Source organism: Vulpes vulpes, chromosome 5 (assembly GCF_048418805.1).
Source record: "Vulpes vulpes isolate BD-2025 chromosome 5, VulVul3, whole genome shotgun sequence".
In the NCBI taxonomy this organism is placed as follows: Eukaryota; Metazoa; Chordata; class Mammalia; order Carnivora; family Canidae; genus Vulpes; species Vulpes vulpes.
In genome coordinates, this window is record NC_132784.1 from 71922499 (window position 1) to 72205439 (window position 282941).

Sequence of the window (282941 nt, forward strand, 5' to 3'; positions counted from 1 at the left end):
GAGGATCTACATCTACAGGGATGATGAACTAGAGGTTTAAGTGAACTGGACAATTCTCTTCCTCACTCTTCCTGCTGACCTTCCAGCCAGAGGAGGCCTTGGGAGGCGGTTTTACCCAAAGATACCCACACACAAGCTGCTGATGAGAAAGAGGCCACAATTTTAGAGGTGCAGGTGCTACTTGGTGACCATGACGGCAAGTCCAAGAGAGTTGGTCCTAACAGCACGGAGCCCCTGGACCAACACCAACACCACCAACTTGTCTGTTAGCTGAGAAAAATAAACCCCATTTGTCAAAAAATAAAATAAAATAAAATAAAATAAAATAAAATAAAATAAAATAAAATAAAATAAGATAATCGTGGGAGTTCATCGAATTAGCGCACAGCATGGTGTTAGTCAGGATCCGCTGCTTGGTCTGGGGGCAACAGACGCTCAGGCCATCTCTCTGGCCCTGGCCTCAACAGAGGCTCTGCAGGGCCAGCTAGAAAAGCTGATGCATGTCCACGTCCTTTGTGGAGTCCCCAAGCCACCTGGAGACTGCTCTGCCTTCAGCGCTGTCTCTACATCAAATACTGTTTCTTACTCAGAATTAGGCCTTGACCAAAACCCAGGTGAATGTGCTCCCAATTTTCCTTTCAGGGCTCAGATTTTGTTTCCTGTCTCCTGACTTCACCGTCACGGGGGTAAAAAGGGTCCTGGATTTAGACTCATATTGTAGGGCCTCCAAGCCGACTTCTGGACACGCAAGTTGGTTCCCTTCCCTCTCCATTGTGCTGACTCCAAACTTGAGCCGCAGGGACTCCCAGTGTGTACCCTGGTAGGATGGGCTTCTCCACCACAGCCCCCTCCCCGTGAGCCCTCTAGAAATCCCAAAGCTGGTTCTTTCCTGCCTCTATGCCTCTCCTCATTCTTGGAGCCCTCCTTCTCCTTTTGTGCGTTTGACTGGCACCCATGCATCATCCTTCCAGACTTATTTGGATCAGGTGTCACCTCCTCCTTCAAACCTCTCCTCAACTGCACTGAGAAAACATAGGCTCAAGATACGCTCAGGATTCTGTCGGTTGCAAGTGACAAAAATGCAAATCGAACTGGATGAAGCAAGTAACGGGGACCTCTTTACTCCTGTATTGAAAATGTCAACATACAGGGCTTCAGGCACAGCTGGATCCAGGGGTCGTGATCATGCTCTTTGCGTTCAGTTCTGGCTGTCTCTCAGTTCTGCTTCCCTCTGGGCTAAGGATTCTCGCTCAGAGGCCAGAGAGCGACAGGCATGTCCAGGCTGACATGTGATACACTCTTGGCAATCTTAGCGGAAATGCAGCTTCCCTTTTCTGAGTTAAATTCCAGAAGGTTTTGCTTTTCTGTTTTTTTCCTATATTGGACCTAGAGTCACAGGTCCAAGTGGATTAGTCATAATCCTTCCTGCATGACACCCTCTCGTCATGGGTTCATGAATGATTCTCTTTTGTTTGTTTGTTTATCTAAACACTCAAGACATGATGGTTGTAGAGAAGAGTCAGAACATTTATTTTAAAACTTGCATCTTTCTCTGAGCCTCTCTCCTGTTCCAACTGTCAGCCTCCCTCTATCCAAGAAAGCCACTATAGAGAAATTCACTTTTTATTACTTTTAAAACATGTATTTCTTCCATGGGGGAAAAAAACTTCAACAAAAAAATATAAAGCCAAATAAATGAAGGTACATCCGCAAATTGACTAGCAGTTGATCTGTATGTGCTGCCTTGGGAAGGTGTCCTCAACACTCTATCTGGTGTAAGAACAAGTTGTAGACTAGTAGGTATAATATGATCTAAGTTTTGTAAAAGGAAAAAAAAAAGTGAATGGACTGGGTGTTGGGCAAAAATGTGGAGTAAGTTATTAACAATGCCAGCCTGCCTCTGGTTAGGAAGAGAGAAAAGAGAATTCCACGCTCCCATACCATCTGGAGCTCTCGTGACGGCGTGCACTACCTATAAAGAGAAAATATGGAAATAAAGAAATAAATGTGAAGCAAATGTGATGGTTTTTATTTCCAGCAGGAAGGAGTGGGACACCCAGAACCACACTCCTTGCCCTTCCCTTCCCGTCTGCCTGGCCCTGGGCTAGGAATTCCCACTTGCCCCCCAGGACCTTGCAAAAGTGCCAGGAGATGGGACAGTGGGCCTGATCCGTTTCTGGCTGGGCCTTCACCTCCAAGTGGCCTCTGTTCAAGGTTCCCAAAGGCAGGGCTAAAGTTATTCTGAGCAACTTCCTCCTCATTCAGAGAGTGGCTGGCTCCTGGAGCCAAAAAAAAAAAAAAAAAAACCCACACAAAAAAACAAAAAAAAAAACCTCATGTGCTTAGCCAAATCCATGGAAAGTTCTGGAACTGAGAGCAGATAGGTCCGGGTGGGCCCAAGCAAGACAACCCCCGTGAGTAGTAATATGTGGAGTATCAGAGAGACCCCTCCCCCCGCAACAACATGTCTCCAGTCATTCATTTATTCACCCATTGAATGTGTGCTGAGCCCCTAACAATATTGTCTTCAATCCTTACCACTTCGTAAGTGTTCTGCAAACTGGTTCTCCACCTCCTCATACCCGACACCATCTTTTTATGTTAAAATAGTGTAATATCCTCTTTAATACTCTGAAATGACTCCCGTGGACACCGTAACCTATCCACACACAGATGCTTTAAATGACCACATGCAATGCCCCAGCTAGAATGTAAAGGAGACCTATAAAGAAACTTGTGTGAAATCAAATCTGTTGGAACAAGTGAGTGCTCAGGCCCAGCTGCTCCGGAAGACACAATCAGGAGCTCGAGCCCCGGGCAGACGCCTCACAAGGGTGCCGGCCACAGACGCACAGGTGCATGGCGCACAGAGCCAGGATGCCAACGCTCCCACAACGTCACTGTCCAAAACCCTGAGCAGTTCCTGGCACGTCCCAAATAAACCTAAATACCGATTTCTCTGGTTTCTGTCTTTAGTTGGTTGCACCTCTGGAAAATTCAATTATATTCAAACTGTGCAAAAATGCTTTATATTATATGTAAAGCAGAGCTAAAGTGCAGACTCGTATAATTATAAACATCTCTTCTCCCCTACATGCATGTCGGGCAGGACACGCGGCAGTCACATGGGCTATAGAACAGTTCCTCGCTGGGCAGGGCTGTCCCACCCTTCGCTCGTCCGCTGCCCACCCAATACGGCGGTTCTCCCCACTTGCCCCCATCATTGTGACAATCCAGAATGCACCCCCCCACCCGCCCTGTCCCTTTCCAAAACATCCCCCCGGGGTAGTGCCACCCAATGATATATGCCATTGAGTCATCTCAATGAGCTGGTATAAGAGATACTAATACTATCCCCATTTTACAGATGAGGAAACTGAGACCGTCCAGGTGGGAGCAGCTGAGCTGGGCCCCCTACCTGAGTTTGTCTAATGTCCACCCAGTTTGCTGGGCTGCTTTCTGTCCTGTCTCTCGGCCTGGGCTGCCACTGAGCACACAGGTATGAGAAGGGCATCCCTCCAGGAAGGACACTGAGCAGGTCAAGGCAATGGACAGAGGCACGTGTGAGGTGCCGGGGACTGCGTGTGGGGCGATCACAGAATGACAGCTCCACAGAGATGAAGGTGATGCAAGGCGGGGATGGGGGGAGGTGGCATTCAGGGCATAGAGGACAAAGGAGCATTTGTGAGGGGCAAGTGGAGGGTGGCTGGGGCTTAGGCTTGCACGAGAGGCTGCAATATCACTGTGACATGACCAGGAGGCCTGGCCAAGCGCAATGGGGAGCCATGGTAGTTTCTCGAGTGAAGGTGTGTTGGTTCTGGAACAATCCCCAGGAGCAGGGAGGAGGATGGGGACACGAGCTATGGGCCTAGTGAGGGTGTCTCTCTCACCAGCCAGGCTGGGGATGCAGGTGGGAGCATGATGGCAGAGCCAGTTCAGAGACGGGGGTCTCAGCCTTGTGACCGAGGGGCTGGGAGCCCCAACAAGGAGCGAGGAGCAGCCTCGACTGACCGAGGACAGCAGGCAACAGCCAAGGAGAAGCCAAGTCGGGCACAACCAGAGCATCGGGACATTTTGATGGGGAACTCTCTCCCCTCACGGCGCCTCTCCCCTGGAGCCTCCCCCTCCACCTCCTGTCCCCCTGCTGCTCGTCCCCATCAGGGACTACTCCCCTGGCCTGCGCAGACCCAGGCTCCTCCCTGTTTGGGGTCTTCTCAGGAGCAAGGCCCCCAGCCTGCAGCTTCCAGAAGCTACTGTTCTTTCCATGACCTCCTCAACCTCGGTCTGCTTTAAAGTCACAGGGGGTCACAGGCTCTTCTCTGGTGGGGAAGGGCTGTGTCATGCTTGGGATGGGAGCCCAGGGTAGGGGTTGTGGGAGGTCTCTGTGGACCTTTCCCCACCTGCCGCCAGAGGACAGTGGGAAGGAGCTCCTCCGTCCCTGTTCTGTGTGTGTGTGTTTCTGTGTGTGTCTGGGTGTATTACTGTGTCTGTGTATCCCTGTGTGTCTGGGTGTATTACTATGTGTGTCTGTGTGTATCCCTGTGTGTCTCTGTGTGTCTACTGTGTCTGTGTGTGTCTCTGGGTGTATTACTGTATGTGTCTCTGTGTGTCAGTGTGTGTCTCTGGGTGTACTACTGTGCGTATTACTGTGCGTGTCTCTGGTGTACTACCGCGTGTATCCCTGTGTGCCTCTGTGCGTGTCCGTGTGTGTGTTTGCATGTGCACCTCCGCACGTGCGGGGAGTGTCAGGGGTGCCAGTGGGGAGGCAGTGGGTCTCTCCTGGGGGCTAGAGGCCAGAGGCAGGCAGTTCCCAGGCCCGGGGAGGAAGTGCCAGCCCTGAAATCAGCAGGTGCCCCCCCCCCCCCGCCCCGCTGGCCCCCAGGCCAGGACCCCTGCTCTCCCCCCACCGCTCCTCAGGGATTCCCTGCTTTACCGCTAGAAGCTAACAGCCCCCAGCCATGCCGTCTCCCTTAACCCCACACCAGCTCTGGGACCTAGCTCCCAGGTGGGGAAACTGAGGCAGAAGGGGGCTAGGACTCACCCAGAGAGGCAGGTGAGGCAGAGGCAGCGTGCACCACCGGGGCTTTTCCCCCGGCACCCCATGCTGGCAGAGGGCCGTGGGCCTGTAGTCTGACTGCTGCAGAGCCTCCCAGAGCCTCGAACCCACCAGCACAGCCCCTGGGCGGGGGAGTGTGGGGGGGTGGCTGCTTCTTCCTCCCCATCTCCCTGGGCAGGAACCCACTGGGGTGTAGATAAGGAGGGGCCGGGCTGGGGGAGGCCCTGTGGACTCTCCCCTCACCCAGGGCAAAAGAATAGAAGCCTGTGGGGCCAGGGGCACAGAGGTTATCATGTGTGAGGAGCCTAAGCTCCAGGATTCCCCCCAGGATGGGCAAGAATTGGGGCAGGCCCAAGGGTCTGCTCTCTGTGGCCGTGTGGGGGGAGGGGGCCAGCAGTCACGACTCAGGTCTGCGACTCAGGTCAAAAGGCCTGGCCCCAGATCCGCCCCCTTGCGTCCCGCCAGAGGTAGCTGCTCTGACCCTACAGTTGGCCAGGCCGGGGGTGCATTCTCGAATCTCCCACGCATTCTTGCACCCGTTCATGCACCCACCCATTCGCTCAACCGTGCCCACATCCAACCATTCATCACCCCACCCCACCCCTCCTCCAGCCAGCCAGCCAGCTGTGCTCCCTGCCGTTGAGCCTCCCCACTGGCCGTTCCTACTGTCCACCACACGTGTCCTTCCCTCTTCACCTTGCTAACTGGGCCTTTAGGTCCCAGGCAAGACACAGTATTTTCCAGGAAGCCTTGTCAGACCCCCGAGTCCAGGGTAAGGAGTGTGCCCCGCAGACTCCCACAGCCCCGGTCTTCTCTTTCTGCGGCCTTCCATCACAACTGTGCATCTCACTGGCTGCCATCTCCCCGGCTCGGAGGGAGCGACGAGTCTGTCCCAGGGCAGCACGCAGGATGAAGCCTGGCCCAGAGGAAGCATTTAATACATTCATCTGGTGTCTTTTTTTTTTTTTTAAAGATTTTATTTATTTATTCATGAGAGACACAGAGAGAGAGAGAGGCAGAGACACAGGCAGAGGGAGAAGCAGGCTCCATGCAGAGAGCCCGACACGGGACTTGATCCCGGGACTCCAGGATCATGCCCTGGGCCGAAGGCAGGTGCTGAACCACTGAGCCACCCAGGGTTCCCCTCATCTGGCATCTTTATGTTCAAAGCTGTCTCCTCTCCCTCCTTCCTTCTTCCCACCTCCCTCACCGGGCTTTCTGAACACAGGCCTGAGCCAGGTCTGACGTTCGTCATCGCCCTTGAGGATGGCTGAGCCTGGTGTGCAAGTAGACGAGAGGCAGAAGAGGGGTGTGTGGACCTGGGCACAAATGGCATGATACCGGGTAGAAAGGGAGAGGTCAGCCCCTGGGACTTGGAGAGAGTGAGCTGTCACTTTCACAGAGGAGATGAGGAGGTAATGAGGGGGGGCTTCACAGAGGAGGTGGCCCTTGAACCAGGACTTGACCCTGTGGGGATGGCAGTAGGCTGAGGGGCAGGCTTGGCTGTCTCAGGGGACACACTGGTGGGAAAGCTCAGGGTGGCATTAGGAAGCGGGACAGGTGGGATGCGTGGGTGGCTCAGTGGTTGAGTGTCTGCCTTCAGCTCAGGGCTGTTCCAGAGTCCTGGGATCGAATCCCACATTGGGCTCCTCACACAGAGCCTGTCTGTGTCTCTGCCTCTCTCTCTGTATATCTCATGAATAAATAAATAAAATTGTTAAAAAAAAAAAAAAAAAGGAAAGGAAAGAAACCTCACTTTGTGCCAGGCAGGAGGCTACATGTCTTATACAAAACATGGCTTTTGGTGCCCCCAAATCCCTGTCCATGGTAGGCACAAGTGTTGCCTTTGTTGTTGGGTATCTCTTGCTGCGTAGCAAATTACTCTAAATCTTAGCAGCATAAGAAAACACACATGTATTGTCTCGTACTTTCTGTGGGTCAGGCGACAGAAAGGGTGAGGCTCAGCTGGACCCTTTCCTTGGGATCTCACCCAGGCTGCGGCCAAGCAGTTTCTGGGGCTGCCATCTCAGCTGAAGGCTCGACTGTGTACGGCTCCACTTTCCAGCTCACTCAGGGGGCAGAAGTGCATTCTCTGTGGGCTGTGGCCAGAGGCCGTCCTTACCACATGGGCCTGTCCCGCGTGGCCACTTGCTTCCTCTAAGTCAGCAAGCCCCGAAGGCAAGAGAGTCTCCCCTCAGGATGGAGCTCACAAGCTTTCACAACCTAATGGGAGAAATGACATCCCTCAACGTTGGCGTATTCTGTTGGTCAGGAGCAAGTTCCACAGTGAGGAGGAGGGCACAAGGCCATGAAGGCGAGGGACAGGACCCAGGGGTGCCATCTTTGAGGTCCCCTGCCACATCTCTATTTTATGGATGCAGAAAAGGAGCCATGGAAGTTAGTCACCCAAACTCACAGCTAATAAGTGACAGGGCCAAGACTTGGATGGGAGTCTGCGGAAACTCCAATCCGTAGTGATCCTGAGCCCAGGCTCTTACAACAGACTGGCTCCGCCGCTAGCTAGTGGTTGGCCCTGGGCAAGTTAGTTACCACTCAAAGCCTCAGTTTCTTCTTCCGTAAAATGGGTAACGACCACAATGATATATAGGCTCATACAGCACTTTCTGTAAGTCTTTTCAGGAATTAATTCGTCTTATTCTTGCAAGCTCTTGTAATGACTTGCCCACAGCAAGTCACACCATGTCATTCCCTTCCCTGAACTTGACAGTGGTTTCCCCTCCCACTGGAGGTGAAAGCCAGAGCCTTCTCCCTGGCCTTGGGAAACCTGCAGGATCCATGCCCCACTCACTTCCTTCCAGCCACTCCGGCTTCTGGCTCTTTCTCAAACATACCGAGCACATTCTTCTCTTGGGCTCCTGCGTGCTTGGTCCTCCCTGCCTGGAATCCCGTTCCCATGACATGGCTCTCTCTCCTCGCCTCGTGAGGGTCATCTCCCAGAGAGGCCCTCCTGGACTTCACTTTAAATACACTGTCTCTCATTTTTAATCCCCTTACTCTGCTTCTCTTGTCCTCATGGCCCTTGACGTTACATTCTATAAACACTGGCTCATGTATTGGTTGTCTGTCTCCCTCACTAGGTTGTGAACTCCACAAGGCCAGGGACTTTGTTCTGTTCAGCACCAGATCACTGGTACCCAGAATAATGCCTGACCTATGTAAAGGCACTCAATAACTATTTGTTGGAAGAAAAAAAGAAAGAATGAATGGATGGATGAATGGATGGATGGATGGATGGATGGAAGGGTGGATGGATGGATGGATGGATGGATTGATGAAAGCATATGGTCAACCAGGGGCACAGCCATGAAAGGCATCTGTGTCCCTCCTGTCCATCCTGGCTGCTCCCCCCTCCACTCTTTGCCTTCTCCCTCCGAGAGATGGATCAGGGTAAGAAGGAATATTCCTCTGGGCATAGCTACAAAGAAACTCCCCTGTTGATGCTCAGAGCAGGGACCCATCATCCCTGGCTGCCATCAGCTACCATGCCTGATGTCCACCCAGAGGTCAGTCCATCCCATCAGCTTCCCTCCCCCCCAGGAACTGCTAATTCCCTAGTTGCCAATGGCCTACTCAGCTGTCATCACTTCCGGCTGACATGCCACCTGCTAGGCAGGACCGGAAAGCCAGAGACAACAGGGAACCACCACCACCAGCCAGGTCTCCAGGCTTTACCCAGCAAAGCAGGCAGGAGCCAGGGGCCAAAGGCACATTCCCCGTCCTCCGTCCTCCAGAGGATAGCCTCCCTGAGTCCTACTAGTAGTGACTCCTCTCCGCATTAGGATTTTTGTTTGTAAAGTACCGTCTCTGATAAGATCTTTTGATTTTGCGTAAGCAATTCAGTTAAGTAGAGCAGAGACTTCAGTTTCCATCGTAGAGGCGGAGAACACAATAATAAACCAACACAAACACGAACACAAATACCAAGAGCTCACATTTATGGCGCTATCACCAGGTGCTACGAGCTGTAGTGTGTCCTCTTGAAATTAATGTTGAAGTCCGAGCCTCTGGTGCCTCAGGATAGGACTGTATTTAAAGATAGAGCCTTTAAAGAGGTAATTAAGGTAAAAATAGATTATTAGGATGGGTCCTAATCTAATATGATTGATGTCCTTATAAGAGCAGGAGATTAGGAGGCGCCTGGGTGGCTCTGTGGTTGAGCGTCTGCCTTTGGCCCAGGGCGTGATCCTGGTCCTGGGATTGGGTCCTGGGATCGAGTCCTGTGTCAGGCTCCCTGCATGGATCCTGCTTCTCCCTCTACCTGTGTCTCTGCCTCTCTCTCTCTGTGTGTGTCTCTCATGAATAAATAAATAAAATCTTGTTTAAAAAAGATAGAGCAGAGATTAGGCCACAGACAGGCCATGTGAGGACACAGGGAGAGGTGGCCATTGACCAGCCAGGGGCAGAGGCCTCAGAAGAAACCCTGCCCACACTTTGATCTTGGACATCCAGCCTCCGGAATTGGGAGAAAATAATTTCTGTTGTTTAAGTTACTCATTATGTGGCCCTTTCTATGGCAGCCCAAGCAGACAAAGACACCAGGCATGGAGGTAGGGCAGAGGTGCAATTCCATCCAATGGCATGCAAGCAGTAATCTGATAGACTGCTTCCAGAATGTTCTTCTGCCTCTTAAGAAGGAACAGCAGGAGGAAGATTCCCAGTCTCTTCTGGGACTTCTATTTACATGAGGAAATCTGGACTTTAGGCCATTTTTTGCTGGGCTCCTTGTTATCTATCCATACTGCTGCAGCACCCAGTGACAGAGGGAAGCCTGGGTCACAACCAAGGCTCAGGCAAGTGGAGACATATCCCAGGTCACACAAGTGAGTGCGTTACTCAGACTCAGGCCCCATCTGTCCACTCCAGAGTTCAAGCCCTCCGAGTTGCACGTCCGGGCTGCCTTGGCCCTGACATTTGGGTGGGACACGATCCTGTAATCTGAAACCATTTGGCCTCCCAGCTGCCAAAGGAGGCAAGGAGGACAGATCAGAGCCCAGACGTGGGTGTCTGATGGAAGCTGTCACAGGCTCAGGGAGAGCCAGGACTTGACCAGGGGCAGGGAGCTAAGCATGGATGGGTGAGGCTGTGGGCCTCAGTTTCCCACCACGTACAGTACAAATGGCAATAGTGCCCACCTCTTTGGTTCCTCGTAGGATTAACTGAGAAAATACAAAATTCGAGGTGAGCAGCACAGGCTCTATTACAATCATGACTGCGACAACAGTCTGTCCCCTCCGTGGCCTCCAGGCCCAGTTTGGGCCGGGTCTCCATCCTCCTGAACCAGCAGCTTAATTGCAAACTGGCTTTGGAAATAGTTCTTAGTCCTTCAACGACAGGAATTTATCTCCGGTAGCAAAGCAGCTCTGTGGTGTAGCATATTGATACCCAAGAGCTCCCACAGGCAGGGTCCGGATTCAGGGGAAGGGTCCCTCTATGTTCCCCCAACAGCCCGCCAGGCCCACCTGCTTTCTCCTCACCGCGTCAGCCTGGCTGAGCTGTACCAGGATGCTCGGCGGCTGTTACAAGAGGTGCAGCTGGAGCTGGTGACCGTCCTGACAGTACTATTTATCCAGCACCCACAGCGCACCTCGCCTCATTCACCCGTGCAATGCTCCTAGTGGGAAGTATCTTGGCCCAGAAGGAGGGAACTGAGGTTCAGAGGGGCCAGGTCATTTTCCACGGTAAGCAGTGTAACCGTAAGCTGCACCCCGGAGACCTCTCTAGATTCAGAGCCTATGCTTTGTCCACTCTCCCATGCACACTGGAAAACAGTCGTTTCAGTTCTCTTCTAAGAATCCCGTTCACACCCCTTACACAGACAATACTTTGGGGGAAAAGTCAGTCTAGAGGAGGGGAAAGAGGGAGAGAGTCTCTCGGGGAACTTCAGAACAAACCCAAAACAAACCCAGCCAGACTTCCTCACCCAGGAAGGCCCAGAGAGAGTGGAGAAGCAAAAATGGTTGGATGCTGGATTTTGAAAGTCTCCAAAGGGTGGGGAGCGCACATGTTGTGGGTGGTAGGTCTGGGGGCGGGGTGAGGCTCTCTACCCACCCACGCTTCCAGCTTCCAGCGGGAGGCAAGGAAGAGAACAGTGAGGGAGATGCTGGGGCCCCAGCTGGAGGGTTCGGGGCAGGAAGTGGAAGATGCTCTGAATCCTAAGCAGCCAGTGACTTAAACCAGGGAATTAGGAGTTTGTAAAATTGTGGGGAGAGCTGGAGCAGGCCAGTCACGGCCTGCCAGGGACGTTGGTGGGGAAGGCCAGAACCATGGCTGTGATGCCACACCTGTGAGGCCGGTGGCGGCCACCGCTCTTCTTCCCTCTACACCTCATCCGGGAGCACCGACCTGCAGAGCCTCATGCCTGGGAATCCCAGCCGCAGGGGAGTCTGGGAATCTTATTTATTTTTTTTAACTTTCCAATGCCCACCCACCCCTGCCCCAGGAAGAGGGAGATGAAGAGAGCCCATCTGAGAATTTGTCACCTCAGCTGACAGGAGGTTAAGCCTGTAGGGGTTTAGGCTTTTCACAGATCAAAATGTCTGGAGGGAGGGATGGCTGGTGTTGGGTTAATGTCATGACAATGTTGTGGCAGTCAGAGCTGCCAACCTCCCCCATCCTCTTGACTTCTCCCTCATGGTGGGGAAGTTGGGGGCTGGGCATGATGTGGGGGAGCCAACCCAACAGTGTCTGCCCCAAGAGCTGAGAAGCCAGAAAAAGATCAGGAAAGTCTGTAATATCTTCTCTCTTGACCTGCTCCAACCCCACCTCCTTTTTTTTTTTTTTTTTTTTTTATTTATGATAGTCACACACACAAAGAGAGAGAGAGAGAGAGGGGCAGAGACACAGGCAGAGGGAGAAGCAGGCTCCATGCACCAGGAGCCCGATGTGGGATTCGATCCCGGGTCTCCAGGATCGCGCCCTGGGCCAAAGGCAGGTGCCAAACCACTGCGCCACCCAGGGATCCCCCCACCCCCTTTTTAATGCTTGAAAGCCCACCAATCCCTGTCCACTTGGCCTCCCTAAAATCCTCCCAGTTTAGGCCCTGCTTGTCGGCCCTTCTGCGTGGCCTTGGTCTGAGCTGCAAAAGTCTGGGTACCGTGACAGCCTCCTGAATGGTCCCCCGGTTCCCGCCAATTCCCTTTCCCCCAGCAAAGTTCATCGGATCCCGGGATGTGTCAGGCATGACCTAGGCACTTGAGGTATTTTAGTGAGAGAAATGAGTCCTGTCCTCATGGAGCTTATATTCAGTAGGGGGAGGGAAGTAACAAACCATACGTCACAGGTAAGCTCTGTAGATGTGAGATGGTGACCATACTATACGTATATATAAAATAGAGATGGAGATTGGGATTGGGGAGGTCTGAGGTGGGGGTACGATTTTTAAATTTGGGGGCTATTGTGGGTTGAATTGTGTCTCCCCGATAAATTTCATTTGCTAAAGTCTGTGTGTACCCTGCTACCACAGAATGTGACCTCGTTGTAATTCATTCAGTCAAAATGAGGTCATCCTGGGGAAGGTTGGGCCCCTACTGCGCCCTTTTGGGAAGGGGCAATCTGGACACAGAGATGCACTTGGGGAGAACACCAGGACCAAGAGGAAGGCAGAGGTCCACAGGCCAAGGAAGAGTGAGGATGGCCTGCAAACCCCCAGCAGCTAGAGCGGACCATGGAACCGGATTCTCTGACAGCTGTCAGGAACAGCTAACCCCAGAAACACGTAGATTTAGGGCTTGTAGCCTCCAGAGCTGTGAGACGGCAGATTTGTTGTTTAAGCCTCCTAGTTGATGGCAGCCCGAGGAAACTAATACAGCAACCAGGTAGGGCTCATTGAGAAGATGCCTTTTGAGAGAAGGTTTGTAGGAAGTGGAGGTCAAGGCGATGAGGCCATGTGGGGGCAGAGCACACCCGGCCACAGGAACCACCTATGCAAAGGTCCTGAGGCAGGCAGTTGCCTGAGTGTTTGAAGAAGACTAAGAGGCCCAGAGTGTAGTAAATGAGAGGGTGCAGACTTATAGGAGAGGCCGTGAGGGGTGAGAGGGTCGATCCTGCAGGGCCCTTGGGCCATTTCACAGACTTCAGCTTTTACCCCGCATCGATGGAACCATCTCAGAGTTTGGAGCTGAAGAGCGACAAGATGTGGCTCTCATTTTAATGGATCACTGTGCCCTTGTATAAGAGGAGACTGAGGGGAAGGGGAGGCACAGGGAGGGGAAGCAGAAAGTTAGGGGCTGTGGCAGTGAGCCGGGCAAGGGGGGAGGGTGTCTTGGACGTGGCCGGTGCAGGTGGGAGGTGGGAAGAAGAGAATGGATTCCAGGCACGTTTTGAAAGTGCAGCTAACAGGATTTCCTGATGCATTAGATGCAGGGGTGAGAGAAAGAGATGAGTCAGGGATGACGTCAGGGTTTTTGGCCTGAGCAACTGGCAGGATGGAGTTGCCATCAGCTGGATAGAGAAGGCCTCGGCTCTTCCTGCTTCTTGCAGCTTTGCAGGGCGTTGGGGGCAAGGTGAGGAAGACCAACAGGTCCGTTCTGGACATGCGAACCTTACAACCTCAAACTCCCACTGGTCCTCCAAGGAGCTGCCAGAGTTTTGTTTCTTTAAAAAGCAAGCAAATAAACAAAATCCTTGGTTGGCTGAGGCACGAAATCCCAACTCTTCAGCATGGGTGGAAGGTCTTTAATGAAACCTGCCCCGAACTGCCCCTGAGCCTCCTGCAGCTCATCCATTCATCCCTTCATTCACTGCCTCAGCATTTGTTTACCATTTATTCTGCCCAACGCTGACTGAGGCATGGAGGCCACAGCCCTCACCGACCTCCTGTTACCTGTACTGTGAAGTCTCCCTGACCCTAGTGCCTTTGCACAAGCAGTGCCATTTGGACTCAAACCCCAGTCACTCTCTTTCTTCTATCCCTATTCACTTTCTGGGGCCAGCCATTACTCTATCTTCTGGGGGACCTTCTGGATGGCCTAGGCTCAGGCTGGTTGGTGTTTCCAGAGTCCTCTGTGCCTCTCATCCACAGGGGCTTCTCAAAGGTAGAGACCTGTCCTTATTCAGCCCTCTGTCTCCAAATGTTTGAATGAATGAATGAATGAATGAATGATTGAATGATTGCATGCACGAGTGTTAGCAAGGATTCTGCAGCTTTGATCTATACTTGGCTAATGGTGTTCTGGTGATGAGTCCAGCTGAGATGAGGGGGCTCGGGGTCTACCTCCTTTTGAAGGAAGTCCTTCAAATATCCTTTTGAAGGTTGTATGGCCTCCTAGAGAATTATGGTGGCCTCTCCAGGCTAGAATCCCTGGAAGGTGGGGAGAGAGGCCTGTTGAGGGCACAGGAGCTGGGGAGGTGTTTCTGGTCCCAGTTAGTCCAAGCCACCAGCGCCAGCCAGCCATCCCCTGTGGCCTCTGAAGAGAGCTGAGGTAACCATGGCAACCAGGCACTCCAGCAGGGAGTGGAGTGGAGCCAGGACCACGGAGAGGCCTGCGGGCCAGGCTGGGCTCCAGGGCTACTCTGTGTGTGTGTTAGGGTGGGGGACGGAGGGCGATGAGGGGGTGTCCCAGAGACCAGGGAGAACTGGCTGTGGGGAAGGGGGGTATGTAAGCACAGACTCAGGGTTCTGAGTTGACTGTCCTTGTGTTTCACACCAGCATTCTCTGGTTCTCTGGGCCCCAGCCTCCTTCTCTGAGAATCAGGAAAGAAGGATGGAGTGAAAGGCATGGAGATAGAGACTGACACTGGTAACAGAGAGGGAGATGCACTGAACCGAAACAGCTGAGAAGAGGAGAGAGAGGGAGGAGGGGGGAGGGGGAAGGAGAGAAGAAGGGAGGGGAGGGAGGGAGAGAAGAAGGGAGGGGAGGGAGGGAGAGAAGAAGGGAGGGGAGGGAGGGAGAGAAGAAGGGAGGGGAGGGAGGGGGAGAAAGGGAAGGAGGGAAGGGAGGGAGAGAAGAAGGGAGGGGAGGGAGGGGAGAAGAAGGGAGGGGAGGGAGGGAGAGAAGAAGGGAGGGGAGGGAGGGGAGGAAAGGAAGAAGGGAGGGAGGGGAGGGGAGGAAAGGAAGAAGGGAGGGGAATGGGAAGAGCATGTTGGGAGGGAGGGAAGGGGAGAGGGAGGGAGGACAGAGGTGCGAGAAAGGAATGGAGGGGGGAAGTGGAGAGGGGAAGAGGGGAAGGAAGGTAGGAAGGGGGATGAGGTGAGAGGGAGGGATAGATAGGAGGGGGTAAGGGGGAGAGAGGGAAAGAAAGGAGCAGGGAGGGAGAAGTGAGGGGGAGGAAGGTGAGAGAGGGAGGAGGTGGGAGGGAAAGAGGGAGGACGATGGGGAAGTAAGAGAGGGAGGGGAAGGGAGACAGAGGGAGGGAAGAGAAGGCGGAGGGGAGGGGAGGGAGGGAGGGAGGACAGTGGATGGAGAAAGCAGAGAGCAGGACAGGAAGAGAGGCAATGTGTGGTCAGAGAAAGTACTCATACTCAGAGAAGACGGATACATGGACGGAGAGGCAGACAGGTGGACAGACAGACCAAGGGGAAGGACCAGAGATGGGATGACGGGGTGACTGGAAAGAGTGAGACAGATACTGGGAGAACCAGCCCCGGGAGGAGGGGTGCTGGGAGCCCAATGGGGCAGAGTCGGAGGGAACCAGGGGCTGACCTGCGGAGAAAAGAGTGAGAATGGGCCCAAACACGGGGTCAAGACCTCGGGGAGAGCTGAGCGGAGAGCTGAGGCGGGGCCGGGGCGGGAGATGGGCGGGGCCTGGCCGGGGCGGGGAGGGGCGGGGAGGGGCGGGGACCCCAGCTCGGCCCCCAGCCCGCGAGCAGGACTGAGGACAGGACCGGGAGACAAGCGCCGTCTGCTCCGGGAAGGCTCACCCGGACCTTGCCCTGGGCTCCCCAGGACGGCAGCCAGGCAGGGGTCGCGGGCCCCGAGGCGTGGGTCTGGGCTGCGGGGTGCGGACCGCAGGAGCCGCAGGAGCCGCAGGAGCCGCAGGAGCCGCAGGAGCCGCGCGGGCCGCAGCAGTTGGCTGCTGGAAGCGTTTCCCGGTGCGGCTGCGCGCCCAGGGTCTTCCGTATGTCCCTGCGCATGTGTTTAGCAACCTGCCTGAGCCGGGGAGCTGCATTTACACCCGGGCGGGGGACAGCCCATCCTCCGGAAAGGGAGCTGGCAGTGTTTTGCACTTCAAGGTGGTGTTGCCGTCTTGCCAGGTTGGGATTCCCAGGCAACCTGGAGAAATAAGCGCTACTGTTTTGCCGCCAAAAGATGAATTTCTCCCAGAGGAGGGTGCCAGGAAAGAGATTTTTCTCTTTCAAAAGACTCGATACCCTCCCGCGACGAGACAAATGAGAGCTATAGAACCCGGGATCTCCTTTTTGCTTTGGCTGCTGGGAAGCTCAGATCTGAATTGCTGTGATTAATGCGTTTATAAATATAAATAATATAAATATAAATATAAATAGCTTCTAATCCAGGGATTCTTAACTCCAAGTGACTGGATGCTAAACCCTTAAAACATCTGAACTCATATGTAAAAGTATTGTCTGAGAATGCTCAGGCTGCTATAGCAAAATGCCATCGACTGGGTGCCTTAAACAATACACATCTATTTTTCACAGTCCTGGAAGGTGGGAAGTCCAAGGTCATGGTCTCTGTGGATTTAGCTTCTGGTGAGGGCCCTCCCCCTGCTTTGCAAATGACTGCTTTTTCGCTGTATCCTCACAGGGTGGACAGAGGAAGCTCTGGTGTCTCTTTCCCTCCTTGTAAGACTAACCCCATCACAGGGGTCCAACCCTCAAGACCTCACCTTCATATCATCTCCCAAAGGCCCCACGTCCAAATACCAGAACGTTGGAGGTTAAGGGCTTCAACATAGGTATTTGGGGGGAAGGGGTCACAATTATGTATACTCATATTTTTCTGGGGAGGGGGGTCCTCAGATTTCTCACAGTCCTCAAAGATGCTCATTACCTTGAGAAAGGTTAAGAAAAGGGGACAGTCTGGATTAGGCTTATAGTCCCCTGTCTGTTGGGTCAAGCCCCATCGAGCAACCCCTTGTTATAGAGGCTGCCGGTGGTGCCCCAAATCCCTGTTCTTTTCCTTTATAGTAATGCAACTCTTGATGGCTACCGAGGTAGCCGAATTTCCCATCCTTCTCTGCATCTGGACGTGGCAGAACAAGTTCTGACTAAAAAGCCTGTGAGTGGAAGTCATGATGGTACTCCCAGGTCACACTTTGAGGCCTCGGGTGGAAAAGTCCTCATTCTCTTGCCCCTCCCCACTGGCAGCTCAGGGATTCCTTTTCAAACTACTGTGACTTTGGTGGAAAAGCTTTATAAGAAGCTAATCTTGGAGCTATTATACCAGGGAGAAATGCATCCCTGTAGGATTCCACTGTAGTTTGGGGTCAGCTGAGTTTACCCCAGCAAATGTGCCATCCATGAGTTCCTGCAGCAGAGGCACACATATCAAACCCAAGCCACCTACTTCCCAGGGTATCCAGAATGGTGTGAAGATGCCCCTGTCCCCGTCGTGACCAGCCACGTGGCCTTTGCCCGTGGCTGGATTTGCAAGCCTGCCAGCCCTCCAGTCCTCCCAGCTTGTCCTTTCCCAGCAATAGAGTGCCACCAGCCCACTGGGCCCTCACTTACGTTCCCCATCCTGAAGTCCCTCGGAGTACCAGGCTTCCCTATCAAAGGTCAGTGTAATGGTTGAAGGTACAAACTTCGGGCTCGGTCTGGCCAAGTCCTGACTGCTCTGAGTGGACTTTGTGACCTCAGGGAGCTCATTGGACCCCTCTGAGCCCTCTGTTTCTCATCTTTAAGTAGAAGGTGATAAAGAGGGACGCCTGGGTGGCTCAGTGGTTGAGCATCTGCCTTTGGCTCAGGTCATGATCCTGGGGTCCTGGAATCGAGTCCAACATCGGGCTCCCCACAGGGAGCCTGCTTCTCCCTCTGCCTGTGTCTCTGCCTCTCTCTGTGTCTCTCACGAATAAGTAAATAAAATCTCAAAAAAAAAAAAAAGATGTCTTTATAGCTATCATTAAAAAGGGGGGGGGTGATAAAGATAAAGAGGATGATAAAGCCCCACTACACAGGGGTGGTATGAAGATGACATCAACAAGGCATGAGCAGCTTAGGAGGTATAAGGCAACCCACCCCCCCACCCCCCAGGCATCATCATTGTCCTTGTCCCTCAGCATCCAATCCAGCCACTCAATTGACAGCTGCTCTCCATGGAGCTCCCTTCTGTGACCTCCTCCCCCTAAGATCCCAGGAGCCTCCCTCCTCTCTCTCCCCAGGCCAGTCCACACTCCATTAACTATCCAATGCTGCAAAACAAATCACCCCCACAGTAAGACGCATCAAAGAGTCTCCCACGCAGTCCTGTGGGTCAGGAATTGGTGATGTGTGGCAAGGCTGCTTTGCTGTGGGGCATCTCGTGAAGCTGTGGTCAAGATGACAGCTGGGGCTGTGGTCAGCTGAGAGTGTGACTGGGGCTGGAGGGCCCCTTTCCAAGAGGCCGACTCCGATGGCTGTTGGCAAGGGGCCCCGTTCCTTGCCACAGGGACCTCTTCTGGTGGACGCTGGCTTTCCCAGAGTGCAACATGAAAGAGACAGAGTGATAGACAGAGCCAGACAGAGCCAGGGACAGGAAGGCGGAAGCTGAAATGCCTTTCCCCACCTAGTCCCGGAAGGCTCATGTGGTCATTTCTGCCACATTCTATTTGTAGTAAGGTTGTCACCAAGTCAGGCCCACACTTACAGGGAAGGGAATTAGGTTCCACCTCGTGAAGGAGGTTTGTGGACATAAAACAGCCACATGCACATTGTCCACGAACAGGCTCTGCTTGTATGGTGAGCAGGTGCACATATATATACCCTATCCTGCCTGCCTGCAGCCACCCACCCTCTCCCAGACCCAGGAACAGGCCTCCTGTACTATTATAGTCAAGAGCACTGTCCCTGGACAACTAACCACCCTGCGGTAACGCGGCTTCCTCTCCTGTGAAGTGGGCTGTAATAGTAGGAGCGGCTGTCGAGAGCTGTCCGTGCATCGAACGAGCCAGCACCCGGAGCTGGGAGCAGAGTTCCTGGCTGACAGCAGGGTCTGATAACTGTCAGTTAGTCACCGTTGTTCTACTGGGTTGCCCTCTGGTGTGACTTCTAGTATGGTGCCCTGTATCCAGTAGGCGTGCAATAAACACCCGTCGGCCTGGGTGACTGACTTTCAGGAGCCTCCCCGTGTCCCCCGGTGGCTCTAACAGACCTCTGTAGACACCAGATGAACTGGAGGAAATTCAAAGCCAAAGGGTAAGTGGAAGAAGATTGGAAGGGAATAAATCCCATTGCCAAGGCCCGCTCACAAAGGAGCCCTCCCACAGACAAGCAGGCTCACCTGTCCCATCTTTTCTGTCCTGTGATGAACTGGGGATTTGAGCCCAGGAGGGAAGAAGGGGCACCAGGAAGCAAGGGCCAAGGTGCCTCCCCCTGCCAGGGCCAGTGATCACCCTGAGAGGGGAAAGAGGCCTTTGCATCTGGTGGTGGTCTCTAGAAGACTACCCAGGTCCGAGTGGGTGTCTCTCTCTGTCATTCCCTTGCAGGAGGTGGGCAGAGGAGTGGGGGCTTCGGGGAACACGGTGCAGAGCTTCAATGAAATATTTCAAAGTTCCATTCCTAGGGAGCTAGGTAGAGGAATAGCATTCATTCATTCAATCATTCATTCATTCCATTAGCAGTCGACCATAGAAACTCTGCCGTGAGTCAGGATTGGAGCCAGGCACTTTTCCTATCTTCCAGGAGTGAGCTTCGAAGCTCACATGTCCCAGAACGTGGGACCGTGCCTGTTCCATAGCAAACATTTTCAGATTATTTGTCAAATGAATGAATAAATTCACCAACCTATGTAAACCCCTAGCCTCCAGAACTCGTAAGCCTAAATTCTTTAGCTTAGCATTTCAGGAGCTACTACCTATTTCTTTGGCTTGGCTTCCTATCTCCTTCCCCATGGGCATCCCATGATTTCATCATATGAACTCCTCGCAGTTCCCAGAGGGTTCTCATGCTATTTCCTGCCCTCCTCCCTTTGACTCGGAACATCCTCCCGCTTCCTTCAGCTGGTGAACTCCTATAGGTCCTTTAAAACCTCAACGAGCATCACTTGTTGTGAAAAGACTTTCTCAGCCTCTCTGGTTGCATTTGATGTCAACGTCTCCCCTTCGCTTCCTCAGCATGCTTGCACTGTGTCCTTTTGTCTGCGCGAGGCGCTGGCACAGTGTCTGTCACCTTTATGGGGCTGTGGACTCCCTGAGCCAGACCCCTAAACTCCAAGCCCAGCTCCGCCACCTGCTGACACTGAGACTTTGGGAAAGCTACCTCCTCTGGATGTGGGGATGACAACAGGACCCAGCACTGAGTGTAGTTGCTGGGATTAGATGAATTCACAATGCAAAGCCCTGAGAACAGTGCCCAGCTTTGGGAGTGCTGAGCAAATGTGAGCTCCTGTTGACTTAGCGATTGTGTTGGTCGAGCTGCTAAATGGTCCTGGTGCCTAGGACTGTGCTTTGCTCTGGGAAGCCCCCAGTCAGGGCCTGCCGCTTAGAAACAAAGACTAAGAACACTGCCTCTGGTCTCAGAGAGTCCCAGTCCAACGCATCCACCCATCAGGCATTCCCCATGTCGTGTCTCCTTTCTGCCAGGCTTTGCTCTAGGTACAGGGAGGGATACAGCAGGGAACAAAACAATGACCTCCACTCACAATGAGCTTGTCCTCCAACATAATGAATAAGTACATGATACAGAATGTTAGAAGACCAAAGTCCTATGAAAAGTAGGACAGGATTAGTGGTATTAGGAGTGCAATTTTAAATGGGGTGGCCAGGGTCATCCTTGCTGCCAAGGTGGCTTTTCCGGGAAGCCTTGGGAGCAATGAGACCGTGTGAGTCATGTAGCTATGTGGGGCAAGATTCCAGGGAGTGGGAACGGCGAGTGCAAAGGCCCTGGGGTGGGAACATGTCTGGCATGCTGGTGTTGGAGGAATGGCCTAGAGCCAATATGGCTCTAGAACAATAAGCAAGGTGGGGGGTAGGAGGAGATGATATAAGGCTATGGGTGGGAGACAGATGAGGCTGGGCCTGGCAGGTCTTTAAAGTTAAAACTTTAACTTTTATTTGGAAAACAAGAAGGACAAATGCAGGCCTGACCTTTGACCAATATTCCACCCTGGTTCTCAGAGGTCTGTGTAGGAGGGTGGGGTCTGTGGGGGCTCACCTAGTCGAAGCAGACTCCCCTGTGATGACAGAGAGGAGGAGCCTGGATCACCAGCTCTGGCAAGCCACAGGAAGGCTGCATGTGGAGAGCCAGCATCCACCTGAGCCCTTTGCCCTGTGCTCCCCGTATCCCCGGACCCCCAGCACCTGGTGTTCTTACCTTTCTACTTCTGGGTCCAGTAGCATAAGTCAGCTGGGCTTCCCTCCAGACCTGGGGTTGGCTGAGTCTTCTGTGGCGTCCGTGGCCAGTGGTGCCCTAGGAAACTTGCTCTGGAGGGTGACAGTACACTCCTGAGAATGACGCAGGATGACCCAGGTATAACCAGGATCCTAAGTGGAGGGATGACAGCCAGAGAGGCAGGGAGGCCAGCGAAAGGAGAGGTATTTATTAGAACTACAGAGAGAGGGTGAGCTGGAAGGGACGCGTGGCTCGTCTCATCCAACCCGGACAACCCAAGAAGGGCAAGGCCTTGTCCAGGCCACCAGCATGTCACCGGCAAAGCTGGCACTCAAATCTCAGCCTGCGGATGTTGAGTGTGGGCAGACCCCATCCCCACCCCAGACTGCCTGCAGGTGTTGGGTGTACTCAAGGCTTAACTGTTCCCTTGAGTTCTTGTTAGTTGGTTTGTTTTAGGGGCCAATGCCCCAGGCTATAGCAAGCAGAGTATGGATCATTCAGTGGGTTTTTTTTTTTTTTTTAAATCTCCAATAAAGAGCTGTTGCTTTGCTGGGCTGTGGGCCCCTTAGCAGGGGTGAGTCACCCTCTATTCCCATAAGCAGGCCTCAGCGGTCTTCCCCTGCCTTGGGATGCATTCGCAGGGCAGCTTCAAGCTGGGTAAATCCCAAGCTAGACAGCCTTCCCCGTGATCTGGGAGCGCCGCATCTATTGGATTCACCATCCTATGCCGAGGGCTTATCTGGTAGCAGCCAACACACAGACAAAACTCTAAAGTACTACTGACTGGCAGGATGGAACCTCCACTGTGAGGGATCCCGCCCCAGAAAGTACGATCTCTCTGGGAGTGGGGTCATCAGAAGAAGGAGATCTTGTTGGCTGAGGATATGCTAATTGATATTTTTTCCCTTTGGAGGATTTACTCTCCTAATTCTGTTTTGCTAAAGCTAATATTTATTGATTATTTGATTCACTCCTTCATTTACTAGTATTTATTGAGGCCCGACCAGGGGCCAGGTTCTGTGAATTAAACACTGGACAAAGCTGTCCCAAAGTGGCTGGTTTGTGCACACACGGTGGTGAGCTGCCGTGACCTGCTATGTTGCAATCATCTGAAAGGTCTTGTAGCAAAGGTCAGCTTCTTAAAAAAAAAAAAAAAAAAAAAAAAAAAATGGAGCCACTAAGCAAACATTCTGGGGGAGCTTTACGGAGTTAAGCTGTTTATGCTGGGGAAGCAGTTCTAAAAACTGCACATGGGGCCTTTTATCCACCTTATAATTGGCTCTGGCTTCTCTGTAACTGGGGATAAATCAGGCATAAGCCTGTCTCTAGGTTTATTAGAGGCTTACATATTTGGAATAAAAAGCAAGGAATCAGGCAGGCGGTGGCAGAGACGGCGGACACCTGGGAAGAAGGAAAAACTAGAAGGTGAGACCTGGACAGCTGGACAAACGGGCCTTGGCCCTAGGTCTGCTGTAAATCAGCGCACGAACTTGGCTGCCACTTCCCCGCTGCGATCTGAGGGCCTCCTCATCCGCAGACAGTCGGTGGGGTGAAATCACTTTTGATAAACTGCGCGGTACTCTCTCCTCTGGGGGGTCCTTCTTCCCTGTCTTCCTTCCCAAGCTCTCACACGTCCCCTTTTGTCAGAACGCTGGCCGGGGCCAGCCGGCATCGCTGTGAAAAACAAGTGATCCTTGTGCAGTGCTTGTTAACTCAAGAACAAGAGACAGTCCGTATTCTTTCGGCAGAAGGGTCTTGAGGGTCAGTTCGCATATTGGCACATGAGCTAGCTGTTCCCATTAAATGAGTCTGTCAAGATGTGAACATTCATCTGTGTAAGTGAATCAGACTCACTCTGAAAAAAAAAAAAAAGAGAGAGAGAGATGCCATTAAGCCGTGTGGATATATGCCAGCCCTCTTGTATGCACACACACAGAAACACAAGCACCAACATGTCCTCTGACTCTCTTACACACACAAGTGTAGGCATGTGCCTTGACACACACACACATGCACACAAGCAAGGACATCTCCCCCCGACTCTCTCTCTCTCACACACGCACAGACATATGTCATTCCATTTACACATATATACACACGTGCAGGCATGTACACACACAAGTTGTAGACACACACACATACATAAGGTACATAAGGCATGTACCTTATGCACACACATGGACACGTACACACACGAGCATACACTCAAGTGGAGGACCAACCAACCAGCACGGTTCCTTCCGATGTCAAGGTCCCCTGAGCTCTGTGATGAGAAAGAACTTAGATCCTCGTGCAGGTAAGAGAGCGTGATTTTCTTCCTGCAAGTGTAAGTTCCCATTTAACGAGGCAGGTGGCAGGTGTAACGGGATACTCAGAGGCAGCGAGAGAAAGTGGTGAAGAGCTCAGGCCCTGGAGGCTGATTGCCCAAGTTTGACTCCCAGCTCTGCCACTTAGCTGTGCAACACGCGTCAAGTTCTTAGCCATCCTGTCCGCAGTGTTCCCTTCGGTGAAATGGGGATAATGACAGGACATATTCGGAAAGGACTTAGAAGCACATCCGGCATGCGGCAGGGGCTCTGTAGTATTAGGTAAATAAGGAGCCCATTTCTAAGGAGGAGGGAGATGCCTCTGGTGTCCTATGCTTGTGTGCATCCATTCAGGGGACGGTGGGCACACAGCGCAGTCCTCAGTGAGACCTCGACATAGGCAGGGTCTTTAGTTTTGAGCCTGGTCACCTTGATCTGTGTGTTTGGAACATGGAGTCCAAGACAGAGTGAAGGGGCGGGGGCTGTGTGTTTCCTGGGGCCGCCGTAACAAAGTGCCACAAGCCAGGTGGCTTCAAGAACAGAAAGTCACTGTCCGCGTGCTGGAGGCTGGAAGTCTGACGTCAAAGTGTCAACGGGGCCACTTTCTCCGGACATTCTGGGTGGGTCTTCCTGTAGCTTCTGCTGGTGGCCAGCGATCCTGGGCTTGCAGCCACAGCCAGTCAGTGTTGGTCTCCGTCAGGACATCTTTGTGTCTTTATCCTGTCTTTTTTCTGGTCCACCTCCTGGTGCAAACTCTTCTTACCACCACCTTCTTTTTCTTTTTTATGGGGACACCAGTCGTATTGGATTAGGCTCACCCTCATGAACTCACATTACCTCAATCACCTGCAGAGATACTCTCTCCAAATGAGCTCCATCCACAGGTGGTGGGCATTAGGGCGCCAATATCTTTTGGGGGAACACAACTCAACCCATAGCGGAGGGGGGGAGGGGGCAGGAGGAGGGAGAGAAGGTTGGAGGCAGCAAGGGAGCAGTAGGCCCGTCCCTGTGGCAGCCGGGCGCAGATCTGTCCTCAAACCGAGCCAGGACGCAGCCGGGCATGGATCCAGGGTCCTCAGCTCTGCTCTCTGCTACTGACTGGTGCCCCAGAACACGGAATGGGCAAAAATCAAAATCAATGACCAAGAGGGGGACTGGCCTTCCTGTCTCCATGCCCAGCACACATCCCAGTGGCCTAAGAGCCCAGCATGACTTCTATGAGGTCACTTAGCTCCAGAACAGACAGGCAGCCCTTCCTGCTTGAAGGGAACCCATAGCCTAGTCTCAAAAGTCCTTTGTCTCAAAAGTCACAGCCATTACTGTGGATCTTTCTAGTTCTGCCCTTGCTCTGTGTGATGAGTCACTCCACCTGTCTGAACCTCACTTCTTCTCTTTGCTCATCTGTAAAATGGGGATGATACTAATAACCTCAAGGTTATTTGGACGAACAGAGGGATAATGGACACGAAGTAGTGTGAGTCAGGATCCAGAATCATGGACTCTGGAATATGACTGCCTGGGTTCAAATTCCAGCTCCGCACTCATCCAGTGAGCAATCGGGGACAGGTAACAATCTCTCCCAGCCTCAGTTTTCCCCTCTGTAAACAGGGACAATGATGGGTGCTTCCTCATAGGATTGTTGGGAGGAATTAATACAGGTATAGTGTTTAGCAAAGTGCTGGGGATTTAGAAAGAGCTCAGAAAAGTTCTTGGCTAGTGTCCTTTGCAGTTTTGCCTCCCCCTGAAGCACACTGTAGGCTCTCAAAGCTTCATGCATCGGTGACACTTGGTCTGCAGGGAAAATAGGTACAATAGTCTTCCATACTCGCCGCCATGTGTCCTCTGCGAGCACTTTCCATGTGTTATCTCAATCCCAATCCTTCCCCATCCCGTAGCGGCCTATACTATCTCCATTTTGGAGAGGCCGAAGCTGAGCCTCAGCAAGGCTAAATGACTCACCCAGGGTCTCGGTGGGCTGAGATTTCAGCCCAGGGCTCCTCTATCCCAGAGCCTGAGAGCTGCGATGAGCCTGAACTTAGCCCACCCTTACTTCCAGGCCTGGATGTAGGTACCTAGACGAGGCATCCACTGCTCATGGGCAGAAGAGCCTTGGCCATGGCCACCTGTTCTAGGGTTTTCTGGGGCAACTTCTGGATGTAATTTGCCTTCCCATTCTTCCTCTTTGGGAGTTGTTTGCACGGGAGCGTGGACGGGGCGGACACAAGAGGCTCTGGGTTGGGAGGCAGAGATGTAGGCATTCATATCTCACAGAGGGGAGAGGGTGCCTCCTTGAGCAACTGAAGCTTGGAGCGCAGAAAATGAGGCAAGATGTTGGGCCAGAAGAGCACTGATTTGGGAAGCAAGACTCAAACTCCCCTAAACTCTAAAGTCAGCTTGCTGGCAGACCTTGCATAAGTGGCCCCTGCTCAACCCCAGCTTAACCTCAACATTTTCATCTGTAAAATGGGAAGGCTGGATGCCTGGGTGGCTCAGTGGTTGAGCGCCTGCCTTCAGCTCAGGTCGTGATCCTGGGGTCCTGGGAATGGGCTCCCCACAGGGAGCCTGCTTCTCCCTCTGCCTGTGTCTCTGCCTCTCTCTGTGCGTTTCTCACGAATAAATAAATAAAATCCTTAAAAAAATTAAAATGGGAGGACTGTGGCACAAGAGGAGTCTTAAATCAAAAAATTTGCTGGCTGTGTTGACTGTTTCCCCTCTCAGTCATCCAAATGAGGACAGGCACCACACACATACCTTCTCCTTTCTCTGGTTTGGGTGTCCAGGTGTGGAGGCAGTTCACAAACATGGTACCTTCACAAATATTTATTGCACGACTGAATTGTACCAGGGGGACCCTGAGTTCTAAACTTGTAATCTCAGCAGTTCTATATGGATGATAAAGGTGATTTAAAAAAAAACAACAACTTACATTTGTTATGTGCTTTCTGGTTACCAAAGCCCCTTGCAGATGTCACCTCCTTTGGTGTTTATAACTGCCCTGTCGGGGAGGTGCTATCACCCCTCTTGAGAAGAGAAAGAGGAGGGAGGCTCAGGGGAGTTGGGTGTTTGGCCAAGGCCAACAGCTAGAAAGTTCAACATCAGGCTGGCCCCAAATCTTCTGACCTTCCCCCTGCCCACTGCTCTCTTCTGCTCTCACGGAAGTGAAAAGAGAAAGATTTGAACTTCGCTTTTTTATTTGCTGGGTGATCTTGGGTGGGTCTCTGATTTCCAGCTCTGTGAAACAAGGCTCCCTGGCCACCCCTACCTAATGGAGTTGTTAGAAGGCATAAGAGAGCCTGCGTTTGAAAAGCCCCTTCACAGTGCCTGGCATGGCACACGTTCCCTATGTTAAAGATTAGGAGCCTAAAGCACAGAGAGGGATCCCTGGGTGGCTCAGCGGTTTGGTGCCTGCCTTTGGCCCAGGGCGCCATCCTGGAGTCCCAGGATCACGTCCTGTGTCAGGCTCCTGGCATGGAACCTGCTTCTCCCTCTGCCTGTGTCTCTGCCTCTCTCTCTCTCTCTCTCTCTCTCTCTCTCTCTCTCTGTCTATCGTGAATAAATAAGTAAAATCTTAAAAAAAAAAAAACAAACTTAAAAAAAAATAAATAAAGCACAGAGAGGCAAAGTGCCTTGCCTGAAGCCACACAGCTGGTGGATAAAGGACCTGGGTTTATCTGCCCTCACTACCTGAGCTTCTACCCTAGAAAGCACTCCCTGATGGTAGTTATTAGTATTGTATTATTACTAGCAGTTAATTAAAAAAATGAAGGTGGTGATGAGGGTCCAGCAGTCTCCCTATCTGGTAGGATCTATTCTGGGGAGCTGCTTTCTGGAAAGCCCCTATAAAGCACCCAGGGGGCTCTACCTGAGGCCCTTCCCAGCATAGCCATCCAGTATCTCCTCTTTTCCTGCAGAGGCTGGGGGAGGGACAGAGCACCACCCCTTTCTTCTAGCTTCCAACCAGCGCATTTCTGGGGGTGAAGGAGGACCTTGGCAGGCAAGTCCTTCGACCCAGTGCTGAGGACACTCCGAGGGGCTGAGAATGGCCTGCAGGCAGCTGGCTGGAGGGAAACGAAGAGGGAAAACGGGAGGGTCCTACCACTGGTCCAGGCCCTAGAGGATCAAGACCATATTCTTCAAACCCCCAAAGGACATTCCTAGGATTTTCAAATTTATTCTATGAAAATCATCACAAAGATAAACAGATTCAATCACACTCAGTTGTACATTTAATGAACTGTTATTTTTTTGGGAAATGATTACAAATTACACATAAAAAGAAACAATGCAGAAAAAAAATTCCAGGGAGGCAATGATTAAATATTTAATATGCAGACTGCTCAGAAAAGCTAGGTTGTAAGGTCGAGATGCCTCCTGGGGAAAGGACCTGGCCCTTCTAGCATCCTCCATTCGTCCATTCACACTTGAGTCTGCCCTTCATTGAGCACTTATTCTGTGCCAGGGGCTGGGCTGAGAGCTTTCCAACGAGAGACTCACAGCCACCCAATGTCAGAGACGTGGCTACAATTCCATTTTAAAAATGCATCAGCGGAGGCTCAGAGAGTTTAAGTGGTTGGCCCACGGTGGCACAGTTAGGAAGTGGCATCCAACATCCCTCAGAGGGCCAACTCTAAAGAGTCCTGGAGGCCCAAACATGAGCAAGGCAGGGCCCCTGTCCTTGAGAAGCTCACAGTCTAATCAGCCCTCAATTTCTAAAGGTCAGGAGCCAGAGGTCGTCCCTTCTAGAGATTTCAAATACTTCGTAAGTGAATTTGACAGTATTGTACACAACAGATGAAAAGGGAATTGTTTATTGTGAAAGCTGGAAGGAAGGGAGACTCCCCCTCCCTCCCACAATCCTTAGGCACCTAGGGACCGAACTGCCAGCCCAACTCAAAACCCACTGATAGCACCCAAATGTGTCATTTTACAGATGGGAACATGGAGGCCTATAGAGGGAAGGGAATTGTCAAGATGGCCAGGACTGCACCCTGGGCCCGTGGACTCCTGGTTTGGGGCTGTTTGCTCTGCAGTAGTGTCCCCAGGGTGTCAGTGTGCAGACAGTCACTCCAGGTGTCCCGTGTCCAGTGACACGGGCTGCCCAGCACTGGCCACTGGCCATCGAGTTTGGGGCTTTCAGGCCACTTCATTGTTTTTTCCAGATGTTAGAGAAACACAAAGTCTAAGAGCCCTTGGCGGGGGGAGGGGGGGGAAGGTGAATATTTTCAAAAGGATCATTTCTACTAGAACCCCAAACACAGGGGAGTCCAACCCCAAACATGGGGTTGGTGGGGAGTGGAGTCGAAAGAGCCTCAGTTTGACACGCAGCTCTCCCACCATGAACTAGGATCTAGTCCGTGGATCTTTCACAGTTTTCCCATCTGTAAAATGACGTGGTTGGATTACAATGGATTCTCTAGAAGGCTCCTTCCCAAATGGGTAAATGGGGAATCTGGAACCTTCTGGGAGGGGCCACCTCTGGATTTGCAGCCCCTTAGACTCCAGTCAGTCCACAGTGGCCTTAATACCCTGTTCACTCCCTCCCGAGGAATGCTGACCCTCTTCCCTCCCACCCTCCCTCCCTCAATGTTCTCTCCTTTCTAAGCGTCCCCCTCCCCACACCCCTTCCCAGTGAAACCCTCTCCTTCTCAATTTCCTGATAAGCCACCACCGGGTTCCTGTCTTGCTTTTATCGAATAGCACACAAGATTCCAGAGACCATTTGTCCAAAGCCCTTGCTGAGGCCAGAGAAGGGAACCACTGGCCCAGGGTCACCCTGTGAGAGGGAGGCCTGCTTCCTGCAACCAGGATCACCTCCTCCTGTCCAGGACCGAGCTTTGGGGTTCTCCACTTTGGCCAACAAGTACTTTCAGCCTCTACACTTAGAATTGTGTTTCCTAGGGCATCAGAGGTCTTCAGGGAGATTTAGGGGTTCATCCATAGGCCTTTAGCCTCCCTGCTGGCTTGTGGGGAACTGGAGGTGGGGGTGTTCCTTTCCTTTCTCTTTCAACCCTTCTGATCACAACTGGAAGTCTCAGTTTGTTGCTAATGTGTCTTCAACACCTTTCTGGCCCTTGTTAATCTCCCTTTACAAGAGGGTGGGGGGAGGCCTTGGGCCAAGCACCTTCCTTTTGCTGGAATTTTTTTTTTTATTGTGGTTAAATATACATTGTTAGAATTTAATAACACTGTTTTATTTTCATTGTATTTATTTTTATGGGATCTTCTATTTATAGTAATGGGATGCCGGTTTTCCATTTATGGTAATGATATAACATTTCTTTGTAAAAACAAGCACATTTAAGTAAAAAAATAAAATAATAAGAAAACAAGAGTTGATTTAAAGAACGCTATTAAGCCAGCAGCCCGATCTGGTGCACAGACTCTCCATGAGGGAGGCAGGAGAATGGCTGGGGTCTGGGAAACTCTGACTTGGAGCCGGATCCATCCTCCCAGCTGGGCGGCCGGGCTGGGGCGTCCAACTGGCCTGCTCCGTCTTCACTTCCCAGTGTTCCCTTCCCCCACTGCCTCCTGCCTGCTTCTGCCAATCCCCCAGACCCTCGGAAACTCCATCCATCGCCCCTGCTGCCTCCGGCCTTCACCTCCCAGGCCCCAGCACCCTTAACTGTGGGCTGAGTCTCTCTGCTCTTTAAATTTATGTGGCGCCTCTCGTCCAAGGAGGCCCACACAGACAGCCTCTTCCAACAGCATTCCATAAATGCAGAGCCTGTGGGGTTTCTCAGCGCAAAGGGTCAGCCTCCCCCAACCCTGCTTTGGCAGCCGGAGGGGTGAAGGCAGAGGCTGAATCCTTTTAGTTTTCCTGTGCTTGTTTTTCAGAAGTTGCGCTCTCAGAGATTTTCTTTCCTTGAGTTGAGCATTGCTCACTCTGGGTGCATTTGGAAACGTGGACCAGGTTTACCACCCCCCCCTCCCACCCCACCCCCAGTCACACCTCTGCTGTATTAACCTCTCCTCCGTGTGCCCCGGGACTCCCTGAACTGGTTGAAAGGACCAGACATCCTCCAAGTCCTTAGAGGGATGTAGCCTTTTCCTGGAACATGGGTAAGGAAAGGCAGCGATTTCCTGCCCCTGGAAAAACGCTGCCCTGGGGCCCGATATCACCAACATGCATGCCCAAGACTGGAATAGGTTCCAAGCCTAACAGTCTCTCACTCCTTAGTGGGAAATCAGTAGGCCCCAAAGGGCCACCTGCAGGACTCCCGTGTGCTTGAGGGCCATCAGGCACTGGGTGGGAAGCCTCAGTGGGATTCCAGAAGGAGCTCCACAGGGAAGAGGAGTGGGCGTCAGAGCCCCTCTCCTGCGGGCCCAGCAGGCGCTCTCACTCGGGCCATCCCCCTGGATCCGCCAGCTCGCCCCTTCCGTCTCGGCAGGAGGGGTAGGGAGCGGCTCCAGTGAGGAGGTTCAGAGGTTAAGCGTCTCAGTGAAGTCATGTGTCAGGGGCTGGGGAGGGGTGTGCGGCTGTGGCAGCGGAACAAAGATGAAAAGATATGTCGTGAGACGGGAGACCGGCGCGGGGCCTCGTTTGCATCTCGTCTGGGGTCACCCCGCCCCCCCTCCCGGGGCCGCGGCCTCCGCGATCCGCAGCCCTCGGCCTTCAGCAGGTAGCCCGGGCAGCAGGGGCGCGGGCGGGCGGCGTGGTCCCCCTGCGGCCGGCGGTGGGGGCGGGGGCAGCGTGAAAGTTTCCCCGGAATAAATGCTCGGGATCTAGCGTGCCAGTGCCCCCGCGCTCGCGGCCGATCTCCCGGATTCGGACGAAGCGAGGGCCCGCGGGCAGGGGCAGGCGCAGGGGCAGGAGCAGGCGCAGGGGCAGGGGCAGGCGCAGGGGCAGGCGCAGGGGCAGCGGCAGGCGCAGGGGCAGGGGCAGGGGCAGGCGCAGCGGCAGGCGCAGGGGCAGGAGCAGGCGCAGGGGCAGGGGCAGGCGCAGGGGCAGGGGCAGGCGCAGGGGCAGGGGCAGGCGCAGGGGCAGCGGCAGGCGCAGGGGCAGGGGCAGGGGCAGGAGCAGGCGCAGGGGCAGGGGCAGGCGCAGGGGCAGGGGCAGGCGCAGGGGCAGCGGCAGGCGCAGGGGCAGGCGCAGGGGCAGGGGCAGGCGCAAGGGCAGGCGCAGGGGCAGGCGCAGGGGCAGGGGCAGGCGCAGGGGCAGGGGCAGGGGCAGGCGCAGGGGCAGGGGCAGGCGCAGGGGCAGGGGCAGGGGCAGGGGCAGGGGCAGGGGCAGGCGCAGGGGCAGGGGCAGGGGCAGGGGCAGGCCCGAGGGCGGCGGCCCCGGGCCCCGGAGCAAGGCGCGCAGGCTGCACCGCAGGCGGCGCCCGGGGCGGGCGGGAGGCAGGGGCGGCCGCCGGGGCAGACGTGCCTTCTCGGCGGCGGCGGTGGCGGCGACTGGAGACGCGCGGGGAGGAGGTTTGGGGAGGGGAGGGAGCGCGGGGGAGGGAGGGACGGAGCGGGCGCGGGGAGGTGGGGCCGGCGGGCGGGCGGCTGCAGCTGCCGCCGGCGTCGCGGGGGCTCCAGGCTGCGGGCGGACGCAGCGCCGAGCGATCCACAGCGGAGCCGCGCGAGGCCGCCCGAGCCCCGGCCCCGAGCCCCGGCCCCGGCCCCGGCCCCGGCCCCGGCCCCGAGCCCGCCCAGCCGGTCCCCGACACGCCGCCGCCGCCGCCGCCGGGAAGGCAGCGGGCGCCGAGCAAGTTGCGAGCGCGCCTCTCCGCCCGGGAAAGTTTCCCTCGCGGCCGCCGGCGGGACTTGGCGCGGGGTCGGGCGGCTGCTGCGGCTGCTGGAAGGTAGGGGCCCGCACCCCCGCACCCCCGCGCCCCCCGCGCCCCCGCGCCCCCCGCGCCCCCGCGCCCCCCGCGCCCCCGCGCGCCCCGCCGCCGCGCCCCCGGGACCTGGAGACCCCACGCGCGCTCCCTCCCGCGCGCTCCGGTCCGGGGCGCGGAGGGCATGGGGGAGGGACCCCAGGACGATCTCGGGGAAGCCCAGAAACCAAGTTCTACTTCAGCCAGCCCGGGGAGGGGGCGGAGGAGACGTGCTCGCCGCATCCCCGCCCCATCCCTGCCCCGAATCCGCGGGCTGCAGGCTTCCCCCCGGACAGGTGCAGCCCCGGTCGGGCCGGGCGCTCTGGGGCGGGGGGCGTCGGGAGGGCGGCGGCGGTGGCAGGTGTGCCTAACCAGGCTGGGGTCTCAGGGGGGCTGCGCCCCGGGGGGGGGGGTGCGCGCCCCGCCACTCCGTAGGAGGTCAGGTGGAGACCAGGATTAGGAGCGAGGATCCGGGCCGGGGGGATTGCTGGGCCGGGGCAGGGCACCGAGGGCGAGCCGCCTTTGGGGTCCCAGCCGCGGAGCCGGGCGGGGCGGGGCGGGGCGGGGGCGCCACGCTTTCCTGCGGGGCGCCCCGTATCCCGTTCGCCGGGTGCGCCGTTTGGGGAAGCGCGGCGGGGCCTCCGTGGGTGCGCGCTGGGTGCTCTGTGGCACGTCCAGATTTGGGGAGTGCGATGGGAGTCCTCGCGGAGGGTGGCTCGGCTCGGGTGGGCTGGCGCCTGCTCTGGCTCCCCGCTGGATGGAGGCGACTTGGTCCCCGCCAGGGGGAGCCCTTCCCCGGCCCTTTCGCCCACGGGAAGGCAGGTCCAGGCTCCTGCGAGACCAATGCGCCGAAATCCAGGACCTAGAACCCCAGACCCCCCAGCACGCGCGGGGGCCGCGTGGAGGAGCACCCCAGCCCCGCTGCACGGCGGGGGACAGGTCTGAGCGTGAGGCCGGGGCGCACCGTGTGCTGGAAGGCCTGGTAGTCAGGAGGTGGTTTTCCTCCAGGAGCAGGCAAGGTGTAGGGGCGAATTTAAAAGATTCACCCCCAGAGAAACAAAAACGAGAAAAACTTTACACAAACAGCGAATTGGTGTAGAGAAAGCGGATGAGAGGATGATCAACGTGTCGAGGTTTCTTTGGAGTCTGAAACTCAAATTATTGGATGCGCCCTTCTCGTAAAAGTTGTACCTTTGTTTCCTGGACGCGGCCAGATCCCTACCTGGTGTGGGCTGGATGAGGGTGTTGGGGTGTAACCCCTTATCCATCCTCTCCCTGGGCACAAGTAAGCCGGCAGGCACAGGCCCCGGGTCAGGAGGGCCCCTTAAAGACTTGTGCAGTCCAGGCTGAAATGGTGATTTCTCAGCCGGTGACAAGGGTCCCTCCCCTCCTGGCTCTGGGTCTACAGGCCACTTTCATCTGGTCATTTCACAGCTGTTGGTGGAAACCCGCCAGGTGTCCCGTTTCCTGACCTCAGGGCCCCCGAGTGTGGGACTGTGTGTATCTGTGTGGACTTGGGGAGCAGGACTGCTGCTGGCATCTATGAAGAGCATCACCTTTGTCCTGTGTGGGGCTGTTCCAGCATTGAGCGCGGCCTGCAGGGACGGTTGTCTTGTCTTTCTCTTTAATTCCCTCCCTCCTCCCTGAACCCCAAGAGAGGGCAAATGAGCAAATTGAAGACCTGGCAGTGGTCTCATAGTAGCCACAGCAAGTTTTCGTTTCCCTCTCGGCTGGCAATTCCTCACTGGACACCCCCTCTCCCTCCCATGTCCCCAGAGTCCCCTGCAAAGGTGATGGAAATAGGGTTAGTTAGTTAAGGTTCTGGTTAGTTAGTTAACTAACTCCAATGGAGTTAGTTAAGGTTCTGGCTTCCGATACAGCCCACCACATGTTTTGCTGGATGTTCCCAAAATGCTGGAGGACAGAGATGCCATAAAGAAAGATCAGCATAATGGTTATTTTGCACAGAAGGGGTGGAGAGAGGAGACAGAGGAAAGGGTGGAGAGGCCCGATGGATGTCTCTGGATGTGTCTTCAAGACATTCCACGGGGGCCCGAAAACAAAAGGAGTTTTGGGTCCGTTTTGGGGCTCTTGTTTCTCTGCAGAGGAAAGGCTTGCCTGAGACAACCCTGTGCCTGGAACTTGGGTGTGAGCACGAGGCCCCCGAGCAGGTCCTGTGCTGTACCCCTTCTTTCTGTCCCCTAAGGCGAAGAGGGCATTGAGACCCCAGGGCCGCTGGTGTTTGTGTTTGGTTAGCATATCATGTGCAGACCTGGTGTACACGCCAAGGTCTCTGATTCGGCAAGATTTCAAGTCTTGGAAATTCAGTCTCCTTATATCTCTGTCTCCACCGTTCCACCGCAGACCCTCAGAACATCTCCACCCAACCCAAGGCTGAAATGGCAGTCTATCAATCGGGGCACTTTCTAGAAGCCAAAGCTCATCCTAACTCCAAGTTAGGATACTTTCGGTCTTTTAGGAAGTATTCCATCCTCCTTTAAAAAAATTCCATGTCAGCCTGGAAAGAGCTACGGAATTACTGAATGAGGTTTTAGTCATCTGACGGTGGGCCGAAACACAGGGTGCTGGGCAGGGACAGGTGGGGAAGGGGTGTCAAGGCAAGGCATTGCAGCAGGGATTCAGGAGGGGAGGACACAGCAAGGTTTGGGGTCTCGCTGGGGTCTGCTTTGAAATCTGACTTTTCTGGATTATCAGTGCAGCTCTGGGCGAGCCAGTTTCCATCTTGGACCTGCTTCCCCGGTCTGTAAAATGCACGTGCAGGCCCAGAAGGTTCTGGATTGGCTTGCTGCATATAACCTCCTCTTAGGGCAGTAGGCAGCTCTTGCTCTGCCTCTCCTCCAGTGGAGGGCACCTCTCTTGACTGCACCCCCTCCCCGCCCCACAACAAAAAACGAGCCAGGTTCCCATCCTCCATCAGACTGTTGGCTTAGGCAGAGAAGGTAACGTCAGTGACCAGTGCCCGCTGGGGGCTCCTCATCTGTCTGCACCCTCACACGCTGCCTTTCTCTGGATGCTTGTCCAGCCCCCACTCCCCTTCCCTGAAGGAAAGCAAATGTTGATGGCTGGGCTGCCCCTTTTAGGAACCCCTCTTTGCAGCGGGCTGCTCCTCTGGCCTATTTCATCAGTCGAGAGGAGGAAAATCAGGAACATTTGTTCGTGCTCAGCTGGTACACAGCAAAGGGAGGGGGGTCTTGGAAACCAGCACTTTGGTCCCCCCGGAGCAGATGATCAGTCGATTGGGTATTTCTGCAACCTGATGCCATTGAGCAAACCTGCCAGCTTGGGCTCCTCCTGCTGCACGGGCTGGCACCTTGGACCCGAGTCAGCACTTCGATCCTCTGTTGGGGGTGGAGGTGAGGGGGGATGGTGGGGGAGGGGGAGGTGGGTAGGTGTGTGTGTGTGTGTGTGCGTGTGTGTGTGTGTGTGTGTGCTGATAATGAAAGTTTTTAAAAAGAGAGGGTGAGATGATGAGCACCAATGTTTGCAGCTGGCAAAGTAGGTCTTTCCTGTCAGCACTGGTTATCTTAAGGTCCAACCCTTGTCGTTGTCTGCACCCAAGACTGCTAGTTTGATCAGTAAATTGAACAACTCGGAGATGAGCGAGAGCGTGTTCACAGGTCATGCACGCTAGTGTCTGGACCAAGAGGCAACAGGTGGTGGGATATCCCCCAGCCTCGAGTAAGGAGACTTGTGTTCGAGCCCTGATCTTCTTGCAGATGGAGCTGGGTGACCTCAGTGAGTCACTGTCCCTCTCTGAGCCTGCTCTGCTATTTCTTTAGTGGCAGCATTGTGTGGTGGTTAGGCTGCCCCGGGTTGAATGTTGGCTTTCTCCTACTGATTAGCTGGGTGACCTTAGGCTATTAGGAGACCTCTGGTGCCTCAATTTCCTGATCTGTAAAACGGGACTAATCATACCTCATCAGATTATTGTGAAGTCAATGAGATACAACATGCAAAACACCTAGTCCAGTGTCCTGCATGTGGTAGATGCTCAGCTAATGTCCGCTGTCATCACCCTCATTATGTGAAATGGGAGGGGTCAGTTTTGATTCTTTCCAGCTCCAACACACCGGGGCTTGGCGTGCCTTTGTGTGTGTGCATGTGTGAGTGTGTGTGTGTGTGTGTGTGAGAGAGAGAGAGAGAGAGAGAGAGGGAGAGACTCTGCTTTGAAAATAGAAGACAAGGGTGAATAAAACAAACTGGTTTTTTTTTTTCTTCCTTTCCCTCCCCCACTGAGGGACGCCCGAGTAAAAATCTTGTGAGGATTCTCATGATAGCCCCATCCCCGTGGCAGGAAGCCCAGTGTGACGTCACTGAAAACATCCCGGGTTCTGGCACTTGAGGGATGATATTTCCCCAGCCAGTGTTTGCCCATTCTCTCCCTTCCATCCTTTGTTTCCCGCCCTTAACCATAGTATGAAGACCATATGTGCAGATAATGAGTTTAAGCTGATAAACAACTCCCAGATTCACCCAAATAAAAAGCTGGCTTGCTAGAAGACACTTGCGACTTTAAAATAAATAATCCGGCTTCTCTGCTCTGGGGCATCAGGCCTGGCCGGCCCTGCTTCCCTCTTTGTCTTCTGCCCCTTGGTCTGCGTTGGCCACGTGGGCCAGGCCCAGTGGACGATCCAGGCTTTCTGGGCCGCCCTGGCTGGGGCAGCCTCCTCCCGCTGCCCCTCTGCCTCCCTCTGCCCCCCCCCCCGCCCCCCCCATGGCTGCTGCTCTGAGCCATCCCAGGGATGGTCTTTGTGGTGGCTCACGTGGTGGGTGTGCGCTCACCGTGGGCCTGGAGTTAGACAACGCTTCAACCCGTTTCCACCCATGAGTCTGGTTCAGATCTTGTCCCCATTTTCCAGATACAAAAGCAAGGTTCTGGAGATGCCTGGGTGGCTCAGCGGTTGAGTGTCTGCCTTCCGCTCAGGGTGTGATCTCGGTGTCCATGATCAAGTCCCACATCGGGCTTCCTGCAGGGACCCTGCTTCTCCCTCTGCCTATCTCTCTCTCTCTCTCTCTCTCTCTCTCTCTCTCTCTCTGTGTGTGTCTTATGAATAAATAAAGAAAATCTTCAAAACAAAACAAAACAAACAAAAACCCAAAAGCAAGGTTCTGAAAAATCAAGTGAGATAGTGGGGGTCCTGGGATTTGAACTTGGGTTGACCTGATTGCCCATCCAGTGCTCTAAACCACTGTGTGATAGATGCTCCTTGTGAATTGTATCAGAACCCCTGTGAGCTGTAAAGCCCCAGGAATGATAGCTTTGAGATGCCATCAAGCCCTCTCCTCCCTGCTTTGTTGCTCCTCTTCCAGGCTCAGTGCCTCTTATGAGATGCCCTCTTTGCTCCTGCATCAATTTCTCAGCCATTCTAGGGCCAGTGAAGGGAAGGTGTTTCAGTGGCCACGCTGTTTCCAGGAGGGCAGTGACTGGACTGAGCAACAAAAGGTTGTTAGCTGGGCAGCCTGGGTGGCTCAGCGGTTTAGCGCCGCCTTCGGCCCAGGGCGTGATCCTGGAGACCCGGGATCGAGTCCCGCGTCAGGCTCCCTGCATGGAGCCTGCTTCTCCTTCTGCATGTGTCTCTGCCTCTCTGTCTCTCTGTGTGTGTCTCTCATGAATAAATTAAAATCTTAAAAAAAAGAAAAAAAAGGTTGTTAGCGGAAGAGGATGCGTGTTGGAGTCCCAGATGTGAATTTGAACCCTGTTTCTGCCACTGACTGGCATTATGGCCTTGGTTTCCTTATCTGTGAAAAGCAGAAGACTAGCCACAGTGTAGCAATAACACTGTTTGGCTAAGTATCAGCTGCCATCACACAGGACTCCAGAGCCTCGGTGGCTTAATGCCGCAGGTGTGATCACTCGCTCCCATGACCTGGATCATGATGGATCTCTGCTCCACACAGTTACTCAGGGACCCAGGCTATGGGGACTCCACCGTCCTGGTAGCTGCACCTTGTACAATATGTAGCATCCACAGTTACTGCCAAGGGGCAGAGAGAGGTGGGAAAGGCACGCTGACACCCAGCTGCCTCCGCCAGAAGGTGACCCACATCACATCGGCCCCTGTGCATCGGTCAGAGCTGTCACATGGCCCCAGACCAGCTGCAGGGGAGGCTGAGAATGCCAGGAAGTGCATGAATATTTGCTGAGCACGAACTCTGCCTTTACATTTCCCAAAGAGAGTACTTTGAGGATTAATTGAGATGATGCATTTAAAGCTTCTAACATAGACCTCATATGCAGTCAGCCCTTAAAGCCCGGAAGCTTCCATTCCCTAGTAACCCCTGGTGTGAGTTGCTCTTTATAGATCACACACTGTGTACATGGAAATGATCACAGGGTGGATCATAGAGTGCCCATAATACACTGGGGGGAGGTGGCACAGAAGATGGTCAGACCCAGGTTTGAATCCTGACCCTTCTACTTGTTCATTTTGCTGAGCCTTGGTTCTCTCGTCTGCAAAATGGGGGGTCTGTGGAAAGCCGTAAGGTTAATCAAGCCCTGGTGCATAGTCGGTGTCAACGTTTGCATTATCTCTTGTCTGCCACTTGAGTAAGAAGGAAGAGATGCCTTTGCAAAGGATCAGCACCTGAGGAGAGGCTAGAAGCGGGCCCAACACACTGGCCTGTGAGTCCTACCTCTTGGATGTCGAGGCGCTGGCCTCCCGGTCCTGGTGGCCTCAGCCTCTGTGCTCATGATGGACTGATATGGCTCCCATTGGAAATAGGAGAGGAATTTGAAGCTCTGGTCTTGGATTTGGGCCCATCTTTTGGAGTCTAATTAACACATGGGTGGGTGTGGGGCCCAGGGTGCCACTGAGCGCGCCCTCCTGTGATGCTGCCTCTCTGGCTGGGGCCCATACAGCACTCTCCCTCCCAGTGCTGCTCCGTCTGGCAGTACGCCTCAACCTCCTGGGGGAGCAGCACCCCCCTGCCACCTGGTGCCTGACATTTAGGGCCCCCTCCAGCAGAGCAGGCCTGGGAATCATCTGCTGTGGGTTTCAGCCCATAGGGGAATGAAGCACTTCACCAGCCAGGACGTAAACACCTCCAGAATAATGGGGATTAACTGGCCCCCTCAAAGGAATAGCTAGTGGGCTGGAGCCCAGAGTGGAGGGGTCTTCGGTTAGGAAGACAGTGGTTCCTCAAGACAGGATTCTGAGGGGGCTCATTCCCCCCTCTGCCATCACCCCTCCTCCGGCTGCCCCGGCATAGTGGACACTTGCACCTGGGGGCTTTGGAGAGTGCCCTTTGGCCAAAACTGCCACCAAGATGCTAGGAAGGCAAGCTGACTCCTGCTCCTCTGAGAAGTACTGGGAGGCGTGCGGGCCACTTAGGCCTGGGAGTTGGGCGTCGCGGGTCCCTCAAACACACCTCATTCACTCCTGCCCCTAGACCTAGCTTCGGCAGTCTCTGCCACCTGAAACACCTGGAGGAGGGCCTTGGACCAGCTTGAGAGCCCTAAGACTTGGCTGCTTGCCTAGGGCTGTCGTGACAAGGTACTGCACATGGGAGCTTAAAGCAACAGACCTTTCTTCTCTCCCAGCTCTGGAGGATAAAAGCCCTGAATTAAGGCTTTGGCAGGGCTCTAGGAGAGGGTCCTTCCTTGTTCCTCTTTAGCTTCTGGTGGCGTGGACAATCCTCGGTGTCCCTTGGTTCATGGACGTGTCACCCAGTGTCTGCTCCTGTCATCACACAGTGTTGCCCTGGGTCTGTCTTTGGTTTCTTTATGAGGACACCAGTCACACTGGATTAGGGCATAAGGACCTCATCCTAAATTGATTATATCTGGAAAGAGCCTGTTTTCGAATAGGGACACATTTGCAGGTACCAGGGCTTAGGACTTCCACGTATCTTTTTGGGGGTACACCATCCAACCCATAATAGGTGGATACTAGGATTGTCCCATTTTACAAGCAGAAGGTCAAAGAATTGGCCCAGGTTCCTACAACTGTACCATTGGCAAGTAATTGGTAAATCGATCTTGGTACCTTTCATTCTTCTTAGCAATCAGGTGAGAATTTAGGGGCACCTCCTAGCCCGGTTAGGAGCAGAGAGGAGGTGTGTTTGCAGTCAAGCATACTTTGTCCGCAGCTAAGCACCTGCCAGATGCTGCTATTAGGACAGGCGGGGAGGGGGGGGGCATCCAGTCTGGACTCAAGGCACATGGATGTATATGAATTGTTTTTTTTTTTTTTAAAACATTTTTTTTTAAATCTTTATTTATTTATGATAGTCACAGAGAGAGAGAGAGAGGCAGAGACACAGGCAGAGGGAGAAGCAGGCTCCATGCACCGGGAGCCCGATGTGGGATTCGATCCCGGGTCTCCAGGATTGCGCCCTGGGCCAAAGGCAGGCGCCAAACCGCTGCGCCACCCAGGGATCCCGATGTATATGAATTGTAACTAGTTGCAGGTAGGATGTTTTCTAGAAATAATGACTTGAAATGACTGAATGAAAGGCGCCAGCTCTGTTCCTCCAGCCTACCTTGCTGGAGTCGTCTGTCTTTTCCATGCTGTCCTAGGTTAAGAATAGCTAGTCGAGACGAATCGTCCCTGCCTGCTATTTATCCTGGGCTCACCTTTAGTGCCAGAAATCCCTGTGACGTGCACACGTTGGGTTCCCCTCCCCTGGGGGTGACGTCTGGCCATCTCTGCTTGAGGAGGGGGTCTGGAGGGGATGAACAGACAGCTTTCTGCTCCGGAGCCCATCTTCCAGGATCCCCGGAGGGTTTGGGGGCTCAGCTGATGCGGCTTGAGGGTTCAGATGCACAGCCTGGTCCTCATGCAATGCACTCAGAAGAGGCAACGCTCAATCAAAGGTGGGGAGTCCAACTTCTGAATGTAAGGGCCCTGGGTTCAAATCCCAATTCAGCCACACACCACAGCCTTTGCTTGGCCTTTGACAAATTACTTAACATTTCCAGGCCACCTGTTTACCTCATAGAGTTTTATGAAGAGAAGATTAAAATGCATAAATCTATCTCTGATAATTGAATGTGACACTTCAAAAGGATTCAGTGAAAACTAGAATTGTTCTAGTTGTTCTATTAGCGGCAGCTCAGGCCCCCTCATGGAAACAAGCACATGCTGAAGCTTAGAGATGGGGAGAAGCTTCGGAAGGGGAGGCCGGGAGGTTGTGGTCGCCCCAGGAGGCAGGCTGTGTGGTGGCCTGGTGGGCAGAGCCACGAGTGTTCCCCTGGCTTCCCCTGGCAAGCCGAGACACTGCCTGACCGTGCCGACCCTGCCCCCCACCCCCAGACCAGTTTTCTAGGGTTGTTTTTTTTTTAAGGATTTTATTTATTTGCTCATGAGAGACACACTGAGAGAGGCAGAGACATAAGCAGAGGGAGGAACAGGCTCCCTGCAGAGAGACCCATGTGGGACTCGATCCTGGAATCCTGGGATCAGGACCTGAGCCAAAGGCAGATGCTCAACCGCTGAGCCTCCCAGGTGCCCCTGGCTTTTTTTTTTTTTTAACTAAATTCTACTTCCAATATGGGGCTCGAACTTATGACCCCGAGATCAGGAGTCAAATGTCCTACCAACTGAGCCAGCCAGGTGCCCCTCCTCCAGGAGTTTTACGTAACAGGTGCACCTCAGTTGAGGCGGCCCGGATCTATGAAAATGCCAGCTGGATCAGAGGGCCCTCATTCAATTTACAGGCAAATTAGCTCTCTGATTCCCATTGCTCCCTACTGCCTTAAAAATAAAACTCAATTTACGGAAGCTCGACTTCCACACTTTGTTAGAAAAAACATCTGTTGTGTAACGTGATCGGGTTAGCCACCTTGCTTGTGATCCTTCAGTGGATTCTCAATTGTGTTCGAAGGCTTTCCCGGAGCCCCTGCCCCTGCGCCCCCCACCCAAGCCTGTCTCTCTGCTCCGGCCCACCTGCCACCTTGCTTCCTTCTGTCGCCCCCACTTGTAACAGGGCCACTCTGCGTGTACTGCCCCATCCCTGCGATGCCTTTTCCTCCCTCTGTAGCTACTAGACTCCTCCTCATCCTTTGGAACCCAGCCCCTGCATCACCTCTTCCAGAAAGCCCTCCTTGACTTTCCTGGGCCAAATTCTCTTCCTGTTGGCTTGGATCTGGCCATTGTTTTAGCCACCTCCCCAACTCCCTCTCCCCCCCACCCCCCATTGCTCAATGCTGCATCCCAGACCGCAGGCACGGGCCCTGGTAGCTGGCAGGTGCTCAGGAGGTGCCTCTCTTCATTTTCTCCTCTGCAGGCCAGTCTTTTGCAGGTTGTTTTGGGTAATGAGCACAGCTAACGTGTATTGATCGCTTGCCGTGTGCCAGGCGCTTACAGGTCTGATCTCCTCCGATAGAATAACGGTTTACAGTCCCGGCCCTACCACTTCCTAACTCCACAGCCTTGGGCAAAGTACTCAGCGTCTCTGTGCCTCATCTTCTCACCCCTACAATGGAACTATAAATAACACCTAATTTATTGAGTTGTGAGGATTAAGTAAATCGATTCACATCAAATTTCTCAGAAGCTCATGACCAAGGTGTCAGCAGGTGTGGGTAGTTCTGAGGTCCCTCGGCTTCCCGACGGCTGCCTTCTCGTGTCCTCACGTGGCCTTTCTTCTGCACATGTGCATCCCCAGTGCCTCCTGGGTATCCAGATCTCCTCTTGTGGGGGCTCTAGTCAGATTGGATTAGGACCCCCCCAGCAGTCTCATGGTAACCTCACCACCATTTTATTTTATTTATTTATTTTTAAAGATTTTATTTATTTACTTCTGAGAATACACAGAGAGGAGAGAGAGAAGCAGAGACACAGGCAGAGGGAGAAGCAGGCACCATGCAAGGAGCCTAACGTGGGACTAGATCCCGGGTGTCCAGGATCAGGTCCTGGGCCAAAGGTGGCACTAAACTGCTTGAGCCACCTGGGCTGCCCCCACACCACCATTTTAAAGATCCTTTCCCCAATACAATCACATTCTGAGGTGCTGGGGGTCAGGGCTTCCAGCACATGAATTTTGGGGGAATACAGTTTATCCTATAACACCTTCTAATGCAATATTATAATTGTCCCCATGGCCAAGGAAACTGGGGCACAGAGAGGTTAAGTCACTTGCCGAAGGTCACATAGCTGGTAAGCAGAGGTGGAGAAATGCAAACCCAGGCCGTCTGAGCCGCAAGCCCACTCTCAAGCATCAGATGGCCAGTTTCCTGGCTATGCTCCTCTGTGGGACACCAGGGTCTTGCCTGGTGGAGCCAGCCTGCATCTCAACAGCCACAGTGGGGAGAAAACCAGCATCCAGGGGTCTCAAGGCCTCTCACTTGGCCCTTTGTGCCCTTCCAGTCCTTTTTTTTTTCATTTATCTTTATTGAAGTTCGATTTGCCAACATATAGTATAACAGCCAGTGCTCATCCCATCAAGTGCCCACTCAGTGCCCATCACCCAGTCACCCCAACTCCCTGCCCACCTCCCCTTCCACAACCCTTTGTTCGTTTCCCAGAATTAGGAGTCTCTCATCGTTTGTCTCCCTCTCTGATCCTTCCAGCCCTTAATCCCTTGTTCCGTGGCTGCTTCCAGACCTATGCGGGAATTGGGACCTGTCCTCCTGCACCCGGGGTTAAGAGGGAGGCCAAGGCCAGGAAGTGAGAGGGTCTCAGGAAGGGAGGGGCATGATCCTCTCCATAGTTCATTGATCTGGTTTCCAGGGGCTCGGAAACTCTTTGAAGATAGTCATGTTTGACCTGTGAAAGGGGAAAAATCAGAGTCAACATAGAGAAAAACAGAACTGAAACAGAGGCATCTTCAGTGGAGACTCACTGTGAGCCTTCAGCCAGGCTTCTCACCCGGAGACAGCCAGGCCGCCAGCTTCTTGCTGCTCTTAAACCCTTCGCTGGGTACATGAGCACATCTGTGTACGCGTCACCCTGCACGCAGTGTCCCTCGTGGTGCTCCGACCCTGTGCTCTGCATGCCGCATGTTTTCACTTGTTCCCTGTTAGCATATGCACTTCGGCCTTGTTTCAGCTGGGCAGCTCTACAGGCCGACCCTGGGCAAAGATTTGGGTACAGATCGTTTTTGTATGAGGTTGGTCCCCGAGGGGTGAGTGGGCAGGGAGGGGAGGAGAGTCAATAAGAGAAGTGCTGGGTAGCCCACTGCTGTAGGCAACTGGGGACACACACCCCCAAGTGGCTGTGAGGAGCACACTCGGAATCATCTGAGCGAGTGGTCACCAACTTCTGTCTCTCGTTGCTTGAGGGTTCCTCCCAGGACATCTGCTTCTGGATACTTCCAGCCTGACTTCAGGCCAAGAGACAGAAGGGGGTGCTTGAAGGAGGGGCAGCTGGAGTGAACGGAACTGTCCCCTGAAGCTGTAGAGAATCTCCAGGCTGGACCATGGGGATGTGGAAGAGGCGCCCTTCACACTTCCCTCCTTCCTTTGTGATGGGTGCCTCATACTCCACAGCACCGGCAGCCACGATGCTTTTTTGTTTTGTTTTGTTTTTAAAGATTTTATTTATTTATTCATGAGAGATGCAGAAAGAGGCAGAGTCACAGGCAGAGGGAGAAGCAGGCTCCCTGCGAGGAGCCCAATGTGGGACTTGATCCCAGGACCCTGGGATCATGACCTCAGCGGAAGGCAGACGCTCAACCCCTGAGCCACCCAGGCGTCCCAGCCATGATGCTTTTGCCTGATTCCCCACAGATGGACTGAGATGGTCCTCTCACTGCCCCCACCCCGATGCCCCACCAAGTGGACAATCTGTGGGGACACCTATTGTTGGGGGGTGAGCTGGGTGGATGAGCATCTTCTCTCTTCCATGTTGCTTGGCCCTCTCTGGCCTCTTCCCGTCTCCTGTCCATCCCCACTCAGCCCCCACAGATGTCACTGTGACCCCTCCATCCCACGGGGTGCAGGAGCCCAGGCTAGGTGGGGCCCTTCAGAGAGGACGGGTGGGAGGGAGGCCAGCAGGTCATGACACAGGGTGATTTCCACCTTCCCCCAGGGTTGGATGAGGCCATCCTGTGGCAGATCAAAGGGCTTTTTGTTGTTGTTTTATTTTCTTTTCCAGCGGCTTCTTGCTGGGGAAGTGGGCTGAGGAGCCAAGGCAAACAGAGCGACCTCTGAAGCCACTGCCTGCTTGCTCTGTGAGAGGCTGGAGGAGCTGGCAGGCCGGCTTCAGAGGGGCTAGAGCTGGGGCCACAGATGGGAACTGCCCAGGGCCTCCCTCACTCAGTGCCCAGAGACCAGATGGGGACACTGGGGGCCAAGCTCGGAGCCTGATGCATCTCAGGAGCCCTCAGACTGTGGTATTGCCATGGAAGTGGGGTGCAGGGTAGGAAGCACCAGGAGCACTGCACTGAAGCCCAGCCCCCTCCCCACCCTGGGTGAAACATCAACCCCCCTGTCCCCCAACTAAAGAGACAGGGAGAGCCCTGGACTGGGAGTCCAGCGTCAGAGCCTGAGCTTTAGTCCTGCTTTGGCTCAAACTAGTTCTCCATCCCATCATGGACTTCTGACATCTCATCCACACGTGGGGAAGTGGGTGCCACTTTTTTCTGGGTCTTTCTCTGACTCTGCAGTCTCCCTTCAGAGTCTCCAGCAGGGGAATATGACCAAAAAGCCTCGAATCCCCTGGAGAAGGGCACTCAGGAAGCCGAGGCGTGGTTGTTGATGGAAATGGGGTGTTGTTTAAATAAATTAAGAGCCCGAGAGGAAAATCCATCAGCATTATTTTCAATAGCTGGGATGATATGCATAACATTTCCTTCCTTTCATTTGATAATTTTTCCTTCTCAAAGTAGTTAGAAGAAAGAAAGTGTCTGATGCCTTGCTACACAATGAGCTCAAATAAAAATATTCTTTTTAAAAAGTGGTTGCTATGTAATTGAATTTAAATAATGGGCAATTTTTGTTTCTAAGTAGCCCAACCACTCACAAAGGTCTACTCAAACCTATTTGAGAGGTACCTGTGTGTGCAGAGAGAAAAAGAGCTGGCTGATAGAATCTTTTTGGCAAAACAATAATAATGCTAATGACATATTTAAAGTTGTGTGCGTAAGTTCACCCACGTCTGCTGGGTCGAAACGTATGGGATTAAAATTCACCCCTCTTCTGGAGGGAAGAGTTCCAAAGGCAGCTGTGGCCTTTGCACGGGGGCTGTCTGCGAGTGGGAATTCTGGCTTCCGGGTCCCATACCCCTGAGTTCAAAGCCTGACTTGCAGCAGCTGCATGATCATTGGCCATTTTTTTTTATCCTAGTGGAGCCTCTGTTTTGCCCTCTGGAAAAAAGGCCACAGCACAGGCCCGATCAGGTGTCTCACTTGATGCTGGGTGTGGGGCCACCTGCCACACGGGCCCTCTTCCCTTCCCTTCTCTCTCCAGCAGAATTTTTCCAGGCACACAACGGACCCATATACGTGATGCCATTTGATGCCCAGCAATCCCACTGGGTGAGATGTTTTTAATCCCCATTTCATGGAAGGGAAGCCCGAGGTGCTGATTATGGAATTCCACAGAAGGCCCAGCAGGTGGAGGGGGATATGAGAAACTGGAGGGTCTGTCTGAATCGTCCCGCAAGGTCTGGCCCTTCCTGTCCCAACGGGGGTGCTGCTGCGAGGTCTGCAGAATGCAGAAAGGCGCTCCCAGTGTGGCTTGGAGTCGGCGTGCACCCCTTTCTATTCTTATGTGTGCACTAGGCTTTTGCTGAAGATTTGAGGCTGTGGGTACGTACGCAGCCACCCAGGCGGCCCTGTACCACTGAGACTTTTCTGAGTCTTCAAATCCCGAGCCATACCCACCACGAGGAACTCTCTGGCTGGAGCTGGGCCCTCCTGCCTCATCCTTTCCTCTCCCAAGCCCCTCTCCAGGCTTGGGCCCCTTCTGCCCCCCTTTCTGGGAACACAGGGTTTCTGCTGTCTCGGTCACATCTGGAGGACCCCCTGCCCTTTGTGCGGGGACTCGGTGTGGTACCCTCACCACGGGACATTGGGGGAGAACATGGCCTCCTTTCCTGCCATGCTCACCCTCTCAGAGGTCCTTGCTAGCCAGGCCCCGGCCATGTTGCCCAGACACTCCTGAGGCTGCCGGATTCCCAGGGACCGACCTTGGGCTTGGTCCAAGGACCATCCTAGGAGACATTATTCCGGAAGCCCTCCTGTGGGGCAGTGCAGACCATCTTCTGAGCCTACTTCTCTCTTCTTGTCCTTCCTGTCAATTAGTGCTGGCACTCCCCCTGAGCCAGAACATTCTGGGAGCCGGTGATGTGGGCGTGCATGCACGAGTACGCATGTGTGTGCCTGTGTGGATTCCTCAGGGTCTGCACCCGTGCCTTACGGCTTCACCAAGGGCTGAATGACTCTACCTTTGGGATGAGGCCAATCGGGATTGGGGCAAGACCTGTCCCTGCCAGTTCAGTGGGTAACGGGAAGAGAGCCGTGTGGAGCAGCGGTTAGAGCTGGGGGCCCGGGGTACGGCCATCCCTGGGTGGATTCTGGATTCTCCCACCTTCTGGTTGGTGTGACCTCAGGCTGGTGAAGTCTGGTTCTTCCTTTTCCTTCCATGCAAAGTGGTGACCAATGGTGAGGTTGGCGGGAGGCTGAAGTCAGGGAGTGGACAGGAGGTGCTGAGCAGAGCGACAGAGAGGCCTCCCGGGCCTCATGCCCACTGCCAGCAGCCAGCCCCCAGAAATTTGGGGAGCGGTGAACTAGACGTCCAGGGAAAGCGTGCACAGGAGTCATTTCTGGAGTCCCACCTTCCCTTCCCAGACACGGACTGGGGTGCGGGGTGCCCTTCTCTGCCACCATCTCCCCTGCCCCCTTGAAGGCCCAAGGCTCCATAGGAGAGAAAGACCAGAGCCCAAGACAAAGCTGTTCCCGGGGGAGGATGTACTGCTGCAACACAATCTGAGGACACAGTTCCAGGCACGTTTTGCTGAAAACAGCCTCAAAAGGCAAATTTGCAGATGTTAAGGAACTTTTAGTATTTTTGAGCCCCCTCCCTCCACCTTTTTTTTTTTTTTTTTTTTAGCTTGAGTGAACCGGGTGGAACAAGAAGGAGCCATGTGGCCTGGCTGAGGGGAGAAAATAAGATTGCTTGGTTTTCATCGGCAGCAGAAGGCACTGCGAGTTTTCACGCAAATGTTGATAAAGACGGAAAGCAATAAGACAGCGGAGGCCTCCTGAGCCCTGCAAACACGGCCACGTAGAAGCCCCTCCCTGGGTTTGTGCACATTATCGCTTCAGAAAAGGGCAATTCTCGGCTGTGTCAGATGGCCAGCCTCGGCCGCGTGAGGGACAGTCTCTCTCCTGTAGCCCGGGGACCAGCAGGAGAACCACGCATGGCCTGCTCTGGCCGTGGCCCTTGTCTGTGCGCTGAGCTCCCAGCCTGCAGCCAGCCTGGGCGCTGTCCCCACTGTTTACTGCTTAGTGGGGAAGACACGAAACAGATGTGATTGGTTTGAGCTGAAAGAGGTTACCGTCATGTTTCTGCCTTTTCTGGTGGTTCCTAATTGGTTGTGAAAGGCCCACTGGAGTAGAGAGAAAGAACCTCCAGTGAGAAACAGGGAGGTGGTTCAAATTCTAGCTTTGGTGCAGCCTCGCTGTGTGACCTTGGGCAAAGGCACTAGGCCTCTTTGGGCTTGTTTGCCGTCTATAAAACCCAGGGCAGAAACCAAAGCCAACGGAGCTAAAACACACCAGTGCAGAGACAAATTATTCTCACGGCTAGCTTAGCAGCATTGGTGTGGGAGTCAGAGTCAAATAAACCAAAGAATGAGGCCAGGCTTGGGTTTGGTCCTTTCTGTTTCTCCATAACCATCCTGAGTCTAATAAGGCTGAGCCACTTAAAGTAGCCAGGGTTTCCTGGGCTGGTACTGGACAGCAGGGGCAACATGATGTGGTCTCTGGATGGCAGATAGTTTTCGCCCAGAATGCCAGCTCTGGTTGATTGATGGGACCTGCTTGAGTCCAGCAGAAGCGTGGATCAGGGTGTCTGTGGGATGGGAATAGGGTGGAGAGCTAGCACAGAGAGGAGATTTGGGGAACCCTGGGGTGCTGGATAGAGCCTAGGAATTGGGGAACCTAGGTGCCCTGCTGTCACTGGCTTGACTGCCATGTGACCTAAGGCAATGGTTCTCAATTGAGCTAGATTTCAAAATAATTATTCCTGGGTGTGTCCATCCTCAGAAAGTCTGGTTGGTCCAGAGGGGGCTGGCCTAGTGCAGTGCTGGGCATGTGTATTTTGAAGAGGCTGCTCAAGTAACTTGAATGTAATTTCATCCCGATAGAGGAGCACTCACTAAAGGACAACCACATTTCACTCATCAGTGTAGGGGGGTATTAGAATTTCCCCCCAGTATTAACATTAATTGGTGAGATGCCAATATGCTCTCAAGAAAGATGGTCTGGCCAGTGGCTAAGATGGACAAAGCACGCATAGGCCAGAGGTGCAAATTGGTGGCCTGGAGGCCACATCTAAGCTGCAGAAGGGTTTAGTTTAAGGTGTACGATGTTTAAAACACGAAATTCACCCAACATTGGCATATTGGGAAATGTAACCAAAGGTGGGTATACACTGACCCTATGACCTGACAATTCTACCCCTAGGTGTATATCCAATAGAAATGCCTTTGTATGCACACATTTCCCAAAGGGCATGTGTAAGAATGTTCATAGTGTCAGTGTCCGAGATGGGCAATATGCAGAAATAATGCAAATGTCTACAGAAAGTAGAATAGATACAGTCCCGCAGTGGAGTACTACGCAGCTGGGCTGGTACTGGACAGTACCAGGAATGAGCTCCTGGAATGAGCAACTTGGAAGAGACTCAGGATCCCGGTGTGGAGTGAGAAGCACCAGATGTGAAAGAGTCTACACCGTGCAATCCTATTTATTTGGGGTTTGAGGTCAGCCAAAGGAAGCTATGGTGTTAGAAGTCACAATAGGGATGAACTTTGGGCAGGAGTTGGGGAGTGTCTGGAAGTGGCACGGGGGCTTCTGGGTGCTGGTCTGTTTGTCCTCTTATTCTTGTTTCATAGGTATGTTCAATTTGTGAATATTCATCCCACTGTTCACTTCAGATCTGTGTACTTTTCCATATAAATGTTATATTTCAGTTTTTAAATAAATTCTCTGAACTCAACAGATAACATAAAGCAGATCCTAACCCGTTGAAATCCTGAGAGATGGAGCATGTGATTCTAGATTTCACTTTCTTTGGTAAAGAGGGCGCTCTGAGGGTCTGGGCCCCTATGTAGCAAGAGTGGAATGAGGTGAGCAGGGTTTTTGTTGGATTTGCTTTTGGAACCCATAAGAAAGTGCTGCCCTCTGAGACTCCCATCCTCCGTCAGAAGGGAGCTTTGTGAGCGATGGTTGAGTTAGAAGGACCGACAGTGTCCTGGTCATGCTGGGGTGCAATTTTAACTGTGTCTAAATTTACCATCTTGGTGACTTTGATGTTATTTAATGTCTCTGAACCTCAGTTTACCCATCAGTAAAGTGGGAAGATTCATGCCCACATCAAAGGATTATTTAGGGGTTAGGATAAGACCATGGTTGGAGAATGCACCACCTGCCTGGTGGCCATGGATGCCCACTTCCCCAGCCAGCCTGGTGCTGTCCCCTCCTGCAGGGAGAGGAGGCTTGGTGGATTCGAGGGGAGACCACATGTTCCCTTTGCTAATGTTGGGGTGGGAAACGGGAAACCCGTTCTCTGGGGCCGTGGCAGTGCCCTCCCTGCTGGCCCACACTTGTTTGGAAGGGCATGTGCTTTTCTCTGGCTGGTCAGGGCCAGGTGCTCAGGTGAGGTGAGGACCTCCCCAAATATTGCCAGCCTGGCGCTGGGCACTCCGGGTCAGGTGGGCATGTGCCTTCCCCTGTGGGGCAGCTAGTGCCAGGGATGTGCTGTCGTCACTTGCTGCCCCTTCCTCCTTCATCATCCGCTGGCAGCGGCCAGGGCGGCCCTGCCTGGAGGAGCATGACTCTCAGGGACATAGTGTTTCCGTGAAAATCTCCTGGGTGGGATCTCTGCTGCCTCCCAGAGATCTCTGCCTCCAGAGATCCCCCCAACCCCCACGGGGCAGGGAGGTGTGGGGACTGAGGGATTGTGGCAGCCCTATCTGGAAAGCAGGTGTTAGCATACCTGGTTCATCCCTGGGGCTCGAGAACCCTCACTGTGGTTGTGTGTATTATTGGTGCTGTTATTCTAGGTCATGAGAAAGCACCAAGTGGGCCATTTGGGATTGACTTCGGTGTAAAGGATGTGGTTTGAGACGCCCTCTTTGTCTCAGAACAGTCTGTTTTGATTTATTCAACTGTGGGAATTTGAAAATGACCCAAGTATTTTCCTTCTTGTTCTCTATTCCAGTGTGCCAATTCTATCTTACTCCGCTCCCCGCCTCCTCCCAGCCCTCTTGCTCACTCATCCACCTTCATGCTCGTTCACACTCATCTTTTTTGCACCCAGCAAAAGTGCAGCTGGGACTTCAGATGGCCTGAATGCTTCCCTCCACCTCAGAGACTCTTGCTTTCTCAACCATGTACACTCATTGTCACACCCAGACTGCTGGGCCTCCGTGTCCCTCTCTCACTCCCCCTCACCTCCTCACCTCTCACCCCCAGTCACTAGCAGAGCTATGAGGTTGAGAGACCTGGTTCTTGCTCTGCCTCTTTTACCGACAGGTTCCATGGCTGTGTGACGTGGGCCAAATCACTCAACCTCTCTGGGCCTTCATTTCCTGCTTCCCGGCAGAGGCAAAGCTACCAGTTTATTACAACAGAGAGCATCATTTTCTTATTCTTTATCTCAGATGCTCTGAGATAAGGTTCCTTCTGCATCATAAATTCCCTGACTGCATCACTGAGTGGATTCAGCCTCATTCCATGGCCTGTGTGCTGACCTGAAATTACTCTGTAGCCTTTTCCTGGTACTGAAGAGACATCATTTTATTTTGAGCTAGGAATTAACACAAGGTCAGGAGAAAATAGAAAGTTCAAGAGGATGATTCACTCTTGACTTAAGGGAGACATAATGTCGTGGCATCTCACTTGGACCCGTTTCTTTTACTTCTTCCAGTTTGGCACTACTAATGGGGGAGGGGTGATGGAATCAGGACAGAGACTCTATGTTTCCTGCATGGAACTGACCAGAAGGATTCACTTCTTTCTGTGTCCCCCAAGCCCCCTGCCCCCAGTTCCATGGACAAAGAGAGCTAGAATTCATTGAGAATATACCACACTGCATGCACTGTCCTGCCCAATCCTTGCAACAGGCCTACAGGTCAAGTGCGAATGTCATTCCTGTTTTAGAGATAGTGAAACGGGTACCTGAGGCGGTGTCACAGGGTGTACAGTGGGTCTCCACAGTGGGTCTTCAAGTGCATAGTGGTCTGTGCTTGAGCTGAGTAAGCTTTGATCACCAAACCATGCTGTCCCAAGCAGCCTAATGGTGCCAAGGTGGAGTGGAAGGTGAGATTTCAGGACAGAGTCTGGGTTTTGATTCTGCTCTGCTACAAACTCATTGTTTGTGCCTTGGGCAAGTCCCTTATCCTCTCTGGGCCTCAGTCATCCCGTTCTAAAATGAAAGTGAGGGATCAGTTGGTCCCCAAGTCCCTGCTCAGCGTGATATTCCTGCCGTTAGGAGCTCGTGGGCTTGGGCAGGTTATCCAACCACTCCAATGCTGAGGTTCTCTCTCTGTGCAATGGGGAGAAGACCAACACCTATTACATGAGGTTGCTGTGAGAAGTGACAAATCAAGTGCCTGGGATAATGCCAGTGCCCCTGTTGGTGCTAGCCCTTATTGTGGTTTTAGGATCTGTCTTGGCAGACCCTTTGGCTAGGGATGTGGGCTTGTTACCTGGCGTGGAGAGTCTCTCAGAGTTGGAGGCATTTCTCTCCCCAAGTGATGTGTCCATGGGTTGCATGATGCCTCTGGATAAAAAAACATTTGACCACCAGAATGCCTTGGGGTTTCTTGACCAACATACCATCTTGGACATTACTAAAGTAAGAAGGACCTGGGAAGCTTCAGTCTAGAGGCACTCAATTTACTTGTAGCACAAAACTCAAAGAAAGTTCAACATGGAGCCTCCGAGAAATCACTGAAAACGGAGCTGCCCTGTTGGAGCGGCCATAGGGGGTCGCTTGGCCTCCCCACCTCCTCCCTCCACTTTGATGGCTTCTGAAGCCCTGGGAAACCCCATTTTCAGAATCACAGGCCATTAGGTGGTCAAGAATGAAACTGAGACCCCAAAAGGGGCAGTAAGGCATCCAGGAATCAGAAGCAGGCACATCTGCTAAACCATTTTCATGAGCGGGATCATTTTCTGTCTTTATAAGAGAGCTCGCCTGTGTTTCTTCTGTCCATCCGTCTTAATTAATCACCTAGAGACGCGTCTTTCAATATTGACACTGACTAAGCAGCTGACATTTCTGAATTATTCGGTCCCCTCCCTTCCTCGTATAAGCCATAGGTAAAGGCTGGATGGATGTTTATTGCTAAATCAAGGAAAATGGGACTTTATATTTGGAAGCCTTTGAAACACAGTACTTACCTGAATAATCCTGCCTGAGTTGGCAGGTGTTTGGAAACCTAGGGAAACATGTTTGACCCAAATAAAGAAATAAATAAGTACTGACCAGCACGATACAAAGCACCCAGATGCGGTGGTTTCTCGGGGCTCTCAAGAGTCCTATTTAAATGAAGCATCTCTCCCCACTCCCTACACCCCCCTTTTGCAGCCCCCCACCCCAATTTGGTTTTCAGAGATCACATGGTATCCCTCCCTCAAAACCTAATTTCCACACAGACTTAGCCAGCAGTGACCTGCCACATGGAGAGCTTTAGTGAGAATCAATAGGCGTGGGCTCCTGGTGTGGGCTTCACGCCTTCTGAATGTAAAACACCCCGACAGCGAAAGCGAGATGGATGCTGGCCAAATATCGGGGGGTACTGGAGCACAATGAGTCCCCCTGTCCATTTTCAAGGCGAGGTGACATGGCCCAGGGAGGCTGAGTGACTCACCCAAGGTCACGCGGTGACTTACAGGCAGGGTCTGTGGGCTCGAGGGCTCCTGGATGTCCTTTCCAACACCCCGCACCCCCTCTTTGCTGAAGCCTGGCTGCCCTTGGCTTTACCATCTGGGTAATGGAGCCGTTGTGTAGTACCTGCATGGGGGAAGAGATAGGCGGAGGGAAATAAATGGTCATTAGTGACCGGCCACTCTAGTAGATGCTAGAGGCGATGCTATCAGAGCAGGTGGACAGGGGGTGGCTTTCAATTGCCCAATGCCCATCATGCCCTCTCCCAAGGCGATGGGAGGCCCAAGCACGGAGAAGATGGGTTCCCAGCCTGTGAGTGCGGGGGAGACACATGTGAATTCAATTCAAGGCTGGCAAGGCCTGTGCCTGGCTTCCCAGCATGCCGTGAGCTCTGGGAGTGGGTGGGAACACCATCTCCTCCAGGCCCGACCCTGGCCGCCCAGCAGATGTGTTTATTTCTTCCTTTTGCACTTGGGAGGCAGAAGTGTGGCAGGGTGGCCTCTGGGCTGAGCTGCCTGGGGTTTAGCTCCAGCTCTGACTGCCTACACCTGGGACCCGAAGCCCCAACTTCTTGGGTTTTAATCTCCTTATCTGTCGAATGGGGTAGTAATAGTCCCTTTCTCCTAGAGTGGTGGGGAGGCCTTAGTGAGAACATCCACATAAAGTGCTTAGAGCCCTGCCCCATAGACCGGATAGGCAAGCAATTTGCATTAGCTATTGATTGGGTAATCTTAGATGAGTGTGCATTTTTCCATTTTAAAAATGATGTTTATCACTTTTTTTCTGATTACGAAACTCCCTGGCATACATATGCCAACTACCAAAAGATACCCATGGGTAACATTTTGCTCTATTTCTTCCCATTTTTCCCCTATGCACTGTGTGTGTGTGTGTGTGTGTGTGTGTGTGTAATCAGGCATGTACTGCCACAGTATAATTTTCTAAAAATTAGAAATCCTGTAAGATCTCCTACAAATCCGCGATGAACATAGGCCAAAGATTGATTTGACTCATGAAAGAGGGAGGCAGCAAGATGGTGAAGCCAGTTCTCAGGAGAATTAGACAAACAGCAGTTATACAAGTACCAGAGCAATGATACTGGAATGAGGAGGCTGGATTGGATATAAAACTGGCTAATGCCCTTTAGGGCAATAAAATCCTAACCTTTGGGGTTATTTTTTCTACCAGACCAGAAAAATCTACTACGCATTCACAAGTAACTTCACAGGAGTCAAAGTTAACATTCCTCTAGAATCTTCTGCCCTGGATAATTAAAGAATGCTTAAGTGGGCCCTCTGAACAATCCTACTCCCGTCAGGGTGTTGAGAGAAGACAGGCCTCTCCTCCTTGCCTGGTTTCCAATTTTTGGGTCATGCGTGTTAACAATAGCTATGTAGTCTCTCTGATTATATTCTAGAAATCTTTGTTCATCTGTCTTCTACACCTACTATGACATCACTACTTTCAAAGGAAGGTTTTGAGGAAGGACAGGAATGCCCCCAAAGGGTGTGATTTGCTCTTAGGCCCTGCTTGTCAGAGGCCTTCTCCACCTTAGTCCCAGGACAGCTGCTCTCTCTTGGTCCCCTCCTTCATCCCATTTTCTTGGATTCATCCCCATTTCTCTCTCTCTCTCTCTCTTTCCATCTAGACTGAATTTCTTTTTTAAAAATAATTTTTAAAAAATATTTTTATTCATTTATTCATGAGAGACACAGAAAGAGAGAGAGGCAGAGACACAGGCAGAGGGAGAAGCAGGCTCCATGCTGGGAGCCCGACATGGGACTCGATCCCGGGTCTCCAGGATCACACCCTGGGCTGAAGACAGACACTCAACCACTGAGCCACCCAGGCATCCTTAGACTGAATTTCTTATCAGGGATTTGCTGAGTTACTGTCTTCCAGATTCTTCTCTAAGCACCTACTATGTGGCATATGGTGATCCTTTGGGGGAAGCTTACTGAGTGAGTGAATGTGGATTGTAGGAGGCTGGGCCTGTGTCAGCAATGAGAGATGGATGTACCCCTTAGGAACAAGCAGGGCTTCTCCCCTGGGCTCAGCTGGGTCCTTCTGGAAGGACCCCACGCCTGAGCAGTGTCCAGCCTTTGCTCCACCCTTATCCCCGACTCTGCCGTATGATTGTGTTTATTTTATTTTATTTTTTTTTTTAATTTATTTATTTATTTATGATAGTCACAGAGAGAGAGAGAGGCAGAGACACAGGCAGAGGGAGAAGCACGCTCCATGCACCGGGAGCCTGACGTGGGACTCGATCCCGGGTCTCCAGGATCGCGCCCTGGGCCAAAGGCAGGCGCCAAACCGCTGCGCCACCCAGGGATCCCATGATTGTGTTTAGAAGGCCTTCCACACTCAGTCTAGAAAACCATCTTGGCTCTTCCCTGGAGGACTCTCAGGACTGAGTTCCTAGCTCTCTTTCCTAATCAAGGTCTTTTTGTAAAGGGCTAAAAAGTTCTCGGCCCCCTTTAAGTAGGGTAGAGAGAGGCGGGACTGCGATTAATCTCTGTGCTATGAATTTTAAACCGCTCTTGTTCATGTGTTGGGAAAACCCATCAAAATGCTAATGGCTCTGCCTTCTTACCTCCCGCAGACCCTTCTCTGCATTAGAATATATTTACATGGACTTGAGCTGGGGGGAGAATGGCAGGGACGTGGGGTGCCCCAGGGCTATAAAGTCTGAATTACAAGCCCCAGAGCCCCGTGTTCCAGGAGGAAAGCTGCCGTGGGTTGTGGGGTTGGCCCCTTTGCTCAGCTCCAGTTACCAGTTCTCAGCTTTTGGCTTCCTTGCTAGCTGCAGGGTGGCCAGTTTGGAAACCTCTCTATTACTGTCGGGTGGCTTTTAAAAACTGCTGCTCTCGGAAGCAGAACCTCTTTAGACAGGCGCTCCTGGAAGTGGAAGATCACGCCGTGGACCCCAGTTGACTTCCAGGCCTGGAACGCCTTGAGACACAACTCGTACCAAAGTCGACGTCAGCACCCAGAGTCTCCGCTAGTCCTGAGCCTTGTTGCTCGAAGCAATGGGCTGTTGTCGAAATCTTTGAAAGCCCGGGTATCTTTGTTCAAATAGCCAGTGGCTTGAGATCCTCCTGGATGCATCCTGCGGAGTGCGGGTACTATGGTGACAGCCCCGTGCAGGCTGGACTCAGCAGAGGGGCTCCGGGGACTTTGGCCGCAGACAAGATCGTGGCCTCCATCCTCTGTTGGCCCGGTTCAGCTCTGGGACTGGAGATCAGTGGCTGGAACTCTGAGCATCAGCTCTTTCTTTTGCTGGGGAGGAGGAGGAGGACACTGGCCACTTGGCGGAAGGGTTATAGAGTTCACATCTTTCATTTTTTTGTTCCTGCAGACGACCCAGGGGAGCCGGGGTGGTGGTGGTGGTGGGTGGGGCTGGCAGGCCAGGCTGCGCTGTCAGAGAAAGGTCCCTTAAACCACTGGGTTCCTCCAGGTCCCAGTGGCACCAAATGCCCAGGTCCGGATGCTGGGCACTTGCCTGGCAGGTCTGCCGGGGACCCCTCATGAGAATGAGGGGGCCTTACTTGGCACACAGTATTGAGAGAATCACTTAAGCTCCGTGTTTTCCTTTCTCTGAGAGCTGCTCACCGGTGTGTGGTTACATAAAGCTGCTGTGGCTCAGGCTCACTTCTCTCATCTGAGAAATGGGAAGCGTGTAGGAGGAAGAGCAAGGATTCAAAGGAAGAGAGCTCCAGGGGAGGGACGGGCATTTGTCCTTACCCCCTTCAGGTGATGAGAAAATGCTTCCAGACAGGACTAAGGGGGAGCAAGTGCAGGGCTCTGTCCCCTGGAGACAAGGGTCTCAGGCTCCCAGAGGCCACATGTTCATCATGCTCAGCTGGGCATCTGTCTCCTGCAGGTGCCACTGTGGAGGGCACAAGAGACCCTGGCTTGCTCGTCTTTGGGAGCCCCCAGACATGATGGAACGTGGGGGGCAGGGGAGATGATGATTACTTGTGACGGCTGCACAGAGAATAAGCAGCTTCATGTGTTAATTTATAGGGTTGTACATGCCCTCCTCCTTGGAAACTTCCACCTCCTCCCTGGCCCTTCCACCATCCCCAAGCTACCCAGAGCTGATGGGCTCAGACTGGCTCAGATTCCTTACCACCAGGGTGGGCCCTCCAGAGACCCTTGCTAGCAGTGCCAGCACCTTCTGCACTCAGCCCAATTCCATGTAGGGAGTGGGCCTCTACTCCCCAAGCAAAAAAAAAAAAAAAAAAAATCCCAGTCTTTCTGAGGATGTCAGGTCTCCCACCTCAGCCCCACTGTGACCCTGGGGGCCACTTAGCAGGCGCATTCTGGGGTTCATTATGGAAACAGAGGGTGTTGGGGCTGAATGACAGGGCAGGCAGTGCAGAGAGGCACTCTCCCTCCCACAGGGAGTCAAGGGCAGGTGGAGAGGAGGTAGAGACCTAGGCAGAGCTGGCCAGGGCTGGCAGCTTCATTAAGGGGGGTGTGTGTGTGATGATTGTTGTTGAGTCATAAAACCCAACCGGAACTCATCCTGAATGTGTCTTGGCTCCTCTTCCTCTCCCCCACCCTTACATCACCCCCCTGCCTTGCTAATTTAAAATACAGCAAAACAAAGCCCTGGCTTGGCTTTAGGGCCATAAAATACAGCATTTTTATCTGTCAACAAGCGATGCATCTGGCTGGCAGTGGCCCAGCCTGGCATCGTGTGGGAGGGGGCCAAGGCTGAGCTGGCCACCAGACACCCGCTGATGATGCTGTCCTTTCCTGGGGCACACACCCTAGAGTCTTTATGGTCATGGGGCTCAGAAGGATGGCTGTTCCACCTAGGAGCCAGGTGGAGATGTAGGGTGGCTAACGTGGGGGGCAGATGGAGAGAGACAGAGAGGGGCAGAGGGGATCAAGGAGGAGTGGAGTGGGGGAGAGAGAGAAAGGGAGAGAGATAGCAAGTGAGGGGAGCACAGACACACAGGAGAGAGGCCTTGCTGGCAGGAGCGAGCCAGAAAAAGACTCACCATTGGGTTGATCACCTTCCTCCCTCCCTCCCTTCATCCTTCCAGGAAGGCATCCCTTTCATGTCCTCTAGCATCCTACTGACTCAGGGTTCTGGGACATCAACTCTAACCCAGTGATCCTCAACATCACGTGGGAACTTAATATATAAAATATTAGCAAGTCCAGCTGCTGCAAGCTAAGCGTTAGGGTGTATAAGATGTGTGAACTCCATCTGTTCTTGGTGCAGACTCCCCAAGGGAGAGAGGGAAGGATCTGAAGAGTATACCTGGGAACCACTGATCGTGGCCACTACCCCTTTCACAGAAAGTGGCACCAGATTCTGCTTTATGTTATTCCTGAGTCCTCAGTTCCTCAAGGGCTTGCTTGTGCCGGGCCCCATGGGAGTACTCACAGCCCATTAGCTCATCTGATCCTGAGCCCAGGCCAGTGAGGTGGGGCTATGATTGTCTACACTTTGCGGGTGAATACTCTGCGGTTTAGAGGGATGCTGAGGTCACACAGGTGGCAAGTGGCATAGCTGAGATTCAAACCCAGGCCTGTGGGACATGAAAGCCTTGTCTATGGACTGCCCTTTGGTGCTGAGGCCTCCCCACCCACCACCTGTCCTGCCCCATGCTGCAGACAGACAGCAGGCTCTAGTGGCTGATCTGTTCTCACAGAAGCCCACTCACGGGTAACTGTCTTAATCATGCTGTGTTGTCCACGTAGTTTGGCCCTTTGGTCATTTTAGGGTCCCCTAAATGGCATTTTTCCAAGGGAACATGGCACCCCCATCAGCAGCCATCCATCTGCTCCAAGCAAATGGTTGGCCTCCGGCAGATCTGCCACATGGCTGACAAACCACCTGCCCCACGGATTGGCATTGGACTCAGACACAGGAAAACTTTGCTCTCCTTGTAGCACCGGTCTTCACCTGGTCAAGGCCAAGGCAAGAGGTAGCTCTGAGCCCTCCTTCCTGAGGCCTGGTCTTGTGGGTCACAGGTAGAACAGGGAGGTGAGATGGGGCAAAGCTGAGGACTGTTGATATTCAATGGTGTGGTCTCTGCGTGGATCCCTTAACTCTGGTGGGAGAGAGCGAGGCGCTGACCATAGCTGCAAGACCATAGCCTCCCATTAAATTATACAAGTGGTTGAGCCATTTAGTCCTTCTCTCCTCCCATTAACCTACTTCTGTCTTCCTGCTGTTCATTTCACCCATTCTTTTGTAGATTCACCTCAGAATTTACCTTTCACCTGTCCTTCTAGCCATCCCTGCATTCATCCATCCCTCCTATCATCCATCCTTCCATGCATGCACACATCCACCCATGCTTGTGTCCATCTATCCATCCATGCATTCACACATCCATTCATTTCTGCATACATGCATCTATGTGTGTATATATCCATCCATCCATCCATCCATCCATCCATCCATCCATCCATCCATCTTTCCATCCCTGATATTATTCATACATCCCTGCAACCAACTATAACCCAGTTCCTGCCTTCTACCATTCAAGCCCTGTCCTGGTAGTTGAGAGAAATCCTATGGAACAAAACACACACAGTGTTGCTGACTTGGGTACCTATACACACAAATTGTTATGGGAGCCCAGAGAAAGGGACTAATCGTGCCTTTGGAGGTCTGGGAAGGTTTCTCAGAGGAGATGTTGAAAGAAGGTTTTGAAGGATGAGTAGGAATTTGCCAGGTGTTTTGGAGAGTTGGGGGTAGGTGTAGTTCAGGGTTAGGAAAGGAAGAAGGGACTTCCAGGCAGAGTGAGCAGCAGTGAGGTTGGGCCAAGCATGTCTGTGGGCCCCCACGAGTTCAGTTTGACTTGGATCTGTGCACATTGTGAGGACCTGAAGGGCTTAGAAAGACAAGTGGGGCTCAGATGATCAAAGGCCTGTGTGCCCGCAGAGAGAAGCCAGGGGACCCACTGAGGCAAGAGAGAGACACATCTATGGGCTCAGTCTGACAGCAAATGAGAGGGCAGTTTGGAGGGAACAAGGCTGAAGGCTAGCAGACCAGTCGGGATCCTGTTTGCAGCCAGCTGACAGGCAACAGTAAGGCTCAGCCCGGGCAGGGACAGGCAGGGGCCACGGAGGAGGAGAGGCACGGGTGACTTGGGACACATGGGATGATGGAGAAACAATGGAGTTGGGGAGAACCGGAGCGAGGTCTGTGATCTGGGTGTGGGCTACGTAGGGTGCTGTGTTTGTGAGGCCTCAGGAGGCTCTGTCCTCATGACCCTCGCTCCATAGTGTACATGTAATCCGTTTCAGTTTAAAAATAGAGCAGGAAACATCAACATAGAAGGTCAAGTCTCTCGTCTGGGTCTCATCCAGGGCACTGAGGTACCTCTCAGGATTTTTCTTGCAAATTGAGAGCTGGTTTCTCTCATGCAGAGCAGCTTTGCTTTGTTTGGAAGGAAGAAGAAGATGATGGTGATCTAAGTTTTGAGCTAGGCCTCAGACCACGGGGGAGCTTGGCTCCTAGCACTCACACTCACTGCCCTTGACCAAACTCTTCCTTTATTTCATGGATTTTAAGGCACCCTTTATCTTTTCTATTTTAAGGTCTCCGAAACCAGGATGCGTCATAACAAAACGTGCCATAATTCACAAAGCGAAGTGGTCAAATAATGGTGCTGTTATAACCCGAGGAGTCTTAATTCAAGAAATAGGGCGGTGTGTGCCCTGGTGTCCTGTCTGTACATTTTTCATGTGATCCTCACAGCATCGTATGAGGTATCAGCTGCTATTAGCGGTTTCCCAGATGAGGAAGTGAGGCCCGAAGGAGGGAGGTCACATGCTCACGGTGACAGAGCCAGTCAGAGGCAGACTCAGGATGCAGGAGGGAGCCTGGGTCCGGCGTGGTGGCTTTTCCTTCCCACACCCTGAGGGAACCGGGTCTCCCAGTACCATCTTTCCATGCGGCCTTTCCCCCTCTTGGCCCTAAACCCTGGGATTCTTTTCCCTCTCCCAGGAGGGCTCCAGCTCTGACATCTGTGGTGACCCCCCCTGCCCCCCACCCCCAGAGAGGAGAGGGATGGAATGAGACCTCAGGGGAAGTGGGGGCAGAAATTCTGAGCCCAGCTGGTTTCCCTCACATAATGCAGATTTGCTTAAATGGGAATTAGGATTAGTGCTGGATTTTGCCTCTCCTGGCAGACTGGTAATAAACTAATCTCTTCTCAGGCTGCAGCAAAGCAGAATTCCATCGAAGACGGGAGACAGCTTCAGGCTCAGGAGTGCAAAGCCTGGAAAGTAATTTTATTATTGACAGGCCCTGCCTACACCGCCTGACACGCAGCCCGCAGCTCCTTCCCGACTCGGCGGCAGCCTTTAATTTCGTTAATGTGTGACATTCACCCGGGCTGCGTGGCTGATGGGCACGCTTGACATTAATACGTGTTCCTCATGGTCCCCAGAGCTCATAAAAGCTCATTATCAGTTCCGAGCCCGTAAGTGTAGTTCCTGGCTCAGGTGGGCCCGAGTTCCTCAGACGTGTCCCCGGGGACTGGAGCCGTGGCCGTCCACGGGAGCCAAAAAATAAATGCCTCCCCTTTGTCCAGGGGCCTTGGCCTTCCAGGCCACTGGGAGGTGACCAGCAAAGCAACTCGGCAAGCAGAAGAACCCCGGGTTCAGATTTACATCCGAGGAGAGGGGCTCCTTCTGTCCTGCTATTTGGGGGGAACTGATCTAATATTTGGGGAAAGCGGTTTGTCGGAATCTATTCAAATGTGGAATGTGCAGAGCCTCGGCCCCGCCGTTCCACGTTCAGGCATCCAGGCTGGGGACTGGCGTGAACATTCCCACACGGCGATGTAAGCAAGAAGGGAGTCATTGCCGCCAGGCTGTAACGGCTGGAGATGGAAATATCTGAAATATCCAGCGTCTCGAAGCGGGGAGAGGTACATAAAGGGGAGGCCACACCTTCCAAGGGGCAGAAGACTCGGGAAGATCTCTATGTTCTCAGGTCCGTGAGGAGCCACGATAGCGCTGCCAGCTGGGGATGTAGGACAAGTGTGGTGAGATCCCACCCACTTGTGTAGAGAGTCACCCTGTCTGCGTGGGGTGGGGGGGACACAGGCACGTGCTCACACACATACGCACACACCTAAGCCGTTACATAGAATGAAGCCTAGAGGGTCGTATGACAAAGATTTTGCCATGGTTCTGTTGACCCCATGGATGGATAGGAAAGAACTTTCACTTTTCTAGTGACAATATGCGTGTATCTCCATGTCCTTATCCATGTGGCCATGTCTCTGTCTATGGCTGGATATGTCTATGTCTAGGTGTGTGTACCCTGGATCCCTTGTGTTGTAGCCTTGCTCTGATCCAGGATGCATGAGGGCCCCTGGGTTGACTCTGCCTGAGAGGATTTTGGAGGCAGAGATAGCCAAATGGGGTCAAGGCCTGTTCCCCGTCAGTTTGCAGGGAGTTCTGAGAAGCTCTCTGAGGCACAGTGTACGTTGAGCTGGGATCTGAAGACTTGGACCTCATTGCTCTGGAGCGTGCACCTCTCCCCGCTGTGGAATCGGCGCTGGCGCCAGGTTTGACCTCCTGTGGACCTGACGTCTACTCCTGGCTCTGCCCCATGTCGGCTTTACAGCCTCGGGCAGGTTATTTAACTCCTCTGGGTTCACGGCCTTCATGCCCAAAGCTGGGGTACGGTCTCCTGGGATTGTTGACATCATCGTCTGAGACGAGGCGAAACTTGACTTCAACCGTGCGAACGGTCCTTGAGGGCGGGAGGCTGGGAGATTTGGGGGTCAGGGGACGTGGCTGTCCTGTCTCCGCTGTCAGCTCTGATCTTTGCTTCCTCAGCCGCGCTTGGGAACAAGCCAGTGCCCCAGGCCTGGCCTCAGCCTCGGCTGGCGGGTATGTGGCCTGGTCTGGGCACATCTGATCCTTCTCCCGTGACCTGGGGGCCCTCTGTCCAGCGGGCAGAGAGGAAATGGGCTTCTGGCTCCTGCTCTCTGAGCTGGAGTTATTTTGTTCGCTACCAAAGCCTCAGCATCTTATTATTTATCTCCTGGTGACTACCAGATCTTGAAAGTACCCGTCTGCCCCCAAAGCCTGAATTCATTAAACAATGATTAATTCTCCTTCACATTTTCAAAATTACTCATAAAGCCTTTTTTTTTTTTCCCTGCCTGAGGAAAATGGAGTTTCCACAACGAGTTGTTAATGTTCTAGCCGGAAGCAAACAAATGTGATGTGATATTGTGATTAGCGTGCGTGATGTCATCACATGCGCATTGTACAGGCTCCTGGGCTGAATCTAGAAGCCTGAAAATATGTTCCAGTCGGTGGTCTCTGGGGCCGCCACTCTGGAAGCCTCCGCGGGGCTGGGTGCTTGCTTCTGTCTTTCTGTGCTTGTGGAGACGGAAGGAGTGAGCAGGAACCCAGGGGGTGGGTGCGTGCCTGAACTGAGGGGGCCCCCAGCAGCCACATGCCTCACTAGCTGTTGCCTTTTTAAAATTTACGTTCCTCTTCTCCTTCTAGAGTTTTTCCTGAAGCCATCAGAAAGAGACCTCAAGAGAATCCTGCCCCTCCTGGAAGGAACAGACACCAGTTGGAAGAGGTATGGCTGGGCAACATGGCAATATGGCGGCATCTTATTCAAATAAGAGTGTGATTGTCTCTCCTCTTCTCTTCCCACTCAACAAACTCTCCATTGCCAAGTGAAAGAGCTTTCAGCTGGTGCCAGGGTGCAAGGCAAGCAGAGGGCAGCTTCCCTCTTGTCCCCACTCCTAGACATTTGTTGGGGTGCACAGCTGAGGCATGAGGAGAGGTGGGGTCTCATCAAGGCTGGTGGCTGCCTGATAAGGAGGCTGCCCATCGTGGTTGCTCCTCAGGGTCGGCCCAGGAAGTGAGAGTAGAATCAGGAGAGGCAGTGAGCCCTCCAAGGGAAGACAGAGCACTCCCCCCGCCCCCCCACCCCAACCACCATGATCTTGGGATTGTGAGAAGAAAAGACCTTTCTAGAATGACTCTCCCATTCCCACTCTCCATCTCAGGGCCCTCTTTTGGATACAGTTCACATTCCAGGATGGAAATGAGGATGGAAAAGTCTTGGTTTGTTGGGTTCTGGGAGCTTCTTGGGCTGCCCACAACCCCAGGACAGGTGATGGGTTTCATGGCCTCATGGAAGGTTCCTGAATGAAGAGCCAGGATGTCTGTCCTCTGGCCCAGTCAGTACCATCATTGTGCCTCAAGAGGTCTTATAAGCCATTTCTCTCATGGGGAGTCGTGTCCTTACTAGTAGAATGGGGAGCAGTGACTTGAATCCCTGTTCCAGGCCTCATGGCCTCAGTTTCTGAGGTTCTCAGACCAGGGCTGAGCCAGAGGAAGTGATGGTAGCAGGTGAGGTAGCAGGGAAGCAGAGGGGGTGGAGGCTTGGGGAAGGCTGTGGAGAGGAAGGGTATTTGGAAGCTTTGAGGAGATGTGACTGCCAGCCTTGGTCAAAGGAAGCCTCAGACCCTCGGTGGAAAGACCAGAGTCGGAGGTGCAGATGGCCTGAGTTTGAGGCCCGGCTGATGGAAGCATCAGGTCAACCAACACCGATTGAGGGCTTCTGCGCGCCAGGTGCGGTACTCAGCATGAGCCCTGTATGGTCCATTCAGTTCCCTTAACGGCCCTGTGGTCTTGGCACTAAAAGCCTCCATCTTAGAGAGGAGAGAACTGCTCCTCAGAGACGTTAAGTGACTTGCTCAAGGTCACACAATCGCGAAGATTGGAAGCCCGGGCCAAACCACCCTACAATTCTTGTGTGTTTTCCTTTGAGTGACTCTCTGATTAACAAAGTCCTTTAAGCCAAATCACCTCTTGCAATGACATTTCTTGAAGGGATATAAAAATGATTTGTCTCCTTATCCTAGAGCATTTGCTTTTAAACTTTGGGCTCATTGTGGCGTCCTTGCAGGTCCTGGTTTTCTGATCTCCAAAATGGGAGCACGCCCATGGGGATGTTCTGGGGAGAAGATGAGATGAGGGAGGTTCAGACCCACCTGCCCACCCCAAGGCTGCTGCTGCAAGAATTGAGGGGGGTGTACACACTGTGGGGTGCTGCGCCCAGCCAGGTGAGGGCATTTGCAGCCCCAGCTGCCTCTGGTGCCGTGGCTGGTTGGCACTCCGCTGCTTTCCCGGACACTGATGTGATCCTCCCCTGGCCTCTGGGCTCATCCTTTCACTTTTGGAGAGTGCTGCCGGCCGGCTCGGATGTTCCAGGCCAGAATCCAAGGCACGGCAGCTGGCTCCCAGGCACAGATAGTGCAAGGCCAGGCTGAGCCCCGGGTAGACCGTGGCCGAGGAGCATGAGGCTCATGTTTGGAGCAGCTCGCCACCCCCCTCCCGCCAGCTGCCTGGGCCAGAATCTCAACTGTAAGCCTCCTGGCAGCCCGCCCTGCTCCCCACAGGAAGCCACTGGCTTATCGCAGAGCCAGGATCCCGCACGCTTTTCTTAATCAGGAGAAGGCGCTGAAGCGAGTCAGAAAGAGCTTAACTTCCGCAGGACTTTTCTGCTAGGGATGTTTCTCCATCAAGGAGCCATAGGCCTCCATGTACGAGATGCAAGAATCTCTTTAAGTACAGAGAAAAGCAGCGAGGGTGCTTTTGTCCATGGTTTACCTTCAGGAAGGTTGCAAGGGAGCACAGCGGTTCAGCCTCGCACCCCCCCCCCCCTTGTTAGCTAGGGAACAGATACACGTAGAGTCCCTGGGAGAGCGCAAAGATGACCGTCGGCAGGAGGCAGACAGCGTGTGCTGTCGTGGCAAATGTCTGCTGGGGTTTGGGGGCCAGTCTGGTGGAGGCTGGCTCCCAGCTCTGCTCTTCACTAGCTATTTGACCCCGGGTGAGTGACTTTGGTGTCCAGAGTCTCAGTTTTCTCATCTATCAAATGGGCAGATAGCACGCGCCTCCCTGGTGGCCGTAAGGCTGAGGAACCTGCTGGCAAGGCCCTCCTGCTTGCTTTGAACAACGGAAGCTCCCTGGGATAACGTGACCTCCCAAGGTGACCTCCTTGAGGAGGCTCGGGCTCTTGGGATGACAAGTCTGGTGTTTGTGACCAAACAGTGAGGTTACCCTGGAGACACATACCTCTTTCGGCGCGTGGTCTAAAAAAGGGCCGAGAGCGGGGCCTGGGTTGTGTCCGCTCTCTGTTCTGACACTCCGGGGTGTGAGGCCCCTGGGTGTGAACGGTTTTTCCTGAGGTTTTATCCCGTGGTTTACACTTCGCTCTGATGACATTTACTGGACCCTTTCTGTAGATAAGCGCTGATCCCCCCCACATTCCCCAAGAGGCATGTATTAATAAGCTCTTTATAGGTGAGGATAGCTGGGATTCAGAGAAGTTGTAAATGATTCCAGGTTTCGTGTCTAAAAAGCAGTCGCATCCAGACCTAAACACAGGGCTTCGGTCCCAAGGACTGTGTTTGCCGCAGCACCCTGCAGCACCCTGCGGCACCCCACAGTGCCCTCAAAGGCACCCCGTGCGGCAGGCACCCTTCTAGACCTACAAGTTCTACAGCCATACTCCGCAGCACCACGGTGGCTTCCCAAGTTGCCAGTGGCAGCACCTGTACAACCTCTGTAACTCCCCACAGCACCCACAGAGGTACCCACAGCATCCACAAGGCACCCTGCAGGACTCACAGCATCACCCTGTGACATGGTGGCACTCCTCCTGCATTCTCCAAGCAGCATTGCATGGAATTCAGAGCTCAGGGAGAGAGGGGCATCTCCTGATGGTTTTAATCTCCACAGCCAGCCCTGTGTGGCAGGCCGAGCAAGCCCATGAAAGCAGTTTCTAGGAAGCATGGGGATCTTCCTCCTACTGAGATCTGACAGCAAGAAGCAGGTGGTGGGAAGATCCTGCACCCGGGTTCCAGTCTACCTACTTTTTCTTTTGTTGCCCATGCTTTCAGTGTCACACCTAAAAATCCATTGTCAAATCCGAGGTCATAAAGATTTACTCCTTTGTTTTTCTTCGAGGAGTTTTATGGTTTTAGCTCTCATATTTAGGTCAGTGATTCATTTTGAGTTGATTTTTGTATATGGTGTGAGGTAGGGACCCAACTTTGTTCTTTGGCCTACGATTATCCAGTTATCCCAGCACCATGTGTTGGAAGCGCTATTCTCTTCCTATTGTGTAGTCTTGGCACTCTTATTGAAAATCAGTTTGCCATAATAGGTATGTTTGTGTCTGGGATCTCAGTTCTATTCCCTTGGTCTGTGGGTCTATCCTTAAGCCTATACTGGGCCGTCTTGATTACTCTGGCTTTATGTGTAACTCTGTAGCTCCCTGGTGATTCTAATGTATATCCTACTGTCCCTGGATTTTAAGAGGAAAATGAGGCACAGTTAGGGAGGCCAGTTGGGAGGCTGCCAGAATGATCTAGGGCAGTGCAGAATGGAGAGGATATACAGCTCTGAAGCAAAGCGGTGGTTATCGGGGTAAAGATCATGATGGAATGGAGAGAAGGAGTGAGGGAGATGTTCTTCTGCTCCTTCCCAATCCCGGGAAGACTGGAGATGCCAAAGGTGAGAGTGGAAGCCAGTGGCCTACCTGAGCGAGATTAACCTCCTACCCACCCCCGGGATGATTTGGAAGAATACCCTGGTCCTTGTCACAGCTCAGTTCCACTGCGTGACCTTGGGTGGGTTGCTTGACCTCTCTAAGCCTCTGTGAGGTGGGTCAGTATCCTTCACTGGTCAGCTCTGCCAACGCCGGGAGGGGCCGAAAGGCAACTGAGTTCTTGGCAGAAGATCGACCGCACAAGACCTGCCAAGTGGTCGTCAGTTCCTGCCCTCCTGTCTCTGTGGACGCGGGGCGCGGGGCTTCCATTGCAGCCTATGCTGCCTGGGGCTGCCCCAGGCTGCCTGCGACAGGTTCAAGTGTCATATTCCGCTGAGCTGAATTGTATTTTCTTGTACCCTCCGTGTGCTTGCCCCGGATCTGCTTTGCGGCCCGCAGGAAGCAGCATCACCCCTTTCCCTCCAGGCTGCTAACCCGCATCCCCATGTCACCCGCTTTCCCCTTTGCTGCTGGAAGGTCATTCTCTCTACCTCCCTCTGAGGATGCTGGTCTTGGAGCACTCCTGACTTCTCCGGACCGTCCTCAGGATGGGGGAGAGGGGGACTCTGGCCTGAACTGGGCACATTCATCATTCAGCCCTCAGAGCCAAGGCCAGAGCTCTGGCTGTGTTCTGACCCCAGCCAAAGTGGGGGGGGGGACCAGCACCTCCCTCCATCCAGACCTTTGACTTCTAGTCGTGCAACTGACGTGACACTGGGTCCAGTGATTCCCACATCCTGGTTGGGTTCAGGCTCCCATCTTTTCACCGGCCAGGTAGAAAAGGGATTCACTCTTGATATATAGATAAATCTATAGATATATATAATTTTCCATCTAGTATTTATAAATCAGGGGGCAGTTGAATGCAGGAGGTAGAGCATAGCTTTGGCACCAGATGGACTTCAGGGCTGTCGTTTAGCTACTCATTAGCTTGCGCAAATGAACTCCATTTGCTCTCCTGTTACATGAAGACAGTCATTGCAGTTGCAGGCTTCGTGGTCAAGATTAAATGAGATGATGGATATCAGGTGTGTAGCCCACCACCCGGGAAGGAGGCGACATTCCAGAAAGGGTGGGTATCATTTCCTGTACCATCTGAACCCCACCATTCATTTCTCTGCAGCTCTGACAGATGGGGTGCAGGCTGTGAGTTTCAGGCCAGGATGGGGCTCCAGCCCCAGGGCCTCCTCTCCCTCCTGGCTCCCCTGTCACTCTCTGGCTGGGACTCATGTGTGAGGGGACAGGCTGACAGGTTCTCACCACCCCAGTTTCCTGCTCACTCAGCCCAAAGTCTGCCAGAACCTTCTGGCCTCAGGCCAGCCCTGTGTCCATATGTAACTCATGACAGCAACCTGGTCTTTTTCTGCCCTCTTGGATACTTTCCATCCCAAACCTTTTCCTTCCTTTCTTTTTCAAGTGTTTTAAATTTATACAAGGAGGTTCATCCTAGGGCCGGATGCAACCTTGTCCCCGGTATGAGGCAAAGCCAGTAGAGCTTTTCCCTGGGAGATGTTCCATTTCCCTGACACGGCTGACCATGAGAGCAAGGCCAGACAGACCCATTCGTTCTGGGGAGTGACTACTCCTGGACATCATGGGGAGATACTACGTCCTCATCTAGAGATGGAGCAAATCATTACTTTTCTGTTCACACAGAAAAACTGAGCAGAACATGACCTTAAGAGGCTTCATTATTATTACATTTTTAAAATAATGACATATATTTACATTGTGAATCACAGCTGAAGAACTTTCAAATAGCCAGGTGTGGCAGAGAGAGAGGGAGTAGGAACACCATTTTCAGAGGCGTGTCAGCAACAGAGAGGGACCTGTGTGCTCCAGGTCACACAGCAGTGGTATGCCAGAGATGGGACGAGTCTGTCATTGTCCCCACCCTGGTCTGGTGATCATTCTGCGGTGCCCAGCTGCCTCTTTTATTAGCCAAAAATGTGAAACAATATATTGTAATTAACAGCCTAAAAAGAAAGGAAAAAGCCCAAATCACCCTGCTGTTCCATTAGCTGGGGTGGTGTAATGACCTGTTCGGAGCTGCCGCCGTGAGAAGAAACAAATGACGTCATCCCCTGTGCTTTGGGGGTCCCTGCAGGTTCTCCCTCCTTGGGGTATGGGCAGGGTTATATTAGGATAGAAAGGCACTGTGGGATGGAGGGAGATGGTGCCTTGGACTCTGAAGCCTTTCTCTCTTTCTTTTTTTTAATAGACTTTATTTTCTAGAGCAGTTTTAGGTTCACAGTAAAATTGAGGGAAAATGCAGAGAGTTCTCACATTCTCCCTGTCTTCGCTCACCGACAGCCTCCGCACCGCTGACAACCACACCATCGTGCTGCCTGTGACAACCACACATCAGTGCAGCCGCATGGACACACTATTATCACCCAAAGCCTGTGGTTGGTATCCGGGTTCACTGCTGGTGGTGCGCCTTCCTTCTGTGGGTTTGGGCCAACGTATAATGACACGTCTCCACCACGATCGTGTCCAACAGAATAGTTCGACTGCCCTACAAATCCTCTGTGCTCTGCCAATTCATTCTTCCCTCCCCACTAACCTACTGATCTTTTTTACTGTCTCCATAGTTTTGCCTTTTCCAGAGTGTCCTATAGTTGGAATCATACAGTTTGCAGCCTTTTCAAATTGGCTTTTTTCACTTAGAAATATGCATTTAAGGGGCGCCTGGGTGGCTCGGTCAGTTAAGCGTCCAACTCTTGATTTCAGCTCAGGTCATGATCTCAGGGTCCTGAGATATCTCCACCCCGCTGCCCACCCCATGCTCAGCAGGGAGTCTGAGCGCAATTCTCTCCCTCCATCCTTCCCTCACTCTGGGTTACTTACTTGTGTGCACATGCTCTTGTTCAAATAAATAAATAAATAAATAAATCTTTAAAAAATATTAAAAAATATGCCTTTAAGCTCTCCCCACGTCTTCTCATGACTTGATCACTCATTTTCACCCCATTTTTAAAAGTTTGGTAAAAAACATAACATAAAATGTACTGTTTTAACCATTTTTAATTGTACAGTTCAGTGGTATTAAATACACTCATATTGTTGTGTGGCCATCCCCACCATCCATTCCTTTAACTCTTTTCATCTAGTAAAACTTAAACTCTATGCCCATTAAACACCAACTCCCTATTCCCCTTTTCTCCCAGCCTTTGGCAACCCCCCTTCTTCTTTCTGTCTCTATGATTTTGCCCCTGAATCCCTTATATAAATGCAATCATACAGTATTTGTGTTTTGGGGTTATTTTGTGTGTGTGGTGAGTATGCGTGCGTGCACACCCATGTGTGTATCACTGGCTTATTTCACTTTGCATAATACCCTCCATGTTCGTCCATGCTGTAGCAGGTGTCAGAACTTTCTTTTTAATGCTGGATAATATTTTAGTAATATCTGGATGTACCACAGTTTATTTATCCACTTACCTATTGAAGGACATCTTGGTTGCATCCAAGTTCTGGCAGTGAAGAATAAAGCTGCTCCAAATATCTGTACTTAGGTTTTGATCTGTAGGTTTCTTTTCTTTGTCTCAATTTGGTATTAGGTTATTGCTGGCTTCATAGAATGAATTAGAATGCACATTCCCTCTGCTTGTATTTTCTGGAAGAGATTTTTGAGAATAGGTATACTTCCTTCCATCCTTATATGTTTGGTAGAAGTCACCAGTAAATCTGGCCTGTGTTCTGCTTTGAGAGGTTGTTCGTTATTGATTCAATTTATTTAATAGATACAGGCCTATTTTAGGTTGTCTGTTCTTGTATGAGTTTCAGCAGGTTGTGTCTTTCCAGGATTTGATCTATTTCATCTAAGTTATCAAATTTATGGACCTGGAATTAGTAATTGTATTCTTTTCTTATCCTTCTAATGTTCATGGGAACTATGGAGATGTACCCTCTTTCATTTTTGATATTAGTAATTTGTGTCTTCTCTCTTTCTTAGTCAGCCTGGCTGGAGGCTCATCAATTTTATCAGTCTTCTCAAAGAAGCAGCTCTTGGTTTGGTTGATTTTCTCTAGTGATTTCCTGTTCTATGGATCCTATGTTTTGAGTGTAGACCTATCACCATCTGAGGGATCATGAGGGTAAATCCCTTCTGTTCTCTGATTCTTAGTTTTCGCATCTACAGAATGGGTGTGGTGACCCTGCGGCACCCCACAGTGCCCTCTGGCCCAGAGTTAGTTTGAAGGCAAACATCAAATGTGAACCCACAATCAATGATTCAACAAGTACATGTTCAGCCACTGTCATGTACCAGGTACTTCTCTGCATGCTGAGAATATCGTAGTGAACGATAGAGCAAAGTCTCTGCCCTCATGGTGCTTATCTTCTATTTGGAGAGAGAGAGAGAGACCAAACAAATAAATTAAAACAGACAGTATGAGGTGCAGGAAGTGGTAGGGAGTGCCCAGGGGTTTGCTGTTTTGGATAAGGGGTACTTAGAAGGCCTTCCTGATAGATGTCATTTGAGCAGAGAACTGAATGCGATGAAGCCTTGAGTTTTGTCTGGGTGAAAAGCCTTCCGGTGAAAGGAACAGCAAAAGTCAGGGCCATAAGGCAGGGAAGTGGCTGACATGTTGGATTACCAGAGAGGAGGCCAGTGTGCTAGAGTGAGGGTGGCGTGGAAGCAGAGTGGCTGCCAATCAGGGTGAGGGTTTTGGATTTTGATTCTAAATGTGATGGGAAGCCAATATGCATGGAAGAGACGGGGTGAAATTTACATAATACCAAGGTCACTCTGGCTGCTGGATGGAGTCCCCTATCAGGGACAGGGAGGCCAGAGTGGAGGCCAATATTAGAATCCAGGCACAAGACAAAGTGATCTGGAAAGACAAAATGGTGTCGGCGGTGCTGAGAAGCCCACAGATTCACGATCTATTTTGAAAGTACCGCTGACAGAGTCACTGATGGGTTGCATAGGGTGGGGGAGGAGTCAAGGCTGACCGACCATTGAGTTTGTACCTGTATATGGGAGCTTTGGTGGCGAGGCTTTGGTGGAGGGGGAAGGGAACATACTGAGTTCTGTTTGGAGGCCTTTTAAGTTGAGACATTTATTAGCCATCCAAATGGCAGTGGCAAGAATGAAGATGGAGGTACAAACCTGGAGTTCAAGGGTGAGGTCACAGCTAGAAAGACAAATTTGGAAGCCATAGCTTATAGGGAGTATTTTAAACCCCAGGCTTTAATGAAATCATCTAGGGAGTGAGTATAAATGGAGAAGATGATGGGGGATCCAGGGTCTTTGGGGTACCTGAGAAGGTACCCACTGGTGGCTATCTGGAGCTGTCCAGTAGGCGGCCCATCCTGGACACCAAGGCAGATGGATCTTATTTTCACAGTGTCCTGGGAGCTGTTGAGTGGCATGGAATGAGGAAGAGACGGCAGCTCCAAGAGTAAGCCCTGGACATAATGCCTGCTCTGAAGAAAAGCACTGTAGAGCTGTTGGTGCCTGACTTAAAATATAGCAGATGCAGCAAGGTACTTGACACTCAAGGAAGATGATTTTTTTTGGTACCTGCCTGCTGTTTACAACAAAATTATTTTTGGTAGTAATGATGAAGTAAAATAAATTCTCCTAATGGCCAGAAAAGAAACACAGAGAGTGAAACTCTCCTTTTAGAGAACTTCATATATATAACCAGGCCTCTTGACAAAAAAATATTACAGCACAAAAAAATGAAAAAGGAATGGGTTCACACTTCTTAATTACATTAATGGATATTTTGAAAAAAGAAAGAAATACTCAAGGAAAATTCTAAAAAAGTGAACTCCCAAACACAGCTTGGACAATGACCTGTGTAGACAAGGCAGTGCTGGAGATAATCCAATTTCTTTGTCTTCATCCTTGCAATCATTACACTATCATTGCTTAGTTCAAACCTACTGTTTACCTGGAATAGTATCTAGTGGCAAAGGGGCTGGAGATGGAAACTCCAGAGATTCTGAATGAAATGAACATGCTTAGCAGAATTGGCTTGCATTGGGTCTGGCTGTATGAGTAATGTTCTTTGAAATAACTTCCATGTAAACACAATGTCTATTAAACTTTAAGTAATGAAGGTGTGCTCATTTGAAGCTTACATACATATTATTAAAACTCACCTAAGATATTGATGAAAGATAGTGAAGGTGACACAAACAAATGGAAAGATATACCATGCTCATGGATTGGTTGAATTAATATTGTCAAAATATCCATACTCTCCAAGGCCATCTACAGATTTAATGCATTCTCTATCAAAATACCAGTAGTATTTTTCACAGAACTAGAACAAATAATCCTGAAATTTGTATGGAACCACAAAAGACCCTGAATGGGCCAAAGCAGTCTTAAGAAAAAACAAAGCTGGAGTTATTACAATCACAGATTTCAAGATATACTTAAAAGTGGTGATCAAAAAAGTATGCTACTGGCACAGAAATAGACAAATAGATAAATGTAAAAGAATAGAGAATCCAAAAATAAACCCACACTCATATGGTCAATTAATCTATGACAAAGGAGGCAAGAACATACAATGGGGAAAAAACAGTCTCTTCAACAATGCTGTTGGGAAAACTGGACAGCTATATGCAAAAGAATGAGACTGGACCACTTTGTTATGCCACACACAAAAATAGACTCGAAATGGATTAGAGACCTAAATGTGAGACCTGAAATCATAAAACTCCTAGAAGAAAACATAGGCAGTAATCTCTCTGATACTGGCCTCAGCAACTTTTTTTATGGATGTGTCTCCTCAGGCAGGAAATAAAAACAAAAACAAACTATTGAGACTACACAAAAATGTAAAGCTTTTGCACAGCAAAGAAAACCATCAATAAAATGACAAGGCAACCTACTGAATGGAAAAAGATTTTACAAACCATATATGTGATAAGGGGCTAATATCAAAAATACATAAAGAATCTATAAAAGTGAATGCCAGAAAAACAAATATTCTGATTTCTAAACATGCACAGAGGACCTAAATAGGCATTTCTCCAAAAGATGACATACAGAGGGCCAATGGACACATGAAAAGATACTCAACATCACTCATCATCAGGGAAATGCAAATCAAAACCAGAGTGAGGTATCCCTCTCACAACCAATCAAAATGGCTAGTATCAGAAAGAAAAGAAATAACTAGTGTTGTGAGGATGTGAAGAAAAAGGAAACCCTGGTGCACTGTTGGTGGGAAGGCAAACTGGTGTGGTCACTGTGGAAAACAGTGTGGTGGTTCCTCAGAAAATTATTAATAGAAATACCATGATACCATGTGATCCCATAATTCCACTACTGGTTATTTGCCCAAAGAATGCAAAAACACTAATTTGAGAAGATATATGCACCCCTGTGTTCGATGGCCTAGATACGGAAGCAACCCAAGTGTCTACTGACAGATGAATGGATAAAGATGCGGTGTAGGTCTGTAATGCAATATAGATATATGCAATATTACTCAGCCATAAAAAAGAACGAGATCTTGCCTCCTGCAACAACACGGATGGACCTAGAGGGTATCATGCTAAGTGAGAGAAGTCAGAGAAAAGCAAACACCACATGATCTCTCTTACATGAGGAATTGAAAAACAAAACAAACGAATGAACAAGTAAACAAAAACAGAAACAGACTCATGAAGATGGGAAACAAACTAGAGCTTGCCGGGCGGGGGGTTGGGGGGAGGTATGGGCAAAATAGGTGGAGGGGGGATTAAGAGGTACAGACTTCCAGTTACAAAATAAATAAGTTGCAGGGATGAAAAGTAATTAGTGGAATTTCTTAGGAAAGAAAGGAACTCAGCAGTGACTACGGCAATTGTTTAGAACTTCAAAGACCTTTTTCAAGGCAGAATGATTTATCACTGACGTTGTTTAGAATTGTCAGCATTTGGGCAGTTTCATGTTTAATTTTAAATACCCTACAGACATTTCATCCCCTATTATCTACACCTTGCACCAACTGCTCCCGCTGCCCCATCCTTGGACACCAATAGGGAGCTGTGCCCGAGAGGGTGTTGCTGGGGAGGGGGGCCCAAGGGGACAGAATGTTCTCAGAAGATCCTGCAGACCAGATGCTGTGGCAGGTCCTGCTGTATGACCAGGGAGTATCGGGGTGGGTGCAGGGGGAATAGGGGCAGACAGGCCTTCTCGGTGTCCAATACAGGCTGAGGCAGGAGGCGGGGCAGTACCTGAGCCGGTAGGTGTTTGGCTCATCCGCGTTCTGAGAACCGGCTGTGTACAATGTCTAGCATTCCAGACAGCTCCATCCTTTATGGTGACAGTTTGCCCTGGTGGCTGTGAAGCTGCATCCCTCCTGGGGACACCTCCAGCCCTGCTCCTTGGGATCCCCGCCCTCCTTCCCTCCCTCCTTCTCCGTCTGTTTTTCTTCCACGGAGCAATCTGTGGAGGCAGCGGTTCTAATGAAAAATCTCATAAATACCAAGAGATAAAAATCCAGGGCTTTTGGTTTTTATTTCTGCTGAGACTCCCTGGAGAGCCTTTTAGGTAGGAAATGTCCCTTTGGAGCTGAGATTTTTCTCCCAGACTTCAAAGACAGGGCTTCTTAGGAATACAACATCTGTTTAAACTGAACTTGAACGGAGAAGCAAGTGTGTCCCCTGAGAGAGGGCCAGGGGAGAGCAGAGGGTGCAGTCTGTCCCCGGGTGCTGCACTGTGTCTCCGCGCTGGGTAAATGCAGAGGGCTGGGGACTGGGGTGGGGGCTCACACCAGATGCTGGGCTTTGTGCTGCCTGCTGTCCAAATGTCACCCAGGCCTGTGGCTGCAGGGACCTCCCCACCCAGGAGAGGCAGCCCAGAGCCCTGGGGCAGGCGAGGGGGTCCCCCAGCCTGGGAAGTCCTGTGGCCCTCAGAAGCCCTCCCACCCTCTTTCCCTCCCCGCTTCACCGCCCTTTCTCTCACCCTCCATCATTCGCTAAGCATCCTGGTGGGTTACAGAGATGAAAAATCCACCCCCCCCCCCAACTGGTTCAATGAACTTGAAATCTGATAGAACCACCTGATAACTCCCAAAGATAAGAAAAGTCGAGCACTTGGTGTGCGTGCACACACTGTTATTGTTAAGACAATAAAACAACGTTACAGGGCTTGGGAAGTGAGGGAAGAGAAATCATTCAGTCCCCCTCTCTTGGGACAAGAGGCCCATTTGTTTCCTGCTTTTGTTCCCGTTCGGGCACATGGTCAGCAGAGGTGCTTTCAGAAATCGGGGTCGGTTGGGCTTCCTGCTTTTTCACACACACACACACACACCCCCCCCCCCCCCCCCGTTCACCATCGCCCCACTGCATAACAGCTCTGGGGACCCCTCCCTGGGCAACCCTGGGTCGGGGCCCCTCACTGGCTGTGGACAGGCACCTGGCTTCTACTGGAAGGGGTCACTAGGTCTAGCAAATAAAGCGGCAGGCCAGGCGCCTGGGTGGCTCACTGGTTGAACATCTGCTTTTGGCTCAGGGTGTGACCCCAGGGTCCTGGGATCGAGTCCTGCATCAGGCTCCCCGCAGGGAATCGGGTCCTGCATCCAGGCTCCCCGCAGGGAGCCTGCTTCTTCTCCCTCTGCCTGTGTCTCTGCCTGTATCTCTGCATGTCTCATGAATAAATAAATAAAATCTTAAAAAAAAAAAAAAGGCAGCAGACTGCCCAGTTAATTTGAACTTTGCATAGATAATAAAGGATTTTTTGGTTTAAGTATGTCCTAAAAATATTAGTCCCGTGTTGTATTTGGCACATGAGCGAAGAAAAAAAATTACTTGTTGCTTATGTGAAATTCAAACTTACCTGAACCTCCCATGCTTTATCCGCTAACTCTGTACCCGGAGTGTCTTTGTGTGTATGCAGTCAGTGCTGCTTTATTTAACAGAGAGAAAACTATCTGGCTGATAGGGGTTCATCCTCATTTCCTGGAAAAGAAATGTGCATCTCCCCCTTCTCTGGATCAGGCCTCCCGGGAAACACTGGCCTCCACGGCTCTGTGGCTTAGCACGCTAGAAGCACAAGGAACCCAGCCGGATAGTTGATGCTAAGAACATCCCTTCTCCAGCCTCCTTCTGGAAGCTTCCAATGACTGCAGCTGATCCGTTTGGTCTCTGTGGGGGGGGGGGGGCAGGAGAGGAGGGTGGGAGGTGTGAATTAGCACTCCCTCTGGGGCCCGTGGAGCTGCTTCTGATGGAGCCCACCAGCGTCTTCAGCAGTGATGAATATAAGCACATCCTTCTTGCCCCATCTGAGGAGGCAGGCACAGGTTTGAGGGCGTCGATCCAGGGCTGCAGACCCACAAAGGCTTCTGACATCTTTCTTTCCATCAATGAACTGATTTTTTTATTCAAGATGGCTTAAGGGTGATAAAAAATATGGATCTAAATGGCAGACAGTAAGACAGAAAGTGATCAGCTGCAGAGTGGAAAGACCATTGCCTTGCGGTTAAACGGATTTTCTGTTTAACTGAGGGTTAAGTAGAAAACTCGTTCGGATTCAACCTCTGTTGTTACAAATCTTTCTAAAATGTATTAGCCTGCTCCCTGGTTTTCCTAAGTGCACCATAATGACCATAATTGAATCTCCTTGCTGGCAGAGCATCCTGTGGGGCGTCGGGATGCACCGTCCTAAATGTCAGTCCTCCGCAAGCCGCCGGTACTTGGGCTTCAGAGCAGTGGCCCTTCACCCTCCCTGCAGTCTCCTTCTCCCTTCCCGGCCACCAGGGCTGCGTGGGGCCCAGGATGTCCCTGGTTCACGGGTGTGGCACTTGAGGTCCGCCCGGTGAAGGACGGGGTCCCAGCCACTCCAGCCAGTGGAGGAGCGGGGCCTGAAGCCAGCAGAAGTGGCTGTGAGGAGCTGGCCCAGATTGGATTCCCAGTCTGCAGGAAGACCGTTAAGCTTCATGAGCCTCAATTTCTTTATCTGTGAACTGGGCATACTAACCTTTCCTTACAGAGCTGCCGCTGAGATTAAGTGAGGTAATGATGCAGGTGGGCTGCACCCCTGCACCCTCTTATACATGTATATATATATTTTTAATGGCACTCACAGGGGCACCTGGTTGGCTCAGTCGGTTGGGCGTCTGACTCTTAATTTCCACTTGGGTCGTGGGATCAAGCCTCATGTCGGGCCCCGTGCTCAGCAAGGAGTCTGCTGTCCTCTGCTCCTTCCCCGCTTGCCCATGCTCTCCCTCTCCCAAATAAATAAATAAATAAATAAATAAATAAATAAATAAATAAATAAATCTTTAGTAAAAAAATGCCACACACAGCCCCCTCCTCCCAAAATATCAAACGTACCCTGATCCTGAGACCTTGCACCCAGCCTCTTTCTACTTTGCTGACCTCTTTCCTCTGAGGACTAGTTGTTTTGTGTATAGACCCCAGGGCCGATATGTGTGGTGTGACTCCTGACTCCACTCCCGTTCCCCGTGAGACTGTATTTCTGAGACTTAGTCTTCCCATCTATAAAGTGGGGGTGGTCATAAGAATGGGGGTAATAGTAACAATAATAGTAACCTGCCTCCTAAGGCTGCCGTGAAGATCAAAAGAGCTCATCCGCTGGCAAGTGCTACGCAGAGGCTGGCCATTGTCATTCTGGGAGTGGGCTGAGTGAGTCCAGGTTAACCAAGTGTTCCTGGATTTGGTGCATATCCTGAGCATGGCAGCAGGATTGGGCTTGGAGCCTCAGCTTCCTGTTGGTGCCACACAAGTTTGCATTGTTAGTTGAGGAAGGAGAGCTGCCCCCTGCCCCGCCCCATACCGTGAGCCTGCTTCCTGCCATGGTCTGGCTGTGTACCCTTCCCTGCGTGCTTGGGACAAGACGCTGAGAGGGATCTGTGGGTAATTTATGAGGGGTGCTGGTTGCCGAATGGGTAACATCTACCTTGATAGGGACCAGGGGATACTGGCTCTCGAATAGCCTATATGTCTGGGACCTTCTGTGTCCCCCTCCATATGTCATACATTTCTAGCATTTCAAGGAGGCATTTATCTTCTCCTTAGCAAGAGACCCACTTGGAACACAGAGACCTGTCTGTGTGTGACTGCTGGAACCTCCACGGGCATTCAGGTGTTCGGGTGTGGGGAGAAGAGGATACTTGGTCAAACCCAAGCCTGGCAAACGAAGCCTCCGCGCTGCTGGCCTCTGCGCTGCTGGTTCAGCAGCTCCTCAGGTCTTGTAGGCAAACCTACTTCAGCTCTGGAGTGACCAGCGCCACTCCTGCTGAGCCTTCTCCTTGCTCTCCCTGTCACCCACTTTTGGACACCCTCTGGAACTGTTTCAGGGCAGGGGTGGGGTGCAACTAAATAAATAGTCACCCAGCTATTCTAGGACGGGAACAACAGCCTGTGTGCAAAGCCCCTGGGTAGACTGGTTTATTTATGCATTTATCTTTAATGGGAAGGCTAAGAGAACTTGCGTGGTTTATGAATATTTACAGGCACATTACCTACCAGGGAGGAAATGAATTCGTTCTCTCTCCTCTCCCACTGTTAACAGATCTCGCTGTGGTTCCTGCCGCCTGCCTCCCACAACCCCTCCTCTTTCTTTCTTGCACCTCCTTCTAATCTTTCCACCAGCTCCAGAAGAGGTGGCTGGTAAAGGTATCAGTGTAACTCACCACATGCATTTATTGAGCACCTACTACATTCCAGCCCCAGTTCAGTGCTGGAGGTGAGCCCTATGTCCCTCCGCAGAAGGGGCGTGTGGTGCTCTGCTGGAGGAACCAGTGGCTTGGAGACCTGCAGGGGGCTGGGGAGTGGTGCATGATGGGCTGGCTGTAGGACTCTAGGGAAGGCTGCGTAGAAGGGCCACCACCAGTCCTGAGCCTTGAAGGATTTTTTCTCCCCTTGCAGAAAGAGGAGTCCAGGCAGAGGGAGGGGTACAAAGCCCAGGAGGTATGAACCAGGGGACTTCCTGGGGGCAGGGAGTCTTCTGGTGGGTTAGAGCAGAGTGCTGTGGAAGGAAGAGGAGGAGGAGGAGGAGCTAGAAATGTGAGTTGGGCCATATCATTGCTCAGTGAGGTAGGGAGGGGGCGAGGAGGGTATCAAAGACAGAAGACATGGTCCAGGGTTGCCCAGTTTTGGTAGCTAGCCGGGCTCACAAGCCTCCTGTTGTAAGGGACCAAGTTGACAAATAATGACCTCCTCCAGAGAGAGAGGACTTTCTCCCTCACCTCCCCTTCACTTGAGGCCGGGAGGAGCAAACACAAGGCAGATGCAGCCTCCCCAGCATCCCTTTGTCATGGCAGACGTCACCTTCATTGGATCACAGAACCAAGCAGGGTGCTCACTACCACTCAGCGTAAACCAGCCCTCAGAGGGGAAGCGGGGCCTGGCAGTGGATCACCCGGCCTCCTGGTCACCTCGGGGCCAGATTTGTGATGAAGAAGTCACGTCTTCTGTCTGGGCCTTGGTCTTCTCGCCTGTGAAATGGGGAGAGGGGTGGCCCACTTGATCTCTGAGGAAGTTTTCAGAGCCAGCCACCCAGCATTTGTCAGTCCACTCTCGCATTACATCTCCTATGAATCCACCAGGAACGTGTTCCTGGGAATATACTGGTGGGCCAGAGACCTTCCCCTCGATCCTGGTCTGAGCTGACAGTCCTGCATCTGTGGTCCTCAGAATCTTGACTGTGGAGGTCAGTTTGACCAAGGGCAGGGCTGGCTTTGCCTGTCCCAAAGAGATGGCAGTGGCTCCCTGTCGAGTGCCCAGAGGGCATGGGGGACCCTTGGGACATCGGTCTTGGTCCCTGGTCGCACACACCAGACATCCTTGCGGGGGTCATCCAGGCGCTGTCAGGTCCAGTCTGTGCAGGGAGAGGCTCAGCCCAAACTCCAGGTCCTGCTGAGCTAAGGGGGGACCTGGTCTGGTCCCTAGGGGCCTTGTGATGGCCACTGAATGACTATGTCTGCCCTGGAAGGATTGGCCCCTGGGCTCTTCTCAGCAGAGAGAAGCCTCCTTTGTGCTCACTTTGCTTCTAGCCTGGCGTCGTGTTCCTCCTCAGCACCCCCCCACACACCCTGCCCCACCTCAGTTTCCCTGTTGGCTCTGTCCTCAGTTTACCCCAGCTCATGTGAAGGAGGCCAGTCCTTTAACCTGCCCAGGTTTCTGAAATGGGGTCAGGGACAGTATAGAAATTTCAGAACTATCTAGAGCCTCCCTGGGCCTGGCTGTCCTCACATGCTAAGAAAAGCACTGTGTCCTTTCTGTTTTCAGCGAGGGCTCCTCTTTGACCCGCTATGCGCAGGAGGGAGAAGGCAGGCCAGCCGGGTCAGATCCTGAGGAGGCGTAATGGGGGGCAGTGACCTTCCTAGGCTGGGAGCCTTCGGGATCAGGGCTGTGGCTAAAATTAGTCCCCCTTGGGAGCGAATGGAGCACACCACTGTGGCCTTACTAAGACCCAGACAACCTTTGACTGCTTCTTACTGCCCACGATGCCTCCTTGCTCACCTTCTCGTGCACCTGCTTACCCACAGACCTCCTTGCCCTCCTGCTCATACCCACGTACTCCTGCACACGCCCATCCGTGCAACACTTTCACACCCCTACACATACCTCTCCTATACATCCACCCCCATTCCCACTTAACACCCACATGTCCTCCCTGCCTCTCCCCACCATACACACACACACACACACACATACGCACACACACACGCACACACACTCACAGGTGCTGCAACCAGACTTTTGGATGGTCTTGCTTGTTGCTCAGCTCCAGGCCTACAGAACTCTGGATTAGCTGGGGCCCCTTTACTCAGGTGCTGAGCTCAGCAAGGGCTCCAGGGAGAGCGGGGAGGTTGAGTCAGGGAATAATCTTGGGCCTTGTGCAAATGCCGTCTGAAGCTGGGTGTTTTCCTGACTCTTTCTGTTCTATTCATCCATCCATCCACTCATTCATTCATTCATTCATTCATTCATTCATTCATTCATTCCAGTACATATTGATAGCAGCAAACCAGGCATGATTCAAGGTTTGTTATGGAGAAAAATGACATGACATGACTTCCTTTTGGAACAGAAGCTCTGGAATCCAATTTTTGCCAAGTGGCAAGCTGTGTGGCCTTGGTCAGATCATGTCATCCTGAGCTTCAATTTCTCTACTTGTAAAATGGGGATCACAATGCTTCACTCTCAGGCAGGGCCCTTGGTCCTGGGGATAGCAGCCACAGCACTGACTTAGAGACTTCGTATCCATCATTAAAACCCTTCTTCAAGCAGGGGCAGGATGGGAAGAAATAAGTCCCTGCAACCTGCCAGCTTCCTGGGGCTGGAATGACAAGTGGGGATCTTGGTGAAGAGTCTTAAGCACTGGCCAGTCTTTGATCCTGCCTGTGGAATGCCTACTTTTCAGGTATGGTTGCATAGGTTCTTTCTGCTGCCCGTTGAAGAGACAGTAATTGAGATAGGACTGGCTTATCACACACATTAAGGAAATATGCTGCTCTGGGAGTTTGTGCAAAGGGCAGCAAGAACAGCCAGGGGCACCTGGGTGGCTCAGTGGTTGAGCATCTGCCTTTGGCTCAGGTGATCCCGGGGTCCTGGGATCAAGTCCCACATCAGGTTCCCTCCTGGAGGAAGCCTGCTTCTCCCTCTGCCTATGTCTCTTCCTCTCTCTCTGTGTCTCTCATGAATGGATGAATAAAATCTTTAAAAAAGGAAAATAAAAAGAGCAGCCAGAAACGGGTGGATTTGTGGTCATGGGGCTGTGCTGGAGGAATCAGCTGTGCTATCTGTAGGAAAGAGGCAGTGAAGCCTAGTGAGGGCTTGGAAACCTTGTTGGCATCTGCATGTTGGGACTTGCTGGAGGCCGGTCCACTTAGAGACCCTGCCCTGCCTCACCTGGCTCCCTTTTGGGGAGGGAGGACCTCTTGGATGCAGTTCCAGATGTTGCAGCTGCCCAGGGCCTTGGTGAACCAAGAGGTAGCCAAGTGGCTGTTTTTTTTTTTTTTTTTTTGTTTTGTTTTTTAATACTATAATACTTTTTTGGTCACTGGAAACTATGAGGCTATCCTCTAGAGAAGTGAGGCACACACATGCACATACATGTACTTGGGCGTACACGCACGACTCTTGGCTCCTTGATGGGTGGGACACTATCTTATCCGCCTTTGTTGTTCAGAGGCTGTAATAGCACACAGTAGGGCTTGACAGATCTTTGTTGGATGATGAACAAATGGAACCTTCCAGCAGCCTGTGTGTACCTCTCTCTCTCTCTTCTCCCACGTCTCTGGCATGTTTGGTAACAACGCCAGACTGCAGAGCTTTTTAAAAATGGGAGAATAGAAGAGATGTCATTTAAGGGTACCAACTTGCAACTGGTAGACAAATAAATCCTGGCGCTCTAAGGCATAGAATCGTGGATATAGACCACAAGAGTGTATTATTATCAACAAACTGGCGAAGAGTCTAGACCTTAATTATTCCCACCCCAAAAAAGGAAGTGATAATTATGTGACCCGATAAAAGTGCTGATGCTATAAAAGTAGTCATATTACCATATGTAAATGTATCACATCGACATGTTGCACACCTTACATTTACACAATGTCATATGTCAAATGTATTTCGATATAAATGAATAAATAGAAACATGCCCTTAAAAATAAAATAAAATAGCCAAGGTACTTTCTTTTTGTTATTATTTTAATCCCACTTAGTTAACATCCAATGTTATACTTGTTGCAGGTGTGCAATATAGCGATTCAGCGCTTCTGTACATCATCTGGGATGTACATGTACTTTCCCTATGCATACACCCAGCAACTTATCTTTCTTTTCTTTTTTTTTTTTTTTAAGATTTTATTTATCCATTCATGAGAGACACAGAGAGAGAGGCAGAGACATCGGCAGAGGGAGAAGCAGGCTCCATACAGGGAGTCCGATGAAGGACTTGATCCCAGGACCCCGGGATCATGACCAGAACCAAAGGTAGATGCCCAACTGCTGAACCACCCAGGTGGCCCAACTTTTTTTTACTTTTCCCCCCGCAGAGAACTACAGACTTTATTAGGGCACAATCGGCATACAGATCTTCAGTGTCCACTCCGTGTTGACCATGTAGACACCCACGTAATCCACATCACTGCAAGATTGATTTCCCACAGGCTCCTTCCAGGCAACCACAGATGTGCTTTCTCTTGCGATAGATTAGCTCTGCCCGTTCAAGAAGTTCCTGCAAATGGACTACTTCTGCAGTGTGCGCTCTTGTGCCTGACTTCCTTCACTGAGCTCACCGTTTCTGAGCTTCATCTGCATGAGTAGCTCGTGACTTTGTATTGCTGCATGGTGTTCGAGCTTAGATGTGTAGATGTATGTACATATAATGATTTGTTTATCCATTCATCCTTTGATGGCATTTGGACGTTCCCAATTTTGGGCTGCTACATAATCAAGTTACTGTGAACATTTGAACATTTGAGTACAATCCTTTGTGTGGCTTTTTTTCCCCTCTTGGATGAATACTTCAGAGTGGAATGATTGCATCACTGGATAGGTATGTGTTTAACTTAGAAGGAACAGCCAGGCTATCTTCTAAAACAGTCGTCCTGGGTTATATCTCTACCAGCCAGGTGTGAGAATCGGGAGTCCTCCGAAGCCCGGTCAATAGGTAGTGTCGTCATAGTCGGCATTTTTTTTCTTTTTGATTTTACCCCTTCTGTAGTTGTGTGGTGTTATCTTAGGGTGATTTTAATTTGCACTTGCTTACTTGGTGAAATTGAGCACCTTCCCATGGGCTGATTGTCATTTGAGGATCTTATCTTGGAAGTATCCGTTCCAGTCTTTGCCTCCGGTTTTATTGGGTTGTTTATTTTTATTATCGAGTAAAGGGAATCCATTAATTTTTAGAAGAAAACATCAGAGAAGATCTTTGTAGCCTTGTCTAGGAAAAGATTGCTTAGATGGGACATTAACAGTAGTAATGCTAAAAGGTCAATTTGTGACACTGGACTTCAAGTTGTAAAATTCTGCTCAACCAAAGACACTGTTACAAAGACGAATAGGATGGGGCATCAGGGTGGCTCAGTTGGTTATCCATCTGCCTTTGGCTCAGGTCATGATCCCGGGGTCCTGAGGTCGAGCCTCTGTCAAGCTCCCTGCTCCGCGAGAGGGTCTGCTTCTTCCTCTGCCTTTCCCCCATCTGCTTATGCTCTCTCTTACTCGCTCCCTCTCTCAAGTAAATAAATAAAATCTTAAAAACAAAAGAAAGAAAATGAATAGGAAAGCCACAGATGAAGAAGATAATCAGAGCACACGTGCATCTGGGACGTAGCACAACCATTTCTGGGAACTTGCTCACCCCGGGCACTTCCCCCATCCCAAGAGGACCCACAGATGCTGCTCCTGTCTCAGCCAGGGTGCTCTCTGTGGCTCGCACCTCTGGTGGTGGCTTGCCCCTGGTTCACAGCCAGCCCTCCCAGGAGGGATCCCAGTATCTTCAATGTGGCCTCAGGGCTCCACCTCTTCTCACAGGCCAGTGCTGGGTGTGGCGGCTCCAAACTCTTACCATTGGAGCTGCCTACACACAAGCTGTTACTCGAGAACACCCTTCTCCTGGCCGTCCGTGCAGCTACCTCACCTTCCCCTCCAAGGGGCATCTTCACTGTGCCTTCACTAGGGAAAATTCCTTGGACCCCAGAGCCATAGCCTGGCTCTACCGTGGCGTCCTGGGTGGGGAAGCAGGGGTCAGGGTACAGTCTGTGCTGGCAGCTCGACAGGGAGAGATGGGGGTGTAGTTTGGAACCTCATCCTTTGACTCAGGGGCACAAAACAAATGATTTAAGGATGAGTGTGCTAGGCCTGACCAGCTGTAGTGGACACAAGTCATCACACTGGTTCAGACATTCCCCCTGTTAGCTGCTGGGGCCCGGGGTGCGGGTTAGGGAGGCCGTGGGAAGACTGGTGCCCAGAGCAGCAGCTAATTGCTGACCAGTGCCAGCGGGGGGCAAGAGTCCATCCTGTGTGAACTGATGGGCTCTTGGTCCTGGCTGGTGGTCTTGCTTTTACCCCATTTTCTCTAGAGCCTTTTTATTCCTGTCTTTATAGCAATCATGTCGACCCATTACCTTTCTAACAAGACCACAGATTCTGACGATGTGTTCAGGCCTCAACCCCCTCAGCTCTGCCCCTCAAACATGTTGAACGCCTTGCCATAAGTTGTCTTGGGGCTCTTGGGCTGTCACTTCTCTTATTATCTCCATGTAAGGGGGTAACTGCTGTAATATGCTTTGTCCACCATCTATCCCAGGACAGCGGACTCTGTGAAGGCAGCCACTGCCTCTGCCGTGTCCACCGTTGTGTCCCCAGCTCTCAGGACTGTGTCCAGCACACAGCAGTTGTTCAAGGAATACTTGGCTAAGCGGTGAGGCTTCACCAACCGCCGCCTAACAAAACAGTCAACCCATGTATAGCCTCCCGTTTTGCCAGTCGGGAAACCAAAGCTCTGGAAAGTCCAATGGCTTATTCAGGGTCCCGCAGCTGGAAAGAAGTGGAATCCTGACTGAAGGGCAGGTCTTCTGGTTTCTAGCGTTTTCTGCCCTTGGAATGTTGCACTCCTTACATCTAAGTTTAAACCCAATAATGCGTGTGGTGCAATGCCATCAAACTGTGGAGCGCCATATAAATAAAAGGTGCCATTAAAAATATCTATGGTGATTTTCATCATCCCCAACCATGGTAATGAGCCAAAGCGCTATTCTAAATATGGGCAAAGCTAGTGTTCAAATCCAGATGTTTCAGAAGGGCTCGATCTATTTCACGTCACAAACGTTTCTGTGAAACGCTGATGAGGTGCAAAAGGATGTGTAGACAGTAATTGCAGGGAATTCGTGATAACACTACATCGTGTAGATGAGCACCCGCCACTGGGACCCAGAGACCCCCAAAGACCAGTGCCGTGCCTGAGCCCACCTCTTCCCAATCCAGACTTTGCGTTTATCTTCCTCTTGCCCTTTTCTTTTTTCCCTTTTGTGGCTTTTCCATATCCGTTCCTTTAATATGTTCTCTTCATTTGTATATTCGTTCAGCAAATGCTTGGAGAGCCCCGCCGTGACGGGGAGCACTGCAGAGCTTCCCACCCCTGTAGCCCCACGGTTATTTTATAAGGGAAGAGAGATAGGTGATGTTATATTTTCCCCCAACATAAAAATTCTCCTGGTGGTATGTGCACCCCCTTCACCCCCCAGCCTCCTGCCGAAGCCAGCTTTTCCCCTCAAATGCCTCATTTGCGATTTGGCCCACACTGCAGCCCACTGTGGGGTTTTTTTCCACAAAATATTTGTGGCTTTGGCAAGGTGGCTTGTACCATTAATAGTGTTCCCTTTGTCTGGAGGCCCTCCACCCCGCCACTGCCCTGTCTCTGTTTCGTACTGTACACATCGATCGGGCCATTGCCTCGGTCCCCAGGGCCTGTCCCCTTGCTGGCTGCTGAGCAGCGGTGCCAGTGCAGCGGTAGCCCCGGGACAGTCACGGTCCGAGCACAGGGCTGGGAGGCGCCCGTGGCCGGTGGAGGACTCGCAGCAGAAGGTTATGAACTTTCGCCATTTAATATCTGCATGACCTTGGGCAAGTCACTTAAGTCCTCTTATTCTCACCCTTGTGGAGAGTGAGGAAAGGCAAGGTGAGGGGGGCAGCCAGCTTAGGGGTTCAGAGCCGCACCAAATGGCTTTCTTAGCTTCCCCATGCCTCACCTTTCTCATCTGTAAGATGGAAATACATTTCTAATCTCCTAGGGTCATTATGAGGTTGAAAAGATACAAAACACCTAGCGTCTGGCCAGGTCCAGAGCAAACACGGCCTGGAGATTGGCAGGTGTGAATATTGTTTGTGTCCAGGCACGATCCGGGGATGGGGCTGAGCTGCTGGCCAAGAGTTCGGGACGCTTCGGAGGTGATCAGCAATCGCACGTTGTTTGTGGAGGCTGTTCCCTGGGGCTCTGGGAGGCCCTCAGTGTCACTGCTCACCCCACGTGCTGTTCCCAGGCTGTGTGTCTGTCCTCAGGCCCTGATCACAGCACAGGGCAGGCAGTCGCGGGGAGCCTGGCCCACGCCGGGGGCTGTTCCACTAACTCTTGGCCGGCAGAGCAGATACCACATCCCCATTTTACAGATGGAGAAAAGACAGAGAATCCACAGGATGGAAATGGGAGTTGGCTGGGCCTACTTTTTTCACACCTCTTCTTCCATGAGTCATGCAGGGACATGCTCTGTAAACAGTTGGTAAGTCAAGCAAGGCTCTCGGAGAGCCGGGCAGCCAGGGGGCTGCTGGAGTCCCAGGGCCCTTGCTGCCCAGATGGACGTGACCGCTGGCGGAGCGTTTACCACAGCCCCGGGAGCTCTGGAGGTGTGCCGTTCCATGGAATGTTCTCTGAGGACACACATGTCCTGTGTGTGCGCTGTCCGATGTGAGAGACACTTGCCACCTTGAACACTTAACAGTGTGACCAGTGTGGCGGAGGGGGACTGGCATTGTTGTGTCATCAGTGTTTATTGGTTTAAATGTGAACAGCCACACATGTGGTGGCTGGCGGCCACCAGTTTGGGTGGGGGGCACCCTGGGGGGTGGCTGCGTCTCTCCTGTGCCTGAAGAAGCTGGGCAGGATTAAGGAGGTCAGGTGGCAGGGCTGATGTTACACGCATGCCCTCGCCACTGCTCTGAGGCAAGACGGGGCCACGTCAAAGGGAGAACCGTGCGTCTGGCCAGCCTCAGCCTTTCTGCAGACTCACAAGGCTGTGCGGGGCCACCGTACAGGAGCCACGGAATCGGGTGGTGGAGGGCCTTTCACTGAGAGCCACGCGGGGCATCCAGACACGGGGGGTGGGGGGACAGCAAAGGAAGAAAGCCGCGCAGATTTTGCCCTTGCGGCGATGTTCCGATCACATGGGCACGTCCATCGCTGGATTTCATTCACCCCGGGGAGAAGAGAGCGTTGCATGAATTCATCAATGAATTCTTTTCACAGCTTATGAATGTTTACGCGAGGCAGAGCTGAGATCACCAGAGAAGCTGAGGTTCTCACTTCCCAACAGAAATAAGTCACGGGCGGGGGAATAAAACAACCACCCAGAGTCAAATCCTAGAGGGCTCTTCCCACCGTTAGCCAACGCCGGGGTGCCGTTGTCCAAACTGGGGCCTTCTGGGAGGGAAGCAGCTCTGTTCGCTCTCACGTCTGCTAAGGCAAAAGCTTGCCATGATCCATCTGTTCCGTTGGGAAATTGCTCTGTGGTCTGTGACAAGTTACTTAACCTCTCTGGGCCTCAGTCGCCTCGTCTCGCAAAGGCTGGTGACCATAGGTGAGACGGACGTGGGGCTGGCCTCGAGAGCAGAGAAGCTCTGTCGGGCCTGCAGAGGGGGGGCAGAGAAAGATGTGCCCTCCAGGAGGCTGCAAGATTAGTTATGCCCATCCAGGAGCAAGGCAGGGGTGAATCGTGTGCCATAAACCCGGAATTGTGGTATTTGTGGAATGAAAAGAAAAAAAAAGATCCCACATCAGTAGGAAATGAGTCTTTATTTTCATAGTCTGTCAGCAGGATACCGTGAACACTGGAAAAGGAAAACAGTGAGAGGCCGGGTTCAAAACGTAGCCCTGCCCACCTCCTCCCAAGCCTTGTCCCCGGGGGCCTGTGCAGGATGCGTGGAGCCCATAGACGCCTTCTAGAGCCTTGCCTCTTGCCAGTGCTCCCTTTGTGAGTGCTTTGGGGGCCTGAGAGATGCTGGGGACAGAGTCTCTCGGGGTCCCCCGGGCTGTCAGTCTTCACGGACTCAGAGCTTTTAGTCAGCCACCCTGGGGGCCACTGCACGGCTGGGCTCGGAGGGGCCCGAGAAGGTGAATGCCTGCGGTGGGTATGCGTGTGCGTGTGTGTGCACACGCTTGCTCCGAGCTCGGGGAGAACCGGAAAGGAGACGGGTGGCAGGCGTCCAAGCAAGGTGAGGTCGCGCGGGGTGAGGTTCCCCAAGAGAGGTCATCGTGAGGTTGAGAATCCCGTGTTCTCTCTCTGAGCCTCAGTTTGCTGGTCTGTAAAGTGGGACTGCTGAGAGCCAGTTCACAGGGGCAGAGGCCCTTCTCCAGGCTCTCAGAAAATGAAGTCCACTTGGATCCCCGTTGCAGTCCCAAGCCTTGTTTGAAGGGGTGGCCTCTGAGGGACCCCAGCCCAGGTCTAGGCTGTGAGCAATGGGACTCATCACATTTGGCCTCCACTTCTCCCACTTTTTTGAGGAGGCATGCCTGAAACACTGCATAATGACTTCCATTCACACTTTTGCACTAATTGGCTCGTATGTTTAATCAATAACGGACATGTTGGACTCCTGGAGACGTTGGAGAGCTTCCACCTGGACCCCAGTGTGGGGAAGCTGGAGGCCTTGGCGGCAATCAAGGAGCTGGCGGGAGAGTTTCTTTCTGTTTGGGATCTTTACCACCCATGCTGCCACCAGCCGCACCGCCTTCTCGTGGGCACCGAGAGGTGCTCAGAGGCAGCCAGTCACCTCTTCTTTTTTTTTTTTTTTTTTTTAAAGATTTTATTTATTTATTCATGAGAGACAGAGAGAGAGAGAGAGAGAGGCAGAAACACAGGCAGAGGGAGAAGCAGGCCCCATGCAGGGAGCCTGATGTGAGACTCAATCCTGGGTCTCCAGGATCAGGCCCTGGGCTGAAGGCAGCACTAAACCCCTGAGCCACCCAGGCTGCCCAGTCCCTCTTCTATGGGCCACCTCCTCCTCTTGGTTCCTAATGCATCTCAGCCACAGGGGAGCCAGTCCCCAAGGTATCTACTCCAGAAAGAGGGGACGGGCTCCAGAAGCAGCAAGCAGGCTGCTGCATTGCTGGCGAAGGTTTAAGGTTTAAGGTCAAGGCCGTGGAGCTCTGGGTGGTGCCCTAGGTTCTCAGCTGTGCAGCCTTGGACAAGTCATTTCTGCTGGAGAACTTCTGTTTTTTAATTGTACTTATGTCAAAGGACTCTATCTCAGCAGCCCATGAGGGGCTAGCATTTTTCAAGAATATTGCATTCATTCAAAAATATTTATGAAAAATAATATCACAATGTGCTGTAGACACTCTTCTGGGTACTGGGGTTTCAGCAGTAGACAAAGGTCCCTCCCTGCGGACCTCACCCTCTAATGGGAGCAACACACAACTAAGCACAGAGTCAGTGTGAATTGATTTATGTTTTATAAATATTATATATTTAATTGTATGCATATCATTAAGTGTCTGTTTCTTACTGGCTCATATAGTAACTATATATAAATAAGTATATATTTAAGGCAGTGGGAAAATCAATGAGCGATGCGGGAGATCAATGGGGGAGGGGTCAAGGAGATCTCTGTGAGGGGAGCTTTTAAGCAGAGATGAGAGGAAGGGGGGGCCCAGCCCAGAGCTCCTTTTGGGGAAAGAGCTGTAGGCAGAGGGGACTGTGGGCAGAGAGGGGACTGCAGGGGACTCAGTGGGAGATAAAGCAAGGGGGTGAGGAGGCAGTTAGGGGACCAGGTAGGGCCCTGAGGGTGGGTCCTGCTGACTGCTTGGCACAAAGCAGGTACTACCTCAGTTTCATCTGCTCTTTTGGTGTCTGTTAGCACCTCGTGACAGCCCCTGAGTGGGTCGTGGGGGTTCAGAGATGGAAGCACAGGGCCTGCATGAGGGCTCACAGCCAGCTCGGGACCCCAGGCATATTCTCTCCAGAGTGCACCTTCGGTGGAGCCATGTGGGAGTGATGTAGACACAGCAAAGTCCCTGGGCCCCACTGAACCCCTTCTGGTGGCTGATACCTCTGCTAGTTCTTGAAGGACAAGTGGACTTCAGCTTGGGGGAAGCAGTCTGGGAAGGAGGCGTCCAGTGGAGTGCGGACTGATAGCATGTGCCAAGGCCCAGAGGTTGTAGAGGGTGTGGCTGTGCGGCAAGAGGGTCTTTCAGTGTGGCTGGCAGGCCAGGATTTGTGGGGGGTGTGGAAGTGAGGGGAGCCCAGCACGGCCTACTCTGTGACCTGAGGTCAGCTGTCACGGGAGCAGACAAGGAGGATTCTATGCACCTGATGCCTTAAGGCTCTGCTCTCAGGGTTGCTGCTAAGGGAGGGGAGGATGCCAAGCCAGGGGGTCCCAGAAAAAATCCCACAGACTGTGGCTGCAGCTCGACTCCACAGGGATGTTCAAAGCTTGTTTCCAGTCAAGGCAGGGGAACCCGGCTTTCCTGCTCCCACACCTGCCAGCCACTGGCTCAGGGCCACCTCTGGCTCAGAAGACTTCCAGGTCTCTGCTGGGGAGGCAGAGCAGCTCTAGGGGCCCAGGAGCCACCTGCTGAAGAGAAGTCACAGGTGCAGGCATTCAAGCCCCCCACCCCAGGTGGGATGCACCCCGTGTCTCCGGTGAGAAAAGATGGGGAAATGGGTAAAGTTAATCCGTGACCCACCACCCCCTTGAGTTTGCCAGGGACCAAGAGGTTTCGTGGGATGTGAGACTTTGATTTCTAAAACCAGGACGCCGGTCACCTGGAGCACAGTAGTGTCCACTGCAGTGACCTTACCTCCCGGAGCCTCAGTCTTTCCTTCTGTACAGTGGAGGTCATCATAATGCCAACTCTGTGGGGTTGCTGGGGAGAGTCATCACAAAGAACCCACGTGGAGCCCAGTGCCCAGCTCAGAAGCCACTTGAAGAATGTGTGTTCTCTAGCCTCCTCCCCGCACCCCCACGCCCCTGTCACTTGCCAGGCACCATCGCAACCCTGGAAGGATGAGAGCTGACATTTCCAAAGCCAGGGGTCCTCCTAGATCTTCGTTCCCTCCCCCGTCCCCCCCCCAAGCATCTGACAACCTGCTGGAGGACTGAGGCCCCAGAGAGGAGGAGGCTGTGTCTTTAAGTGTTCCGAACAGCACTGAAATGTTATGACAGTGCATCTCACGAGGGTTGCCGTTTCCAGGGCAACCCCACACTAAGATAAGCAAGCCGCCTGTATTTTTCCTGCGAGGCTGAGGAACGGGGTGGGGAGAGGAATTAGGCGATCTGTCGGGTTGGGGGGGGGACTTGAAAGCGGGAGCCACGTCCATTAATCCTTGAGCTCTGATTGCGTTCTCTGAGAATGAACGTGAGCCGTTAGAGGAGGGAGAAGAGGGCCCCTTCCCCTGGCACCCAGCATGGGGGCTTGAGCAGGGGCCCCCTCTGGATGCACAGCGAGAGGGAGAAAGAGGGAGAACCACAGTCAAGTTCCGTTTGAGAAATTACAGAATTACAGCCCTCTCCCGCTTTACCCCTGCTGAGTGTTTGGAGTTAAAGCCCAAATAGCCAGGGGCTTCTTGTGTGTGTGTGTGTGTGTGTGTGTGTGTGTGTGTAGCTCCGGGCGGAGGTTAGCATTAAGGACTCAAGCTCTGAACTCAGATAGACACGGGGTTCAAACTCTGGATCTGCCAGTGGCTGGAGTTATAGGGAGCCACCAAACCTGCTGGGGCCTCAGTTTCTTCCTCTGTTGACTGGGATAACGCGAACAAGCCAGGAGTCTGCCCTCCTGGGGACATCGTAGCTGAGACTGCACAGTGCATCAGGTGCTGCACTAGGCACTTTTACACGTCAGAGGTAACTTTGAAACCCTTCACATGACCCCGAAAGGGAGGTGTCGCCCCCCCTAATCATAGCTAAGGCCGCACAGTCTGGTCTGTAAAACAGCAGAGCGCTAACAAGTCTTCCCCTGCAAATTGGCCCACAGCGGGGGCTTGGGTGGAATGAATGAATGAGTGAATGAATGAATGGGCTTTCCAGGCTGCCACAGCAGGGAGGGAAACGATGGCAGCCCTACCCCAGCCTCTCTCCTCCTCTCCCCTCCTCCCCGCTGGCCCAGCCCCCATCCCCACCCCCAGCAGGGTCCTGTGGAGCTCACATGTCCAGACGCTGGTTTGTGAACTCACCGACCACGTGCCTTCAGAGACGTCAACCTGGGGGGGGGGGGGGCGGGGATGGGCGGTTTCCCGTCTGGAAAATGGACAAAGCAAGCCTTGCTTTGTCTGCCTCCCCACGCGGCCGCGAGGACCCAGATGAGGGGCAGGGGCAGCCCCGTGGGCTCAGCCGCAGACTCCCCAGGGGCTCCGGGTCCAGCTCCTCCCGGGGACACACATGCTTACCCCCAAGGGGAGCTTCTGCAGTGCTGGAATCGCAGGTCCCGGGGACACCCGAAGTGAGCTGAGGATGCTATGTGGGGGCAAGGGGGTATGCTTGGCACCCTCCGAGCTGGTAACGTAGCAGTTACCCAGCAGCCGGGGCCCTGATAAATGCCAGCGTCTCGGGAAGGACCCTGTGCTTGCAGGCTCTGGGGTGCAGGGGTGTGCGTGTTGACGAATACTGAGGTGTTGCTTCAATCCACCAGCCAGGGCGGGATCGCAGGGGGCAGACGGGGCGGGGGGCTGCGCCAGCCTGGGGGCAGCAGGGCTGCGGTTCCCTTGTCGCTGTGTGACTGAGGACATCCCCGTCATCCCGTCCTTTTCTAGTCACTGTTTTCTCTCGTGCACACCACAGGGGGGGCAAGAGCAGGGACCGCCATCCCCCCTCCCCTGACATTCAGGGTTCCACTGTGGGTGCCGTGAGCAGGCCACGCCCCAGGGGGGGTGGCAGGACATCCAGGGAGGAACAGCCCGCATGCCACCGAGCGCTGGGTTCTTGTTTTCTGTCTCCGTGCTGTGCACATAGAGGATTTCATCCGTGACGGGCGGTGGAGGAGCCCCCAGCGGTGGGGGTGGGGCCGAGACAGAGGACCCCCAACATCCATTTCCCTAGTCCGTGAAAAGGCAGAAAAGCTGACAACAAGTCTCGGATTCCATGCCTCCTTCACTGCACAAAACACACACCTCTGGTCATTTGCCAGCGAACTCTAAAGCATCAGCATAAATAATTAAAATGAAATTAGAGTTGTCAAAATAAATTAGCAAAGCCTAGGAGTCTCTGTTCCCTGCTCCTCCTCGTAATCCTGGGAGTTCTCTGTTGTCCGGTAGGAGCCGATGATGGACAATGAGACATGTAGCATGGTGCAGAAGGGGCAAAGGAGGGGTGCTGGGGGGGGTTGGAGGGCACCTCAAGGTCTTACAGGTGCACAGACAGTCATGGGCCATTCCTGCGGTCCGGGGCAGGCAGAGCCGGTGCCAGGCTGCGTCCACAGGTCTTGGAGCAGGGGCTCTGGTCAGTCCCAGCCCTGGGAGCAAGTCTGCAGTGGGCTCAGGGCATGCAGGGGACATGGGGGGCATGTGTCCCCACCAAGAAAATAAAGCATCCCAGGGCTACACGACCTGCAGCCCCGAACCACCTGGGAACTAATTGGATTCCAAGAAGTAAAACCAATTCTTCAGGGTGGGGGGGCGGTGAGAGAAAGAGTCCACTTTTCTCCCTGAGCCTGGAACATGAAATGGGGTCTCAGGCCCCCGAGGACTTAGACAAGCAGACGTGGCAGGAGGAGGGAGGTGGCATCTACTCAGAGTGAACCTTCTGGAAGTCTGGTCTATGTCTGATCTTCACACCCATGTGCCACAGGTGGCCCCCACCAGAGCTCACGTGGATTCATGGGGTGGCCTCCTACCTGGTGTCCTGCTGCTGCACTGCCCTGCTGTTTGGCAGAATGAATGAATGAGCAGAGGCAGGACTATCATTATGTCCACTCCACAGAGGAGGGAGTTGAGGTTTGGAGAAATCCTCTGGCTCACATTTCCTGTGTGCACATTAGGACACTGGGTTTGAAATCCGGCAGAATGGCTTCAGGGCAGATGTGGTAAAAGTCCTGTCATGCCAACTTCAGGCGCAGGGGACTGGGAGTGACATCTGCTGGATGCTGTCAAGCATCGGGCTGGTACTAGGGACCTCGGTGATGCCACAGCTCAGTGACTGTCCCCACCACCCTCCACTGAGCATTCTCCTCACTCATCCTTCCAGCAAGTATTTCGGGATCCCCATCATTCTACGTACTAAGACTAGAACAATACGTAAGACGAAGCCCCTGTCCTCATGGAGCTTCTTACTGTCCAGTGTGAGGAGGAGAATGTAAATGAGGAAACAAGGCACTTAGAAAACTTTCAAAGGGAGGTAGAGCTGTGCAGGAGACCGGCCGGGAAATGTGGTAGCGACTGGTTGGGATGGGAAGCGCTGCTTTGGGTGGGGTGGTCAGGGAGAGCCTTGCTGAGGAGGTGGACGTTAAGCAGATTCCTGACATCTGGGGGAGGTTTTAGGAAAAGAGTATTGCAAGCAGAGGAACCAGCGAGTGCAAAGGCCCTGGGGTGAGGTCTGAAAGGGAACCAGCGTAGCTGGAGGATAATGAGCAGCAGAGTGATTTGCACGCAAGCTGGCAAGCAAGGGTGTCTTTAGAAGATGGAGCAAGAAATTTGGTTTTGGTTTAGTAAGAGGAAGCTGTTAGATAGTATTAAGCTGGGGAGTAGCATGTCTGATTATATTTAGCTCCATGGAGAAAAGACTCTGGTGGGGCAAGAGTGGAAGCTGGGAGGTCGTTGAGGAGGCCGCCATAGTACCAGGCAAGAGAGGATGGAGACTGGGACCAGTGCAGTAGTAGTTGGAAACGGTGAGCAGTACTTGGATTTGGGACGTGTCTTAAGGTAGACCTGACAGGACTTGCAAAGGGATGTGAAGGATGATGGACAAGAGAGAGAGTGACTAGGAGATTTTGGATCTGAGCTTCTGATAGAAACGAAAGTGCAGGAGAGGGTACACACACCAGCAGTGCCTCCCTGGCGGGACTAAGGATTCCGGAGTGTTTCTGTGCCAGACTCATCACTTCATCACCCTGCGCCTCGTCCGGGGCCCGACAGAGTGAAGGTCTCAGGAGCGGTTTGTGGAGTGCAGTGTGCACGAGGGAGGGTAAAGGGCTCAGGAAGGCAGGAGAGTGTAGATAAGTAAGGGAGTAATACTGCCGAGCCTAGAGGGGAATAACATCGGCTTAGGGCTGTTCCCTAAGCGGCCTTTTCCCTAAGCGGCCGAAGCAGAACAATAACCCTCAGCTCTCAACATTTGTGCAGCAGAGTGGTTTAGGGATCAGTGAGAATTTTGCCTCCTTTTTTAGAGAGTCAAGATGTACATTGGGCCAAATAAAGGCTCTGAAAAGGCCTGCACAAAAAGACCCAAATTAACTTGGGTTAAGCCAGCATTTCCCAGACTTCACCGGCAGAGCTAATTTTGCTGGCTTATTAACATCTGAACATGATTCAGGAAAGGCGTCTCAGGCCAGCCCCCCTCACATGTCCTCAGTTGCTGACTGTCACTGAAGAGGGTCAGAGGGGCAGCTCGCCCTCCTACGGAGCTCTTAGGAAATCCCTCTGGGGTTGAGGATCCAGGTTGAGGATCGGTCCAAATATGGTGCCAGCATTAGCATTATAATAATGACTATTCCTGACCCACTCCTGAGCTGGGTCAGCCTTTGTTGTAAGCAGTTTCCATGCTTCCTCCTGTTTTATTTTATATTTATTTTTTTAAGATTTTATTTATTTACTCATGACAGACACACAGAGAGAGAGAGAGAGAGGCAGAGACACAGGCAGAGGGAGAAGCAGGCTCCATGCAGGGAGCCCAACGTGGGATTCGATTCCGGGTCTCTAGGATCACACCCCTGGCTGAAGGCAGCGCTAAATCGCTGGGCCACCGGGGTTGCCCTTCCTCCTGTTTTAAAGCTCAAAACAGCCCTTTGACATGGGTGCCATCATCACCCTCCTTTTTTATTCTTTTTTTTTTTTTTTTTTTTTTACAGATGGGGAAAGCAAGAGTTGGAAAGATTAGGTGGCTTGCCCCAGGGTAGCGGAAAGGGAAAGTAGCAGAAGGAGGATACGGTCTCAGGAAGGTTCTAGAACATCCCCTGCCCCCAGCCTGACCAGTAGGGCATCCGGCTGGGGCTGGGTACCCTCCCCCCATCCACCCCAAACCCTGGCCAAGCCACAAGGTGGCGGGGGGGGGGGGGGGGGGGGGCTTCCATTTGGTGTCTGGACTCCCTTGGGCGGCCCGCCCTCTGCCCTGCCCCCTGCCGTCCTGGAGCTGATGCGGAGCATCTCAGAAGCCCCATGGAATTGGAGAATTTTAAACAGGAAACTGGTATAATTTTGGTCAGGAGCTCAGGCAAGAGGGAGAAGCTCTGCCCGGCCCTGCCACATCCAAGAGAAATAAAGAGGGAGGGTTTAGGGTTTCAAATTTGTGCGTTCAGGGGCTGTGAAGACAAATAAGGACTTTTATTCAGCCCTGTCCAGGCCTGGCTGCCTTCTGCTTTTCCAGCCTCTCCCATCCCTCCTTAATTGAATTGAATTGAGTAGAGGCCCTTGTGGTGAAGCCCACCTCCCACCCAGGCCTTTGTGGCTGGACACCCCCCCCTGCCCAGATCCCCCCAGGCTTTCTCATAGCCAGGGCCTGCCCCTCCTCACCCTACCCCCCCCCCTTGGTTTTTATTCTTGCAGGAGTTCCCCAGGGCCTGGACCACTGTGGGGGCCGCGGTGAGGGTGGATACAATGAAAGTCTTGTAAGGCTGTAGACCCCTCCCGCCTCCTCCCTGGGGGCCGTGTGGCGCATTCCTCAGCTCTGCCCCAGACCTCTCTGAACCCTGGTCCCCTTGGAAAGCCAGACTAAACTTGTCTGGTTGGGGAGAGGGATTTTCTCAGCCCCAAGAGGCCGTCCCCCACCCCCGCCCCTGCATGTCGCACACCCCTGGTCCAAACAGCACAACCACAACACAGCGCCAGCTTCAGCTTTGGCAGTTTTATTAGATCAGCCAGTTCATTCTTGCCTTAGGGATCCCCGGCCCCAACTTTATTTCATTTCCATCCAACTCCTCTGCAGGGGGAGGGGTGGGGTGGGTGCTTAGAACGATGATGATGATGGCCGTGGCTCCTGGGTGGGCAGGAAGACTGTTCTGGAGAACCACACAGGCGACCCTTGCCAGGCCTGTTGCAAGGAGGAGCGTTCATTGAGTGTGTCTTATGTGCCCGTGATGAGCTATGTGGCCACCACAACCCGGAGACTTAGCGCCTACTCCTTTCTGCAGAAGAGGAAACCGAGAAGGATGAGCCTTGCCCCAGCTCACAGTCAGCAAGTGGCAGGGCGGGGATTCGAACCCAGGCACGCTGCCTTCAGAGCTGCTCTGAGCCGCCACTGCCTGGGTCAGAATGCTTAGCAGGTGTTTGTGAGACAGGCCCTCTTCACCACCTGGACGGCCTCCCCTGCCCCCTACCCCACCTCGGGGCACCTGCTTTAAGAGTCAGGACTCACTTTTGGGTCCCAATCTTCAGGATGACCCGCACAGGTATCACGTCGTCGGCCCATTTTGCTGAAGGAAAGACTGAGGTTCAAAGAGGTAAAAAGAATTGTCAGAGCTCCTGAATCTGGCAGATCTGGGATTGGAGCCACTTTTTGGCTCCGCTGCATTTCATGGGACTAGGCCCCGGGCTAGACAAGCCCCTCTATTTGGGAGAACCAGCCACGCATCCAGGCTTTTCCTGACTAAGCTAGATCCCCTTCCAATGAGCTCGGATCTGTGCCGCACTGGGAAGCTTTGCTCAAAGTGCATCCGCATCCCATCTCCCCAAGGAGCCTCTTCCTGGGCTTCCGGCAGGATTCTAGGGGACACCTGCACCTGTTTGCAGGTTGTGGTCTGGCCGCCTGGGCCGGCTATCCGCAGGCTCCTCGTGGCCCCTCCCTGAGAGGGGTGATTCCCAGGGTTGGGGCGGACAGGCAGGGCCTTCTCAGGCCTTCGGTCAGATCATAAATCAAGGGTAAGTACAGAGCTTCCCCCCCACAGAGGCCCCGTGTCTGCCCAGAAGGCGGTCTTCTGGGGAAAGCACGCTTCCTGAGGGTCACCGTGGCTGTCTGCCAGGCGGGCACCCCCCCTGGGCTGTGGGGACCTGACCGCAGCCCAAGGTCACGCCGCCGGTCAAGGGCGGCGCCAGGACCAAACCGCAGATCTTCTAACCCCCAGTCTGACGCTTTTTCAACTATTTGTGCTGATTTATTTAAAATAGCATCAAAAGAAGAATGGCAGATTGTTGAGGCCGAGTGAGTGGTACCGGGAGGTTTGTTGTAGCGTTCTCTCTGTATGTTTGACAACTTCCAAATTATCAGTTAAAACGATAAACTGAATATCACCTCCTCGGGAAGCCCTTTGCTGAATGAAAATATTAGATTGCCGTTCTTCTTGCCAGCTTCCCACCCCCACCCCCGCCTTGTTTTTCTGCTTCCTCCGCAGAACTTAGGATAACTCACAGGCCCTTTATTATTTGCCTGTTTACGTCTGTCTCAGACAAGTACGAGCTCCTGCCTTGGCTTTGTGGGCTGGTGTGTGTGCGTGTGTGCGTGTGTGTGCATCTGCTAGCACAGAGCCCGGCATACAGAAGGCATCCAATAAACACCTGTGGAGTAACATAATATACGTGTGGTACCTGGAGAAGCCACGGGGGCTTCGGGAGTGGGTATAGCACAACACGGAAAGGGTCTGCACTAGGCAGGCGGTGGGTGTCAGTTGAGTGCAGAGGGCAGAGGGCAACTGATTCGGAGCCCCACTCATTTCTCCGTGACCTTGGGGGAGTCTCTGACCTGCTCAGAGCCCCCAGTTCTCCACCTCTACAGCGGCCTTCACAATGGCTCTAGCGTTAGAATGAGGCAGCGACGCAGAGGAGCCTGGCGCGCACCAGGTGCTTCCTCCATGCAGGTGGTTTGCACCTCTGCAGGCCCAAGCGGCCCCTCCCAGACTCTGGTTTGGAAGGAAGGAAGTTTCATGGGTGAAAGGGCCAGCTCTGGGTCGGAGGGCTGAGGTCTGTAGAATGATCTGGGCGCCCTGTAGACCCATGCTCTCTAAGCAAGGCCGAGGCCATGGCAAGCTACAGAAAGCCCTGGTCCCCTAGAAGGTCTCTGGTGGTAGCAGTACTTGGCTACTTGGCTGCCTGCACCCAGGGCCCCTCTTGGGTGATGTTTCATTTGTGCGGTCATCTTAATGCCCACCCAAGCATGAGCACCTGTCTTCATTTCTGTTTTATACACGAGGCACAGAAAGCTGGAGTAACCATTTGCTTCAACGTGGATGGAACTGGAGGGTATTATGCTGAGTGAAGTAAGTCAATCGGAGAAGGACAGTGTATGTTCTCATTCATTTGGGGAATATAAATAATAGTGAAAGGGAATATAAGGGAAGGGAGAAGAAATGTGTGGGAAATATCAGGAAGGGAGACAGAACATAAAGACTCCTAACTCTGGGAAGCGAACTAGGGGTGGTGGAAGGGGAGGAGGGCGGGGGGTGGGGGTGAGTGGGTGACGGGCACTGAGGGGGACACTTGACGGGATGAGCACTGGGTGTTATTCTGTATGTTGGTAAATTGAACACCAATAAAAAACTAATTTATTAAAAAAAAAAAAGAAAGCTGGAGTAGCTTGCCCAGCTTGCACAGCTCGGAAGAGGTAAAACTGGGATTTGAACCCAGACCCAGGAGGCAGCTTTACTCAGCAACCCTGATGATGATTCATTCTTGGCACCCAGTTAACGTGTTGAACAAAGACAGATTCTTCTGCTCCCCTTCTTTACTACTCAAACTCCCCTTTAGGTCTTGGAGCTGTCTCATTAGGAAGTGGGAAAGGTTCCCCCATGAGTAGAGAAGACAACAGAGGGAGTGGGGCACTGGCATTGGGTGGGCCCCCGGGGGTCAGGGACCCTCCAGGAGAGGGAATGACAAACACCAAGCTCTGAGGTGTGCTCAAGCACCCAGACAGCAAAGCTGGATGTGGCTGGGCAGGGAGGGGGAGAACATTTGGGAGCCAGAGAACACTGGGGGGTGGGGGTGAGGGCTGCTGGCCTTTGAAGAGTCCTGATTGTATTCTAAGTACAATGAGAAAACGTTCCCAGGGTTTTAAGCAGAGGAGTTCCAGGTTCTAATTTGCATTTTAAATAAGTCTCTCTTGCTGCTGCATGGAGAATGGATTATAGGGGTGAAAGGGGGAGCCAGGAGACAGAAGTCAGGACTGCTCCCCAGGAAGGCCCTGCTTGGGGGTGGGCATTACTCTCTCTCTCTCTCTCTCTCTCTCATACACACACACACACACACACACACACACACACACACACACACACGTCTTGTTTCTATCACGTGGACTCAGGAACCTGGGTGAGAGGTGGCTGGTGGGGAGACCCCAGGGCATTTCTCTGGGAGATAGGAAACCTCATGGGGATCCCTGGGTGGCTTAGCAGTTGAGCACCTGCCTTCGGTCCAGGGCATGATCCTGGAGAACCCGGGATCGAGTCCTGCATCGGGCTCCCTGCATGGAGCCTGCTTCTCCCTCTGCCTGTGTCTCTGCCTCTTTGTCTCTGTGTCTCATGAATAAATAAATAAAATATTAAAAAAAAAAAAAGGAAACCTCAGTCTGTCCACACTGGTCCCCATAATAGCGGGAAAGAAGAGGAAATGATGAAGGAGGGCTTTGTATATTGAGGGCTCTCCGAGGGAATCCCTCCCAAGTCTGCTCAAACCCGTTGATAGTACTAGTGTTGTTGTTGTTCACATTATTTTTTATGTTTGTATTTAGCATGACTATACAACATTATTAGAAATAGCGGTGTTATTTTAACATTGAGCTACTACTGTCAGTGGGCACACGGGCCCCTTGATGGTAGGGGACGGTGTGGGGACAGGTTTGAGGAGAGAAACAGCAGAGGCGATTTTACTTACCACCGGGTAATTGAGTGCGTGCTGTTTCCTGGCCCTGCTAGGCATTCATCGTCATTCACTGGTCTCTAAAACCACACTTCTGCCCCCTAGGGATTCAGCCTCCGAAGGAAATAAAGGGAGTGAATGCAGACTGTAGCACAAAGTAGGGTGTGAATGGCATCAGAAGCAAAATCCACAAGGGTAGGCTTTTAGGGGAGAAAAGTGGGGGGTGGGGTGGAGAAAGCCTATACGGAGGTGGAGTCAGGGTGGGGGTGAGTGGGGGGGGGTAGGAGGGAGGAATTCCAGCCCATGGGGGCAGTATCTGCCGGCGCCTGACCGTGGGAAAGCATGGGGTGTATATTTTCAGTGGAGAAAGAACGATCCCCTTTGGTGGCAACCCTGGGAACGTGGAGAGGAGTAGCGAAATATTAAATTGGGAAGATGGACTGGAGCCCAGGTGATGGAAGTCCTTGAATGCTGAACTTGGATTTAATCATTCAGCCTTGGGGAGCTTTTGAAGGCCTCGATTCAGGCCAGTTGATCTAGGGCTATTGCTCTGATACGGTACAGGGGATGGACTGCAGAGGCGAGAGACCTAAACGACTTGTCTACTGCACAGGTCCAAGCAATAGAAGATGCAGGCCTCCAAGGGGGCAGGGACGCTGGGGTGGAGACAAGGGGCAGATGCAGGAGGCAGTGGGAAGATTCTACAGGACTCTATGTTGGGTGGGTCAGGGGCAGAAATGGTGACGTGTCTGAGTCTTTGAGCTGAGGTACCTATGAGACTTGGGCTGCCAAGAAAAATGAGGGGGATTCAGAGATTGGGGAAACAGCCACTTGGGAGGGGCCAGGGAGATGATGAACTCAGCTGTGGAAAAAGAAGTTAGGATTTTTACTTAACCACCACCCTTCCTCCATCAGAACCCCTTTCCAAGAGTATCCTCTCAATGCTTCCATGGAAGTTTGACCTGCATTTATTAAGTTCTGAACCTAAGAATAGAATGTTGCCAACTCAGAGCCGGTCTGTTTGGTCTTTATCAGATTACAGTGTTATTCATCCCCACTCTCCTCCTTGCCTCTTTCTGCTTCTAGATGTCAAATTCACTTAGGGCCACAAGACAGGGGCCGAGTCGGTTCTTTTTTTTTTTTTTTTTCTCCTGTGGACCCAGGACACATCATAGTCCCTGGCAATAGAAGAGCTCAGCAAGTATCTGTAGAGGAAGGGAGGGAGAGCGGGAAGGAGGGAGGGAGAAGGGGTTGCCTTACTCCCCAGCCTAGCCCCTGCCAGCCCCTGAACTAGTATCTGGGGCCCAGTGTGCGGTGGATGTGTGATCCCTTGCGGTCTGAAGTTTCGGGGCTCCCCTCTGGTAGCTGCTCTGCTTGCAGTGGTGTGTTTATCTTTAAGCTGTGGATCGCAATTTATCTTTCGAGTCCAAAGGCATTTACAAACCCCAGCCTAAAACAATAAAGTGGACCGCATATCTGAGGAAGGGGGTGGAAGGTGGGGGCAGGAGGGAAGAGGAAGAAGAAAAAGCAAGAGAAGCTCTTCCCTCCCCTCCCCTGACCATTTCTGGGATGGAGGTTAGAGCTAGCAGGGTGTTTAAGTGGGGTGGGCAACAAGCCCAGCCTCCGGCCTATGGAAAACTCATAGAGCTCCTCCTGGCTTGGCTGTTAGGCGCGGACCTGTGCCGCCCTGGGAGTGTGCATCAGCAGTGCCCGTCTGGCGTCTTGGGAGGGAGAGCAGGTCCCCTCCACCACAGCCTGGCGGTGTCCACACCAAAGAAACCACGCCGACTATTGCTTTTCCTAAAGGCTGGCTCTGATGGATGCCTGGGTAGGGCTCCTTGGCAGGATAGAAAGCCAGCTCGAAGTGGGAGCCGCGGATGTGTGCCTCTGTCTGGAAAGCCAGTGGGGACAGACGGAGAGACTTGGCTAATGACAGGTGGGCTCTCGGGCCACTTTTCACAGCTCTTTGTGATGCAGAAGTTAAAAGAGAGAGAGAGAGAGAGAGAGAGAGAGAGAGAGATTGGGAGAAAGAGACAGAAGTTGCTGCCACGGAGGCAAATATGTCTCAGGGATTTCCCCAGTGTTAAATTAGGAAGGTTTAAGGGAGAGATCTTGATGTCTACCTGGTGTTCTGGCTGCTGTTTCTGGAAAGCAACTGTTCCCCTCAAGATAAGATCAAGCTCCTGTCTCCAAGGCTTGGGTTCTAGTCCCTGTCTTGAGATGAACTCACTTTGGGACCTCAGCTCGGTCGCTAGGCCCCTCTGGACCTCCGTACTTGCCTTCTGTATGAGTTTCCTAGACTGCTGTAACAGATCACCCACAAACCGAGTGCCTTAGAACAACAGAAATGCAATCTCCCACATGTCTGGAGACCAGAAGTCTGAAATGAAGGTCCTGCAGGGCCACAGCCCCTCTAGGGCTCTAGGGAAGAATGCTTCCTGCCTCCTCCTGCTTGCTCCTGGCAGTCGCTGGCCATGCCAGGTGTCCCCACCCCTCCGCCCCACTGTCTTCACATGGCCCTCTCCCTCCTGTGACTATCTCCCTGTGTGTTCTCTCCAATCTTGGATGTAGGGTCCTCCCTTAGCGAACATGACCTCGTCCTAATGACTACCTCTGCAAGGACCCTTTTTCCAAATGAGGCCACAGCCTGAGGTTCTGCTGAAGATCATGAATTTTGAGGGGACAGTATTCAACCCAAGACACCTTCCGCCTCCACCTTTAAAGGGTCTTTGTAGGGGTGCCTGGGTGCTTAGCGGTTGAGCATCTGCCCTCGGCTCAGGGTGTGATTTGGAGGTCCTGGGATCGAGTCCCATATCGGGCTCCCCACATGGAGCCTGCTTCTCCCTCTGCCTCTCTCTCTCTCTCTCTCTCTCTCATGAATAAATGAATAAAATCTTTAAAAAAATAATAAAAGATTGTTGTACTCTATGGAGTTCAACTTATGTCGTTCATAAGCAATTATTAAGTGCCTGCTGGATGTAGAGTGCTTATCTTAAGACAAATAAGGCCACTGTTTTGGATTGGCCTGCCTCATTCATAACAAGCTTACATCAGCTGAACTTGCACTAGGCCTGTTGGGGAGTGGAGGACGGGTGGGTTTCTAAAGAACCCAGAGCTTTTTCTCAGATACGTAGCTGCTTAACTGTACCTGTGGTGTTTGTGTTAGACAACTTCAAATTTGCCTGGGTGTTGACAGGAACTTGCCCAAAGCTTTCCTTTTTATGCCACCTGCCCCACTCTAAAAATCTGTCTAACTTGTCTTGGGGCTAGAAGAACACTGTCTGATTCCACAAACTTTCAATCCAACAATTTTTGGAACACGGGCCGCATAATCTAAGAAGTCTTTGGCAGATCTAAATCAAACATAACTTTGGGAGGCCGGTTCCTTCCACGCTTCCAGAGCAACGAGAGGAAGTGCATCAGCAATTGGCAGCATATGATGAACCAGATGATTTTAGATGGAACTTCCATGAACTAGAATGCTTTGTATTTCAACAGTTTTAGAGCCATGGAAGGAGTATTTGATCACATATATTTCACACATCCACCTATGGTTTCCTAGTTAGTATTACTCTTGACAAGGTTAAGCCGAGAAAATGAATTGGTTTTAAGTCACTTGAAAGAACAAGATTCAAAAAAAAATTCAAAAAAAAAAAAAAAAAGAACAAGATTCAGTAAAGAATAGTATAAGTGGGCTATAGATACGGTGAAACGAGTGATGGTAGTACGCAGGGGGATATTGAAAATATCGTGAGGGGTTTATGGGAGTGACCCATGTTTGGAGAATACCGGTTGAGTGGATTAGAGTGTTTGGCATTCACACCTGTGTTTGATCCTGGCTACACCGCCTACTGCCCCAGTGGCCACGGGCAAGTCACTCAGTGCCTTGGAGGATCAGTTTCCCCATCTGTAAGTTGAGGGTGGTGGGACCTCTGGGTCACAGAGAGGAACATTCCTGTGGAGTGTAGAGCGAGGGCCACCCAGAGAGAGCCAACGTGGGCTGGATGGAGCTACCAAATCTGAGGTGCCTCCCGTGGGATCCAGATGGGAAGACACAGACTCTAGTTGTCTGGGAGAGGGGGCCAGGCAGGGCTGCCTGGGCTCCAGGACTGTGAGCTGGAAGGGGTCCCCTAGATGCTTGACCCTGGGGTACGGTCCCTGGAAGCAGCCTCCTGTAGGTTTGAAAGCTGGAATGGGGCCAAGTGGAGAACTGTTTTGTATGTTTTGTTTTAGTGATTCAGAAAGCTTTTTTTAAAATTTTTCTTTTAAGATTCCACTGTGTGTCGTGTGCTTTGCTTGAATTTTTATTGCGCCTGTAAAAAAAAAAAAAATCCCATGAGAAAATTCTGCGACCCTATTTCCGTTTTACGGATGAGAGTACTGAGGCTCAGAGAGGTATTGACCATGGTCATATAGTTAGAAGAGGCGGAGGGAGGACTGGAAACCTCTGCTGTCCTGCTTCAGCCCCCCTGCTCCTCCTGCCCCAGGGGTGGGCATTCCTGGGCCTGGATCCAGAGAACAGCTGTGATGATGGGCCGACCTGGTACAGGAAAGGAGACCAGAAATTGACTGGAAAATCCTACACCTTTTAATACATCAGGATCCCCTAGGTAAAAGCATCCCACAGGCTCATACTCTTCTATTTCACCTGTCTTTCTAGAAAGGGGACACGGGGGATCATTGCCTGATCCACGGCTTTCCCATTTCTCTGCAGCATCAAAGCAGGTGAAATTGTCCAAATGCATCCTCTGGAGACAACGGGGCCAGGGGGATGCAATCTCATGGGATTAAAAAGCAATTTAAACATGAAATTACTCTCTAGGGCCTGGCGGCTACACAGGGAGGGGGAATATAACATTTCTTAGAAATTGATATTCTCACTTCCCAACGGATGTGGGTTTGTGGACAGTTTTCTGGGTTCCGTCTTCCTCGCCATGGCTTGTGATAACTGTGATTGCCCTTATTCATACAAGACTTGCATTTCATCAGGGACTTTCACTTGAAAACATGCCTGAGTTAGTTTGGCACTTGGAGCTATTGTGGTGCACTGGGTGTCCTTCTTGAACTTCCCAGGCCAACACCCTCCACAGGCAGAGACCTTGGTAATAATAAGAGCTAGCCCTAATTTTGTAGCAATTGCCAGGTAGCAGGCCTTGTTCTCAGTGCTTCACAGGTTAATTTATCCTCAGTTATCTAATCCTCAGCACAATGCTTTAAGCCAGGTATCATTGGCCTCGTTTTACGAACGATGCCCAGAGAGGTTGGGTGACTTGCTCAAGATCACACAGCTCAGTGTGACTGATACAAGTAGGATTTGAACCAGCCTTACCTTCTGAACGCTAGGCCACACTGAGTTTCCTGTGAGTTCCTCTGACACACGCCCAGCATACCCTGAGCAGACATCTATCGCCGAGCTTAGCATACTGAGAACACTTATTTATTTTCTCATTTATCTCCATTGCGACTTCTTCGAAACTGGGGCAAAAGCCTATTCAGTTCTGTATTCCCAGAACCCAGTAAGGCAATTGGCACATGAGAGTGTCTGATAATGTTGTTTTTGTAACAAAAGGATTTGAATTTGAAGTTTGCTTTCAAGGAAATTCGCATCAGTGGATGCCAAAAAATAAGAAAGAAGCCATTTGAGAAGCAAAGAGCCACGGGTGAGATGTGGGGCAGAATGACCCAGCTCATTTGCTCAGGACTGAACATTGTGCAGCTGAGGCGGCGGCTTGGATCTGGGGCGGGTTGGTGCTTGGTGTTTATCTCAATATATGCCAAGCTCAGCGTCCACCAGCTCTCCTGGACCACAGTGACAAGAGTGCTTTGGGGGGAGGCAGTGTGGTTGGTGAGAGCAGCCTGGGCTTGAAATCTGACTCTACTTGTGATGTGTTGGATATACAGAACTTTCAGTCTATGAGACAAGTTATGAAAATTCAGTGACTTGTATTTAATGCTGATTTGCGGGCACCTGGACGGCTCAGTGGTTGAGCATCTGCCTTTGGCCCAGGGTGTGATCTGGAGGTCCTGGGATTGAGTCCCATATCGGGCTCCCTGCATGGAGCCTGCTTCTCCCTCTGCCTGTGTCTCTGCCTCCCTCTCTGTGTCTTTCATGAATAAATAAATGAATAAATCTTTAAATAAAATCATGCTGATTTTCTATAAAGTATTATATATTTACATGATTTCAGAGACTTATGTACTAAAGGACATGTCCTTTTTGGTGTCCAACATTTAGTTCCAACCCCAGAGGGTGGGGCAGATTTGTGTCATTTATTTGATCTGTAGGCCTAGGGTGTCCGGAATCCTGTTTAAGATTTTAGGATGCCGGGATCCCTGGGTGGCGCAGTGGTTTGGCGCCTGCCTTTGGCCCAGGGCGCGATCCTGGAGACCCGGGATCGAATCCCATGTCGGGCTCCCGGTGCATGGAGCCTGCTTCTCCCTCTGCCTATGTCTCTCTCTCTCTCTCTCTCTCTCTCTCTCTCTCTCTGTGTGTGTGTGTGTGACTATCATAAATAAATAAAAAATTAAAAAAAAAGATTTTAGGATGCCTTCAATATAGACTTTTTTGAAATAAAATTAGTTCTTATACAAAAAAACCCAAACCAAACCAAACAAAATGAGGCCTCATTCTAGAAAAGGGGACTGAGGCTGAGAGCACACAAAAGTGATTGCCTTAAGTCCCAGGATTAGAAGAGAGAGCAGATCCAAGTTCCGGAACTGGTGCTTCGCCCTGTGTTGCACCTCTGCCTTTTATCATCGGGAAAGCCTGGGCTTTCCTTAAAAAAATTTTTAAGTCCAGGGGCGCCTGGGTGGCTCAGTGGTTGAGCGTCTGCCTTTGGCTCAGGTCCTGATGCTGGGGTCCTGGGATCAAAACCCCCAGCAGGATCCTGTGCAGGGAGCCTGCTTCTCCCTCTGCCTATGTCTTTGCCTCTCTCTTTGTGTCTCTCATGAATAAATTAATAAAATTTAAGACAAATTTAAAAGAGACCAAAAAAAAAAAAAAAAAAATCTCCCAGGACGCCTGAGTGGCTCAGCAGTTGAGCATTTGTTTGCCTTTGGCTCAGGCCCTGATCCTGGGATCCAGGATCAAATCCCACATCAGGCTCCTTGAGAGGAGCCTGCTTCTCCCTCTGCTTGTGTCTGCCTCTCCCTGTGTGTCTCTCATGAATGAATAAATAATATCTTTAAAAAAAATGTTTTTAAGTCCTCCACCCCACCAAAATTGCTAAGTAATTTATTGAAGTGAAATTCACATAATATAAAATGAACCATTTTGAAGTGAAGGATTCGGTGACATTTGGTTCATTCCCAGTGTTGTACAACCACCTATCGAGTTCGAGAAATGTCCATCATTCCAAAGTCAGACTCCTTACCCAGGAAAGCGGCTTCCCTCCATTCTCCTCTCCTAGGTCAATCCTGCCTTCTCTCTCCAAGCATTGGCCTCTTGGGGACTTTTCCTATAAATGGGACCATGCAGTATGGAACCTTTTGTGTGTGGCTTCTTTCACAGAGCATAATATTTTAAAGGTTCATCCTCATTGTAACATGTATCTGTGCTCTGTTCCTTTTTAATGGTTGAATAATAGTCCACTGTATGAATCTACTACAACTTATTCACCCAATCGTCTGTCGTTGGACATCCAGGTTGTTTCCAGATGTCTTTTGGGTATTTGTGAGTAGTGCCGCTCTGAGCACGTGTGTACATACACTTGTTTGAGCACCTATTTTCAAATCTTTGACTTTCCTTAAGTTTTAAAGGCTGAGGCAGATGCATGCTGCACTGTCATTTCTGAATATTACTAAACCACCAGGCATCAATAATTTAAAATTTAGTTAATATCTGGGGACCCCCAGCTGGCTCAGTCGGTAGCACATGTGACTCTTGATTTCAGGGTCGTGAGTTCAAGCCCCATGTTCGGCAGGGGCTCCTACTTAAAAAATTAAAAAATAAAATAAATTAAAAGTGGGGAATATTTTGGATAATATCTATCTCATCCCTGAAAAATAACAAACTTCCTGTTCTACAAACGTGGTTTAAATACCTCCGCTTCCCTGGTCAATAGAGTTTTATCCACGTACACAAGCATGCATACGCGTGCCTGTGCCTTCTCACACTGTAGCTGCTGCTTTTTCACGGGTTGCTATCCCACTGGGAGATTGTGTCTCTGTTGATGTTTATTGGCATAATGATGTTTTGGTTTTCTAACAGCCTCCATTAGGCGCTCAACACCATTCAAAGAATGTGAGGAGAGAGAGAGAGTCACACTCTACCGTTAGCCTTGGAAATAGAATTAGAAATACAAGCATTATTAGGTTTCTAGTGATAAACTCCTTGATGGCTTGTACCATATTTTATGCTTTTTAAAAAAAACATTCCCTGGGGCACCTGGGTGGCTCAGTCAGTTAAGCATCTGCCTTTGGCTCAGGTCATGATCCCGGGTTCCTGGGATCAAACCCCTGCATCAGGCTCCTTGCTCAGTGGGGATCCTGCTTCTCCCTCTCCTCCTCAGCTCAACTCATGCTCTCTGTTGCTATCTCTGTCTCTCTTTTAAGTAAACAAATAAAATCTTTAAAAAAATAAAAAATAAGATAAAAAAAATTTCCTTTAGTTCCGAGTATGAAGTTGGGAATCTGCAAAGGTTTGCTCAGTGAGGGAGTCACAGCACTATTTTGATATGCCGACAAGCTCTTTAGCAAAACTGGCTGTCGCCGGTGAAATGAAGAAGCCCCAGAAGGAGGATAGAAGGGTCAGCTCGCTTCCTGGGATGACAGCTGTCACAGTGAATCCCGTGAACAGGCAGGGCCATCTATACCATGCGTCGCCATCGGCCTATTTCTCCAGGCTGCACCTGGACATTAATCACGCAGCTCTCTGTGATGAGTCAAAACAAGCATCCCAGGTCTCCACCAGGAGGGCCTCCAGGCTGGGATATCTGTCGCCCGTGGCCTGGCAGGCCTAACTAGCCTGTTTTTTGCAGATCTGCAGGCTTACGTTCAGATCTGGCCACTTCCTGGCTGGATGACCTTAAACAAATGACTTAACCTCCCTGGGCCTCAGTTCCTTCAGGTGATGGTAATTGTGGAATGAGCTCCAGCTTGTAATGTGCTTAGCCAGGTGCCTGGCTCATAGCAGGGGCTCAGTTCTGTGATTATTGTTACTATGCTCTTTCCTTCCTTGCTAGACATTTTTTCTTCCTTTTTTTAAAGATTTTGTTTATTAATTTGTTTGAGAGAGAGTGTGTGTGCATGAGTGGGGGCTGGGGGAGGAACAGAGGGAGAGGGACAAACAGATGTGGTGCTGAGCACGAAGCGTGATGCAAGGCTCAGTCTCGTGACCCCAAGATCATGACCTGAGCTGAAATCAAGAGCCAGAAGCTCAACTGACTGAGCCATCCAGGCGCCCCCAGGCATTTTCTGTTTCTGCTGTACAATAGAAGCAGCACTAAGCTAAAGGACTCCTCTGCTCTCATGGAAGACAGTCCAGGGGGATGGCAAACATGCAAATAAACACTTGCAGACGGCATATCATGTGCTGCTGGAACACAGGGTGGGAACCGATGGGGGATGTGGACTCTTCTTCACAGAGAGTCACCCTCTCATCTGGTTCCTGGAGGATGGGTTCCTGTTGGATAAGGTGGGGCTGGCATTCCCAGTGGGGGCCCAACGTGGGAGGTGTTTCCGACAAGGGTAACAGCTCAAGGGCTCTAGGTGTCTGAAGGTTGGGGTGTGTATGTGTCTGTATTTAAGGTGGAATCTGATACCGACATAAAGCCCAAGATGAGTTCTAAGTTAGGGCCGGAAGTCAGGGTCTGTCTTTGGTTGGGGAGTAGCAGTTACTTTGACTTCTGTACCCCTTCAGAACCAGCCAATCCCCACTTGAAGAGGGAAGTCAGAGAAGGAAGCCCCATGGGAAACGGGGAGCTCTGCAGATGACAGGATGACTTCTCCAGCTGCCTACCCGCCAAACTCATCCCTTGACGAGTCAGGCATCGTTCTCATTAAGGCACACGCCAGGTTCATGAACCAGTCTCATTGGGCTGGAGGAGGGGCTGGTGGGTTCTTAGCCAAAGGGGTATCCGAGGGAGGGTGGGGGTGGTGCAGGCAGCCCCCAGCCCAGGGAAGCTGCTGCTCCCGGCCCCATGGGGCCTCTGGGCTTCCCAGGAACGCCAGGACCTGTCAGCACACAAACAGCGCACAAATGACTTATTTTGCTCTGTGACAGAGATAAATACTCTGTGTGTGTGAGTTAATTAGTGAAATGACAGAGCACGGCTGTGTCTCTGTGGAGCCCCCCAGCACTAGAGCCTGCCCTCTCGGACGCCCCACATACCCCTCACCTCGTACCCACCCTGGTCTACTGTGCTTGGTCTCTTACTCTCGAAGTGGCCCAAAGTCTGTCCTGGATTTTCTGCAGCCCCTCCAGCCTGCCCCTGGCCTCAGCAGCCTGGTGCTTCATTCCTCTGCAAGATAGGGGCTCAGTCAAGCTGCTTCCAGATAGATGACCCTGAGCAGAGAAAGGCCAGCTGAATGCCCTGTGGGCAGGGACCCACGGCCATGACATGGGGACAGACACAAAGGAAAGAGGCTTCGCTTGGAGTGAATGCGGGTGCCGTTCCCATCTTGTCCGCTCGGGACTCCTTGGTACAATCAGGGGCACTCACATAAGCTCTCTGAGCCTCAGTTTCCACAGGACAAAGCAGGGATCATAACATGCTTGTCTTGAGGGGTTGCCCCAGTGCTCCACACCCAGGAGTCAGGAGCACAGGGTGAATAAGTTGGAGACAGTTTATGCTTCTCACATCCCGGATGGGCTGCCAAAGCATTCTTGAAATTTCTCTTCAGCAAGCACTGCTGGGAGGAAGTCCTCCTCTAAGAACTGAGTTTGGGGGACGCCAGTGGTTGAGCTTCTGCCTTCAGCTCAAGGTGTGATCCCGGGGTTCAGGATCTGGTCCTGCATTGGGCTCCCTGCAGGGAGCCTGCTTCTCCCTCTGCCTGTGTCTCTGCCTCTCTGTGTCTCTCATGAATGAATAAATAAAATCTTTAAAAATAAATAAATAAAAATTTTAAAAAATCTTTAAAAAAAAACTGGCTTTGGGCCTCTTCTCACTGTGTGATGTGGAGTAGGGCACTGGTCTCTCTGAGTGAGGCTGAAATTGGAGGTTGTACAACTGCTCTGGGCCCTGGCCTTATGACATACACGCCAAATACACATCAAGTGCTGTTATCTTGCCTTTTTTTTTTTTTTTTAATGTGCAAAAAGCTGGCATCAACGGGCCCAGGAAGGAGTGTGTGGGCCAGAGCACGGTGGCCAACAGCAGAGCACCAGGGGGCCCCTCGCAGGGCAGAGCCATCCTGGCTCCTTGGGGTCCAGCAGCCCAGCTCTGCATACCCAGCATGCAGGCACACCCGGACCTGGAGAAGAATCTGAGCAAAACAGAGGCTGACATGTGAAAACAAGGATCAGGGGAGCAGAGATCCTGGGAACGGGGCCTCAGAGACAGATCCTTCAGAGATCATCAAACTTTATAAAGCAGCAAAACCACTTTTTCAAAGGAAGCCCAAAATAGGAAACAGACAAAAGCAAAAAAAAAAAAAAAAAAAAAAGGAGTCCTCCGGCGGTTTATTTCTTCATTGTGGGGTGGAAAATGCCTCATTGTTTGTGGCCTGTCAGCAGAGCACCAGGGTGGAGGGTCCCAGACTTCATTTCCTTTACCAATAAAAATTTGTTTTAAAAGTCGGGACTGACATCTGGGTCTGGCTGATGGCCTCTTCCTGTTGGAGAGTAAGGATGTTAAAAAAAAAAAAAAAAGGCAACTACCATCTCCCATCCCATTATTTCGTAGAAGAAAGAGTTGGCCCTTTGTTGGACAGGATAGGACAGGAGGGACAGGGCTTTACTAGGAGGCTCTGTCTTGAGTTTGCTCATTTGCTGAGTAGGGACCTACAGTAGCAAAGCGGCAGGTGGGAGCCCCTTCCAGAGGGTTTCCGGTCATGGGGTTTGAAGAGTGTTGGCTTGTTGCAGTGGCTCCTTTTACTGGTGTGGAATCCGAGGCCCTGAAAACAACACAGCTCTTTCTTGGACTGACAGTTGGTACATGTCTGCTCCATGCAGTTCACCAAGCCTGGGTTAGCACAGCAGCTTCAGAGATGAATTGCATTTAGGAGGACCCGATCCTGCAGGGAATCATGGGCAGTGTCGTTCGTTCATTCATTCATTCATTCATTCGCCAATAGCTTATTGACCCTCTACAGAGTGCCAGCCAAGTAGGAATATGAGATATGAACAGGGCCTGCAGGGTACCACCTAATGGTGTTTAAAGTCTGATGGGCAGAGATAGAAGAGGAAAATTAAAGGAAACAAATAAACAAGAGGATGTCAAGGAGTGAAAACACTACAGAGGTCGTGAAACGATATTAGGGGGTGGTCGGGTATGTCTTTGATGAGGTGGCAGTCCTGAGAGCCAGGACTGAAACCCATCTGACCGTTGTGTGAAGACCTGCATCATGAGAAGAAGCTGGCCATGCAAAGTGCTGGCAGAGGAACATTCCAGACAGAGGAAAGCAGGTTTGGGGGGAGGGGGTATGGGAGTGATGACTGGGAGCAGTCATATCCAGGTTTCAGGGTGGTGGCCGGTGGTGGTGAGTAGGGAGTGAAGGGGAGAGAGGTGAGAGCAGGCGCGGACCCTCAGGGCTGGAAGTGCCCAGGAGACCTCAGGCTGGGGCCAGTGTGGAAGTGGAGGCCCACCCGGACTCCAGACTGTCATGTGGCGGTGGGGGGCTTCCTGCCTCCCAGCTGAGATGCACCTTCTACCGTGACCTGCCAACTGGGCCCAGACCAGGGTGAACCAGGGCCTGGGAGCATCTCTCCTGTCACCTCAATGTCCTTCTCAACCCATCTAAGGTCTGAAACCACGGCCCCAAAATAAGCCCATCCCCATTCCTAGAAGCTGACTCAGAGTGAAGAGGCCAGAGGCTTACTTCCCCAGCAACACTGCTGGTCCACCCCTCCCCAGGGGCTGCTGGGCTCAGAGATCACCCTCAGAACTAGGGTTGTGGGGTCCAGAGGCCTGCCCAGCTAAGGCATCACCTCTGCTCTTTTTGGGGTGTGTGTGTGTGTGTGTGTGTGTGTGTGTGTGTGTGTGTGAGAGAGAGAGAGAGAGAGAGAGAGAGTGAAGGGAGAGTCTGAGTTGTTGAGGATTGATGGGAGTCACTCAACAAATATTTATTGAACCTCTACTCAATGCTGGAAATTCTTCTAGGCCCAAGGATGCTGGGGTGAGGACACTAAATACATACCTTAGATGAATGTGGCTCCTGGTAGGTGCACTGCAGAGAATAAACATTGATGACAGGGCATCATGGTTGCCGCTGCTTCTGACCGAGTAGTCAGGGAGCACACCTCTTTGAGGAGGAGCCATTGGGAGTGGAGCATGAGAGCCACCAGCCATGGGACACGAGGAGGAGGAGCCTGCCTGGTAGAGGGGCCAGCAGAGGCACCCAGGTGGGAACAGGATTGGGTGTCCTGGGAACATAAAGGAGCCTGGATGTTGCAGCAGAGAAAACTGGGCTGGACTAGAGCAGGGATGGTAAATAGGATTTCCTATCAGTGCCGACTCCGAGCCATCGTAGCACCTGCCAAGGAACCGGACTGAGAGGATCGTGAGGTCCCTTCTAGGTTGATCAGCAAAGAGGGCTACAATCAATTAGTGATGTCTGCCATGGACGAGACTGAGAAGGGTTGCACGCATGCCATACACTTGCCATTTCTGCATCACTCTTGACTGAACGTGGCAGGAGACCACACTGGGTATGTTTGTGCTTGTCCCTGTCTTCAGCATCTGTGTATTTTCTCCTCTGGGTCATCAGAATTGAGTGCCATGTGTGCCCCTGGCACAGCCCAACACCAGAGAATGGTAGTGGCCATTGTGCGGTCCTGCATTGAAGTGTAAGCCAGGCCCTGGTGCTCACAGCACCAGCCATGAGTCCTCACAGCAGCCCTGGGGATGGATCTTAAGTCCTTCCTCTGGGTTTTGAGGCCCAAAGAGCCAGGAATGACACCCATCTGACCGCACACCCCCAATTCTTTCTGCTGTTAACAGTTGCCTTCTCAGAGAAGGGGAGGGCCCTGTGCACATTTGGAGACTCTGCCCTGACAGTCACTTGGGGAATGAGTCGATGAGAAATTGATGCTGACTGCCTGCTTCTCCTGTCCCTTCCTGCTCTCCCTGAACCTGCCGTCTCCAGTGAATTCTGTCTCCAAATCAAAGTGAGTGTAGATTTACTGGAAGGATCTGGCTCCCAGGCTGCCTGCTGTCTGGGTGCAGGGGGTGGGCCAGCCTAGCCAGGGCCTGGCAGCCTGCCCTTTCTACTGCTGTCTGCTTCTCCTTCTTCCTCATTTCTCCTCTGCTCTGACCCTGCCCAGGAAGCATGGGGAGGTGATACATCAGAGTGCCCTGGCTCAGGTGCAGATGACATTTAGGGCAGGGATGCTGCGGCCAACTGGGCTCCGGTGCCAGAACTGTAGTTTACAGCCTCCGGCACAGCCTGATGGGGCTACTTTATTTATTTTTTAAAAGGATTTTATTTATTTATATGATAGAGAGAGCGTGCAGGCATGAGCACGAGCAGGGGAAGAGGCAAAGGGAGAGAGAAAGGGGGAAACAGACTTTCCTCTGAACATAGACAACGATGCTGGGGCTCGATCCCAGGCCCCTGGGATCATGACCTGAGCTGAAAGCAACCACCTAACCAGCTGAGCCACCCAGGTGAGTTGAGGTTACTCTAATGAAGATTCCTTCTCGGGAAAGTGTGAGGCCGGAGGAGCAGGTGTCGGGGCCTGCCTGCTTGGCAACCCCTTGGGGGATACCGGTTGTGCACCACTGCCTCTGAGTGCTGGAGAGGCAGCTAAGGTCGTGCCCAAGGCTCTGGGCAAGCCCCCGCTCTGCTGTCTACCAGCATTGTGAGCTTGAACAAGTCACTTAACCTCTCTCTGTCATAGTAAAATGGGAGTTGGATGACATCACCAGAATAATGCCACAAGAGACTCCAAAGCTCAGTGGCTTAAACCAGTGTTTATTCTCATGTTTGAGGGCTGTGGATCGACTGCACCTTGGCTGGGCTGGCCTGGCCTGGACTCCAGGCTCCAGGCTCTGACTGCAGATGGGGTTTGAGTCTGCTCCATGTGTCTCTCATCCTCCTTAAAGCAACAGCCTTTGGGACCTCTGATCTCCTCTCTATGTGGTTCTTCTGGGGCCCAGGCTAAAGGGGCAGGGGCCACAGAGACATGTTCTCACAAGAGTTGACCAAAGCATGAGAGGGCCCTCCCCACCATGCAGGGACAGTCATGCCTCTGTTCCAACATCTCCTTGGTCAAAGCAGGTCACGTGTGAGACCCAAAGTCAAGGGCAGGCAGTCACTGCCCACCAGAGGCTGTGGCAAAGGTGTGGATGACTATTTCTATTACAGGCGAGGGAAGGCTAGGGAACTCTAACTCAAGCTACCCCTGAGGTGCAGAGGGATCCACATTCCAACCACAGCCCAGCAGTCTGTGCCAGGTGCAGTGCAAAGGGCTTCAGGTATAGCACCTGTGGGGTGGCCCTTCCCTGTCCCCCGTTGACTTCACAGACAGGAAATGAGGCATGGAAACTCAAGCCTGCCCAGGCCACTGACCTTGGGCCCAAACCCTTAGCCACTACAGTCCAGGCACTTCCCCAGTGTGGCTTCACTTACATCCAGCCTGATGACAGAGTGCTCAGGGGTACCTGCGATTACTCCTGCCTTGTAGTTGGAAAGTCTGAGGCCAGAGAGGAGTGTCCCACAGCTGAGGTCACCCATTCGAGAAGCCAGAGAGTCTGTCTGCAGACCTCTGATTCTTGGAGTGCTAATAACTGCTCCCTTCAGCCTTGAACATTTATTAGGCTAGGAGAGGAGAGAGCACTAGTCTGCAAGTCAGGATATCCAAATTTTGCCTCTGGCTAGGTGTGTGATGCGGGCAATCTCCCTTGTTTAACTTGGCTGCTACAGAACTGGTGGTGAATGGCAGGAAAGCCCACTTCCCTCCGAGAGCCCAGCCTGTGCCGCCCTGCCCGTGCAGAGGACTCTATTTCTATACATCCTCCAGGACACAGGCCTCCTGGGCCCTGACCCTGACCTTCCTCCACCCCCCTACCCGCCACCCCCACTCCCTGGCTCTGAGGCCAGGGGGAGCCTGGGGCCTGAGGGCCAGAGGATTTCCTGGCTCAGCCCCACCAGCTGGCCAGAGAGCATTCAGCAACCATTGCTCCCCCTCATCCCCTCTGGCCTGGGTTCTCTATTTCCAGCTGATTAGGGCAGGCGAGGAGGGTGGCACTGATTTTGTTGAAGGGTGGTTAGCCCAATGGCCCACATTTGTCTCAGACCTGGCTCCCTGCTTCTCTCCTCTGAGAAGAAAGAGAAGAGGACCCTGTTCCTGAGGGCAAAAGAGATAAATCATTGATCTGGGCCCCAGTTTCCCCAGTTGTATGATATTAAGTCCTGCTGGACCAAGTTGAGGGGATTGAGAGAGCTTCACTGGGGGCAGAGCCGGAGACCCCCTCGCCCTTGTCCCTCCATCCTCCACCTAACCTCCCATGGCTGAGAAACAGGGCAACCAATGTCTTTCTCTCATCTTTGCAGGGGAAGGGAGAAGGAAATTAATTCTTATTTATTGCTTTCTTCTATGTGCCAGATGCTATATAGCAATAGTTATTATACTAATATAATATATATACATAATACGATGTGTCCTAGATTGACCTGTATCACTCACTGCAAGAGCCCTGGATAGGGCCCCTCAAGGCCTAGGCCTGAATCCTGACCGTGCTGCTCAAAGCATACCTCCTGACATCCCTGAGCCTCAGTTTCCTCATTTGCCAAGTGGCCCAGTTGATCTCTTATACCACTCATGACCCTGATCGTCCACAGCTGGGCCTGACAGTTAAGCAAACACTGCAGGTCTTTGCCTGTCGCAACAGAAAGGATCATCTTCTCAGACCCAAGTGTTATGGTTTGTTTAGACCATTCACTGGTATCCAAGGCACCGAGGCTTCTGGTTTCTAGATGTGAATCTGGTTCTGAGGATGGAGTCAACTCGTCCTGAGCCCCTATCCTTCAATGTCAACCTTAAGCCAGACTCTTCTCTTGAGTGGTTTGGGCTGATCTTTCCAGAAGCATGAGCTGGACAAGATAACACTTCCGGCTCCTGTTCTGTGCTTCTGTGTAGGAATTTGCACCCCTCCAGGCATCTCAGTGCTCATTAGAGAGCTGGAAGGAGCTGGTAATTATAAGGAGTGGGGTTAGGGTATCCGGACTTCTGGGACTGGAGGTGGGGCTGCAGAGACTGCTGCATTTCATGTCAACCTCGGGGACCCAGGGAACCTGTGTGTGTGTGTGTGTGTGTGTGTGTGTGTGTGTGTGTGTTTAGAGTTCTTTAAAACTGCTAATTGTCAGGGTAAAAATATTTTCACACATTTGCTCTCCGGGACAATGTTATTACTGAGCATACTGGCAGCCTCATTGAAGTCAAATGGCCACAGTCAACATGGAAATCCTAATTAATAGATGTTCATGCTGCTCTCGGGCACGGCAGCGGAAGTAATTATCATGATTTAATTGACTTTTCTCCCCTCTGTTATGCACTCTGCTTTTTCCATTTTCTTGAGCTGGGAAGGTTTTTTTTTCTTTCTTTTTTTTTTTTTTTTTTAAGACCTTCTATCTCTCCCCACCCTTTTTTTTATACATACTGTCTCTCACACCAGTGCTCTGTTTGTCAAATCCTATTACAGTAAATATTGTGACAGCACAAATCTCTATATTACGGAAAAGTCCAGAGCCTGAGCCAATGGCTTACTTATTATGAATGTATTGGTTTTATAAAGGTGCATTCAGACCCAGCAAAGGTATCTGGCAAGGAGAAGGGAAATCGATTTGCTCAGAGGTTCTGGTTTCAGCAAGTTCCTTGGGACTACGGGGGACAGAGGGCCACCTGCACTTGCTGTCAATATACACTCGAGGTTCCAGGAAATCCAAGGGGCAAAGATGGGGCACTTGTGAGCTCCTGGAGCAGAAAACTGTCTGAGGAATTCTACCGCTGGTCAGGATCCCTCCAGGTGGTTCATTGCTCTCTCTGCTTTGGCCAGCACTGTCTGCTAATTTATCTTGACCATAACCATCTGATAAGTGGACTCCAAGTCCTCATGGATCTCGGGTCAGCACCACACAGACACCTGGCCATGCCCCCTGAACCTCCTCCCTGTGCAAGCCTGAATGGTGCAAGCACACCAGGCTGTGCTGTTCCCTCCAAAGGTCAGGGGATGGACTGCCCTGGGTCCTGGTCCAATCAGCTGTGGCAAAGGGGCAAGGTCATATGTCCGAGGCCTGCTCCTCAGGAGCTATGGGCAGAACCTTTCGTAAACAAATGAGACTGTGGGAGGGGCCAAGGTAACCCTGGAGAGCTAAACTCCTTGGTTTGTCTCCTGGTTTGGCCTCTTACTTGCTGTGCATCTTTGGACAAATTATTTAAATTTTCTGTGTCTTGGTATCTTCATCTATAAGATGACAGCGCTTACACCGTAGGGTTGTTATGGAAGACCGATGACTTCAACCTTGTAACACGCTTAGTAAAATGTTAACCCAGTAGTAGGGTCAAGTGAATACGTGAGGCAGCTCCCAGTGTCTGGTAAGCAAGTAAGAATGTCCTAGAGTTACAGACATTGAGGACTGCATGAGCCCAAGCCATCATCTAGGTGAGCCCTCAAATTGTACACCAGGGGGATCTCTGGGTGGCTCAGCGATTTGGCACCTGTCTTGGGCCCAGGGTGTGATCCTGGAGTCCCGGGATTGAGTCCCACATCAGGCTCCCTGCATGAAGCCTGCTTCTCCCTCTGCCTGTGTCTGCTTCTCTCTCTCTCTCTCTCTGTCTCTCATGAATAAATAAATAAATAAATAAATAAATAAATAAATAAATAGTACACCAGGGAAGCTGAAGCACAGAGAGGGGATGTAACTTTGTAAGGACAAATAATTTGGACTAATATGATGTTGGACTATTTGGCATGGAGCTAAAATTAAGACCAAGATATTTCCTTAGGTCTCCTTGGGGATTATTAAGAGCACTTGACTTTTTATTTTTTTTTTAATTTTTTTTTTTTTATGATAGTCACAGAGAGAGAGAGAGGCAGAGACACAGGCGGAGGGAGAAGCAGGCTCCATGCACCGGGAGCCCGATGTGGGACTCGATCCCGGGTCTCCAGGATCGCGCCCTGGGCCAAAGGCAGGCGCCAAACCGCTGCACCACCCAGGGATCCCCAAGAGCACTTGACTTTTAAGTAGAACATTACAGATAATACAGCAAGGTGGGAGAGGAGAGGAGCCTGGATTGTTTAATTTCTTTTTTTTGTCCCCATATGGGCATTCGGAGTTAGACTCATATAAAGGTTTTGAAGTACGTTAGCTTCGTTGATCATCTTTTTCAGATGATTCCTGTGTGTCAGGTCAGTGGGCAAGATGTCACTAATCAGCTATGTTATTTTACACACTTAGCTTCTCTGAGCCTTGGTTTCCTTGTCTGAGAAACAGAATAGACTACCCTACGTGGACTGAATGCTTCCCAAGGGGGAGGGCTAGTTTCTTCTTTTAGCCTCTCTTCCTCTTCTGGAACATTGTCTAGCACCCAGTAGGTGTCTGCAGAAATGTCTAGAAATGAGCTGAATAATGATCCCTTGAGGTAGTCATGAGGGTCAGAATAAATCAGGTGCATAGACAGGCTGTGTGGATGGCTATGCTCCTGAAAGTTGAGGCCATTCGATACAGGAACCAAGGTTCTGAGAAGTCCAGAGACTCCAATCTGCAACCGCAGTAGAGAAATGGGGTTGAGAAGTGAGTGGAAGATTTGGAAATGGTGACAAGAGGGGCAGACAACGTTTTTGAGAGAAGTCTGATTGTGAAAGGCAGGGAAGGGAGAGAGTCACTGCTGCACGTTGGGGGGGGAGTCAAGTGCTGGGGCTATCAGGGACTGAGCTTCTATCTGAGTTCTGGGCGTTGCTAGGGCCTTCCCGGGCATTCTCCATAACAAGTGTGAATGAGAAAGTTGGTAATACCTGAAGAGCCTGAGACTAGCATTTTGGTGAGGACATTGCTGGGTGCCACAAGAGATAAACCATGAATCTCAGCAGCTTAACATAATGCAAACTTATTTGCCATTCAGCAACTCCTCAGGGAAGTGGAGGGTGGCTTCCCTCCAAATGCACATATTTGGGGCCCCCCTACTCCTTTCCATCTTCAACATATGGCTTCCAAGATCACCATGGAAGGAGGAAGAAAAGCTTGAGACAGCTCTTCTGCTTCCTCATCACACCACTGCCACTCCTATTGGTGAGAATGAGTCATATGAACACATAGGTGCAAAGAAGGCTGGGAAATGTAGTTCCTGGCTGGCTGTTCTCTTCCCAGTCACAACTTTTCACTCTGGAAGGGAAACAGGAGTACTTGAGGGCCAGCCGCCCTCTCTGCCCTGGAGTTGTAACCCCTTTCAGCTATCTAAGGAGAACTTGCCAGCAGCCTGGGGAGAAAGAGTCTGAGAAAATGTCAGACTCTAGATGAAGAAGTGACCCTGCTCCCAAGAGCAAAAGAGAGAGAAATCATTGGTTAGGGCCTCAGTTTCTCCCACAGTATCATATTAAGTCCTCCCAGACCAGGTTGTGGGGATTGAAGGAGCTAAGGGTTGGCATGAGCAGGGGGGACTGAGTTTGAGCACTTGCTCTTTCACTCCCTGGCTGTGTGACATCAGGCAGGTGCCTAACATTTCTGAACCTTTGTAAAATCCCTCCCCTCCCCCGCCCCGAGTTACTGGGAGGATCGGCAAATGCTCGTGGTGTAGCATTGGCTCCCAGTAAACGTGAGCTGCTGTTAGTATCATTACATCATCAGAAACGGAAGGTCACCACTAAGGTTTAAGGACAGGATGGATAGAATGGATATTGCCGCGAGATGTTTCTGTCTTCCGCACCTTGTATCCCTCTCTGTGCCTCTTAGAGGAGCTCATTAGGGCCAGGTAGCAAGAGAAAGGAGTTGGCCACCCTGGGATGCATGGGCCTGCTTCTTCCTGGCTGTAAGAACGAACACATTCTGGAGCTCTGCTCCGCGGCCAGCTGCTGGAAATCAGCTGTAACACAAGGCTTGGTACTGACCCCACCACCGCCACCACCATGTCTTGCTTTCCCAGGTCTTCCCTCCAGAGTCAAACCTGCCTCGTTGTCATAGTTGGGAGTTGGGAGTTAAGGCCTCCGGGTTTCTTCAAGTTCAGCTGAGTTCTAAGAAATCTCTAGGCTCCTGGGGCACCTGGGTGGCTCAGTCCGATAAGCGTCTGCTTTCAGCTCAAGTCATGGTCCTGCGATCGAGCCCCAACTCAAGCTTCCTGCTTGGTGGGGAGCCTGCTTCTCCCTCTCCCCACTGCTCGGACTCTCGCTCACTCTGCACGCCCCCTAACTTAAATAAAGAAATAGTCTTAAAAAAAAAAAAAAAGAATGAAAAAAAAGAAATCTCTAGGTTCTGGGCACTTGTGCATTTGGGTGCTTCCCCCTCTGCTAGGGAAGGTTGGATCAGTGCCCCTCATTCCCCGCCCCCTCTAACTGTCATTATTTAAGCCTTCAAAATTGTTGGTCCTGGTGACTTATCTGGTGTGGCTTATCTGGTGGCCTCTCTGGGGGCCTCCGACCACCAGCCAGCAGGCTAAGGGGGCAGGGACAGGAGCTGTGGTGGCCTCTGTGTCTCTGAGGAAACTAAGCTGAGAGGGGAGGGTCTCTGGGAAAGATCTGAAAAGAATATTCCCCCAGGAGGGGAGTGGGTCATTCTGCTCCACCTTGCGTCTTGGGGCAGTCAGGGCGCCTCTGTGACCTCCAAACAAAGCTGGCCCCTGCCTGGGGCTGTGGGAAGCCAGGCAGGACAATGGGAGGAAGGAGAAAGCACAGAGATAAAGCACAGGGCCCAAGGGTCTGTGCCTGTGATTTGGAGGCTTGCTCCTCGGCACCCACTGAGAGGAGGTTTCAGTGTAAACATGGGCCGGGCTTCCTGTAGGGCCTGTTTTAACTGTGCTGTGATTGTTGAGATAATTGTTTCCTCTGGGGAGAAGCCCGAGGAAGGACAGACTGCACATCTGATGCTTTCACGGGGACACTGCTACCATCCATCCGTCCATCCATCCATCCATCCATCATCCATCATCCATCCATCGATGCCACAGACGCATATTGGCACCAGCTCATGCCAAAGACTTTGCTTGGTGCTGGGAATGTAAAACTCAACTTCTGCTCACCCCTGTCCTCAGTGAAGTCTTTCCTGGTCCTGGAGACTGACACCAAACAGATCCTCGTAGTCCCGTGGGGCCAGGAAAACAGCAGAGTGTGCCCCAGCTGGAGGGGTGGTGCTGAGGAGGGAGAGGTTGACTGCTTTTCGGGGCGTGGGTGCTGCTCAGGGCCCCACGCCACGAGACCAGAGGTGGTCTGACCTGAGCATCCTCGGTGCCTTCTCAGCATCCAAGTGGACAAAGGGCTCCCTTTAATTCTCTGACTCCAGGCAAAGGACTGTTAGAAGGCAGGCAGGTGGGTGCTGATGTTTTTCCAGCACCTTCCACAGCCAGGAACCCGGGGAGCTTTATGTGGAGTGCCCGACTCCAGCACCGCCTTCACCTCTCACGGGGTCCCGTCGCCTTTTTTCACCCTTGCTGCCCTCGTGGTGTCTACTGCGGAGTCCTCGGGCTGAACCCCTCCTGGCGTGAGGCTGGTCTTGCGGGACTGGATGTGGCCCAAACAAGTGAGGCCTGCAGCAATCTGTGACCAGGAAACAGGAGCCAGGTCTGGCTGTCTCATTAAAGGGTTCTGGAATGTCTCTGGAGTGGCGCTTGAGCCCGATAGAAACGGGTCAGGGCAGCCGTCTGGGTTTCCCTATCACCCGGGGCCTGGATTCGTTTACAAGGCCTCTTTGTGGACCCCCAGACTTCCTGGGTTTATACAACAGAGACCCTGCTGGCTTGTTTTCCCGGTAGTGTGCTTAGCGCTGGGTGCTTGCTTGGCTTGGCTTGTAGCACACGCAAGGCAAGGTGGCCTTGGAAACCAGGTGTTTTTAACCAGGGCTTTCCTAGAGCAGGGAAAACCTAAAATAAAGAAATAATAACAATAAATTTAAAAAGTTTGCCTCCACTGGTACATGAACCTCAGGCATTTTTGGATTGTCCGCAGGGCTGTTGGCTGTATCTCCAGGACGAGCACCTAAGCTTGCCGTGTGCCAGACGCTGTGCTCAGACTTTTATATGCCTCATCTTCTCTCACTCCTTTTAGGGATGAGGAAACTGATGCACAGAGTGGTTAAGTAACTTACCCAAGGTCACACAGCTAGCAGGTGGTAGGGCCAAGGATTTATTTTAAAAATAAATGCCATGGGTCTGCCTCTTAGTGTCTGTGTGGCCTGTGTGTCTGGCTGGACATGCACAGAAGCTCGTATTCTGAGCAGAGCAAGAGTCAGCCGGAGCAGGTGGCACTGTCCAGGCGGCCAGGAGAAGGGCAGGGTTCTACTCTCCATGTAATGTCATGTCTCCTGGACGCCTTTCCCCCTCCCTGGCCTTCAGGCTCCTGTGCCCAGCTGGCCCTAGCCTTACCTGGTTGGGAGGATCTTTCTTCCGCACCTGAAGATGTTGGACTCTAGGGTGCTCCCTGCCTGCCCCGGAGCCTTTAGTTGATGAGGGCGCTGCCTGGGTGACCGGACCCTGAGGGGTGCGGGACACTGCACCCACCTAATCTTTCCAGTCAGCCTGATGGCTTCCCAGGCTCACTGCCATCATCTGACCTCAGGCCCCATCTGGGGACCTCCAGGCTCTGGGGCTGCCCTTCCAGGTCCCTGATGGAACCAAACCCATGACAGGGATCCCAGGGTGGAAAACCCATAGACTGACCAAGACCAGCAGGCCTCAGGTGTCATCAGCGAGTGTCCTGCAGGCTCAGGAGGGGCCTTACCCTTGGAGAGCTCCTGTCTTGTATGATTTCTGATGCTGAGCTCATGTTGGGGGCCGGGTGGGATGCATCTGAGACCCGGCTCCCTGACACTGAAGCTGTGTGACCCTGAGATCCATTACTGCCCCCCAAGCCTCAGTCGCCTCATCTATGAAATGGACAGATGCGTGGGAGAGTCGAATCAGGCGATGAATGTGTTGCACGCCTTCGGTGTGCCCTGCTCTGGGCCTCCGGAGGTCAGGGGATGGGCTCTTGGGGAAGAAGTATGGAGAGAGAGTGCAGAGGCAGAAACGAAGCCCAGGGTTCTGGGGATGTGAGATAAAACAGTCGGCGGGAAAGAAGCAAGGAACGAGGACACGGCGTGCGTTCACCCTCCCTGCCGTCTGCCCGGCCCTGCCTCTATCACCTGGCCAATATGCCAACATCTAGAAAGAACAGGTTCCAGATAGCTTGGCTGAGCGTCCATCCCCAGCCCAGACCCCGCTTGGCTTGTCTCCACTGCCTTCCCACCTGCCCCAATCTCTGTCCTTCCTTCTTGGCCATAGTTTCCCCTTGTCCCTCGGTCCCTCCTGAGCCCAGGACTCGTATGTCTGCACTGGACCAGAGGAAGGGGGACAGTTTTGTCACCTATCATTTTTGTCACAGTCTGAGCCTGAACTCAGGCTCAAATTATCCACCTGTGAAAACCTGGTCTACCCGACCATAGGTGATTTAGAATATTCCCCGAAGCAGCTGGGGGTGGAGCAGCTTGGGGTGTTCGAGACCCATTTCCATGTTCTGCAGCACAGCAGAAGCTACCTTCCCAGCTAGGAAACTCCCGTGTGTGCTCCAGACCAGGTGTGCCCGGGGCTCTGGGGACAGGTGCATGGGGGAAAGGGCAGTCTGGAATCCTGCAAAAGAAGGTGGCAAAGAGGTGGGAGCCCATGACCAGCATGCTGCGGGCTGGCTGGAGGGCCTCTGATTCCTCTGGGACGCAGTTTCCTATCTGTGGAGGGATGGGAAGAACCTTTGCAGGGCTGAGGTCGCCATGGGAAAACCTACAGTGCCATCACGCCGAGGAGGGGCCCCAGACAGGCTGGCTGGATTGAGCTCGCTTCCATAGGAAGAAGATTCCCAACCTTCCAGCTAGACTGCTTGCCAAAATTCCATGCCCGCATCCCTAGTATCTGGATTTTCCACAAGCTCTGTACTGGCTTCTCAGCTTCCTTCTTCCAGTCCTGTTCCCTCCTCTGCAGCCCACCTGCGATGAATAGAGCGTCAGTCCACCTATTGTCAGGGCCACTGCCAAGGAACCTTCTTTGACTCGCTCCCGCCTTTATGCCCTCAGACTGCCCATCACTATCAGGTCCTGTGCATTTTACCCTCTAAGCAACTCTTGGGTCCACCCTCCTCCTCTCCATCATCACCCTCGTGGAAGCCTCCACCATTTCCCCCATGGACACCTGCTCTCCGCCTGCCACTCAGCCCATCCTGCTCACCCGGTCTCTCTACCTTCAGCCCAGATTTAAAAAAAAAAAAAAAAAAAAATATATATATATATATATATATATATATATATATATATATATATATAGGGATCCCTGAGTGGCTCAGCGGTTTGGCGCCTGCCTTCGGCCCAAGGCGTGATCCTGGAGACCTGGGATCAAGTCCCACATCAGGCTCCCTGCATGGAGCCTGCTTCTCCCTCTGCCTATGTCTGTCTCTCTCTCTCTTAAATAAATAAATAAAATCTTTAAAATAAATAAATAAATATATATATATGTATACGCTTATGTCTTAATTTATAGACTTCATTTACTTACAGCAGTTTTAGGTTTACAAAAAATGTAATCGGAAAATAGGGAGTTCCCAAAATATGCAACCACGGCAGTTTGTCCTATTATTTACATCTTGCATTATTGTGGAACAGTTGTTGTGACTGATGACCCGCCACTGATGCATTAATTAACGTCCATAATTTACATTAGAGCTCGCTCTTGGTGTTGCACATTGTATGGGTTTTGACAAATGTGTACTGACACGTGCCCATCATTACCGTATGGGTCGTTTTGCTGCCCGAAGATGCCCCTGTGTCCCACCTATTCATCACTCCCTCCCTTATTGCCTGTCTTCACTGCCTTCCCCAACCCCTGACAACCACTGGTCTTTTCACTGAGTCTATTGTTTTTCCTCTTCCAGAATGTTGCATGGTTGGAATCACACAGTATGTGGCCTTTTTAGATTGGCTTTTTTGACTAAGCGATACGCATTTAAGGTTCCCACATGTCTCTTTCCAGCATGATAGCTCATTTCTTTTATTGCTGAATAATATTCTATTGTATGGAAGTTCTGCAGTTTCTTTATACTATTTAAGGACATCTTGGTTGCTTCCAGTTTTTTGGTGGTGATGATCATGGACAAAGCCCCTATAAACATTTGTGTGCCATTTTTTGTGTGGACAACAATTTTTAACTCATTTGGGTAAACACTAAAGAAGATGGTGTCTCTCTCTTTTTTTTAAGAGTATTTATTCAAGAGAGCGAGACAGGCGAGGGCGGAGAGGAGCAGAGGGAGAGGGACAAGCAGACTCCACGCTGAGTGTGGAGCCCAATGTGGAGCTCAATCTCAGGACCCTAAGATCATGACCTGAGCAGAAACTCAGAGTCAGATGCTTAATCGACTGGGCGCCTCGGGCACCCCAGGAAGACGATTTCTGGTTCTTATGGTAAGAGTATGTTTAGTTTGATAAGAAACAACCAAGTCATCTTCCAACGTGGCTGCACCGGCTTGCATTCCCATCGACAATGAATGGCAGTCTATGTTGCTCTGCATCCTCACCAGCATTTGGTATTATCAGCTTTTTTGGATTTTAGCCATTTTAATAAGTTTGTAGCAGTAGCTTATTGTTATTTTACAGCCCAGACATTTTGGGAAAAGGCAGTGTGAAGCAACCATGCCTCTCAGCATTTTATGCTCCCACTGCACGGAGAATAAAATCGCTACTCTGATGCACCATCTCACCCACTCCCTACCAGCCTCATTTCAGTTCCTAGAACAGCAAGGGCCCCTTCTTGCATCAGGGCTGTGCACTGGCTGTTCCTTCTGTTTAGAGCACTTGCCCAGCCCTCTGCACTCACCCTCTTATCCTTCAGTGTTCGGCTGAGATCCACCTCCTTGGGGACACCTTCCTCCTCTCTCTTATTCCACTCAATTTATTGCCTTCATGGCGCATATTTCAAACTGGAATTACAGATTGATTTGCTGGATTACTTCTTTAATAAGAGTTTGTGAATGCCGCCGCATTCCCATGTCTCCTAGGGCACTTGGCATCAAGGAGTCACTACATTTTTGTTTGTTTGTTTGTTTGTTTTTTTACCAATTGGAGAGCAAATGGCTGGACCAATGTAGCTAGCCGGGACAAGGAAGGAGAACTATTTACCAAGTATCAGTTCAATAGCATTCATAGTCTGTAGTCATGTTCATGTTCATTATCTTCTTCGATTTTAGCACAGAAGATCATCTGGTTTACAGATAAAGAAACTGAGGCAGAAGGCACTTAGCCTAGGGATCACTCAGGTTCCCACAGGGGCCAGGCAGCTAGCATAAAGAAGTGAGTGGGTGAGAGACAGACCGAAAAACCAACCAGGAGCCAAGGCTCAGTGATAATGGGCATTTAGACCATGGCTTTCTGGCTTGGGTGACACCAGGGAGCCGCAAGGACTGTGACAAACTTCAACTTCTCCTCCCTCTAATGACAAAAGCTACTTTGCAGCTCCAGTGTTTTCATATCTTCGGGACTTAAAAACAAAGAAGTTGGAAACTCAGATTTTTTAAAGGTTTTATTTATTTATTCATAAGAGACACACACACACACACAGAGGAGAGACACAGGCAGAGGGAGAAGCAGGCTCCCTGCAGGGAGCCCGAAGTGGGACTCGATCCCAGGTCTCCGGGATCACTCCCTGGGCCGAAGGGAGATGCTCAACCGCTGAGCTACCCAAGCGTCCCAAAACTCAAGAGATGCTTCCCATTTGTTAAATGTTGCCAACTAATTCACAACGAAGGAAGAGTTTTTGTCAAACGCCCCCATGCTGCTGTCGTGTTAGGCCTGTGGAGCTGTGGTCCACTAGACAGTGGTTTGAGCTCTGGCTTTGGGCGGGAGCAGAAAAGCTGAAGAGGTCATCTGGGAACCCTGATCTGTCCTGCCCCATCAAACCTGTTGAAAGGCTGTCTCCTACCTCAGGAACTGATGAAAAGATAATGTGTGCTCGGAGCTCTGGACGCAGACGAAAGATGTGGCCCAAAGGAGAGACGTCAGGGCTTCATGGTACGCCAGAGCTGTTAAGTTTCGTTATGGTTCTCTGTCCGTGGCTTTCAGCGTCCCTCACCTGAGCCCTCACAGGCCTGGGGACCCCAGAACTTTGAAGCAGGCAGGCCCCACAGAGTGAGACCTGGATGTCAGTTTGCTTATTTACACAGTGCACTGACCGCTCCCCTGTCCTGTTGGCAAAGTGCAGGTAGTCAGAGTGTCTGGGTCATTCATTCACTCACTCACTCACTCATCCCTTCACAAATGTGTGTGGGTGTCTACGATGCACTGGGCCATATTTTCTGTGCTGGGTGAACAGTGAGCCAAATCTCTGTTCTCAGGGAGCTGGCCTTCAGGGAGTGACTGGATGGCCCGCAACAATCTGGTCTGGGAAGGCCTCTTGGAGGAGGTGACATCTGGGCAGAGACCTGTAGGAAATGAAGGAGGGAGCTGAGTGAAGATCTGGGATAAGAGATGCCAGGCAGAGGGAGAGCCAGAGCCCATGCCAAGGGCCCAGACCACCTGAGGTGGAGCAGCTCAGGGTGTTCGAGGAACAGTGAAGAGGCCATTGATGGAAGGGCGTGAGGGAGAAGGAGAGAGGAAGGAGACCACTCCCCTTACTGAGTTTGGTGGATGCCGGCCACCTCCCCAGGCACTTGTCTTGTGTCATATGTCATCTCGCTTGATTCCCCACTTTATACAACACACGCGTCATTATACTCACTTCTGCCAGAGGAGGCAATGAGGCATGGGGAGGTCCAGTTCTGTGCCCCAGGTTAGCACCCACCATCCTCAGTGGCCAGCACGTGGGATTTGAACCCCGGTGCCTCGGAGCCTCTTCCTTTTCATCCACACCTTCAAGGCATCCTGCCAACGTCTGTGTACCCAGCGCCCAGCACAACTCCTAGCACGTCCGTGTTGTAAAGGAACAAACGGATGCATGATTCCTTCATTCCCTTTCTGTCTTTTTCCGTCCTTCCCTTCCGCTCCTTCTGTCCCCCACTCCTCAGCCCAGCTTCTATTTCCAGTTCTCTACCCGAGGACTTCCGATTCTGCATCTCCACTGTGACACTCCTCCAGCGCCAAAAGAACCTCCCTACCTCGGAGCTGCTCTGTCCGCGTGGATGGCCCGATACACTTGAACCTGCCTATTGTAGTCCCCCCAGACCACACTATTCCAGAAAGATCTATTTCTCTCTGTGGCATCCTTGTTCTCTCAGGGACCCCTTCCTCTGACCCTGTAGCCCGACGCTGTTGGCCTGCTTTGGCCAGGCCCCCCGGAGCTGTGCCCCTCTTGCCAGCCCCACTGTCTCAGGTCCCGGATGCACCTGCTCTTCTCCGGCCCTGCAGCAGTCTGCAGAGTGGCTGCTCTCCTCCTTCAGCTGACAGCCTCCCCACCGCCTCCCTGGCTTCAGAGACACTCACTTATCCAAGGAACCTCAGGGGCTTCCCACTGCTAGTCTTCACTGATGTTTCAAGGCCTTCTGCAGAGCCTGGGCCTGAATATCCTGGACATCCTTGGGACTTTACTTTCCAACAATGCCTCCTTTGACATCTTTCCAGTAAGGCTATGCACCACTCTGTACTCCCCCTCTGTGCTTCTGTGTCCATGGTCTGCTCCACCAGGAATGACCCTCCTCCCCTCTCTGCCTGCCTATAGCTTCCACGTTTGGAAGGCACCTCCTCCAGGAAGCCTACCTCTACTGCTCCAACAGAAACATTCTTGCCCAGCTTTGAACTCTATTGCATATTGTGTGATCCTCAGTGCCCACTTCCGTTCCTAGCTGTCCATGACTCAGGGGACAGGGCAGGCTCCTGGCTGGACACGAAGACCCGGGTTCAAATCTTCGTTTTCCTTCCTATTGGCTCTGTGACCTTGGGCAAGTAGCTTTACCTCTCTGAGCCCCATTCCTTCCCCTGTAGAGTGAAATAATAGGACCACCTTGCTGGGTTCATTTCATGATTTGAGACAAAGGCAGGCTCCTAGCTCCATGCTGGTGGGCAGCCAACAAAGGCTGGCAGGTAAGTACTCTTTCTCTGTCTCCAGCAGCCTTGATGCCGAGGGAGTTACCTTACTTCTCCAGGAAGCCCCCCCTGACTTCTTGGCCTTCATCCCCTCCCTTCCTTCACCACCAGCAGCCCTTCCTTAATGACAATTTTGACTCCTCTGAGCAGTTGTTGAATGATGTTCTCTTCTATGCTAGACTCGGCTCCTGAGGATGAATAATGTCATCGTCCCTCAAGGAGCTCCCCTGCGGTGGCTAAATTCACTGCCAATCCTTGTCCGCCCAGCAGGGAATTGCCACCGAGAGCAGAGAGGCCACACTTGGAGCAGAAAAGATGCCGCTGCCGCCTGCAGCACCGCCACCCCTCCACCCCGCCTGCGTGCAAACAGTAGGCCTGATACATGCCTCACCCGGGCCTTTGGTTTCTGCTTCCTAGAAGTCACCCTGCAGGTCTCTGGGGATCTGGGGACATGCAGGGGAATAAAGACACGCCTCTCTCTGTTCCTGGTCATCTGCAATTACGTGCTCACGCCCATGTGGGTGGGGAGGTGGCTTTACCCATAACCCCCCCCCGCCCCCCGATGGGGCCTCCTGGGCAGGTAGATAATGTGCAGAAAAGGAATTGATGACAGTGGCTGGGAGGTCATTAATTCCTGCTGTACCCTCTGCCCAGCCGCTTCCGCCCACGGCTCAGCCTTTGTTTCCAGGGCTTAAACCTTAAAACCATGAGATGCCAGGAGCGAAGATGGGGCTTTTTATTTTTATTTTTTTTTAAAGATTTTATTAATTTATTCATGAGAGACACAGAGTCAGAGACACAGGCAGAGAGAGAAGCAGGCTCCCAGAGGGGGGCCCAATGTGGGACTCGATCCCAGGACCCTGGGATCACACCCTGAGCAGAAGGCAGTTGCTCAACGGCTGATCCACCCAGGTGGCTTTTTATGATTCTTTTCCTCCTTTTCAGAAGGACCCATGGGGAGGCGGTGCAGGGGGATGGGGCCACGGAACTGCAAGCTGTTGGCTCCTTTCCAGCCTGTCCCCCGCTGCTCTGGCCCAAGGACCCGGTTCCAACAGCCCCTGGAGCCTCCCTCCTCCCCTGGGAACCACAGATCCCTGCCTGAACTCCAACAGGGAGAGACACCCGAGTTCCTTCTCAGGAGAGGAGGGGAAGAGGCAGCCGCAGGGTGAGGCGCACCGGTTGGGTTTCAGATCACACGGTGCATGCCTGAGTTGGCAAATGATGAATCTTTCTTTTCTTTTTTTTTTAAACTTCAATGAGCTCCAAGGCCCCACAGGGTGTTTTCTTCCGTCGTCCTTCCCTAAATGCATCTCCCCAACACCCCCTCCTTGTCTCATGTCTCCGAGGAGCTGGTAGTGTCTTAGAGAGAGAAGGCTGGGCCTGCGGGCTTGGTGTGGTTTCAAATCCTGCTCAGCTACTTACGTACCCTGTAACCTGGGCATATCGCTAAACTTCTCTGGCCTCGGTTTCTTCATCCAAGAAATGGGAATAATCATAGCACACAGCTCACAGGGTTGCTGTTAAAGAGGATAACGTGTTTCCTGGTCCAGATGACCCAGAGGAAGACTCGAGTCAAGGATTCGTGGATGGAGGATTTATTAGGAATGAGTTCCAGAAGAAACCAGAAAGAGAGTTGGGGGAGCAGGACAGGGAAAGAGGAAGCCAAGGAAGGGAGCAGTGCCAGGCACAGTCTGCCAGAGGCTACGCCGGTCTGACCTCAAGGGTTGCACCTCCAAAGGTTTGCCTTAATTTGAGACAAGGGAGCTGAGCTTTCATCCTCCTACACCCTCAGACACTGGCCAAGGGCCATCTGCATGTGGTGGGGAGAGAGATGTGAACTTCCAGGCACTTCTGGCTCCCAGGGCACAGGACAGAAGGCTCCAGTCGCCCAAAGGCAGTCCTCCCGTGAGGGTGGTAGGTCCAGGCCCTCTGGGGAAGAAGGGGGCCCCGCGAGGAGCCCTGACAGTGCCGCTGCGGTGTGCGAAGCTCCCAGCTAGCCCCCAGTGAGTGTGCAGCATGTGGGGCCTAGTCTCAGGATCTGTTCACGAAGATCCTTCAGGAAGAGTCACAGAGAGGTTAGGACACTGACCTGCAGGTGCACAGGGCGTACAGCGTCAGGGCTGGAGTAGGTACATTCTTCATCAGATGTCATAGTTCTTGGGAGTTCGAAGCTGGCATCTTATTTTTCATTCCTGAGATTCTTTCTCGAGCTTTCCCTGGACATCTGGACTGCTCCTGGGGCCCTGATTCTGCTGGGAAAGTAATCTAGAGCCCAGCTCATCTCTTCTCCCGGGTGCATCGTACTTCATGGGTGGGTGGAGGCACCAAAACATGTCCTCTCCATTCCCGACAAGCATTTGAGTGGAGTGGTAGACAGACTAATGCCCCCACCCCCACCCAACCCGAGGATGTCCCCGTTCTCCTCCCTGGGCCCTGTGAATATATTTTCCTACCTGGATAAATGGACTTTGTGGATGGGATCATGTTAAAGATCTTGAGTGGGGAGAGTCTCCTGGATCATCCAGGCGGGGCCAATCTAATCACACGGGTCCTTGTGTGGAGGAAGAGGGAGGTTTGGTGACAGAAGGAGAGGGTCCGAGGGATCCAGCCTGAGAAAGAGTGGATGCACCATTCGAGAAAGGGCCCAGGAGGCACCCAGGTGGACTCTGGAAGAGGCAGAGAAGATGAATCTCCCTAGAGCCCCTCAGACCTATAAGGTAATAAGTGTGTGTTGTTTGAAGCCACTGAACTTATGCTAATTCTTGGCGGCAGCCCCAGGTAGTGCGCCGTGTCAGCCTCGCTAGGCTCCAGCACCCAGTGTCTGACCCAAACCCCGATCCGGGCATTGCCACCAGGGGGTTTGTGGTCGCAGCCAGCGTCTTTAATCAGTAGACTCTTGGTGTGGAGAAGGGCCTCGAGAGCAAAACCTGAGGTTTCCCAGAAAAGAACGAATTCTCCCTCCGGACCCGGCGCTGACTCCTGCCTGTTCCCAGCCCACCGCCTGCCCTGGGCTCCCAGACTTGCCTGCCCTGACAGTAGTGTCAGCCGCTTCCTTCAAAGAGATCTCCCGACGTGTATACACGTGTATCCCCGCTGGCCTGTTTCTCTGAAGGACCCAGGACCACAGGCGCCTGCCCGTGCCTTGGCTGTTACGATCAGCGCCGCCCTGGATGCACCCCCACGACCCTGCTCATTCTGCCTCCTGGGGAGCTGCCCCGCCGCGCAGAGTGCTGGGGCCTCGGACCCCGGGGTCCCGGCTGCCTGTCCTGACCCCTCTCCAAACAGCCTGCCTCCCCTGCCTCCTGCAAGGGGAATCCACGTCCCCCCTGCTGTCTGGGACCAGGCCGAACACGGACCCTGTGTTGGCCTAGTTGCCTCTCGCGGAGTTCCTCTCGAAGCTCTTCTGCTCCGGGGTCTCTGGCCCACCCCTTACCCTCCCATGCGGCTGGCTCCCCTATGTGTCCTTACGTCTGTCTTCCCCTGCACATCCTCTCCTGGACCCTGATCCCTCTACCGTTCTTCCCTCTCCTCTAGCTTGCTCCTGCCTCTCCCTGCCTCCCTCTCTCCCCAGCCCCAGGGTCCCTCTGCTCCGAGGGTCCCTTTCTGCCACCCCCTCCCACACCCAGCAGCTGCCTTCTCTCGGTCCACTGATGTGGTCTACTTGCCAAGACCAGCAGCCCTGTAGAACTGAGCATGCAGGGCAGGGGGTGACAGGGTGTTGGGGGCCACTTAGAGGCCTGGGGAGAGACCTTTCCTAGCAGGGAGGCAGCCAGAGGGCAGGGCAGGCTGGTGACTGTCAGCTGAGGGAGGCCAAGGCCGGGCGTGGTGTGCTTATTCCTCGAGGCTCTCTGGTCTAGATGGTTCTTCTGGGCCCAGAGCTGAATCTGGTCCTCCCAAGCAGCCTCCCTTTTCCTGGATGCCACACTCAGGTGGGTGGCCGTCCTCATGCCCAGGACCTCCCCAGAGGGCACCGCTGCCTCAAAAGTGAGTGTGATCCCAGGCCAGCAGGGGTTTGCTCTACAGGCAACAAGGGGGCTGCCTTGCCACATGCTCCAGGGGAGGAAAGCCTCACTTCCACAGCTGGAGAACCTGAGCAAGGTTACACAGTTCACCTGGGGCTCAGTCTTCTCATCTGTAAAGTGGGGCTGATAATGATGCAGCGCTGGGCACTTGAGGAGACTGCCTGGGGAGGACATCCTGCTGTGCCTGGCCTGCGCTGAGGGCTCCGTACGTGGGGCTGGGTGGGGGCGGACAGCTTGAGTGTCCTTGCCCGGTTCACCTGGGGAGGCGCCTCTGTTTCCAGGGGGGACTTTGATAGAATGGTAGCTAGATGTCCTCAGACATCAAAAGAGGAGCCACATGTGCACAGTGCTCTGGGAGGAATAAAGCCCTTTTTTCTAGGTGATCTCCCTTAATGCTCATAATAGCCCCTCGGGGGGAGGGAATTATTCTCATTTTGCAGAGGAGACAACTGGAGTTCAAAGGAGCTAAATGATGGGTGCGCCCGAGGGTACCGGGCTCTGAAGGGATGGAGCCGGATTCCAGTTGGGGCAGCAGGCTCCTCCACAAGGCTCTGCTTCCCTCCTGGGTATGGCCACATACCAGAGGGGCAGGAGCAGGGGCGGGGGTGGGGGCAGGCCTCAGGCTCCGTGTCCACGTGGGTGCCGCTGCGAGCCGCTGACAGCACACGGAGCCTCCCACGTTAATTATCCTGCTTGATCATGACACAGCTTGTAGTTCAGGCAGGAGATCTGAGCCCCACTTTACCGGCGAGAAAAGCACAGCCCGGAGAGACCAAGTCACATGCCAGCGCGTGGCACAGAGCGGGCTGTCTCCCAGCCCAGGCCTCCTGGGGTATGTGATGGTGGCCACATCTCTTCACTGCTCTGAGCCTCCGTTTCCCTCCTACTTCTGTCTCTGAGGGCTGTGAGAATTCAGTGGCACAAGATTGCAGGGAGCCTGGAATCCCCCGTGGTACCTGATGGGCCCTTGGCACCCAGGTGTACCCTTCCCTTCAGAAAACTGACCTGAGCCCCTGAGAGTGGCCGGAGCTCTGGAGCTGCCTGGGAGGATTAAAAAATGCATAAAAATTTATTGAGCATCTACTGCGTATAGGCCAGAGTTTAACAATGACAGACACAGTGGCTGCCTGCATAGAACTTATAAGGCAGCCACGGATTCATCAAATGACTTCATGCTGTGTAAATAGAAAGGTGGGAAAAGAAACAACAAGGGGCTGCTTTATCTGGTCAAGGAAAGCACCCAAGAAGGAACCCCTGAGCAGGTCCTGTAAAGCAGGCAAAGGCTGGGTGTGCAGAGCTGGGGAGAGTAGGGTTCCCGGTTAAGAGGGCTATATGGGCAAAGGCCCTGGGGCAGGAGTGGGTTCAAGGGTCCAAGGATGGAAAGAGGAGGACTTGTTCGTGGGTTTGGATTTTGTCCTAACTCTAATATGAAGCCATACGTAAGGTTTTAAGCAGGGAGAGACATGATGTGATTTTGATGTTAAGAAATAAGCAATTTGTGGGGCGCCTGGGTGGCTCTGTCGGTTAAGCATCTGTCTCTGGCTCAGGTCATGATCTGAGTCCTAGGATGGAGCCCCAGGTTGGGCTTCCTGTTCGGCAGGGGAATCTGCTTCTCTCTCCCTCTGCCCCTCCCCACAGCTTATTCTCTCTCTCTCTCTCTCTTTCTCTCTCTCTCTCTCTCTCAAATAAATATATAAAATCTTGAAAAAAAAAAAAGTGAGCAATTTGTAAGTTCACAAACTCCTGCCTGTTTGGTATAATTGGAAGGATCTCTAACTATGATCCAGCCCTCCCCTTTATTGTGAAGTGGGGAATGGGGGCCCCACAGGTGGGAAGCAGGTGGCCAGGAAGCAGCACACCAGGGCCAAAGCAGCCTTGAACCCAGGATCTTAGACTTCAGGTGCAATGCTCCTTCCTTTGAGGGGCTGATGGAAGCCCCAGGCTTGGCACCACCTCTGTCTCCTTCAAGGATGAGCCCTGTCCGGCTCTGACCTGACAGCCTGAGGGACCGTGCCAGCATCCGTGCCCTCCCAGGCCAAACCCAGAGCTGTCCCTTTCCTATGATGGCTTCTGCTCTGTGGCCATTGTCTTAGATCCCTTTATGCCGCAGAAACACATGAGGGCCAAGCTTGATTTTTTTTTTAAACCGCACCCTCACCATCATAACTACAATTCTGCCTAATTTGCAAAGATACATCTGCTAGCAATTCTGGGAATGCATTTAGCATTTTTGCTCTGTGATGCACAGAGCATTTTCCATGCATGACCACAGTTCTCTACTTGGAGGGGAGTCCAGGAAGCAAGTCCCCCCCTTTTTTTGCAGATGGGGTGATGAGACCAGGAGTGGCTGACCGAGTCATACAAAGTCAGAGAGGGAGAGGGAGCAAGAGAAGGGGCCCCTCCAGGCAAGCCAGATGACCGTGATGGGAAGAGAAAGAACAGAATGAGCACAGGCTTTCCGAGTTCCAACCTGAGAATCATTCTCCAGGCTCTGAGAATCATGAGATGATTGGGCTGGTAGGGCTTTGAGAGAGTTCAATCCAGTTTGACATCTATTCTAGTAATTTTGTTTAAAAAAATCCCATTTTGATGTTAAGTGTAGCTATACTGTATAATATATAGACAGTAAAGTGCATACATCCCAGTGGACAGCCTAGTGGTCTCCCTAATACACTGAGTGACCACCATCTAGATTATTCATCCATTCTTCTGTGGATGGGCGTTGAGTTGTGTCCCACTCTGGATGCTTATAAATAAGGCTGGGACACACATTCAAGTCCATGTCTTCTTGTGGGCACTTGCAGGCATTGCTTTGGGTATGTGACACAGTGGACATGCGGAGTGGTCACAGGGCGGGCACACAGTGAGCTTTTTTTTTTAAGATTTTATTTATTGGGGATCCCTGGGTGGCTCAGCGGTTTGGCGCCTGCCTTTGGCCCAGGATACGATCCTGAAGTCCTGGGATCGAGTCCCACGTTGGGTTCCCGGCATGGAGCCTGCTTCTCCCTCTGCCTGTGTCTCTGCCTCTCTCTCTCTCTCTGTGTCTCCTGTGAATAAATAAAATCTTTTTTTTAAGATTTATTTATTTATTTATTTATTCATGATAGACACAGAGAGAGAGAGAGAGAGAGAGAGGCAGAGATACAGGCAGAGGGAGAAGCAGGCTCCCTGTGGGGAGCCCCATGTGGAACTCGATCCCAGGACCCCAGGATCACACCCTGGGCTGAAGACAGACTGTCAACCACTGAGCCACCCAGGTGTCCCCACAGCGAGCTTTTATACATGCTGCCAGATAGAATGGTTGTGCCATCCGACAGTCCTGCCAGCAGTGTGGGAAAGTTCTAATTGTTCCACCTCCCCACCAACACACTTGGTATCATCCATCTGTTTGGTTTTAGTCAACTGGTGGCTCTGTAGTGACAATTTAGTGTGGTTTTTATTTGCATGTCCCTGGTGAGTAATTATGCAGGTACCTTTTCATGTGCTTGTTGACTACTCAGGTATCTTCAGTTCTGTCCGGAGGTGACCTCTCCCCTGCCCAATTTTAAACCAGGTTGTTTTATTGTTTTCTTATGGATTTGTCCAAGTTATTTATATATTCTGGATACAAGTCTTTTGTCATGCATTTGTATTGCAAATACTTCTCCCAGTCTACGGTTTGCTTTTTCACTCTCTCTTTTTTTTTTAATTTTAAAAAAAGATTTTATTTATTTATTCATGAGGGACACAGAGAGAGGCAGAGACACAGGCGGAGGGAGAAGCAGGCTCCATGCAGGGAGCCTGATGTGGGACTCAATCCCGGACTCCAGGATCACGCCCTAAGCCAAAGGCAGATGCTCAACCACTGAGCCACCCAGGCCTCCTCTCTCTCTCTCTCTTTTTATTTTTTTTAAGATTTATTTTATTTATAAGAGAGAGAGAGCAGGGGGAGGGACAGAGGGAAAGAGGAAGCAGACTACCTGCCGAGATCGTGACATGAGCCAAACCAAGAGTCAGATGTTTCAGCAACTGAGCCACCCATGCGCCCCTTTTGCACTCCCTGAATGGTGCCCAAGGATAGTTTAAGAGGGAAGAGAATGAGTGTTTATGGAGACCTTCCTCATGGGCAGCCTGGTGCTCCACACATCTGACTACCTCACCTTCCCTGAAGCTCCTCACCACTTAGTGAGATGCACATCCTCACCCTCCACCTCTCCATGCCTCCACGCCTGACGGTAAGAGGCTTAAGGAGCTGGCCCAAGATCTCAGGGTTGGCAAATGGCTGGGCTGGATTCCTCCGATCCCAAAGCCCTCTCTCTCTTTCTGCTCTGGGTGTCAGCGAGAAAGGAGGTTTCCTTCTTCCCTCCATCTCCAGCCAAGCCGAAAGGCAAGATCTGGGAGGTCCACGTCTTCTTGCTTTCCCCTATGTGGGGACATCCTAACTTGGCCACCTTGTTTTGTTTGAAGTGAACTTCTTAACATCTTCGACTCGAAGATTCCGTTGCCCATTCGGAGGAGCTTCCGAAGCATACTGCAAAGCAACACTATCTGGTATTTGGAATTATTCCTAATGCTAGTACCTTACATGCATATAATTCTCTTAGTTGATAAACCGCTTCCATGATGGTTGTCTTACTACATATTTCTTAGTTGAAGCCAGCGAGGTAATAAGCAGGACGACAGTTATGAATCATGTTCAGTTGAATTTTGCTGAAGACTGACTCGGAACTGGGCAGGCGGATGCTGTTGAATGAGTCGTGTGCTTGGACATTCAAAGTCTAGTGAGTAAGGCACATGTCTCAGGCCAGTGTTCAGGGCAGGGTGCCGGAACAGAGACTCGTTCATGGTCAGGTGAGTGTTTACTACATGCTGGGCACCATGCTCAGTGAATATTGCAGAGAACTAACCAGACACAGTCCCTGCCCCTGGAGAGCTTGCAGAGATGAAGAAAATGCAGTAGGAGCATGGCACAATCGTGGCCACCTTGCCCTGGGAGAGCTGGAGGCTTCGCATTGGAGGCAACATGTGAACTGGGTCTTGAGGGATGAGTAGGAGTACGGCAGGCAGGATATGGCATTTCAGACCAAAAGGACTGCATGGACAGAAGCCTGGATCTGTGACTTTCCCAAGGTCACCTGGCCAGGAAAGGGTGAGCCCCTGCCTGAACCCCGGTCTTTTGCTTCTCAACCCTGTGTTCTTCCTGCCCACCATGCTGTCTCCCTTGACCCCTGCCGTGGCACACAGTTCACACAGAAGTGAGTAAGCACAGCCGGTGGCATTTCTACCCTGCAGGCTGAGCTGTCACCAGTGCCAAACCCAGGGGCAGTTTGCCAAGGCAGCAGTGGCCGTCCTGAGTGGGTCTCATCTGAAACACCACCTCAGGTACCTGGGTGGCTCAGTCGGTTGGGCATCTGCCTTTGGCTCAGGTCATGATCCTGGGGTCTTGGGATTGAGCCCTGTGTTGGGCTCCTTGCTCAGTAGGGAGCCTGCTTCTCCCTCTCCCTGCCGTTCCACCTGCTTGTGCTCTGTCAAATAAATAGATAAAATCATGAATGAATGAATGAATGAATGAGCGAGTGAAACACGGGCTTGCTAAGAGGAATAAAGCATCAGCTTGGGGATTCTGTGACTCTCCCAGAACTCCTTCTGACCTTCCTGGGCATCAGTCATTGCATCAATAAAATGGGAATAAAGGCAGCCCTGGTGGCTCAGCGGTTTAGTACCACCTTCAGCCCAGGGTGTGATCCTGGAGACCTGGGATCGAGTCCCACGTTGGGGTCCCTGCATGGAGCCTGCTTCCCACTGCCTCTCTCTCTCTCTCTGTCTCTCATGAATAAATAAATAAAATCTTTTAAAAAAATAAAATAAAATGGGAATAATAACACTCATAATCATTCCTGCGTTGGTAGAGCCAGCACTGCACTGAGCGTTTTGCACACGATGGCCCTGCGAGGTGTAGGTCCTCCTACTATCTCTATTTTACTGATGAGGAAACTGAGGTTCAGAGGGATTACCTGACCTGTCCAGCATTTCCTGTCAGGCAAAGCCAGGAAGTGTCAGAATCCAAATCCTTCCCCGCTCCATGCGACTCCAGCATGCCAGCTCAAAGCTGACGGGTCCCCAGTTCACACCTCGGCCCCCATGCCCCGCAGACATCTCAGGTGTCTGATGATGGGTCTGTCTAATGAACGTCAGTGTCCATGCCAGCTGGGATTTGCGCTAGATCTGTGATTTGATGGGGTAGGGGGAGCGGGTGGCAAGGGACCCGTCTTCCAAGAGGCTGGAACTTTTGATTTTTCTGGAGCCACAGAACCTCGTGGTAGAAATGCCTCGTGGAGCAAAACACCACAGCACAGTCCAGGCTCGGCAGGTCCAGGAGCCTCAGACACTTCACAGAAGCAGCCGGCTCTGGGTGTGTGTGTGCTGCGGCCCGTCCAGCCTAGGGGAAATGGAGTCACACCGAACCTAAACTGTGAACCAACACAGGCTGCCTGCCCAGTGGGAAAGCAGGTGGGAAAGTGCCTACTCTTCCGGGGCATTTGTCTGCTCTCCCCTTTCATCCCACTGTCACTCGGGGACGTCCCCTATGGGAGCAGGGTCTGTGCCAGCAAAGCAGAGATGAATCAGCAGGTCCCAGCCCCTCAGGAGTGAAGCCAGTCCATTAACAACCCCCATTTATTGAGTGCTTACTGCATGCCAAGCACAGAGCCCAGAACTCGGCAGGCATTAATATTGTTTAACCCTGGTGAGGACCCTGTGAGTGTGGTTATTCTCTGAGGCCGGTGGGGCATTGGGGGCAGTGCGAAGGAGAGGCCTGGGCAGTGCCAGGTCCAGCAGGAGGCTGACGGGGGAGCTGGCCATGGACGGGCACGGGCCGTGGGGTTTTGAGGTGGAAAGGACCCTGAGGAGGTTGGGAACGAGGTTGGGAAGGGCTGTGGGTACAGGAATGGCTTTTGATCCAGGCCGTCGATAAAAATGGGTAGGATATTGACAGCCAAACTGGGGAGGGAGGGCCTGCCTGGCGGAGGCCACAGCAGAAGCAAAGGCCCGGGGGCAGGAAAGCTCAAGGCAGGCCACGGACAGACGATGACGGCCAAGGACACAGGCCCCACAGCCACAGCGACCCAAGTGTGAGGCTGGAATCCTGCTTCCCAGCTCGTGAACTTTGGGGACTGACGTCTCCTCTTCCCCCACTCTTCCTTTCTCAGTTTTTCCTTGAGGCAAACCTCACATCACATGGGGTTACCTGAAGTGAACACTTCAGTCATACTTAGTCTGTTCGCAGTGTTGTGCAACCACACTTTCTGTCTCGTTCCAGAACATTTTCATCACCCCAAAAGGCAACACTGTCCACATCAAGGCCCCTCCTCCTTGGCCACCATTCATTTGCTTTCCATCCATACTGGTTTCCCTATTCTAGACACATCATACAGATGGAATCATACAGGGTTTGCCCTTTTGTGTCTGGCTTCTTTCACTCAGCGTCCTGTTCTGAAGGGCCATCGCATGTTATAATAATACGTACCCATACTTGACTTCATTCCTTTTTTCTGGCCTAATACTATCCCACCATATGGATGTATCACACTGACCTGTTTATTCATCTGTTGATGGACAGTTGGGCTTTTCCCACCTTGTGGCTGCTGTGAACATGCGTGACAGGTCTGGTCAGCCCCTGCCCTCGTCCTTTTGGGGTATATATCTAGGAGTGGGATCACGGGGTCATGTGGTAATGCCCCATTGAACTTGTTGAGGATATATCGCCTCTTGGAAACTCAGTTTCTACATCTGTGAAATAGGCATGATAGTGACACTACCTCACACAGGGTGGATGGGAAAGGATTTGAGCATTGAATGACGCACGATGCCCAGGGTCCTGAAAGCTCAAGATGCGTGAGGGAGAGGCCGTGTTAAGGAAGGCCGATGGCTGTGGGAAGGGAGGCTGAGGGGGCAGGGGTCACCTCCGCCTGGCAAGGTACAATTCTTCCCCTGAGCTTTGGGCTCTTTGAGATGTTCAGCTCTTTCCCCACCAAGAATGGGAGTGAGCGGGTGGTTGGTGCCCAGGGGACCAGTTGCCCTTCCTGGCTCCCCTGGACCCCCACCCCCCTCGGGAAGCCCCCAGTGACTGCCTGTGCGGTGTGCCCCATTTGCTGTGTATCCTTCTCTCCCCTCCTCCTTTCCCAGCCCTCTGTGGGGCTGCTCAGGCTTGGCAAACAGCAGGGGCTCAGGAACCAAATTAACAGGTAAACATTCTCATTCCCTGCCTGTTACCCGCCTGGCTGAGCTACAAAGTCTGAGACATAACAGAACTTGGGGGTGGCGGGTGCGGGATGAGCCAGCGTCAAGGAAAACCATTTGAGAGGGAGGGAGAGACCCCAGTCTGCAGTCCCCTGAGCCCCACGGCCCAGGAGTCACACGAGGTAGCAGAGGGAGACGGGCGAGCTCTGCCCAGGGGTGGCCCTAACCACTGGGATTTCCCACCCCACCTGGCATTCAGATGCTCTTTGTTGGTGGGAGGCAAGTGCTGGGGCCCAGTGGTCAGGCAGGACTGACTTCTAATCCAAGTGCAGCCATGCATGAGCTGCGAGTGACCTTGGACAAATTCTAATCGTTCTGAGCCTGTTTCCTCATCTATAGTAACAAACCCTCTTGACTGGGCTGTGGCTGATATTCAATGAGATCAGGAGGGAAAGTGGGTGCACACAGCATGGTGTAAACTTTTAATGTTGGTGGCAGTGGGGGTCAGGGAGCAACAGTCATGGTCAAAGGGACCGTGTCATGGTGGCCCAGTGTCCTTCCCGCTGGGCATTGAGTGTCATGAGGGCAGAAGCCATGTCTGTCTCCTTTAGGAGACAGCTCCCCCTGTCTAGGGGTGGCTCCCTAGAAGCAGAACCTGAGTGGCCGTGGTTGAGCAAGTGAATCACCGAGGGAGGCTTCTCGGGAGAGACCCGCACACGGCGAGGGAGCAGGGCCAGGCTGAGGAAGAAGCTCAGCAGGTGTGGGGTTCAAGTGCAATCTAGCTTCAACCGGATTCCAAGAGGGACCCTGGAGAGTGAATGGCATCGTGGAGTTTGTACCCAGCACTTGGGCTCCGGGCCAGGCCTGGCATGGGGATGGGGATGTAGCCTCTCAAACATCTCTAGATGAAGTGGCTGCAAACAGTCAGGAGCCAGTGGTCCCCCCAAAGCAGGTAGGGTGGAGCCTTTTGCAGCCAGCGAGGCAGCACCACATGTCGAGAGAGGGATGCACCATCCAGGAAAGGGGTTGGGGTACAGCAGCGAGATGCCCCGTAATCCCTTCCTTCAGAATTGGGCAGAAAACACACATGAGCTGCCACGTGGACAGCAGCTGCATTGGGCTGGCTCACAGCAGGCCTCAGCAACCCCCCCACCCCCTCCCCTCACCGCCCCCCCCCAAGTTAGGTGGGAGGAGCTGGCTTCCTACCCTCACTGCCTGGCCTGCTTAGAGACCTTTCCAGGGTGGGTCTCTCCTGCCTGGCCTGGCTCAGATGAGCATCTGCCCTCGTACAGGCCCCGTGGTCGAGTATCTGATCCCTGATAACCCCCCTCCCCCGGGGGGAGAGAGGAGGCCAGTGTTCCCAGCTCGGTTCCTCCAGGAATGAGAAACACAGCCAAAGCTTTCAGCGTTGGGGTCGGCCACGGCCTGGATTTCCCCAGAGGTGTTTGTCTCCGGATGAATGATTTACTCCTGCTGTTGTTTCACAAGTGATATAGGAATACATTCTGCTGGTAAGAAACAACACATTTCAGGGGCGGTTAGAATCTCTAATAACACCAGGCTGCGTTCCCCATGGCTCCGAGGAATGACCACTGTCCAGAAAACTAATGTCAACCCCCAAGCCATGTCTGTGTGTGGCTGCAGGGTGTCTGGAAAAATCTCCCATCAGGGTTGGGGCTGCCAAGGGCCTGGGAGAGCCTCACACCACCCCAGTGGGGACCAGGATGAAGGTCAGCCGCTTCCCAGGGTCCCTGCTGACGGGAGGATGGCACAGAGGGCCAAGGAAGCCTCCTGGTTGGGGTTTTCCCAGGATGTGCTTGGAGCTATAACTGAAATACTAATAATAGCTGCCACTTATGGAGGCATGTTCGGCCCCAGATGTCACACGGGGCGATATCCTTGTGTCTTCTCATTTGCCTCTGGGAATGAGAAGTGCCATTGTCCCCACTTTATAGACCACGAAACTGAGGCCCAGACAGGCTCAAGTAAGGTGTTGAGGTCTCATAGTGTGTGATGTTCAAATTCAGCCGCAGCCACCGATGGGGGAGGCAAGGTGCCAGAGTGCACGAGCACGTGCCCGGGTGTGAGTGAAGAGCCAGATCGTGGCAGAGGGAGAGGGCATGGGACACCCATGAGGAGTGGAAGGAAGCTCCTCTTCCCCGTTGCCTTCATCACATGCAGCCCGAGTGCCTGGCAGCCGAGGAGTGGCCGCACCCGGGTCGCCTCCTGCATCCTGGCCCTGCGTGTCCCTCCGTGCACCTACCTGGAGTGGGCCCGCTTCCTGTTTTCTGTCTGGGCTCGTCCTGCATCCGCTGCCACTCAAAGGTCGGTGGCCAGAGCAGCTGACCTGTGGCCTTGCCTTGTGGCTGAGCAGGGAGCTTTATGCAAGTCCCAGGCAAGAGAAGTGGATGATCCCAAGCTCCCTAGAAACCTTTGCATCTGCTTCCCGGGAGGGGGTTTCAGACCCCCAAGACCAAGGCTTGAACTGCAGACAATGGAGGAAAACCCAGGACTTGGATGGTCCCCATGGCCCCCTCCAGGAGTTTTGGTTGGCCCCACATTGGCCCAGGCTTCTATCCCAGACCCCCCAGCACACCTCCTCTCTCTTCTCCTCCTGCTCGTGGAACTAGGCTACCGCCCCAGGAGCTGCCTCCCCACCCCCCTAGTCTGTTCATCTAGCCTCCAGGGGTGCCAGGCAGTTGAGGCTTTGGGGAGACAGCAGGGAGTGGTTTAGGACTTTCTCTGCCCTCTGCCAGCTGTTCGTGAGCCGTGCTGGGCCTCACTGCAGAGACAGCGCCAGAGTCCCCCTGCCCTCCCTGGTGCCTGACAGTGACTTGCACAGGAGGCACTCAGGGAGTGTCAGCCAAGGGAAAGAGCAAATGAATGAATGACAAAAACTCTCACTCATCGCCTTGCATTGGAATGTTCCTGCAGGGTCTTCTCCACCTGCTGGTCTGGTTCTCTTCACCATATTCGGCTTTAGGCCTGGAGTTTCTATATTCCCAGGGCTTGTTATTCTTATTGATAATAGTAACAAAATAACTAACATTGGTCTGGCTCTTTCCATGTGCCAGGAACTGACAAGTGTGCATGACATCCTCACAGCAACTCTATTAGTAGGAGCTACGATAGTCCCATGTGATGACAAAGAACTGAGGTCTCAGAGAAGTCAAGGCATTAGCTCGAAGTCACACGGCTTCGTCTGGGTAGGGACAGGACTGTGTCACCAGTGGTCTGACTCCAGAGCCCAACATCCTACATTTATTGAGTGATTGAATGGCCCACACTACTTAATATTTTGGTTAACTGAAAGTCAATGCATGCTCAGAAGTAGCATGTACACACCATGCCCGCATGCACACATGCTCACTCCTCCCTTGGTTCCTTCTCCAGCACCACCATCCGTGCTGGGGGCTATCACAATGGCCCTTACGCTCATCTCTCAAATGGACCATATAGTAGCCCTGCATCTGAGTGTCCTTATGCAGTCTCTTTGCTTGGCGGGACGTTTATGGTGCCCTAAAAGATCGATCATTCTTAAATGTAGCTGGGTTTAGGGAGGACGTTTATCAGGGCAAGTAGGAGGAAACCAGGATGGTGTGGACGTGAACAGTGAAGGAGAAACCCCAGAAGTCTGGGGAGACACGCAGGCTTATAAAATGCTCTGGGACATTCTAGCTTGGTGGACATGGATGCCTCTAAAATCTAGCTAGACATTTATTCATTCTTCATCAAAAGCTTAATTGCTGGGGCTATGCAAATGCCCTAAGAAATGAAGGGGAGCTTGGGGCATGAGTGATCTTCTGGGGCTGAAAACCCCAGAGGGGGAGGTGGACCACTGCATAAGCAAGGGGGAGCTACGGGAAGCTGTTGCGGGGGAGAGTGGCCTGGTCCAAACTCGACTCCTGAAACTCTGTCTCCCTTCCCAGTGGAGGGTAGGGTGGGGTGAGGGCAGCAGGGGCACCGTGTAAAGGCTATGGCTGTGGGCCAGAAGAGGGCACACAGGGGTGGATGGGGGAGGTGAGACCCCTGGAGGTGGCACGTAGTGGGAAGGGGACAAGGCGAGGAGATGTTTCTAAGTACATGGGACTGAGCTGTTGGGGTGGGGGAGGGACGGAGGGGGAATCGACACACCTGAACCTTTGGGAGACTGGTGATTGGGAGGATTTGTGGAGGAGCCATTTCTGGGCAAATGAGAACGATAGTAGGTATTAGCGAAGCCTTCCTCTGTGCAGGGCGCTGTGCTAAGTGCTGTCTGCCTCGTATCACATTCAATGCGCAAAAGAAACCCAGAGGCAATTACTGTTATTGTCTCCATGTTACACGTGGGGAAACTGAGGCACCGTTCATGTGACTGGGATCACACGGCCCGTCACTGGTCGGGCTAGGATTCCGGCCCAGGCGCTACCTGCAGAGCCTCCCCAGGTCACCCCTGCCCCAACCGCAGGCCTGCAGGAGGCTGTCTTCAGTTCTAGAAAAGACATACATTTTCTTTCTTTTTTTTTTATTGGAGTTCAATTTGCCAACACATAGCATATCACCCAGTGCAAGCCACGGGGAGGGGGGCTGAGAGGAGAGGACAAGGATGATTTAGGATTCCCATGAACCCTGGGGAAGGGGCTGCATCCCCGCAGCCCACCTCTGCTCCCCCGTTCTCTGTGGTGGGGACATTGCCCTGGAGATTAATGGGGGAGACGGGAGGCGGAGGAGGGAGGGAGGGAAGGAAGCGAAATTGCTGCCCATTATACCTGTCCTTTGGCAAGGCCGGGTAATTAGCAAACCCTCAGCAATAAAATATTTCGTTTCGGTGTAATTGCAAAGTAATTATGTGGTATGGGTTGTGTATTAATCGTGTTGATTAATAACACTCAGGTAGTAATTAAACATCTGCTTCATAATTGCGTGCGAGCTGAAGCTTAGCACACACATGCACACACATGTACGCACATGCACACATGCACACGTGCCTGTGGCACAGGCAAAGCTCCCTAGTTCCTGTTGTGCTCATTCACGTGTGTGTGTGTGTGTGTGTGTGTGTGTGTGTGTGTGTGTGAGGGCGGGGGAGAGGGGGAAGGAGGGAGGAGGCAGCGAGCCAGGCTGGGTTAAGAGCCCCCTTGCTTCCCCACTGTACAGTGAAGACTTTGTGTCCTCACCTCCCCTTGGTGACATGGGGAGGAGCTACCGTGGGCCTGGGGAGCTGTGTCACTCCACGGTCCCCCTCAGGACAGAACCCAAGGCTACCGGTGTGTGTCCTCCTCCCAGCCGAAGCCGGGTTGACACAAGGGCTCCAGGGTTCTGTAGGTGACTGTAGTGTCCTACTGACTTGGCTCTCCTCACTGGGCTGGCTTTCAGGGTCCTTTCTTGGGCAGGTTACTTTTCTCCAGCAGCCGGGAGAAAGTTCTTATGGTAGGAGCCACCTGGGCTGAGGCCACCCTAACACCCAGCACACCCAGAAGGCCTGGATCCAATGAGCTGATCCCAGAGGCTGCAGGGACCAGAGCAGGATGCCGCCCTTGGGTACCAGGAGCTCTGATTCTAGCTTGGCTCCTACCCCACTTGCTGTGTGATCTTGGGCAAGTCACTTTCCCTCTCTGTGCCTTGGGTTCCAGGTCAGTAAAACAAAGAAAACTGAGCTCAGAGGCCTCCAAGGGCCTTTCCAGTTCTTCTGTATTCGGATTCTAATTTGGTTTGTACTAATTAGGAATTGGAGACGATTTAAATTCAATACATGTGATCCTCAGTGAGTAAACAATTGGAGATGATTCCTTCCTTTATGACTTCTCAAAGACTCACTCGTGAGCGATGAGAACCCAAGAGAAAATCAATAGCTTTTATTTTTCAGAGAGAGAAATTGCAGATTCCTTGGGCTGCTGGGCATTGCAATTCATTCTTGTATTTTAAAATTTTATGTTTATGTTTATGGACTGCCATTAGGTAACATGGATTCGTCCTGAAGGTTGATTTTTTTCATTAACTTAACTCATTTTACTTATTAGTTCACATTTATAGCTTGGGTTTAATAAGCACACAGCGCAAAAGTCATAAAACAGCCCTCCGCTTTAGTAATATTTTAAAATCAAGACTCGTCTCTGCGTCAGCCCAGGTTTATTTGTTCATAACTTGCTTCTGCCGTGATTTGAGGCACAGGCACTGCCGGCTCCAGCCGGTCCTTTGACTTTGAGCCTGGGTGTCCTCACCGGAAAAAGGCACCACTAATTAATAAAAGCAATAAATGCTTGCATTTTAGAAAGCAAGTATCCAGCCATCACTTACTGTGCTCAAAGTACTTCCCACGTTATCTGGTTGAGTCCTGCATCCCTATGACGTGGCTTTAAGTTTTTCACCTTATAGAGAAGGAAACAGGCTCAGAGAGGTCTTGCCCAGGGCCACACAGGTGGTGACAGAGGCAGACCCCGGGTGCAAACCCGACAGGTCTAGATGCATCTTCCCTCCCACACCTGTCTCCCTTCTCCCTGGCCTGCGAGTTTTGGGAGCTCCCCCTCTTCACCCTCCGCCCTACCTCCACGCTCCCTTTACCCTCCCACCACTCCTACCAAGCTCTGCCCCTTGTTCTCCCATCCTCTCACCATCTGTTCCCACCTGCCTGGGCTCCTTCCTGTTCTTCATCTACCTGAAGGATACCTCTGCTCTATGACCTTCAGTGGCTCCCCATTCATCAGGCTTGGCCTGGCATTCAAAGACCTTACCCGTGCAACCCCTGCCTTCAAGCTTTCCTGCCTCATTTCCCCACTCTGCCCCAACAGGCAGCCTTGGCTCATGGTCCTGAATACCCGGCCCACTCTTGGGCGTCCCCCTGCCTTTGCTCACCCTGGGCCCTTTGCCCACAGCACCCTCCTCTCCTTTCCATCTATTTAAATCTGCCCCCTCTTCCAGGAAGCCTGCCCTGGGGCCCACATTGGGAGGAACATCTCCTTCCTCTGAGCTCATAGCTACGTGATGAGCCCTCCTTAGTCACCTTGAACTTCATAGTTCAAGATGAGGGCATTGCTTTTGCCTCCCCATAACTGTGAACCTCTTTGAAGGCGTAGTCTGTGCATCACTTGCCTCCGGCTCCCCTGGAATCCCAGGTACACAGCAGGTATTCAGTAAATGCTCACCAAATGCGTGAATGCTTGTGTTGCTTATGATCACCAGGAAGCAGAACTCCTGTGTCTTCTCTGTGGCTTCCAGGCCAGGCAGCGAAAACCTAGGGAAAGACCCCGCCAGGGTTCTATCACCTATCGGCAGCTCTGCCTCCCTCCCTTCCTGCAGGCTTCCCTCATCTCCCCAGATGTGTCACGTCCCTTCTAGGTCAACCATATACCTCTTCTCTTCCATCACGATGTACCTGCCCTGGGCCCCGTGTACTCAGCTGCCTGCTGTGTCGATGGCCTTCTGGTTTCTGGCAAATGAAATTCAGATACTTTGTTAGTGGCAAATCATGGCAAAGGAAGCAAGACCACAGGAACTGTAGCCCACTCTGCATCTGAGCTCAAGATCCTCAGTGTTACACATGGGGAAACTGAGGCCTGGGAAAGGGGAACAGGGGACCTACCTAGAGGCATTGGCTGGGATCTCAGTCAAGGCTCCCTGGGGACTTTCTACCACTTCCTGGGTTAGTTGGCTACTCCGGTTAGAATCACAACCATATCGGTGGGCCCAGCACTTTACAGTTTGTATGCACTTGAACTTAGGAAGGTCGTGGGCTTTCACGGAGGCTCAGAGAGGCAGGCCACATGTCCTGATCACAGGGCCCGTGGCCAGTGGTAGGGTCAGGGCTGGAATGCAGGGCTGGCTTGGCTTCGGCTGGTGCGATTGCTTGCCGGTTTCCCTATCTGCTGGCAGCAGCCCGTGTGTGTGTGTGTGTGTGTGTGTGTGTGTGTGTGTGTGTGTGTGTGTGTTTGTGTGTGTGTGTGTGTGTGTGTGTGCGCGCACTCACGCATGCACACGCGCATGCTGGGCTCCATCTGCACACCCTGTTCCCTAGCTGGGGCAGGCATTCAGAGGGACCATGGAAGATACCCAGGGAAAGAAGATGCAGACCTAGGACAGGATGTGCCACTCTCCCTGGCAGCAGGGGGCTCGGCCCCTGGTCATGTGGAAACCAGGGAAGGTGATGCAAGCCAGCCTAGCTGGCCCACAGCCTGGGGAGCTTGACTTCCTGGGCTACTGCGGGATGGCCTGGGCCTCTGACTGCCTATCCCCAGCCCCAGTGGCTCCGATGGCCCCTCGGCCACGTCCTGCCCATCTGGCATCTCTAAGCCTGGGCTCAGATCTGGAGCTTCATTTGACAGTGACACACACATTGACAACGTCCACACGTTCACACACTGAACTTCCTCTCCAGGCCACAATAGTGCTCACCCTCGAGTGCCACCATGAGCTCATCTGTGTGTATTTACAATATGCATGATCCTACATTTCTCTAGTTCACATTCTATCTTAAGCCATTCGGAAGGAGGGTGGCGTCCCATGGCAATCAAGGGCTTCTGCTCTTAAATATATATTTCTTTTAAAGATTTTATTCATCCATTCATGAAAGACACAGAGAGAGAGAGAGAGGCAGAGACACAGGCAGAGGAAGAAGCAGGCTCCATGCAGGGAGCCCGACGTGGGACTCGATCCTGGGTCTCCAGGATCACGCCCCAGGCAGAAGGCAGGTACTAAACCACTGAGCCACCTGGGCTGCCCAAGAGCTTCTGCTCTTAAGTCAACAATGGATTTAAATCCAATCTGTGCTATGTAACGGTCGTGCATTTGCCAAGGTACTTAATCGCTCTGAGCCTCAGTTTCTCTTTAATAAAATAGAAATGATAATACAGGATTAAATGAGGAAATGCACATAAAGCACTGACCCCAGGACCTTTGCATCTTATCTCCCACTCCACCCTGACAGGCAGCCCTGGCTCAAGGTTCCCCACTTGGGTATCTCCATGCCCTTGTTCACCCTGCCCTGCTGCCCATAGCACCCTGCTCTCATCTCCGCACAAACACACACACATCTGTCCCCTCATCCAGGAAGCCTCAGTGTGCCTGCTGGGGTCATCAGTGCCACTGTCTTCAGGAAGTTAGAGGAAGAGCAGCCTTGCATTGGTATCTCTGCCTGTGAGTTAACTAGAGCCCGGGCTTTAGAGCTGACCACGAGAGATTGTAGGGGCCACCGGTGGGCCCAACACCCCATTTCACAGATGGAAAAACTAAGGCCCAAGAAACAAGAGGATGTGCCTGAGTGCTCAGAGCAAGTTAGTGTGACGTTGGGACTGGAACCCAGGACTCCATCTGCTAATCTCGGGGTGGGGGGCCGAGGGGTCCTCTGTGACTGCCCTCTTCCTGGGAGTAAAGACTCCCCCCCTGCCAAGGGTCTGTGAACTGAGTGGGTGGTCTGCTTCTTTTAGCACATTTGAAGGAGCATGGGCTGGGGTGGGAATGAAAGGTGGAGGCTGGGGGTCCCCCAGGTGAGCCTCCTCATCGAGCATGTATGACGAAGAGACTCAGAGAGGCTGAAACACAGCCATCATCCCGATGGGGGCTGAAGCAGGGACCACAGGCCCCATGTGGAGGCCCTGGGTGGAGGCTCCGGGCGGAGCCCTGGAGGAAGGTACTACTGCACAGCATGCTGTCAAGCAATCTCTGTTGCCCCTCCTTCCTGCCACCATTTCTTTCTTTCTTTATCTTACCTTTCTCGAAAAAGCTGAGAATGCCACCCTTCCCAGGGAACCTGCTCCCCCACGCCCGGCCCTCCCCAGTTCTCCTGAGAGCTGCTGCCATGGGGTGGGATCCTTAGCGCTCACCAGCTCCCCAAGTGCTGATGACACCTGCATTTTGCTGACTGTTGAAATGTGGTCTGGGCTATGGGGGTCCGGTGGGCAGGTGGGGAGTTTGCAGTCCCAGTCCCCCAGGAGAGGAGGTATGCTGGGCTGGGAACCCGTGCTGGTCCATAAGAGTCAGAGAAGGGGGAGCGAGGTGGGGGCAGAGGGGATGAATGACCAGTGGAATTGAGAGATTTTTGTCTCAAGACTTGCCAAGGACACAGAGCAACTCCCAGTCCAGTGCTCCACCTCCCACTGCAGGCGCTCCCAGTATCCTCCTCTGCATCACATCCCTAACATTTAGTGAGTGAATGCTCTGCTGTGGGCTTCAGAGATGTAGGAAAGTCATTTTCATGCCTGCAATCCGCGAAGAGAGATGCTGTTATTATTATTCTCATTTTATAGACGAGGAGACTGATGCTCTGAGAGGACCCCTGACTTACCCACTGTCTACTTCTAGAAGAAGATTGCCCAAGCATGTGGGCCATGATCTACCTGCTTCCAAAGACCATGCTTCTTCTAATCACTGCAGGCACTGCCTCTCACACCTTGTCTGGGTTTGAACACAGCTGGGAAACAATACTCTGCTCTAACCCACCTGACAGCATGCAGGAGACCCCTGCCATGGGCCCGGGCTGCCTCAGGGGCTGCGAGTCCCACAAATACAATGGAGGGTGCATCGTTGGAGAGAACCCCCAGCCATGAGTCAGGAGAGACCCAGGGCTTAGGCCTCACTCTACCACGAGCTTGCTATGTGACTTTGGCCCGGTCACTGCCCCTCTCTGGATGTCAGTCTCCTCATCGGTAGACTGATGAAGCCGTTGGTCTGGCTGGATGGAGCGTCCCAAGAATGCATTTTCACAGAAGGAAGGATCTTTCCTCCAATTCACTCCAACTCTCCTGGAGTTTCCACCCACTCACTCCAACATGTACATTTGTGTTTTACATCAAAGCAAACCGTGAAACATTTGTCGAGCTTCCCCGCTCTGCAAAGGGCACTGTGCTAGACACGGTGGGTGTGATGCTTATGTATTTTTATTCAGGGCGTACACACACACACACACACACACACACACACACACACAGGCAGAAATGCATATTTTTGGGTCTCAGACTTGTTTCCAGGCAAGTTCAGCTGGGACCTGTTTCTTGACGCATGACCCCAGGTTCCTGCCGTCTTTGCCCTGTGACATGGCCCCCTCGGGGCCCTGAGAGCATCTGTGACAGAAAGAAGCCACCTGGGGCAGCATGAGCTGATGAGATCTCTCCCGACCAGGCAGTTATGGCGCATCTGCTTTATCTCTGACAGGTGGGCATCTCCTGGACACCCCGAGGTTGCAGCGGCCGGGACTTCTGACACCGTCATCAGAGCGACTTGACACCTTTGATTTTGGCGTCTAGAATCAGGCCTGATCCTTTTCCAGACCTCCCAACGCTGGCCACCTGGGTAAGGAAATTCAGGCTCATTTGGCACGTGGTTGTACGCTGCGTCTATTGTCACTGCCACCAGCAGGGTACCCTGTCATTCTTTATCACAGCGTCTTCTTTTACACCCTTCATTAGCAGGAGAGCCCAGTGGTTCAGGCTCTCAAGTCCAGGAGACCTGGGTTCAAATCCTGGAACCACTAGTTACTAGCTGTGTGACCTTGGGCCAGTTCCTCAACCTTTCTGCGTCTCAGCTTCCTCATCAACAGGGAAGCAATAGCATCCACCTTCTGGGTTTGAGGTGAAGATAAAATAAAGCAATATCTGAAAAGGGCTTAGGACAGGACGGACACGTAGTAAGCTTGGAATTCAAGAAACATTAACCATTGCTGATAGTATTGTGTATGTGACAATCCATAATTCGTTCACTCTCGTGCTGACAGTCTGTCTCCTGCACTAGATGGTGGAGTCCATGAGGGTGGGGGTTCATCTGCCTCATTCTTAATTGAACTCTCAGATCCCAGTACAGGAAATCGGCCTCGATCTGTTGAATGAATCAAATGTGTGAAGATGCTGTGCCTATTTCACGCAGAACCTCCAGGACAGTCCTTGAAGGCTCTTGCATTAGTCCGAATGTGGGTTTGGTTGTGTGTGACCCCAAAACCCCAAATAATAGCTCCTTCAATGAGAGAGAGGTGGATTTTTCTCTAAGTAAGATTCTGAGCTAGGAGGATTTTTCCACACAGAAATGTTAGGGTCCCGGCTTTCACTGTCTTGAGGCTGCGCCATCGCTGGTCTTCATGATCCACGATGGCCCAGGAGAGCCTCTCCATCGTACTCAGCAAGAAGGAAGAAACCAGAAGAGGCGAGGGCGCTGCTTCCTTTAAGAGGGGGCTCCCATCACTTCCATCCCACTGGCCAGAATGCAGTCGTGCAGCACGCCTCGCTGCAAGGGAGGCTGGGAATTACAGTCATCGTTCTGGGTGGCTGTCTGCCCAACTGCAACTCTATTTCGAAGGAAAAAGGGGAAAATGGATGCTGGGGGCCCTCCACCTTGCCAGAGAAGATGATCCACCCGCTTAGACGCCCTTGATCCCTGCTTCCTCCCTCTGGCAACCAGTGACTTTTTCACTGTCCCCATACTTTTGCCTTTTCCAGAATGTCATATAATTGGAATCGTACAGTAGGTAGTCTTTTCAGACTGGCTTCTTTCACTTAGCGGTGTGCATTTAAACTTGTTCCATGTCTTTTCCTGGCTTGATGGTTCATTTCTTTTTATTGCTGAGTAACATTCCATCGGCTGTACCACTGCTTATTTATCCATTCACTAGTTGAAGGATATCTTGGTTACTTCTGATTGATTTTAGCCGATTACAATGAAAGCTACTATACATTCATGTGCCAGTCTTTGTGTAGACAGAAGTTTGAGCCAGTTGGGTCAACACCTAGGAGCATGACTGCTGGATCATATGGCAAAGAATATATTTGGCTTCTTAAGAAATCGCCAAATTGGGGCACCTGGGTGGTTCAGTGGTTAAGCGTCTGCCTTCGGCTCAGGTTGTGATCCTGGCTGGGGTCTTGGGATCGAGTCCCACATCAAGCTCCCCAGAGGGAGCCTGCTTCTCCCTCTGCCTATATCTCTGCCTCTCTCTGTGTCTCTCATGAATAAATAAATAAAATCCTAAAAAAGAAAAAGAAAACGAAACCGGCAAACCGTCTTCCCAAGTGGCTACACGGCTGTCCATTCCCACCACCAGCGAATGAGAGTTCTTGTTGCTCCATGTTCTCATCAGCAGTCAGCGCTGTCAGTTTTGTGGATTTTAGTCCTTCTGTTGGGTATGTAGCAGCAGGATCCCCATGTTAGACTCAAGGATGATAACACTGGAAGGGACAGCTAGGCGAAGGTGTTTCAGCAAGTAAGAGATCCAGGAATGTTCCCGGGCCTGTTTTTTTTTTTAAATATTTTATGTATTTATTCATGAGATAAACAGAGAGAGGGAGAAGCAGGCTCCCTGTGGGGAGACCCATGCAGGACTTGATCCCAGGACCCTGAGATCACACCCTGAGCTGAAGGCAGATGCTCAATCACTGAGCCACCCCGGTGCATCTCCTGGGCCTGTTTGACATGCAAGCCCCGAACTGTCCTGCCACCCCTCGCAGCCTCTGCCTGTGACAATATCCCTGAGATGGACCAGAGCCCTGGGGTTTGACTCCTCCTGCCCCAAGGTGAGGAGTGGCTGCTTTCCAGAGTCCTCATTGTTTAGTGTCTGTCTCCCTAACAGAGCCCAAGGTCAAGGAGGGAGAACAATGAGGGCTGGGGACCAAGCAAGTGGACCCGAGCCAACTTTAGATCCGCCGAAACACATCCCTCGGCGGGGCCAGACGGCCAGGAAGGCTGGACGCAGGCAAGTCCAGCCAGGCTGCTGGCCTGTGGCCAGTCCTTGAGTCTGACGCCCACCCGTGCCCCACCCCAGGCTCAGCTGGGGAGGCTGGAGCTGCTGTCCAGCTCATCGAGAATCAGCCTGGGCCAGAAATGATGGCTGGCTGCCGGGGACTCAAAGGGCAAAGGCTGGACGAGGTCAGATGCCACATCAAGTGGGAGCCAATCCTCAGCTCCACCCCAATTAAGCCAAGACAAGCAATTTATTCGCTTTTTATTGGTTTCCAATATATTGACAATTTGGGGCCTGTTTATTGGTGTCAAAGTGGAGCTGAGTCCAAGGCTCAAATGACGCCTGTGTCTGTACCCCTGCTTTCCTCCTTGCGGGTTTCCATCCTGGGGGATGCACGCCTCACAGCCTGGTGGGGCAGTGACCAAGGGCTCCAGACCCACATCCGCTCGTTTCCAAGCCTGTGGAAGGAGAGCTTCTTTTTCTCAGGAGCCCCAACCAAAATTCCAGAGTTGCAGCTTATTGGCTACTTTCTAGCCACGTGACCATCTCTGACCCATTTCTGAAACCAGGAGGAGAGAATGTGCTGATTGGCCTGGCGGGGTGGGGGTTGAGGGCTGGGTGGCCGTGGGACAGTACCTGCTGTGGGTGCAGGGGAGAATTGGCCTGAGGCTGGAAGTGGGTGGGAACCCCAAAGGGAAAACCCGGGTGCTATCTTCAGAAAGAGGAAGGAATGCCAGGCAGATGGAACAACATGTGACCCTGTTGGTGCCGTGGCAGGGGTGGGGGACACGGGGCAAATGGGAATGCCATATGTCCCAAAATAGTCCTCCCTGTAGTTATAGCACCAAGGTGGCCTTTCTGCAACAGGTATAGCTCTGGTTTTGTGGATCTGCTATCTGAAAGCCTGATTTATGCACACACACTGGCATGTCACCAGCCAGTGACATACACGTATTGCACACACAATGTATCTGCAGGTGATGCTTCACTTTCCAAAAGGATTGCCTCTGCAATTCTGTCCATATGGAGTCCCTGTGCTCCCTAGGAGCCCCCCCCCCCAACTATTTCAGCCACCCCCATAGCTGGGTGCCTTGGGTTCCCCTCCACTTGCTGGGAGGATCTTTTCCTTCCTCCCCTGACTCCCTCATGGTTGGGGAAAGCTTCCTGAGCCGCTTTAGGGGGTATTTGCCCTAAATGGACTCCCAGAAGACCCGGACCCATGAAGGCCTCCTTCCCAGAAGAACAACTGCCGCCCTCCCCTCAGCTGCTGCGGCTCCACTCCACTCCGAGGCATCTCAGAGGGAAGGGGGCGGAGAAGGAGGCAGTCTCTGACCGAGCAGGAACCCCATCTCTGGGGAGCCCGGGGGCCTCTGTGGGGTTCCAGGGTCTGTGAGAGCAGGCCAACCTCTTGACTGTAGCCGCCGTCCACCGTGGCAGCTCTGTTATGCATTTAGGGTGTGGTGTATGATTTCACTTGAAAAAAGATTGTTCTGCAGGAAAAAGATGGAAAACCACAGCGTATGATGCTGCTTCCTAGGCCACTGTGGCCAACTTCTTTTTATGTTCTGTCTTTTGCTTGATTTTGGTCAACCACAAAACTCCTTGCCCTTTGCCAGTCTCTCGCTCTCTCGCTCTCGCTCTTCCACTCTCTCTCTGTTTGTGTGTCTCTTGCTTGTGGATTCTGCAGCTCTGACTCACCACGTAGGCCAGCTCAGCGTTCAGCACCAGCCTGCCTTATATGGTGCTCAGCGTGGCTGGATCACCAAGTGGTAATTCAGTTCTTCAGCCAGTGGCTGGTGTGTTCTTACCATGTGCCAGGCGATGTTTCGTGTGCTGGGGACTGAGAGTGAGCAGGGCGTGAAGGTCCCTGCCCTCTCCTCTGGAAGGTGTCCTGAGGACTGGACCTCTGGGTGTCTTGCCCCCACCCCTCGTCCAGTGCCTTGTTCAGGCTGAGCCACAGGAGAACTTGGTGAATGTCTGTGGGCTGACGAGTTTCCACACTATTTTTCAAAGCCCCCACTTACGACCGATGCTGCGGAGATACTAGAACAGCTTGGTCCTCAGCCTCTCGCACTCAGAGTGTACGTTATAACTTGCGACAGGTCCTGGAGACGGAGGGGAGGCCATGGTTAGAGACCCGGTCTCGGGCTGCACCTGAGTAAACAGAAAGAATTGGCCAGCCTTCAGCCCCGCTGTACCCCACTTGCTTGAAACACCTCAGAGATCAGCCACCACCACCCCCCCAGGGGGCTCCCGGCCTGTCATAAGGAGGGAGACATGAAAGCAAATCCCTAACATACAAGGTAGAGAGTAAGAGGGTTCGGAGCAGAATTGGAACGGGAGGCTTGGGGGTTCCAAGGTCAGATCGAGAGGTCACTTCTGGGTGGTGACGGTAATGGAAAGTCAGGCAATGTGGCCTATTCCAGCTGGGCTTTGAAAACTGGGGCAGGACAGGGGACCAGCTCAGATGCTGGGAAGGGCATCCCGGGAGGAAGAAATAGTGAGAGCCGAAGCCCAGCAGGTGGGACCCTGGGGTTTGGAAGACTGTGCCAGGCAGGAAATGAGATGGATGCGGACAGCTTCTTCCCTGTGCAGGCCTGTGGCCATCCTCAGTCTGCCCTCAACCACAGCCTGGGTTTGGAGTCGAGTGACTCTTCCATTTTCCTCCTTTTCCCTCCATCCTCAGGAAAGGGAATTGGTGGGGGGGGGCTTGAGAGAGGTGGTGCTGAACGGGTACCGAGAGTAATGAATCCCCCCCATCTCCGAGGTTCTTTGTAGAACGGAGAAAAGGTGTTCGCCGGCAGCTTCTCAAGTCATGCAGAGCCCGGGCTGGAAGTCGGAAGCCTTGGGCTCTTGTCCCAGGCCTCCTACTCATGTCCTCAGCCCCCCCTGTCTCATACTTGGTTGGTTTGAAAATAGGGGGTAGGCCCCTTCCAGCTTCAGCCCTCTTATCCCAAGTCAGATGTGGGTGCAGATCCCAGCTCTGACCCTCTGAAGTCTGGGGCTTCTCATCTATAAATTGGGGATAATGATACTACACATCTCACAGGCCTGATGTGGGGATTTCATGGGATAATTAAGAAAAGAGCTTATCAGTGAGCCCACCAGAGGGTCAGTCCTTAGTGATAGCACTTATGCTATTGGTGTTCTTATTTATATTTTCAGTTTTTAGGATTCTGTGGGAGGATTCCCCAATTGAGTCCTCAATGTTTAGGTGCCTAGAAGGCAGCTTAAGTCCATGTCCCCCAAAATACAGTGACCGGGCCAAGTCATACCCCTCCCATCTCCAAATAGGGGTAGAGCTGCCTTCTTCAAAATCACATTTCTTCACTCAGTCATCAAATATTGACTGAACACCTGCTGTGCACCCAGGGCCTCTGAGAGTTGAACAGGACACCCAAGCTCCCTGCTCTCGGAGGCTCAGGCTGCACTTTGGGGCAGCGTCTGTCTTCCTGCTGGCCTCATTGACATCATTGGCCACAGGACCTCTGGCCAAGCATGAGTGTGTGCTCAGGTGTGCAGGCTGGAGCCCTGGGAGGAATCCCACCCCCGTCTCCCAGGCTCCTGGAGCTTTCATAAGCCCCCTTTCCATCTCGGTGCTAAGGCCCGGGTGAAAGTCCCAAGAACCCACCACAGTTAACTGGCCTGGCACCGCACCCTGGCCAGGAGATGGTTTGGATTGCCAAGGCCTGCTTCAGCGTTAGGCTAAGTACCTTGGAGGAGAAGAAGAGCTTGCCACGGGGCATGGATTGCAGGGTTGCATTCCATTCACACTCCCCCTCAAAACCTGTTGGGATCCCAAATTGCAAAGGGTTTTGGAAATTTCTGGATTGGAAAGGCACCTAGGGGCCCAGTCTGCCCTGTGCTCACCTTGTCCTCTCCTGGTGGCTGCGGGCCTCTTGCCCTCACTGGCTGCCAGCATCCAGCATGGAGCCGGACACGCGTGGGGCCTTCAGCAGGAGGCTGGCGAATGGATGGACAGATGGACAGACTACAGTGGACTCCCCATCGTACATGCTTTCCTAGCCTCAGTCCAAGTTTCCAGGTGGCCGGAGATACCAGGCTCTGGCTTTGTTTGCCTGTAACAATTTGATTTTGGCTCCGGGGCAGCATCCTGGGGTTCAAGTGGTGGAGCAGACCCCAAACAAATGGGTTTTGAGCTTGACGTTTTCGCGTAGCAGTTCCAGGAGGCGGTGCGGTACGGTACGTGGCCCTGACCTAAGGTGGGAGCTTGCCTGCTGCCAGATGCACCTGCCTTCAGAGCCCACTCCGGGCTGGGTGACCTTGGGCATGTTACTTAGTCTCTCTCAAATTCAGTTTTCTCATCTGGAAAATGATAGCACCAGTAACATCCAACACAGCGCCGTGATGAGCTTAGATGAAATAATGAGTGTAAAAACACGGAGCAGAGCTCTGGGCACGTGGTGAGTACACCAGAAGGATGATGATGGTGTATTTAATGACTCCTTACGCTATTTGTGCTATTTGTTGCATAAACTTCTCTCTTCTAAATAGATTTTTGCAGACTGCTTTGCATTTTTAAGACAAAAATTATTTTTTAAAAGTGATTGTTCCGGAAGTAATATGGGGTCCTTAGATATTCAAATGACCCAGAAGAATTTAAATTAGAAAGCAAATGCCCCCCTCCTCTGCCAGCTGGCTCCTTCTCTTTCCTAGCAACATTCTCTTAGAGTGTGCAACCGCCACATCTGGAACTTTTTTCCGTTTTTTTTTTCTCCCCAAGAGCTGGAGACAGGTGTGCAGTCAGGTGTGGGATGGTGGCCAGGTGGCTGTTGTGTTGAATTGCCATCCAGGCTAGAAGTCCAGGCCTCAGTGGTTCCACTGGAGCAGGGAGAGGGGAAGGGATGGGAGGAGGGGGACCAGCCCGGGTCCTCAGGGCAGCCTGGCAATCCCGTTGCAGTTTGCTCTGAGTCTTGATGGTCTTCGGTGCCCTGGGTCCTGGAGTCCTGGCAGGTGGCCTAGGACGTGTCACCTTCAGGCCAGATTTGGGGGGACAGGTTCACAGAGAGCATGTCCGGCCCCATGTCTAGGCTCCCTCCTCTGCCAGGGAGCTCCAGGCTCAGTCCCGCCCGAGCTCCCATGTTCCTGCAGGACATTCACTATCTCCTGTGACCTCCTGGGAGTCTGCACTTCCACGCCTGTGCCCTCTGGTGCCACATGGCTTCTCTCACCAGGCAAAGCCCTGGGCCTCGCATAGGCCAGTACATCATCGGTGCTACATGGACTTGCAGCAGGTTTGAATTTTACCAACACTGAAGTGCAAGATGTGCCACCTGCCTTTACTTCTTCAGCTCAGACCTCTGCCACCAAGCCCCTCTGCCCATTTGCAGGACATCCCATCCCAGTTGTGTTGGGGAGAGAGGATTCTCGCCCCCGAGGATGCTGCAGGAGTCTTGGTGGCTCTCTGTGACCCAGAATATTAGTGGGAGGCTGTTGGGGTCCAGTGAGGGCGAGCGGGCAGTGGGCTTTTCCATGCCATCTGGGCCCAATGTGGTGTTTGGGTGGAACTCTGTGAGTTTGGGTGCATAGACTCCCAGCCTCTCCCAGGCATCTCAAGGTGGCTCTGTGGAAGACCCGTCACCCCTTGGAAAGGTTGTTCCAGGATCAGGGCACTTGAGCCTGTAGCTCCTGGATCCCCCCAAATCCACTTCTTGTTGATCTCCAGAGGCACTCAACAACCCTCTCCCTGGGCCCTCTGCCTCTGTCTGTACCCCACCCATGCTCGCACCCACCACTCTACTTCCAGGGGCTCTAACCTATGCCCTCTGAGAAGTTTCCAGGGCCCGGAGAGTGGGCTATCTTCCTAGGCCCAGCGACCTCTGTGTCTGGCCTTAGAAGCCAGCAGCCCCCAAGACATGGGAGCCAAAGACTTGGCACCATCTTGGGAGAAGGGAGAGAGTGCTCCTGCAGCACAGTGAGCAAATCAGGAAAGCTTGTCTCAGGAAATTCTCCTGTCACCCACCCTGGCTACAACAGATAAATCAGTACCTCTCATTCATTTGTTTACTGAGCAGCCACTAAAAACCAGATTCATTCCGAGACTGGAGGTCAAAGGAAAATCCGACAGGATAGATCTCAAAGAGCTCAGCGTTTAAATAGCAGCTCTCACGTGTGGTGCTCCGACCAGCAGCAGCAGCATCGCCTGGGAACTTGTTGGAAATGCAGATCTTCAGACTCCCACCCCCAGACCTAATGAATCTTGGGGGTGAGATCCAGCAACCTGGACGTTGACAAGTTCCCCAGGGGATTCCGATGCAAGCTCAAGTTGGAGAGTCAACCTAGGGCAATAGGCAGGTGGCAGGCGGTCTAACACCCTGATGCAGCGGGGCGCAGAAGGGGTGACAGTGCTCAGGCTGGGGAAGGGGGGTGGCCAGGGAAGGCGTGGATTATGAATGACTTACTTAGAGGTAGACAAAGAAATCTGTGTGTGACGTGGTGGAGGGGAGTGGATTCCTGGCAGAGGGATCAGCACATGCAAAGTCCCTGGGGCATGATAGAGCAGAAGCCTTCAGGACCTACAAGTAGTAGTGTCGGGATAGAGCAGAGGAGGGTGTGCGGGAGGGGAGGGCTAGTCAATGGGCTTCTTGTGCTCTGAGCTGGATTCCCCAGCCCCCGGGTGCTAGAGAAACAGGAAAAGGTATATGCAGGAGGGGGGGGAGGGAAGATCTGCACCCTGGGAAAATGGGTGGTTGAGATAAAGGGTCTCTGGACCACAGCAGGTGTCAGGCTGTCTTCTGGAGGGTAGGGCTGAGCCTGTGGTAGATGGGGAGCAGGAGGCAGGGTGGGGCTGGGATATCCTGGGTCTTGGAGGAGCCCTGCCCTGTTGCCAGAACATTCCCACTGGGGAGCCACGCCTACTGAGTGCTGAAGCCCAGGTGGCCCTTGGCTCTCTATCTCTTAGTACCTCCAGAACGCCCTGTAACTGCCTGGCACTGTAATTAGTTTGGGGGTTCATGCCTTCCACCCCTGGAGTCTCCATGAATGTCTCTGAGGGAGAGGAGACTACGTAGAGCACGGTCTGCACGTCTAGCTTCCAGACCTGGAGGGGTGGCACCGAGAAACGCAAGAGGAGCCCAAACCCGCTCTGAGGGTAGAGCCGGGTGGAGGCTGGGAGAGGCGAAGAGGGGCCCAGGTCCCCGGAGCCCCCAGCCCCTCCTCCTTCTCTCCCTCCTCCCCCTCCTCCTTCTCCTCTTCCTCAGTGGCCTAGCCTCCTTCAGAGGCCCCAGCCTCCCTCACTGCCTTCCTAGGGCCAGGCAGGCACATGAAAGGGAGCAGAGGGCCTCTCCCAGGCCTGGGGCTCTTGTTCGGGAAGGGGCCTCTGATGAGCTCATCCTGTGGTGAGTCCGGGGCTGAGAGGAGGGAACTTGCTAACTGCAGCCAGGATCCTGAGTCCTTGGGGAGGCTGGAACTGGAGAGAGGGAAGGGCCCTGTGCGCCCCAGGGTGGGGCAGGTAGGCAACAGGCCTCCCGCCGGAGGGCCAGTCGGGGGCCCCATGTGACTGGCTTGGCAGCGCTTGGGGCTGGCAACCCCTGCCTCCCCTGCACCCACTTCTGGGGTAGCTCGGGCACGGGGGTGTGCGCTGGGAGCCCGGCAAGGCCTGCCCTGGCCTCCTGTGGGCATCCAAGCATCACGTTAGGTGAGCGCTCAGAGGACTTGCAGTTCCAGTGGAGGTGGTGCCAGCCAGGCCCCCTCCTTCAGGATGGCTCGGGCCTTTCTGCTTTATTCTGAGTCCAGGTTTAACCCTCAAACGAAATGAACCGCCAGGCTTTGTGGCTTCACCAACTAACTGGCCTGGGAGGGGTTTCGAGGTCATCTGTTGTGACCCCTTGAGAAGTGTTCATTGAACTTCTGCTTACATACTGCTGGCAACGGAGAGCTCACTACCAGTCAGGACAGCAGCGGTCAGATGGCCTTGAAAGTTGTTTTCCTTGCTTTGCCCGGGAGCAACCATGAGTGAGTCAGATCTCTCCTCAGTGCTCAGACCCTGAGCACAGACAGGTCTTCTCTGCTCATCTGCAGGCCCTCAGGTGTCACATCCCCAGGACAAACGTCAACCCTGCCCTGGCAGGTAGCTGTGCTCGGCACATGATTGGTCCCATCCTCGCCTCCCTCAAGTGGGCCTACCAGAGCCTTAGAGGTGAGGCCAGGCTGAGCCTTGCACTTTCATCCTGACTCAGGGACCCCCAAACTATAAGGCACCCAGAGCCAGCGTCTGGCCCCATCTCCCAAAGCTCCTGGGAGGCGTGTCTCTAGCAGGCCTCCTTCCTCACGCTGCCCCCTTCTGTCTGCAGGACCTGCCTGCTCACATCACTGGGGCTTCACCCAGTGTGCCGGGGGAATTCAAGTAGATGTCAGACGCCCCTAGAGCAGGGTGTGCTTGGGGTCAGGGCGAGTCTGCTGTAATTCCTCTTACGGGGTAAAAAATAACCAGAAAGCGCCAACGTGAACCTGCAGGTGGAGAAGGAGCCGCGAAACTGGCGGTGACCTCAGGCGTCGGCCTGCCACTGCCACGCTTCCCCCAGGGTGTGGGCATCACCCCCAAGCATGCGTCAGCCCCTCTCGACTTCATTGCTGGCATTGCTGTCTGGGGGCTTTTTAATAGCTTTACAGACACATAATTTGCATACTACGAAATGTGCTCCTTTTCAAGGTACGATTCAGTGGTTTGTCATCAACTTGAGAAGTGTAACCATTGCTACAATATAACCTGGGGATATTTCCATCACCCCTGAAAGAAACTTGGTACCCACCTGCCATCGGTTCCAATCCCTGCCCCCAGCCCCAGGCAATCACCAGTCTCCTCTCTGCCTCCGTAGATTTTGCCGTTTCTGGACCTTTCGTGTTGACAGAAGCATGTACCATGGGGGACGGGGGTGTGTGCTTTTTACATTATGGTAGAGGTGCGAGGAGACGGCGCCCACCTTCCCACGGCCGGCCAGGCCCACCTTCTCAGTGTGTTTTCTTCGAGTTGGGAGGTCTCATAGAAACATTGAGCGTGATCTTCATTTTAGTCCAAGAAGGAAATCTTCTGTACCCAGCCCTGCTCTAGGGGCGTCTGACATCTACTTGGATTCCCCCAGCGTCAGCCAGCTCACTCCCCCCGGGGCTGAAGGAACGTGCACGTCCTGATCATGTGGTAAGCGCCAGGCTTACCTGACGTCATTTGATCTTAGGTTCCATCCTCCAAGAGGGAATCGTTTTATAGCTGACAAAATTGTAGTTCAGAGGGGTTGAGGCACGTACCCAAAGTCACACAGGTAGGAAGTGGGGGAAGCCAGGATTTCAACCCCTGGTCTCTCTGATTTCAAATCCATCTTTTAACAGCTCTACCACATTTCCAGTCCTCCCAGGAGATGGGGGATACTGCTCTTCGTATCAAGGCAAACTCTCTAGTCCTGTAACTTGTCCCCATTGTGTCTGGTTTTGCCAGCAAGGCCCGCACAGACCACTAACCTGGACGTCGGTCCTTCAGACTTATCTCTGACCCTGCTAGCACTTTCCAGCAGACAGCCGGTGGGGGACCTTTGAGACTGAGGTTGGGCAAGGGCCAGTGTGACCCAGGCTGGCTCCCGGGACCATTCGAGGGTCCCTAACCCTCAACAGCAGAGTCTGCTGGGACTGCTGCCCATCCAGTGGCCCTCTCTTAGAGAAACTGGGGGGGACACAGGGAGGGTCAGGGCCTCTGATCTGAATGACTTCTGCTCACACTTCAGAGGAAGAGGCAGGAGGGAAACAGACATGGTGTAAACTGCAAGAGAAGGATGGGGTCTGGCCGCCCATGACCCATTTTACTTTTCTAGCCAAGTGGGACTCAGCATGAAGCAGGAGGCCACGATTCATTTCCCCGAACCCCACTGTAGCTAGATCTGCCCTGGGGCCGGGGTAGCAGGCCCGTGCAGAAGGGGAATGTGCCCCAGCCTGCCTTCTCCCCCATGGACGCCCCCCAAACCAGCATGGGCTTGGAAAGCTGGACGGCTCAGCCCGGAGCCAGCCTCTCTGATACCACTGCCAAATACCAGACCACTTCTCCGGCTTTGCCAGAGATCTGGTGTTCCCCAGAAGAGCTGCAAGCCTACAATTAGGAAAGCAGCAAAGGGCTTAACTTTCTCTGGGCTGTGGGCTTTTCGGTGGGAAAGATAAGCTTGGTCTGGATTAAGCTGGAGGGTAAAATAATACTTACTCTCCAATAATACTCTGGCTAGGAGCAATCCGGGCCCTGCGATTTCCATGGGTGGGAACTGCCGGAGGGTCTGCACCCTCCTACCAGGTCCCCAGGAAGCCTCGCCTGCCCGTGGACTCTCACCAGGGCCAGTTCACCGCAGTGCTTGCCCTCATTATGGAAGAAAATGAGAAAAGCTATCATGTTCAATGTGTTATTATCGGTAGAGTGATTAGCCTGTGCAATTATCTCATCCAACTCATCTAACTTGGGAGTCGGGCTTATAAACCTCACACAGGTCCAGGCTAAAGTCCTAGGTCAATCACTTCAAGCTCCTGACCTTGGGAAAGTGGGGACATTTTACCTGCAAAATGGGAGTGATGATGGGTGTGCCTGAATGTGATGGGGTCGTGAAGAGGAGCCATGGCATCTATAAAACACCTGCCCGGTGCCCAGACCCCAGTAGGGCTGAATACATGGTAGGCCGCCTTATGAAATATTAGTAATGCTGGTAATAAGGCTCGGGTATGTGGAACCACAGCTATTCAGGGGCAAAGCGGAGATTCAGACCCAGGGCCACGTGGCTGTGTAAGCCCAGGCCTCCCTCCAGGGAGGGGCCAGGGAGGGAGCCGGCTGGGCAAGGAGGCCGGGCTGGCCCTCCAGGGGTAGCAAAGGCAGACTTGAGCTCCAGAGAGGGAGGAAGGGCCCCAGTGCTTCCTGTCCCCACTCCCCTTTGTAGAACAACAACCAGGCCATTCTCCTTCTTCATCCCAGGCCTCACTGATTTGAGCCCCTGGAGGCAGAGAGAAGAGCATCCTGGCTCGGTCCTAAGGAGAACAAAGATGGAGGTCAAGGCTGCCCCCTGACAGGGCAGGCACTGGCTCCAGGGAAGGAAGGGGGTGTTGAGAATCAAGAGGCATATTGCCAACCTCCCCCCAACCCCTGGACGCTGCAGACAAAAGCCCTTCTGGATTCTAGTGTAGCCTTCACCACCCGTGACCTAGCTGTGGGGCCGGGCCAGGCCCCCACCCCTCTCTGGGCCTCATTTTCTCATCTTCCAAAGTGAGGAACTAAACAGAAGAAAGCATTGCCTGGGCTGGAGAAATCCAGGAGGGCTTCACAGCTGAGGAGATGTCAGGCTGGGCATCGAAGGGCGGGAAGAAGTTTTCTAGGCCGACCCCACACCTGGAGGCGGGTGGAGGGGCGGGGAGGTATTCCAGGCCCAGGTGAGAGGCCCGGCTGCTTCAGAGCCTGGGGTGTGCGGGCCCTTTCACAGTGATTTGTGAATGAATAGTCATGAATAATCCATGTCCCTTGTGAGAAAAAAAGAATAGAAGTCACCTGAGTATCTAGAAAAAAAGAAACAGCAGCAGGAATCAGTTACTATTTCATACCGTTTCAGCCGTTTTTTAATACGATTAAGAAAATAGCCTTTAAGCTCCTGACTATGGAGAATCTCAGATCCTGGGCAGACAGGAAGGAACAAAGCACTGTCTTCTGGAGGCAGAGCCAGGCCCCTGGCGCTTGACAGACAGACAGCGCTTCCCTGGGGGGTGACGCTGGCAGATCCATTGGGGGGGGTGGGCAGGGCGGAGGGGGGCAGACACAGGGGACCGCGCTAGGGGTGCCTGCTTCCCCCCAAGGTCCTGACAAGGCCTGTGGCAGGGGGCCGGGTAGTGGGGGGGCCGGGGGAGGGTCTCCGTGTGCCTGACTGAGGCCCTGTGGGAAGGCCCTGCCCCGTTGCTTCTGGAAGTGCCCCCCAATCAGCTGGCACAAGGGGCCATCCTACCGTCAAGCAGCGGAGGGGTCCCCGGAATGGCTTCGCTGTGGTTTCCCAAGCCGTCTGGCTGCAGGGTCCTGAGGGCTGGGGAGGGGGGCTGAGGATGTAGGGAGTCACTGCTGTGATCTTGCCGGCTCTTCTCCACCGCCTTTAATGTCTGGTTCATCATCTTAATGGACAAGGGGGGGGGCATGTTGCTAAGAGGGTGGGTGGCGGGGACCTTGGGCCTGAGCCAGCAGCGGCAGGTCAACCTGGCATGGAGTGGCCTGTCTTCTCCTTGGCTTCCAGACCCGAAGCTCACCTGGGGGTCTCTTCCTGGGATACCTCCATGTGCTCCTTGGGCTCCCGCCTCAGTTTCCCCAGCCCACTCCCAACCCCCTGCACTGGTGAGCTTTCCACTACGAGGGCACCCCCACCTCTGTTAGGCTGCCTCCTGGGCAGTCTGGACATCAGCGAGCCCTGGGGGGATCCCAGTGCCTGGAGGGGGGGGGAGGCCAGGGATGGGGGGTCGGGCGTCGCTGGCACCATCATCACCAAGCCTGTGAAAACAGGATGGGGGTGTTCCATTTCCTTGGCGGCCCCTGTGAAGTCTGTTCACAGTAATTATGAAGTTATAGGGAATTCCCAGGTCTCCTAATTAGTGTTAATAGGGGCTGGGCGAGCCATTCATGGGAAAAGAGATGTCTTTGTTTGCGTTCTCAAAATTAGACCCTCCACCTCCTGCCTGCAGGTGTGACATAGCTGTGTTCTCTGCACCCCCCCCTTCACAGCCCTATGGCCCTGCACACCATTGCACACCCCCGCTGGCCGTCATATGCACTGTGTGCACACGTGCACTCACCCATGCACACGCATACACGCTCAAACACGTGCATGCACACGTGTACCCATATAAACCCACACACAGCAGCACAACCGACTTCAAGTCTCTGGATACTGGAGCAAGACGTCACTTTGGTCATTTTGCAAAACCACACGGCCTTTCAGCCACACTCCCAGCCCTCCTTGGCAATATACCATATGAGAAGCTTCCTTCCCCCGCGCTGCACCCCGACCCCAGAGACCCTGGTGTGCCAGCCTCCCCAAATTAGACTATATTAACAAAGCATGACGTGTTCCAATTAGCGTGGCGGGTGAACCTGGCTGGCTGAGCCGGGTAATAACGCTCCCCTCTTCCCGCTAACAGGCCGAGGCCCATTTCCCCAGGAGGAATGAGCCAAGCCGGGCTCCCCTCTGTCTCTGTTGGAATAATGAGATCCGGCGTCTCGACGCAGGCCTGTGGAAGGCTCCCTGCCATCTGGGTCTGTGGCCACCCTGGAGGAGGTTTCCTTTGGACCAAGCAGGAGGGAGGGAATGAAGCTAGCATCTATTGTGTGCTATTGGCTGTAGAGCCTGTGCTGGGGTCTTCTACCTCGGATAAAGCTTTTTAAATTGGGTTGTGGGAACCCACGAGGCCTGGGCACTCTTCCCCAAGCCAGGGGGCACCCAGACTCTCAGGGTGAGCCCTGTATGTCCTAATAGAACATGAGTGCTCCTCGAAGATTTGGAAAACAATACCTTATTTTTATATTAAAACAGCTGTGGATATATTTTGAAATAAAATGCCATATATGTATGTGTGATCTGATATATATATAAATCATGAAGCTGTGAGGTCAACAGATTCACAAGCCATTTTCCTCCCTCACTTCCTTCTCTCGGCTGGGTCCCCAGATTTCTAGGTGTGTGGAGGTAACAAGATTTCTTCTGTAGCCACTGCAGGAACTGGGCAGTAAGAGCTTGTAAGGTTCCAAGCCATGGCGTGATGCTGTGTCATTGGACAAGCCCCTGCGCCATTCTGCTCCTCTCATCTCCAAATGGCACAATGGCAGTGGTAATAACACGTCCCCAGGGCCAGGGTCACAGTATGCAATCTGGGCTTTTGCGGGGGGCAGGGAAGGGATGGTCTGTCCTACACTTAGAATGGCCCCACACTTGGCTTAATGCTCTGCTGTTGCCATCTTGACATTTTTTTAAAAGATTTTACTTATTTATTCGAAAGAGACACACAGAGAGAGGCAGAGACAAAGGCAGAGGGAGAAGCAGGCTCCCTTCAAGGAGTCTGATGTGGGACTTGATCCCAAGACCCTGGGATCACGACCTGAAAGAAAGGCAGATGCTCAACTGCTGAGCCACACAGGCGTCCCGCCGTCTTAAAATTCTTAACTTTTGAATAAGAGATCCCTCATTTTTACTGGGTCCCACAAATTATAGCTGGTCCTGCATCTTTTGCCAGATTTTTCACAAGAGTTAAATCAAACATTTGTGAAAGAAGGCCCTCACACAAGATTCATTCCTTCCGCCCTTCCTTCTTCCCTTCCTTCCCCAAACACCCCCTGAGCTCCCAGCCTGTGGCAGGCACTGTAGCAGATGCTGGGATTCAGCAACGAACCAGGCAGAGGCACCGGCCTCCTGCATTCAAAGGAAGGGGAAAGAAGATAAATAACAGGGACAACAGAAGGACAGACAGTGGCCAAGGAGAGAGACTATTTTAGGCTGGCGGGTAGAGGGGGTGGGGATGGTCAGGGACAGTCTACCTAAAGAATTTGATCAGAGACCTGGATGAAGTGAAGGAGTATGCCATGTGGAACAGCTGAGGAAAAGAGGGTCCCAGGAAGAAGGACTGGCAGGTGCAAAGGTCCTGAGGAAGGAATGTGCTTGCCATGTGGAAGAGACTAGTAAGGCTGCAGTGAGGTGAGGGAGAAGGAGGATGGTTGGAGATGAGCCCGGGGATGGATGGAGGGGGCTTATAAACTGCTGTGAGGATGTTGAACAGAGTAAGTAAATGACAAGGGGGTAGAAGATTCCTTCAGCCAGAGCTATTGACTCTGGGTCATGGGACACGGGGCAGCCTCAGGGCCGGGCTCTCCACTGTTGGTGGAGAAGCTGTGCACCTTCTGGAGCCCCCACATCGCTGGCCCATCATGCAATCTCGGGCCTCCGGGGCTCATGTTGGACAAGCCTTACCATCAAAGGCCAACCCAGCAGCACCCCTGACAGCGCCCGTGCCAGAAGAGCCCCCAGGGTGGCCCCTGTGGCGCAGCTTCGCGAGCCTTCCCCCTTCTTTCAAAGGAAGCCCAAGATGGGCAGTGTGGATGCCAGTGCTGATGCCCATGGGCCGGGCTGGGGACTGCCCTGGGTCTGTCCCGGGCTCATGGACAGAGCAGCTCCCCTGCCACTGCCAGGGAGGGCCAGTCTCCTCTGGGTGCAGCTGGGCAGCTGTCACCTTGTGACAAGGACAGAGTGGCCTGGGAGAAGAAAAGATTTCCTTGAGCGTCACCACTGAAGTTGGACAAAGGATTCCTTAAATCCACTCTGTGGAGAGAACCCCGACCTTAGAATGGGGTGAGGTCTTTGAAAAGTAGCAGAGAGAAGGGTGAAAAGACCTGGCTTTCCAGCTCACACAACCAAGGTGTTGATGCCTCAGAAGGTTGTCGAAGGCTTCATGGAGGTACGTTGAAGATGCGTGGAGCTCAGCCTTGCAAGAGGACCATCCTGGGGGGCCCCTGCCACACGCCAGGCCTGGCTCCGAGTGCACCGCATTGTATCACCCCGACTGACCCGGGAGGCCCTGCCTGCCCCAGGAAACACAGCAAGGAGGTGGTTTATTCTCACCCCTGCTGCCCCTCGGCCCTCAGATAATGGGATCCAGGTTCTCTTTGGGGTTTATCTCCTACTGGAATATCTACCTTGGAAAGCCCGCTAGGACGCCTCTACAGGAGACCCATTTCCCACGGACTCTCTGCTCCAACAACATTTGCTATTCAGAATTACACCAAGGAAGGAGCATCTCATGGGGTCATGGCCTCAAGCAAAGCTCAGAATTGTCTTCCAGTCCCGACATTCTTGAAAGCTACACGGGTCCTCCTGGTCATGAGCCAGCTCTGGACATGTGGTCAGGGCCTGGTGGCCTTGAAGTCACCTCATCAGGGCTCAGACGGTGAGGTGACTTGTTCAAGGTCACACTGGAGTCTAGGACAGCCTCCCTCTAAAGCCTGCTCCATATGTACCGCCCTCGCCATCCCCATGTGGTCCCTGCCCCATGAACTTGCTGAGTCCTCCTTCCTTAATTACTGGGCTGCCAGGGGGAAATGAAACACCTGCCAGGTTCTTCCTTTTCCCAGCAAGGAGACGCCCCAGGACCCCCTTCTCCCAGCAGGGCCCCGGCACACTCGAGGTTGCCTTGGGCAAGCCAGCTTTGTAGAAGGGCTCACACATGCAGAGCCTGTAAATTAACTATGGCCACTGCCTGCTGGGGGTCACAGTCCCAGGGCAGGGTTAGGGGATTTATGTCCAGGCCTCCAGCGAGGTGTGCTTGTAGAGGAGTGTTGCAGCTGACATAAGCAGGTAGCCTTCCACCTCCCCAGGAAATGATCAGAGTGTGTGTGTGTGTGTGTGTGTGTGTGTGCGCGCGCGCACATGATCACTTTTAGGGGAAAGGGAGTAGGGGCAGAGACAACACTCTTAAGATGGAGAGGCAGAGGCGGGCCATAAAGTGGAAACTGATCCCAGATCACTGGACCAAGGACATACCTTTTATCCTTACATCCTCAGGAATTGCAAAAAAGATGGCAATTTGCCCTTGGTTTGAGCCCAGCATGAAGCACTCAAATCACCCTCGTTCACCGCCTTGCAGGGAGCACACGGGTGGCTGGCACGCCTGCAGTGTGTGCTCCGCAGGGCAGCTCGAGTGCGCACCAGACAGCAGATGGCCCTCACTGCCAAACTCAGGTACACTCCATGCACTTGTGATCCAGGGTCTGTAGAGGGTGAGACCCACCTTCCTGTGCTCCCCAAGACCTCATTTCATCGAGCCTTCTTAAACCCTGACTCCTTTATTCCACTGGCATTTGTTAGCTCTGGAGGCTGCGGGTGGCGTGTGTTTACATGTTTAAATGGTGGGTTCCGCTCGTCAGGTATTCAGACCACCGATTCCATTCCTAAGAGGACAATACTTGAATCCTTTCCACCTGGAAATGGAGCCCACAACACCTAGATGTCCGCTCAGCATTGGTGCTGGGAGCCATGAACTTGGCTCAGGGCCTAGGGATGGCCGAGCAAAAGGTGTGGCTTCCTGATGAATGATGATACGGCTCCAGCTTCTTGAGAGCGTTCGCATGTGTCAGGCAGGGTGGTCTCATCGACGTTCACGTGACCATGAGACTACATGATCCACAGAGGCTCCGAGAAGCCAAAGCCACACAGATAGTGAGCAGGAGAGATGATGAGTCCCCTGGTCACTCTGATGCCATGGGCCACTCCACAGGCTGCCTCCCCCGGGCAGCCCACAGAGGACTAGCCCCCAAGATTATGCTGTTGCCCATGAGTATGCTGTTGGCTGGTGGCAAAGCAAAGACTAGATCCGGAGGTCTCCACTTTTCCTTCTTTTCTAGTGGGTTTCCGAATTCTGGAGAATTCCTCGGTTTGCCTCCACCAGCTCTGAGACATCTTAGACACCCTCTGAGCCCAGATGCTGGAACTAACCGCCTGGGTTCAAATGGCGGCCTCTGATAGCCGTGCAACTCAGAGCAAGTAGCTCTGTGCCTCACTTTCCCTATCTGTAAAACGGGCATAAGAATCGAGCCCACTTCCTAGATTGTTGGAAAAATTACATGCATTAATAGATAATGAAGTGTTTAGGATTGTGCTTAGTGCATAGGAAGCACTCTGTAAATGCTAACTCATCATTGCCATCATCAACGCCTTCCTCCCTTCCCTGAGGATGCAGAGGCCGTGACCGCCTCAGACTCAGGCACACTGTCCACCAGTCTCTCTGCCCCTTCTCATTGCTGTGCAGCCTTAGCAGAACAGGGAGGAGGCCTTCCCGGGCACAAGAGGTTAATCAGACGGCTCATCCTTGGCTTATAATATGCTGGGTCATCTGTCCTTCGTTAGCACCACGGAACACCTGCAGCAGGGGAGGCCCCTCAACACTGGCCAGACATGATGTCTCCATGTGCCAGACTCAGCGGTAGCAGGGGCCAAGGCCAAGGGCTCAGCCTTCCTGGCCCTCGGACAGCCCTGGTGCAGCAGAGCCCTGCTCCAAAGAGCTCTTGACAAAGGATGCAATCCAGGGGTCCTCTTCCTGGATTCAGACAGGGCAGTAGGGCCAGGCCCTGGCATAGAGGGTGACCAGCTGCAGCTCCTCCAGCCCCTTCTGCTGGAAAGCTCCCCCCAGCGCTGTTCAGACCATCACATGCACCCCCTTCACCAGCTGCCAGGGGCTCCTGCAGTTAAGTTAGCCTCCCCACTAGGGTTCATGGATTGCTGAGGGCGCTGTCCCCCGCCCACAGGGGCCCATAACCTGCGGAGGCGCTTTCATCCTTGTAGTGGTGCGCATGGTGGAGCTGCCAAGGCCCAGAGAGGTGCCAGGAATTGGCAGGGGCTGCACAGCCAGGACGCAGGGCTGGAACCCAGTTCTCTGAATGCCCGGTTCTGTTCTCTCCCATTCTCTGCCCCCCTGCACAACAGGTGAACCACATTCACTTCTAATCTGCTGCTTTAACCCGAGGTCAGTCCCTAAAATATTCCTTAGGCTCAGGGCTCTGCAAACCACTAGCAGCGAACCAAATCCTGCCTGGTCTTTTTTTGTAAGTGAACATGGTCCCAGCCATGACCATTCCTTGAGATGCAAGCTGTGGCTACTTTCTCGAACAAAGCAGAGTTGAATTGTTATGACAGAAATAATATGTCTGCAAAGCCTGAAATAGTTACTGTGTGGCCCATTAAGGAAAAAGTTGCCACCTCGGCGCCAGATCACTACTCATGTCCTGACTCCTTCCGGGCCCTGTCCCTTCTCTAGTCCCTTCTCACCCTGCCCAGCACCAGCTCACAGGAAGAGCGAGGTGGGGATTTCTGTCCCCATTGGACAGATGGAGAAACCTGGACCTGAACAAGTTTTCTTCTTCAGTATTATTATTTTGTCAGAAGGAAGTAGCAATCCTCTCTGGCATTCTGGAAGACCGAATACTTGCTCAACCCCGAGGCTTCCGGGTGGGATTGCCAGCATCTTTTCCTGGCCTGGAGATAATGATGTTTGGTGGAGCTGGTGACCGGGCTTCTGTGGAGGATGCAGTGCCCTCGTTCCCCTTTGTCTGAGCACCCCCCGGCCCTCTCACCCTCGTGCCTGTCTCCCCCCAAGTCCAGCCCTTTCCCTTGCCCACCCCTGACCTGCATCCTGCTTTAGGATCTGCCTCCTAGGAACAGCTGGGATGATTTTTTTTTATGGGGAGGAAAGAAAATAGGGCTCTCTGATTCCTGCCTATCCTTCTGCAGGCCTCACCACAGATTTTCCTTTGATTCATTTCCTCACAGGTTTTTTTTTTTTCTCACCCAGACAGGAGCTCTGAGCAGTCTCTTCTGTTTTTCAGGTTGTTTGCCCTCCAAAACTTGAGCTGCAAATACCTGTAGTCATTCCCCTTATGGGAAGGGGTTGTGGCCTCCCTAATTCGGGCCAGGTGACTAAACTCAATTGCAGTTGCCCTGGCAAGACCCAGCACTTCTAATATTTATTGCCAAGCAAATGGAACTGGGGCAGTGACCCCCCAAGAACATGAGGCCAGGAGGGGGAGGGAGCAGGCTTGATTTCTGCTCCAGCGACAGGTCCTGGACTTGGGGGGCAGTGGCGCGGGGGAGTTCAGGGATTCCTGCCCTGGTGGGTGAGAAGGAGGGGGAAGCCTCACCCATCTGCCCCAGTACCGGAAACCTGCTAACTCCGGGTAGGGGAAGCTTCGGGATAACCCGGGATAACCCAGCTCTAAGGGGCCTCCCCTCCATGCTGCACCAGGTATCACGTGGGCAGGATGCAAGTGAGCCAGGGCCAGTGAAGTCCCCTCACTGAACACAGGCTGAGGGACCAGGAAGCTCAATAAAGAGAGGAGCGAAGTGAAGCTGGCAGGACATTCACAGCAACCTGGCCCATTGACACACTGGTGAAATCAGCCACCAAGTAGTAGACATCCAACAGGTGGGATGGAAGCCCACCTTGAGCAGTACCTGTGTCATCTCAAGCCCTGTAACTCCTCTGGGCCCTTCTCCCCATAAATTAAAATCATCGCTTCCCTGTTTGCCTTGCTGGATGGTTGTGAGGATGAAACAGGAGCGTTAAAAATAGCAGGGCTTTGGGAGCTGAAAAGCAGGGTATCGATGGAAAGAGTCGTGCTGTGATTAATGTAAAGCAGGTTGGAATTTGCTTCGATGCCAGGAGGAGCTTCCCTAGTTGAAGAGACATCAGAATGGAGCCATGGGGTTTATCCTCCTTACTGAAGATCTTTAAGAACAAGATCACATCCGTTTGCCTGTTTCAAATGTTCTCGATGTTGGCGGAGGCGTGGACCGGGTGACTTTGGATGTCTTTTTCATGACATTGTTGTTAGTTCAATCAGGGGGAAAGTGATGGGTGGCCGTGTGTGTACACCTGTGCCTTCATGTGTGTGCCTGCGTGTGTGGTGATATCTGTCTGTGTGTCTATGCTTGTGTGTGTCTGTGTGTATATTTGTACATTTGTCTGTAAACGAGCATATGTCTGCGAGGCCATATCCGTGTGGGTTTGTGTGCATGTGTCTTATGTGTAGAGTGAGTCAATGAACTGACTCATCTTTATTGCGAAGTTGTCAGAAGAATTTCCTCTTGCCATCCTATCCAGCTTTGGAGGATGTGGACAAAGCACCAGGGGATAAGAGGATTTTAAGTTTGATTTTAATTAATTAATTGGTTGTTTTTGTAAAATGGGGGTAACAGCACCTACCTCCCCATGTCATTGTAAGGGCTAAGTGAATTAGAACATGCGAAGCCCTGAGCCCAGTGCCCGGCCCGTAGAATGGACTTCATACACGCTAGCGAGCGGTAAGCAGTGTTTCTGGCCCTGACTCTTGATAGATGTAGCAGAGAAAGCATTGGCCTCGGAGCCCACTGCCTTGGGTTCGAGTCTGCCACTTAGCAGCTGTGTGGCCTTGGGTAAGTCACTGCATGTCTCCGATCCCACTTTTCTCAGCTGTGAATTGGGAATAAAAACAGGCCTGCCCCATAGGATTAGAGTGAGGTTCGAAGGAGAGAAGGCAAGAACCGTCACGCAGCGTGCATCCACTGTACAGCAGGACCTTTTTAAAAAAGTTTTTCTTGTCCACCTGCAAAAGAGAAAATCCCCCCTCCCGGGACCTCCCTCCATTATATCTATCAGTGGAATTCCGGGTCTCACCTACTGCTTGGGTCCCAGCCACAATCTGCTTTATCCTGTTGGACACTAAGGTCAACAACAGAGCCAGGAGCCCCCAGTGCTCTTCTCTGCATGGGAGGTAGGGGGACTTCTGTGGCAGGAGTTGCCAGAGCTCCCCCCATTCCTTCACCCCAGGCTCAGACCTGTGCTCTTTCCCACCCAGTTCCCAGGCCCCCTTAACACCCAAGAAGCCATTAAATATTTAAATCCTGTCTGTGCAGTGGTGAGCCAGGTTGCCCCAGCAACAGCCTTGCATATTTTGGGATGGATTACCAAGGCTTTCAAAGGGTTTCTTGCAGCTCAGGGCCCTGAGGGGAGATGAAATGTGGGAAGGGAGGGAGGGCTGGGGGGCTCCTGCTCCCCACTGAGTTGGTCGTGGGAAACAGTGGAAGGACTCCAGGGTTAGAGGGCCTGCGATACAGAGTTCTCTGGACTTGAACCCAGGACTCCATGCCGTCTGGTTCCTTCTCTTCGTCACTTGCTCTGCCTTGTGTGGAAAGGCCAAGAGCCCATCATCAGCCAGGAGGCGCCCTAGCACAGAACAGTGTGCCTCCTGGGGTCTGAAGCCAAGTTCTGTCCCAGGCCCGCTGGGCCACCGTGGGAAGCTCACTCACCTCTGAGCCTCGGTGTACTCCCCGGGGAATAACTGGCCCATTGTAGATGATGCCGGGAACAGTGCTCAGTCCTTGTCATGTGGGAAGCAGACACAGTTATTATACCGGTAACATTCTATCCAGTGCCCTGTGTGTCCCCTGAAGGGACTCAGAGGAAGCAGAAGACACAATCCTGGCCGCCGAGGGCTTAGGTCTCATGGGAAAGGTCCAACAACAATGGTGTTTCAGACAACACATCCGGCATTCCCCATCCCTGCCCCTGCCAGCGGTGGAGCCAATGTCCTGTGGTTCCTGCCACCACCAGATTCATCTTTCCTGTGGGCTTTCCCCGGGCGGAGTTTTGAGCCACCCCCAGCATGTGCCAAGGCTGCCCCAGTGCGTGGCTGGGAGCACCCAGGCTGGGAGTCTGGACGATATCCTCCAGCCCTGGCTGTGCTGTGCCCCCTTGGACAGGTCCCTCCCACCCCACCTGCCAGTGTCCTTGGCTGTCCGATGGGGGTGACATCCTTTCTGGAGCGGCCTCCCTCCAGCTGGCACAGATGCCCTAGAAAACTGTAAGGATGGGCTGTTCCCCCAACACTTCATCCTGCGGGTGTCCCTCAGGAAGTGAGCCTGACGGGAGAACACCAGGCCTGCAGGCTCCTCCGGGTCTCTGGGTGTGTGGACTATGCTCCTTGAAAGTGACTCAGGGCTGGGGTGGGCGGCCGAGAAGCCCGGAGCTCCCGCCCCTGACCAGGGGCCTCTCGGTCTCAGAGCACCTCCTTCCTTGATCCGAGCCCATCTCAGATCTCTGGGGGAAGCAGAAAGGTGCTGCTGCCCACCCAGCCCCAGGCTCTCTCCAAAGGCAAAGGGGTTTCCCGAGATATAAAATCTCTTGTCTGCTCCCCCGCTGGAAGGCTGGCTTTCCTTCTCATCCCCTGAGGACAGGGCAGGCTCAGCTTTGGGGGCCTGGCAGGTGTCCCCACTCTGCCCTGCCCTCCTCCCTCCCAGCCCTTAGACTCTCCTGAGCCCCATACACCAAGGGACCACGCCTCTCTGCTCACACCCAAGTTCAAATTGGTTGTAGTGCCTTCAGCACCTTGACCCTGGCACGTGAAAGTCTCTGCAAGAGCGCCCAGAGCCTTTGTCCCCAGAGGCCACCTGAGGGCAAAGGCAGGAGGATGGACCCAGTGTCCTGTGTCTGGGATGAGCACCGTCTGTGGCTTCGGTCCAGCCCAGGGACATGGAGGGAATGGGAAGCATGTGTTGTGGCAAGGGTCACTCTGGGCATCAGCAGACCCAAAGTCCCCAGGGCCACCCCTCTGGAAGACAGCCAGGGCAGAAGGACAAGGAATCCTGCTTTGCCCTCACTGCTCCTCCAACCTCCTTCATGGCCACCCTTCTCTGAGTCTCAGTTTCTCCACTGGTGGAGCAGGAGTGCCCATCTCCGCGGTGGTCGGGAGGGTTGGCCGAGCTAGTGCGTGCCCCGTCCTTTCAGGAGCCAAAATAAACTCAGATGTCAGTCTTAGGAGCGGGGGAAGGGCAGTGGGCTTCATATGGGGAGCTCCTGCTGCCAGCTGAGCTGTGTGACTTTGGTCAAGACCCTGCCCCTCTCTGGTCCTCGGCATCCACTGTGCAAAGAGGCCGTTGGAGCTCGTCCTCATGAAGGAAGTCCTTCTTTGAAGAGTCTCTGATGGAAACAGCCCCCTGGGGGTTCAGGGACAGATGAAAGGGTTGTGGTGGGGGACCAAGTGCCCAGGCCTGGTTCAACTCACACCACAGAGATGGGGCCTTTCCAAACGCCGCAGACCAGATGCTCCGTCCCCTCTATGTTCACCATTCAGTGAGTCTGGGGAGGCAGGGGAGGCTGTCCTTTAGGATCCCACCGCATCCCCGGCGCCCTGGCTGGTGAACCTTCACGGCACCGCCCCCGGGAGCCTAATTAGATTGCAGCCCCCGCTCAGCTGTGTCCGTGTCCCCGTGTCACGCCGTCACCAGGCATGCCAGGATTGCAGGCCAATTGCTTGTTTACGAGACTGTCTGTCTTGGGAGGAGGCCCAGCAGGCACAGCCAGTGAATAGACAAATCCTCCCCCTGCCCCCCAGCTTTGAACCTGATGGCAAGAATCATTTTTATCCTGATCAGCCCCCTGTTGGAGGAAAACAAGCACCAGTCCCAGAGTCTGGCTAACCTGGTGTTGCTTCTGGCTCCGGGACCTCCTTTCCAGCCCCGCGGAGCCTTGGTTCCCTGCTCCGTGCCAGGGAACGATGGAGGGATCATGTACTTTGCCGAGCTTTTTGTGGGATGGAGGGAGATCGCTGTAGGTGAACACCCGGACACTGTGCCTCGGCATTGCCCTGTGCTCCCCTCGCACCCCGGGGCCCCCTCCAGCCTCCCACCCCCCTTGCCTCTCGGTGTGCCCAGAGTACCTGGTTGGCAGGGCTGTTAACTCTCCTCTCCCAGCGTGGGGTTATTGATTGGCACTGGATCTGAGTGCGTCCTTGAGGGAGGAAAGCCGCTGCTGTCTGTGTCTTGGACCAGGCCCAGGGCTGGCACGTGCTGGAAGGAGGGAACTGGACATGCAGCCACCAAAGTGCTTTCAGCTCCATCCCATTTCCCCTCCTCCTCCTCCTCCCCTGGTGGTTGCACTGGCCCTGAGAACCGCCCCCCGCCCCCCATCTTGCAGGTGAGGAAACTGAGGCTCAGGAGGGGAGACTGGTGCAGGCCTTGCAGCTTGTCAGGGCAGAGCCCTGCCGCCTGGAAACCAGGTTGCTGAAGGTGTGGTGGCAGCTCCGTGCGACCCGAGCCTCTGCCCTGGTCCGCAGCGCCCTCACTTGGCTGGGGTACTTGCAGGACATTTCTGGGCTCTACACCAAACCAGACCTGTATTTGCTTCCCCCTGGGGTTGGCGGCGGCTTCTCCATCGCTCATGTCCACCTGCTTTCTCTCTCTCTCCACCCCCCCCCCCACAGAAAGTATGCCCGGAGGCTGAGGGCAGTGAAAATAAAAGGAGTGATTTATGAACTGAGCTGTTCTTCTTAATCAGAGAACCCCTCCTGGGCCCGCGCTGTGCAGATGGGCTGGAGCCGCCATCTGGGGCCGTGGGAGGGGCAAGGTTAATAAAGCTGTCTGGCCCAGGCAGGGGGGCTTGCACCGGAGAACCCCCGAGGTGCTGCGTGACCTCACCCGTCTCTGCCCCTCTCTGGGCCTCAGGGCTCCCATCTGTCAGGGGATGGTGGGGATTGGGTCATCCCCCAGAGGCCTCCAGCTGGCACAGGGGAGGATGCTAGCTGGCTCCCTGAGAGTCTGCCTGGTTCCTGATTCACGCTAGAGCAGCCCTGGGTTGGAAATTTTGGTGTCCAAGATATAAGCCTCCCTCTTTCTGGTGTCCTCTCCATGGACTGTGTCTTGTCGGGAGCTCTGATTTGGAGTCCAGCCAGCTTGGGCCTGAATCGCGGCTGTGTCTGATTAGCCATATGGATAAACTCAGACCAGTTCATTCCATTCTCCTAAATCTCAGCTTCCTCGTATGTAAAATGGTATAATAATGGTACTGACCTCTTGGGCCGGGAGTACGTAGGAGAACGCTGGAGAGATGCTTAGCAGAACCTGCTGCATGGTTAGCACTCAATACTATGAGTTATCGTTAGAATCAATTATCACAAAATTGTAGCGGTTAATTTGAATTTGGGGCCCCTTAGGGGAAAGATGTTTATAGCTGTCCTGACCAAACCTTCTGTCCATGGTTCTTTCCCGTGCTCACCTTCACTGATGACTGGTGGGTGTGGTTTGGGCATCCCCTTTCTCCTGCTATATGAGAATAATAGCTCCCCGTGGGAAGAGTGCTTTGCAGGTTTCCAAGAGTTTTTGTATCATATAAGTTAAGTTCACGTATTTTGTATCATTAATTCTTTTTATTTTTTTTTTAAGCTCTATTTATTTGGGAGAAAGAGTGCAAGCTGGGGGAGGAGCAGACGGAGAGGGAGAGAGAGAATCTCAAGCAGACTCCACACTGAGTGCAGAGCCCGACTCCGGGCTCGATCCCAGGGCCCTGAGATTACAATCAATCTGAGCTAGAACTAAGAGTTGAATGCTTAAATGACTGAGCCACCCAGGCACCCCCATATCATGAATTCTTACAGCCACCTTTGGCTTTGAAATTGAGGATCACAGTTTTCAGAGGAGAACCTGGCATCTCAGGGAGGGTTAGTGACTTTCTGAAGGTCTCAGGGAACTAACTGGCCAAGGCAAGTGCCGTCTCTGTGGTGATGGGGAACACATGGCAGGCATCCCCTCCGTGGTCCTTCCCTTGAATGCATATCTTTGCTGGGTCAGGAAGCAGTCAGGAGCCCAGCCATGGGTCGGGAGAGCAGAAAGGACAAAGAGGGATGGGAGGCTGTTCCGGGGCAGGTGGAACCCCAGAAGGGGGTAAGCCTATTTCAGCCCTGGAGCCTGCATACAATGGGGCTGGGATCTCCAGTGAAGAGGGGGTGGGGAGATGCCAGAAGGAGTTCAGTGCCTTCTCCTTGTCACTGGATGGGCCTTGTGTTGGTCACCTGGGCCTGTCATTCCAGCCTCAATGACCAGAGGAAAAGGAGTCACATCACACTCAGGATAACTGCCAGCCTGATCCTGGGCAGGAATGGTGATGTTGGAGACCAGGGCTGGGATGGGGCAGGGGAGAAACGGGGATAGGAGATCACTGACTCCCCCTTGCTTCCCTGAGCCGTGGGGCTAGGCAGCCCCTGAACTAGAATTGAGGCTCCCTAGGGGCGCAGAGACCCTAGCCCCAGAAAGGAGCCTGAATCGGCTGCATCTCACCCTGTGAGCCATCCCCGGACAAAGGTCCAGCCCAAAGCTTCTAGGACCTTGCATGGACCCAGGGGGCTTCTCTCTGCACCACCCCTTGCACACACACACACCCCCCCCATGTCCACCCTACTGGTAGTGTCCTGCCTGGTAGTGGCCAGAGTGCATGGAACCCCTGCTCAGTCATAGGGCTAATGTCAGCAGATTCATCACTGATCAGGCCAGATGGGCCTGGGCTTCTCCCTCCCCTTCCTGGCCCCCAGTGTGGCTTTTCTGACATCTTTGCCTGGAATCTTCTGGGATCTCGGGAGGATGCTCAGCTTTGCTATTTACCAATGTAAGTCTCAGTTGCCTTCTGTAAAATGGGCCAATAGCCCTCCCAGCAGGGCGGCTGTGAGGACTCAGCGTGATCACACAGCTAGTTCTGATTCCTTGGTTTGCATTCCAGCTCCAAGGCATCCCAGCTGTGGGATGCTGGACAAATCATTTCCCTCCAGGGCTCAGCTTCCTCCTGGTAAATGGCAGTGCTCATGGGATCCCTGCTTCCAGGTGTCATGAGCATTCAGGAAGCTCATGCATGTGAGCGTGTAGCCCAAAGCTCTGCAGCGGATACAGAGGCAGGCGGTTAACGAGCCTGCTACATATGTGTGTTTAGTCCAAATAGGGAGTTCCCAGGGCCTCAGCAGGTCTCAGGACGGAGGCCCCTTCTCCTGCCTTTCCATCTGCCAGCCTCACCTCCACTGTGCCACCCCTTCCTCGTGAAACCTCCCTAAGCCCGCAGTGGAGTTATACCAGTGGATGGCCCTCCTTCCTGCTGGTCCCCAGCCCTATCGTCTTCCTTTTCTTTGTCTCCTCCAACCTCCTCCACTGACACAGAAGATGAGCTTCCTGGCATCTCCATCCCAAATGCCACCCGACCAGGAGGGTGAGCTTCTTTACAGCCCCGTTTCCTGACACGGCCCCCAGCACACAGCAGGTGCTCAATATGTGTCTCCTGAGCAGATGCATGGGTGGATGGGGAGAGGAGTCTTTCATCCACCACCCCCTCCTCCACTGACATGAATGGGAAAGAATCTGAACTGGCATCTGAGACCCCCCCCCAACATCTCCCTCCCTGGAACCCCATGAGAATGCCCACCGCAGCCCAAGCTCCCCCACCCCACGCTTCCAGATCCTTCTCGATCTGACCTGGCCGAGTGATTTCCCACAAGTGTGGCCAAATACGAGCCTCCTTCGGGGCCCATTCTGACTACTGAAAGCAAACTCTCGTTTTCCACTGCTAAGATCTGGTCCTCTGTAGGAGCCTTCTGGCAAGCCCTTCTGTGAGGCCAAGCAACCCTTTCCAGCATCCAGTTTCTCCCTTGGGAGTCAGGATTTCTGGGGAGGGGGTTTGATGGACAGGGCCATGCTGGCACTCTCTCTGCTGAGGCATCACTGCAGATGGCCAGGTGACATCCAGGTGGCTCCCAGGTGCGTGGGCCACCATGCCCACTGCCTCCTCTCAGCTCATCAACCATATAGATGAAGCCCAGGCCAGAAACGGAAAGTCGCTTAAAGATGTGGTTCCCCGCGTAGCTCTTGTGAGGACTCAGGAGCTGCCATCTGGGCAGAGGGCAGGCACCCCGTGCAGGCCTCCCCAGCTGGAGTGGGCCTCAATGCTGAGAGCTTTTCATTAGCACTAATGGACCCAGATGAGCAGGGCACTTGCCCTGTGTGCGTCCTTAGGGCAGGTTTACATAAACAGCTTCTTGAACGTGGCTGCTTTTTATTGACTTCCTATAGTAATTGAATATTTTTCTCCTTCTAGGACAAGCTGGGCCAATAGAAGAATATACAAGACCCCCTCTGACCGGGAGACTCTGTCCTGCTGACTCCTGAAGAGCTGCCCAGGTGACAAGTCAGCAAAGGGCATGCCCTCCCTCCGCGCGCCTCCGCCCTGTCCCCTGACACTGCCCTACCTCCGCCTCAGTTCTTTTTCAGCCCATCTGTCTGCCATCTCACGTCCTGCTGTCTATCTTTCTGTCTTTCCCAGTCTTTCTGACTAGTCTTTTTTTTCTCTGATTCATTCACAGATCTACACAGTTTTCTGTTTCCGTTTCTCTTTTTCCAACATTCATTCATTCAGATGTATGAATTGAGGACCCACTGTGTGCCGGGCACTGCTCTGGATGCTAGGAATGAGGCAGAGAACGAAACCGGTCCCTGCCTTTAGGAAGCATGCATTCTAACAAGGCAAGACGTGTGCCACCAAAATAAATAAGCACAATACCGAGCCTATCGTGTATTCCCAGGCCCCTGACCTGGGATCCCGACCAGCGCTCTAGCCTCACGTCCATCCCTAACTGGCTTGCTGACTTGGCCATGCCCCCTTCCCATTTCTCATTTCCAGAGTGAGGGCAATGGGCCAGTCAGCCTGCCCTACCGGTTCGGGACCCAGAACTCCTGTTACGGAAACGCTGGTGACATAAATTATATAAGCATTGGCTTCTACACCAAGGGTGACACAAACAGTAGTGTCAGAGAAAAGTTTTCCTTACATCCCCACAAAGCTCTGAACCACCTGGTTTTGTTGTACAAGAACCAGTCGGTTGCATCTGGGGGTCATGTTGTACAGTGAAACACCCATCTGTAAGGCCAGAACCATCACTTGGCCAGGTGAGGGGGCACCGTGACAGGCACCATGACAGGAGCCTCGAGACCATGAGATCCAGGGCAGCAGCCCCCCCAGCCCCACACTCACCTTGAGGCAGACCCCTTCGTGGAAGGGCAGCTGGAACCGCAACACCCAGCCTGCTCCCCTGCACGCTTTCGCCATGCACATGAGGAATTGAACTCACAGGAAGTCAGGTCTGCCTGCAATGCTGACTCCCACATTTCATCACCCTGGCCCTAAGATTTAAAAGATTCTTTTTTAGGATTTTTATTTATTCATGAGAGACACACAGAGAGAGGCAGAGACACAGGCAGAGGGAGAAGCAGGCTCCCTTCAGGAGCCCGATGCAGGACTCGATCCCAGGACCCCAGAATCACGACCTAAACCAAAGGCAGATGGCTCGGGCAGCCCCAGTGGTGCAGCGGTTTAGCGCCACCTGCAGCCTGGGGTGTGATCCTGGAGATCCGGGATCAAGTCCCACATCAGACTTCCTCAGGCAGAGGCTCCCCAGGGAGCCTGCTTCTCCCTCTGACTGTGTTTCTGCCCCTCTCTCTCTGTCTCTATGAATAAATAAAATCTTAAAAAAAGAAAAAAAAAAGGCAGATGGCTCAACCACCAAGCCACCTAGGTGCCCGATTTAAAGGATTTTATCCATCAAACAGTGCTGCCTTTACCAAGTCATATCCTAAATGTACCTTAGAGTTTCTCCTGCATTTTTGTTCTGTAAAGTCACACTATACCTGGTGGTTAGAGTCCTCCCCTCTCCTGATTCGGGGAACCTGGCCAGTGTATTGGTGTCTGGGGAAGTAGGTGAGAGTGGCTGCCCCGTGGCGGGACAGAGCAGGAAGGGAAGAAGGAACGGAGCCGCCATGTGCCAGCTGTGGTGTGAGGAGCTTGGCACCTCTTCCCGTTCAACCATGAGTCCGCACAATTTCCTCTGGACGCCAGCATTCCTGGCCCCATTTTGCAGACAAGAAAGCAAAGGCCCAGAGAAGCTGTGTGTTTGTCCGAGATCATGAGGCTGGAAAGTGGAAGGGCCAGGCCCAGTCGGACCCTGTGGCCCAGCCACACTGATACTCTCCCCTCGGGGTCCCTGTCAACTCCGGGGATTGGGGAAACCTTAGGGGGGCCTTTCACCCCTGGCCCCAGAGAGGGTATGTCATGTTCCTTCAGCAGAGAGATTCGCAGTCTCCTCCATAAGTGCCTCTGAACATCATTTCTGAGAAACAGTTCAGCCTTTGGACCTCATGGTCAGCCTCAAGATTCTTCTCAGCCCACCTTCCAGAGACTATGTCCCACCCTCCTTTGAGGTAAATTAGGGAACTGGGCTGATTTGCTCAACCTCCAGGAAGCTCTGTGGGTGAGTGGAGCTCTCCACCAGATCCAGGCAGGGGATTGGAGGTTGGTCTGTCCCTCTTGTCTGGCCAGTTGGCTAAGGAGGTGTGTCCCACACTCAGAAACCCCTGGTGGCAGGTGGAGCAGTCAGGCGTTGTTGGTCTTTTGGCTTCAGCCTGGCTGGCAGTGGATGAAGGCTCAGAAGGCTGATTTCCCCAAATAGCAGGAAATGAGGTGGCACAGGAGATATGAAGACAGGCCTGAATTTTGGAAGAGGATGGATGAATGGGGCAGGGCAATTAGTGCTTATCCAAAATGATGATTAAGAGTTGTGGCTCCGGAAGAAAACAGACATATCCTGACTCAGGCACTTCTGTGTTATGTGACCTTTTTTTAAAATGATTTTTAATTTATTTATTCATGAGAGACACAGAGAGAGAGAGGCAGAAGCATACGCAGAGGGAGAAGCAGGCTCCATGCAGGGAGCCCGATGTGGGACTCAATCCCAGGACCCTGGGATCACACCCTGAGCCTAAGGCAGACGCTCAACCGCTGAGCCACCCAGGTGTCCCTGTGCTGTGTGACCTTGCATGAGAGGCTCAGGCACCTCTCTGAGCCTAAGTTCCCTTGCCTGATAAATGGAGATGACATTATCCCTGTCCTGGAACTTGATGAGGTTTGAGATTGTGCATGTTCCTTGGCCCATGGCAAGAATTTAAGATACGCCAGCTGTTATTAGCTATTGCTACAATGTTAGCTCCCGGGTGCCAAGTCCTGCACTCCGTATTTTCCATGCGTTATGAGGAAATCATTATTTGTATACTAATTTTAAAGACCAGGACACTCAGATGCATGCAGTTTAGAAACACCCCAGGTCCCCAGCTGAGCCTGGCAGGGCTGGGATTTGATCCTCTGTCAGGCACCAGCACCTTCTCTCCACTCACCCACTCTGCCCTGGAGCTGGAACTGGGTTTCTGTATCCCCATCCGCCCTCTGGCTCCCACCATCTATTTTTCTACCTGCCTCACCTTTGAGGTTGTCAGAGGCTCTTCCCAGGAGACACGCTCCTTTTATTGCATTTGTCTGGGAGCCCAGCACTCCACAAGCTACCCATTAGATGTAATCTGTAACGAACGCGGTGTGTAATAAATACAGGTAGCCCGTTTATGAGCTGCCATATTTATTATGCCCCTTAATTGCTACAAAGCCAGAGCCAGCTGAAGCCCGATCCTGCTCTGGAAAGCAACTTTGCCTGGGTGGGCCCAGGAGGGGGCCGCTAAAGCCTGGCCTCCCGCAGAACCCCAGCATCTTAGCGGGACAGCCCTTTCTGCCCTTGACGGAAGGAACTGACAAGTCATCAACTTCCTGCTCCATCATCTTGCAGAGGAAGGGGCTGAGGCCAGAGAGAGGAAGTGACTTGCAGAGCAGGAGACGGGGCTCTGGACTCGCAGTCCAGTGCTCCTGCTGCCCTTCTGTCTACCTGAAAGCTGCCCCCGGACCAGGCGGAGCACAGGATCTGCAGTGGGCCAAGGGGCATGTTTACAAGCCCAGGGATGTTGGGCAGGTCGCTTCACGTCCTTGAGCCTCAGTGTCCTCATCTGTAAAATGGACAGTGCTTTACACTTCATGGGGTCATCGAAAGAGTCAGGGCAGTTACTTTGTGGAGCAGGTGTGTGGCTGGCAAGGAGTCGGTGCTGAATAAATATTCTTTCCTGTCCTCTTCCCCATCAGTAGATGTGTGGAGTTGAATTGGCCTGGTGTCAAAGGGAGAGGGGGTCAGAATGCAGCACCTAGGGTTTATATATTTTTTTAAAGGATTTTATTTATTTATTCATGAGAGACACAGAGAGAGGCAGAGGCAGGGATGTAGGCAGAAGGGAGAAGCAGGCTCCCTGCAGGGAGCCTGATGTGGGACCCGATTCTGGGTCTCCAGGTCTCCAGGATCACACCCTGGGCTGAAGGCGGCGCTAAACTGCTGAACCACCCAGGCTGCCCCAGCACCTAGGGTTTAAGTCATTGTCCTGGGGTCCTGAGCTCAGAGGGAGCAGCAGCCCAGGGAAGCCTGTACAGCTGCTGAGTTGGCGGTAAGAGCCGTCCACCCCACTCCAGGCCAGTGCAGTCATTTACTTCTCACAACAGGCCATAAAGTGGACCCTCAGTGGGCCCTCGGTGCCCATTCTTTCAGAGGAGGAAACTGAGGCTCCCAGAGGTTAGGTCACTTAGCAAAGACACAGCAGTAGAAAGACAGAGAGCCGGATTAGAGCCTGGGTGTGTTTGACTCCAGAGTCTGTGCACAGAACCACTATGTTTGGATGCAGGTGAGATGTTGCTTCTAGAAGACTGGGGTGGAAGAGGGGCATGGCTGGTTAGGTGGGCCTGGAGATGGCATCCTGGGGAATTGCCGTGGAAGCAGGGAGCCTGGGCATAGGGATGACGGAGGAGACAAAGATAACCCACAGTCAAGGACGAGGGTCAAGATGTTCAGCAACTGGTGCACAATGGCACGGGCCAGTCAGAAGACAGGCTGGCTAAACAGCAGGCTGACCAGACCTGGGAGTCCCCACCAAATCTCAGCCCTCCCACCACCCCCTGGAGGGGACGGGTCCTGGGACAAAGGAAGGGACAGGTCCTCTTGATCCTGGCTATCCAGGGCAGCTCTGGGCTCTCTGGCCTGGAGAAGATCTGGAGAGAAAGACAGGCAAATGGAGCATCAGGAGGAGTCACATGAGGACTGTCCTCACTCTGGAGAGGGCACAGCAGAGAGAGGAAAGGAGAAAGTTAGGAGCCCCCCTGCTTGTGTGAATCCTCCTGCCCCTTCTCTCTGTTGGGGATAAGGAGGCTGCAAAGCCCTTAGCCTGGCACCAGACTTCCTGCCCATGCTGTTTAATTCACATTTGCTATGTTGTGGGCTTTTATGCAGTCCAGACCATGTACCAGGGCCTGCTGTGTCCCAGGAGGGGGACACAGCTGCCATCCCATGCCATAGGGAGCTCACTGGAACACTGGCCGATGACGTAATGGTATACAGTATAGTAGGGCAGTGGTGGAGGTCAGCAGAGGCCACGGGAGCTCTTGGGAAGGCAGGATGGGGGGTATCAGGGAAGGAGGTGATGCCTAGGGGGATGAATAGGAAATGAATGGAAAGGCAGGAGAGGGCAAGGCAGTTTGAACAGAAGGGATCAGCATGAGTGGAGGCACTAAATGAGCTTCGGGGACTCTCCTTTAATGTCGGCGATGGGGCAAAGGCACAGAAGGTGGCCGTGGGAGTCTTGGAGAACCTTGCAGACCACAGTTAGGGGGTGGCTGGTCTCCTGTAGAGGCCAGGCGTTTAGCAGGGGCATCATGTAGCTAGATGTGCTCTATGGAAAGGCCCCTCTGGAGGTGTGGCTGGAGGTAGGGAGACCAGGCCAAGGCTGGGGCCACAGCTGGGTGAGAGAGGAGGAGGCCGCGAGCAGGAGTGAGGCTGGAGGTGCTTGAAAGATCCCTGGAAGGGAGTGGATGCTGTCACCAGACTCTAGCTTTGGAGGCCAATGACATTTCATAAACTCAAGCCACAGCTCAGTGAAGGGAGGAGTCCTGTCTCTCTCTCTCTCTCTCTCTCTCTCTCTCTCCACACACACACACACACACACACACACACACACACTCCATCCTTTGTTCCTCCAAATTAGACTGCCTGGTTCAAGTCTCGGCTTTACCACTCAGCAGCTGCCACCTCAGGCAAGTCACCTAGCCTCCGTCTGCCTCAGTTTCCTTCTCTGGAAAACTGGGATGATGATTGTACTTACCTCACAGGTTGTTGTGAGTTCATACATGTCAAGTCTAAGGATGGAGCCCTGCACCTGCTAAATTCTCAATCATGTTATTATTCACAGGGGTGGAGACCAGCCAGGTGACCCCAGGAACCCTGTGTTCCCCTTCTCCTCTGGCCCAATCTAAGGAAAGCCCTTGGGCTGGGCGCCTCTGGAAGGACAAAGGCTTTGGGCCTGGAGCCCTTGGTTCAGGTTCATTCGCTGGTTTTCTCTTGGAGTGGCCTTGGGTTCATCACTGGGTGACCCGATGCATTGGTTTCTGACACTCAATAAAAAATGAAAGTAAATGTGGCTCTGATGATGCTCTGTGCCCTGTCCGTGTGTCCCCTGCTCAGCTCTGTCTTTTTTTCGGGCTCAATAAACCTAGTAGAGCAGCCAGCAGGGGCCGGGCCATGGAAGGAGGGAACCCTGGGGCCCCATGGCCCATGCCTATCTGATCCAGCACCCTCCTCATGGACTCCCAGGTGCCTGAGTGGTGCCGGGCCCACTGCCCGACTAAGGTCAGACCCTTGGCACAATAGCAAAAACCACAAGAAGAGTTGACGAGAGGCACCACACTTTCCTGCACGCCCTTCCCCAGTAGGAGGTTCTGCTGTGCTTTCCTCAACATAGATTCAAATGCACTTTTAAAACCCTCTGGCCTAAACCAAAATGCTGCATGGGGCTGGTACTGTCATCACCAGTGGAATGATCTGAGTGGGTGGGAGGCGAGCGTTGCCCTGGCCCCTTTGCTCCTTAGACTATGAGGGTGTTGGCTTTCCTTGCTGGGGGGGGGGGGGGCATCAGATGGTGGTTTGGGGTGGGAAGGGGCAGATTTGCTCAGTGCCCACCACATACCAGGTGCCGTATGTGGACGTTGGTGTTAGATCTAAGCATCACCTCCTACATGCCGTGTGGCCTTGGGCAGATCCCTTAATCTCTCCGATAATCACATACACCTTGCCAGACTACTGTGAAAATTTGCGATAACCAGTGCCCATACCTCACTGGTTGTTACAAGAATTAAATAAGATAATAGGTGTGAAGCACTGGGCCCAGGATTAGCACACAGCAGGTGCTCCCCAAACAGGGACTGCTATTATTAAGATGAATCATAATAATCCTGGCAGCAACCACTTAAGACAGGATTTGTCAACCTTACTTTGGTGGGTAAGGCAAACTGAGCCCGGCTCTCTCCAGAGGGAGGATGGGAAACCGTGGGAAGTAAGGAAGCACCATCATCCCCCCCAACATTCGACAGCTTCCAGCAATACTCCCAGGACCCTTTGCACCGCGTCCTGTCGTAGAAGCTCAGACCGCCTGCTGGGGTCACCTGAAGAGCCACTCAGGCCAGGCCGAGCCGCAGCCCTGCCCGTTAGCAGCTGGAGGAGGTTGGCCATGTGTTAGTTCACTGTGAGCCTGGTCTCCTCACCTGTCACATGGACCTCTGATCCCCGCCCCAGGTCTCTCTCCCCGGGGTTGTCATGAACAAAGTATGGCAGTATTGAATACTGAATGCGAGCATGACTGTGTGCCTTGGGGTCTGACTCATGACAGCAGTTGCCGTCTGCCTCCCCTGGGGATGCAGAAGGGCTGCCTCTTATTGGTTTCAAGTCCCAGCACCTGGCACACAGTTGGTGCACAATAAATGCTGGCTGAATGGAGCTGTATCCAGTGACTCACTACCTGGGACATACTGTTAGGTAGGGACAGGGAAGGCTCCTTAGGTAGGTGGGATGCCGCAGGTCCCATGACGGGGGGTAGTCAGGGTGTAAGGAGGGCTTGGCCTCAGGAGCAGGGCTCGGGTGCCCAGGTAGGTGCCCATACCCCCTTCTGCCTCTGACAGCCCTCCTCCCTGGCACCATGGAACCACCCTGGGACGTGCTGTAGGTTGGAGGGCATATGCGGCGGCAGGAAGTTTGTGAGGCCCAGGATTCTGCTCCTGCTCCGTGACCTTGGCCAGTTCCCGAAGGCTCTGAGCCTGAGTGGCTCATCGGCCAGATGGAAGGCTCACCTCTGCAACTAAGCACTGTCTCCAGGCAGCCCTGTTGAGCCCTTGCCACCTGCTAGATGTGGTGCTAAGCGTGAGACTAAGCATGTTCCTGCATTATTTCTGTGAATCCTCATGATACTGCTGGGAGGAAGCTTCTGGTTTTGATCTCCTTTCTCAGGTGGGAAAGAGCAAGATTCAGAGAGGTGGAGCGATTTGCCCAAGACCACACAGCAAATGAATGTAGAACTGGGCTTGGACCCAGGCAGGCTGGCTTCCCCGAGTTCTCCTAATGCTGGCCCCACAGAGTAAAGAGCTGCCTCTGAGCAAGGAAATCGTTACCAGTGTCCCTCTTCCAGGAACCCCCATAGGGGAGGGCAGGTGGGGGGCCAAGGGTTCTTTCTGGGCAGGGTCCTCCAGCAGGGAAACTGAGAGTCTTGCTGTTTTGTAGGTAGAACACCATGGAAGGGGACTGTCTGAGCTGCATGAAGTATCTGATGTTTGTCTTCAATTTCTTCATATTTGTAAGTATGGCTGGGACGTGCCCAGGGTGTCCCTGGGCCTGCTGGGTGGGCATAACAGGCTGTACCTTAGAAATGGTCACACCAAAAAAAAAAAGAAAAGAAAAGAAAAGAAGAAAGAAAGAAAGAAAGAAAGAAAGAAAGAAAGAAAGAAAGAAAGAAAAAGAAATAGTCACACCAGGCTGAGTACTGGGGACAGGTAGGGGTCAGTGCTAGAAGCAAACCTACCCACCCAGACAGAATTTCCCATATGAGAGGTCCCCCCGCCCCCCGTGGGGCCTGGCCCAGTCCGAAGAGCCTACAGTCGGTCTCAAGAGAGATGTTTTGCACAGATCCTGAGCTGTCAGGCCCTCTGACAAAGGGTAGGGGCCTTAGTACTGGATCTGACCCCTGGTGGAGGCTGAGGACAAGGAGGGAATGGAGAAGAGGGCAACAGAGAGAGCCTCGTGGGTAAAAGAAGATACGAACTCCCCCTCCCTTCCCCTGGTGGCCCCGAGGAAGAAAGGACAGGGTGGATGGGAAGGTGATTAGCAAGTTTCGGGAGATAGCAGTTTTCCTTGGGGACACAGCAGGACTGGAATCCCATCCGTTATAGGAGAACAGTTTGGCCTCATTGGATTTTGAGGGGAAGTAAAGTGTCTGGAATCCCTGTGTGTTGGGGCACAGAGAGCCCCACTGGACCCTGACCTCCCCAGAGCTGTTGCAGGCATCCGAGCTGCTGCGACCACCTGACGTAATTGAAACCTCTCTGGGGCCGGGAGCACCCAGAGTTCAAAGCTGGTCTGCATCTAACCAGCTGTGTGATCAGAAACACATTTCACCTCTCTGAACCTCGGTATCTTCATCCCTTAATTACCTACCTCAACAGGGTTTTTTGGGAAGTTAAGCAAGATTTGTTTAGGAAGCGCCTGGAAGGTGCCAGCACTTGCTGGCTTAGCTCCATCCGAATCCAGCCTATGGAGTCTGTGGTGAGTCTATGCACAGAGGCCTGAGCGCTCAGGGGGCCAGCCCAGCGCCCTGCAGCACAGCCCACCTGCTGGCAGCACCCCCGAGCTCTGCTCGGGCCCCTCGCTTCTCCCAGGGGCAGAGCCACACTCCTGGCCTCTTGAGCCCCCGCAGGCTCTCCCGACCCCACCTCAACCTTTGACTTTAGTGCAGCCAGGACCTGGGTGAGTAAAAGTCCACCGATGCCCTCCAGGGCAGGGTCCCTGTGAAAGAGAGGTCCCTTTCTGGTCACCACTGTCTCTCTTCAATCTCTCCTATTTTGTATACATTCAAGCAATTGTCCCGGGGTCCCTCCCTTGCCCATAATCCTAAAGAACAGGGAGCCCCCCAGACTTGAATCCTAGACCCAACTTACAAGCTGGGTGGCCCCAGGCAAGCCCCAGTGTCGCCCCCTGAAATCGGGCTGCGTCCCCTTGGGCAGCTCAGTCTGTGCCTGGGACGCAGCCCTCTGCTCACAGCGGTTGAGCCCCAAACCTTAAGAGCAATGAGGAGCGAGGTGCCTTTGACCGGATCTCTTATAAGGGACGGAGGAGAAAAGCAGCGTGCAATGCAGGGTGGCAGTGTGGACTGTCACTGGGAGCCCCGGTGGGCCTTTCCTTTCCCTGCCCCTCACTGCCACCCCGTGCTGGGTACTTCGGGGCCTCCCTGCTGCACCCCTGCCCTGACCCCTGTACCTAAGGATCTCGTCTCCTGCTCCAAGCCCCAAGCCATGCTGATTTGCCCACCAGCTTGCACACCCCTCTCAGCCACACCAGAGCTCACCCGTTTGCTCTTATCTGCAGGCTGGCATTGCTGGCCCCGCACCTCTGGGGGCCTCCGGTCCTCCCACCGCATGGGGATTGCAGGCACTTTTACCCCCTTCAAAATCTGCTGAGGCCAAACTGCTCTCCTACGGCAGATGGGCTTCCAGGCCTGGCCTGTCCCCTGGGAAGACTGAACGGATATTTACTGATCACCTTCCCATCAACTGTCCTTTCCTCCTCAGGGCCACCTGGGGGAGGGGGTGTTGGTAGCTTCTTTTCCCCCCGGGGAAGCTAAGGTTCAGGGAGGTTAAGCCAGGATGAGTAAGGCACGCAGAGATGCGCGGTGGACAGGACCACAAACAAGACGGCTTGCCAGGAGCCGGTCTGAGAGTGGCGAGCCCACCCTGATGAGAGCTCCTGTCGAGGACAAAGCGGATGGCGTGTGTCCGGGTGTGTCTGAGGCCCAGCACAGGCCTCAGAGCATGTTCTGTAGACTCGGGGCCTGTCAGAGAAGCCCGGGATTCAGCCCCGGCTCTGCCATGAGCTTGCTGTGTGGCCTTCAGCAGGGGCTGAAGTGTGGAATCAGAGGGGGCACCTGGTGCCCTCATTACCCTGCAGCTCTGACATTTAAGGAGAATCTAAAAGAGGCAGATGGGGTGCAGATGGGAGATGGGGTTTATGGGACACCCTTAAGGTCCAGGTGACCAGGAAAATGCAAACCAGAGAAAAGCATTGCTGGGACGCCAGTGTGTGCAGCAAGTGGGGTTTCTGTCTGGTTCTCTGGGCTCTGCCCCAGAGCCCCGCTCAGGGGGACGGTGTGCGTGCACAGTGGCTAACCCCCCTGTCTACCTGTCTCTCCCCCTCCCTCCCTCCCGGCCCTGGGAGCAGCTGGGTGGGGCCTGCCTGCTGGGCATCGGCGTCTGGGTCATGGTGGACCCCACCGGCTTCCGGGAGATCGTGGCCGCCAACCCCCTGCTTATCACGGGTGCCTACATCCTCCTGGCCATGGGGGGCCTGCTCTTTCTGCTCGGCTTCCTGGGCTGCTGCGGGGCCGTCCGTGAGAACAAGTGTCTGCTGCTGTTTGTGAGTAGCCCCACCCCCACCCCACCCATGGGTTCCTGGGGAAAAGCGTGATGGGGGGGGGGTGCTGTGTCTACACTGCAGGGGACTCAGAGGTCACGCCCAGCTGGGCTGGCCTCCTGGAGCAGGAAGGCCACCAGCCTGTTCCGCTTGCACCTGCGGCCCCGGCTTCCAGAGCCTGCTGCTCCCTGCACTGGGCCCGTGCCTGCCGTCAGGTGGAGAGCGGCCTGGGCCTCCGGGGCTGAACAGCCAAGACACGGTCAGCTGAGCACACGGCCCAGGATGCTTTTCCCCTTGCCTTCTCCCAAGAACTCAAATGTCTAACTCCTTGGTGCAAAAGGAGGGTACCTGTTCCATAATCCAGTCACAGCTTGCATTTCCAGTTTTAGAATAGAGCTGATATGATCTCTGAAATCTCTTTATTCATTAGATAAATAGTGCGTGAGCTGCTACTGCAGGCCAGGTCGTTCACTAAGAGCTGAAGATGCATCAAGGGCTGAGCGGCCGTCCCCTCCATGGTGGACAGGCACGTGGGAGGCTGTGAGGCCCATGGGGACACGTGGGCAGCAGGCAGGCCTGCTCTGTCCCCTAACTAATGGTGTGACTTGGGTCTGGCTTCTTAGCCTCTCTGAGCTTTAGTGTCTCTGCTTGTTTAACAAGGGGCAGCTGAGCCATAGGTTGGAGCTAAGTGTGGCAAGCAGTGGATGTTCTGTTTCTCTGACCTTCCGTATTCTTGTGGGCTGGCCTTTGGTGGATGGGCCTTCCACCCCAGTGAGGTCCCGTGGGCGCCCAGGGCTGGAGAGCTTCTAGTTTGAGCCCAGTGAAAACAGCCCCGCTTAGAGAAATGTGTGTGGATGGGTCAACGTGCCGATGGTCCTCGTGGGTGAGTGGGTGCAGAGGCCGGGTGTCAGGTGGCCCGGGAGGGGTGGGCCGGGCGTCAGGAGGACTCTGTGGCAAGGTGTCTGCTCCTGTGGCTTTGGGAGGTAGAGGCCTGGCACGAGCCCTCCTCCCCAGATTAGAACAGACTGGGCGGCCCCCATTCCTGTCACAGTGAGATTCCCCACATCCCAGGCAGGAAGTGAAATCAGCTGTGAAACGTGTGACTCGGAGCCCAGGGTCCCTTTGGCTTTGGGCAGCCTGAACACTGCAAACTTTGCATTTGGAGAGAAAACAAAGAGACCCGCGGGCGCCCCCTGGCGGGAAGCCCTCTGCAAAGCCAGCCGGTGCTCAGGAGCCCAGGGGTACTTTATTTGATTTTTTTTTTTTAGATTGATTGATTGATTGATTGATTGATTGATTTATTTATTTATTTATTTATTTATTTATTTATTTATTTATTTATTTATTTGAAAGAGAGAGAGAGAGAGTATGAGCAGGGAGGGGGGCAGAGGGAGTAGGAGATGCAGGCCCTTGCTGAGCAGGGAGCCTGATGCAGGACTCGATCCCGGGACCCTGGGATCCCGACCTGAGCTGAAGGCAGACACTTAACTGAGCCACTCAGCCGCCCCCCAGGGGGTCTTTAAAAGGAGCCATGATATGGGTCCCAGGTCATGCCGACCCCTCCTCTCCTCCCCCCCACCCCTCAGCAGCCCCCCCACACACACCAGCCTCATCCCTGAAGCCAAGACCAGAGGCCAGCCTGGGGGCCTCAAAAGCCCTCCCCACAAGAGCCTGCCACTGGGTGGGCGCGGCAGTCCAGGTGGAGAAGACCAAGACCCAGGGACCAGCTGAGGTGCCCCCCCCCCCGCCCCGCCCCAGGCCCCACTCCCAAGGGAAAGCTAGGTCTTGTCTGTGGCTGGGCCCGGCCCTTAGAGCCTTAAGGAGCCCCTTCCAGCTCCCTCTCTTCGCCACCTTCTCCTTCCTCCCTTTCTCTGCTAGTCTGGAGATCTAGGAGACCTACCTGTGTCCATCCCTTTCTTTTCTTGCTCTTTCTCTGACTCTGATCTCTTGCTTTCTATTTCTGCTAACTTTCCTTAACCCTCTCCTAAGCAATCCTAGTCTCCGCCCCTCTCTCCCTATTCCCCTGTGTCCTCTCCCCATCCTCTCCCTTCCCCTTCTTTGGCTCCATCCCTCCCCTCCTTCCCCTTCCTCCCCTACCCTCTCATCACCTTCCTCTCCTTTTCTCCATCCCCTCCCCTCACCCTTCCCCTCTCTCTCTTCCCCCTCTTCCTACCCTCTGACCTTCCCCCTCCTCCCATTCCTTCCCTCTCCCCCCACCTTTGAAGCCCAGCACCTATTAGCCTGAGGTCTCCATGCAAGTCAAAGGCAGGGAATCCTTGGACCCAGGTCCCCTGTCTCTCAGACCAGGGCTAGTTGAGGGGCTCCTAATCTAAAATGGACTCACATGTCTGAAATTCACCCAAAATTATGTACAAAATATTACATTAGGGCCTTGTGTGTATGTGTGCCTATACACATGTGTTGTTTGTGTGTGTTGTGTGAACACGTGTGTTTCTGGGGAGAGGTGCCACCACTTCTGGAAGGTTTTCAAAAAGATTCATGACCCAAAAAATAAGAAGAACCACTTCTCTCTCCTAACCTGGACTGGCCATGTGGTGGTTCCTGCTGAAGAGAGGCACCCAGTCTCACCCCTGGTTGCTGCTGGGGTCCCTTGAGAAGCCTGACATCCCTGCTCCTCAACCTTCGGGGAGGAAGGGAAGACTTGTCAGGAATAGGACCCAGAGGGAGTGACTTTGGCCACCTCAGCAGGGAAGGAGGGCTGGGGTGGGGGGAACAGCGCATCCCTTCCCCCCTGCTCTGAGGCTGAAACCCCAGGGTGCCATCACCCTCCACCAACCAATGAGCCTAATGACTACATCACCTAATGATCAATTTTTCTAAAGATACTGTTTCCAGACACTCCTGGTGATCAATTTTACAGCATTTCACATACAATAGGACAATTTCAGCCTATAATGGATATTTTGTGTCATCCCTTTTTTGCAGTTGCTTGCCTCTGAGTCATTCACAGAATGTTTTTAATCTATTTATTTAAAGATTCAAAGTTCTTTTTTTCTGTTTTATGACAAAGGCATGCTAAATTGGAAAGGAGAACAGCAAAGCAAGATGAGTGTATTTAGAAGAGATAAATGAGCTGAATGGCACATAAAGTATGTAAATTTGGTAAACATTTATTAGAAATGAGAACTGAAAGTAGATGTGCCCATAGGCAGATGGGCTAGAAAAATCTGGAAACGCAAGTAGGCAAGATAGCAGTTTCTGACCCTTTGTTAATTTTTCCATCCTAAGCAAAGTAGTGAACATTTGATGTTCAGGAATTACTGGCAAATGTGTCCTTAGGCAAATGAGATGGGGTGAGATTAACTCAAAAACCCTGGGAAAGGCCCCACCCCGTGGGGGGAAGCCCAGGGAGGCGTCAGGACAAGCCTCTGTGATGGGGTCCGGGGGTGCCCCTCTGAATAACCAGGAGGAAGCAAGAGGAAGTAATCTCACACTGGGGAAGGCCAGTGGGCAGAAGTGGCATCGCTACTGATGCTGGCACCACAGCCCTGCACTTGGCTGCGGGTGACCCGCTCACACACGTCACCCCTGCTGCAGGAGGGGGCCCTGGCAAGGACATCTGCAGGCCTCCTCCCTCTGTGAGCTACTAGCTTCATTCACGAATTTTATCTCATGAATCACGAACCTCGGCTCGGCGTACACTGCACGAGGATGGCGATCTCATCTGCCTTGCCGGTACCTGGCATAGCTCCTGGCACACAGCAGGTGCTCAATGGACAGCCCTGGAATAAAAGGACAGAGAGGAGGTGGTCTTAGGAGTGTGGTAAGAGCATGGGCTTTGGAGCCAGGAAAGTCTAGGTTGTGATCCCTGCTCAGCTGCTTCCTGGCTGTGTGACCTGAGGCCAGTTACTTCACCTCTCTGAACCTAGACTCCTCCTATGTAAGATGAAGCAGATGACGCGGCCTTCCCACCCATAGTGTTGTGATCATGGCTCAAGGAGAAAATGTGCATCTCGCCTAACTCTGTTCCTAGCACATGCAATCACTTGATAAATGTGGAACTAGAAGAACCTTGTTGGTCTTCTAGAACCTGTAGGGTCTTCATAGGGACAAGAGACCCTACAGGCGATCAGAAAGCCTCCAGACCTGGAGGCTCTAATGGGTTCCAGGGTAACAAGGTGTTCAGAGGCTGAGTTCTAGAATCAGAGTTCCCACACTTAGCCAGGTGTGCCACCGACCGGATGGGCCAGCTTGGTCAAAGTACTACCTCTCCGGGTCTCAGTTTCCCCCGTGGTAAGCTGGAGGTGTTGAGGGTAACCGCGGCTGCTTCCCCAGGCCACTGAGAACGCCCTGAGAAAGAAGCCATGTAAGATCCGGGGCACCCCGGTGGTAAGCTCTCGGTAGGTGTTAGCCAACGTCAGTGTTTCAGGCCTTGTCCACACCAGCACCTGCCGTCGGGAGAGCCGTGCCTGCCTCTTGGTTCCGAGCCGCCATCTGAGCAGCCCTACCTGTGCCAGCCTCACGCAAAGCGCTCTAGCTGCACCCCCTAACCGAAGTGTGCTAAGCCCCATCCGGGGGGCCACACGCTCCGGGGACCAGGAGCGCACGGCGTGCACGCGGCTTGAGCTCTGTGTCATCCAGAGTTTATAACCGTCTAAGCTGTGATCGATAGCCGGAGCCCGCCCAGTCGCCTGGCAGAGGGTGGAAACCATCTCCAGGGCCACTCCTCGCGAGCCTGAGAACTGCCAGCGACTCGGCCAAGAGGACAGAGGACAGGGAGGGCTCCCAGGGTGGCCATGTGAAACGGGGCCAGATGCCCATCCATCAGTGGCCAAATGGAAGTGCCAGGAGCCCCGCCAGGGCCTCCATCACTGTCACCGGGGATGCGAGGCTGCAGAGTCTCTTGGGGTGGTGGGGGTGGGGGTGACGGGGTGCAGAATGGACTGTGGGAGTTGCGGCCTTGGGGGGGGGCGGGGTGCAGCCTGCCCGGGCCACAGGAGGCCCTCTGTGACTCTCCCCTCTGGTTGGGGAGCTCTGTCCCCAAACCCAGGCAAGAGGGGGAAGCAGACCCCCAGGGCTCCGAAGAGTCCCCCAGGCCAGTCCCGAACCGTCTTTCCAGCAGAGAGAAGAGGTAGCGTGGCGCTCAGCGAGACAGCTGCATTAAGAGGCGAGGTTTTGCTCTGGCGTTTTGGAGCTGCGCAGCTTTGGAGTAGTGGTTCCCTTCTCTGGCTTGTTTCCTCCACTGTGGACGTGGGGGCTAAACGGAAAGAGGTCGTGCAGTGGGCACCGGCTTCTTTTTTTTTTTTTAAAAGATTTTATTTATTTATTCATGAGAGACAAAGGCAAAGACATAGGCAGAGGGAGAAGCAGGCTCCCTGCAGGGAGCCCGACATGGGACTCGATCCTGGGTATCCAGAAAACGCCCTGAGCCAAAGGCAGACACTCAACTGCTGAGCCACCCAGGTGTTCCCTGGCACCGCTTCTAGTGCCAAATAAGCCCCTCTGAGCCCCTCTGAGCCAGAGGCAGCATGGCCCGGCGAGCCCGTGGCCGAAGACGACCACGAGGGACCAGGTGCAAAGGGGTCCACGCCTTGTGAGGGCCCCACCTGTTCCTTGGGTTTGGGCATTTTCCTTGGGTTTGGGCATTTAAAATATGAATGAAGCCATTGGCAAGTCTGGAGGTGTTTCATGCCCACACCCTTGAGGGACCATCTCAAAATCCACCCCAAGGCTCTCCACCCGCAGCCCTAGCAGTCTGGAGAAACCCTGTTTCAGTCGCTGTTAGAGCTGAAAAGACAAGGAGAGAACCTGACTGCGGTCCTCCCAGATGAGGATAAAGGGACAGAAACCACAAGGGATGCGATCCAGGGGAGGGACACCTAGGGGCCTTGCAAGCAGCCGGGAGCGTGTCTGTGGGGAAACGAGCACTGAGTGAATCCCCGGGGCCAGGCCCTCAAGGCTCCTGTGTGAGCTGCCTTCTGTGGTCCTTGTAAAAGCCTCAACCACAAGCTTTGCTCAGCCTCTGTGACGACACACAGAACTATCACATCCATTGTTTCATGACTCCCCACAATGATCCCGGGAGTGGATGTTAGCATCCTCATTTTACTGACAAGGAAACTGAGGATCAAAGGTTTTTTTTTTTTTTCGTGATTGTCCCCCGGCCACACGAAGGGAGGCAAGGGGGCTGAGGTGTCCTGATGCTAAGCCCCAGACTCTCTGCCTCCCTCCAGCCCACGCACATCTAGTGCAGGTGTGAGGGCAGCGGCCGAGGTGCTGCAAGGCTGTGGAGGAACCAGCCTCCGTGGGCCCCGGGGATCTGGCCCTCTGCTGGTGGTCTCCAGTGGGGCTGACTGTCGCAGACTGAGATGGCCAAGGGCACCAGCAGCGCGAAGTGATGAAGGCAAAGTCATTTCCTGTTTCTCCTGCCAGCAGCCCTCACCAAACAGGGCCCACAGTGACCAGGGGCTGCCACGCAGCACGTAACGAGGTTGTTACGGTGAGCGGGTCACTCGTGGGTTCGTTCGTTCATCCGATGGCCGTGGCCCGACACCTTTGCTGGCGGGCACTGTGAATGCAGCGCGCTGTTAGAGCCTCTGTGCCGATGTTAGAGATGGGGGGGCTGCCCAGCAGGTGCTGTGCAGGCACCTCTGTGGGGCACCACCATGTGGGGGAGCCAGCCTCGCCTGGTGAGAGGCCGCACTGAGCCTCGTCTGGAAAATGAGGAGCTGGTGGGTGCGGAAGGGAGGAGCCTTCCTGGCAGAGGGAGTGTAGCACGTAAGGGCCCCGAGACAGGAGGCGCCCTGGATAATTTGGGGAACATAAAGAAATGCGGCGAGTAGAGCGGGGAGGGGTCTTGTTAGATTTCGGACTCTGGCCCCTGGGTTTCTAGATGTTGATGGACCCATCGCCTTGCCTCCCATCTTGCATCTTGGTCGTGGTTGAAGGTCAACACAGACTGCACCGCTCATGGGAGGGGGAGGCGGCGCTGGGGCCCGCGGGGTGTGGGAGGCCAGCCACTGGCCCCCAGGGAGCTCTGGATCTCCGAGGTGTGCACTGTCCACACAGAGAGGGCCCAAACAGACCAACATCGATCGCCTCCCAGGGCTGCTGTGTGGCGTTGTTCAGGCCGAGCACTGCACAAGGGGCATCGTGGCAGGGGTGCCATTTGCACGGAAGGCATATTTGCTTGTTTGCTTTCCCATGTTTGTATGGAAATGTTTGCGGAGTCTGCAGATGGGTTGCTGGTATGCTCACGAACAACGGTGAGGTTCCTTGGTCGCCTGAAATCGGTACGTCCGGTCAACTGCGTAACAGATGGAAGGGCACGTCCGCAAGCGGTCACTGGTCCCCTTCCCGCCGCCCCTGGGGCTCACGAGCCTGCCTCTTCTCTTTACAGTTTTTTCTGTTCATCCTCATCATCTTCTTGGCGGAGCTCTCGGCGGCCATCCTGGCCTTCATCTTCAGGGAAAATGTACGTGCGGGCCCCCCTGCATGGCCACCCCCCGCTCAGAGAGGGTCCCGCAGAGTCCACAGCCTCTCAGCCAGCGATCCCAGCCCGGACCGTGACCCACCCCCACCCTCTTCCTGTGAGGGTTTTTCTGGAGGCAGAATTGGACGGTCCCTAAGGGTCTCTGCTCTTCCAAACCACCCGATACAATCCCACACCAGATTCTGGAATCTTCCATTCCACACCATGCCCAGCAATAACCATTGGACAGGCAGAGGATAGTCAGGCTGCCCCCCAAGCCCCAGAATAGGTGCTGTGCAGGAGGACAGAGCAGAGCTCTCTGGGTTGAGGCCCGGGCCGGGGTGGGGGGACCTGAGCCTGCCCTCTGCCTCTTCCCGCAGCTCACTCGCGAGTCCTTCACCAAGGAGCTCACCAAGCACTACCAGGGCAACAATGACACAGACGTCTTCTCCGCCACCTGGAACTCCGTCATGATCACAGTGAGTGACGCGCCTGGGGATGCTGTGAGCCTTCACAGCCGTGATGCCAGGTGGAGCAAATGTGGGGCCTCCAGAGCCCCCTGGGCTCCTGTGCCAGACATCAGTCATCACTCGGGCCTGCCCCCCGGAGCCCAGCTGGGGCCTAGGAATCGGCCTCCACACGGCGTTCTGGACCGTCATTAGGGGCCCATTGAACACGGTCCAGACTCCGGCCGAAACCTATTTGCCATCCCTAACCCCAGTCTGCAAGCAGCTGTGATTGTCAGCGATGCTAATCACAGCAACCGTGTCTTGGGTGCTGCTGCCTGGTGAGGTAGGAATTGTTACCTCCAGCCTCCTTTTGCACAGGAGGACACTGAAGGCTCAGAGACGTCGGGTGACTTTCCCAGGGTCACATGGGAGGAACAGACAGCCAACCCCTAGCTGAGGCTTGACCCTGCTCCACGCCTGGCCTTGGGAGCAGCTGTCCATCTCTGCACCACCACCCCTCCCCTGGGTTCAGCTCCCACCCACCAGATCTCCCTTTGATCCCCTTCTAGTTTGGCTGCTGTGGCGTCAACGGGCCCGAAGACTTCAGGTTTGCGTCCGTGTTCCGACTGCTGACTACAGGCAGCGACGAGGTGCCGGAGGCCTGCTGCCGGAGAGAGCCCCAGACTCGGGATGGGGTCCTGCTGAGCAGGGAGGAGTGCCTCCTGGGAAGGGACCCGTTCGTGAACAAGCAGGTACCAGGCCCTGCTCCCCAGGGCAGGGGGACTCGGATGGCCAGGGCTGGGCAGGTGGCAGTGCTGGCACAGGGCGTCTGAAGCACCCCAGAAACCCCCCTGGGTGGGTGGGTCATGACATGCAACTCCTGAACAGGGGCAGATGAAGCCCTTGAGATCCAGCTGAGACAGAGGAAGGAAGTAGAGGGTGGCGGGTGGGTGGGCAATGGTACAGGCCGGAGGAATGGGCGTCTTGTCTGGGGTTAAAGGGTAAGTCGGAGCCGTCCAGTGTTCCCGGCAGAGCACTCTCTGAGCTTCTGGGGTGCAGGTCGGGAGCCAAAGCCTGAATCACATGGTGGGAGCCCCTCCTTCGCTCTTATTTGAGGGAAGCTCGCCTGTGCCCTATCAGAGCCCCTGCTGACCCCAAGGGAGCAAGGTTCCCCTCAATCCCCAAAGGTCAGGGAAACTGTCAGACCCTTCAGTTCTCTTGGAGCCCAAGGACTTTATCTCGGTCCTGGGAAGAAGCGCTTTCCCCTTTCTGCACATGCCGTCTTGGGGGGAATGGGACGCAGGGCCCCTGCATTGCCCTCCACCTGCCGGGATAGTGCCCTCGTACTTGATTCTTCCTTCTTCCTGAGCAGCTCCCCACCCAGAACCCCCGTGGGGGCTTAAACATGGGCTCCCCATGTTTAAGACAGAGGTCCCTGGCCCCTTGGGCGTGTGTGTGAGAGACCAGGCTGGGCACGGGGTGGAGGAGAACGGGGATGAACTATGAACCGAGTGCATGTCCCCACACCCCTCACTTGATTCGGCTTTTAATGAGCATCTCCTGGGGCAGTCCCAGATGGAGGGGACACGGCAGGAGACAGGAGACAAGGGGCTCAGGATCTAGTTCAAGAGAGCACATGATAAGGAACAAACCAGAAGTAATAACTTCACATGGCAATGATCTCCATCAAGAAAATACAAGCAGGTGCCCAGGGAGAACGGAGGGGATGGGGGCCGGAGGGCAGGCCTCCCAGAGCCCCAGGGAGGGGGCAGCATGCTGAGGCCTGACCCTGGCCATCTGGTGGGATCTTTCCGGCCTGAGCTTGGAACTCCACACTCCATCCCCTGCACATGCCCGTGTGGTGTCAAAGGACTCACGAGCCACTGTGGGCTCGGGGCAGAGGGCCACCAATGGGTTGGACCTCAGCCTCCAGGAGAAGCTGCAGGAAGTGGAGGCCGGGGCGGGGAGTGGGCTCAGGCTTTGATGTCAGGCAGGCCTGGACTGTGACACCCTCTCTGGACCTCAGATTCCTCACACCGTAGCAGAGACCATGGGCTATCCTCCTTGGAAAGATGGGGTTTATACGCCACCCCATCACCACCAGGGAAAAGCTGCACTTCCTACTTCCCTTGCAGCTAAGCCAGGTGGCCGTGCAGGAGCCAGGGAGGGGCCAGCAGAAGCACTGTGCCTGCCCCTCCTCCCTACCCCCTGGCTGGAATGAAGCGATGGTGACAGCCATCTAGGACCTGGGACCATCCCCCTTAGGATGTCAGAGCATGGGCAGCTGGGGTGGCTCAGTGGTTTAGCACCGCCTTCGGCCTAGGGTGTGATCCTGGAGACCTGGGATGGAGTCCCACGTCGGGCTCCCTGCATGGAGCCTGCTTCTCCCTCTGCCTGTGTCTCTGCCTCTCTCTCTCTCTCTCTCTGTGTGTGTCTCTCATCAATAAATAAATAAAAATATTTTTAAAAAAATAAAAGGATGTCAGACCATTACGAGGGGAGCCTGGGTCTCTGACAGCTCCATGAAACAGACGGACCACCACAGCTTGGGATTTCATACGAAAGATGAGCAAACTTCTAGCTTGTTCCAAGGCACCGCTGTTTGGGTGGCCTGGTGCCCAGAGCCAACACCAATGTCCTGAGGCCACCTGTGGATCGTTGAGGGAGGCGCTTTGCGGGCCGTGTTCCTGTAGGGCTTCATCCTCATAAGCTTCCTGTGTCTGCACTCATCCTTGGTGATGGCACCTCCTTCTGTCTCCTGGACATGACTTTGGAATCAGAGCTCCTTGTTGGGTGGTGGGGTGTCCCCGTCCAGCTGCCTGAGTTCTTTATGGTGACTCTCCCTCTGTTCCTCATGAGGATCCCCCAAGTTTGACCTCTGAGATCTTTTTCTGAGTCACTCATCCCTCCTGAGCCTTCTTCCTTTTCAGAGCCTCCGTGGAGGGACTGTCGCTATTTGGTTTTTCTCCAAAGCCCATTTTGCTAAAGCCCTGCATTTCTGACTGTGCCTTGCATCCCAGTCATGGTTTTCTTAAAAAAAAAAAAAAAATATATATATATATATATATATATATATTTATTTATTCATGAGACACACACACAGAGAGAGAGAGAGAGAGAGAGAGAGAGAGAGGCAGAGACACAGGCAGAAAGAGAAGCAGGCTCCCTGTGGGGAGCCTGATGCGGGACTCGATCCCAGGACTCCGGGATCACGCCCTGAACCAAAGGCAGACGTTCAGCCACTGAGCCACCCAGGTGTCCCCAGTCACAGTCTCCAACCAGTGAGCAAAACGCCTGGATGCCAGGACCCGAAATCCCAACTAAAGGGGCTTATGCACACGCCCCCTGTGTTTCACACACAGCGAGCATTCTGGAAGGTGGCGCCTCTCCCACTGCATCAGTAGCATTGTCCCGCCTGCCTGACGAGCCTCTGAGATCTCTGTGGCCTTTCCTTGGTGGTGAAACAGCTGCTGTTGGCTCCAGACACCCCCTCCCCATGTTTAAGACAGAGGGAAGGGAAAGCGTGGCACCCCTGTCCTTCCCAGAAAGCCCCCGTCCCGTCTGCATAGATCTGGGTGGCCAGGACCCGGTTACGTGGCGCCCAAAGGCCAAGGCAGATGGCACTCAGTTGTGGATGTCAAGTGAGCCCCCCGCTGTTTGCCACTGCACTCCATGGGCAGAAATGAGAAAATCCCGAAAGGAGGTGACCGTGATGAGCACTCAGCCTCCCCCGTTGGTAGGAGTCAAAGCCACCGGGGCATTTCGCCAGCTCTTCCTCAGCCCGCCCTGGGTCGAGACAGTCACCCAGGCCTCCTGCTGGAAACAGAGGAGGGGGGGCTCCGAGCACATGATGATCTGGCTGGACTCCAGGCCAGAGTGCAGACCCCCAATAGGAAGACATCCATAGTCCCCATCTGCCTGGCTGATCTTAAGCCCTGTCTCCTCACAGCCTCACATTCCTCTGCTTCATCCCCAGTGCTCCCCACCTGCTCCCCAGCAGGTTGTGAGTGTGGGTGCTGCTGTGACTGTCGATGTAAAGTGCCGCACCCTCGTCGTCCTGGCATGGGAAAAAAAACATTCCGGCCAGCGAGTGAGAGCAGCATGTGCAAAGGCCCTGGGGTGGGAGGGAGCATGGCATGCTCCAGGAACCCAGAGAGGAAGGCCGATAGGGCTGGAAGCACAGTGACCAGGGCAAGAGTGGCTCAAGGTGAGGACACCCCAAGGCCCCTCCCGCTCTCTCTCCAGGTGTGTATATAGCCATCTCTATCTCAGGGTATGTATCCCCACCACTGCTTGGGAAAGCAGTAATAACACAGGACTTCATCCATTGAGAGGGATCTTGAGGGCTGGGCTGATCTTGGAAGGCTGCCTGGAGGAGGTAAAGTGTGTACTGGGCTTTGAAAAATGGGCTGTTTCCTTAGGGCAGAGGCTAAAAAACCCAAATCCTTCAGCCACGGAAGTAATAAGGAGGGGAGAGGGTGAGTGTAGCTCAACAGGGAAAGACGGGGGCTGTGGACCTCCAGGGAGCCCTGGCCCCATCTGACAGGCACGGCCACACAGCAGTGATGGCTCCACTTGCTGGATCTCCTGATTTGGGGGGAGCAGCAGGGAGTCTAGATATTTATGGGAGACTTTCCAATACTCCAATCACTGTGGCTACTACACCAAAAGGGTTTCTGGGAATGTGGCCATTCCCGGCCCACCTTAGGAGCTGGAGGGCTGGGGGGGCTTTGGTGTAACGCTGACAAATTGCTGTTCCTGAGCCTCCTGCCTCCCTCCGCCTCCACACCAACGGGTGCCAACGGGGTTTGGCAGGGTAAGCCTGCTGCTGCCTGAGCTTTGGGGCCTCGTGCCAGTCCCCCGGTTTCGTACCTCGGTCCAGAGGCTGGCCCCTGACCCCAGACTGTCTCTGGCTACGGCCTCACCTCTGGTCCTTCCCTCCCAGGGCTGTTACACAGTGATCCTCAACACGTTCGAAACCTACGTCTACCTGGCTGGAGCCCTCGCCATAGGGGTACTGGCCATCGAGGTGAGTAAAGGCCCCCACGTCTGCGGCTCCCCAGAAGCAAGGCACACACGGGGTCTCGGAGAGATCCCCTATGGCCTGCATCCCCCCTAGGCTAGCTCTGTCTCCGCATCCTAAATCCAGGACCAAGTGGGTCGGTCCCCCACTGCGGGGACTGCGGGATGGTAAGCCCGGCTGGGTCTGTCTGTTGTTGCCCGAGTCACTGTTGGACTCTGGGCTCCTCTGAGCAAGTCTCCAGCAGGGAGTGGACAGGCTCTGGGAGCCACCCCCAATCTTCCTCCCACTGTCCCCCACCCCTGTTCCTCTCTGGGGAATCTTCCCCCAAGGTCCAGTGACTCTTGTCAGAGGATCAACACCGCTGCCTTGATGGGAGGGGCTGCAGCTTGTGCTTCTAGGTCAGGCCCTTTCTCTGGGGGAGGTTCGGGGCCTGGGGGGGGTCCTGTCGACCTCACCAGGGCGGTCTCCATAAACCCCCTCTTCCCTGGACCCCGGAGCCCCTCAAAGGGAAGGCAGCTGCAGGCTCTCGCCGCCGCCACCAGGTGGCGCTTCAGCCGAGGGGCGCCGCCGCCCTTCCTTCTCCCGCCCTCCTCCCGGGTTCAAACCCGCTCCTCCCCAGTTTGGACTGACCGCGTAGCCCAGGCCTGAGCAGCTCCAGGAAGGGACCCCTCCGGCCTCGGCCAGGCAGCCGAGCCTCAGCCTCCCCCTCCTCCTTGGGGGGCCTCCCGGGTGCCTGGCAAACGTGGCTTTGCTCAGCTCCTCAGGGCGTCCTACAGCTCCCGGGGGGAGCAGGTCTTTGTGGACACTACGGGGGAGAGGGAGGGGTCGTTTATTCACTCATCCAGCAAGCATAGATTGAGCGCCTACTGTATGCCAGCACCGTTCCCGGTGAAGAAGGTCTCTGGCGGAGACCTTGGACCTGATGCTCGAGAAACACACACCCCAGGGCAGGGATGCGGAATCACAGGCTGTGCCCCCCCTACCCCCACGCCACGCAGGAAGAACACGGGCTTTTCCAGTCTAACTCCCAGCTCTACCTCTGGGCACACAGGGCCTCTGAGCCATAGGTGACCTCTCGGTGAAATGGTGCTACTACCCTGCTCCCCGGCTTTGGGGCTCCTGGGTGTTGAGAGGATGGCAGGGGATGGGGCTCCAAGCCTGGCAGGTGGTCCTGGGGCTTATCGGACATCGTCTGTGTTCTCCGTGTGCTGCCCTCACCCCCAGCCCCCCAGCCGGCAGCGACCCCAATAGGAACCAGAACCCTGGTCCTGGAAAGGGACCTCTGCTTATCTCCATCCCAGCCTCGCCTACCTGCACCCCACTTCCCCGACCCGAGATCCGGCCCTGAGCTTCCAGGCTGGGGCCTGTGTCATGGGCCACTTGCAAGGAGACCCCTGCTCGTGGGGGACTCAGCCCTTCTGGTCAGAGGGCTAACCCTGCATCCGGGTCTCTGCCTGCCCCACCACCCCAGGGCCCCGGTTAGGTGCTCAGGAATTGTGCTCTCAACTCTGCGAAGGGCTACATGTCCCCTGCCTGTTAATAACGATGCTGGTAACTTCCTACAGCTACTGTCCAGCATCATTGCCTTATACTGCCATCCTACTCCCCCCCACACCCGTGAGCTAGACGGGGGAGCGCGCAGGACTTTCGAGCTCTGGCTGCGGGGTCACAGTGCCCAGACGCAAACCCCAGCCCCCCAGCTCCCCCACTTGCAGCCGTGTCACCTGAGGGCAGTTGCATCACCTCTCTGTGTCCTGCCTCCTGCCCTGTCACAGGTTTCCGCAAACACATATAAAGCTGTGCGGGGCACACAGCGAGCCCCCAGTCCGTGCACAGGCCCGGAGAAGGGACACATGTGGCCCAATGTGGCTGCTGGCAAAGAGGGGAGCTGGATTTGAACCCATGTCCCAAGGCCCCTTCTTTCCATGACTACCCTTGCCCCCGGGGACTGTCAGGAAGCCCTCCTCCTGCAGCGTGCTGCGCGCCGGAGCCGCCTCCCTGCCCTACAGCCACCGTCCCCGTGGGGGTGACACCGCCCTGTGCGGGGCTGGGAGCCCAGCCTGACAGGCCGACATCTGCTTTCCCCGCAGCTCTTCGCCATGATCTTCGCCATGTGTCTCTTCCGGGGCATTCAGTAGAGGGCAGGGCCTGCAGCCTGACGCCTCACCCGCCGCCACTGCCCAGCACCCAGCGCCCTCCCCGCCCCCGTGCCCCTGCCCTCAGCCCCAGGGAAGGACGTGAGCTCACAACGAGTGGCCAGGAGACGGGGCGGAGGCAAATAGCTATTTTTTTAACAAAACAAAATGAAGAAGAAAATACAGACTGATGTACCCCACCTGGACTCCCGGTGGGTGCCACAGGTGCCCTGCCGAGGCCCCGGCGCCCGCACCCAGGGAGCAACAGAGACCCAAGGATCTCCAGGGCAAGGCTCCCTCCTCGATCCCGCCAGCCCCCGGCAGCCCCGGGCCTGGGCCCTCTCCTCAGCTCGGGGGGGCCAAGAAAGTGCGGATTTAGCCAACAAGGAGGCAAAAGCAGCTCTCAGAGGTCTACGGAACCCGGGGGCCCCCAGGACACTCGGTCACCACGTCCTTAGGAACTTGGAACCTGTGCTCAACCCCTGGGCCTCTGAGGATAGAGTTGCCCCTGCCTCGGGCGGGGCCCAAGGGTGGGCTGCTCGGACACTAGATCTAAGAACGGCCCAGCTGGCGGGGTCCTTGCTTCCCTCCTCTGTTGGATCAAATAATCTGGAAAGCCCAGAGAGGGGCAGTTTCTCATTCACAGTCACACAGCACATGCATGACAATTCTGAGCAAGAACCCAGTCGTCCCTCGGCTGCCTGTCACCCCTCGCAGGGCTCTGTAGGTCCCAGCACATCTGCTGCTCACACCGCTTCCTGGCCTCGGCATCCTGGTTTCCCAAGGAGGGAGAGAGAGCAAGCTGGTCAAGAACTCCCCAGCTCCACAGCTAAGAAAATTCTGGACTGGCCCCACCTGCTTCCCTCCTACCTCCCCATACACACACACACACTTTCTAAGCTCCCCAGGGATACACACACACACACACGCACATACACTACAGTCCCTTTTCCACACACCACCCACCTCTTCCCACAAGCCTGACCCCTTTCCTGTTTTCCATCAACTCTGTGGCTCCCGGGGCTGAACGAACCCCCAAGACCATCTGGTTCTCCTCTCCCCACCCAGAACTGAGGCTTGGATGTCTTCCACAAGATCTCTGCCAAGACTTTGCCACCCTCTTCTCGCATACCTCCAAGGATGGGGAGCTTACTACCTCCCGAGACAGACTTTAGTCTTTGGACTGCTTTGACTTTTTAGCATCAGCTCAGTGCACATGAGAGTCCTCTGTTTTCCTCTGGTTCCATCCGTGGCATCCCACTTGCTCTCTCTCCTTCCCAAAGGGTTGAGACCACACGTTGCCTTCCCCGAGCCCCATTTTCTCCAGGCTCAAGAGCTCCAAGACATCTCATTTCTGCTGCGACAAGGTTTCTAGTCCCTTCGCTGTCCATTGCATGCTTCTGAGTGTTTCTTCCCAGCTCAGGCAGGGAGAGGTTGTCCCCTACACTCACAATCCACAATCAGTCCCTCACACACGGGCCTTACATTCTACATCAGTGTTGCAAGATGCCTCGACTCCAGTGAATGAGGAATGATTGCTGGGGGGGCTGTTCACAGAATCTGGGGTTTGGCCTGGGGCCTGGGGCCAGATGGACGGCGAAATCCCCATTGGTGGTGTCTGCCAGACAATTTAGGCTCGATTAGTGATGTCTGCCAGAGGCACGGCAGTGGGAGGAGCAGCATGAGCGCATTCTGAATCCTAGGCCCTGTGTCCACTTCCAGCCTCCCTCCAGCCTGCCGGCCACTGGGAGACCCGGAGCTGTGGCCTGCGGCCCCGTGCTTCCCTGCTCGGCCACCCACCCCTGTAGAGATGCAGCCCTGAGCTCTGTGCCTGCTGTAAAGATTCGATTTGACCCATGCCATCCTTCTGCTGCCCCCCACCCCACCCCACCCCAGTCCCAGTCCCCCCTTCTGGCCACCAAGCTGGGGCTTTCCATATTGTCCCTGGAACAGCCTGCCTGCCCTGGCAACTCCATACAAGCCGCCACGAACTCCCTGGCGACAGGGCATCCCCAGGACCCAGTGTGCCCTGCAGCTGGTCTCCCAGCCCAGCCTGAGCAGGACCTCCGACTTGCTCCTCCAGACCCACCCGCCCGCCCACATGCTTAGCTCCAGCTTCCCGGCAGAGGCATGTGGCTGGTCTGAGGTTGACAAAAATAAACAAAAACAGCTGGCCTGGCGGGACTCAGGGTCTGACTGGGCAGCTGTGTGGCTCCCGTCCAGGGGCATCCCAGGCTTCGGGGGCCCATCGGGTCCCCTACCAGCCAGGAGAACCTGGAGCCTTCAAGGTAAGAAGGGCCTAATATCTGGCATCCTGCGTGTCCCCCCCACTCCCACCCCCTTGCTGGGCCCTGTAAGAATCAGTGGGAGGAAGGGCAGGTCCCAGAGGAACATCTGGCTGAGGCAGGCTCAAGGGTAGGTGTGAGCCTCATCCCCAAGGGCTTTCCAAAAAGGTGCCACGGAGCCCTGAATCCACCTCTAGCACTGATCTAGGCCGGTAGCTGCCTGCAGCCATTCTGACTCATGAAAAATAAAGCCCAGGCCCAGTGGGGCTCGACCCTCTCCCAGGCACTGAGATCTAACTGGGCTGGTTCAGATACAGCCCCTGCGAGGTGCTGGGGGCAGTCACTCAGCTGCTGGGCCAGGGGGCTGCGGGGGTAGGGACACCTCTTTGCGGGAACTTCTCCCAGCCTGCTCACAGGGCAGGGGCCAGGGCTGACCCCACACTGCTGGCCACACACCCACACCCTGGGCCGAAAGCCAGCTTCCTGCTCCAGAGCTACTGCCTTGTGGGAAGAAGCAGCCACCTGAGCAGTCTGGAGGCTCCCTCGTCTCTCTGGCCTTTCCATGCCCGAGGGGACCCCAAACCAGCCAAGGCCCCGGCAGCCCTACCCCATTCTCCCCGAAGCCCCTCCTTCCCTTCCCCCATGGATCCTATGTCAAAAGTCTATTTTGAAAACTGTAAATGTTCCTTGCGGTAGATAGCAGAGCTAATTTATCATGTTTATTTCCTGTGACCCCTCCTTTTTATATTCTATATCAAGAGGAGTTTTTGTAATATAAAACAGGACACCCACACTGATGGTTTTGCACTGGTTTTTGTGACTGTTTCTTACAAAAAGGAACAAAGAATAAATAGTGACTGTGAAGAAAGGTGGTCTTGCTTGGGGTGAGGGTGGAGGGGGTGCAGGGATGAGGCGAGAAGTGGGCAGAGGGTGCTGGGCTCTGGGGATGAGGGTAGAAGGTGATGGGCGGGGGAGAGGGTGGGAGGAGTCTTCCCAAACCTTCAGGATGGAGAGCTGGGCCTTCTTCAGGAGACATGTGGGTGCCCCTCCCTGTTATTACTGCCTCCTTCACAGCAATGGCTCGTGGCCTTCATTCCCCGCCAGCCCAGCCAGGTCCCCAGACTACGTCTGCTTGCCAGGCCCCCTCCCTCTGGGCCCACCTCCGATGGCTGAGCAAGCAGCACGGAATGTCACGACAGTGCCATGCCAGCGCTCACTACCCTCACTACCACCCAAGGGGCAAGGCCGGGCGGCCCTCCCACCTCCCCAGCCCACCCCAGTCCACTCCCGCCAGGGGTGAGACTGCTTGGCTCCAGCAAGTGCCGCACCCAGAGCCCGACTGCTAAGCCCACACTTCCTACTTCCCTGCCAGCCACCCAGGGGCACCAGCCCACCATGCCCACCGGTGACTAGGACAAACCACCCATCACCCATCAGAGGATGAGCCAGGCCTTTTTAAAGGCCTGGATCAGATGGACAGGAGGCCGGCCACCAACCCCAACTCCCAAAAGCAGTGGTGGGTGCCCCGCTTGGCCAGGGCTTGTCAGCAAGCAGCTGGATTCTGGGGGGAGGCACAGACGGAAGAGGCAGGGGTCGGGGGTCAGGACAGAGCCCAGCCTTTCCCTGGTGAGCAGGTTCCCTTCTGCTCAGCCGGTCACCAGCGGCACAGCCGTGGGCACCCGACCCACTGGACCTCTCTCCTCAGCTGTGCAACAGCAGCGAGACCACTGCTCTGCTGGGCACCAAGCATGTGGCTGTGGGGACAGCCAGCCCCATGTGGGCAAGGTTCCCTCAGGACCATCTGTCTCACACCGCTGACCACACTACTCCTAGGTGAGAATCGAGGGTACGGCCCAGGCTGTCATTCTCCATGCCTGTCGCCAGGAGGGCCACCACTCCGGGTGTGCCTACTTGTGTCCTGGAGGGAAGGGACCTGGGGAGGGACAGCTATGGGGGCGCACAGGTGGGGGGTCTGCAGCTCTGAGGGAGCCGCTTCTTCGCCTCCTCCAGGGCACTCGTGGTGGGGGACACGAGAAGTGGCCTGCCGAAATATCTCTATTTATTTATCCTGCTGAGTTTGAAGGGCACCCAGTCCTACCCCACCAGGTCTTGGGGGCTGCACCCCAGGGAGAGGGTGAGGGTAGGCGAGGGAGCAGAGCCAAGCAGACAGCAGACCCTGAAGGACAAGGGACAAGGAAATGCCATTGCTCCTCCTTCCTCATCTCAAACCCCACAGGGGCCTCCATAGGGTGCTTTCTGCACTCACTGCCAGGGCCAGCCTGTGGTGAGGCTGCTGGCGGCCTCTGGACCCAGGCCAGCGGCGGGACCTGAGGAGCCCCGGGGACCGGAGCAGCCTCAAGCAAGGCCCTGGGAGACAGCCCGTGGTGGCCGGGCTTGGGGGCCGGGCCTGGGCTCTGGCTACAGGTTGCCCACCTCACAGACAGGCTGCAAAGGGAGTTGCCAGCTCAAAGACAGCCATCCCCCCCCTTCCCCCATCAGCCCCGCGGCTAGGCCGTGGGAAAGGCAAGGATGTGCGCTTAGGGGCAGGGGGCAGCTCCGGCAGCTGGGGAGGGCCCACACTGAGGAGTCTGGGGTCGAGTTCTCAGGTTTTCCAGGCGTACACAGAAGCCACGTTCAGCTGTGTGGGCACTAGATCGGGTGGGGGTGCAGGGAGGGCAGGGGGGCGGTGCACACCTCTCCCAAACGAAAGAAGGGCCTCCTGGCAGAAGCAGCAGGAGCCTCGCCTTAGCCTAAGACACTATGACTCAAGCTCTTCCGTAGGCATCTATCCAGGGGATCCAGAGGCCAAGAGACCAGAGAAAAGGAGGCGGTACTGTGTGAGGTGAAGAACAGAGGTCCCAAGGCCTTGTCCCTCCCCAAACCTGAAAGTCCAGGAGATCACAGCATTTGGGGGTGCTCAGGAGGAAAGGAAGGTGGTCAGCCACGCCTGCCTGGGGCAGGCCTGGCGCAGGGCAGGGTCCTTCCTGCCTTCCAGGAGCCAGAGGGAATCCGGGGCCCGGGGACCTCCCTGCCCCACAGGGGCCCCTGGCCCAGCGAGTGGCTAGACTTTCTTGGGTTTCCGGCCGACTTGGTAATAGTAGTAAACGCTGATGGCTACAAAAAGGAGACGGCTGGCCAGGAGCAGCAGGATCCCCAAGGACACGAGGCCCGTCTCGGCTAGTGTGGCAGTGACCACTGTGGGAGAAAGACAGGGAGGGGACAGAGATCAGAGGAGGGGCGGGCCTCACCCCCAACCCTGGAAGACATGCTGAGCTGGGGGCTCCTGCTGGATGCGTCTGTTCTGCTGTCCCCCATTTGGCAGGTACCGGGGTGAGGGTGAGCGTGTGGGCAAGACTGGGTGTGCGCTGGGTACACCAGCGAGCAATGGGTTACAGGAAGCTGCAGGTGCACGTGCGTGGCCGAGGCTGTGGAGATGCATGCGTGTGCAATCAAGAAGATACGGGCAGGTATTAGGAGTGTGAGCACGGGTGTGCAGACCTACAGGCACGCGAGGCCACTTGAGTCCCTCCTCCGCAGACAGACTTTCATGACTTCCTGGAAACCAAGCTGCCCTGCCCACGCCTCCCCCTCCATCAGCCTCCCTGTCTCACTGCCCACCTCAAGACTCACCCAAGAACTGGACCCCAAAGTAACAGGCTTCAGTGAGCAGAGTCCATCGGATGATAACCTTCTCAGCCGTGTAGAGAGCGTTCCACATAATCAGGGAGATGCCTGGGGTGGGGGACCAAAGAGCAGACTGGGGGCAGGCAGCTTGGGCCTGGAGAAAGATCCCAGACCTCCACATTCCCCCGTCCACTCACACCCCCCCAATGAAAACCGTCCATCATCTGTCCTAACCCCATAGCCCCACCTGTCCCACTGTCTGGGTGGAGTGCTTGAAGCCACACCAATCTCCACCAGTGCCTGTCTCACCAGTACTGGGGCAAACCCTTGAAGGATCTGCACAAGTGCCATCGGCACAAGGTTGGGGAGACGGTACAAAGGCACAGAGGCCTCCTGAAATGGGGGGCTGGGCATCATGAGACGTGGCTGGAGTCCAGAGCCCACAGTGGGAAATGGGGGAGGTAGGTCTGGGAAGGTAGGCTGGATCCACCCCATAAACCCCCCCCGGAAAGCCAGGTGGAGGGGCTGGGCCTTTATTCTGCAGGAAAATGGGAGCCATAGAGTGTTTGGGAGAAGAGGAGGGACACTACCCGTGCTAGCCTTTAAGAGCTGTTAAGTCAGCTGCCCACCAGGCGCGGGGTGTGACTCAAATCAGAGAGGAAATGGGATGGCTCAAGAAAGGCCCAGGGGTGGGAGGGGTTTTGCAGACACTGTTGATTTTGCCTCCTCCTCTAGGCTGAGGCCCTGGAGGGCAGGGCCCGAGCCCCATTCATCTCTGTAGCCCAGTGACCCAGTGGGGTGTCGATGGCAGAGACGTAGCCCAGTCCACTGGGTGCATTCCAGCAGCGGCCACAAGATGGCAGCACACCCCCAGGGAGATGGACTCATCCCCAAGGGGGGGTGTGGAAGGGGAGCCCCTGCACAAAGAAGGGCTTCCCCATGCTTCTCTTGGTCCCGGTTGGTCCCCAGCTGCCCATCACGACCCCCAGTCTGCCCTGGCAATACTCACTGAGGAGAGCACCGCCGTAGAGGCGGATGGGGGTCTTGCTGGTCACCTGGGCTCCATCAAAGACTGCATCGTAGAGCTGGTCAGGGAAAGCGAGGGCCTGCAGGCATCGGGTGGGAAGTTCAGGGTAAAGTTGGAGGGGGTCACTGTTGAAACCTCCCACGGACGTCTTCCTTCCCCCAGAAGCAGGGCAGAAGCCCCTGGGGCAGTCCAACATCAGAATCTTGATTACCTGTCGCCCTCCCCCAACCCCGGACTCCCCTGTGCCAGGACCGAAGGCTCTAGGTTCCCAGGGGCAAGGAGTCAGGGACATGCACCATGGGATCTAGGATGCTCCAGAGCATGCAGGGTATGGGTGGGAATGAGCGTCAGGAGCTGGGACTGGACAGGTAGGGTGTCAGCACGATGACCACACGGATAGAGGCAGCAGGGACCCCAGGACAGGGAGCCAGACCCAGGGCCCAGAGGTGGGGTGGGGCCTCACCATGATGGCAATGCCGGAGAAGAGCACAGCAGAAGCAAACTGCCAGACCCTGGGGACACGTGGAGAGAAAGGTCACGGTCAGGGCCCCCCACTGCCACCTCCAGGCCCCAGGGGACCCTCCCCTCTCCAGCCACGGTGTCCAGGGATGGCTGGTAAAAGGCGGAGGGCATGAGATAGGAGGGAGGGAATCACAGGCACGAGGACACCAGGGCAGAGCGGACGAGGCGGGGCCTCATGCAGCACCCCTGCCATAACCCCGCACCCACCCAAACTCCCACTCCATGCTCACCTCAGCCCCAAGGGCTCCCGAACAGCAAACTTGATTTCGTTGCCCAAGACCTGGCTGATCTGTGGACCAAGAGGAGTCAGGGGCAGGCCCAGGCCATTCACTCCCCTCCCGAGCCCCCTGGCATGCCCAGGGATCCACCTGGGGCCTTCTGCTTAGCCAAAAGGTCATCCAGGCTAGAAAGGTCACACCGAGGCCACCCCCCTCTGCCCCTTCATGACACCAGAGCTGACGGGAAACTGAAAATATGCTGAGGAAAGATAAAAGCACTGGGCACGGGCTTAAAGCCTGGCTCTGCCACTTACTGGCAGGGCCTTGTGCAAGTCCTTGACCTCGCTGAGCCTCAGTTTCCTTATCGATGCAATGGGTTAATAACTATCTCCCAGAACTAGCAGGATTAATAATACTTATAAAGCAATTGGTGCAATAACGAGCACGTAATAAGCATGAAATTCATTCTAATGATCTGTCTTCATTTTTGTTATTATTCCCCTGACATCTCCATTAAGTTCCTAGAAAACCGCGAGCTGAGTCCTGGAGCGCTTGAAGCTCTGCAGGCCGCAGCTACTCTTCTCCCACACGCAGGCCGGCCCGCCTCCCCGGGGGGTGGCCAGCTTGAGGTCCCTCGGCACACCTTGGAGCGGTGCACCTCCCCGTCGTCATCCTCCCCGCCCACGCCAAGGATCTTGCGGGTCTTCAGGCGGCTCACGAGGTCCGTCTGGCTGTGCTTCTTCATGAGAGGTGGGGGCTGCTTGGCTGCCATCTCGTCCTGGAGCCTGGCGTCTGCGGAGGGGCTGAGGGGAGACACCAGCCTCAGCCACAGCTCCCCAGCTTCCACACCTCAGGGCCTGCCGGACCTGCACCCGGGGCCTGAGGTCTGGAGAGATCTGGGGGCCCAGCCTTCGTACTCAGCTCCTTAACCACCCGGCCATTTGGCGAAAGAGGCAAGTCTCTCCCCTTCCTGGCCTCAGCTTCCTCATCTCTAAAATGGGTGGAGGAGGGTGTCCCTAAAGCTCTTCCAGCTCTGTGAGCCCATCTGGCCTACAAGAACACGGCAGACCCCAGGAACCAGGCTGGACAGAGCCTTCCAGATGGCCCCGGAGGGGTCTGTGGGCCGAAGTGGAGACCACATCCAAAGCTCCTGGAGGCGGGGGCAAACGAGCACAGGCCAGTCTTGCCAGAAGAAGGAAGACATGCCCAAGTCCTGGGGTCCAGCAACCCCCACTGATCCTCTGCCCAGATAATCCCTCCATCCAGCAAGCCCTCCCTCCCTGTCTCGCAGACATCATCCTTCAAACCTGCCAGGACCGAATGAAGGGGGAGGGGGGTGGCCCCAGGACCCAGTGAAGTCAGGAAAGTGGGCAGAAGCTCTGTGCCCCTTCCTGCCAGGGGCACTCACAACCGGCCTCTTCCCCACCCCGTGTCTGCTCACAAGCCTCCACACCCCCCCAATCCCCAGCCACACACACCCCCACCCCCCAGCTCCACCTAGGGCCAGGTCTTGAGCACCTACTGTGTGCCAGGCTCTGGTGTGGGAGACACAGAGATGAGCTGACTGCGGGTCCTCGCCTTCGATCACCACAACAGCTGTACAAAGGAGACAGAAGTATAGACCCCAGTGAGGCAAAGGTTTCCAGAAGCTGGCCGGGGTGGCGGGCGGGGGGGGGGGGGGGGGCTCCTCTATCACACCCCCACCCTAGCATGCAGTGGGAACTATTTACACCCACCCTACAGATGAGGAAACCAAGCTCAACAAAGTTCAACAGAGACGGGGTTGAGTAACTCCATACCTCCCACCCCACCACATGCCTTATTCCAGCACCCCATTCTCCAGAAGCCCACAGCCACCCGCCAGCAAGTCGGGAAAACTACCCTCACGTGCAGACGAGCTTCAGAAATCGCCTGCCCCTCTGCTGGGCTTGCTGGACCTCCCCGCCCAGGCCTGAGCCGGTCCCAGTCTGGCTTGCCGCCTTAGGGGCGTGTGGCCCCAGCCAAGCCTCACCCTCCAAGCCCTTGATCACCTCTGGTTTTCTAGCCTCCCTGTGTCTTAAAATAACATAAAGCACCCCGACAAATAATCAGGACCAAGACTCAGACTTCGGGGAACCTGGATAATGTGGCTTTAGACTTGGGTAGAGCAGGGAAGTAGGCACACAAGTCAGTCTCAGTGGTCTCCAGGGAGCGATGTCCAGCCCCCTGGCCTTGGCTCATCATCTATGAAACAGGGGTAGCTCTGCTGACCCCTCCCCACACCCAGCCCCCAGGGGAGGGGTACAGAGGTGGCCGGTGGTGGCCATGAAGACAGCTCCAATGCCTGAGGCCTGTCTGATGGGGAGGTAGCCAGCCCCACCAGAGAAGGCAGGGCTTAATGACCCTGCCCCCCAGGGCCCAGCCGCTGTCCCCACACCTCAGCACTTGCCACCAGCTCCCGTGACTCCAGAGAGAGGCGACAATCAGCCTGGCGTCCCTCCCACTGCCAGACAGACCGGCCTGAGACGGCCCACGACAGCTGGCCAGCCACCGCCGGTCGCCGCCCGGGCTGGCCCCCCTCTTTGCCTCAGCAAAGGAAACATCGGGTAGCCCGGCCCTCACCCTTCTTCCTCTTCCGGCCTCCCCCTCTGGCCTTTCGTTTTTTAATTTACATACTGCAGAACTGACATTTTTGTTGTTGTTTGCAGTTCCACGAACTCTTAGCACACGTGTAGATGCAGAGAAACACCACCTGCAGATGGGGACAGCTGCCCCGGCCGTACCGGCCGTACCGTACCCTCCCCTCCCCTCCCCTCCCCTCCCCACTGATCTGTTGGCCATCGCTCTGGCTTGGGGTTTTTTCAAACGTGCTCTATGCACAGAATCATATAGACTAGACCCCCTGGAGACCGCTTCTTCCATGCAGCCTAACGATAAATGCCTCGGAGATTCACCCAAGCCGCTGGGCACTTCCCCTGCCTGTTCCTCTTCATGGCAGAGTCATGTTCTGTGGGACAGACGTACCCGGTTGCTGATGCAGCCACTCACTGCGGGACACCTGGGCTGTTTGCGGAGTTTGACAATTAGCCATAGATCTCAGTCCCCTGTCAGAAGGCTGGCACTCAGGCCAAGCCCGCCAGGCCCCGGGCTGTGTCAGTGACCCCCCCTCGGATCGTGGGCATTGGTGGGGAGGGTCGTCGGGCAGAGGAAGACAGCTGATGCGCTTAGCGGGGATAGGCTTTATCCACGGGGACCACCACCAGGTACCTGGGCTGGTGGGACCTGCTGCGGCCTCCCCCAGAGCCCAGACCCCAGCAAGGAGCTCACCACCCCCAAAGGGCCCTAGGGCCTCCCAGGGAGAGTGCAATCTCCAGGGAGTAGGAGCCCCTGCACCCTGCCTCTGCACCGCTAACTCGTCCTAGGACCCCCTGCACCCTGCCTCTGCACTGCTACCTTCCCTGGGTAGTAGGACCCTCTGCACCCTGCCCCTGCAACCCTAACTCCTCTGGGGAGTAGAAGCCCCTGCACCCTGCCTCTGCACTGCTAACTTCTCCAAGCACTAGGTTCTGTCCCTGCTTCACCCACAGCATGTGCCCCACCGCCCGGGGAGTGTAGGTAGGCCACCTGCAGTTCTCCTATGCACCTGCCGGCCCCTCCACATGTCCTACCCCTGGGCACCCCCCCCCCATCCCCAGGATCTGCCCTTGAACTTTCTTCCCCTTACCACTCCACAGGTGTTTTTCAGTCCTGCCTCATTTTAACCTAAGTGAGGACACAGGACACCTCCCTTGGCTCCACTCCCTGCACCACAGCTGAGCCAGATGTGCATTCGAATCCTGGTTCTCCCCTCTCACCAGCTGCAGGGCTTTGGGCGGCTCGCTGCCGCTCTCACAGCCTCAGTTTCTGCCCCTGTGAAATGGGGTTAATAAGAACACTCACTCTGTGCAAGTGCTGGAGGCTAAGGAGAGGGAACACGGGCGGGGCCTGGGGCCAAGTGCCCGGCCTGCCCACACTCCCACTTCCCTTTCTTCATTCAGCCATTCAGCTGTGCACAATGGAAAAAGCCTGCCTGATAGGGCTGTTGCTTCCTTTCCAGAGCCAGCTGCCTTCTGAAGGGCCCCCAGGGCTCCCCCCCGCCCATGCCAGGCTGCCCGAGGCTAAGGGAAGGGGCAGGCGGAGGTGAACCTGCCCAGCCAAGGAGCAGGGATAATGCAGCCCGCGGCCCCCTAGAGCCTGAGCTCATGACCTCTACATTCTGCCCCTGGCTGGCCTCTCTGACCTCGATTCCCAATAAAGCCAGTAAGTCACTATCCTTCTTTTTTTTTTTTCTCATGTGTATGTATTTAATAACAGAGTTTCTGTCCTTCTTAATGGTTGTTTTCACTTAGGAACCAGTTAGGTTGTTGTTGTTTGCAGTTCCACGAACTCTTAGCACACGTGTAGATGCAGAGAAACACCACCTGCAGATGGGGACAGCTGCCCCGGCCGTACCCTCCCCTCCCCTCCCCTCCCCGCAGGAAGGTCCTCCTCTCCCTCTGCTCCCCCCACCTCGATGCTCCTAGTTCTTCAGGGCCTTCCCAGGACACAGCCTCTCCCTCCCTCCCCTGGACTTCCGTGGGTCTCAGCGTGCACAGCCACAGGCCACTTCCAGCCCATGCTCACAGTCACATCACAGGCACTCGGGCTCCCGGTGACCCAGTGACCTGAAAGCAGTGCTGTTATCTTGTCCAAGAAGCTCCCCACTGGACCTCTGCACGAGGTGGGCAGTTGGTCAGCGCAGGCGAATGAGTGAGAGTTGGGCTTCGGGGAGCAGGCCTCCCAGCCCCAGCCAGGACACCCAGGATCACACTCAGTTAGTGCCAGGGCCCCAGGGGAGGCTCCAAACACACACTGGACAAGGCAGAAAGCTGAGGCCCAGAGAGGGCAGGCTCGGCCCTGGGCCACATATGAGCTGGTGGCAGAGGAGTCCAGGGAAGGGGCTTTGCAGTCAGGCGGCGCTTGGTTCAAAGGTGACATCTCCTACCGGCCGGTGGCCTCAGACAAGCGGGTCTAGGATGCTGAAGACATAGGAGAGTGGGTACAAATGCTCTTGGTGAAGGGTCTGGCATGTGGGGTGGCCCAGGAAATGGGGGGGTCAGGACTGGAGGAGCACGTGCAGTGAGACATCACCATGGCCTCCTCAGATACTTGCAGCCACCACTAGAAGGCAAGCACCCCTAGGTCTTGCTCACTGGGCCTGGGACAAACTTCCTGGCATGTGAGGAGCTCACCAAATACCTGTCACCAACTAGTGAGTTGGGGAAGGTGTGGAGAGCCCCCCGCCCCGTACCCGACGGCTGGCCAAGGTCTGACTCCCTGCAGCATGCACCCCCCCATACCTCCACCCGCCCCTCCTTCAAGTGCAGGAACATCTGTGGCCAGCAAGAACATCCCCAAAGAGCTCCGAGTGGCAGCAGCACAGAGGGGGGCACAACTAGACACAGGCCAGGGACAGAGAGGCTCATCGTGGCTGCATAGCCTTAATAATTAGGCAAACTTGAGCTCAAACCTCAACTCTTTCTCTTACTTGTCTGCGGCCTCAAGAAAGTTTCCTAACCACTCTGAGCTTCCATTTCTTCCTTTGTGAAACCACAGAACTATTTTTTACCTCACAGGGCTGTGATGAAGGCACTGGGCGAAGGCGGCCAAGGGGCCTGGCACCTGCTGTGTGCTCCATACAGGACAGCAATTAGCGACACTGCTCATGGGGCAGCTGCCAAGGCCCTGCCCTGGCGGCAGATCAGAGGGGGCCGGTCCTAAAGGACCTCTCCCAACCCCCCTGTAGCCTTCCCAGGAAGCCCGGTTTCCATAGAAACAGTCGGACTGCATGGAGACTGTGCCCATGAGGGCTGGCTTAGAAACCTGACCAGCAGTGGGAGTGGGAGGGGGAACGAAGGGGGCCTGGGGCCCAGCACGCCCACCAGCTGCCGAGCCTCCCGGTGATTCAGGGGGGAGTCACTGTTGCTGAGCGTCACAGTCACTTCCTTTTCAAACAAGACCTTCTGCTGGAGGGACGGTGCACCTGTCCCTCCCCGTCTGGTAGGAACTGCCCCCAAGAGCACCCACCCCAGGGTTGGAGGCAGGGAACAGGTACTTCCAGACCAGGAATCCTCTGCAGCCCCCACGACAACCCTATGAGAATGGCTGTGTTGTCACCTCCATTCTCCCGATAAAGAAACGAAGGCCCGAGTGACTTATTCAAGCTTCGCAGGGTAAGCGGCTGAGCTGAAATTGGAACCGAGCTGACCGCGCTTTAAGTGGATATCCTGAGAAGGGCGGGTGTGTGTGGCAGGGGCAGGGAGCTGGGTGGTGAGCCTAATCTCTGAGAAGAACGAAGCCCTACACCATCTTTCTCCTCACATCGCCCCTTGAAAGTCCCTGGCCGGCTGCCAGCATCTGAACTCCCTCCTTCCTGGGGTCTAGCCTCCCTTGGGTGAAGGCCCGGTGATTCCAGCAGGACCAGGGAAGGGCTGCGGGAGGCCCATTGTTCTCTTATCACATTGGTGCAAAATAGCTGGAAACGGGGTGTGGGCCAGGGCAGTGCCAGGAGAGGGGGCAGCGAGAGAAGGAGCCTCTGGCTGGTCACAGAGAAAGGGAGGCAAGGAGGCCAGGGAGGCTAGAGGGTCCAGAGCCCCAATCATCCACCCCGTGGGTCCCTCCCTGGGGCGGCCCATCAGCTCCGTGGCCGAGGGGCTCCCTAAAGGCCCCCAGCCCAGAGCCCCCAGCCTGAGCCCTCGGGCCGGGTGAATCTCCCATCTCCAGGGCTGTCCTGGAGAGGCGTGGGGTAGGGGGGGAAGGGACCCATGTTGGTTTCTAGCCCTCAGCCTTTGGGCAGATCAACCTTTCAGACCCTCCTCCGTTCCTGCACCGTAAATGGGGGTCGCGATGCCTGACTTGCCAGGTTGGTGGCGGAGTAACAGCGAAACTAGGAAGTCACAGGACACAAAGGGGGCCTGACCGATGCGTTACCAACATCATCACTACTGACGTCATCATAGTGGCTTTGGTCATGTGGGTCACGGCAGGCGAAGGCACAAAGCCAGGGCGAGGCTGCATGCAGCAGAGCTTCCTTGCGGTGTGTCCCTCGAGAGCACGGTTATTCTAAAGGCCGAGCCTGTCTGAGTCAGCCCCGTGTCTCAAGTAGACGGTGAGCCAGTCGAGGGCGGGTGGCATCATCCATCTCTGTGCCCCGAGTCACCAACGGTGGATGCAAGGGGGGCAGGATGACGGGAGAGCTGGCGGGGGGAGGTGGGGGGGAAGCACGATGCAAACCCTGCTGGGGTGACAGATCTTAGACCCTGAGACGAAACTCCTCCGTCGTCGTCTTCAAGAAAGGGCCTCCACGTCCCATTTCCAGGAACCTCCAGGAACGTGGGAGCTGGCAGCGGAGCCCTGAGTCACGCACGGGGACACAGGACAGCCGAGGACACCAGAGATTCTGCTTCCCTGGAGAAAGCAGAGGCCGACTTGGGGACTCAGTCTCCGCATCTGCAAACACCAGGAGCGTGGTCTCTGGGGCCCTCCCGGCTGTGATCTTCAGGATGTGGCTTCTAAATCCACACTCCAGCCGCACAGCTCAGGCGGCCTGGCTGCCCCTGGGGACGCATGATTTATCTGCGAGTTCTCTTTCTTTTTCAAAGATGCCTGATTTGCAGAATGGCAGAGGGAAGCCCAAACTTTCATCACAAAACAAACATCTCCAGAGCCTCAGGGACCAGAAATAAACACTCCCTGCAGTTCTGGAAAGGGTGAGGGAGCAGAGCAGAGCAGACGACAAGGAGGGGACATCCCTGGGCCACCCACCCCCGGCCCACCCCCGGGCCTGAGGCTGCTGTGTGCAAGGGGGATTCAGCCCCCTGAGGGCCATCCGTCGCCCCTCAGCTGTCACCAGAAGGAGGGTCTTCCCTGTCCCCACGGTCACAGAGGGCAGAGCACATGGGGAATTTCTGTCCTTTTCCAGCCGGGAATGGGCCTGCCTCCCCACCAGCCCGGTGACGGCATCAGAGCCCTCAAAGGCAGCTGGTGCTTCCGAGCCCATGAGGCCATGACCATGGGGACAGGCTGGCTTCTGGTCGCCACGGGGCCAGAGCTCTGGTGAGGGGGCAGCAGACACATGCCATTCCCCCCACCTCTCTCCAAACCCCTGAAAGGGGAGAACAAGAGGGGGGCCGGGGTGGGGGCTTCCTTGCAGGGATGCTCCGGCATTTGGAGCCAACTTTTCCAGAAGCAAGGGGCGATCTGTCTTCTGGGTGGGCTGGGGGAGGCAGGCAGAAGGGTCCCTGTACTTCTCCCAGGATGCTGTGGGCCAGAACTACAGTCCAGGACTGACCATCTCCCCCAGGGTCTGGGGATCTGGCTCAGGGTCAAAGGAGTAAGTCAGGACTCAAAAGGCCTGTGCTTAAATCCCATTTCTACCATTTATTAGCTGCATGGCCTCGGGCCAGTGATACTGCCTCTCTGGGCCTCAGTTTCCTCACCTGTGAACTAGGTTTAATAAGGACACCTAACACCCACTGATGAGAAGATGCATAAAAACATCTAGAAAGGTACCTGTTTTATAGTGAACGTTCAGTAATAACGCTGCTGTTATTCTCAGACTAGGAGACTCAGCTTCTTTGCCTCAGTTTCTCCCTTGACCATACCAGCTTCAGCTCCTTTCAAGGGGCTACATGTGGATAGGGAATGGAGCGTTTGCAAGGGGCGGCCATAAGAAGGAAATTGAAAGGAAATACACGTCATTCTGGGTCAGGAGGAAGATGCTGCCCTTAGGGGCTCACGATGAACAGGCAGGGAGAATCCCGGGAGGGGGCTGACAGCAGGTGGCAGGGATATGAAACCCCTGAGGTACTAAGCCTGGGTGGCTCCCCTCCCTGTCAGGCCAGGCCTGACCCTGGCAACGATACAAACCAGCATTGCCAATGAGTAGCTGAGATGCAGGGCGAAGTGAAAGCAGTATGGGTCAGGCGTCAGAACGTCAGGCACCCCGCCCTGCCCATGCCACTGCTGCATGGAACTGACATGCCGTTTCTGAGCATCACTTCCCTCATCTGTGAAAAGGACACGCTTCGTCCCTTTCCAGCCAGCCTTGCCTCCTATCTCTGCCCTACCGCCTCACTCTACCCAAGCCACACTAGCTCCTTACTGTTGATCTCAAGTATGGTGGACACATTCCAGCCTCAGGACCTTTGCACAGGCTGTTCTCTGTAGGATCTTTATTTCCCCAAGCTTTCCCCACAGTTTACTCTTTCTTTCTTTTTTTTTTTTTTTAAAGATTTTATTTATTTATTCATGAGAGAAAGAAAGAGAGAGAGAGAGAGAGGCAGAGACATAGGCAGAGGGAGAAGGAGGCTCCATGCTGGGAACTCAACATGGGATTGATCCTGGGTCTCCAGGATCATGTCCTGGGCTGAAGGTGGCATTAAACCACTGAGCCACCGGGGCTGCCCACAGTTTACTCTGTCAAAGCCTTGGCTCCAAAGTCACCTCCTCAGGAAGGCCAACCCCACCCCTGACTTCAACACGCCTGATACTCAACTCCCTCACCCCAACCTCACCTCCCAATACACTATATAAATTATTTGTCCCTCCATCATTTAAGTTCAGCTCCGTGACACTTTGTTTTGTTTGCAGCTGTCTCCCAGGGCCCGGAACTGTGTCTGGCACTTGGCTCACTAAACCACCTTTGGTATAGGGCCCACAAACAATTTGTTCAATCAGTGAAAGAACAGTCTAGAACTATGTATATCCAGGGTCACTGCTCATTTCACTGTTTTCCTACCTTCCCACAGCTAGGGGCAGGCCCTTTCTGGGGGGCGGGGGGGCTATTCTAAGATTTGAGGGGGGAGGAGGCAGCTGAGCACAGAGCTGGAGAAGCTACAGCTGGAGCCTGGGGGCAGGGATCTAGCAGGTGCTGACAGCCATCCGTGGGTGAAGGGCTTTGGGCCTCAGCCCTCCAGTCCAAATTTGGAAGGACTGATTAGACCTACAGCATGTGGGCAGAAAAAAAGAAGCCAGGACAGCTTGCTCCCGGGATAAAGGGGCCAGAGGGGACCTCAGGAATAAGACGGCCCATTTTATAGACGGAAGAGCTGAGACCTGGAGAGTACACAGTGCCCTATTTCCTAACCCCACAAGAGAAAGCTTTCCTCCTCCCGGGCTGAGTGTGGGGCTCAGCTGGAGGCTTCTGCTAAAGAAAGGACGGTGTCCCTTCCCGGGTGTTCCCCTCCCCCCCACCCGCTCTGTGCGCCCCGGTCCTTGGGCTGCAGGAAGAGGGGGTCTGGTCTGCACAGGGTGGTGGCCCCCTTACACGGCCACCGGAGGCGCAGGTCCAGGGGGCGGCCGCGTTGGGCTGGGCATCTGTGCGGCGCCGCGACTCCCCATCTCCCCGCAGGGCCGCCCCACCAGGAAAAGTTTGTCTGGAGGAAATCACCCAGGAAGCGCGGGGCGGGGGGGGGGGGGGGGGGGGGCGGCCCTGCCGTCGGCGCCGGGCTCCCCGGCCTCCGCCCCGCTCCTGCCCCCGCCCACCTGGCGACGGAGAAGGACCCGCTCCCGGGGCCGCGAGGGGGCGGCGGGAGCGGAGGGCGGAGCGAGGGGACGCCGGGCCAGCGCCGAGCCAGCGGGGCGCGCCGGGATGCGCGCGGGGTTCTCGCTGTTCCTCGACAGACCCCGGCCCCGGAGGGGTGCGCGGGCTTTGCCCAGGGCAGGGAGCCCCAGCCCACCCGGCCCACCCGGCCCGCCCGGCCCGCCCAGCCCCAGCCCGCGCGGCCCTTTGCTGCCGAGCGCGCGACTCCGGGGGAGCCGGGGCGGGGGGATCCGTCTCCACCTGCGCTTCCCCGACCTCCCACCCAACAACTGGGGCTCAGCCGCGGCGGCGGCGGCGGCGGCGGCGGCTTCGGCCTCCCTCGCTCCCCGGCCCGGAGGCCCGGGGTCTCCCCAGGCCGGCTTCGTCTTCCTCCCCCACCGCGCCCTTCATCTCCTAGCTCCGGGCACGCACCCACTTTCTGAGACCCGGGCTCGGGAGCCGGGCCCCGCGGCGGGGAGCTCCGGGCTGCTGGGCGCCCCCCACCCCCGCCCCCGCCCCCGCCCCCCCGAACCAGCGGGTCCGGCCCGCGGGAACCCCGCCACGGCGGCCCGCGGCCCTGCGGGGCGAGGGCACAAGGAGGGGCGCTCGCAAGTTTGTGCCGCGCACTCCTCGGACCGGGAACAATGGCGATGGGGGGGAGGGGACCCGGCTCCGAGCGCGGGGACCGCAGTCCGACCCCGGGCAGACAGAAACTGCGGTTGCCTCTTCTCCCCTGCTCCCAGGCGGGGGGGGGGGGGGGGGGGGGGCAGGGCGAAATAAACAGTCCAACGGCGAGGAGCCGGCGCAGGGGGGCAGCCGGGGGAGAGGGGGAAACCGAGGCACGGGGAAGGGCGGCGAGTGGAGAGCGCCGAGGGAGGCGCCCCGAGGGGCTGCGGGGCTGCGCCGGGGGTGGGGGCGGCGGGGCGCGGGGAGGGGGCCCCGGGGCGTCCGGCTGGCGCGCACGGGGTCCCGGGGTCCCAGGTCCGCCGCGGTCCCGCCGGGCCGGGCTGCGCTGCGCTGCGCAGGCACCGGCCGGCGGCGGGAGGGAGCGCGCGGGGCTCGGGGGCGGCGGGGCCGAACTTACGTTCCTAGCGCAGGCTGGCGCGGGCGCTGCGCGGAGCTGGCGGGCCGGGGACGCCGGGCCCTCGGGACCTCACATCGCGCCGCCCGCGCGGGGCCGGGCCGGGCCGGGCCGGGCAGGGCAGGGCAGGGCAGGGCAGGGCAGGGCCGGGCCGGCGGGGCTGCGCGCGGCGTCCTGCGCGGCCGGGGTTTGCCCGAGTCTGGCGGCCCGCGCTGGTCCCTCCTCCGGTCCCGCGCGCAAGCCAATGGCGCGCCGTCCCCTCCCACGCGCCGGCTGCCTCGCCCCCGAGGGTGGCCGCCGGGCGGGGGGCGGGGGGCGGGGTTGGGGCCGCCGGGCGCCGGGGCTCCCCGGCCGAGGCTTTCCCGGGGCCTGCCTGCGGGGGGCGCGCTCACGCCCGGGAGACGCGCTGGAGAATCCGGCCCAGGGCCCCGCGCCGGGAAGACTTCCCCTGGCAAGTTCCGAAGACGGCGCCCCTTCGGCGAGACTCTCAACACCCCCACAGGTTGGCACACCACCACCACACTGTCTTAAATATCCTCGGGGTATCCCCTGGGGCCTAGGCCAGTGTCTAAAATGGAAGGGACTGCCTTGGCTGGTAGATACCCAAGTGTGTAGGGAACACAGTGACAACAATGGTCACCATCTGCTGAGCGCCCGCGCCCTGCCAGGCTCCGTGTGCTCAAGGAGCTGCGAGCACCAACTCCTCTGGTTCTCACACCGACCCACGAAAGCCGCACGATTAATCCCCCTTTACAGATGATGGTCAGTGACTTTGGACTTGGGCTTTCAGCCTAGACCCACCCTTCTCTCCCCGCCCACCCCCTCCACATACACACACCCGCTTCTTCATCCTCGCCCTGAAATCTGGTCTCTCCGGGATGTCGCTGTGAACCGTGCTGTCATCGGCACTAAGATCTTATCCGGGGCTCTTGGACAGGTGGTAGGGGGCACAGTTGTGAGACCTTCTATCTCTGCACATCCTGGGGGAGTGAGGGGGGAGGGTGTGGTTTGGGGGGTCCTGGAGCCTCCCTGGGAACCTGGCTGCCTAAAAGAACCAGGCTCCTGCAAACAAAGCCCCCACCAGCCCTGGGCTCACTCAAACCCCCTGGGACCAGTAATGTGCCTCCCACCCCCAACCCCACCACCCTGCACCCTCCTTCTGAGAAAAAAATGCCCTGCTCTCTTCATCTTTATCTGATGGGAGTGTGGGAGGTGGGGACAGAAAGGCAAGGTTGATGACACGCTCCATTTCACAAGATAAGTAAATAGAGCAGACGGCGGTGAGGTGAGTAGTGGCCCTGGGTCTCCAGCTAGGTGGGCATTTTGACTCCGGGTCCGAGCTCGTTCTGCACCAGTCCCTGAAGGGTTAATCAAGCAGGCTGTGAGCCTAGACCCCCAGGGTTCACATCCTGGCTCAGCCATTTGGGGACTGTGGCCTTGCACAAATTACGTCATCAATCTCTACAGGGCTTGTTGCCTCTGCCTACAAAATGGGGGTGACCCGTAGTAGGAACTGCCCCTGTTTGTTGTGGAGCAGCAGCAGCAGCGAGCACATATTGAGCACTGACTGTTTGCCAAGGAGACTTTCGCTGCCCTCCCCAGAGCTGGGACTGGGCGGGAGAGGCTGTGCCCTTTACGCGGAAGTAAACGAACAGTACCTGGCTCACAGAGGGCCCTCTCGGTGACTCTGAGCCGTCCTGATTAGCAAGGAAACGACTCGGTGGCCCACAGGGCCACCATCCCCGCTTCCAGCCAAAGCACTCTTGTCCCTGACGGCTGATAACGAATGGGTAAGTGAATGAATGAATGGCTACAACCACAGATCAGGAGTGCTCCTAAGTGTGTTGGGTGAAGCACAGACCCAGGATCCACCGGACTCGAGGCTCCAGAATAGTCTTTCCAACAACCCAGTCTCAGCTCGCTGCCTCAGCAGAGCTGGCTCAAGCTGGGAGGCTGGATTCATTTGTTGCCTCTTCTGTCTTCCCAGCATGCAGGGCTCCGGGTTGCTGCGGGGAGGCCCTGGCCTCGCTAGTGTGCAATGTCACCTCTGATCACCCTCCTTGACATGGAGACATTGCCAGTGCTGCCCCTGGAGTGACCACTGTATACACCCAAGAGCCTGACCTTACATAGGAGGGACTCTGTAACAATCACCCCAAGATCTCCAACATGGAAGGTGCTGCCTTCGCAGTGGTGAGCACCCTGTCACTAGCAGCATGCAAGGAGAAGCCAGGGAAGAGCCAATGAGGGGGGCTAGAGGAGGGACCGATCTACACCTTGGGTGGCATAGGATGTGGATAACCTTTGAGTCCTGCATGTCTTCTGTGTTCTCTCTGTCTCCCAAGTCCATCAGTGGGGAGCCCGGGAGCACAGGCTGTCCCCCCATCCTCATGAAGGAGGTAGTCTCGTCTGGGCCCTTCCTGTGTGCCAGGCAAGGTGCTGGGTGCTGGCACCCCAGTGGCAAACAGGACCCAGTCCCTATCCTTGGGGAGCTCACAGCCACAGGGAGAGAGATGAACACACAGCAGCTGTGGAGACAGCTCACGTCAACAGGCAAAGGGCTGGGATGGGGGGAGCAGGGGGAGGAGGAGAGGGAAGAGCTATCCACTCCCCCCAACCCCGCCCACCCCAGCATCCACACTCCCTAAGTGCCCTTAGAAGCTCTTGCTCTCTTCCTTCCTATAGTTTTCTAAAGTGATGGGCATCTAGTTCAGGAACATTCCTTAGACTGCCATTCTGCTCTTAACTTCTCTGTACCTCATCCTTTCACTGGACATAAAAAAGTTCACCTTGCTGGGCTGTCCTGAGACAGAAAACTGGCATCCGTCGAGTGCTAAGCAAGAACACGGCCCAGCTGGGCAAGAACAGGTGCTCGCACCTGCTGACCATGAGCTGTCACCATTATTTGCAGCTCAAGAGAAGGAGCATTAGCAGAGAGGATGAGATAAGGGGGCTGGGGTCCCGGCTCCACTCCTAACTAGCTGTGTGACCCTCTGCTGCACCTGAGAAATGGAAATATAAAAACACCTGCCTCCAGGAGCTCATCAGTGTCACGGGAGAGATTAGATGAGAAAGATTTGCAAGCTGGAAATGCTCATTCTGATTACTATCATGCTTCCTGGGATTCTCTTTGTGAAATTGTCCCTCAGAGCCCCAGGAGGGAGGAGTGGGGTGGGTGTGGAGGTGGAGACTGGGAGGGGGTCACTCCCCTCCAGATCCCCCTCAGCGGGGGCGGCAGCACGTTCACAGTGCCTGTGTGTGCACAAGCCCACACTTGCGCCGATGGGTGGCATATGGGTGGGTGTGTGGCTGGAGGGTGGCGTGGGCACCGGAAATGCCAGTGTCTGCGGCCAAAAATCACTTGTGGATTGCAAATCCCTGAGGAGGAATGCAAGTGCAGCTGGATTTCAAAGATGTGGCAGTAGGACTAGTGCTGCTCCCTGGGGAGCTGGAGGGGGAGGAGAAAAGCTGGGGGAATGCCCATCTTTGGGCCTGGGGCCTGGGCTCAGCAGTGACCCCCCCACACACACACCCTGCTCCCTGGGGATGGGGAGCAGGGCATAGAGAGGAAAAGGATGTTGTCAGAGGCCCCTGCAGTTGAACCCAGGGGTTTTAGAGCTGATAGACCTGGGTTCCAATCCTAGTTATGGATCATGGGCCAGTGCTTTCATTTCTCTGAGCCTCAGCTTCCTGGTCTTTAAAATAGGGAGATGGGTAGAGCTGACTTCCTAGGGGTCCCTGGGAATTGAACAATGAAGACACACGATAAGCCCTTAGCAAGAACAGGGACCCTTGTTGATATTAGTAGCAGCCAGAAAGAGAGAGGAAGAGGGACCCTGGAGGTGCAGTGCTTCCTAAACCAGAAAAGGTAGCTCTGGGGTGAGAAAGTTGTCAAGCCACGGCTAGTTGAAGCTGCCAGGAGGAGGACCGCTTTGGACCAGGTTGATAGGGCCGCTGTTCTGGAGAGGGAGGCAGAAGAGTTAGGCTCTCCTAACTCCTACAGGTTCCCCTTCCTGGTTCCCCTCACTTCCTCTAGAGCTTCCTCCCCGGTTAGAGAGCTGGCCTGGTAGGACCCCTGGGAGTTTCCTGGCCACTGCGGGTGGTCACGGGGTGAGCACACTTTGGGGACAAAGAGGAACAGCTACAGGATCAGGCCCAATGAGGCGGGACTCCCCTACACTGCCCGGCCCCCACCTCCAGCCCCTGAAGACTACCCAGGCCTCCTTCCCTCCACCCTGCTCCCTGGAGGCCGCCCTCCCTCTGATGATGAATCATCCTCGCTGCCACAAGCCAGGCTGCTGGCTGTCTCAGCTCCTCACCTGTGGGAGCGACGGCCCATCAGGGTGGGGGTGGAAGCCATGGGGTCAGCCCTTCCCACAGTACGGGTGGGACAGCTGGGGGGGCCAGAGGACCCCAGCCCACCCTTTCCTGCTGCCAGGGAGGGTGAGCTCTGGAGGGCAGGTACCAGCAGGACTTGGGACTCAGGCCATCCCGGATGTAGGATGTAGGCACAAGGCCCTGGTCCTCTGCTGACTAGCTCTGGGGTCTTGGATGACTTTCTCGGCCTCTCTGAGCCTCAGTTTCTTCATCTGCCCAGTGGAAAGAGGAGAATCATGATGACTGTCAGGGTACTTGGAGGATTATGTTAGTCCTGAGCCTGGGGGCCTGGCTCACAGTAGCGCTCAATAAATTTCATTGACTCAATGAAGAATGAATGCGTGGCAATGGCAGTGAGTGGGGGTGCAGGGGGTACACATTACTGTCTGCAGGAAAGCCATCCTCCACCTCCCTCCAGCCCAGAGAGTGAGGGGGATGTCTGGGGGCCTTGAATCTGAAGCCCAGGACACCCCCAAAGCTCAAGATAGAGTGTGGACTATCACTTGTGGGTACAGCTGACCCTTCTGCAAGCCAAGCAAGAGCCTCAGGGCGGGTCAGACTCTCCAAGGGTGAATCCTGATGGAGAAAAGAATTGCTGAGGGTAGGGGGCAGCAGAAGGTAGACCTCAGGGCTGCATCACAGTGAGAGCTGACAGCAGCCTCTTTGGGCTGTGAGGTCAGAGCCTTGGACCCTGGGTGGCCAGCTAGGGCTGTGGCCAGCGCCTCACCTGCCCCCAGCCCAAGGGGCTGCTGGGCCACCTGGGTACCATACCCCATCATCTCAACAGTGTGCCAGGCACCAGTCTGGGCACATTCTAGGTACTTAATCACAATAAATCTCAGGACGTTGGTACCTTTCTTAGCTCCATTTTATAGATGAGGAAACTGAAGCTCACTGAGTTACAAAATTTGCTCAAGGCCACACTCTGGAAAGCACTGAAGTCAAGATGGGAACCCCAAGTAGTCTGGCCCAATGCCCCAGATGGCTCTGGCTATGCTGCTGACTCCCTCAAGGATGGCCCACCCTCCTGCAAGGCAGTGCCCCCTCCCCCCCACAATGTAGTCATTCAACTTTGGGACAAGGGGGCAGCCCTGGCTGCCAGCAGATTCGAATTCCTTTTTTTTTTTTTTTTTTTTTTTTTTAATTTATTTATTTATGATAGTCATACAGAGAGAAAGAGAGAGGCAGAGACACAGGCGGAGGGAGAAGCAGGCTCCATGCGCCGGGAGCCTGACGTGGGATTCGATCCCGGGTCTCCAGGATCGCGCCCTGGGCCAAAGGCAGGCGCCAAACCGCTGCGCCACCCAGGGATCCCAGATTCGAATTCCTAAACAGCACTCTGGAGAGGTGGTTCTCAAAGCTGGGTTGTAGGGAGCAGGTTAGAGTTGCAAATTCTCATTCCAGCCGGGAAGTCAGGAGGGAGGGAGGGAAGGAGGGAGTTCGGGGCACACTCTGCACTCCCAGGGGCCCTCCAGCTGATGCTCCTCAGGAGCTCTGGTCTGAGAACCCTGGCTTTAGAATTTGCAAGGTGCACGCTGAAGATTGTCTCATTGAATCTACCGCTTCTCGGCCTTCTTGGGCCCATTTTACAGGTAGGCTCACCAGTCTCCCTCTGCCAGATTTCCCAGCTTTGAAGCGGAAGGGAAGGGCCTGGAACCCACAGCCAGGGCTCTGGGATAATCGTGTTTGCTGGACTTGTGGCCCCAGGGCTGATCCAGGGGGGAGGAGGGCTGCGGGGGGAGGGGGGCAGGGGGGGGCCGTGTTGACTCTTCCTTCCGAGGTGCCCCAGCCCAAATCTACATAAAAAAAGCCCAGCCTGCCCTTTTGAGTGATCGGTTTATTAATACTGATGGGGCTTGGGCCGCTGCCGCCCAGGCGGATTGCAGCAACAAAGGCAGCCGCTGCCGCGCTCCCGGGACTTCGGGACATCCTTACGTAACTACTGCTCCGAGGAGCAGCAACGCCAGGCCCGGGGCCACAGGCTCAGGGCGGGCTAGAGCCTTCTGGGTGGATGGAGCACCTGCCAAGGAGTCCTCACCCACGGCTCCTCCTCCCACGCCCGAAGCCGGTTAACCCCTTCATGGCGGGGGCAGCCCTCCACTCCCGGCCAAGGGGCTCTCAGAGGCGGATCCCCTGGCCTGGAGGGACCTGGAGGGACCAGAGGCTGAGCAGGGCTCCCCTTCCCTTCTCCCCTCCCAACTCCCACTGCCCCTCCTCACCCCACCCTGACTCCGGAGCTGGGGAAAGAGAGAAGACCAATTCACAGGGCAGCTTGTGAGTCTAAGACAATGGCTTGCATATCCAGCTCACCTCTGTGAGGTGACCCATTTTACAGGTGGAGATTTGAGGCCCAGAAAGGGTTGGCTCCAGGCACCAAGAATTCCCATCTCCAAATGTGCCCAAAGGCCATGTTCTTTCCCTGGTGCCCCACAGCAGGTCTTTATAACCACCGTAGATCAGTTGGTGTCTCAGTGTTCCCACTGGGGTCAGGGTGCCAGGATGCTGTCGATGGGGTGGAAAGTACTGCGTGCATCTCTGCATCGGTGGCCCGGAGAAGGGGTTTGGCACAGGCAAGTGCTGCAGCTGGTGTCCACCGAGCAGATGGTGCCAAGGACACGCCATGGCTGTTTGGATTAGTGGGGATCAGCACACCAGGCCTGGCCCCCACGTTCCCTGAGGACCCACCCTGGCCATATCCCCAAACACTGGCATGCTTCAGCCCTACTGTACTTTGCCCAGGCTGGGCCCTCAGCCAGGAATGCCCTCCTCCCATCCACCATGCAGTGCGTCATGTCTGGGAAATCTCTCCCAGGACCCCAACTGCCCCCCCACCCCAGCGTCAGGAATCCTTCAAGGCCGTCTCTTCCAGCCTGACAGTGCTGACACACGAAGTTATGGGAGTTATTGTTATCTGTCTGCCTGCATTAGGCCACATGTTTTGGGATGGTGGCTCTGTGTCTGCTCATCTTAAGTGGCCTGGCCCACAGTGAGTCTCTCCCAGCACTGGGTAAAGTTGAGGTGAAGCATACAGCCCTTAGGTACATTTAATGCTCAGTGACAGTCTTCAGACCCAGACCACAGAACTCCACAAACCTGACTCTCTCAACTCCTAGCTGTGTGGCTTTGGGTAACTTTGGTAGCCTCGCTGGGCCTCTGTTTGCCCGGTTCATAAACAAGGATAACAGCAACCCCAGGCTCAAGAGGTTAGTGTTTCTTGAACACTTACTATACGCAGGAGACCTTTGTGGACTCTGCTCCTCCTGGCTCCACATTAGAGATCAGCGTCTCTCCCAAATGACTAGCTGATAAGGGACAAGCCCAGATTCAAACCTCCCATTCACGGACTTATTTTGACAATCAGATAAGAAATCATTAAGGAGGGGCAGCCCTGGTGGCTCAGCGGTTTAGTGCCGCCTTTAGCCCAGAACCTGATCCTGGAGTCCCAGGATCGAGTCCCACGTCAGGCTCCCTGCATGGAGCCTGCTTCTCCCTCTGCCTGTGTCTCTGCCTCTCTCTCTCTCTCTGTATCTCTCATGAATAAATAAATAAAATCTTAAAAAAAAAAAAAGAAAAAGAAATCATTAAGGACCGGGACGCCTGGGTGGCTCAGTGGTTGAGCATGTGCTTTCCGCCCAGGTTGTGATCTGGGGTCTCGGGATCAAGTCCCACATTGGGCTCCCCACAGGGAGCCTGCTTCTCCCTTTGCCTGTGTCTCTGTGTGTGTGTGTCTCTCATGAAAAAATAAATAAAATCTTAAAAAAAAAAAAAAAAAGGAAGAAAGAACTAAGGACCGGCATACAGTAGATGCTCAATACTACCTCTACAGGTCACTCCAAAGGTCCCAGGGCAGCTTTTATTTGTCCTTCAGTGCCCCCTACCATCCCTGCAGGCCCCAGGGCATTCTGGGAACCCCTCCGTGGGGGTAGGGCCAGAGGAGGGGGTTGTAGGAAGCCTTGGCAGGAGATAATGTTCCAGCTTCTGAGTATAAATAAATTATTGTTTTACGTCCTGATATAAGAAAAGGGCACTGTGTGCATTTGCCAACCTAAGCATGTTGAACGGCAGCTTCCCTGTGTTTTGCCAATTGCTAACATGTGTTTTCAGCCCAAGGCAATAAACAGAAGCCCACTGCGCCTGGCTGCTCCCCCCACCCACCCCGCCCTGCTGTGGGGAAGGACCTCCCACCCCAGCCAGGCCTGTAGCGCCCAGGTGTCAGTGGGGATACTGAGGCAGGGAGTTTTTGTGGCCTCCTCCGGGCCATGGGAACTCCGCAGGGTTCTTCACCTCTCGGAGCCTCAGTTTGCACAGCTGATAATAGGCCTATTACCGGTGGCCTGTCTGCCTCATAAAGTGAGAAAAAGTGCAATGGAAATGCTCGGGTACTCAGGAATAATACTGTGTCTGTTGTTATTGTTGTGGATGCTGAGGGCGGGAAGTGTTCCGCTCCATGCTGCTGCTCTGGGCCTCTTGGCCTCAGTGCTGTCACCTGCCCGAGCACGCTGTCCAGCCCACTGAACCCAAGCCGCTGCCGCCTTTCCTCCCAGCTGTGCCTCCTCCAAGTCCACTCTTTCCAAGAGAGCTTTGAGAAAGTGGATCAGAGATTAGGAAATATGGCTTTTTTATCCTTGCTTAGGATAAAATCCAGAGCTGTCATTATAGACGGTGTGGCCCTGCGGGCACGGCTCCCCCCCACCTGCCACCGGCACTCCAGCCACACTGAGTCCACCTTCCTAGCCCTTGCATCCCCTGAGCACTTCCAGCCTGGGCCCTTGCACACGCTGTGCCCTCTGCCTGGAGCACTCTTGCCCTCAGGCCTTCACCAGGCCGCCTGTCCCTCTCTCACCCCTGGTGTCAGCTGAAAGACCGCCTCGGCAGAGAGGCTTCCCACGTACCACCGACTCAACTGCTTGGCCCCTCAGAGCATGTGTCGTATCTAAGATTGCCTTTAAATTTTAAAATTTACCTGTTTCTTTCATCTGCCTCCTCTAGAATATACCTTCTTTGAGGGTGGAGACTTTAACTGGCTCACTCACCACTGTATTCCCAGCACCTTACTCTATACATATTACATAAGCTGGGGCAGGGGAAGAATATTACTGCTAATTAATGACAGTGTAGAGCAGGGCCACAGGGCATTACTCCTATTTCAGAGGGAGCGTTGCAGTACACAGCCTGTGCAACAGTACATGGCAACCCAAGGGTAAAGGCCATCCTAGATCTGCCAAGCCATTCTTTAAGATTTGTAATAAACCTCAGATTATTCCAGCTAAAAAAAACAAAGATGAAGAAATGCACATGGGCATGCTACACATAGATGCATCAAATGAGCGATAAGGGGAACTCCTTTTTTTTAAAAAAATATTTTATTTATTTATTTATTCATGAGAGAGAGAGAGGCAGGGACACAGGCAGAGGGAGAAGCAGGCCCCATGCAGGGAGCTCGATGTGGAACTCGATCCCGGGACCCCAGGATCATGCCCTGGGCTGAAGGCAGGCATTAAACCGCTGAGCCACCCAGGGATCCCCGGAACTCCATTTTTGCATCAGAGAAATTTGCAATCTGGACAGACTCTGAGCGACGTTCCTCCAAGTTGCCCTCTTGCGCATCACTCTGTTCCATATCTGGACTTGTGCTGTGTGCTGTTCCTTCTGCTGGGACTTTCTTCTGTCATCATGCCCCGGTCTTCATGTGCTGGCTCTTGTTCATGCTTCTCCTTTCTCAGTTCATTTCTCAATGACCTCCCACCCCCAGCTGCCTCCCTCTATGCTTTACTCAAGTTTGGGCCACACAGACACCCCCCCCCCCCACTCCTCCTCACCTCCTACCAGCTGACCCCAGCGGCACCCTCAAGGGATTGGAGTGGACTTGGCAGCTAGGTTCCAAGTGCCCAGGGCTGGTCCAGGGAGCTCCTTCCAGGCAAGACTGTGTGTCATTGCTGCCCTGTCTCTGTGCCTCGCCCAGGGGTGGGTGTCTGAAAATTGGGTGGGGGGATCAAGGGAAGCCTGAGAGCAGAGGTGGGTGCGGCTGACCTGCCTCTGGATCAGGACCCCTACCCCCGTGCCTCTAAATTCTTTGTTTGTTTGTCTGTTTGTTTGTTTAAAATTTTATTTATTTATTCATGAGACACACAGAGAGAGACACACACACAGGCAGAGGGAGAAGCAGGCTCCCTGCAGAGAGCCCCATGCGGAACTCGATCCCAGGACCCTGGCATCACCACCTGAGCCAAGGGCAGACCCTCAACCACTGAGCCCCCAGGTGCCCCAGCCATGCCTCTAACTTCTGAACTATGTCCCCACCCTGCTCCCCACCCCTCACCAGGGGTCCTGGGCAGCCTGGAAGATGGTGAGAGATCCCACAGCAGCCCTGGCCTCTCCTCTGTCCAGCCCTCCTGCCTGCCCTCCTCTCCTTTTCTATGTTTTCCTTCTGTTTTGCTTCAAGCTCAGTCTCCTCGCCGCCACTGGTGAACACAAACCCAAGAAAAGAGGGGGAAAAAAGGCCCGTGTGGCAGCGCCAACAGTGAAAAATAACCCCTTTAAGGAGTAACCGCTGCTGTGATGATTGTGAGAGATCTGGCTGAGGCTCTGGGACTCCCGGGCTTGCTGGATGGCCAGGACCTCGGTGTCTCCATCTGTAAAATGGGGGGAGGACTGTCGGCCCAAGGGAACTGATGAAGGGTCACCTTAATCTCATGACTCTCCCTGGAGCTGCAGAATCACAGGTTGAGGGGGCACACACAGCCAGTGTGGGAACCCTCCTGGGACTTGGTGTTCCTGCCTGCGGCCAGAGGGAAGAACACAGCGCCCGAGGTGGGGGCGGAGGGGCGGCCAGTAGGTTCACAACCAAGGGGGCTCAGCAAAGGCTTCCTAGAGAAGCTGGCGTTTAACTGAGTCAGGAAGGACGAACGGGAGCTATGGGAAGCGATGGAGTCATCGATGGAGAGTCAGAAACGTCATCTGGTCCCAGCCTCTCATTTTACAGATAGGGAAACTGAGGCCCCAAGAGGGCTGTGGGATTTGTTCAAAGCCACCCACATAGTAGTGGCACAGCCAGAATTAGAATGTGAGTAGCTTGGGGACGCCCGGGTGGCTCAGTTGGTCAAGTGTCTGCCTTGGGCTCAGGCCGTGATCCTGGGTCCTGGGATCGAGCCCCACATCGGGCTCCCTGTTCAGCCCAGAGCCTACTTCTCCCTCTCCCTCTGCCCCTCACCATGCTCTCTCTCTAGCTCTGCTCTCTGTCTCTGTCAAATAAAAAAGAAAAAATGTGAGTAGCTTGACTCCTGTTCCAGTGCTCTTTCTGAGGATGCCCAGCTCAGAGTGACAATGAGGACAGGGTGTTGAATGCTCCCTGCGAGCGAGCCGGGGTCTGTGCTGAATGCCCGTGCATGTGCGGTGGTTTCTTTTCATCTTTGAATAATCCTGCAAAGTGGGATTAGGATATAGGCCCTGTTTTACCTTAGTGAGTCCTCCAGTGCCTTGCAAAGCACCAACATAGTAGGTTTTTTTAGCCACCGCTGTCCTTTCCGGCTTCCACATTCCAGCACCTTCCAACACCAGCATCCCCAGAGGAAAGAGTGGCTTCTGGGCTGCATCCCTGGGTGGCCTGTCCTTGTCTCATCTCTAAAGACGGCTAGGCAGGGATCCCTTCCCCAGATGGGTGAGGAGGGAGCCTGGGCTTTCCCTCAAAGCCCCCCCAGGAAGGGAAGCCAGATGGTCAAGGAGACAAGAGGCACACATTTCAAGTATCCATCTACATGTGCCGCTCCGGGGCCCCTCCTGGACATGCAGGCTCCCCTGCATGAACTATGTCCCCACCCTGCTCCCCACCCCTCACCAGGGGTCCTGGGCACCCCTGATGGGTGCATTCCAGCTTTGAGGTACGTTCCAGACTACACTCCAATCTGGAGGGACTGAGGGAGCCAGAAAAGGACCAGGTCCAAGGAAGAGAAGGGGCTCTCGGTGGCCCAGACCCCACACTGGATGGGGCACAGGGACACTAAGCTATCTCAGGGCACGAGGATATTGCTCTGGGCACCATAGGAGCACAGCCACCAGTAAAATGAATTTAAAGAATTCAATAGATTTTTTTAAGTGCACCAAAGTGCTATATAATGGGACTTCCTTACAGTTATGTTAGAGTTTAGTGCTAATCTTATTTAGGATTGCACTAGGGTTAAGGGGAGACACCTTCATCTTTCCAGGACTGGGGGCCTCTAAGTGTTATAACTAGGAGGAGGAGGAGGAGGAGTGGCAGAGATGATCTCAAGGCCACTCCTGTTCCCCCCTGGGGAGATGTCAGGGGACTATTGTCCAGAAGCCATTAACTGAGCCATAAGTATTCAGGCCCAGGCCTGGCTCCATGTGAAATCAAATGCCTTTGGGGCCTCAGTGTCTTCATGGGTGCAATGGGAATAATTATTCCTGTCCTGCCTGCGTCTCAGACCTTTCACTGCCTTTCAGGCTAGAAGCACAGGTCACAGGATGGCAGCCCCTGTGAGACCTAGGAGTTTCCTGGAAAGTTGAAAATGCAGATTCACAGGCCCTTACCCAGAACTTCTGGGTTGGAATCTGACCACCCCCATCCCCAACCCCTCAAGATATCCCTCTGTCCTTGCAGTTGTGTGGGGGTTTTTTTTGTTTTTGTTTTTGTTTTTTAGATTTTATTTACTTATTCATGAGAGAGACAGAGGCCGAGGGAGAAGCAGGCTCCTTATGGGTTGACCCTGGGACCCCGGGATCACTACCTGAGCCAAAGACAGACACTCAGCAGCTGAGCCACCCAGGTGTCCCTGCCCTTGAAGTTTAAAGACCACTGCTGTGGGGCAGTGGGCACTCACTAAAAGCCGAAGATTGGGGTTCTAGCCAGGCCTGTCTTCTGAGTTAGCTGTGTGACCTCAGGCAGGTGGCTGGTGCCTCCGGTGGACCCAGGGGAATGGCTTGGTGGCATCTGAGGGCACAGCCCTCATGATGCCTCTCCAAATGGTTTGGAGGGGGGTGTTGGCTGCACAGCATGAGGTGGGGAGGATGCCAGGCATGGCAACCAAGGCCCAGTGAGGTAGGAGGCCCAGGGCCTGAAACTGGGTGCTGACCAGTTCTATGAGAAAAGGTCAGGCCCCACCATCCCCCGCTACCAGCTGGGCCTCAGGGCTCCCCGGTTTGTGTGGAGGGGTGGCAACTGGGCCATCTGCTCAGACCTGGGTGGGGGCAGGGGGGAGGCACAGGCAGGGAGCTCTGAATGGTCTCTCTGTTGGGACCCAGCCTGGAACAGATGGCCTGGGGGCCGCTGGCAAGTGAGGGGGCAGAGAGGCCAGACCTGTCCCCTTCCCCCCTACCAAGTCCCAGAGGCCTCTCTTCCTGGGAGAGGAGGACCCCAGAAGCCCCCTCCACAGGAACAGCAGCCAGGAAGAAAGGAGTTTAAGGGGGATTAGCGGGCCCAACAGCAAGCAGTGGGAGGGCCCAGGGAGTGGAGGCCTGCAGCCTCAGCTGCTGCTGGGATGGTCCTGCCCAGTGGAGAGGGAAGGGGCTGGAAGAGCCATGGCAGGCCAGGAGAGCTCTGAGTCCGCCCAGTCTAAACCTCACCCTCCAGGTTTGCCCATGAGGAACTGAGGTCTGGGAAGGGGCAGAGACCTCACTGCACAGAAGCCAGCAAACCAGTGGCAGAGCTGGAAGGTTTCCGGGTTCCTGGTTTAGGGCTCTCCCCACCGCAGCCCCTGCTTCCCCTGCAATCAGGCCCCTGGCTGCCTTCCTGGACCTGGCCAGGGCCAACCACCTGTGACCACTCCTGCCTCTCCTCCTGCAAATCCTTCCAGACCCCAGCCAAGCTCCCACCAAGCTTCCTTTCCTTCTGAAAACCTTGCAGCCCATCCTCAGAGCCTAAATGTCCTGAATGGGAGACCCACCCACTGTTGGCCTTGACTCATCAAGGCTGACCCCTCCACTGTAAAGAAACCACTGAGACCCAAAGAGGGAAGAACGTTTAGAAACAGTCCCCACCACCTCCTACCCCCTCACCATTCTCCTGGGCTTGTTTTCCTGAAAAATGTATTGAAAAGAGCTTCACTTCACAGAGGCTGTCAAGGAATCTAGTAAAACAAGGGTCCCTTTGGGCCTCTTTGTTGAAAGGAGATATTTTCTCCTGCTTTCTCTCCAATCTTTCCCACAGGGTCAGATTTCATTTGCTTTCAGAGGCAGGCACTGAGCAGGAGCAGGCCACACCTGCCGACACCTGGACACCTGCCCCGGGCAAGCCCCATGGTTGTCCACTCACCCATGTGCCTGCTACCCACAGGGTGGACAAGCTCTGCAAGTTGCCTCACAACTACTGCTGGCCTCAACCAGGGGGGGAGCTGAGAGGGGGGATGCAAGGGAAGGAGGGAGGGAGGGGGGAAGAGCGCCCCTTGGTGCAGGAGAAGCCCAGGTGTGGTCCCCACTCCACCGTTCACTACCTATGTGAGCTCTGAGCTGCATCTGTGCCTCCTGACGGGGCTGTGGGGACATCCCAAGAGAGTCCCAGGGGGATCATATGAGAACAGACTCTGGAACCTCACAGAGGCCCAGCCCTGTGACAGCACTCCTGCCCTCAACTACGACACAGCCCCCGGGGCGGCTCAGTCCATTTGACCAAGAGAACCCCAATTTGTCTCTTCACCCACATTCCTGGCAGTGCTCTCTGCCCTGACCATCCTGTGTGTCTTTAGGTACAACCCTACCCCTCTCTGACGCTCCAGGTTCTCAGCTCTCGAGGAGTGTGGACACCTCCCTCTCATGGCCTCTTCCACCCCCGGAAAACCACTCTGCCACTCTGGGCTTTCTTGAGTGCCTTTGACAGGTACCTCCGGCCTCCCTGGTGTGAGCCAGGTGGCGGAGCCAGGGGAGGTGGGAGGCTGCTTCTCCATATCCAAGAGCTTCTAGCTGTCGTCAAGAGGTGAGTCCAGTCCAAGCAAGCATTTGTAGATCTTTTCACATCTGACTCATTCATTTCATTATTCACTCATTTATTGAGCACCTATAAATGTACCAGGCTCTGGGGATGCAGATGTGAAAGAAGCAGACATGGGTCCTCTCTGGTGGTCCCCAAACTTATCATCAAGTGGAGGAGACAGCAGAGCCCACAAACAGATTTACATAGTGACAAAATGTGGTTGGTGCAGGGCCCCTGGGCAGCTAAGTTAAGCATCTGCTTTTTTTTTTTTTTTTAAGATTGTATTTATTTATTCATGAGAGATACACAGAGAGGGGCAGAGACAGGTAGAGGGAGAAGCAGGAAAAAAAAAAAAAGAGGGAGAAGCAGGCTCCTCACAGGGAGCCCAATGTGGGACTTGATCCCGAGACCAGGATCACACCCTGAGTCAAAGGCAGACGGTCAACAGCTGAGCCACCAGGCATCCCAAGCATCTGCTTTTGTCTCAGGTCATAATCTCAGGGTCCTGGGATTGAGCCCCACGTCAGGCTCCCTGCTCAGCAGAGTCTGCTTCCTCTTCTCCCTCTGCCCCCTCCCCTCCCCTCCCCTTTACTTATGCTCTTTCTTGCTCTCGCTCTCTCTCTCAAATAAAAAATTAAATAATCTTTTAAAAATGTGATTGATGCTGGAAGGGGCGCTGAGGCAGGGGTAATCGGGAGAAGGGATGTTGCTTAGAAGAGGAGCTGACTCTGGCCTCTCTCAGGGGTGACTTGAGAACTGAGCCCTGACGGATAAGAAGAAGCCGGCCCCGTGTCATCCAGGGTAGAGGCCCATTGCCAGGACCCAGGAGCTCAGGAGGCCCCCCTGGCTAATGTGGGGAGGGAAGAGGAGGAGTGGAGGGCAGGGGACAGGTGAGATGGGAGAAGCAGCCAGACCTGGTAAGAAGCTTTGTGCCCCAAGACCCATGGGGAACAGGGGAGGGGCAGTGACTTAGTTTTCCACATTTCCATAAGCTCACGATGCCTATTGTTTGCAATAACCGAGAGATCAGTTAGGAAGAGAAGGGGACAGGGGAGCCTGGGTGGCTCGGTCAGTTAAGTGTCTGCCTTCAGCTCAGGTCATGCTCTTGGGCTCCTGGGATCATGATCCTGGGCTCCCTGCTCAGTGGGAATCTGCTTCTCCCTCTCCCGCTGCCCCTCTCCACCTCACTCATGCTCATTCACTCCCTCTCCCTCTCTCTCTCTTTCAAATAAAATCTTTAAAAAGAAGAAGAAGAAGGGGGGGGCAGTGAGGAGCTTGACACAGAAGCCTCCAAAGTGCTATGTCAAGAGGTGTGCAGTGTAGCAACGGGAGGGGAACGGAGTATTCAAAGTTATTTCTATTTCCTTTTTATCAAAAAGAAAAGGAAAAAGAATGAAATCTTACCCATATTTATAGATCGATGCCCATGCCCATATTTGGTCTTTATGTCAAATGTTACTCCAGGGACCAGTGGGAATCGGACCACACAGCGAGGCTTGCCACCAGGCCTTTGTCCTAGCTTTTAGCATTTTAAAGAATTTTTCTCTTCATGTGAGTCAAGTTCAGCAGCTTTATAGATCATGATACCCTTCACCTGATTTTTCACCGGATAGACAAGGGACTTAAAAAGAGCAGGACATGAAGGGGAAAAAAGAAAAGGAAAAAAAAAAAAATTGAACAGAACGTAAGCACAGAGCGTGGTATGGGCGCTTTGCTCCCGGTGGCATCTGCTCTGACAGCAGCAGGCAAAGCAAAGACAAGGATGGTCCGATGGGGTCTAACGAGAAAGTGGTCCCCGAGTCTCACGGAGGCGTGAGGCGACAATCTGAAGAATTTATATCGACCGTTAGGACTAATGAGCCTAACCCTGAGTATAGCTTTTTGCTTTGAGATCGTAACTAATGATAGCACAAAACCATTCACCACTATTAAAGCATTTCGAAACACCATTTCACTCTAATTTCATTTGCTTTTTCATTTTTGTTGGTGTGGGTGTTGGAGAACATTCATAATATGTTGCACAATAAATGCATGATCGGATTGAGGAATGAGCATAAAGGAATGACGGTATTGAGTAAAGTGTGTACTGAATAAGTGTATTTACATGTTTTGCTGTTGTGAGGGCCCGGGCACACGTGGTGAAGACCCCTGCAGGGGCACTGCTGGCTTCCTGCGGAAGGCGACTATCCAGGTGGTGCCTGCTGGGGTGCGGGGGGTTTCTCCTGGGAACCCTCAGGTTCCCATCACCATCCGCACCATCCGTCTAGCTCACTCCAGGACAGAGACTGGGAGAAACACTCTCCCCAACTCAGGCTCTTGTCTGGGGAGGCTTTTTTTTTTTAAACTCCCCAAATGAAACAGAAGTTCATTCCCTTAAAGGGTAAACGGCAGATCCTGGCAAGGCTTTCCGATTATTTATTCACTGGCCGGTAATAGAAGAGAACACATATCCCAGCTGGAAGAGAGGGTTTTCTGGTGCTGGCACACAGGGCTGAGTGCTGGAGGCCGGGAGCTTGCCGCCTGCGACGCTGCCTGCCAGCTGCTTCTACACCAAGACCCACCTTTCTGGCCTGTCCTTACTGGGCACATCACTTCTGAGTATTTCTCTTTACCACATCCTGGAAAAGTGCTGATGATGCTAGACAGCCGTGTGTACTGAGGGTCTGCGTGTGCCTGGCCCTGGGCTCTGTACTTCCTATGTGTGATGGCAACTCTCTGGCATCAGGCCCGCAGCCCCTCCGGGGCAAGTGCCTCACCACCCTTCCCATTGTTTTGGGGTTGAAGATCCTCTGTGGGCATAGTATTGCTACCACCTACCCTGCCGGTCCCCATACATGCAGGGTCTAGCCGGCCCCGGGGGGGCGGGGGTGTGTGTCTGGCGGCCCTCTGCTGGGCCAGGCAAATCTCCCAGTCCCAAGGGGCTCAGAGTCCTCTGGCTGGAGGGTCAGAGCACCAGGCTCCTTCCCAACCAGTTCCTCTCAACTCTCCTTTTCCCAAAAAGGTTGTCACAAGCCCTAGAGGTCCTTGAGTGCCCTGAGCTGCCCTAAATTGGGCCATCCGGCTGCCTGGCTCCCTTTTCCCCATAGATCCCTGTCTGTTTCTCCTGTCGCCACCATCCAGCCAGAAAGCTCCCCAGAGCATGTTTCCACTCTTGTTCCCAGGCAGCAGTTTCCATGTTGTTGGCACTGGTACACATTTATTAATAAAATGATCAAAGTAACTAAATGCTTTGGCAGCTCCCGAAGTTTGCCAGAGGTTCTCTGAATGCCCAGTGGCACCAGGGGGTGGAGACAAGCCCCCGAGAGGAAGTCTGGGGGGAGCCAATGAGGCATGTGTCCCTGGCTGTTGGTGAGACCTTCCAGAATCCACAAAGCTCTGTGTTGGCTCGGGTGGCTTTTGGGAAAGGAAGCCGTAATGGGTGGGGATGGCCTGAAATGGTTGCGTGGAGGATCTTGCTCAAGAGAGCCCCCCTAAGCCCTCCTCCTCGGAGAGAGGGTCAGATGAGGACACCCTGCCCCAAGTCCTAGGGGGCAGAAGGGAGTGGGAAGTGTTCTTTGTGTAAACAATGCTGGTTTAGGGTCCTACCTCTACATTCAAATCCTGCCTCTGCCCCTCACTGGCTGGGGGAGCTTTGCCCAGTCACCTGACCCAGGTCCCCACTTCTGAATCACCCAGGAGGCTGCACCCAGTACGCACACATTGTGGGGCTCATCCTGGACTCATTGAGAGCCATCCTCTGCAAACTCAGGCCCAAGAACCTGATTTATCACAGTTTCCACGTGCATTTGCACTTGGTCAGGCCAGCACTCAGGAACCACTAATTTACCCTCTCGGCTTGCATTTCCAACCACCCTCCTCTGCCTGCAACCAGGTGTGAGATCCGGACAAGGACCACCGTTCCTACTTTCAGGGTCACTGTAAAGATTACGTCGACGAACATACATAATTAACAGCAAAACCCACTAGCATTTGCTAAGACTGCTACCACATTCGCTCATTTAATCCTCATCACAATCCTGGGAGGTGGGCCCATTAATAAACCCTTGCAGCAGATGAGGAGAATGAAGCTCAGAGACGTGAAGTAATTTGCCCAAAGCTGCACAGAGGGCAGTGGCTGGGATGGACATAAACTGCTGTGGAGAGTGCCTGGAACATCATTAGTGGTTGATTGGTGGTTTGTTTCAAAAGGAAAAAAGGTGGTTGGGGCAGGGGGGTGGGGAGCTGTTTGCATGTCTGATGCTCAGTCTTTGGGAAGGGAATGTGATTCCTGTCCTGTAACACAGAACATTCTGCTTTACCCCTGGTGAACCCAGCCCAAAGGTTCTCCTTGCAGCTGTGCCCCAACTGCCCAGATGTGTGGCTGGCCCCTGCATCTCCAGCCCCCCAAGGAGAATCGTGGAAGCAGAATCCAGTACGATCCCTCTGGCACCGAGGACACCCACTCAGCACATGACTGTTTTACCCCAAAGTCCACGGAGGCTCTCTCACCAGGGGAGAGGGAAAGTGCTTTATGCTTCCTCAGCTCACGCCTGTGCGTTCAAGTTCACAAGTGGTGCTTTTCTTAGACCGGCAACATCGTTTATGCTACGAGCATAGATTTGACATGAGGGAGGAAGGAAAGAACGTGTGTGCAGCCAGGCACCGGGGTAGGACTCGGGCGTGTGGTCTCCCAACCGCCCCGTTCAGGTATCCTGCTCGTCATCACCCTCATTTCGTGGTTGAGAAAACCGAAACCCAAAGGTTAAGCCACTTTGGTGACATCGATGACAATAAGCAACGGTTCATAGTTATTGAGGGCTTGCTCGCCGTGATGGTCATATGCATCCATTGACTCCTTCAGTCCTCCGAAGGACTCTTGGGGACACTGCCATCATCCTCACAGAGAAGATGAATGACTTCTCCAAGGTCCCCAAGGAGGTGACAAAGCCAGGATTCCAACACAGTTCTGCGTGGATCCAAACACTTCCCTCTGCCTCTAAATGCCAGTGTTTTAAGTGTTTCATGATTTCTTTCAGACGCGGGAAACCTGTCCCCAGGTTCTATCCAAACCCCCTCCTCCTGGGATTCTTGGATTTGCAACAAGGAGGACTGAGTTTGAGCCTCCATGAGCTGGGTGACATTGGACAATTGCTCCACCTCTCTGCCCTTTGGTTTCTTCATGGGGACACGAGGAAGAGTGATTCTTGTCAACATGATTGACTTTGTGGGGACCCACCCGGAGAGAAAGCACAAAGACATGGGAGGACTTGGTCTCACTCAGCCGCAGCTTAAACCCCCTTCCCCCCACTCTGGGTCACCTTTACCTGCTATTTCAGGTCAATTCAGTCCAGCCAGTGCTAGGAGTAGCCACGTGTGCTTAAGAGTGCTGCTTCTGGGGGTGTAGGAGGAAGGAGGGCCCACTGGCATCTGACACCTGTCCACCTGCCCAAACATCGGCCCTTGATTTTGCTCCGCAGCCAGCCTGGGCCCCCTCCCAGCTGTCTCCTCACAGTCCTCCCTCTAGCCCCTCATCCTCTGATACCCAAGTCCAGCCTTGCAGGAACCCCACACTCCCTCTCTTGTGATCCCCTCCAGCCATGCCACAGCCTCCCATCTGCAGTCCTGGCCCTGAGATTCTTGTTGGGGGTGGGAAAGTGGGGAGGGCTCCCGAACTAACCAGAAACCACCCAGCTCTGTGTCCCCGCCGCCTCCAGCACGAAGCTGAGTGTATCAGCTCCGAGTGCTTCAATATATCAACTTTGGCACTCCAGGGCGACACTGGCAGGTGGCTTCACCTTTCCGTGCCTCAGTTTCTTATTCTATAAAGTGAGGACAATAATGGTATCTGCTTCATAGCATCGTTGTAAAAATCAGATGAAGAAAGGGTGATGATGCCCAGTGCCTGGAATATAGGAAAGCCTTAATAAATAGTAGCCAATAATGATAATGATCAGGGTGGGAATATTAATTCTATCGTTGGGATAGAGATTTAGCTGATGATTTACAGATTGCTTGAGCCTGAGGGTCAGTGGAATGTTAAGAAAGTTCTTTGCAGGTGTCTGGCAGGGGTGAGGGTGGGGAGGTGAGAAGTCGGGTGGTGGATGCCAGAGGTGGCTCCCCGACCATGGCTGCTTCGGGGGGAGTCTGCACAGCTGGTGAGCCTAAGACTCCTCCATCTATGGTGACTCCTCTGCCCCCACCCCCAAGGGCTTCACCACACCCCAGCTATGGGAGATGACACTCAGGTCAGACACGTGACCCAATCTGGGCCAGTCAGTTCTCTCTCCCAAACATTTGGCTCTGGGAAGGGGAGCAGAGGGCAGGACACAGCCATTTGGTCTTCCGCGTGGCTGGGCCAGAGCCAGAAGAATGGACATAGTTGCTCCAGGCAGCCATGGCCTCTGAAGAATGGAAGGCCCTGCTTGGCAAAGAGAGAGAGGAACGAAGCCAGCTGGCAGAGAGCGAGTCAGTCCCAGTGGCTCCCAGCCTCAGCTCTACTCTCCCCAGACCTGGCCCTTCCTGCCAGCCCAGGGTGAGCAATTGGGAAGACACCCCCCATAAATAAGTCCCCGCTTTTCACTGAATCCAACTTGAGTGGATATCTCCATTGCAAAACTCTGGATCCCAACCATACAGGCCACCTCCCTCTGGGCCAGAGAACACCTGATGGGGACCCCTATCCTGTAGGGCTCATTCCTCAGAAAGGCTTTGAGAGAGCAAAGTTGAGACAGGAGTGTTGGGTCTCCCCCAGATCCTGGGGGCAGAACTGGGGCCCTGGAACCTGGGGAGCTGCCAAGGTCAGGGGCTGCCCCCTAACTGTCCGAGGAGAGGGCGGTGGCTAGAGTTCATGCTGGCTTTGATCCGTGTTGGCTTGAGTCATTTCCGAAAATGTGAGGCCTCACAATAGATGCTTACTGATAACCTAATCATGGTTGACGTTTATTCTGGTTTTTGGATGTGCCAACGGCCTTGGCACCAGTCTGGGAAGCGTTCCTGGATCTGCCCATTAGGCCGAACAGGTCTTCAGCTCAGGCTGTCCCACTCTATGTCGGTTGTATATGAGGGCAGGGCACATGCTGCAAGAGTCAGGTAAGGCCGGGTTCAAATCGCAGCCCCGCCACCTATTTCCCTTTGTAAAATGGCAGTGCCACAGCTCCCCATTGGGATGTTTTAAGGAACCTATGATACTTGGTACCAGAAGAGCTCAGCATAAAGCCTAGCATTTGATGAAATCTCAAAAAGCGCCCATTACTGGTGGGTGGGTGGGTGGTTTGCACATGTGTCTCCCCCCTGGACTGCGCACTGAAGAGAGATGAGAGCTGTTTTACGGCTGCAGCCTCCTTTCAGCAGGCCCCGCATCAGTACCCACACAGTCTCTGAGAGTGCGTTTTGATTCCATGAACTTCCCTAAGTGTCCCGACAACTGGTGGCATTGCCAGGGCAGCATCTTGCCTGGGCCCCGAGTGCGATTAGAACCAGGGCTGGCTGAGCCCAAGCCGAGGGCTGGCCCATTTGGCCAACTTGTCTCTCTGCTCAAGATTCGGTTAATCCCGTGCCCATCTGAAGCGAGGCGAGCTGTGGACCTGACGTCTGCTCCAGCAGGTACAAAACCCATTTGTGGCAGGAGCTTCTCAGTCAGGCCCTGAACTGGGGACAAGGTAGGGACGCGCATAGTGGCCTTTCCTGGAGGCAGCCCAGACTTGGCCGCGTGCCCCAGCTGGCCAACGAGAGCTTTGCCGGGGTGTGGGAGTCCCACGCTCAAAGTTTCTGAGAGGTCTGGGCCTCCAGGGTCCTCAGAATCATCCCGCCCCAGGTGTCAGGGTCCCCCACTTTCCCCAGCAGGGCCCTGAGCTTGCTTGGGTCTACTGGGGCTATGCATTTGGCCCCTTTGCAGCCCTGCCTCCCCTCTAGCTCCATCCTGAGCCTGATTCTCAGCACAGGGTCCCCTTTGGCTGCAGGAGGAGGGATTCTCTTTAGACAGTGCTATGCTGGATTTGGGTCATCGTGTCGTGCCCTGAGCTGGCACTGGATTCCCCTGAACATGATCCTTTCTTTCTTTAAGGCTGCCAAAGCAGTAAACAGAAGCCACCCAACTCCAAACCCTTATAATTACCACTGCTCCCATGTTGCTAGAACTTTCCCAGAACCCGGTCCTTCCCCTTCCACCCATTCCTCGTCCCAGCTTGCTATAGGAGAGACAGTCTGAACCTCATATGCCCAAGGTTGTCACCATCTCCCAGCCCACTACAACAGGGTCCTCACTGCATCTCACCATGGATTCCAGTTCCAGAATGTCACCCTGCAGCACTGCTCTCAACATTATTGTAGTAGTGCCGACTGTCTTGGCCTAGGGTCCCCTCCTCAGCAGAACCTGATGCAAGGACGTGTGTGCAGGGAGTTTATTTTGGAGGTGGTCCCTGGGAGCAGAAACAGGGGACCGCCACAGGTGAGAAAAGGAAAGCCGAAAAGCCAACATCACAGGGCATCTCCAGGTCACTGCTGTGGGTGACTGGGGCTCAGTGTCGTCAGGACGCTCCCAACAGTGTATAAAAGGATCCTTGGGCTTGTCAATCAGATGACAGATTGACAGGAGCACCCATCCTTCAGCTCCTGTGCCCCAGTGGTGGAGGTTAACCCAGTGGAAGCTAACTGCCCCCAACATGTCCTCATGCTGAGCGTGTTCCCGCCAGTAGTCTATGTTGGGCACTGCACAAGCGCCAGGGCAAAAAAAGAAAAAGCTTTTGTGCTCACATGAGGTGAGATGCTGGCAGTGCAAAGTGAGTTGAAACCCGTGTGCAACTGTTTGCCACAGCATGGCTGGAAATAGAGGTGCCGCTGAGTGCTGGGGAGGCTGTGAATATGCTCTCGAGCCAGACTGTCTGGGTTCAAATCCTTTTGCTATGCTTCATTTTCCTCCACTTATAAACGGAAAGGTTCTAAAAGGAAAAGACTTTATTGGGTTGTCATGAGGCAAAGAGAAAATCCACAGCACCTGGCACATAATAATCACTCAATGAAGAGTGACTTCTATTATCCCCATTTTACGGTTGAGGAAATTGAGACATAATTTTGAAGGGATGAGAGAGAGGGGGGAGGAAGTGGGGGAGGGTGACTTCATTTAGATGCCACGCAAACCTCCAGAGAAGCCTCGGTTTGCATCTCACAGAAAAACCTGGTATCTCGGAGGAGAGACCCCCTCCCACTTTGTGTCTCTACACCCACTTCCCCCATCACAGGAGAGGCCTCAGGAGGGGAAGCAGGAGCTCATCTGCCCCTAAACACACATTCACGCTTCCTCCTCTCCGGCTTCAGGGTCTGTAGGTTCCTTGTGATGTCACGGCTGGTTGCCATGGAGACCAGGTTGCTGTGAATGGCAGTCTGGGTCCATGAGGAGCATAATGAGCAGCATCCCCACCCGGTCGCAGGGAGAGAAGATAATGAGGCACCCCGGGAGGCCTCATAAATACCTCTCCCGGCGACCCAAACACGCAGATGCACACAATGGAGCCAGCAGGCCCCACTGGCGTTCCTTGGCCCGCCCCACTTGTGACAATTTATGTTTGGGAGGAACCAACCCCGGCAGCCAGGAGCAGGGTGACACATAGTGAACATCGGTCACTGCCCCTCCCACTCCTTCTGGAAGAAAGGTGTTGCTCAGCAGGCGGCGGTGGCACCCAGAACATCCCCATGGCAACACTGAGGTCAGACCTCACTGCTGTGACCTCACTCTGGGGCCACTGGACTGGGGCTGGGCCGTCATTGCCACCTTGGGATATGGAGGAGCTGTGATGGAGGTCTCCAGAAAAAACTGAATCTGCCCTCTTGGGGTCACGGATTGCAGCCCTCCTCTGGTTTCAAGTGAAGACAGAGGCCGCTGGGCCTGGTTCTTCAAAGGGATGGTTGGGCCCACAGGAAGTGGTTTTCCTGCCTCTGAAGACAACGGACAGCCTCCCCGGAAAGGCCTCCTGTCACCCTCTAGTCTTGGGTCCCAGGGCAGGTGGCTCTGAGACCCGTGCATGCGTGGGGAAAGTCCCCCGGAGGGGATGGGAAGAGGCAGGGGTGCAGTCTCTGCTCTTCTCTGGATTCCAGGGAGGGATGCCCCCACCCACCTCCCATCCGGCCCTGGCCCCTCCCAGGACCAAGCATAGGACTGGGCCACCCCTGCTGCTGACTCGATCGCCAGCCTGCCCCTGCCCAAAGCGAGTCCCCTCCTCCTTCCTCAGCCCTGTGCCCCACTGGAGCCCCGACTTCTTTGGGGCACTCATTTGGGAGAGACACTTGCCTTCCTCCTGCTGGACCTTTGTCGGAAACAGTTACTCCTGACCTGGACCTTGACCCTGGAGCTGAGGCCCTTCATCTTGCTAATGGCTGATCTGGGGCAGAGAGAAACCATGAACCTGTCCTGGATGTAAAGCCCACTGTCCCCCCTTCCTTGAACTCGGGCCTTGTCACATGTCTTCCCTGAGTCTCTTGTTTTCTCAGGGTTGTTGTGAAGATCAGAAGGCCCTGGAAGTGTTCACAGCCTTCTTCCACAGAAGAAGGTGTGGTTTTTCCACACCTTCTCCTGCTGGCTCAGTGGGTGTGTCCAACTAAGGTCACTCCTGAGATGTCTCCACCTGTGCCTTCCAGAGAGGAGGACCACCAAGAGCCCACGGCTTGATCTGTGTTAGGATCTGTGATGCGCACCTCACACCCATCATTGTGTCGAATTCGGGGAGATCTCTCAGGTCCCACTGCAGGGACAAACAACACAGTGGCTGTCGGAAGGAAGATGACCTGCTTTGAAGTTACATGGTGACTACAGTTAGTGCTTATGAAGCATTTCCTTTTCGTTGTGTTTTATACTAAAAAGCTTGCTTTATACGTGTTATCTTGGTGTAGAGGAGGAAGTTAAAAGTGTGAATTCTGGGGCCCGCCTGCCTGGGTCTGACTCCTGCCTCTGTCTCTTAAGACCTGTGTGTCAGATAATGTTATATACCAATTACATTTCAATTTTTTAAAAAAAGCTGTGTGACCTTGGGCAAGTTCTGTAACCTTTCTGTACCTCCGAGTCCTCATCTGTAAAATAAGAGAATAATGGTGCCTCCCTCGTGGGATTGTTATTAGGATTAAATCAGGAATAAAAACGCCTACAACAGGGACACCTGGGTGGCTCGGTGGTTAAGCATTTGTCTTCAGCTCAGGTCGTGATCCCGGGGTCCTCGGATCGAGTCCCGTGTCGGGTTTCCCTCATGGAGCCTGCTTTTCCCTCTGCCTGTCTCTGCCTCTGTGTGTGTGTGTGTGTGTCTCATGAATAAATAAAATCTTTTTTTAAAAAATGCTTACAATGGTGCCTGGCACAGAGTAAGTGCTACATAAATAGTGTTCCCGGGATGGGAAAAACAAGAAAAGGAAAAGGAGGTGAGGGGTAAAGAAAGCTTGACGTCATCTTTTTGGGTTAGAGTACTATCATCAGTCGCATCTTAGACACAGAGAAGTGAGTTAATGCACCTGAAGTCACACAGGATTAAAGCCTGAGAGTCCTGCCCCTGAAGCTGTGTCGGGGGTCCCACTGGTTCACCCTGTCAGAGAGGACAATTGAGATCCTGTTGGGTGCTAGAAAAAGTAAGGTCCATGGGGACTCAGGGCCAGGAGCACAGGCTGCCCCGAGTCCCAGGAGGTGATCCAGGACCTTGGCTGGGGCTAGTCCTGTGCTGGGGCAAGAGGACTTGGGGGCTGGTGGAGGGGGAACAGGGAGGGAACCTGGCAGTCTCAGCAGAACCCCAGCATGCAAGACTCCTGCCCCGGCTAAATCCAGGAGGTGGAACCGTGGCCTGACGGGGACACTGGCAGAGCTGGGCCCTGGGCTATGCCCCAAAGCCCCCTGCTTCTTGCCCACTTTGGGCCTGAGCACCTGAAAATCCTTAAATTTACCGTAGTCATTGGGGCAAAGCCCTCCGAAAGTTAGGAGGATCCCAAGGGACAAATCACTTCCCTTCTTTGAGCATCTTCCCTTCTTTCTTCATCTGTCAAAGGGGAACAATATGATTAGGTATTAGCACCTAGGCTTTTGCTGTGCTCTGGGAGGGTCCAGTTATACCACATATAAAACGTGCATTGGCTTTTCACCCAGCGCAGAGGATGTCCCGTAACTGAAGCTTTTCTTTCTAACTCTGTGACCTTAGACACGGAACTTGGCCTATCTGGGCCCTGTGTTCACAAAGCCGTTACGCGGAATGAGTAAGTTAACCATGGGAAGCCCCCAGCACAGTGCCTGAACAGGGTGGGAAGAAGGGAGGTACCAGGAGATCCCTTCCCGGGCTGGATGCCTGGGGACCCAACTGGCTCTGAGTCAGCAGAGTGTCTGGAAAGATCCCTGTGTGCCCCCAGGGGCACTTGATGTGTCCGTGTGGCTACCCTAAGTGGAGAATCAGAGATCCAAAAATGTCTTTGCTGTTTCCTTGGAGTCTCTTGGAATGAGAAGTCTGGCTTTAAGAAATAACTATGGGGGGGATCCCTGGGTGGCTCAGCGGTTTGGCACCTGCCTTCGGCCCAGGGCATAATCCTAGAGACCCGGGATCGAGTCTCATATTGGGCTCCCTACAGGGAGCCTGCTTCTCCCTTTGCCTGTGTCTCTGCCTCTCTCTCTGTGTGTGTCTCTCATGAATAAATAAATAAATCTTTAAAGAAAAAAAATAACTATAAGCCTTACAGCCAGCATAAATATATTGGGGTGTTTACCTTGTTCTTCCCGCAAAATCATTTTCAATCTCTGCTCAGGTCGGGAGAACATAGGGTCAGGGGGCTCAGATAAAGCCAGAAGGGATTGTGTTGACCACAGTGACCTCCCGAGGTGGCAGCAAGACAGAGCAGCGAAGACTCCAAGGGAGAGAGGAGGCCCCATCGGACGCAGTGGGACCCCAGCACATGCCTCTCTGTTCTCTGTCACATGCTCTCATACACACCGCACATGCACATGCTCCCCTTCACACACTCGGGCCTGAAGACTGTTGCATCACCCCATTCCTGGCGCCCCTTCCATTCCCAGAGCATCACCCAGGCTGCAAAGCTCTGTGAACTTTCCCTCTAAAATGCCTGACATCAAAGGAGAGTAAAGACTCCCCGGGATGGTCTGAAAGTGCACCAAGCTCCACGCACATTATCTCATTTAATCTCATTAGCAGGAAATGCCTTTGAAGCCTTGAGTTTGAGCATCAACGTCCATGATCGGCTTAGCCCTTGATAAAGTTGAGCTTCTTTTCATTTGACACAAGACTGGGAAATCTGTCCTTCTGGGGATGATGGACGAAACCTTCAGGGAACACACCTAGCTGGGTCTCTAGGTTGGTGGTGGTGGTGGTGGGGGGGACCAGCCGAGACATTCAAGTAACAGAAGGTGATACCAGGAGGGAGAGGAGTGGAGGGGTGTTGGGGGGTGGGGCAGGATCTAGGAGAGAGGACACGGGAGCCAGTGAGCCTGGGGGCTGCTTCCAGGGAGAGGACAGGAAAGATAGGGGAGGAGCTGGCAAAAGAGACAAGGTCCTGGTGGTGGTGGTGGTGGGGTATCCCGTAGGGGAAGAGGACGTGCTGTGGGATGTGTGACTTGGATGCCTTCAGTGAAACTCCACTGCGTGTCTGTGCACTGGGGTGCCAGGTCCCCTGTGGCACAGCACCTGGGGCCCCCATGGGGCCCCACTGGAATCCTTTCAGTCTCTCCCCCCACACACACACACACATCGTGACAGTCTCAGGTGTGGGGATGTGTGGCTTCAACCCTGAGCCCAGGTGCAGCCCGGAGCCAGAGCTTGCCAACACTGTCAACATTGCTTAAACTCCACCCCAGCTTGGCTGGGCTCCATGCAGGTGGGTTTGGAGGTTTTCACTCTGTTTGTTTTCTAGGTTGGTTTTATTTAACAAAGGAGGTGGTTAGGCTACAGACCCAAATCCTCACGTTCTCAGTTTCGGTTTTGAAAATGGAAAATGGACCCAATTAGGTTGGCCCCAGGGGGCCTGGCTGTGTTTCTGGGTGCATAAGAAGCAGTGAGGGGCTTCTGGCTGGGCGCCTGGATTACCTGATGGGAAGGGGGGCAATTACACCCCCCGACTCAGAGGCCAGAGAGCCAAAGGAGCCCCCCTACTCTTGGCAGCCGATCCCACTCCAGGCTGCTCTGTCTGTCCTGGGCATTTGTGCATCAGGACAGGAGCAAAGGAGCCCTGCAGTCCAGGCCTGTTTGGTCCAGAAAAAGAAAGGTAAAAGCCCCCACAGCTGCTGTTCTTGTTCTAGGAGGCAGCAGACAGTCCTGGAAGCTGCTTCTTTCCATTTAGGCAGGAACGCGAGGACGCCAACACACCGAGTCGTGGGAGCAGGAGAGGCAACTGCAGGACCTCTTGGGGGAACTTTTTGCCACCTGGAATGGATTGCCATGTCAGACTGTTCTCCGGGAGAAGAAGGGTCCCCGGGGTTGGCAAGCTTCCCGGGATGGCAAGCCCCGTGCTCACAGGACTGTGGGAAGGTGAATGCCTCGGAGGAGGGTAGTATCACCCACGCAGAGTCGCAGAGTCGGTCCCAGCTCTACTGTGAGTCACCACCGATTAGCTGATGTGGGCGGGGAGCAAGGTGGGTGAAGGATGGGCCCTCAGGTGGGGAGAGAAGAGGATGCAAGGGGTGTGTTCGGGGTGAAAGATGGAGGCACGAAAAGCCTCACCCCCACCCCAAGGTTGGCTGGGGTGCGGGTGGGGGACATACAGGACCCTGGCTCCTCACAAGGTCAACTCCATCCCACCCACCGGAGCACAGCAGCCAGCCCGCTGGGCCTCAGCCTTGGAGGCTGAAGCCACGGGGCTGTGGAGGTGTGTGGAGGTGACCTTCCTCACTCCAGTGGCCAGGGGACCCCCGTAATGAAACAGCCATTGTTTACTGAGCCCTTAGGATGCATTAGGTGCCAGCCAAGCCCTTTGCACACGAGCTACCGAGTGCGCTTACTGTGTGCGGGGCTCTGTTCCGAGCACTTCATCTCTGTTCCCTCATCTTACTAGCCAGAGGTGGAGAGGGGCCCCAGAGTGGTTAAGTCACCTACGTCACCTGGGGTTGGGACACCGGAGTCCACACTCGGGAACCCCCACTGCCGCTCTAGGCATAGCGCTCCGCTACGGCTGCACTGCGGTATGATTATTCCCATTTCACACACGAAGAAACTGAGGCTCGGAAAGATTCATGGAGCAGGACCGAGCGCCCTCGGGGCCAAGCTCCGTCCCAGTCAAACTCCCACCCTGGCCGCAGGGTTATTATCCTGGTCTCACAGGAAACAGGGGAGGGAGGGATAAGTCATTTGTCAGGATTTGACTCAAGAATCAATAGGAGGCCTGAGTGGTTTCCACAATGGATGGCCTCGGGGAGCCATGGCTTTGACATCCACATTTCGGGGTGCAGCAGGTTCCCAGACCTCCCCGCACTCGCTATCCCACTATGGGGAGGTAGCTGGGGCCAGAAGTGTGAGATGGGCAGGGGGCCAGGAGCATTGCTCCCAACAGCTTCTTGCCCCCAGGAAACAGATGGTTATCCCCGAGGGCCAGGGGAAGAGCCGGGGGACTGTCTGGGAGGTGGTACAGAGAGTCCAGGAATTAAAAGCACCGTCCCCTGTGTCTGGATCCAGATTCCAGCTTAACCCCTTATAGCTGTGAGCCAGTCAGAGTCGCAGTTTCTTCGAAAAACAACAATTAGCTTACTTCACGCCTTGGGGCTAAATTGTGGGGACCAGATAGAGAAGGTTCCTCGGGCTGGCCACTCCCCAGAAGCAGATCTAAGACTAGGGTTCGGGTGCAATTAAGGACATGCTGGCAGGAGAACCAGAGGGGTGTGGGGGAGGGCAGGGCAGGAGCAATGCCTGCGGGCTCTCCCTGTGGCTTACTGCTGACAGTTGGTCAGCCTCAAGGCCAGGCGGTCAGTGCCTAGCTGAAGGTCACTCTGGCTTCTGGCTCCGTGTACCTGAGGTCAAAGCAGCTCCAGGCCTGCGGGCTGTTGGCCAAAGCAGAGAGGCTGGGGGTGGGGCAGGGCACTCCCAACTGGGGAGAGGATCCAGGGATGGGGATCACTTGCATGACTCACTGAACAGGAGCAGGGATTGCTTGTGCCACGGAGCCCGGGGCCCCTGAGCCTGGGGCAGGCGGTGTAGCCACCCAGCCTCGGCAGGGGTATTGGATTCCTATTGCTGCTCTAACAACTTATAACTCGCTCAGTGGCTCAAAACCACACAAGGGTATTCTCTTACAGTTCCGGAGGTCAGAAGATGGAAATCAAAGTGTCATTGGGCTGAGTTCCTTCTGGTGACCTTGGAGAATCTATTTCTGGTGACCTCTGGAGGATCCATTTCCCTGCTTCTTCCAGCTTCTCAAAGCCAGCTTCTAGAGCTCCTTAGCTGGTGGCCTCTTCCTCACATCCAGCCTCTTGCTCCCCTTGACACCTCCCTCCAACTACTGACACTGGCCTTCCTGTCTCCCCTTATAAAGACCCTGTGATGATATGGGGCCCCTGGGTTAGATAATCTAACCCAGAATAATCTCCCATCTCAACAGCCTTACCTGTAAAGTCCCTCTTTACGTAGAAGGTAACATATTTGCAGGTTCTGGGAATGAGGATGTGGACATCTTTGGGGGAGGCAGTTATTATTCAGTCTATTGGAGCAGGGAGACTAGGACATGTGCCTCTCCCAAGATGGATACAAAAGCTTTCTTTTCCTTGGTTTGTTCTCCAGGGGTACAACCCTGAGTTCCTCTCTGTGGGATCCACCTGTGTCCACAGCCTTGCCTGGCTGCTGCCCCACCTATTCTGTCCTTTACTCCTCTCCAGGTCCCTCGAAGAAGTCACGCACACAAGAATCCTTGTCTCAGGCTCTGCTTCTAGAGAACCTGATCTTAGGCACTGGATCCCATTATCCCCATTTTATAGACGAAGAAGCTGTGGTGCAGAGGGGATGCCCGAGGTCACATGGTGACAGAACAGGGCTAGACTCCAGTCTCTACGTTCCAGTCCTGGGCTCCCTACTCCTCACAGCTCGCTGGAGGGGTTTATTTAAAGTCCACTGGTGTTGATGGTGGGGGACGGGGTTCTGGGGAAGATCAGACAGTCTGTGCAGCTCTCCTCGCCTCCTCCTGTCCCTTACCTTTTGGGGGGGGCTGTCCTGGCTGCTGCTTAGCCGGCCTCCTGCTGGCCAGCGCCTTTGTCTTCCTACCTCCTCTCCGGTCCTTTGTTGCAGAGAGGGCTTTGAAGAGCCAGCTGGCCTTTGGCTTTGAATTTCCCAGGCAGCTTTTTTGCCCCAAATCCTGACAGTGTGGTTTCAGGGGAAGAGACTCTGGAATCGCTGTGCTGGGATGGCATGGGAGGGTTCTGCTTTTCGAGGTGGGGGTGGGGGAAACAGAGGCAGGCAGCCCCAGGCCCCTGGACCCTCCTCTTTGGAAGACCAGGCCTCAAATGCAGTGACAGTCCTAGCTAACACAATGAACTCAGTACTGCTCTGCTGCCCCATCCCGCGCGCCATCCCTCCCCTGCTCTGCTGCTTGCCTCTGGCCTCTGCTCAGGCTTCAGCCAGTGGGGCGCACTGGCAGGAGGAGAGAGGTCAGTTTTTGTTTCTCCCCATGCGGGCCTAGGGGTGTTGGTATCTCTCCCCTGATGCTAATCCCTGGCCACTCCTACATCCACTCCCACCTGGATAAGGGCCCCCAAGACGTCCAAACCCTACTCCTGGGCCCCTGTGAATCTGTCATCTGAAATGGAAAAGGGGACTTTGCAGAGGTGACTAAATGAGGGATCTTGTGGTGGGGAGATTGTTCTGCATTCTCTGCATGGGCCCAATCACGCAATTGTTAGGGCCCCATAAAAGGGAATCGGGAGGGGCAAAGTGGTATATAATGATGGAAACAGGCTGGCATGGCTTAGCTGGGAGCCAAGGAAAGCCCTCAGCCTCTAGAAGCTGGAAGAGTCAAGAAATGGATCCCCGCCCCGTGGGGCCTCCCGAGGGAACCAGCATCCTGGACTTCTCACCCCCAGGACCAGAGTTAAGCTGTGTTGTTTTAAGTCACAGATATTTGTGGGACTTTGTTCCCACAGCAATAGCCACTGATACAGCACACCTCTGTAAATACACTTTCCATTAAATTCTCTTCGGTTAAACCTTGCATGTGCCTTGTGTGTTCCTGTGGGATCCTGACGAACCCAAGCTGTATGTGTCAGAAACTATGATCGATTATTTTACTTACCTCTCATGACCCATTTCCCCAGTTTGGCAGAAAGTAGGGCTTCAGTCGCATAGCAGATGGGAAGAGGAAGTGGGACCCCAGCCCGGGCTCCAGAGCCTGCATGGAAACCCAGTGGGGTGCTGCCTCTAGCCACTGCCAAGAGGAAGGGGTCCCCTGGTGGAGGGGAGTCACCCCTGCAGGCCTGCAGGGGAGCTGTTGGCAGACTGAGTCCAGGTTGGGGACGGTGAGGGGGAAGTCGGCCTGTGCAGGGGCGTGAGTGCTTCTGCCCCAGCTTCTGAGCCACGTGAAAACGACCCAAGGACCTGGACTCAAATCTCAGTGACTTACTGGATCCCTCTCAACCCTCAGTTTCCTCTTCTGTAAAATGGGAATAAAAATACCCACTTTGGGGCGCCTGGGTGGCTCAGTTGGTGAAGCATCTGACTTCGGCTCAGGTCATGGTCCCAGAGTCCTGGGATCGAGCCCTGTGTTGGGCTCCCTCTTAACAGGGAATCTACTCCTCCCTCTGCTCCCCCCACTCCCGTTTATGCTCACTCTTTTTCTCTCTCTCTCTCTCAAATAAATAAATAGAATCTTTATATAAAAAAATACCCACCTGCCAGGCTGGAATTGTGAAAATTAGTAAGACAATGTATACAAGGGAAATGTTGAGCATAGTGGTAATTGCCCCCAACATGGTGAGTGTCCATAAGGACAAATAATTGAGCATCTACTGTGTACAAGGCACAGGTCTAGGTCTGGAGGATAAAGCAGAGCACAAAACAAACCCTGTCCCTTCACAGAGGTTCATTTTGGGGGAGTGAGACAGATAATAAATAAGTAAATTCTTGGAAGGTGAGATGATGATAGATGCCGTGATAGGCGCTAGATTGGGATGGAGTGTTGGACGAGGGTGCTGAGATTTCACAGAGGGGACGGCCCTGCTGAGAAGGTGACCTTGGTCTCTTGAGCGTCACCTTCTTGCTTCATCTCCCTGTGAGTTGATGATGTCCTTGGATTTGCTTCAATAAAAGTGGTGCCAAATTGTGGCTGCCTCCCGAACCCCAGGCGAGATACATACAGAGGCTGAGTGTGAGCGTGCATCTGTGCACGGGAGCCTCGTGCGCGTGCACACGGGAGCATCTGCTCATCCCTCCGGGGAGCAGGACATGGAGACGGAGGAGAGAAAGATGTTCTCCTTGTCCTTCTGCCCTGGCTCAGCCTCTTGTCCGGTGACCTCAGGCCCCTGTCTCCTGCTGGCTTCCTACACCCCCACCCCCACCCCCCGGCTCATTCCTTCTTGTCCTCAGCTCTCATTCTGTTTGGTCACCACTTTCTACCCTCATCCCCGGGCCTTCCCTTCACCATCCAGACTTTAGGGACTCCAAGCCTGTGCTCCCGCCGAGCCGTCCTCCTAGCACAGCTGCCTCCCCTCGACAAACACCTGCCATCCAATGGTGCCCCTCTCACATTCCCCTGGGTGGCCCTTTCCTGGTGAAGTGTGGGTGATCCTTTTTCTCTGCATCCGCATAGCCCTTCGATTCCAGTCTCTGTCACAGCCCCTACTGGGCGAGGGTACAGCTCGCTGTGTGTGTGTGTGTGTGTGTCCGTTCCCCCTTCCTGCCACACACATACACACACACACACACACACACACACACACACCTCCAGCACACGAAGCGACAGCATGTCATTTGTCCTCACATGCAGAACAGGCTCCTGACAACCTGGCCACTTAACCTTTCTGAGACTCAGTTTCCCCATCAGAAACCTTGTCCAAGTGACTCAGAGCCATCGAGGGCTTCCTGGGTGTCACAATGCACTGTGACAACCGCTGCATTACCCTGTCTCAGCTCCACCACCTAAGCCAGGTGCTGGCAACCTCCCTGCTATTACAGAAGAGGAAACTGAGGCACCGAGAGGCTAAGTAACATGCTCAAGACTAACATTTGAACCGGGGGAGTCTGACTGCAGAATGATGCTTAACGTATTTAAATTTGGGTTTGTTTTTTTTTTTCGTATTTAAATTTGAAGAGTCAACTCAGGCATGGTACAAAATTCAAAAGATCCAGAAACTTAAGTAAGGAGAAATCCATCTTCCTCTGGGCCCAGATCTCTCCCAGACGTATCCACCACAGATATTTGCTGCTTCTTTTTTTCTTTTTTTAAAGATCTTTTTATTTTTTATTTATTTGAGACAGAGAGAGAGAGAGAAGGCATAAGCAGGGGGCAGGGCAGACAGAGAGGGGGAAGCCGACTCCTCGCTGCAGATATTTGAATATCTTTCCAGAGATAATCTGTGCATAAACATACATGTGTTTAAGATGTTTGCTTTACCCGGTTGGGAGGATAGCACAGAGTGCAGCCTGGTTTTGTCTTGAAGTTAGCTCTGTGTCCACACTGCCTCTTCACCGCTGCTCGCTACTGTCCCACGGAGTTCGGAGCAGAGGTTACATCACTGTTGAGCTCGTGGTTCAAAGCGTGCACACAGCACCGAGTGGGCAGTGCTGTCTTGTAGCCTTGGCCTTAGCCTTGGCCTCCCCAAATGCATGGCAGAAAGGACCCAGAAGGTCACCATGACCCCAACAGAACCCGAGACAGTGCTGTCTCTCCTGCCCTCCTCCCCAGCCCTGCAAACACAACCAGTCAGAGCAGAGCTGGCTGTTCCAGGACGTGTTTGTTGGAACAGCAGAGGAGAACATATGTCTACAAGTCTCTCCTCCAAGACTGAGACTCCTGGGACACCAGCCGAGGCCCCAAATAGCTCCAAAGCAAAAGCTGGTATAGAGGAAGGCACTCAGAGGCCACTGGGTCACGGCTGTTGGGTCAGCTGCCCGGGACAGGTGGGGGGACCCAAGGGGCAATCAACATTCCTTAGGCTGAGGGTTCCATGAGCTCTCCTTCTCTCTCACCCCCCTCCCTCTGGGTCCTAATTTCTGGTCTCTGGGCCTCTGAGGCACAGACCTCGCTCTATGCAGTCTTTGCTCATGTCTTCAGGAAGGAGTCATTTTACAGCACCCCCAACCCCATCAGCAGCTGTTGGCCATATCATAGAATCACCATGTTAAGAAACCTTAAAAGGTACTCTCAGCCAGCCCTTGTTTGGAATGTGAGTCTCTCTGCTGTCCAGTTCACCCGTCTTGTAGCTTTTCTTTCCTTGAATGCCTCCGGTGATAAGACTCTCACTACCTCTCAAAGGCATTTTGGGGATTTCTCCACTGAGTAACAGAACTGAAGGCGTCTTAAGAATCTTGAAGCCCACTCATCCATTTTTCTTGACCATACGTTTTCTTGCCTTGTACTTCATCCAGTACACACTCAACTCCTTTCTCCTGGCATTTATTTATTTATTTATTTATTTATTATTTATTTACTTACTTATTTGACACATAAGCAGGGAGAGCAGCAGGCAGAGGGAGAGGGAGAAGCTCCCCTATGGAGCAGGGAGCCCAATATGGGGCTGGGATCATGACCTCAGCCAAAGGCAGATGCTTAACTGGCTGAGCCACTCAGGTGCCCCTCCTGGCTGGCTTCTTGATCCCTGAGGTGTAGGGTCCTCTTCTTGAAGCAATTTCAGGGAAACCACAAGAAAAGTAAGGACTGATCCCTACTTTCTACCCTAGCTGCCCCCTGCAGCGCACCCCCCACCACCAACAACAACCAGGCTGGGAAGTAGGTGGCACATGCGCTGCCATCCCAGCTGCCACGCCTTTGACCTTGGCTACCATTGTCAACCACTTGCTACACTGAGATTCAGGCTTAGAATCCTTCTCAGCCCAGTGCTCTAACCAGCTACTCCAATCAACAGGAATTGGGATATAAGATGACACCCATTTGCCTCCCGGCTCTTTTCAATGAGGCTGCCCTGCAGACGAGAGTTTTTCCAAACCCATCCACCTGCAAGCAACATTCCAGTCCAACCAAACCCAAGGCCTCTCTTAGCCCTCAAGGCTCTTCAGCAATTGACTGTTGCTCTGTCCAATCACCCTGCTGCACGAGCCTTTCCCTGCCTCTGGTCTCCTTCGTTGCACCCCATTTCCCAAATTCCAGACACCACCTCAATCTCCAAGATTTTCCTTTTCCTCTTCTGCAGCCTGGAATTCCCTACCTGGTCTTTTCTGTGTATCTAAATCTTCTCCATTCTTGGGGGGCACCCCAAACACTTAGTGCCCCAGGAACCCTTCCCCAGCTGCTCCTGACACTAGTGAAACTACCCTCGCAGACAGGGGCTCTTAGTCCCAGCTGAACATTGGATTCCCGTGGAGAGGCTTAAAAGCTGCTGAAGCCAGATGCCCCCTCAGAGATCTGATCGTTTAATTAACTCGAGGTGCCCTGGGCACCCAGATGATCCTAACATGCAGCTGAGGTTGAACCATTGCTAGATGAACCATACATAGACTTGTCCACACCCCCCCTCAGTTCATGCTGTGGCCAGATCTTCTTATAAGTGCTTTCATGGATTTATTTATTCATTGTCCACCCTTACTAAAAGCTCAAGTGCTGAGTCAGAGCATTTACCAGGGGCTGGGTACCATGCTGAGAGCTTTACTCACTTCATCTCAAGAAATCTTCATAACACTCCTGTGAAGTGGGTATTCTTGTTATAATTCTGACTTTCAGAAAATCAGGGCTTCAAGTATGAAGGGCTTATCATGTTTGCACAGCCGGCCAGTGATCCCCCCAGGATCGCCATCCCAGCCTGACCCCAGAGCCTGCATGGGTAGCCCCTTCTCTACACAGCCACCCCTAGCTGGTCCAGCTTACCCACTTCTCCTTCCCTATCTCCCTCCTGCTCATGATTTAGGTCTCAGCTCTGGAAGGCCCTCCCTGACCTTTTCTAAAGCCCAGGAGACATCCCCCCCCCCCCCGCCCCCGCGCCCATCACACATCTCTGCCTCAGGGCACTTGGCACTGTTCACATTTCCATTTATCTGTGTCATTATTTGATGAGTCTCCTCGTTCTGCTCCCCTCTCCACACCGTGAGCTCCATAGGGGCCAGGTTGTTGCTGCTCCTGCTGCATTTCTTGGGCTTACTTAGCATAGTGCCTGGTACGTAGTGGACGGATGGATAGAAGGTTGAATGGATGAATGAATGAGTAAATGGATGAATGAAAGAAGCCACATACAAAATACAAATTCCAGCTTCCCAGTCAACCAGTGACAACTGTAGAGACAAGGAGACCTGCTTTCTACTTCTCTGAGCAGCTGGGATCCCAAGCAAAGGACAGCGGCCACAGAGGCAACTTCTACTTCCTGGCTATGTGACCTTGGGCGAATGCTCTACTTCTCTGAGCTTCGCCTGCAGAGTGGAGACGGCAGTTCACGCCAACAGGAGGGTAGTGAAGATGAAATGAGATCATGAGCAGGAAAGCCTGTAAATCACAAGGATGGGCTCAGCAGTGAGGTGGCAGGCTCTTTTTGCCCCACCTATCCTGCCTTCCTTTTTTTTTTTTAGGATTTTATTTATTTATTCATAAGAGAGAGGCAGACAGAGGCAGAGGGAGAAGCACGCTCCCTGCAAGGAGCACGATGTGGGACTCGATCCCAGGACCCCAGGACCATGACTGAGCCTAAGGCAGACGCTCAACCACTGAGCGACCCAGGTGTCCCACCCACCCTGCCTTCCCTGAGCCACTGGCCTTGGCAGTGGGGCCAGGCTGCCTCTGCAAATCCTGGAGAGTGGAACTCTGGGAAGGGACTCAGGAGTAGACTCTCTTTTCTCCCCAGATGGACCTTTGCAAAGGCCATTAAGGCTGGCTGGGAAGACAGTCAATAGAGCAGTAGAAATATGGGATTTGAGATTCAGTGCTCCGCCTGGGCAGTACACAGAGGTGACGGTCAAGGGCAGAGGGCCTTGCCAAAGCTCTAAAGCCGCAACTCCACCCAGTCATCACTCCCTGGCTCTAGCCTCCCTTAACGAGCTCTTGACTGAGATCCCTGGATTTGAGTGGGGGAAAGAATTACATCTTTATTCTTTGAAATTCAGCATTTCCTTCCAGCGTGTGTAGGCAACAAACCACAGTGATTAGTGGCCACCTGGGACTTTGTTGTCAAGAGAAATCCCAGGCATTTTCAGATTAGGCATCTTTTTTTTTTTTTAAGATTTTTATTTATTTATTCATGAGACACACAGAGAGAGAGAGGCCGAGACACTGGCAGAGGGAGAAGCAAGCTCGATGCAGGGAGCTTGAGGCGGGACTGGATCCCAGGACCCCGGCATCATGACCTGAACCAAGGCAGATGCTCAACCACTGAGCCACCCAGGTGCCCTCAGATTAGGCTTCTTGAAGTAGCATTTGTGCTCACTGCTTTGAAATCAAGCTAATTATCACACCTGCCACTAGATCTTGCTATTTAATGAGTTGATAACAAAGCCTATATATTGCTGTACCATGATTTGGGGGCTTCTTCGTAATTCTTGTAACTTATGAATTAAAAAAAAATGTCTGAGGAAGCATCTGTGGGCTTCACCAAGCGGACAGTGGGGTCCATAGCATCAAACTCTTGTGACAGCCTGGCTCACCTCCTGCTCAAGCCAGTGAGTCACATCTGCCTGTTAGTGGCCCTCAACCAATTTCCAGGGCCAGGGCTGTGACCCTGTGCAGATCAGAAGGTGACAAGGCCCTCCCTGAGCCTGCAGGGATTGATGGGTGAAGGGTGGTGCCCCTAGGGTAGGAACTCTGGACCTTCCTTCTCCCGGGTCAGGACCTCCTAACCTCCCCATTATCCAGGGCCAGGTAGCTTTGTTTGCAGAGCCTCCCAGGAGCTCTCTTGAGATTTGGTTTCCTTGTCTGTTAAATGGGGATATTAAGCCCCAGCACATAGAGTGACACATGCCCCAGTGACGTCAGCACGGAAAGAGCTTGGAACAAGGAAGTATCGTCCATCTGGCTGGTGATGCAGCTGCTTCTCATCTTGCTCTGGTACCCAGGTGATCCCAACCCAACATCCCTACAGCAAGACCCCGGGAGAGGCCATCCCTGGCAACCGAGGGCCTCTCGATTCCTGTGTGGCCAGCCCTTCACAAATGCCTTGAGGCAGGTGCAGCTTGGTGCTCAGGTCAAACGTGTAATCTTGCTGGAGCCTGGTAGTCAGTGTAGACAAGGGTCCTTGTCAGCCAGGAAGACAGCTGGCCAGGGAGGACACACCTGGCCTGACGCCACCTTCAGATCCACCTCCTGTTGCTTCCTGCTGACAGCTTCTGGCCAACACCCAAGCCCTCGCTGGACAACTGGCCTGGGCAGTGACACACAGCTAACTGGTGTTAACTCAGTCTTCAAACAGACTTCCGAGGAAAGGACTATCATCGACCCCATTCCACAGCTGGAAAAACAGAGGTGCAAGGAAGTGAGGTAGCCTTTGACGGAGGCAGCCCTGGCTCCAGGGCTGGTTACTTCAATAGTGCTCTCAGTGAGGGGTTTGCACACTGGAGCACACATCAGAGTTACTCCACCCCCCGGGGGCTTCTGGAAGCTTCCGATTCCATGGAGCTGAGAGCCATAGCACTGGTGCTCAGCTGTCAGAGTGCAGGGGGTCGATTCCTGTGCAAGATTCCCAAGTGCCTCGTGAGCACACTGCAGTGGACAAAGCTCTGCTCTAAACCTCCCCAGGGGGATGCCTGGGTGGCTCAGCGGTTGAGCATCTGCCTTCGGCTCAGGTTGTGATCCTGGGGTCCAGGGATCGAGTCCCACATTGGGCTCCCTGCGGGGAGCCTGCTTCTCCCTTTGCCTGTGTCTCTGCCTCTCTCTGTGCGTCTCTCATGAATAAATGGATAAAATATTTAAAAGAAAGAAAATAGGGCAATGAGAAGCAGGCCGTCTTAGGAAGAGTGATCGGGGAAGGCTTCCCAGAGCCAGGGACACTGGAATTGAGACCTAAAGAAGGAGGGGAGGACACAGCCCTCCTATCCTCCGGGGATGGGAGACCAGCGCTTGCAGCAGGGCCTTCCCGCGTTGGGGGGTGGGGATCTGGGGGCCCATCCAGGCTCCCTCCCGCAGGCTAGCAAGATGTGCGTGCCCAGGGACAGCAGAGGGAGTCGCTGGGGGCCGCGGGTGTCGGGGGCCCTGGCTCAGGCCCCAGAGACACAGACACAGCTGAGAGCCCGGGCCCAGACTCCGGAACTCACAGTTGGGTAGGCAGTGAGCCACAGAACCATAAAACCAAGCCCAGGGGCCGAGTCAAAGAGGGGCAGAGATAAAGGACTATGGAAGGTAAACGCTCCCTGGCCATTACCCACTGGTGCCAGGCACTGTGCCGGGAGCTTCCTCGGGCATGCACACATGCATGGGTGCACGCTTACCCCCCATAAGCCAGGGCAGGGAGCTGGAGCCAGGCTGCCCCTGCACTGCCTCCTTCTTGGTTGCCGATTAGGCCTGGAGCCTGTCCCCTTGCTCCCCTATGCCTCAGTTCTCTCTGCACGGACTAGGGACACGAAGCACACCAGCCTCCGTGAAGCACTTCCCACGGTGCTCGGCACTGAGCGTGCACCGTGTGACTGTCAGCTGCTGTCATTGTCTTATCCTCAAAGCCTGTGGTTCTCTGTAGCTGGACTAGCAGCCCCATCTTGCAGCTACTCAGAGAGGTTCAGGAACTTGCCCAGTCAGGATACCTGCCTTTCTGACGCAGAGTTCAGAGGAAGCAGAGCCACCCCCAGCAGGGCTGGGCTGAGGAGGCTTGGTGGAGGAGGCATCTGAGCTGGGCAGGTGGCATGGGGAGGATTTGGTCACAAAAGCATTAGGATGGGGGCAGGAGGCTCCGGTGAGAGGAGGACAAGGTCCCTGGAAGAGGGGACAGAGTGGACAAACACTCAGAGGGGTGGGTTTGGGCAGAAAGGAGAGCAGGGAACAGCGCCATGTGGCCTTCACCATGAAGGCTGCTAAGGGGGTACGGGTGAGATGTGGTTGGATCAGATGGAGGAGAGCCAAAGGGCAGGAACTTCAGCAGTGGTTCTGTAAGTGCAGTTATAGAAGGTTCTCTCCCAGCCACTATATTCTGAGCCACCATGGTGTCACTGGGTGTGTGCAGACAAACATGACCTCACTTTCAATGGCCATACTTATTCCCACTTTAGAAGGCCTGGCATTGGCCTCGGTTCTCAGCTAGGCCTCGAGCCACAGGTCCTGGGACCAGGTCATGACCTACAGCCTGACCTCAGTTTCCTGGGCAGAGATTTCCAGGAAGAGCCGTGGAGGTCAGCAGCGGGGCAAACCCTGAGGACGGGCAGTGCCAGCCAAGTGGCAACAGCTGTGGGAATCAAGGTCTTCAGCCTGGCTGCCGAGCTCCCCGGAAGCCCTGCCAAACACAATGTTCTGTGCCCTGGTGAGCTGTCAAAGGAAGCAGAGAGCTCTCTCCTCGGCCCTCAGCCAGCCAGAATGGTCACTGCCAGGGAACTGATACTCCCCTGAGGACAGCCACCTGCTGGGCCTAGGAAGACCCACATTCACAGGCCTGAGAAGGGCTGGAGGTGGCTCCCAGCCTCAAGGGGCAAAAGAGGGGTTTGCATCTCAGCGTGGCCGCCTATTTGCTGTGTGACCTTGTGCAAGTCACTTTCCCATCCTGGGCCTGATTCCTCATCTGTGAAATGGAAGGGATGATACTCTCTGTAAGTTCTCTGGCCTGCGTTTCATTTACTTGTAATTTGAATCTGTGTACTTATTTGCTTCCTGGGTTCACGCCGGACTGTGCATGGCACAGACACAGGAAACACATGTCTTGTGTCACCCGGTACACAGGAGATGTTTGGCACTCGGTTCTCGATCAACTGAGCGATCACTGTGAAGATCAAACGAGATGGTGTGCACGAAGGTGCTGCCACAATGCGAAGTGCAAGCGATGCGCACGACGACAGTTTGGGCTCTTACCTCACCATGGCCCGGCCCCAGTCTCAGCAACAGGAGAGAATGCTCCAGGTGGTCACAAGGACAAGAAAACACAGATAGGAATGATAAACACTGGAAAGGAAGGCAAAAACAATAACAATTTGCTGATAATGTGATTTTCTACCTTGAAAAATCCAAGCAGCTCTGCTGGAGTGGGACCCGAGCCTCCCTGGCAAGGTTTGGTAACAGAACCTGATAAAAGAATTGGGTGAAAGTGAATTAATTGCTTGCACATCCCGTCGCGAGGCTTCATTTCGAAGTGTTGTTCGAAGAAGGATCTCGCGCATAATAGCAACAAGAGGCTGAAACACTTCTTCTTTGGCATTTGCTCAATAAGAAGTGCTGCCAGGGCCTTCGAGAGAAATCTATGAACACTTTTCCTGTAGTTGGGGAAAGAAATAGAGATACATTCATGTTTCTAGAAAGGAAGTCGGAATGTAAAGAAGTCAACTCTCGCTGATACACTTAATAAACACAGCGCCACTCCCGGACCATGGCAGGGGAGGACGCGAGGTTCGTTTAGGAGGAGAATTGCTTGAGAATAGCTGGGAAAATTTTGGACGGGCATAATGATGGAATAGGGATGAGATTCACCTCGCTTGATACCAAAACATGCCAAGAAGTGACAATGATGAAAACAGAGTGGGTTTTGCTTGGGAGAACCTGGTCCCGTGTCACCTCCCCGCCCCACCCCCCACCTCGCCGTGAGACCTTGGCTTATCTACTTATCTTCACTAAGTTCATTTCAGCAAAACAGGGCTAATGACGGCCCCAGAGTGGACGAGGGAATTCAATGAGCTGAAGCGTAAATGGTACTTAGCATGGTGCCTGGAGTGGGGTAAGCTCTCCACAGATGGCATAATTTTATTCACTAAAAACAATAATAAATAAGCAAATCGTTAATTGGCTCATGGGCCAAGGAAAATCCGGTTGCATTGTCTGGTTACTAATTGTGGGGAGCCTGGCCCAATTTCCCAGTTTGAGCCTGTGCTGGGCAAGGTCCTAGCCGATGGGAGATGGAACCATCTGGTATCGAACTTGGATTCATTTCCCTCTGCCTTCAGCTCACCTTCCAGGTGGTTCCCTGGTTATGTCGTTGGTTGCTTTTCCTGACTGCAGTTCACTAGGCTTTCTTCCCTGTGACCTTGGTGGGTCAGACTTGCTGCAGCGGGGACCAGGCCGCCAAGGCCACAGGCCCTTCATCCTGTGGGAGCAGGGCCTCCATCCTTGGTGGTTCAGCTCCTGGGATGCTCCCCGTGTCCTGCGGGGCCGGGTTCAGAGCAGAGTGGGGAGCCCCTGCATGCTCCTCCCCACCCACCCTAGACTTCAGCGCTCACCAGGCTCCAGGGCTCCCGACTGAGAGACAATAATGTTTTCCTAAACACACTCTGTGTGTGATCAGGGAGACTTGGGACAGTTTGCACAGAATGAGGCAGAGAAGAGCATGGTGAAATCACAGTCAGCGTCACCCAGGTCCCCAAAGGGCTGTCGTCACAACTCCCCCGCTGGTAGGAGAGCATAGGTTGTCTTGGGCAGAAAGGGGATCATTCCAAATGGGAGGAAGAACACTAGACGGAGTGTCATGAGACCTGTGTTTGAGTCACTCAGCCTCTTATAAGAAGAGGTAACTGCAGCATGGGTGGGCCACTCCCCCAGGCTGTCCCCTCCTGAAGGGCAAGACCAGCGTCCTGCTTGCCCATGGTCCCTGGGGCCTGCTGAAGAGCCTGGGGCACCAGAAGCCCTGGCGGTGCCCTTGCATTGGGAAGGAGTGTGTGGGGCCACTCAGACCCACGCAGAGTGCCTCCCGTGTGACCACTGACCTTTCAGAGGGGCACTGAATGGAGCTCCCAGGGTCTCACCTTCTCTAGCTGGACACTCATCCATGGGCCCTTGGACACTGAAAGCACAATCATGGACATCAGTGGAGACAGGACTCAGAGACCAGCCGGGGTTAGGGCTCAATCACCTGGGGCTGATGCCTGTCTGCGGCCTATCAAGGAGGTGGTGAGCTGTATCATGCAGTTGGCAGCCGAGTTGGTTTGTTCCCTTCCAGGTAATCTATTCCAACTCTCATATTTCTCCATCTCTGTAAATGGCATCACACCCCCCACTCACGCCCCCCAATTCCCCAGGCTACAAACCTGGGATGTTCCTTCCCTTTCCTCACCACCCACATCCAATCCATCAGCCAACTTGTCAGCTCCGCCACCAGGGATTCCACAGTTACCCACATCTCTCCGTGTCAGCACTGAGATGGTAGCCCAAGCCATCCGAGGGTGGGATGGAGCACAGAGCTCCGCGGCGTGGGGAGCACTGCCGATTAGCAAGCTCGTAGTCCCAGGAGAGAAGCTACACTTCCCCACCGTCCGTCTCATCAGTAAGAAGGATAACATTTTTGTCTTATTTCTCAATTGGTTCAGAGCTCAGGGACCAGAGGAGACATTTATCATTTATCAGCCCCCCTCAAAATCATCAATGCTAACACCTTGACAAGATGCACTGGTCAAAGAATATTCCTGTTTCTAACTTCCCGGATTCCTCATTTAAGCTCATTTATAACATAAAGATTATTATTATTATTATTATTATTATTATTATTATTATTATTACCCCTGCTTTACTCACAAAAAAATTAGACTCCAAATTGTGAAGTGACTTGCTCAGGATCACACAGAGTCAGCCTAGAATCCAGATTTCACCGAATTTCACTATCAGGGTTTCTTCCTGTTGGCTCAAGCTTTGAATTCCTATTAAAATGCAGTTCTTTTACTTCAAAGCTACAGTAATCAAGACAGTGTGGTACTGGTGGAGGGAGAGACACAGAGACACATGGAAGAGCCATTTATGGGAGGGGGAGAGAGGGGTGTGGCGGGGGGGCGCAAGAGAGTTTGTCTGTACATGTGGTAACATGTCATAGAACTATGCACACCTCCTGTCCAAACGAGTGTAAAAATTGGTGAAATCCAAATAAGATCTGTTGTTGATTAACAGGATGAAACCAGTGTTGATTTCCTAATTTTGATAACCTACTATGGCTCTGTAAGAGGTTACCATTGGGGACTGGATGAAGGGTATGTGGGGACTCTGTACGAATTTTGCAACCCCTTATGAGTCTACCTTTAGTTCAAACTAAAAAGTTAAGAAAAAAAAAATGCAGCTCCTGTGGGAGCAGGGCCTCCCACAGGGGAGATAGGGATCAACTTTAGTCTTGGGTTGGCACATGAATTTCAGCTCCTGTGCCTTTTGCAATCGATTGGCACAGGTTCTCTGGATCACAATCCACAGCATGAAGGATTCTGACCACAGTGCGCCCAGTGAGAATGAGTGTGTTACTCGATTAGTGATGTCTGCTGTGGCCTCCAGGATGGCATAGGGGAGCAATGATCACGTTCTCACTGTCTGGGTGCTCAGTTCCTCACAGCTAGGTGTGAACCAGAGCACCCAGAACAGGAAGACACTGACCTAGGGAGAGAGGGAGGGAGGGATGAAGGGAGAAGAGCCAAAGAGGGAGGCCAGGTGCCCTGTCTGATTCCATTTCCATCAACTTTCAGAACAAGCACCACTTCTGGTAATGTTGGCATGATTAGAAGGCATCATAGGGGTGGGGATAAATGGTCCATATATTGATTGCAGTATTTATTACACCAGTGTGCAGTACGCAGGCTTGTTAAAAGTTACTGACCTGCACTTCAAGATCTGTATGTTTTATTACATCTAAATTATATTCCCCTAATAAAGAAGAAGAAGGAGGAGGAGAAGGAGGAGGAGGAGGAGGAGGAGGAGGAGGAGGAGAAGAAGAAGAAGAAGAAGAAGAAGAAGAAGAAGAAGAAGAAGAAGGAGGAGGAGGAGGAGGAGGAGGAGGAGGGGGGGAGGGGGAGGAGGAGAAAAGAAGAAGAAGAAAGAGAAGGAGGAGAAGGAGATGGAGATGGAGAAGGAGGAAGAGAAGGAGCAGCAGCAGCAAAGCTCTGAAAGGAAAACCATTTGCATGAACACAACATAACCCGGAACTTTCAACACTCTCGTTGGAAGAATTCCCTTTGGGAATGAAGGCGGTAGGGCCAGATGCTCGGCACGCCTGAATTTCACCCACCCCCTGGTGATGGGGCTCTCTGGCATAAAGTCCAAACCCTGCCACTTATTAGCCCTTGGACAAGTTGTTAAATCTTTCTGCCTCTGTTTTCTCAGTTGTAAAATGGGGATGACACCAGTGCCTGCCTCGTGTACTTGGGAGAACTAAAGGAGTTAATCCACGGAAAAGCTTAGAATAGTATTGCCTGGTGCATCGTAGGCCCTCAATACACCTTTTTTTTTTTTTTTTTTTTAAGATTTTATTTATTCATTTAGAGAGAGAGAGCACGGGAGGAGCAAAGGCAGAGGGAGAAGGAGAGAGAGAATCTCAAGCAGACTCCCCACTGAGCACAGAAGCCAT

General features: G+C 53.9%; 2 protein-coding genes and 1 long non-coding RNA gene across 6 annotated transcripts; 2 read left to right on the plus strand and 1 right to left on the minus strand.

Moving 5' to 3' along the window:
- Positions 1 to 31246: 31246 nt before the first annotated feature.
- Positions 31247 to 218963, plus strand: TSPAN18 (tetraspanin 18). Of its 3 annotated transcripts, none has more exons than XM_072758810.1 (11): positions 31247 to 31428; positions 65147 to 65225; positions 158530 to 158667; positions 189461 to 189543; positions 197874 to 197946; positions 200580 to 200774; positions 208132 to 208206; positions 208584 to 208682; positions 209222 to 209404; positions 213598 to 213681; positions 215766 to 218963. In XM_072758810.1, the coding sequence occupies exons 5-11, from the start codon at positions 197884 to 197886 to the stop codon at positions 215811 to 215813; spliced, it is 747 nt and encodes a 248-aa protein (XP_072614911.1). In that variant the 5' UTR covers positions 31247 to 31428; positions 65147 to 65225; positions 158530 to 158667; positions 189461 to 189543; positions 197874 to 197883; the 3' UTR covers positions 215814 to 218963. The 3 variants fall into 3 exon arrangements, with proteins under 3 accessions (XP_072614911.1, XP_072614910.1, XP_072614913.1); XM_072758809.1 differs by lacking the exon at positions 31247 to 31428 and adding an exon at positions 32334 to 32595; XM_072758812.1 differs by lacking the exons at positions 31247 to 31428; positions 213598 to 213681; positions 215766 to 218963 and adding exons at positions 32334 to 32595; positions 210788 to 211129.
- On the minus strand, positions 218890 to 235357 carry TP53I11 (tumor protein p53 inducible protein 11). 2 transcript variants are annotated; one of them, XM_072758813.1, is made up of 8 exons: positions 235150 to 235357; positions 225009 to 225082; positions 224130 to 224289; positions 223499 to 223557; positions 223210 to 223258; positions 222729 to 222825; positions 221726 to 221827; positions 218890 to 221290 (listed from the first exon to the last, which is right to left on the minus strand). In XM_072758813.1, exons 3-8 carry the CDS (start codon positions 224256 to 224258, stop codon positions 221157 to 221159), a joined length of 570 nt encoding a protein of 189 aa, XP_072614914.1. In that variant the 5' UTR covers positions 224259 to 224289; positions 225009 to 225082; positions 235150 to 235357; the 3' UTR covers positions 218890 to 221156. The 2 variants fall into 2 exon arrangements, with proteins under 2 accessions (XP_072614914.1, XP_072614915.1); XM_072758814.1 differs by lacking the exon at positions 235150 to 235357 and adding an exon at positions 227190 to 227398.
- Positions 235358 to 264359: 29002 nt separating this feature from the next.
- On the plus strand, positions 264360 to 268568 carry LOC140598901 (uncharacterized). Its single transcript, XR_012001447.1, has 2 exons — positions 264360 to 264652; positions 264728 to 268568. It is a non-coding gene; the product is annotated as an uncharacterized lncRNA (long non-coding RNA).
- The last annotated feature ends 14373 nt before the right edge of the window (positions 268569 to 282941 follow it).

Bases quoted from the DNA above. Each gene is read 5' to 3' on its own strand.
- TSPAN18 (XM_072758810.1), top strand. From the start codon at position 197,884: ATGGAAGGGGACTGTCTGAGCTGCATGAAGTATCTGATGTTTGTCTTC. The intron at 200,775-208,131 runs GTGAGTAGCCCC...TTCTCTTTACAG, and splicing joins ACAAGTGTCTGCTGCTGTTT to TTTTTTCTGTTCATCCTCAT. The intron at 208,683-209,221 runs GTGAGTGACGCG...ATCCCCTTCTAG, and splicing joins GGAACTCCGTCATGATCACA to TTTGGCTGCTGTGGCGTCAA.
- TP53I11 (XM_072758813.1), bottom strand. From the start codon at position 224,258: ATGGCAGCCAAGCAGCCCCCACCTCTCATGAAGAAGCACAGCCAGACG. The intron at 223,558-224,129 runs GTGTGCCGAGGG...CTTGGTCCACAG, and splicing joins GGGAGGTGCACCGCTCCAAG to ATCAGCCAGGTCTTGGGCAA. The intron at 223,259-223,498 runs GTGAGCATGGAG...ACGTGTCCCCAG, and splicing joins CGGGAGCCCTTGGGGCTGAG to GGTCTGGCAGTTTGCTTCTG.